At 38.0% G+C, this 288,358-nt stretch overlaps 3 protein-coding genes across 3 annotated transcripts; 1 reads left to right on the top strand and 2 right to left on the bottom strand.

Moving 5' to 3' along the window:
• Positions 1-51,319: 51,319 nt before the first annotated feature.
• DLG5 (discs large MAGUK scaffold protein 5) lies at positions 51,320-155,171 on the bottom strand (the record flags this gene model as incomplete). Its single annotated transcript, XM_079536557.1, has 34 exons — positions 51,320-51,423; positions 53,523-53,632; positions 55,427-55,536; positions 57,165-57,292; positions 57,472-57,615; positions 58,351-58,547; positions 61,510-61,680; positions 61,963-62,111; positions 63,024-63,207; positions 64,153-64,317; positions 64,675-64,808; positions 65,693-65,855; positions 66,509-66,586; positions 69,701-69,869; positions 70,619-70,708; positions 71,731-71,852; positions 72,327-72,471; positions 74,384-74,522; positions 76,230-77,249; positions 78,167-78,259; positions 78,630-78,733; positions 79,176-79,351; positions 79,644-79,771; positions 80,936-81,068; positions 81,751-81,876; positions 82,453-82,637; positions 83,379-83,609; positions 87,210-87,522; positions 94,525-94,784; positions 99,244-99,427; positions 99,915-100,058; positions 104,268-104,433; positions 118,684-118,752; positions 154,868-155,171. The coding sequence occupies 34 exons, from the start codon at positions 155,169-155,171 to the stop codon at positions 51,320-51,322; spliced, it is 6,138 nt and encodes a 2,045-aa protein (XP_079392683.1).
• Positions 155,172-170,666: 15,495 nt separating this feature from the next.
• On the bottom strand, positions 170,667-201,140 carry POLR3A (RNA polymerase III subunit A; the record flags this gene model as incomplete). The annotated part of the gene is made up of 31 exons (XM_079536106.1): positions 170,667-170,815; positions 173,307-173,439; positions 174,767-174,898; positions 175,205-175,369; positions 175,684-175,848; positions 176,330-176,422; positions 176,525-176,618; positions 177,202-177,372; positions 179,557-179,639; positions 179,725-179,811; positions 184,231-184,344; positions 185,060-185,230; positions 186,153-186,290; positions 187,575-187,693; positions 188,338-188,449; positions 189,590-189,762; positions 190,052-190,216; positions 190,376-190,514; positions 191,185-191,312; positions 192,254-192,323; positions 193,277-193,417; positions 193,888-194,029; positions 194,772-194,875; positions 195,361-195,497; positions 195,675-195,837; positions 196,751-196,990; positions 197,970-198,124; positions 198,943-199,114; positions 199,687-199,824; positions 200,824-200,959; positions 201,097-201,140. 31 exons carry the CDS (start codon positions 201,138-201,140, stop codon positions 170,667-170,669), a joined length of 4,173 nt encoding a protein of 1,390 aa, XP_079392232.1.
• A 1,598-nt stretch (positions 201,141-202,738) lies between these two features.
• Positions 202,739-207,399, top strand: RPS24 (ribosomal protein S24). The gene is made up of 5 exons (XM_079535345.1): positions 202,739-202,799; positions 203,130-203,339; positions 203,850-203,960; positions 206,496-206,533; positions 207,314-207,399. Exons 1-4 carry the CDS (start codon positions 202,767-202,769, stop codon positions 206,496-206,498), a joined length of 357 nt encoding a protein of 118 aa, XP_079391471.1. The 5' UTR covers positions 202,739-202,766; the 3' UTR covers positions 206,499-206,533; positions 207,314-207,399.
• The last annotated feature ends 80,959 nt before the right edge of the window (positions 207,400-288,358 follow it).

Below are 288,358 nucleotides of genomic sequence, written 5' to 3'. Positions count from 1 at the left end.
GGTTGAATGCTTATGAGATTTTGAAGGCAATTTGCTATAGACTATTGCTGTAGTAGATTTATGCAAGTCATGTAGTCCTGTATCACTACTACAAAGAGATGTCTCATAAATTATTAGCTTTGGGAACACTGCAGGATAAGGCATACATTAAGCAGATTAAAAACAAATAGGAAATGGCAAAAGACAATAGCAGCCATTAAAGGAAGGATCACAAGATCTGTTGGACAGAGTAAACACTCATAATGTGGAATCACTCTTGCACAAAATTATTTCAGCTTGCTGCAGTGCTATTTAGTGCAGCAAGGGGACAAAAAAGCTGTCACTGAGTGCCTTGAGAAGTGTTGAAAAATTCAGCGCAACCAACCACCATTAGCACAGGGTACTCCTGTCCTGAATAAGCTTGTCTAACAAAATATCTGAAAGATATTTGTATACAGAGATAGTTAAATAATAGGTCGTGATTGTCTGCACAATCATTATTTTCACAACTGCAAAACCCTTTTGGACTGGCTAATATATCTATATTTACCTTATCCAATACAAGAAGGAGCTGAAATCTTGGTGAAGCAAAAAAAAACCCTGAATTTCAGTATTAATTAATTATCAGAAAAGTTTTCTGTAGGTGGAAGAAAAGAGACTTTATTAACTAACTTGGTTTTAAAAGGTCTTTTGATCTGGTTCTTATATGATCAAAGAAACAAAGAGAATAAACAAAAGTGAGTTACGAAGTTTTGTTTTTTTTTTGCATTCATGCACAAATAGACACAAGAAAATGTATTAAATCTACAGTTACTTGCATGACAGATGCACCCAAGGTCTTGCTGACATTGGCAGCCTTACAGGGGCAATCTGTATATAAGGACAGCATGTTCTTGAGCAATTTCTCCTAATGAGGTAGGCATACCAAAAAGTTCCTTTAATATCTCTGGCATGAAGTCTAGTCTAAGTCAGTATTTTTTTGCTTATGAACTGAATACCACAGAATCATTGGAGGACAATACTGAATAATAATTAATTTGTTAGCAGGTAAATGGCAGGCCCTGAAATAGATCCTTGTAATATTCCTATCAATATTGTAGAATATAATATAATATAATATAATATAATATAATATAATATAATATAATATAATATAATATAATATAATATAATATAATATAATATAATATAATATAATATAATATAATATAATATATAATTTAGCATATATATATATATATACTTAATTATATGATATAGTATGATGTATAATAATATAATATAGTTCTATTCACAGAATGGAACACCTCTCCTGTGAGGACAGGCTGAGAAAGCTGGCGCTGTTCAGCCTAGAGAAGTGAAGGCTGTGAGGTAACCTAATAGCAGCCTTTTAGTATCTTTAGCATGAAAATGCAAAGAGGAAATCATGTACATTGTGAAAAGTAGTTTAAAAGCTCCTGTAATTGAAGAATCACATGAAACATTGAAAAAATGTAACTACAGCTTCTAGGAAGGGATGGTCAGTAAGAAGAGTTATTTTAATATTTGCATATTTAGTCAAATTAAATGCTATTTTTATTTTAGTAGGTAATAAATAAAATGTATTATATGATACCTGGAAACAAGAAAACATTAAAAATGTTTCATTTATTTAAGAACTAGTTGAACAAATCAAAGTTGATATGACATCAGGAATATTGAAATCCTCTATCAATAGATGTATGGCAAATAGTCTCCATCCTGATCCTATGACAGCAGTATGAATGTAAATCCTGTTGAACAACATCATTTGGAAAAAAAAGAAAAAAAAAAAGAAAAAAAAAAAGGCTTTCTAATAGCTCCAATCCTGATTAATGTGATAGAATGAAATAGGCTTATGAAAGCCTCTAACTACAAAAAAATCAAGGTAAGATAGCACAATTTATTTCCTTATAAAAGATCTAGAATACTTTCTGGGTCATGGTTTATCTGTCCTTCCTTGCATCAGCTTCTTATCTCTGTTTTTTGTGAATAGAACAATTACCCAAGGAAATGTCACCCACTTCCCTTGCCCTCCCTCCCAAATCTCCTACTAACCGTATTCTGTTTTTATATGGCTGAAATTTTCCGTACTGAACACTGCACTCTCCTAACTACAGTTTTAAGAACAAATATTTCACACTTCTCACAAAGTGAACTCATGAGGTGTGAGTTGATGTAACAGAAGCTAATGTTTCATACTTAACTATAGTAAATTCCTTTAAAACATTTTTTTTTCTAAATGTTTTATTTAATGCTTCCCTTATTGACTTCTCTCTGTGTGTACATTCCTAAAGCACAATGGTATAGGTGAGGATTATTTCTTGATTGAAAAGATTCACTAATTATATATTAGATTGTATTTAGATGTATTATCTGCATGTGTTACTACGTGACTTGGCTGTCCTAACCAATATCAATAACATTGAACAAGTTGCTGTTATGTTTTGTAACTGCCATCTACTTAAAAAGCTCTGTTTTGCTTCTCCTTTTCTTTTTACAATTTATTTACTAAGTGTATACCTTGCAATTAATACTTGATGGGCTTAAAGAAATAGAGAAAAGTGATACAAATTTGTAAACTTTTCTGTGATGTTTGCCATTGTGGTATCTGAGTCTTCCATGGGAACTTAACGTACAGGCTCTAATTTGTCTACACTGTTTGTAGTTATTCGTATACTGACAATAATTCCAAAATACACCTGATATGGCAACATTATTTTCATTAGTGGTAATAAAAGTGGCACCTGAAAAGGTAGTTCTGCTTCATCTAGCCTCCTAAATAATTGATTAAAGAAGAATAACCATCTGCACAGTGCAGACCAAGAATTCGGTCAGAGAAATGATGTTGCAAGCCAACAGCAACCTGTAAGGCAAAATTAAACACAGAAACAAAACAAATGAGCCACACTGTAGCTCCTGTTCAATTCTCTTCAAACAGAGTCTGGAAATTGGAGACCAGCTGCAGCAAGAAATGGCTAGCAGGGGTATGTTCACATAAAAACTTTCTGGAATTGAATGCTATGCAACATCTACTGTAGTAATGTACTGGATCTGGAGATCTTAGGTCAGTCAATTCATTTTCAAACATCCTGTTTAGATCTCAACAAAGTACAAAAAAGTTTTGAATAAATAGTTTAAAAAAAAAAACCTTTAAAAAATTACTAATTTTGGTGGGTTTCTCACAAATAACAGCAAGCATACTCTTCAAAGAATGATTGTCTTTCAGTAGCATAGAATAAAGCCTGCCGTTTATTTTCATAAGGTGCAACATAACCATCTCAGATGTATTAAGGTCATTTTTTTCACCATTCATGTATTGGTTGATCATACTTTCATGATATTATGTGTAGTAAATTGTCATAATTTTATGCATTGGTTTTAGCAGCTATTTCCTTTTTAATACCCATTGCATCCAGCTCAAAACTTCAGTTTGTTATAATTTCTTTGAAAACAATTCTTCTGTATGTGTTTCTTTCCAACTAATAATAAGCATTGAGTTAGTTCAATACTTCATTTTATACCAGTTAATAACTAAAGAATTCCTTTCTCAATTTAAGTTGTTTGAGTACCTATTAGAAAACAGCCCAATATTTGATTGAATAAAGTTGTCATTTAATAACAAAAACAGACACATTCTGAATAAAGAGCCCATGAACGATCCATATTAATATTACTTAAGTTTAATAACTTAAACTGCCTTATTTGTGCACTTTATTGCATTAAGAGAGGCATTACCACAAGCTTGGGGCAGTCAAACAGGTAACAAGATCAACAAGGTATTTCAATCTAAGTGACACACATAGGCTTCACCAAGACAGAGGCATGCCAGAGTTATAAAAGATAGAGCATAGATGTCATTTTTATTTTGTGCTTTGGGCTCATTTGCTCTAATTAGCTGTCAAGCCAATTAGCTTGAACAGACATGCCAAAATTCTCCCTGTAAAACCAGCTGAAATGAGAGAGTCATGGGTTGGGGAACAACATGGTCTCCGCTGATGTCCATTACCACCACATCTTCAGCACAATTCCTGTCCTCACAAACAGATGAGGAAAGGACTCAGCATGCAGTAATGACAACTTGAATATCTTGTGAAATAGAGGGAGCCCTTCCTGAGCCAGACTTGGTGATCTACAAGTTACTATATCTTGCTTTTTCTTTGACTAACTATTATTTATTGCTACACATCCCAGTAGCTAAAGGGTAGGGACAGAATTTTTCTTGTGTTTATTCATGAGCAGAGAACAGGGTTTATGTTTCCCTTAAATTCTCAAAACAAGGTTTAAGTGTGACTTGACTGCTGTTGGCCCAGCTTGTTCTTTTACAGAGATGTGTGAAATTCATCTAGTCTGATCGCAACAAAACTATTTTAGTCTCCTTTTCCAACTGGTATTAATGCTAACTTCTGCAGAATGAACCTTTTGCAGTAACAGCTGCAGTAGTGCTGAGGGGCAAGAGGAGAACTCCTGAATTTTACAAGGTTTTTCAGCTTTCCCTAGATTTAGAATTGTTCTAATGTGATCACATTTTTTCCATTTTTAAATCTGCTCCTTTATTGGGGTCTTTTTTGGATTTTTGTATTGTATTTTTTCATATACTTATATGTTAATCATTTATTCCAATTATATTCCACTTTCTGAAGAACTAAAATTCTAAACTTAAAATTACTAATCCTTTTCTATTATGTTAAGTCTAATATCTTGATACACAAGACTGCTATGATTGGTTATTTAACGTCAGATGCTCTAACAGTTTTTTTGGACACGGTCATTATTGAAGCAGCTAATCAAATATTTTGAAGGGATTTGATCTTTACTTTGTTAGATGGGTCTTTTTTATTCCCTAAAACATAGAAAATGCAGTTGGAGGCTAAGTCTTGAAGCTCTCGTTTAATATATCAGGTAAAATCAGAACTGCAACATAGATAGCCCTGAGGATGAAAAACAACCACCTAAAGATGACTCAAGGGAAAGTTGCTATGACAATGGTTTCTGAATAGAATTAAAAAGAAAAACTCCACTTGCTTGTCAGTAGGAAAGTATGACACGAGAGGTTGAGGTCATTCTGAAATTAGATCCGCTCCAACAAAGTTTTCAATTAGTCCCCCTTCACTAGAGCTTTCAACCAGCTTCTAACAGAGCTTTTGTGAACCCAAACCTCACTATGACCTCCCAACATCTGTACAAAAGTATGAGAAATATTATACATAGCTGAAAAAAAGGAAAAAGAGAGACCTAGGTAATCTATGCAGATGGACAGAATAAATTGCATGCTAAGCCTTTAGGAATGCCAATGAACATTTTCATTATTAAATATTGTTTGACCATTTTTATACGTGCTGCATTGCTGTATCTTACTACATCTAAGAGGTACACACACTGTTCTCCACTCATTACTGAGAGAAGGCAACTTTGCATGCTAGGGCTCTTCTAACATCTCAGCAGCGTGACATGCCTGGTATGCACCACTCAGAACATGTGAGCTGTTAATTGCCACAGCACAAGATTTCCCTTGGAGGAGAATTCCCATGGTGAGATTTGTCTGCAGGGCCTATTCTATGCTATTTAAGAGACAGCTGTTACAGCAGATGACAAAATCTGAAAACAAATTGAGACAAGAGTAGTTTTGATATGTGGAACTGCTGTTTCAGAAATACCAAGAGGTTTACATTACAGCATGGCTGTAGAGGTGGAATTGCTGTGAACCTTCAAGATCTGCATTTGGCACACAGTCTGTACTAATTCAAGGAAATGCAGCTGGAATGACACTGCTATCGGAACGGGCAACATATCCAGCATATATGTTTTCAATGAAGATGAGTTTTGTCTCTAAAAATACGAACTACAGATTTAACCTTAAAGTTTACAATAACTCTTCCTTGAATTACTTCCTATGATCTCCACTTCAGGAGGCCAAATCTGAGATTTAATTGGAGATGTCTCCTCTACTAAATCAACACATTGCCTCTGAAATTGTATAAAGGATTCTCATGCTAAATGCCTAAGATAAAAAGCAGCCCCACTGATTGATTTTTTCTAGATTTTGTTTTTCCTGCTATCATTGATTTGTGCATTATCTCTTGAGTAAAGTGAAGCCAACACATCCTACTATAAAGAATATCCAGTTCATGCACTGGGCCCTCAACACATATTTCCTACCAGCAAGAACTTCTGTCTGCTTCAGCCACAGAGAATTAAATTTTGGAATAATAAGCACAAAGATGGTCATGTATCTTACTAAATTGTGTTACAACAATAACAAATACTCTGAAATGACAATGTGTTTTACCAGGAAAATGAGAGCATGAAGATACAGAAAAAACATGAATTTTTGTAGTTAAGAGTTAATATACACTACCACATGATAACTGTTTATAACTATTAAGCTATGAAATTGAATTTTTAAACTAAGTGCTAACCTTCTGCTAATTACATATAGCATATAATGATAAATATAAATTATTCTAAAATGTTACATTATGTTGTGCCAAATGAGAGGCTGACCGATGTCTGCAGCATGCAGAGGGCAAGAACAAATGCTGACTGCTCACTACCAGCCTACACAGAAAAAAGATGCTTTTACTTATTTTAAAGATATTTCAGATCTTGATCCATTTATTTAATTATCACACCAACTAGTTTCATGGCCCAGTTATGATTGCTCAATAGGAATAGAAAACTCATTCTGTATTCTTCCTCTTGCATTCAAATTTCATTAGCATAAGACCTCAGATCTCTTTTAGAGTTGTGCTTCTCTGTTTATTCAACCTGTGTAGTTTCACAGTCAAGACAAAAATAGTTTCATGAATGATACCTATACGTATATATACGTATGATATATATATGTGTAATGTTCATAACATAAATTAAATGCATCCAGGTTTAGGGTCACATCTCTGCCAACCTCTGTGTAAGGCAGCAGGTGATATCGGTGCTGTTAACATGAGCCATGGTGACAGACCTTCGCACAACAGACAACGGGAGATCCACTGCGTCACACAGCTGGCCCCATCAGAAAATCCCCAGGTGGGACCTGCAGCCTCCTCACATGCATGCAACACTTTTTCTTCCTTCAGCTGCTGCACTTAGGACAAGCTTGGCTCAAGCATTTCCAAATGAAATCACACAAACTGCAGGATGTGGATAAAGCAGCCCCATTTGGGCCCTGGCTGGCCACTGTTGCCCCAGGCTGTCTTGGGCTGGCTGCTTTATCTCTGCTAGTATTCTCTAGCTCTTGCTGCCCACTTCCTCCATTCTGCATGCCTCCAACCAAAGAGGAGGCAATATTTCTTTGCCAGACAAGGCAATTACAGCTTTTTAGCTGCATAGCTTTCTCCCAGATATCGACTGCATTGCCTTCAAAACAGGATAGTGTCAGAAAATTTATGTCTCAAGCTTAGGCTCAATCTTCCATTCACACTGAAAGCTATAACAGCCAGAAAGCATGTCTAGAATTCATGACAGAGATCAACTCAGAGCACTCACTCAAAATATGCTCCTGAGTAATTTAATTGACATCCTATATCACAAAATTAGAGCATTTATCTTAATCACTGACTAGAGAGAATAGCTCCCTGCTGTTATTATAAAACATTTCCCTATTTCTTGAAGAGAATCTGTGAATTAATCCTCCCTTACCTCCATCTCTACTGAAATCAGTATTAGAAACGGGGTCTGAAGCAGACAAATGGGATTTGGTGGGTTAATTTGCTCAAATAATTCTAATCAAAATATGTTCTCAGTTAGTAATGGAAGGAAAGTACTATTGTAACTAGAAGACAGAAAATATAATGAGATAGCAGTCAGAAAAATGTCGTGTTTTAAAGACTAATGTTCTTCAAAAGACATTTGACAGTTTGATGCTCTAAAAATCTCAGCAATGCGGTGCAGCTTGACCTGTGTAGTTCCCACAGCTTAACATACCACAGTATAATACAGAGCAGCATTTTAGCTGAATCATAGTTAAATCCATCCTACTACAAACTTTCTAACCAGGGACAAGTTCCAGTTGTTATAAAGGCAAAACAAACACAGAGGCTGACAGCCACTTTCCAGTAACAGATGGAGACCCCAAATTTACAATCATGAAGTGATTTCATGTATAGTAAGTTGTCAAATTTCTCTCAGTAGCATTAATATTGTTCAAACACACAGGTTATTTTTAAAAGAACTTGGGAGTGTTTATTTGTATAAATGATTTGATTTATTCCTTTCTTATTATTTTAACTTTTACTGCAGTACAAGGAAAAATTTCTGAAATATAAATTCCAAGTGAATTTCTTCCATAAGTGACTTGTAACAAATGTGAGTGTGCTGTTTTATATATGTAGTAACTGAGCTTTTGTTTGGCTCCTACAAAAATGCAGTGCTGGTAGTCCTGGAGGGACATACCCTACAGAAGGGGCAGCCCTTGAAAACTGTTTCTCTCAAGGCCCTGTTTTAAGATAGTCAATGATTCATTTTTTAAAATTTCATGAGAAAATATTGTTCAAACCCAATATCATCTGAAAGAGTACCTGAGGCTCTTAGCTTCTGAGTGCCACCAGCTCTTCAGAAATAGGGATTAGAGGGGTGTTGAAGCTGTGACTTAGAGTGAGTTTTGACATCTCATCACCAAATCCCTGCAAGCTTGTCACATGAGCTGGTGTCCTGATCTACCTTCTATGAGAGGAAAGCCTGCTCACCCACAAGGCTGCCTTCTCTTCCCGTTACAGATGTCCGAAGGCCTGCAGCAGGAGCTGCAGTCCACATGCCTGGCCTGCACAGACATTTGACGTGATCATGAAAAGGTGATGGCAGAGTAACAGCCTGCATTGACCTGCAGTTGCAAGGCCAGCATCTTGCCCAATCCTGCACTTAGATGACTTTCACATGGAGGAGAACTCTGTGCTTGAGCCCTGTCTGCTCTGCCAGAAGAGAAGGCTTTAATCCTGTTACTGCATGGAACCAGCTGCTCTCTGGCAAGAACCATTATGATGCTATCTGCAATTAGCAGTCGCCTCCCCTGAGCCTGAATACACTCCCTAAGGCAAAACAAAAACTTTCTCTCTCAGGGTGTCTTCTGTCATAAAATTTTGAGCTGAAAAACCCCAACTAGGTTGTTATGTGCATTCTGCTGCCATTGGGAGGGACCATGCACAGCCTGTTTGAGCACTTTGTACATTGCATTTTCAAACTCGAGAGCATCTGCTCCTCAAGTAATGGATCTAATTGAAAAAAAGTTTCTCTTTTAATATTTACAAGGGCATATGAGTGCATTCCTCCTCTACAAAATAGAAGTTAATGGTTCTCTCTTTTCAGAGGTATATTTGATTACTCATTTTATATGTTTGTAAAGGGCTATGCACATAGTCTGAGATGTAATATTTGATTTCTAGGCCTCTGTCATAAACAGCACTTAGAGTCATTAGATATTTTCATTCAATAAAGAAGGCTAAAAAGGGATAACCTTAATGGATGCCCTGTCATATCTCATCCATCTTGAAAAATTTACATCTCATAGTAAACACAAAACCTCTAAACATGGCATGGTGCCTCACTGCCCTGAGCTTTCCTTTCAGCTGTGTAAACTGAAGTCATTCAGATTCTACAGATGCTACTCATAGCACCTTAAAAAGTGAAATCTCAGCCCTAGAACACCTGCCAAGAGAAGAGAACAAAATACTATGAGGAAAGACTGTAAAGGGATTCGGAAGTCTCAAATCCCTGAGAGAGCTATTATTAGATGACAGATTTAGATTTCATTTCTGCTAGAAAAAAATTTAGACATGGGGGACGCTTAGTCATTAGTAGCAGAGCAGGAAATAAAATGTAGTGACTTTTACCACATACTCTATTTGAAACATAACAGATATTTTAACCAAAAACTGTTCTTGAATTAGAAGTACAAATCAATGTAGTCAAGAGAGGCTACTGGAAAGTATGCCAATTTATGTCTCAGGGGAAAAGTAAAAATTGTAACCTATCCTAAAAATAATCATGAAGAAGCTAGATTGGCAGCAGGCCTCACAGGATTAAATGGGTTGAACTCTGAGAGGAGACAGACCATGGTATGACTTGAGAATGTCTGGAGCATTTATTTTCTTTGGGAACATTCTAGTGAAAATTACAGAAAGTAAGACATTAATCTCAGTTTTTCTTTCTGATTCTTTTTACCTCTTCTATTTCTGTAATCTTTTTCTCCAATAGAAAATAAGCATGCGGAAAAAGGAATAAAGCAGCTTTAAAAAACAAATAGCTAAAAATGTTTAAGTTCATAGCAGCTAAAAACAATTTCATAAAAAAACTGTCAGTTTCTGAGAAAAATTGTGTACCCTCTGCCACTCTACTTATATGAAATCCAGCACTGATTTTTAGCAGTTACAGCAACCATTCATGAGACAAATATAATGGGCTTCCTTTTTCAATAGCAAGACACTGGAAGGGGGCTAATAGAAGGGACAAACTAACAGGAGGAGGGTGAGGACAGGGGAGTAACTCCATGGGTGGCAGGAATAGCAAAGCTTTATCCTGCAGCCAGATCACTAGCAGGCTCTCCTCTATATTTTCAGTTGTTCTATAGAAATGATTTTATTTCATATAGAAATTATTTTTTTTTCTTTCAGTCAAATGATGATGGAATCAGTCAACTACTTTAAAATATATTTCAGTAAAACAGTAATTGTCAGAAGCAGATATAGACAGTATAGAAAGTCCTCTTTTGGAGATCAGACTAGAATAAAACCAGGCGAACTTTGTACGACAGTACACTTTCTACAAACCAGAAAGATGTGAGCCACCACTCACTGCTTGGATGTGGTGCTTTGAAATGAAAATGCACAAGGGAAAGTTTGACAGCTAATTAAACTTTTTCCAAAATACACATGAAGAATTTTATGAAAGAGGTCATATTTTTCTGACACTCCATCTTCCTGACAGCAGCTTTAATTTGAACGTGACCAATTCAGTAGCCAGAATGTGCTCCAGGATGCACATGTAAGTCTGCTGGGGGCACTGGTTCAAGGCTGAGTTCTCTTTTTGGCACTGCTTGTCTTGCAGCAGGATCTTCAGCAGATGTCACTTTTCATGGTTTTCTTTGCTTGGTTTTGTAATTTGTCACCTGATCTTCCTTGTCCACACAGCCTGTAAAGTACCATAATGTTAATTTTAACTTTAGGTGTACCTCAGGCATTGTGTCTTTCATACTTCCTTTTAAGCAGGCAGGGTTTTTAACAGAGAATTGTATTTCTCTGAACTTTAGAGTTCACCTTATCATCTTTCCATGCTTTAGTGAAAGAATTAACCTAAAAGCCTAAAGACTGTACAAATACATATTTTGTTTGAAAATAAGAGCAATGAATAATGCATAATGCATAATGCATAATGCATAATGCAAGCAGTGGTCACTCTCTAGATGTACTTAGCAATAGTTGGGAATACGAGTAATCAGCATGGGTCTTTGTGAATACTTGTAAGGAATTTCTGTTGATCCTGTAAAACATTCTTATTATATTTTCTACTCTCTGCACTCTAGTTCTTTTCTTTTTTCCACAAGCATAATGATAAAACAGAAACTTGTTCAGAGGCAGAGATTTGTTCTTTAGCCCTTTTGACTAAATCACACTTCATATTGCAGAGAAGGAACGTTTTTTTGTTTATTTTTGGGTTAGGCCAGAGCAGGTTTCTCTGGCTTTCCACTTGGAAGGTGCATCTTAAGGAAATGACAGGATTCTCTTGTTCTTTTCTTCATGTTTTCATTGGCAAGGTATTCCTTCTTATAATACTTCTTTGGTGATAAGAAATCCTCTTCTGGTATGCAATACATTTAATAAAAGAACAGCTGAAGAGCAAAGCACCCTGTCACCAATGACTTCTTAAAACAGAGGAGGTCTGAAAACAGAGGTTTCAAAAGGAGCTAGTTTGAGTAAAACAGCCAGACCCCAGGAGTGTAAGCTGGAACGAGACTCTTGCCTACAATACTTTCTACCACATATCAGCAGTGGTTTAAAAAACAAAAACAGCAACAAAAATAGAAGAAAAGGAATAGACAGCTTCATTTGCTAAATGAATAATTTGACTGTGAAACAGGGCAGAACAACAAAGGCATTAATATGTTAGAAGAGCTGCCTGCTGGTGTTTTTTTAACCTTATGTAATGAAAATCCATGTAATTCATATGGGGCTGTTGTATAATTAGACCTCCTCACTGCCAGAAGTCTTTGATCTGTCAAAATTGGACAAACTTTCAATGAGCTTTCTTCCCAGTCATACCAATATGTTTAATACGTACTGCAAATACATAAGTGACTCTGAAATTAATGCTTCCTATTTAATTATGTTGCTCCAAATTGTCAGAGGCAGATGTTGGTGGTACAGCAGTAAAGATTGACCCTTTCCATCAGTATTCCGTTACACCTTTTTCCTGTGCAACAGACAGAGATCTATATAGAAAAAACTGCAAATATATATGTGCTAAGGTTAAAAGCTTGTCCAAAATAGATGTAAGAAGACAACAACCTAAACAACTTCCACCTGGTGGTTGTTAGCCTAGCTCTTGAAAAGTTCTGAAGACCTGCTGACTGACTGTTTCACATGCAGTTTAACCTGATCAAGTGAAGAAGTTAGTGTTCCCTCTAAGGCACCGAGCAGGCATGAACTTTGTCTTTGAGAGCTCTCAGGTGCTCCAGAAGGCTTACCTTTTCACAATGCAACCAGTTTAGTTGGAGATCATTCAAAGAGTCACAGAATTAAATAGAATTACCCACTTAGGTAATTAATTAATTACTCTGCACTTTGAACTACTGAGGCAGCACCTTAAGTAGTAAGTTCAGTTTTGGGCCCCTCACTATAAGATATCAAGGCTCTGGAGCATATCCAGAGAACACCAATGACATTATGAAGGGTCAGGAGCACAAGTCTTATTGAGAGCAGCTAAGGGAACTGGGATTGTTTACTATGAGAAGAGGAGGCTCAAGGGACACCTTATCACTACCTAAAAGGAGGTTGTGTGAGGTGGGAATCAGCCTCTTCTCCCAAGTAACTAGTGATAGGGCAAGTTGCCCTAACTAGGGATTGGCAAGTTGCACCAGAGGAGGCTCAGGTTGGATATTAGGAAAAATTTCTTCTCTGAAAGAGTGGTGAGGCACTGGAATGGACTGCCCAGAGAGGTGGTGGAGTCTCTGTGCCTGGAGATGTTCAAGAAAAGAGTAGGTGTGAGACTTAGGGACACAGTTTTGTGGACATGGTGGTATTGGGTTGACAGTTGGACTGGATGATCTTAGAAGTATTTTCCAATCTTAATTCTATGGTTTTATGAAAAATAATGGTAAAGCTGTTTTGGTACTTCCCAAACATTCCACATGAGCTAGAAAGTAAGTCCAAGACAAGATTAATTAAGAAAATTGTATTTGATTTTTAGGATGATTTTCTTTCTAACTTCCTTAGCTTGGAGAATTGTTCTTTGCCAAAGGACACTTCCTGTTCAACTGCAGCTCTAGATTGAGAATAAAAATCATTCAAAGTAAAATAAAACTTTATTTTTTTTACACAAAATAGCTTTTTAGCAAAAGCTGTGTGAAGAATTTCCCTACCAATGGATCCTATTATTGTGATAACAAAGGAAGCCACATTGCAACTCTTCACACTGTGCTATCTACCAGAATTACTTTCTGCAATAGACAATGCTCTTGAGTCTCCACAAGAGTTGATGAGAAGACATTCAGATGTATGCACTGTCCCAAAACCTTCAGTTTGCCCTACAGTCCAAAAACAAAATCTAGCCCTCGATGAAGTCCTTGGAATTCACAGACTGCTCACCTGTATGGGCAGTTCCTCAAAAACAAAACAAAACAAAAAACAACACTTTTTTTCTCTTTTTCTGGGTATTTTTTATATTCTATTGATGTATTCAAGAATTCAGCACATAAAAGCACAAAACAAATTGCTCACTGGGAAAATGGGGTGATAAATTCAAATAGAATTCAGGTACAGATTTATGTGAACATAAGACAGCTTGTAAAATATTAATTGAGCAAGAAGGACACCACAGAGAATTACAAAGTACTACAAAAACTGAAAATTAAAGAAGATAGGTTCTGAAGCCAGCTAAAGAACTAGCAACACGGCTCATATCATGCTAATCTCTCTGGTTTCCATTTCGCATTCTTTTTGTTCATATATATGTAAACATACAGACAGACAGACAGACATGCACATTGGTTAATCAGCTGAGATTTTCCAGATTTAGTTGAATACTTTTTATTTTAGCATTCTGATCTCTTGTAGTGTGAAAACATTCTCTGTTGAAATATCTGGAAAGAAAATTTCCAAAAAATGTAGTATTACATCAGAGTGATGTATGTGTCAACAAAACTTCATAATCCTTGGTGTACATTGTGTGGTACATTAAAATCAATCAATAAATAAAGAGACATCAGAAGAGGTTTCTTCTGGTCCTTATAGAACTCTTTCCTTACTTGAGTTTGAAGAAAATGAGAACTAGGAGCGTCACTGAAGAAGGAGATTTCAGCTGATCAGCTGGAGATCCATATTGCCCTAGGAGCTGCTTTGTTTCTTCCTCTTGATACTAGTATTCAGATGGCTGCATGTGTCAAGCCTTGCTTGAAAACCTAGCAACTTTTCAGAGATGATCTACTTGATCAACCAGATGATCTGCCTCTCCAGCAGCTCTGATGCAAAAGAGCATAAGAAGCAATATTATGGTTAAACAATTGTATCTTGTTAAAAATGTGGTTATTTTGTAACTAGCCAAATTAACAGTAACTGGAAAAACATTCCATATTGAGCTGTGAAGGAGACAAAGTTCACTCTAAGGAGTGCAAAGGGCTTCTTTTGGCCACTTGTTCTCTGGTTAGCTCTGCAGAGATAGGCACAAGTGGTCCATATAACAACAGGCATTCACTTATTCATATTTGGTTGCTTCTTGACATGTATAATAGTCAACCTGCAGAACTCAGCCTCAGATTAAAGGCAGTTTAGCATAGCACTGCATTTTTTTGCCTTGTTGAGTTGAACTCAGCATCAATTGAAGTCTCAATGATTGACTTAAGTAACAGAGAGGAAGGAATAGAAAATAGAGAATGATACAGAACAGCAGTTCTACCAATCCTGCAAAGGATACACAGCTCATTTAGAAACAGGAGGCTCACACAGAAGCTCATTACCATCAAAAGAAGCTGTTCCCATGCCCACTGCTCATTAGCTATGCATTCTCACCATTTCTGCTGTCAGTACCTGCACTCTGGCTCTTCAGTGAGCCAGGCAAGGATGTTCAACCAGCAAAAGACCTCTCTTCCATTTCCTATTCCCACAAAGAGCATCTTTGGTATCATATCAATATTTCAATCTTATTTTTTATTTTGGAAATTTCCCATTGAAATCAAAAGAAATTTTTATTCCTTCTTAAATGAATGAAGCTGAAAAACCAGACATTTGGAAGTACCTCATTAGCTTGGTAAGAAAAATCTTTATGCTTTGAAAGAAAAGAATCATCAAATATTGCTTCCATGTCTTTGTCCAAATCTAGATGACAAACTAAAAAGGCCTATAATATGTAATAGAATATATTCAACAACAGTAAATAGAGATACTTAGCACTTCTAGAGCCTACCATCATCTACAGATTGTTACGCATTCATACATCTCTGTGGTTTATCCCTTTCCTTTTTATTAGAATGCACTGTTTCTTTGTTTTGTTTTTCATTAAAGATTATACATTTTAACACTTGAGAGCAGTAGGGAATTATTTACTTCTTTCTTCTCCTGGAAAACAGCTGCTTTGGGAGTTAGTTACTTTGCCTGAAGTTGCAAGATTTAGCCTAATTCACTCTCTGAATATTTTGTTGGGCATATAAGCTGTGACGTGGCAGAACTGCAGATTTGCTGAGCTATAGAGTCATCAAAGTAAATAAAGATTTGTACCATTCCACTGGTCTACTACTTTAGCCCCTTAACTTTGCCTGAAAGCTATTCTTTGTAACTTTTAACTCATAAGGGTAGTGTACACAGTAAGTTATTGGATAAAGACTCACAGGAGAACACCCAAGACAATGAACTTGTCTACTACATCTGTGTTGCTACTGATATTTGATTTATCTAGTGTAGGGATAGTTTCTTCTGCATTAGACACAGTCACAGCAGTACTGGTAATATTCTCAAGGACATATGGAACACAGAAACATACGTCAGCAAGGCAGCATGTGCCTGACCAAGTCAAGACCTTCAGTTGCAGGGAATTTATGCAGTATTTTTCCGTCTAGCTCAAAAGAGTTACATCTACTGCACACATGTCACAGGCCACAGAACACTGCCATAAATGTACCACAGAAAAGACAGCCTCAGTCATAATAGCCTCAGGAAGAGAACAAGAGAGTCAAGGGAATCAACATCTAGAACTTCATAAATGAAACTTCCAGATGACTTCAGTTAGCAATAGTGCAGAAAAAATATAAAAACCTACAGTGAATCTGGGCTGGGCTCTCCCCAGCTCCACTGAAGGGTATTACTTGAAATAAAGAATAAGTTCTTACCTGCAGGTGAAGGTAGATGTCACCACAAACAAAATTTGAGTTTCGTGTTTAGCTTCCTTTGTTTTCCATCTATACCTCTTTTCCAAGACAATCTGGACAGAAGAAAACATTAGAGAGTCTCAGAACCCCCTTTTATTTCAGTTCTGAGTGCAGATATATTTATCACAGATACTCTTTCTAAAAAATAGTAATAAAAACAAGAGAAGCGTCTAAACTACTTACTAAAGGAAGCTTATGCTCATGTATGTCATCTTGTATTATCACAGCTCAGGCATTGCTCTGAGTCTTAGTGAAGCTCATGTGAGATCAGTTATAAGTGGGAACTGTGTAGACCAAGCGACATAGTGTATCCGAGAAGAATCTGAGAGAATTCTGAAAATAAGATTCTTGGAAGAAAATGTGAATACGTTGGTGGAACTCTACAGAAAGCAACATATTCTTCCACAAAGAGTATGTCATTGCCAAGAACCATTTTTACCTTTCTTAAATGATCCCTTCATATAAATGCTGTACTGTAAAGTGTTTTCACAAAAGAAACAAGTTTCTCTGTTTGTGGTGCTCATTTTGCTCTAGGGGATGTAGAATCTTTAATCTCCTTTTATGTTTTGCAGCTTTTCAAATGTCTCTATCTTCCAAATTCTGATGGCTGAAACACGTTTAGAACAAGAACAGCTAAAACTGTAAAGACACATGCCTTTTCAAAAAGTCATGGCTAATGAGAGTTTTTTAAAATGAGTTACTCTGTGTTCTGTATTTTCTGGAGAACTGGTGGGAGGAAGGAATTACATACATTTGTGGTTGCTCGCTTCAGTTCCTCATTCTGCTTCTGAAATCTACTTCTTCTATACCTTGTTGAACCAGTTGTTGTGAAAAAGCAGAGAACTGTAGCCCTTTGTGCTTTTATCAGTTGTGTCTTAACCCAAGCACAGAACAGTTTATCATGGAAACTACTCATCCAAATAGTTCCCACGAATATAAGTTCTGTCCATTTTTCACTTCACGTTTTCTTAGGTCTCCTCGCCTTGCCTTTATTGAAAACAGAGGATTAGCTGAAATTTTTCAACTGAAGCAATTCTGTGCAGAAAACATTAGCAATTCAGTTAAACAACTTCATTTATTTGTTATTTTAGATGCTGATTTTACACAGATTGTTTTACTTTTACATGAAAGTAGAATACTCTTATTCATTTGAATGTCTCTGTTTCTTCCCTAGGATTCCTCAATGAAATGTGTCTATGCAGTGGCCAAGACTATAATAGGAAGAGACCATGGTGTACAGCCACAGATAAATTTTCTCCAATGTAGACTCTACAAAAAGAGCACCCATCCATTCCAAGAGAGAAATACAGCAGTATTCATTTGAAATATATGGGTTATTTTCTGTGGCTTTTATCAATACTCACTCTACATTTTCACATTGTGAAATGACTCACTTTGAATGTCAAGTGCAATGTTACGCGGTAAAATTATTTTGTATGGATGCTGTGATATATAGCCTAATTCATGTTTAAGAAACAAATGAAAGCTTTTAAACAAAATAAAGATCAATGACTAATAATAGTTAATGAATTAAAGCACATGACTAATTGATGTAGCTGTTAAAATTATGGTAACAGCTTATATCCAGTGCTTGCAAATTTGCAATATTGAACCAGGGTCAGTACTGTTGCCCTTAGAGATATTACATTATACAATGCCGAGAAAGCAGAATATAAAATTGTGAAAAAATTGAGAAATTGATACAAAACCAACCATAATCTTGTTAATTTCTGTAGTTTCTTAAATTGCTAGCATATTTCTGCCATAAATGAAGTCTTTTGCTGACAAAGATATGCATAATTGATGTCAGAGCAACACAGAGAATGTGCATTACTATTACCTAAAATGTTTGAGCAAAATGCTTCCTGCTTTTAATAAGTTTAACTAAATAAACATCATCAAAAATGTACTGGATTTCTTTCATGTATACTATCCAAATGACAATGATGAGCAACATAAACTGCAAATACAGATTATGAAATAAGCTCGCTGTGCCTATTAAACTGAAAGCTTGTGGAAGTATGCTAGTGAATTCACTATGTAATTGTGCATCCACTTCAGCTTACATAGAGTATCTGAGAAAGCTTATGTCTACAGGACTTTTTTCCAGAAGAGAACATTTATTACAGTTGTCTTGGCAACATGAGCACCATGGAAATATAAATCAGAGCTTAAGAAGATTTTGTTTTTAAACTCTGAAATAAAACAATAAAATTAAGAGCAGAACTTTATGAACTGGTCTCTGCTAAGTGCATGAAATGGCTAAATCCATTATACATTACAGTATTTCAACTTTCTTGGTGTTGCTGAAAGTACAGGTGGAGTTCAGCCTCAAACAGGAGAAAACATGTAGTGAGACAGCCACAAGCAAGCTACATGTAGCCTATATTAATTCACAGAACATGACATTAAACTTAGACGAATATGACCCTTGCAAAACTCTAAAATACTCTATCCCACTGTTCAAAAAACGAACCCTATAATCCTCACCTGACAGCCCAGCAGAAAGCTGAGTGCTTACAAGTCTGTCGCATGGCTTACAGCAGTTACTACTGTTGTTATTGTCTTAATATTAACATTTACTGAGAATCACGGACTTCATATTAGGAGTCAAAGTCAAATAGCCTTTCTTCTCCTGTTAGGCTAAAAGACTTGCCTACTGTCAACTGCAAAGGGAGAGTCCAGACAATGTGCAACTTTAAGGAAAGTACTTAGCCTTGTGAGCTGTCCCTGTTCCCGTCACTAGTTTTGGTACAATACACTGGAAATATCTTCTGAAAGCCAAGCAGCTGGCCAAAACGTTTCAGACTAGCCTGCACGTAATCCTAATTTCAGCTGGAGGCAGAGGAGAAAGTACTGAACTAACCAAAAGACAAATTCATATCCAAGGATGACATAAAATGTGGATTTCAGCCTGGATTCAGATTTCAGGTGAGTTTTGTCTTCACTTTCCCAGGACCATGGGATGTCTCCCTGGACAGCAGCCACAATACTAGTCTAGAAAGACCAAAGATGTTTCTTTCTAAAGTCAGAAATAGCTAATAAATATACACAGTAAATAAACAGTTAAATCTAACCTCACATCAACCACTTATCAATCAAGTTGCAGCAGCAACAATAAGGACTGAATAAATGCCACTTATTGATGCCTTTGCCTTTAAAAATAAACTGGGCTTTGTGAACAAAACCATAAAAGCAGTAGTCAGAGACTGAATATCCTGTAATCCAGTGTGAATTTCAAAAATTTCAGTAAGACTTCTTTTCAGAACTTTTGCCCTTTCTTAATCCCATAAACTGATCTCTTCATAGCTGATGTTCTCAAAGTACTCCTGAGGCAATTGATAGATAAAACCTAACATAGAAGCAGCACATCCGGACAGAAATCACTCAATGTCTCTGTAAATTTTTCCCCAAGAGGAAAAAAAAAAAAATCCTCTATCTTTGGAAGTCCCTTAAAAAAAAAAAAAAATCCTCTATCTTTGGAAGTCCCTAACTTGTTCCTGTCAAGGTGAAAACGGGGTCTCCCTCCACTTTCTATCGCTGTTCTTTCTTCTTCACTTCTGTTATGTTCAGATGTAACAAAGCACCTCTATGCCAGCAGGGCAGACATACAACACACAACAGCAGTGATCTTGAAACTTGCTCGTCTTCATTTCAGATCTAGTGAGAGAAGGGAGGGCCAGCCACAGGAAGGGGGCTTGAGTTTGTACCGGCACCAAGAATCACACAGTACTGCTGTGATAAAAGAAAATTGCTTCAGAGCATGACCCATTCAGCAGAACAAAGTCAAAGTACAGGCACTTAAAGAGGCTCTGCAAAGCAAGGAAGAATTCCCCAGCTTTAAACTATTTTTTTCATAAAGTTTATGTGCTTTCAGTCACACATGGGTGTAAGCCTGACTGTTGTCTGCTCACTTGGTAAGATTTTCCCTTGGCTGAACTTGGCTAAACTGCTATCTCTGATTCTTTTATGCTGCCCATTACTAAAGCATCCATTACAATGCATGATGCACTTTTCTTCAAAGGATGCCAGCAAACAAACAAACAAACAAAACAAAACAAAACAAAAAAAAGATTTGCCCCATTTTATTGATGGGTAAGAGACCAAATGCATTTAAAAACTGTATCTAGGATCTCTTAAGAAAACTGGGAGACTGAGGGAAAGAGCTCCATTCTTCTACATTTCCTTCTGCCCACACAAAATCTTCACTGCAAAGAAAGTTTTTTTCTTTTTTTTTTTTAATTTAAATTTTGTAGTAATTTTTTCCTATTTGCTATTCATGTTTACAGTCTGAGTGACTCCTGATACCAACAGTAAAAAAGCAGAGGAAATGAAACCTAAGATACACTTTTAACTTCTTGATATGTCTTGATAAGAATCTTCCTTATTTGTATTGGGACAGTTTGCAGTGCCAGCAAAGTTTAATTACTTTTGATTTAGAGAGATCGATGAGTAGAAACTAACTGCAAAGTTTTATTACCGTTAGGCAAGGTATTTCTTGTTGGCAGCACTGAGGCAGCATCGAGATAACTCTCCAAGAGTGCTCCACAAGTTGATCGTTCGTGAGAAGGTTATATTTTCACAAATATTACATATTCATTATATTCCCGAAATCATTATCCTATCGATCCCCAGTGATTGCCCTACAGACAGCCCTATTTGTCGATTTTCACTGTCATCTAGCCGTCTGGCACGTTCGAATGGTCCACAGTCAGTCTATTGTTAGTCCTTGGGGTGGCTGTTTACTTCTTGCCAGCACTCCTTTTGTCCCAGAGTTTGCTGTTTAATGCAAGGACAATCGAGAAGTTTCTGCTCACACAGATCAGGAAGACAAAATTGAACATCTTGATGCTGTCTGTCACGTTCTAGGCATTCCATTTTTGTTTCTTTTGCCTTGTTTAAAGCAGATCAGCCTTATAGCACGTCTCCCTATCTACAATACTACATCATAATGATCATCCGCAATATCTAAAGACTAGTGTAGTGTTGCAAGCGTACAACAGAATATATTGTGTAAATTACTTCTTCAAATCACCTTGAATCAAATTGAAGTGTGTTTAATGCTGGTGATTTGACTACCTCCAAATCTTTATTCCCTCTGATTCCTTGGAATGATCCTATTTGACTCCAAATTAAAAAGAGCAAGTTGACTACTTGTGGCTGGGTTATGCAGATATTCTTAAACAGGCTGCAAGGTTTTCTTTTGTTTTGCATTTCAAAGGTGGAAGAGTGTGTACTTACACAATGGACGTAAAAGGGAAAATGATGTTCGGCTTTTAGTTGTAGAAGACAGATGCTGAATTTTCACAATTGCCTGCGATAATGTGTTTTCAAAAGATTCCAGTCTAAAAGCTGCTCTTTCACTTGCCATATTGCCCTCAGAGACAAGTTTCACTCATGTCAGGGTTGAGCGATCTCAATATCTGAAATGGCAGCATGATGACAAGCACAGAGGAGAGCGAGAAATAAAAGTACTCCCTCTTCATTTCAATCTCATTTCATTTGATGCTTGCTGGTGATCCTACTGTGGCAGAAAGCATTTTATTTCTGGCACAGAGTCTCTGGTTGGAGACTCAGAGCTGGAAGATTTAAAATGTGAAGTTTTCTTTTGATTGTCAACAGGTACTTTTGCTTTATTAATGGAATCCAGTGCTCTTGTTGGAGGGTTTTCCATGCAGAGGAGTATGTAACTACTAAAAGAACTTTAATTTTCTTTATCTAAAACTTGTTTCCTGGCTTCTAAGTTGTTAAAAAGAAAACCAAAGTGCAATATATGTATGCATTCTGTATCATCAAAACAGCAGCTGGTATACACAACTAGGTCTTTCTTGATTTTAAGGTTGCAAAGTAAGCATGCAAAGAGAAGAGGGAGCAGCTTTTAGAAGGAAGAATTGTTATGACATGATGTTTACAAAACCTATCCCTCTTGGGCTGCATGTGGTTTCTTTCCAGATATTGTAATTCGGTTAACATTTTTTTCTTCCTAAATCCATTCAAACATCACAGTATAGCAAATAACATAAAACATCAGGTCTTACCATTAGAAAATCTGATTGAAAGTACACAAAGTGTAGTGTGGTGTGATAACTATAATCCACTAGAACTGAAATTCAAAAGTACGAAGCTATTCTCCATCTGGGCAAATAGGTGTTTAAGGGATTTCTCAGCTCTTTCTGATTTTTCTTGCAGTTGTTTCCTGAATTTTTGAGATTACATAAATCACACTTGATAGCATTTTAAAGTATACGCATACGAAGACACATTTTTAATTCCTTACAAATGCTGACTGATTTCCTACCCAAGTGACTGCTCTAAAAGCATGGGAAATTTTCAACTAGAATTCAACACAGTGTGGTCTGAAGTTCAGATTTGTTGTTTTTGCTATGTCAACCCATCAAGTGCTATAGAACGTTAAGTGCTCTGAAAAAAAAACCTTTTACTCTTGAATATAAACTAAACTAAAACTAGACTGTCAGATCTGGCAAACAGCTTTAGTGTGAATAACTGTGTTCCACATGCCTCCACCTGTAAATTTTGAACAGTATCATTCATTTTTATTTCAAGCGACAGAAGTAATCAAAATTAATACCAGCACACAGATTAGTTAATTTAGGGGTGAGTCCAAAGAAAAGACCATGAAGAAAGTAGCTACATTGCTACTTTGCCATCATAGCAAAGTAATGATACAGGTACAGAAAATGGCATAAGTGAAGAACAGTTATACATCACTGCTGATTTATTGGGGAGAATCACTGTGAAATAAGTAATTTCTATTATACACTTATTTTATACAGGTCTATGGGCTAATCTCTCTCAACACATATGCTAAAATCCACAGATAACAGTATTTCCCCACCCTTTTTTGGCTTCAGCACATTCTTGAAAACTACACCATTACTAAAGTCCTTGGCAAATAGAAGTCACACTGAAATTTTGCTCATAATGACCAAGTTACACAGACAGGGCTTCTGTGGAGAATATGTAAAATATGTACTAATTATTCCATGGAGAATTAGTAAAACAAGAACCATGAAACCTTTTTCCCTGTACAGCTATTTTGAGTTGGGACATGCATACAGCCTATCAATTGTTTAGTCAAAATATGCTTTGCTCTTAGGACTTTGCTGCACATTTGTACAAAAGGGAATTTCAAGAATTGACTCTCTGAGAAGTTCCCAAGCCTACAACACACACCGTTTTTGAATGTGCTTAATAAGGAAAAAAAATCTGAGTTTTTACCCTAAGTAATTTTGACTGCAAAGATGTTCACAAAAAATACTACAGCAGTGACTTTTAATTATCACATTCCTCTTTGTCTCTTACTCTCCCCTACCTCCACCAAGGCAAAGACTAAACAATACCAGATATGATCAGAATTAGACTTGAGCTACTTAGCTTAGTTAACTTTCATACACACTGCAGCCCCGACAAAGAGTGTAACAACCTAATGTTTGAGAGAGTTGTTAGGAAAAGTTGAAGAAATCTTAGCTACCATTGTTCTGGATCCTTCAAGTAGAGGCTTCTTATTATCCCCTACCAAGCAGGATTACACTGACTGGGAATAATGCTTTCCTGTTAATTATACTGTGTTTTACAAGGCATGAAAAGATGCTCTGCAAAACAGTGTTATCTTTGAATGTGAAATTAAAAATAGAATCTTAATATTTAATCAGCTTTCCAGTATTTCTAAAATTGTTTAAATAAAAGCTACATAATATTTGCATACATTTTATTATCGTTAAATGCATACATTACCATGGACAGAAAGCTCATGTTAAAATCTCACTGGAATAACAATGTACACAATAAGACATCAGCATTAGTGTTTTTCTCATTATAGCGAATGACAAAACTTCATTGATTACAGCACTTCAGTGAGCATTTCTGCTTACTTTTACTGCAGGCCAAATGAAAGACCTGCAATGTCTGGAACCCTCAGTATTTTCCATTGCCACATCAACAGCTGCTAGCAAGTGCTCAGCCTTTTATCAAGTGCATGTTACTCTGCTGCTGTCCCCAGCCGGCCCACCCTGCGAGGTCACATCTGAAACATATACCTCTCGTTCTTTGAATTGTCCTTCCCCCCTTCTGGTGACTAACCTCAGCACAGATTTATATCAACTCAAATGAAAGATGTGAGTGACAGCAATATCAAGGTGTAAATCTCCCTGCATATACCAATTTTGGGGTAGTAGATCAATTCCATAAATCAAGATTAATTACTGAAATACAAAATAATAAAGTCACCGTCAGCTTCAAGTAGGCAATGTTTGTTTTAAATCGTACTCTAATAGTTTGATTCAAATGTTCTGTTTTAATTAGCTATAGTGCAAGGGTATTGAAGGAGAACAGATGATTCTTTTCTTATGTGCAGAAAAAAACTGCAAATGCTGCTTGCCATTTGTCATTTTTTGAAATAAAGATGCTTCAACTATTCTCCATTTTTTTTGTTTTCTGTGGCTACAACGAATGAGATATTGGTTTTTGAGTTGGCTCGTGCAGATATTGAACTCCAAAATCTATTTGTCACCATCAGTTCCTTTCCACACGTTTAAGCTTTTCCTCTTTTCCTCTTACTCAGATAAGATACCCGCAACATTATAGCCCACGTAACCACACACAGCTACAAGTAAAATAACATACATTCTTAAGAATCACTCTTCTTGAAGTAATTCCATAAATTGAAAAGCTCCTCAACTTCTACATGAAAACACAGAACAAGGATTTACCAGAGAGCCACCATTTGGGAACTCATGCAAACTGCCAGCTGATGGATACAGATGCACACTCCTTTGCTTCAGGTCATGGTCTGTATTAGCTGCTCTGAAGTAAGATGTGAGGAACTGACTACAGGCATGGGAAGCTGTGAGAAAAAATAATGCTGAGTACTTTCCAGGTACTGAGAATTAGTTTCAAACTTCTGGCTATGAAGATCACTATTTTTTTCATTTAGTTATTTTTATCACATGAAGCCACTAATTAGGTCAAATTCCTCCTATCAATCCAAGTTTCTTGTGCCAAAGTTTCTGTACTTTTCTTACTTATTGCGCTAAGGGAAATAATCAAACTTTTGCCTTTTGTCTGCACTTTAGCCTCCATTTATCTGTTGGAGAGGACAGTGAGATCATGATTACACTGGAATTATAAAGGATAAATCTGTTTGGTTTGTCTTCAGCCTGTACCATCTGCAGATATGGGTCATCACTTATAATGATGCCAGCTGCAGAGATGCTGAAGGCATCATGAGCCAAAGCGTGTATGAGGGGGAACTGACAAATTGACAAAGCTGTAAGATAAGGTGTATTCATTATTCTTAATTACTCTATTTTAGTAAGGTATGTGTTCAGTACAATGAGACAGAGCAAGCAGTATCAGCAAACTTCAGCTACCTTAGAAAGAATCTGTTAACAAAGACATTCACAGCTTTACCAATAAAGTCTTTAATGACAATGCACATTGCACAAAGACTTTTTATGCTGCAACAGGATAAAGACTTGAAGCTATTATCAAATTGACAAGGCTGCTGACACAAAGCAGGGCAGGCAGGCAACTATTATGGATGGCTATATCTCTCACATTATTCTGACATGATACCACTTCTTTTCCCTTTTGATGCCAAAGTGTAATTCTTATGAGCATTCTTATTAACTATGCAGAGTAGCATGTTAACTCAATGGATGCAGCTTACAAAGGACTGGACTTACAGTGCTCTGTTCTCCTTAAGGGATAAATTTTATACAATTTGTATTTCTCTACCTGGTATCCCATTAAATGTTTCTGCAGAAGTGAGAAAGCCTAACAACTGCACTGCACTCAGAGAGAATGAGGCAGCAGATCAAGAAGCCTTGAGGACACGTGATGTAGGAAAGCCCACTTGCGGAGTTCAGCACTTCCACGTGAATGGACATAATGTCAGTATATCCTGACAGGTATGAACTAGTAATGGGTAGGAAAAGAACTCCAAATGTTTATCACAGAGCAATTTTCCTGTCAGAATATGTAGCTTTGAGAAGTAGGTAGCAAGGGAAATGTGTATTAGTTTCCAGAAAAAAAGGTAAAGAACTAATTAATACGTTTGCAAACACAGACTTGTCAGATATTGGCATCTTTTTTCACACAGACTCACTCCCTTCTTCCCTAGCATCTTCACAGACACGTGTCTATGAATTTTATTCTTTCTTGCGACTGGGACTACTTTGCTAAGTATGTCAGACTTACAGTCAATCAGCAGTCACCCCTGGATTCAGGCTGTGCAGGTCCCGGTCCTGCACTCTGATAACATTGTGAGGAACAGGTAACATTGCATTACTGCATAAGCTGCTCCATTTTAAATGCATTTTTCGACATGAAGATAAATAATTCCAGATCCTTTTTACAACTGAAATTAGCAGTTTTCTCTAAAAAAAACAAACATATCTTTATGTCTTATTCAGGGTAAGACTATTTCTCAGCTTAATGCCTGTGGTTTTTGTTTTGTTTTAAAGAAAAAAAAAAAAAAAGAAGAAGAAAAATTTCTGCTGAAAGAACTTAGATCATCTTTTCTCTCAGTGGTGATGCACCCAAAGCATTGACACTTTCATCAGTGGCTCATCAGCCTGCTCCAAACAACTCTGAAAGGCTTGCTAGTTTCTGGTGTGATAAAACCTTGTTTTGTTACCACATGAGCAGGATGCTCCTGTGTAACTTCACCGTCAACTAGAAAAAGGTTAGGCTTATTCATAGAAGCTTTCCTGGAGATTATTTCTACATTGACAGATTTATTTTACCTCCTGTATACGGATGTGAAATCACATTGGCTTTTGAAGGTCACTAAAAATAACTAAATAAAATGCAAATATAGTGGATTTCTTTCACCCTTTCTCCTTAAAATAAACACTGTTCTACAGAGTGCTGCAGTTAGATCTTAAACCAGTACATCACTTCAATCTGACAAATTAGAGAATAATATGGAATGTCATATCCTGCATTATGAGTGCCATGCTGTTTAAGTAAAATGTCATAATATGGCATTTAATACCGCATTATTGTAATACATATTCTATTTTATTAAAGACTAAGACAATCCATTACTTAATGCAGATTGACATCTCATCTAATTTATCGAATAGCCTGTGATATAGATGAACACCAAATACAATGAAACTATTTGTTGCTAGGAAGAAGGAAAACAAATTAGCATTTGGTGTACTAATTAGAGGAGCAGCTATTTTCTGGGTTTGTCTCTTAGCCTGGAATCATTTTTCTAGGATATAGAAAACAGATGCTCTTTTAATTAGAAGCAGAGATTCTGAGTTTCAGCCAGCAACACCCAAGAGTATGCTTGACTGTATTGGAGATAAAACACAAACTTTGTATCCATTCCACCACCTTCTGTTAGGTAAATGTCTACTTGTGTATACATACATCAGCTAGACGGCATCGGACAGGTTAAGGAGTGTGCTTCTCCATATGGTTGTGACATTCTCCTTTTCATGGGGGAGAGAATACTAGACAATAAACTAGCATGAGCTGTTCTTTAATGTAAGTGGTCAAGCCCTGTAGCTTTTTAAACACAAGATCCTGGATTCTGTCCCCAGTGCTGCCTATATGCAGTTCAGCTGGTTGTCATCTATGACTATATATAGAATCAGATTTATTACTATGGGTGCATTATTAAGAGAGAAGACCCAGCCTGATAGATGGAAAAATACTAGTCTCCTTAGGCTGAAAAACATTTTCTTTAGTCTGCTCATCCTTCTCTCTTTTATAGTCACAACAGCAGTAATTGATGCCTAAAAAAATACCTAGGCCAGAATAAATATGAGCAGAGAAGACTAAGTATTACTCTCAAAAATTTTAATTTTACAACAACAAAAACACAATAGCTGCAAATTACAGCTTCATACACAGGGAGAAACCAAACTCATGTGTTCATCATAGGTCATTCCATGTCTAAATGTGGATAGTGATAATGAAAAGGAAAAAAGCAGTCTTGTTTATAATACTGTCTCTTGAGGTTTAGGCAACCATCCCAAAACAATGGCCAGTATGTCACAACAAAAAGCATGGCCTGGACCTTACCTATTTTTGTATATACATAGAGTACAAGTTAACTATGTGTTCCAGTTGGAAGCTGACAGGTAAAAGTGCAAGGGGAAAGGACTCTGTTGGCTCAAAATTATACCACCAATCACGAGACTTTCCTAAGCTGAGGAAATGAGCCTTTACCTCCAACACTTTGAAAGTGTTGGAACCACAGATAACTATCAAAGACTGTACAGCTCTGATAAAAGAGAAAGACAATTCCTTCCTAAGCTTTCTCAGTTAAAGAGCAAGGAAGAAAGTGAGAAAGAACTACTGGAACAGGACTATAATTGGCTCACCATTTCTATGGCACCTGCAGTAATTAGCTAGTAATTAGTAACCCACTCTCACTGGATTTCAATACAAAAGTTTAAGATACTTAGGATGTACAGTCATACTAAACATATGTACAATATCCAGACTCAGCTTGCAGACCTCAGCCCTTAGCAGACCACAGGACATCTGAATGCAGACCGTAGTTGCTTGTTACTATAGAGAGGACGGTGTGGGAGGTAAGCTGCTGAGTTTTAAATAGGCTTTCAGACCTAGAAAAAAAGCCTGAGTCAACTGCAGTGAATAGAGAGAGAGTGAAGGAAAACCGATACAGTGAAGTGCATGAGCAGATTGGCAAGACTTGTGACAGTTGGTGTTTTCTTTAGAGTCTCAGCTCTTAGAATTAAGAGACTAAAGAGAGGGTGATTTTATGTAATTTTGAAACATTTCTAGCTCTTGACAAGGACATTTCCACATTCAATTTGTATTTCCTATTTTAAAAATCAATTTAGTAAGAATATTGAACTCTTCAGACAAGTGAAAAGATCAGTATGTATGTCATGTTTAGAATTTAACTACTGAAAGCCAAAACATTCTTAATGTAAATACGATTTTGTTTTGAGAATCAGTAGTTCTCTGCCAGAGCCATGTGGAAGTATAAAGAGAACCAGTAAGATTCTGAAGATCTAAAGAGTAAGATAGAATAAGATAAGAAGAAAAAAAAAAAAATGCTTTCCTTCCTTTTAATCTGACTAGTATAGTTGCCTTAGAGCATTTAAAAGCTTGTTACAATTCAAAATGTTGTCTGAAGTAAATGTAGAAATCATGGCAATTTAAAACCAGAGATTGGAAGATACATTATGGAGCCTTGGTCTTGTATGACATGACATAAATGTGTTACTACCAGGAAATTATTTGAACTTTTCAACGTAAAAAAATCTTTCAGAGAAGTGAGTGTAAAATACACCTGTGTTCTCCTGCTCAACATTACTACAGTTCCAAGGATCTTTAAGCACTCTGTAAGTATGAATTCCATCATTCGCACTCCGGAGCTGTGAACCCAGCATTATACCTACTTTACAGTTTGGGTTTACCACATGATAAGATCAAGGTCACAGAGCAAAGAAGCTTGGAATAAACCAGCATATAACTCCTGGTCCCTCCTGGTTGGCATTCTTTCCTACTCCTATGCTCGAGCTTAATGACTGTACAGCACTGTAAATACCAGCCAGTCCTTCAGCACAGAAGGACAGGGTTTGCTTTAGTGCTATTTTTAGTTAAGCAGATCCCACTTCTAAATCTGCAATGCCTCCATTTTCAACATCGTGATTATGTTTGATGTTCCACAGGAAGATGAGGGAACTAGGGTGAATCAGAAAGCACAATGCAGAGTAGGCAATACCATGCTGCCTTCTGAAACAGCAGCCCAGAGCAAGCAGAAGCTTTGGTGGGGGCTTTGCACAGGGAAGAGGCATCAGGCAGCTGGACGTGTCAGCTGGGTGCCTCATCAGGCAGCTGCTGCAAGTGGAAGGTCAAGAGCGAGTTTACTGTTTACTGAATTCGTAAATTACTAATTATTCAGCTCGCTAAGCAAGGCAGGCTCACTGCCTGCGCGTGATACTTCCCCTCTCATCTCCTCAAAGGGCATATGGAAGAATAGGAATTCTCAGCTATATTTTGATAGATGAAAGTCATTAAGGTGCCATAATAAAGGGCATAAAGAGCTATAATGGGCAGGTCACTAATGAGTGCAAGTGTATTTCCATGTTTGTCAGAGAACAGCTGTAGAAGATAATGCCTCGATTTGTACCGAAAAAAAAGTGTCTGCAGAGAGCTTGGGATAGTCTTGCTAAGAAATAGAGAAATGTGCAGTCTGCGTGCATAGGGAGTGACGGCCCAGAATAAGTTAAAGCAGTGCCTCCACTCATGTTCACAGCTGTCAGTTATGGGGGACAGACAGCAGCTGGAGGAACCGTCTCTGAGCTGTGGTCATTTCAGATGGACAGACAGAAGTTACCAGAGCTGCCACATGAAGAGAGAGACTGTCACAAAAGAAAGAAAGGAAATAGTCCACAACGTGTGGATCAAATGCAGTGAGCCTAAACCAATAAGAAATTTCTTATGTCCTGTATCTGTCAGTGTAAGACAAAAAGGTAGCTTTAGAGAGAAACTATCCAAGAATAAATGAGAAAGAGATCTGAGACAGGAATATCATCCTCTTGACCCGGTGCCTGACTGAATTTCTTTTCCCTTAAAGCAGCATGCCTTTCAGTATGGCTGTACGGAAGCAGGCACAAATAAGATTGGTCCACAAAGGTGGCTGGCATGAGGAAGCACCATTATAAAAGCCAGTACAGTAGAACTTTAACCTAGTAAGCCTAAATGAAAGGAAAACCTGGGGAGAACATATCCAGCTCTTGCAGTGACTTATATCAGCTAGAGCGACTGAAGAGACATATCTTTATCTACAAAAGTGTACCCCTGTCCAAGGAGACCTCAGTCAAATGAAGAAAACATACGAAATGAGTAGTATTAAGAGATGTGGTTACACTCTCTACAAAGCCATTGGTTGCTGCAATATCCACCAAGATCTTTTAGATTTATTCCAGACTGAAAACACTGTACAGACAAGAATGGGAGTAGAGATTAACAAAATAGCATATTCCCATGATGAAGATAACGATGACAATTACAGAAAACTCAAGAAAAGTAAAGCCAACGTTCAGCATGGGGGGGATGGAAAAATGAATCAGCAGTAGCAGAAGAATGAGATAGCATGTCTTCCAGAATGTAGGAAACAGAAGCAAACACTTCAGGTAGGAGAGATGATCTTAAACACAACAAATAAACAATATACTTAATGCAGTGGGAAAAATAATAATGAAAAGCAGCTGTCAGTCCAACAGAGAGTCTGTGAATGAATTGCATTGTTTCAGATGAGTGACTATGCCAAGATACTTCCAAGCAAGTCATCCAATCTACACACACTAAAGCCAGACTTCACAGTGTTCAGATGGGAAGTGATGCACTGGTGATAGAGAAATGAAAAAGAGCTGCTGGATATGGCAGAAAGGAGTTGGGTTTTGGGGCAGCAGCTTTGGATTTTTGATTCTGGCCTGCGGGAAGAAATAAACTGGGCTCAACTACTGTTGCCTACAATGCAAACAACAGAAAAGGCAGACAACTATATCCTACCTGGAATTTGGTTAGAAACAGCTTCTTCCTCTTTGCATCCATCCTCTCACTGTCAGAAAAGGGCTATATGGCAACCCAGGGAAAACCGCAACACAGATCGCACTTACTAAACACACTTACCGTGCACCACCTGAGTTTGATGCGTGGAGTATCTTGATTCCACAAACATTTCACGCTGATTCCTTTCTGAACTACATTTTTACTCAGTTTTCCATTTGAATTTAAGAGAACAATCACAAAATGACACTTCAAAGAGAAAAAGGCTTACTTACAGATCCTCAGGCTGTTGAATAATGTCTTCAAGTGTTAGAAAGGGCAGAAAGATAGGTTGGATTACAAGTGATTTTAGCACAACTTTCCAGCAAACACGCACATTATATGCATGACAGTTTTTCTCTGATTTCTGTAGAAAACAGAGCAACTTTAGTCAATTTAATTGAAGTCTGGAAGCTTCCTTTGGAAAAGAAGTGTAATGATGAGATTCAGATTGCAAGTGACCACCTTCTCCATTTTGTTGGTTCTGCTGCTGCACTGCCTCTGAGCCTCAGTCAGCCCCAAGCTGAGCTTTCAAAGATATATTAGAAATTGCTGCAGAATAATTACTGCAGCACTTGGATCCATATCTAACTTGGAAAGTGCTAAATCATCAACTCTGTAAGCCATAAATTGCCAGTTCTGGTCAGTCTCAGTGAAAAAAAATATATGAAAGCCACAGCTTCTGTGCTGACATCCAAGCCAATTAAGACAAAACCACATAATGAAAACATTGTGTAATACTCTCTCCAGTAGCTTGTGGTGCCTTTAACACAAAAAGCAACACGGACAAGGGTGGCTCTGAGACTGAGCAGTGCTCACCCTGGACATGTTGGCAATGGTCTAATCCTGGCCTGAAACCGGAGAAGACTCATAGTGAAACTTTCTCATGTTAACTCAAAGGTAATCGCTAACGCTTTCCATTTTGGAGCTCAGTTGCCCCTTGTTTTGTGCTTGAATATAAGGAAAAAGTAATAGACACAGGATTAATGGTCAAGAGGTAAACACACTTAGAAAAAAAATTTTGTTTATGAATTGACATTTAATGTTTTCCAATTTGCACATGTACTCTAAGTAATTTCTGCAATCAGTTTTCAGCCTAAGGATTCTGTGTGCGATTTACCTTTTTTTCCTTTTTTTTTTTTTTAAATTGTAGCTTTGCAAAGCTCTTGATAGATAGCTCAGGTGGGTTATTTCCATTACACTGACTGAAACCAGGCTCTTTTTACAAATAGCTTTACTTTAGAGTTCAACATTTGCCTCCTTTAAACACTTCACTTTTATTTGTCTAAGATTAGTTGTTTCAAAACGTTCTTCACCACATATTTCTGTAAACCGTTTTGCTAAAATAATCTGTTAAGATAAAAGTACTGCTCACAGATAATTCTCTCTTCTTCCACCTGAAAGTGTCTTTTGTCACTTGTAAAGACGCCAGTCCTGCTGCATTCCAGTGCCTGACAATCCTATTCAGGGAATGTTTTTATAGGGAAAAAATACACTAGTGCTCCTATAGTACTGAGAGCAGGGATTAGGAGTCCATACAGCCCTGTAAGGATGACCCACAGCTTTGGACTGACCGGAGAACAAAACCATAAACTACACTGCATTTCCATTAGAAAAGCTTATTTTTTCCTGAGAAGAAAGAACAACAGTATTTTATGGATTGACCCTTGCCAAGAAACCCCACTCATCTTCATTGTGTGCACGTCAAAAAATGTAATCATACAGAATCCCAACAGTAAACTACCAGCATGGTGGTGTGATATTTCAAAAATCACAGGCTAACAGGAAACACACAATTCAAATACTAAACAGAGATCCATCTAAGATTAAAATCTTTGGTCAAAATCATCAAAACTGAAGTGGCTAAAATCTCCAGATTTTTATTCCAAATTTTTGCTCTCCATATCTTAAAGTTGAGTCAAGTCTGTTAAACACAGGCTCTAGGTGCATACACGCAATATATATAAATACTTGAATGGAACAAAAGGAGGAGCAAGGGATGCTTTCCTGATGCTTCAGAAATCTGGAGGCAAGATATAATAAGGCAAAGATGACATAGGCCTCTGGATGGCAGCTGCCCAGAGCAGAAAACAAAACCTGAACATAAGCACAATGCTCTAGGAAAGGGAGATGCTTCAGAAGGGGTGTTAAAACTCCCCATGCATTGAGCAGGGAGCTGCTCTGTGAAATCTAGATTCTGAGGATTGCTGGTGGTGGAAGGATGGGAACAAAGCTGCACGTCCATTCACTGGCAGGCTGCAGGATCACAGCAGGGAAGGGTCTGTAGGAAGGAATGGACAAACAAGCACTTATGATGGCAGTTAGACAGAGAGCTGATCCGGGTGGTGTATTTAAGGATTATTCCAGGCACTACTCTTTATTTTACTCTCTGACACTTTGTTTAGTTTCTGAATCCCCACAGTACTAAGGTAGGATGTACTTTGGCGCACCATGAGAAGTCCCAAATTACTGTGAAAGACTTACTAAGATAACTCTGTAAAAATATGCATGAGTCTGTACAAGTACCCCATTTACTTCTAACTTTGAAGGTAAAAAATGTCAAATGCTTTAACTAGCTAAATATTTATAATAGCTTCTATCATGCATGCAATGCATAAAGCCTTCCAACTACTTTAACAAGCTAGAAATAGCGAAACATTCAAAGCTGAAAGAACCATATTTGGGGTGAAGAACTGAAATTGTTTAAAAACACCACGATCAGTGAGAAGACAAATGACATATTTTAATAAATGTACTATTTTCAGTTAAGACTGTAAGGATTATAGTTAGAATTTGGCCAGGATATTACACTTGCAGAAGAAAAGAGCTGCCAGTAATGCAAGTAAATCAGCAAGAGGAGCTCTCCAAAGAAAGAAATCTTACGTCCAACCCAGAATCTGAACTCCAGAGTGACCCATCTGTGAGGTTTTTGGTGTTCCTTCTGAAGCCGTGAACTGTGAGTTTCCTTTTGATAGGGCATCCCCTGAAATAACCCTCTATTGTCCAAAATTATACATAAGATGCCCAAAGCATGCAATGTAATTGCATTAATTTGTCTTATCAGGTTCTTATAACGTGGATTGTCTTTCTTTACTGTCATTTTTTTCTCACTTAATACAAGCAGCAGTGCTCATTTTGATATCACATGGATTTCTTCCTTAGCATTGCAGCTCTCTGACTGCTACAATTCTGTAGGCAAAGTGTGAGCACAACAGCAATGTCTACAGTGTTCTTTTCAGGACATCCCTGTATTTTCTGCAGATATAAGTCATCTTTGTGAGATGTCATGATGCTGGCAGAAACAGCCAAAATATATGTATTCTAGGGGTGTTACAGCAGTCACTGTAGTCAGTTGACAGTGGATGACAGAAAAACCTAGCTCTGACAGCTTAGTCTTTGTCTTCATTGCTTTGGGTACTGGTCAAAAATCAATTCCCACTCTCTCCCTTATCACAAAATGCTGCTCTCCTTACAGGGAAAGACCAAGGCAACTCACACATGCTTTGCAATCAATACATCTCTCTTTAGAGGCAAAACACTGGGTAGAGAAACAAGACAGCTAATTGCCTCACATTCTTGAAAATTTAAACTATACACATTGTATGTATAATCCCTTAGCCAATTTTATGCAGCATAGCTACTAGAAATTGCTATGAGTTTCCGCAAGATGCAAACTTCTATTCCCTACAAAGCTGAAACTGCATTGTGGCACTTCTGCTCCCTGTTTACTCCTGCTTTTAAAACTTGTTTGTCAAATGCAGTATTTCTCTTCCCTGAAATTTCACAACAGATAGTGGTTGCAGATTGATAGCAAGGCATTTTCAGAAGTGATGAAATTACACTTGACCATTCTCACAAGCTCCCAAAGAACCCAAGCTCAGGGCAGGGAAGAGAGCAGAGGGAAGGGCTGCTTCTCACATATCTCCGTTGGGACTCAACCGGGGTACATCAATGTACTGGAAACTAGGACCAACACTTAACACTTATTTTGTTAGCTGCACTTTTGGCAGTTCCAGACACTATCTTTCACCTAGTAGACATGCTATCTAGAAGTTATCACATGTACTTTTTTCTCCATATACACATTCTACACATCTGCCTGTTTGGACTGCACAGAGGCTACGGATGAGGTAATGGCCTCTTCCTACAAGATGTTATAAATTATATATCAAAAGATATATAATTTATATATTTAACATTTAACATATACATTTAACATATGCATTTAACGAGACTGGCAAAGAATAATTGTATTATTTAGCCAAATGAAAGAGAATAGTAACTACTTTAGAATGCACGTACAAGATATAGATAGCCTAGGAAGGAGATACATTAAGGAAAATAATGTATACAACTTGGGGAAAAAAAAAAAAAAAAGTTGGCATAATTTATGCCAGTTCTATAGTGACTGTAATATTTTCCTCTCCTCCCTTCAAGTCTGCTAAGATTTTCATGGCCTATCTACCAGACTGACCTACCTAGGATTGTAGAAGAAATGGGAGACAAATTTCTCCTGACTCCAGATAATAGCTTTATCATCGCTTCCTGATTTCTGCATATTTCAGCACCACCATGAACTGAATGCAGCCTTTGCTTTGATTAGAAATGATACATATCAAGAACTCCAAAAACTATTAAAAAACCATCTGGCTGACAGGAGAATTCTCCATTATATAAATATGCTATATAAGCACAGCTATACATGAGAATTTCTTTAGAAGCAGATACCTGACATACTATATGATCTTTATCTTAAGCAATAGTGAAGCTTCAGATTTACTTGATCATGTGTCTCAGTACATTCGCTGAACCTCACTTGGTTCAAATAGTAAGGCAGTCACTATGCCAAAAGGAGACGTGAACTGCTCTCAGACAGGAGTCTCATTTTATGCATCTTACACAAAGCTTTCAAAAAAGCAGTGCATTAACACAAAACACAAGCGATAACGGAGCAGGATACAAAGAGACTGTTCTCACAAATGTCTCATCAATAAACATCATAAAAGACTTGCGTCAAGAAACAGTACTCCATCTACCAGTGCACACAGATCCTAGTAAATAATGAAAACATAAATAGCAGCGCAATAAGGAAGACAAGCAGGGAGTACAAATGATATCATTGAAACAAAAAGCAGCAAGGTTACAGGTACATACTGAGAGCATTTTCTTCTAGGGGAATTGTGAATACCTTTCTGCTAGAAGATAGATTACTACCAGGGTAAAGGATAAAATGCACGGACTCATTCCTTTCTGAGACACAGACTGTTTGCAGAGTCACTCAGGAAAAACAAGCTGAATTTATTTTCAGTGGAAGTAATTGCACATCTCAAATTGTGTAAATGTGGTCATCAGAATTCAAGGAGCTTTTGTTTCTGCAATGTAACTCACTTCAAAATGCCTCAGTTCTTGAATGAGTGTATCTACACCGTCCATTTTGTTTGAGCAATCAATATTAAATTCACATGACTAGATCAACCATCTGAAGTCCCTCCATATATAGAGAGGCACTGAAGGAGAAAAGAGAAAGAAGATGCACCAAGAAAGAAAATACAATGACAAAAAGGAGTAAGATAAGACAATAGAGCTCATTTTATGTTGTGCTGCAAACAAGGCCTGCCCGTAAAGACATCACTTAAGCACAAATGCAATAGAGGATGATTCTTCAATTCACAACAAAAATTCAACAAACGTGCAGATGACATTTGCATAAAAAAGCTAAAATACATGTGAAAAATGAAAGCATTAAAAAACTGAGTTAAAGGTAAAAATTGGAATCTATTTCAGCAATGTTCCTCAAGCACACACATTTTCTTTACTTAGAAGCAAGCATCCATATAAGAAATACAACCATGTAACTTATAATAGCCGAAGCATAAGCACAATCACTTGTGATGGAAACTCCAGATTACACGCTCGCATCTTGACCTTGGAATCAACATGTTTCGCTTTAGCTGTAATTTATGCCCATATATTAGGAGAGCAGTGACTTTGCAGGGGTCAGTAACTGTAGGCATTCTCACATCCTTAGCGTTGACGAGCTCCACAGGTCAGGACTGTGTTTAAGGCTATGACACACCAGCAGCTGGCCAGCCAGTACCTCTTTCGTAGAGGCAAAGGATCGTACACTGAAATTCCATGTGGACACCTCATTTTCAAGCAGTGAACAGGGCACTGTAACGTTGATCTTTTTCCAAGTAAATCTTCCTTTTTCCACTTTAGAAAAGGGCCTTCAGTTTGTTCACATGTTAGAGTGCTATCAGTCCAACTGAGTGCAGATGATGTTTCAGAAGGCTGTGGAAGCAAAGTGCAATTAGCTGGCAGCTGATGCTACCCTTTATGCAATAGGTTTGCCCTTCTGTATCCTACAGGGTGCTGCAGACAGACTAGAGGGATGGATAGAAGAATGCAAGGGAGAAAACTAAAATTATCATGAGAAAGCTGGGAATATCTGTGATGGAAACAAAGCGGCCACTTCAGACTGGCTTATCAGACTGTCAAGACAAATGTTTTGTAGGCACTCACGTGCAAACCTTAATAAACAAAACAAATGAAAAATAGAGAACTCCATTACTGCTTTGTGTTTTGTCTTCCAGAAGCTCAAGCCCAAACAACATGTAAAAGGATCAGCCTACGTGGAAGTCCATCTTTAACAGCCATGATCTTTCAGAAAGCAGAGTACTCGTGACAGCTGGGAATAAAATAAATAAATAAAGCTTTTTACTGCACAAAATTTCCTTAGTGCCAGCTTTTCAGAGGTGCTCAGGACTGCCTTTTGCCATTAATGAAAAGGGTGGCATATTGCTGCTTAGTACTTTGAGAGAAATCAAAGCTGTAATTTCACTATATTTCAGCTCTCCTGAAAAACTAGAGCTACCCAAGAGGCTGCATAACAATGACTAATCCTTTGGTATGAAACAGTGCTAGATTAGAACAAACTCCATTAAACTAAACGCTAATGTCGTCCAGACCCTTATCCTTTAAATTCCTCTTTGTTCTACAAGCTTACAGAAGGAAATGCAAGCAGCCAAAATGAGAAACTGAGCAACTGTTAGAAGGGATTTATGTCCATTGCTGCCCTTCATCAGGTTAATACTGACTGACCCTTCCTCCAATTCTGGCTGGAGTCCACAGCAATATCCATTATGTGAACTGTTATAAACTCATCTTTACTTCAAAAAAAGGGCCTAAGTGATCTTTCAGCAGTCTGAACAATGATAACAAGTAGCAACAAGTTTTGCCTTTGAGCTGCCTTCAGTGCCACTAGAGCTCGAAGTTCTTTCTGGAAGACCAGAAGAAATAGGAACAGAATGATGCGAGAAGAAAACTAGAGAAATGCTGATTGTGAGATACTGAATCGTTATTTCCTGGACTAATTATTTGTCTCACTGAGTATAACGAAATGTGCGCTTCTTACATAATATTCTATATTGCACTTCTGTTAAGATACATACCTACACTGATGTACCTCACTGCTGTAAGGCATCATTTAGAGTACCACACTATTCCTTCAAAAATTATCCAATTTCTTAAAAAATTGTTCTCATTTCTTTGCACCTCAAGTTCCTTCTTGTAAAAGAGAACAAATCTGTTGAGAGGCATAAAAAGGTCTCCTCTTCTGGGACAGAACACAAAAGCCAAATGCACTGAAAAACCAGCAAGTGGCCAGTCCCAGACAGCAAACCTGATGGGACCTCTTGCAGACCACATCACTGCTCAGGGGTTTGCTTTTGCTGTTTTTCTTGGGGTAGTAGCAGCTAACCACTCACTGACCCTTCCTGTCCTGAGAACTCTTTCCACATACTTAGATTTCATCCAGCTGTAAAATTCAGGTTATCAAACAGTTTTACTGTATGTCTGTGGTCTCAAAGCAAATGTGAGGAGAGAAGGTTAGCAAAGGGAAATCCAAAGCCTCCAGCAGGGTGAGGAGGAGCAAGAAACCCAGCCAGCGTCTCAGTCCCTGAAAAAACAGCAACTCAAAACATCCAGGGAAAACACACAGCAGGCAGTGCTGGACCACAGCCATGCTTCTCCCTGTGCCAGAGCAGGGCTGTGTTCCTCGTGCCCTTTGATGGTAGGAACTAGCACTGGAAACGGGGCACAGTTCACATCAAAACCTGTACTCAGAGGTGTCTGTAACTTGAATAAAGAAATTTAGAAGCGAAAGGTCACGGCTCAATGCATAGAACACAGAAGGAAAGCCACGTAGCAACTTCTAGTTAGGCATTAGGATAATGTGCGTATGTCGCATACAAGACAGCAACACATGGCAGAGCAGTAAGCTGACAAGTTAATGACTGCACTGCTTACCTCGGTACCTAAACAAAAGGTGTAAATCTGGGGGGGAGTGGGGGGTTTCCCAAGTAAAAGGAACAAGTTGATAATTTTGGAAACAGGTATCCAAAAATGAGCATCTGTCAGGGGAAAAAAATACTGTTATCACTGAATTCCAGACCTTTTAAATTTAAAGCTCAAAGTCAACATAATAGGGCACTGCTATTTCTCAAATGTCTGCATCTTAAGAGAGTTTTCTCTATATATTTGTATTGGGTGTATCTTAGAGGATTGCAGAGAGCTGTGAATAAGTCCTAAAATGAAAATGCTACTCAGGCTGCGTATATGTTTCCATAACAAAACATGTATTGAATCTGTGAAGGCTTATACAACAGTGACTTCTGCTGTGAAGGACTTGTCAAACAAGCATATATGTTATTAAGGTTAAAGCTTCCTGGTATTGCTCTGATTGCTCAAAATACTTAATATGCTTTAAATAGAACTTAACAATATGCTTCTGGCAGGACTGTTCATAACATGAGAAGCCTCGGTTCCTGTTCCGTGCCTACAGAGAGGGGTAAAGTACCTTACTGTAGGGGGGAAAAGAACAGGGATATAAAACAAGTCAAGAATAATAAAACCATGCTTTATCAGGAAATTCTGAATGTTTCATTTTAAACACAAGTGGATTCGAGAGGGTTTCTGTCTGATTTCATTACACTTTACAGAGCCAAAAGCAGATGTGGTTTCGGAGAACTTAATGTGTTTTAATTTTCTGAACACTTCAGGGTATTTCCTTCCATGTTTAACACTCCTTGCCTCTAAGGAAATAAACAAACAAAATTCCATAGAATATAACAGAGTAACAACCATTGGAGTTTTTAGGAAGTCACAGTAGTGTGGTTTCAAGAAAGAGCTTTACCTGTGAGAAAAGAGCCAATGAACCCTCACAAATCCTACTACAGTTATATTCTGGAAAACAATTACTAAATAAGAAAAACCATCTGTTGCCCATAAATTACAGTTAAATGCCCATCGGAAAAATATTTATTTAACAACTAAACAAAAGAACCATCTGCAGCACACTGTGCTTAAAGCCGGTTTTCTTGCCTGTGTATTTTGAATAGCTGGAAAATAACTCTGCGCAGGCTGAGCGCATCGAGCTACTCAGCACAAACCATCACAAAGGCTTTCCATTTTAAGTCATACCTTTTATAAGTATGACTTGACATCAAGCCAGTCAGCTTGATTCTCTCTCGTGCTTTTTGCATACTTTCAAGACTAGATTATTATTGTCCTGTCTCAACTAAAGGTCTATGGCCATACAAGGCTTAGTATGCCTTTGTTCATTTGGAGTGATTGTTACAAAGTAGCCCATATTAGGTGTTAAGAATTTACACACAAGAAATACTGCATTTACAAATAAAAAAACATGCAATGTTTTTCAATCTCTTCACAACCCTCATCATTGTAACCCCGATTGTGCATTACAGACTGCTGCATACACTATTTTAAGATTCCAGTGCTTTGTTTTTTATGCTGGGTGTGAAAGCTGTTGACATAGAGCCATCACTAAGGTTGCAAATTCTCACCACTGATCTTGCTAACACATTCTGTCTTAAGCAAGGAATTTTCGCAGAAGGCATACTTTATTTTTATTAAATCTAAAGGTGACTGCCTGGTTTGGGTTTTCATTATTGAAATTCTTCATTGCTTGCAAAAAAACAACAACAACAAAAAGCAAAAATAACCAACCACAAAAAACTAAGTGAAGAATGTTGTCAGACTTGTGACCTTGCAGATGACAGTTTAAACATCTACCCCTCATCTTAGGAGAAAAAATACAAATGGCTGTAAAATGAAGCATAACTATAAAAATAAATAGAATGTCAGATGTCCTGCTTGATGTGTCAGTCTGCATAAAGGGAGAGCTTCTCAAATTTGAAAACAAGATTTGATAAAATGCAAGTCACCTCCCATGTATTAATATTTCTGTTGAAGAAATACTTTTAGAAGTCTTTTTTCAGCTCTTGTATTTTTGGTTCTGGCTATATTAACACACTGAGGAAAGCAAGACTTAGTCTCATACACACCAGATTTATTTTTTCATAATGAATACATTCTGTCTAGTACACAGACTAAATATCCCCAAACAAAACTTTTAATGATGAGTAATTACATGGTATAGCTCAATTTTGAATAGCTGGCTTGAGACACCTTTGTATTAAGTATCTGGCTTCTATCCCTGCCAAGAGTGGAAAAGCTGCAAGGCTCTTCCAGATGTTGCAAGTCCAGATGCTCCCAAATCACCAGCCCAATCACATCATGTTGGGGGAAAAAAGAAAAGAATTTTTTGGGGGGAAAAGACCAAGAAAACTGAAAATGAGAATTTTTAATTTTTCTGTGAGAAAAAAATATTTTCCTGAAAGGAGTACATACTGTGAGATAGATGAAATAGAACAAGCCGTCCCATTGCTGAAGTTGAATACCTAACAAATCAAGCATTCCATTTTAAGCATCTTCAAAAATTTCATTTACTTTTTCCAATTAGAACTTTCAGACTCAAAACAGCTTTTTAAGGTAGTTATAGAAATACTTAAACAAGGCTATACTGAGAACCAGAACACTGTATGTGTACATAATCCATCAGCCTCATCCTAAACAGTCTGGCAGTTTTGTTTCACTTTAACCACGAAACTACAAATCAACAACTTACCTCTCTGAAGTACCACTGATTTCCAGAAAGTATTCTTGTTGTCTACTATATTTGCAGAGTTAAACAAAACAAAGCAAACAAACAAAAAGAACATCCTTCATATATTCTAATGGAAATCCCATAGGGGACAAGCTAGCTGACCCAACTTCTACTTTTCCTGAGATAGAGGACACAGAACCATGACTACAGAATTACAGTTTCACAGCATGAAGCAGACCAATTCAATGGGTTATGTCAGAACAATCCCTTATTTAAACAAACACATCTGACAAATAGCAGAAGGCAACAGAAAAATGAGATAAATCCTCTGAACAGATTTGGTTTGCATCTGATACCCTTGAAAAGTTGTCTCTGGATTAAAGACCTCCTTTAAGAATTCAACGGTGAAGTAACAGTCTGTTTCAAAGCTCGAGGTAAGACTGTGGCAGAGCTAGAAACTTTCTGTAAACAAAGCTTTCCTTGCTCCAATAAATTTCATTACTTTGTGCCAGAAAGCAGCTCTGTTCCTTTACCAGTGTTAACTTTAATGCCTGGAAAGCAGTATTTCCATTTGTTCATGTGGTAGTAAACCTGTTATTCCATTCAACCTATAAAAGGTGAAGAGAAGAGCCAGCAGGAATGAAGAACCTGTAAGAGACTTCAATGCAAGTTTGCTTAGCTTAATAAACAAAAGCTGAAAGTGCGCAGTATCACTCCGAGGCTGAGAAATTAAACTAGAACAAGGACAAATAAGTATGAAGGTGCTACTGATGCATGTAGTTTGGACACCAAAGTACTAAAACTAAGGGAATTTGGAAGTTTCACTATCAAACTACTGAAAGGAAGAAGATGCCTTTCAGACTATGGTTTAATTGTTTCCAAGGGAATTTCTATTTCAGAGTGGACCTCACTGCAGATAAACTAAAAAGGATCTTAAAGAGTCCCCACCTTCTAACATCCAGCAATGCTTTGCTATACTTCCTTTCCATCATATTGTATAGTACTGACTAAATCTTCTGAAGTGTTATCATACAGAGAGATCACAATAAAAATTGGCCTTTAGTGCAAAAGCAGGGTGGGAAAGAAACAAGACGTGAATTCTGGTGAATTCTAACATTTCAGACCTCTTCTTATAAACTGATCTCTTGTAACTTCAGTAGCAACTTAAGTTATACCAAAAAAGGTTAAAATCAGAATAACAACAGTTTATTTCTCCTGAAGGTCAAACAACATTTGTGAATTTCTGATTTGTAGTAAGTCATTTCAGCTATACTTCTGCATACGTTAACAGCACTGTGTTACTACAGAAAAAGAACAGTGTAGAGGGAAGTACAAATTAATTCAAAACTTGCAGCCTCTGTAAGCCACCAGAGGTGACAAAATCCTAAGGCAGGTGTGTGGACTTTCTCAAGTTGTCTTCTGTTGCTTACCAAGTCGTTTCTCTTACGAATGTAGTGCTGACACTGTTGGAAACATGGTAAGGCATTGCTTTCAGACTTGGAAGCCTTTCTAAAACATTATCCAAAATTGTAGACTGCTGCATATTCAAGTGAATCAGGCGCTGCTGCTCATGAAGATCATGAACAGTGAACATAATAAGTGCCTAGAACCAAATCAGTAATTAATAAAGAACTGCAGAGCATGCGTTATGAAACAAACTGACTTTGCATAATATCCTCAAATACTTCAGCATTAGATAAAAGGGTAAGGAAGAGAGAGATTATGTTACATCAGCAGTGGAAAAAAAAAAATCTTTCTGAGTTTAAATAAGCAAGTAGGAGAGCACTGCTAAAAGTGAAGAATCAAACAAGGAAATGGTGCAAATAGAAAGGCTGTGCTGCATGGAAACACACTTACATACCAGCAGCAGTGAGACTAAAGCAAAGGGAAAGGGAATATGCATCCAATCATAAAAGAAGGGTCTGGTTTTTGATTTACCCATACCAGTGTTCTCCAATAAACCAGAAGTTCATTCCTATTCCGAGAAAAATTTCAAGGAGCACTTGCCAAAGTTATCTATCTACATACACAAGCAGCAGTGAAGAAATAACAGAAAGGATAAATACAGCTGTAATTACTAGTCAGAAATCTCATTTTAACAGCATTCTGCTCTACTTAGCACTCTCCTGGGAAGAGGAAAACTCATCAAATTGCCAAGGTTTCCCCTAAAATGAAAAATATTTGCACACTCTTCTAAAGCACCAAGAGGACTCAAGAAGGGCTTAGCCAAGGTACAGTATGAAGCCCTGGAAGTCACGGAACTGCTGCCATGCCCTATAAGTCATCCAAGCACACTGAGGCCAGGACTTGAAACATCTTGCTAGGGTTAGCTCATGCAAAAACTGAAGCATTAGGAAGTATCAAATGGAGTACAACTGTGGATTGAAGCCAGTGCAGTCCATGCTTCTGAATTCAAGCATCTCCTGGAGTCCAAATTCTGTGGCTCTAAGGGAAACTCTGCTATGTAAGGTGGGGGCAGATGGAAGAAGACATGCAACAGATCTTACAGCTTCATTTGAGTTATTCTCTAGCTCTAAAGTACTCACTCTGGCCCAAACTGAATTACATTGTACCACCCTAAAAATTCTAAATAATTGAAAAGTGAATCAGTCACAGCAGGTCTCAAAAGATCACACCATAATTGCAGCTATTAAAGACACATTTTTTACTGCAGCACAAGACAGGGAATAAAAGCTGGGGTATTCACTTCACATTTGTAGCCAGAAACTCTGCAGGGTCACACAGCTCAGCCAACCTTACGTACAAGCAATACGCATTTGTAACTATGGGACCAACCTTAAGGGTTGTTGATGACTTGCAGCATGCATCACCATTCTGGAATTCTGCTCCACGTATCTGGGGTTTTCAAAATTGCGCTGCTTATTTTTGCATCACAAATCTACCTGGTACTAAAACAGTGTAAGCAATTGACAGCACATTCAAATCATATCTTCAAAGTAAAACACAAGTTTTTCTCTCGTGTGAGCCTGTAACTTAACACCACCAATTCCACTGAAACCATCCTCTCAAAACGGTGAAAGTAACTGTCATCACAGAACTACAAGATTAAAATCATACTTAGAGCCTTTGTGTTTATTAGAATTGAAACAAGAGATTTTCAGTCCTGTTATTGCTTGTACTACCTAAATATCAGACAAACTTCAAACTGAAACACTGAAGTTTATCACAGGTTGACTGTAAACACCGCCTTAAACTGGATTAATCAATGAGATGATTTGAATAAAGTAATTTTACTACTTGTAGAAAAATCTAGTCAAGTTATGAGGATTTTGATTGGCATTATTTTTAATGAGATAAGATGAATCAGCAGCAAAACCAGAAGTTCTGGGAAAAGGGCTACTTCCTCTGCAGAGCAAAGTCACTGCTTCAAGAAAGCTGACTGTCCCCTGCCTTCAGAGGAAGAGCACGGGGAAGATTATATAAGACATGTCACTCACATTTGCACTGAAAAGACTTCAAAAGAAAAAAGCCATTGCATATTACAGTGTAGTATTACCAGAGATATTTTAAAATGTTCAGCACTGAATGACTTGCTTTCAATCTTACAGAATTGACAGTTTTTTTTTTTTTTTTGTAAGAAATGCAGTATGTACCTAGATTAAGTTAAGGGTTCACCGTACTTGTTTTCAGAACTTTAAAGAAATCTTTTGGAAGCCAGGGAGGAGACAAAATATTATGAAAAGCCAGTGCTGACATTTAGGTAGTGGGGCTTTTTTGTTTGTGTTTTGGCATTGTTTTTTATTTGCTTACTGGAGGTAGTATCCTAGCCCTTAGAGATTCCCTCTATACAGTGAATGAGTGAAGGAAACAGTCATAAATCAAGACAGAGTATCTCTGAGAATGTTCACAGCAACTGATGTTATTTCAAGATGCTGGGCACAGAAAATAACCTAGTCAACACACACAGAACATAATGTTCTGGTAGTAAAACATAGCAATGACAGATAATTCATAGTAACGTGAAATGACCAGGCTACAAAGTATAAAGATATTGGTGATTTGATTTTTAAACTGATGTGAAGAGGTCTGCCTCTTCCCCTTCTACATTTTTGGGGGAAATCTTTCATTAAAAAAAAAAAAAAAAAAAAAAAATTCACATTAAATAATTCCACACTTTACATAGAGGAAAAAAATAAACAACAAAAAACTTATTGCTTCTATAAGAGATACATGATGTTGAACAAAATTAAGCACAAACTCATAACCGAATGAGATCCACTAAAATCAAAGAACCTTAAATGTATCTTTCTTGCTGTTATTAAACAGAATTACCATATGCAATGGATATAAAATATAAAACATTTGCAGTACTGAAAGGGCTACAAAATAACTTTCAGTATTTAGAATAGGATTTGGGTTTTTTAATTTGCAACATGCTTTTTATGCACATTGTATCTAAAAACAAAACAAAAATTAAGATAATATTTAAATTTCAAGTTGTTAAGCTAATCTAAAATTATTTGTTATGTAAGAAATTAACAACCACTCTTCTGAAAGCTTGTAAGGAACTGTTAGTTAAAACAGTGCAGAACAATCCCAGGTTAAGCTAGCATGTTTACGCTGATGTGACAGAAACTCCTATTCACCTGGTTGTGGATTCAGGTTGTGCTACTAAAAGCATCTCTTTGAATACTAAAAGAAAAAGAATATAACTTGAAAAGTTAAACATTTGCACATTCATCAGAAATGTACTTTTTTTTAGAGAAAAACACAGAGGCATTTTTAAAGTAAAACAGCAGAGACCAGAGTCCAACGGAAAAAAAATAAACAAAAATACCTCTCTTTAAAAGCGATCAAATGATTAAATAAACCCCAAACTTTACATTGACAGGTAAGAAAATTTTCAAGAAGAGACCAAGCACCATTTCTGTACTGCTGAGTTCCTGCTGCAGGCCTGGGACCTTCACTAGGCATTCAAAAACACCAAAGTCTGCCCTGCTGGATATTTCTATATTTCACAGCAATCTCTTTCGTTTCCAAACCAGTGCACATTTTTTCCACTGTCAGCGTGTTTCAAAAGAAACTGTCTATTGTGAAATGGAACTGAAATCTTAAGAGATTACATGCAGCCTTAAACATAATTCTGGAAAAGATCAGAAGACTGAACTTAAGCCACGAATACATCCCTCTGAGATGCATCTAGGAAAGCTGGTCAAAACTGTTGAGCACAATGACTGGCATCTGCTGAAAAGTATCATGAAACAAATGCATCACAGACTGGAAAAGGACCCATGTCTGATGTAGAAGGGCTGGCAGCTGCCAGACTAAGTCTGTGTCTAGCAAACCCTTGCCCTACTATTCTGATCACAGTTTGCAATGCAGAGGCCTGTAAGCAAGCAGAAAAATACTTGTCGATATATTAACAACATATGATACAGGTGAGATGGATTATATTCAGCCATTTTATGCCACAGTTTAGCTATGGGAAATAAAGTAAAAACTTACAAGCAGAAGGGGACATACTGCAGATTTTGTTCTCTAACCACATTACCTTTAAGGCATTGTCAAAACAGTCACAGAGCTATATTCTTATTTAAACACCTCGATAAAGTTCTTATTTTGAAAACAATGTTCAAATCTAGGTCCACCATATAGCATTATAAAATCAAATAGTGTGTCAAATAACTTAATGAGAGATAAAGGAATCTTACTCATGTTTAACCAAGCCCTCAACTCTACTTCCTTGTGATCAGTAGGCATGCATGGCATGGCTTTTACGGACTGACCTGCCAAAACCTGCCTATCCTCATTTAATTTGTACTCTGTTTGAAGGTGGTGCCAGAGTGGTTTTGCTGGCAGCTGTTTTTTGGAGGGAGTGTTTTTGCTTTTTTGTTTGTTTCCTGAAGAAATGCAGAGAAGGAGCATGTCCTGTCTCACAACCAAAGGCCAGTTGTAGGTACTCAGGTTGCTGACCATCTTCCAGTCTGGTTCCTGCTCAAGCTGATCATTTAGCATTTGAGAATAAAGCAACTGATGAAGCAGAAAAATGTACAATAATAACCTTTCCTGAATTTAAGATAACTATTAACAGAATAGGTTGGTGTATCTGAAGCATAAAGACTGACACATGAAATTCTACATACATTTTAACTATTAATAACTGCTTCACCATTCAGATTTTACCTGAAATTCAGGTAGGAATTCTCAGGGATACAAGTCTTGAAAGTAACAGTGATACATTCATTCTCCCATTAAATCCTGCATTTGCAGGAAACAAATAGGAAACAAAATATCCGTTTGAAATCCTTACATACCACTTGGCCACAGAAAGTTAAAAATACGCTAACAAAATCTCCTTTCCTGCCTCCAGCAGTTTTTAAAAGTCTTTGGCATTTAAGTACACAAGGCTGGGCAAAAACACTAAACCAAAATTTGTTTCTTTCAAGATGGACACTTAAACTTATATATAACTTTAGGCAAAAAATAAAATGTATTTTGAGACTCAACTAAGTCAAGTTATAGAAAGTGACCTTTATTTAGTAATCAGTTTCTTTAACTTTTTTTTTTTGATACAAAGTGACATTTTTATTTTAGTACAGAAAAATCATGTCAGAACAGTACCTGTCTGTTTCAGTTGTACCACTGAAGTCTACTCTGACCTCAAACTTTAAAAAAACAAAGAAACAAAAATGAAATAACTGAAAAATAACTGCTGTCCCTCACCATGACAAATACATGCATACCATCTTCTATTTCATTTATATATATACACACAGTATTACAACAATATAGTAGAATAGTAAATAAAATAATACTGTATATATATATATATGTTTTGTATGTATTACAGTTCAAAAATACTCTCTCTATATAGCATGTAACTATATATAGTACTTTGAACTATAAAATAGCATCTGCAAAATGGAATTTAAATTTAGGACCAAATGTTTCTTTGAAGACCTGTGCAAGAAGAATCCCTTTTTCATTTAAACAAGCTGCAAACAAAACTGTAGGTTGTAGTGTAAAACTATAAACCCCTACATAATGAAATGTTAGGAACAACGACTGAAAAGCAGTTCTACTGAAATTATATTTTAAAAACAATTAAAATACAGTACCCAAAAAACATGGCACAAGAGACAGAAGAGACAGGTAAAAAATCTGTGTTAGGAACACAGAGTCAGAAGTGCAAAAAAAAAAAAAAAAAAAAAAAAAAACCAACCAAACAAAAAGGAAACTGATACAATGGAGTTTGGTACAATAAGTAAGTATTGCAATCAAAACTAAACAATCACTTACTTTTTACAGTGAAAACATTAACAATTCAGTACCTTTCTACAGGCTTTTAATCAAAGCCCTAAACCTGTGGCTGCTCTTAAATAAAAAACTATGTGAATGCTACACACTGAAAAACAAAGCTTCAGAATTACCCTGCAAAATTGCACCAACGTAAGCTTTCCATATTTACAGTATCTGAAAGTGACAGAACACAGCATGCTAGGCCTAGCTTACGACTCTTGCCCACCTGTATTTATCCAGGCCCAACAACCAAAAATTGTTATTTCTCAACACACAATAAGTTTGGATTGTTCAGTTATATTATTACATTTAAATATCAGATTCATGCATAAGACAAGAAACAATGTCTTTGACAGACAAGTGTTGACATAATACAAACAGTGGTCTGCCCTGTAAAAGAGTGTACTTCCTTCTGAACTTACTCCCAAGACGTACCAATAAAATCCTGTATTATCTGGTTGTCAAGTCAATGTGCTTAGAAATGGTAAAAACTGCAGGTAAGAGTCATGTGCATAAACCATTCACTCATACTCAGAATTTCACTCTGCTTTGGAGAGTTACCTCATTTTGTGAAAGGACAAAGAGTTATAAAATAAAACAAAAACAACAAAAAAGACATTCAAGTAAACAGCAACAACCAAATACTTTTGAAAAGGTTTTTGTAAACTTGTTGTTCTACAGGGTTTTGCAGCATTGCTAAATTCATTATTTACGGACAAGTCCACACAGGCTGTAACCCACATGCCAACCTGTCACATGTATAGCAGAAGAGACAAGCTCGGTGAAGTGATCTACCCTTCCCAAATGCCTTGTTGGTTCTTCTTGTGTTCAGTGTTATCGTTCCCCTTCATGAAACAGGAATCACTTACTTACATCTTTATAAAGACAGAAACGGGCAGAGTCCATTGAATAGAAAGTTAGTTGGTTATTTACACCTGCAAAGCAGTTTCACAGCAAAAATAAATCTACAGTGGGCCAGCTGGGATCCACAGGACTTTGTTTTGTTCTTGATCGACAGTTGTCATAATCTGAGTGCAAATGCTTGAAAGGGCTCCTCCCTGGACAATGCCTAGAGAAAAAGATTTCCCCCCCCACCCCAAAAAAAAAAAAAATTAGGTCGAAACAAACAGTTATGACTAAGTACAAAGAGCAGTCTTGGGCATTTTTATGATGTTTATCAACAGATCAGAATTAATTTACTCAATACAATATTTTCCAGATGCATGAGTATTATAACAGGGAGAAGAATAAACAGAGCAAGGAGTCAAATGTCAGTACACAGTCCCTTCTGCTAGCTGTTGAAATAGCCCAGGGAAGCAGTAGAATTGATGGGTATAATTAACTAAGACAACTGTTTTGTTAGTCTTCCATATACTATTTTCAGAGGCATCAGGTGGCAGTTTAAGTCTAAAAATGGTCAGAACATACAATATAATAAGCCTTCTCTGTTCAGCATGTAGTGCTACAGGTTTTGAATTTATGTGGTAATATACATAGAGACTATAGCTGTAGCAACTAGGTACTATTTGCAAATATTAGAAACAAATTAAGAGGCAGCTTACAGAACACAGAGCAAAATAAAACAGCTGTGGTTGCTACCTCAACTCTTACTAGCAATTATACTCAAAGAACATAAGACCAATAGCAAGCAATTCCCTGAAGACTGACACAAGAGGTAAACAAAGAACACCCTGCATTCTGCCCTTGCTAAAGATACCAGTTATAAGTAGTATTATATAAGAAGTAAAAGGCCAACACTGACACAGAAGGGGAAAATGTGGAACCCTTAAGACTTAAAAAGTGATAAACTTAAGAAATACATCAATTAAACATCTGGCCTAACACTAATGCTGAAATTTGGATACAGAATGCAGAAAAGAACAAAGCCTATGAAAGGTGATTAATGGCATTTAGGAACAACTTAGATTACAAGTTGTGCTTATAATTTGGTACAGGAAACAAAGCCAGTTCAAATGATTCATAAGCAAAAAAAAAAAAAAAAAAAAAGGCAGCACTTAAAGTAGTCACAGAGTTTAAGTTGCAGAGTATCCCATACAGCTTCATGAGGAAGCTACTAGACCTAATACGCTTAACTACAGCCTTATCTTATACACCAAGTTATGATTTCAACAAGCTTACACATCAGTGCAGTTTGAACAGCAATCCTATCTGACTACCATCATCTGGAAAAGCTGATGACAGCTGGAGACTGCTATACTAACACTAACAGAGGGAGGCCCTCCCACAAGCCACGTGAGAAGGCACATGAAGCACCTTGTTTAAGCGAGTCCACTTTCACTATCAGAGTGAGATTATAATACAACAAACGCCTTAACAATTAGCAGAAGATAGTGCATGAACATCATTTAGATTAATATTTGTCTTAGGATACACCGTGACAGCTCTATACTAAATGTATCCTTCACCTTCCACTCCTCTGCGCTTGGCAGGTATATTTCAAAATAATTCTGTAAGAATCCCATTGTTTTGAGAGCCTGAGGTTGGGTTCTGTTTGGTTTGGGTGCTGTTATTTTTTTTTCTTCATTTTAAGTTGTGTTGCCATTCACGTTAAAATGGATAGGATTCCACCGTTACTCTTTTGAATGCATATAGAACCATAAGAAAGTATACTCTGAAACAAGTACAGGCAATTTATGAACACAGCAGCATTCCCCTGGGAAAATATTAGCTGCAGTCTAAGATTTGAGTTACAAATCTAAAAGTGTTAAAAAGGCCTCTGACGTTTTTTACTTTAAATTACAATGCACTTTTAAATTAAATTTAAATTACTTTAAATTACAATGCACTTTTTGTTCATTAGTTTGTTTTTCTTTTAACATAACTACAGAACAAATTATTCCTTATATGTAATAAAGCTGACAACATTATTAAATTATCTTCGCTGTAGTTTCGGTAGTCTGGGCTTGTAATAAAATATTCTCAGATTCTCCTTCAATCTCCTAAAAATCAAAACACATAAAAGCAAAGGGCAGCACATGTATCTAGAGATTTTCTCTCCCAGAGCATGAGGTTGCCAAGTATGGAAGTAGAATGAAAAAACAATAGCCAACCAACTAACCCCTTGAATCAAACAACATATTTCAAATTACAGTATAAAGTGAATAAATTGCCACAGTATTTCCAGTGAAACACTGATTAGATACTAACCTGTAAAGTACTTGCTATACTCTTGTTCTATTTTTTGAGCTGTCTCAAACTGTTCTTTGGAATGTTTTTGTGTAACTTTGTCCCTCAGGAAGATCGGGTCTTTTTGCTCTCTGCAAAAAAAGAAAACAGGAACAAAGAGATAGAAAGAAAAAGATCATTATCATTTTTTTTTAATTTGACTTGAAATACATAATTGCCTTTAGTTTGGTGAATGTGAGGAACCAATTAATTTGCAACCATAATGCTGTGAACAGACTGCCATCTACTGTGGTTCAGCAGTATTGACATAGGCATGAGAATCATTTCTGTTCTACCGATTTCTATTTGCTGTAAAAGAGCAAGAGTCTTCCTTACATCTCAGAAACTGGGTACAAGCTGAAGGAGAAAGAACACTAGTGCTCTATACACAGAATTAGAACCATGGCCCTGCCCATTTAAAGGGCCTAAAATAAAGAGCACTGTGCTAATGGAAAGTAAGAGAATATTCTCCTCATTTGTACCTATTTCTCTGTCACCTTATATAAGACACATCAATGAGGTCAGTGTTATACAAACTTGTGAATAAAATAAGAAAAAACATAAGGAGAAGTGGCAAAAAAAATCTTCATTTAGATCAAAGCTTGTAGTACTTTTCTTTGAATAAGGCTTTGATTTCCCAGTAGGGGGATTCTGTAAAAGGAGGCAAAGTTTATAATCAACTAGTAAAGTCATATAGATATGCACTGACCCAAAATAACTATTGTTCTTTATAAAAGCAAGAAATAAGGCAAAATTTATTTTATAAATAAAAATAATTACAACTTAGTTAGCTTCAGTGCTGTGAGGGATTGTGAAATTATGCAATCTGGAGGTGGGGAGAAAAAAAAATAAATACACAGAATGCTGACAGAAGTTGTAGTAAACAAAAAAAGTTTTTCAGAAAGACCTTAGCCGCCCAGAACAGGCAGAGGCAAGTGCCAGTTCATCTTACTTGAAAACTGTTAGAAAGCTTTCCTTCCCGACACTTAAAAAATAAATAAATAGCTTTGATGCTCAATACTCCATTTTCAAACAGGCTCAAGCTATTATGATATGACAGCTTCATTTATCATTCCATATCATTCCACAATCCTAATGAAATACACGACAAAACTTTGTCTTGCTCATATTTGAAAATGGTGATACTTATCTTCTTTATTAAACAGTCCTCATATTTACTTAAAGATCAAGAATATTAGTCTTCAACTTTCAAAATAAAGATGGTAGAAGTAAAACAAAATTACTTCTTAATACTTATGTAGGGAGATTACGTCACTTTTCCCACTTCTATCAAAAGGTACAAATGCTTCCTAAAATATCAGCGGAAAGACCGAGGTTTTTAACTCCCAGATTCTGTTCCTGACTATATTTAAAAAAGAAATTCCCAATAACTTAAGGAGCACTGCCTGACAAGACCACAGTACATTCACTCTATGGAAAAGGTTGACTTCCATTGCTGCTTTTACTGGAGAACAAAGGTGGTAAAGTCAAAGTTAAGGATCAGTTGTCCAAATTGTAAGAGAGGAAACTCAGTGCATTCTCACACTTGGCCCCACTGAGAAGGATGAAGCTCTTCATTTAATCCCCAATATTATCATGAATCACAATCATATCTATCTTATGGCTTACACAGTGGTGTGACTGAGAACCTGAATACCTCCTTAAGCACACAGAGTTTGTTATATGTTGTTTGATTTCTGAACGATTCACTTAATTGTAATGCAATCAAAATAAAATCAAGATCATGTGCTTCACAGGTGGCTTTTGTGAGGATTAATTTCTGCATTTGATATACAGTTAAGATAAGTAGGATGAAAGAAATAACAAAGACTCAGAATTACTTTGTTAAAATAAACATCACAGAACTACATCCCTCACAGACTTACTTGATTTGTTTAGCATTTTTGTAGCGAATAAAAATTACTATAGGGTAGATATGAACACTGTGGAGCCGTTCGATGGCATGAGGAGCGATGTCAAGCAGACAGTGACAATCCTAAGATTAAATGTAAATGAAAAACATTCTTTCAGTTAGAGAGCACAAGCACACCTACAAATCCCCCACTTCTTCCTTTACTTAAATCACAGCAACCTAACACTTTCACAGCGTGTTTAACATTTAGCAGATACTGAGCAATTTGCACCCATAAGAAAAACTGCAAGAAGTTGCATTTACAAAAAACATACATCAACAGAAATCCAAATATTTAACGTATTAATGAAATGAAAATCTCATTATATTTATCTCAGATTGAGATAAATATAATGCTTTTTTTTTTCCAAATTTAAATAAATTCATTTGCTCTTTCAGAAATCATAAACAAACAAGAGTTAAAGTAATAAGACTGTATAGTTTGACAGAAAACTATAAACAATGAATAGATTTTTATTAACATCTGTTAATTAACCTGTTGCCAGGATCATTATGTTCACAAGATAGTTATGACTGCATTAAGTCAAACTGCTTAAAAAAGCGAAACAAGCAACTAAACTCATTTTATAGGGAGGCAAAACCTATAGACTCTAAAAAAAAATTATTTTTAACTTTATATAATAACACTGCAAAAGAACATGCACATTCCAAGACGGAATCAAGTGCACCCTCAGCAAGTTTGCTGATGACACCAAGCTGAGTGATGCAGTTGACACAGTGGAAGGAAGGATGCCATTCAGAGGGACTCAACAGACTTGAAAGGTGGGCCCGAGTGAACCTGATGAGGTTCAACACAGCGAAGTGCAGAGTTCTGCACTTGGGCCAGAGGAATCCAGGCATTTATACAGACTGGAAAGAGTGATCCTTGAGAGCAGTCCTGCAGAGAAGGACCTGTGAGTCCTGATGGATGAAAAACTTAACATGAGCCAACAGGGAGGTGATTGTTCCTCTCTGCTCTTGTGAGGCCCCATATGGAGTACTGTGTCTAGGTCTGGAGCCCCCAGTACAAGACAGACAGGGAGCTGTTGGAGCAGGTCCAGAGGAGGGAGGACCACAAAGATGATCAGCAGGCTGAAGTACCTCCCCTACGAGGACAGGCTGAGGGAGCTGGGCTTGTTCAGCCTGGAGGAAAGAAGGCTGCAGGGTGATCTCATTGCAGCATTCCAGTACCTAAAGGGAGCCTACAAACAGGAGGGGAATCAACTCTTTGAAAGGGTTGATAACAGCAGGGCAAGGGGGAAATGGTTTTAAGTTGAGGGAGGGAAGATTAAGGTTGGATGTCAGGGGGAAGCTCTTTACTATGAGAGTGGTGAGGTGCTGGAACAGGTTGCCCAGAGAGGTTGTGGATGCCCCATCCCTAGAGGTGTTCAAGGCCACGTTGGATGGGGCCCTGGACAACCTGGTCTTGTAATAAATGGGGAGATTCGTGGCCCTGCCTGTTGCATGGGGGTTGGAGATTCATGATCCTTCCAACCCAGGTCATTCTGTGATTTCTACAAAGATGGACTAACATGAAACTGTATTTAAGTAGTTACAATAATCACTTTTTTTTTTTATTATTTTATTTTATTCAGTGGCCTGGGGAAGAATTTGCTGGACAATGCCAAGACAAAATTTCCACTTTTCCTGCTCCTTAGAATGACTATATAATGCAAATTTTACCAAGAACTACAGCATTAATAGTGACTCACCTTTTCTGTTATCTCCTTTATTGAAGCAACAGTTGTCACATCAAAATGTCCACTCCTCCGTTTATAATCTATAAATAGGCAATCCTTCACACCTCTCTCAATGGCTTGTTGGGAAGCTTTCATAACCTCTGTTACATGGAATCAGAAGAGAATCACTGCTCATTCCTATTTTTTAGGCACAGAACAAGACTAACAGAGTAGCCTGTAAATGAAGATATTCCTTTTTTCTGCCTTTGTGCTACCATTTAATTCACATACAGATGTTACCATCTAACACAGAAGAAATTAGTTATATTCCCATACTTACCAAGAGGACATCTGCAAAATTTTCCTGGGGATTCTTTGACCAACATGTCTTTCACAGCATCAAGTAATGGTCCTAGAATAAGCACAGGTCTAGGAGAGGTACAGTCCACTTTCTGTACACGCTGATACGCCAGACTTGCAGAATCTACACCAAAAAAAGAATTATAAAAGTAGATATTATTCTCCTGGCATTCTTCAGATAATGTGGTAACTGTAATTGTGAAAACGACTTCACATCTGCTTTTCAGCAGAGAAGGGCCTTCAGAAATACAAAAATGCTAACTATATCAATTACTGCAATTTTCCCAACCTGACAGCTTAAAAAAAGACATTAAAAAAAAAAACCAAAAAAACTGAACCTCACAATTCCAACCCCTCCCATTTTTTAAAAGGAATAATTCCTAGTTTGTGTTAATATTGTGAACAATATACACTAGTCACTTAATTTGTTAGGTTGAAGGGAGTGTTGTAATCAATACAACTTTTGTATAGCAATAAACAAACTGAAGATTTTTGAGTGTGCCCAGGATTTCTGCCTAGATTAAGTGATGCGGACAGAAATTGAGTAGTTGGAAAGAATGACTGAAACAATGCATCAAAATGCACCAAAAGCCCTCTCTCTCTGCAAATGAAACATCAGTGTCAATTATTAGGAATAAACTACCAAAAAAACCCTTTCTTAAAAAGAGTTTGACAATCTGGCTTACTATTTAATACAGGTTTTTTTGGGGTTTGTTTTTTTTTTTCTTTGCTCCTGCAAGAAATGTACATTTATCATTTACATGAATACCATAGAGAAAGGTAGGTTATTTGTTAAATGTATTGCTGCAGACAGTTGAAAACAAAAAGATACCCTCTTGAGTACAACAAAGGTACTTGCCATCCAAGAATGGGATTGAGTCTGTGCTGATTGTATCGAGAGCAAGCAAATCCTTTCCATCTTTGGAACCACTCCGTTTGTGTTTATGCTTTCTCCTAAAAAATGACCTTCGTGCTGCTGCTGACAATGTCTTGGAAGAGCTGTTCTCATCCTTAGTCTCAGACATGCTGTGTCTCCTATAGAATTCCTGATCCATCCTGTAGTAGAAGAGTTACAACATGGAGAAGAGACTATTAGAAGAAAATATAAAGGAAAGCAGAGGGACTAACAAAGAAAATGTATAACTTGGCAATAATTAATGTGATTTTGGTAATAATTTAAAAATGTTAATTCCTCCATGTCCCTGAGCTGTTCTACCAACATTATGCAATTGTGTTTGATGCAGTTTTCCATTAACATTTTTCATTAATTAATGACTTTTAACTTAACTTGAGAAGTTAACAAGAAGAGAACTTGAGAACTTAACAAGATAACTTGTTAATTTCATTAACAAGTTTTCAATTAACCCCACTAGACCTGCTGTTCACAAACAGGGAAGGTTTGGTGGGAGATGTGGAGGTTGGAGGCTGTCTTGGACAGAGTGATCATGAAATGATAGACTTCGTGATTCACGGTGGAGCCTGGAGGGGGAATAGTAATACTGCTACCTTGGACTTCAGGAGGGCGGACTTTGAATTGTTCAGGGGACTAATAGGGGGAGCCCCCTGGCATTCAGTCCTAGCAAGCAAAGGGGTCCAAGAGAGCTGGTTGCTCTTCAAAAAGGAAGTCTTAAGGGCGCAGGAGCAGGCAGTCCCCCTGAGCTGCAAAATGAGCCGGCGGGGAAGAAGACCGGCGTGGATGAATAAGGAGCTATTCCTGAGGCTCCGGGAGAAAAAGAGAATCTACCGCCTGTGGAAAGAGGGACAGGCCACTCAAAATGAATACAGGGAAGTTGTTAGGATGTGTAGAGGTGAAATCAGAAAGGCAAAAGCCCAGCTTGAATTTAACCTAGCTGCTGGTGTGAAAAGGAATAAGAAACTCTTTTATAAATACATTCTCAGTAAGAGGAGGACAAAGGAGAATATCCACTCTTTGCTGGATGAGGCTGGGAATGTGACCACTGAGGATAAGGAAAAGGCGGAGGTTCTGAATGCCTTCTTTACGTCTGTCTTTAAAAGTCAGACCAGTTATCCTCAGGATACCCCTCTCTCTGACCTGGTAATCTCGGCCGGGGAGCACACTAACCCCCCTGCGATTCTGAAAGAAACAGTCAGAGACCTACTGCTCCAGCTGGACTGTCACAAGTCGATGGGGCCAGATGAGATCCACCCAAGAGTGCTGAGGGAACTGGCGGAGGTGATAGCCGAGCCGCTTTCCATCATCTGTCAGCTCTCCTTGTTGACTGGTGAGGTCCCAGATGACTGGAGGCTTGCCAATGTGACTCCCATTTATAAGAAAGGTCGTAAGGAGGATCCGGGGAACTACAGGCCTGTCAGCCTGACCTCGGTGCCAGGGAAGGTTATGGAGCAGATCGTCTTGAGGGAGATCATGCGGCATGTGCAGGGTGACCGGGGGATCAGGCCTAGCCAGCATGGGTTCATGAAGGGCAGGTCCTGTTTGACCAACCTGATCTCCTTCTATGATCTAGTGACCCATCTGGTGGATGAAGGAAAGGCTGTTGATGTGGTCTACCTAGACTTCAGCAAAGCCTTTGACACTGTCTCCCACAGCATTCTCCTGCAGAAGCTGGCAGCCCGAGGCTTGGATGGGTACACTCTTGGCTGGGTGAGGAGCTGGCTGGAGGGCCGGGCGCAGAGAGTGGTGGTGAATGGAGTCAAATCCAGCTGGCGACCGGTCGTGAGTGGTGTTCCGCAGGGGTCGGTGCTGGGGCCTGTCCTCTTCAATATCTTTATAGATGACCTCGATGAGGGCATCGAGTGCACCCTCAGTAAATTCGCAGATGACACCAAATTGGCTGGAAGCGTGGATCTGCCTGGGGGTAGCGACGCCCTACAGAGGGATCTGGACAGGCTGGAGAGCTGGGCTGGAGCCAATGGGATGAGTTTCAACAAGGCCAAATGCCGGGTCCTGCACTTCGGCCACAACAACCCCAGGCGACGCTACAGGCTTGGGGTGGTGTGGCTGGAGGACTGCGTAGAGGAAATGGACCTGGGGGTATTGATTGATGCTCGGCTGAACATGAGCCGACAGTGTGCCCAGGTGGCCAAGAAGGCCAATGGCATCCTGGCTTGCATCAGAAACAGTGTTGCAAGCAGGAGCAGAGAGGTGATTGTTCCCCTATATTCAGCACTCGTCAGGCCGCACCTCGAGTACTGTGTCCAGTTTTGGGCCCCTCACTGCAAGAAAGATATTGAGGCCCTGGAGCGTGTTCAAAGAAGGGCAACGAAGCTGGTGAGGGGTCTGGAACACAGGCCATATGAGGAGAGGCTGAAGGAGCTGGGAATGTTCAGCCTGGAGAAGAGGAGGCTCAGGGGAGACCTTATTGCTCTCTATAACTTCCTGAAGGGAGGTTGTAGTGAGCTGGGGGTCGGCCTCTTCTCTCGTGTCATTAGTGATAGGACCAGGGGGAATGGTTTCAAGCTGCGCCAGGGGAAATTCAGGCTGGACATGAGGAAGTATTACTTTTCAGAAAGGGTGGTCAGGCACTGGAATGGACTGCCCAGGGAGGTGGTGGAATCACCGACCCTGGGGGTGTTCAAGGAAAGACTGGATGTTGCGTTGAGGGACATGGTTTAGTAGGAGCTATTGGGAATAGGTGAACGGTTGGACTGGGTGATCTTTTAGGTCTTTTCCAACCTTAGTGATTCTATGATTCTATGATTCTATGAACATCACTATCCACAGAAAAATAAAATCACTGGTACTTTACAAGAACAAGTGCTGCGCCATTGGGCTAGAGCATATTTTTGCTGTGGTAACTCTCACTTTCTGCTCTTGAATTATCTATCACAACATTGGGCTATGAGTGTTTTCCATTTATTATTCAGTGGCAGTATAATTGAGTTGGTAGAGAAATGTATTTAAATACATCTCCCATAAAATGATTTCTGAGAATCAATATCTCCTAGAACTAACAGAAGCAAGCAAGTCTTACATCAGCTATCATTCGTCAGACAATTTTGAAGACTGAGGTAAGTAACTTGTATGGTTATCACTCACATATATTTACTAGGAATCTGTCCTCTTTCCAGTTTCTGAGCATTCTCATCTAGCTGCCAAGCCATCCAGCAACCAAAGTTTCCTTGTGGTAAAGTATCATCAACATACAAAATGTCATCCTTCTTAAAGCTTAAGTCCTGTTCCACCTCTGCCACACGGTCATAAAGTGCTCTGGAAAGAAAGACATAAATATGCTCTTCAACTGATCTCCATCAACTGAAACACAGAACAAGTTTCTTCAAAGAAAATGGAACAGATTAGAGCACGGAAGTTTACAATGAAACATGCAGACTTACTATGTTACAAATTGTGTATTCACAGTCAAAGAGTCTAGCTGGGATAAATTATTAACTTTGAATTTCTAAAAGGTGGCAAAAGAGATGTATAATCTCTTTTGTGATAGTCAGTATCATCCTAACCGCTTTACTTTGTTATTATGTCATGCTCAAATACCTGATAAAGAATCCATCTCCAGGAAGCTCTTTTATCCTATTAAATTCCTCAATTCTGTATTGAGTCTTTATTTTGATATTTTCTCCAGGTTTCAACATTTCGAGGTAAGCTTCCTCAGCTGTTTTAGTTCGCATATCAATGGATCCATACTACAAAAACACAAAACCCTTAAGCGTGATACAAATCTTAACAGACAACAAAATTAGGTGAGCTTGAAAAACCATGTAAAACGAGTCTGTTTTTCATAATGGAACACCCTACATACAAGCAAATCTTGTCACTTACCTATAGCAGTTAGTACCTTAAAATGTCTATCAGGAGTTGCGATAAAAGGCAAAACACAAACTGAATGTAGTTGGCATAACCAGGAGAGACAGCTTACACTTCTTTTAAGTAGTACGGAAGCATAAGCTGAGAACTGCAGAATTCAAACAGGAAATAATTTTTTTTAAGGGAAAAAGGTTGCCTGACGGAAGTCAGAAAATTTCTAAGCAAGATCTACATCTGGATACTTGAGACACGATGGGAGAATCTCAACAGTCAGAGAGTATTCATGTTCAGCCATATCTGAAAAGCTTATTAAAAGAAAAATATACAGCATCTTAACAGTCCTGTCAAGCAGAGAAATAGTCTTGTGTCAAATAAAGGTAGTAAAGTCAAAGACATTTCATGATTTTCCCCAAAGTCCGATTAGAATTTCATTGTGTTAAATTCAATAGTCTTCTGTTTCGCAGTATGTTCCATACTCCTATCTTTGTTGTCTGTACAGAATTGTATTCAAGATTTTCCATTTAGATAAGAATAGCTGTTCATAATTCCAAGTAGAATATATTAGTCCTTCAAACTCATGCAACCTATGCTCTTGGTGGCAGTTCTCCAGGTCTGTATAATCAGATCTTCATACATTGCAGTCAGAATAAAGGTTATGCATCATTTTCACAGTTTTCATGTTAGGCTCACAAAACATTTCCTATTGCAAGACAGCAAGATCCTCTGTACAACTTCCTCTTTGTACCATCCTAGACATTTTGTCTGCATGCAGTAAAGTTTTCTTAACTTACCTCAAGTATCATATCACCCAAAACTAGTCCATCAGGTCCTTTAGCTGGGCTATCATCATCTACATCTGATACAAATATTCCATACAGATTTCCACCACATATCTGGATCCCAAGATCCACTTGGGATTTTTTAACAACAACAGTTCTTGGTTCAGGGGTCCTTTTGTTTGTGTCCACAGGGCCCCTTTTGATAGGAAGAAATAACAGATATAGTTCAATTTAAAATCTTGCATGAAGAGCATACAATCAACTAGCTGCCATGAAAAATATACGAGGACTGCTCTGACAGTAATGTCTCCTATTTTATTATGTTGTTGCACAACAACAGAGGCAGATGTTAGTGGTATGGCAGTAGAGGTTGAACCTTCTCACAATATTCTGTTACATTCTGTTGCTGTGCAACAGATGGCAGCAGAGGGGCAGTGTGACAAAATAGCATCTGACATGGAAATGCAAATGAAGCAGAGGTATGGAGTTAAATTTCTCCATGCAGAAAAAAAAAAAAATTCACCTACTGACATTCTCTGATGTGTTGTGAACATTTATGGAGATGAAACAGTGGATATGAGAACAGTGAGGCGGTGGGTCGTGTGTTTCAGCAATGGTGACAGTGACATGAAAGACAAGTCAATGTTCCAGAGAGCCAGGCAGATTTTTACAAACTTGGCATGCAGGCTCTTGTTCATCACTGGTGAAATTGCAGCGCTGATGTTGGTGACTGTGTTCAGAGTGTTTTGTAGATGACAATTTGCTGTACTGAACAATGTTATTGTGCTCTTTGTATTTATTGTAGCTTCCACAGAAATAAATAGGAGGCATTACTCTCAAAGCAACCTATGCATATCTACGGAATTATTATTTAAAATAGGCTATGTACAGATATAGTCATATAAAACAAACTTCATGTTACTTACAGATCCTTTTAACTAAACCAGTCTCATATTACAGTTCCTCCACTCCTTGCAGACTCAATCTTTCAAATACAGACTGAAATCATGCAGTTTTACCTTGAGCCCAGTTAGTTTGTCTGCTAACTTATTTCAACCAGGCCACAATGTATACAAAACTACTTTTTACATCTATTCTGACAATACTTATTTTCTTCATTCAGGCAAAAATTGTTCTGTACCTAAAGGAATTTCGGGGACTTGTGGTCGGTGTGGTTTGTTTGGATGGGGGTGTCATTGTTCCTTCATCCTGTTCACTCACAGTATCGATTATGGAATGATTGTCAGGAGTTGCAGCTCCACTGCCTTGAGGGGTGGAATGATTACTCACAGGTTCTAGGCGAGAACTAATAGAAAAGAGAATGAAAGGCTAGTGGCTAGCGTTTCACCAATGTCAAATATTCTTGATGCAAACAAACTTTTTAATATGTCAAATAATCTACATTATCCATAAATCCAAGAGAAAAATAAAGCTCAATCTTGAGATTTGATCATGCATCTAAATGGGATAGATATTTCACTAAATCATACACTTTGTCTAATTTTGGGAAACTTTCCAAACTTCTCAACTATTAAAAAAAAAAAAATGGTTTGAAGTACCACAGTCTCCTAATCCTAGGAAGTCATTTTTAATTTTGGTTAAATTAACTATACTGAAATAAAAAAGAACATGTAAGTGTTATTTTGAGTCTAGCCACTCTTACCTTGATCGTGAATGATTGCCAAGCTGATACATGTGTGGGTTATACTGAGCCAGAATAGTAATTGTGTCACACTGTTGTCCAATGATTAATCGAGCCTGTTGCTCTGTAGCATTTCTCAAATTTATTCCATTAAACTACAGAAGAAACAAACAAGAAGTTGTCAAATTTTCAAATGGAAACTAGTAAAATCATTCTTTCAATCTCCTAGTCAATTCAACATTTAAATGTTGACTTATTTCAACAGGTGTAAATAAGACAATAGATGTCCTGCAATGATTCTTAAGTGTCTGAACTCCTTGGAAGGATTCACTAACTTTATTATTTGGCATCCCAAGCATGAGTTTAAAATCCTTTTACTATTGAAAGACATAAATATTCTGTACTGTGTTATGATTTGCTATAACTGATTACATGCAGATTAGTTCAGACTATTGATCAGAAAAAAAAAAAAACAACAAGACTTAAATATAAATTTATATCCATAATCAATTCAGGTCCATTTTCAGTCATTCAAACATGCATTTGCAAAGCAACTCTTTACACATTGTAAAACTCTTTGTACATTGTAAATCGTCTTCCATATATTTATTTAGTGCTTCAGATCAGAATCTTAATGCAGCTGATTTAATTGATTATTTTTTAAACCAGCTTATCCCAGGTATGGATATAACCAAACAATAGTAGCACAAAATAGTAGTACAAGCTAACTGTATTTACTCATCTTATCCTGGAGAGTATGACTTTGGGACTACATTGTTTAAGTACCTAAACTAGCTAATTTAAAATTGACATATAACAACTATAAAAGATGCAAGCAGATCTACCATCAAGACATTTTATACTGATGCCTGACAAACAGCCACTAACAATCACACTTACTGGACTACCACAATATAGAACAACTCTGCCACTTCTCACAATACACAAGCTTTCACAAGGCGTTCTTTTGAGGAAGATAGTTGTTTCAGGACTTGTACGAACAGATTAAAAGTCATAAGAATAGTAAGCAAACAATTACCTCTAGTAACTGATCACCGTACTCAAGTCCAGCTTGATGTGCAATGCTCCCACCTGTTACTTTAGAGACAAATATTCCACCATTTTCTCCACTCACAATGGAAATTCCTAGTGGCTCAGAACCCTTCTGCACTTTAACATGACGTGGCTCTTCCATGTAGGGCCTTTTAGAGGAGAAGGTTAAAACCGATTTGAACAAAATCGCACTTAAACCATAACGAAGTCATTTTTATATGACACACTTTATGGCTGTCTAAGTTGCAATAAAAAAATAAGTTTAAATAGTTACTTAAAAAAAAATTACTGTCAACTGCTGTAAACGCATTCCTTTAACACCATGCAATGTACAGTGGCAGAATTAAATGTATACCAATTACACAACTGCTATAAAGCGTTATGGTAAATATGAATTACAAATAGTATGGGGGGGAAGTTGGTAGGAAATGAACTTCCAGATCCATACTATATAAAAGTAGTTTAGCTACAGTACATAACATGTAATTTACAAACCATATTCCAGAAAGGTATGTGACTATTATAAATGCTGGGAGTCTTTACTGGCCATGAAAATAAATATCATAAATGATGAGACAAATCAAAGAAAAACAATGCACAATATCAGATTTCATATTTGTATGCAGGGAAACATAAATTAGTAATGAAAATTAAGCAGTTGCAAACTCAAGCCATTAAGACAGCAGTTTGCATGGTATCATTACAATTACCATGCAAATTCTCCTCAGGGCAATTATCCAAACGTAAAATAGCACAAAGTGCGCAATACTGCTTGCGAAGGACAACCTTATATCAGGCCAACCTCAAACTCCTTAGTGATGAGAACCTAGGCCTAGGAGCCACAGGAATTCTCAGAAAAGACCTATTACGGAACAGATATCTGAAAGATGGAGAAGATTTGAGAAGAAAAGAACACTTAGAAAAAGACACACAGTAATACAACACCAGTAAGTATAACAAGAAAATGGATCTTATGAAAGAAAATCCTGATACGTTCTCCTTTCCTCCCCCATACTTGGAGATGTATCCACCCATACAAACAGGGCTAGTCCCTCCATGGTGTGAATAAACAAATAGGAGCATCCCAAAAAGTACTGGTTCATGTTACGATTAACTCAACAGAGTCTACATAGTGAAAGGCATCACGGGGTATTCAGAATGGAACTACTTGAAACAGTGATGGATTTAGGTCCCACTAACAGTGACTGCAGGTCTTGGTAGCCCTTCTAGCACACAATTTTAATAGCATTATACTAGTTTTGATAAGTATTAATAGGAGAGTCTTCTTTCCTAACACTTGACTATATAAATTAGATACTCCCTAAGCTGTGCAGACTGTTTCAATTAAGTAATTGAAATCCTGCTGTTCAGATATCTGATGAGTTAAAGGAAGTTAACTGCTACTAACATATGTAGCAAATGAAGGGTGCCTTTGGAAATAGTAGAATGTGGGGCACATGTGAGGGGAGGGAAGAAGACGCAAACTCATAATAAACTATGCTTAATGTTTCACAGTCTTTGAAGGCAAGCATCTGGTAGTCTTCTGCAGCAAGGACATAACAACTTGTCAGTTATTATTGTACAACAGAAAAACTGTCAATTTGAGACAATCTTATCAAATCAACATCACTATTAGAGACAATACCTACCCCTGGAGCTTGCCTATCAGTGCACTGAAGGTATAACAGTTTTGAGTTATTCTGTGTATTATCAAACACACAGGACTAAAATCACTGATGTTATCAGTATTACATACAAAAAATTTTTTACTATCAGCAAACAAGAACCAAAGCAGCCTCTCTGCTCTTTTTCCATTTTTAAAATACATATAGCTTATCTTACCTGAATCATGCTAACTCCCAGAAAACTGGCACTTAATAAACTACTTTTAAAACTACGTAAATCATGACGTAATGTGAAGCCTTTTACTTAATATCACAATGTGATTACATACTAATGGTCCAAAATAAAATTTGTCAAGGTCTAATAGCTGATTGAATACTAGAACTATATTTCTGTTATCTGTCATATCCTTATGTTTCCGCCTACCACATGCATTTTCCACAGGATTGTACCTTAAGATTTTAGTAAATACAAAATGAAAGGCAACTAGTAATGCATATAGTAGGGAAACAAGAATGAAGTAAAACAGAATGGTAGCGTTAAAAATGTATCTAACTTTGGTAAGCAGTGTTTTTAAAATCAAATGAAGCACACTCTTCTACAGTATTCAAACTGCCTGCCAGAATCACTAAACGCTGCTTAGAAATAAGTTGTAATTGATCACATTTCTTTAAATTTTCATTTAAATTGGTTTTCCTAAAAAAAAAAAAAAAATAAAATAGATCAACAGAACAAACTTTTTTTTAATCTGTATTATATGATATGGGGAAAGGCCAAGCAAATTGCTTATATTCTGTGGGGAGGACAAGTGACAAAAAAACAACCATTTAAAGATGCTATCCAGGCATCATCATACATTTGTTTAGGATACATTTAATTCAGAAATACCTATTTTAATAAGCCTTTGTATTTCTGGGATGTGTGGTTTTTTTCCTGAACAAAATAATATTCTTTTGCAACTGAGGGAGTCATCCAGACTTCTGCTTATACATGGTACACCAAGAATAAAAGGGTTGGAGCCTGACTGTATTTTGACCTTCGGATCAATATTAATAAAAAATCTTAATTCCCAGAGATTAGAATGTACATTTTGTACTGGCAAAGCATTATAAGGATATCAAAAAGCTAGCTTTTGCCACTGAACACTATACATAATCATTAGTCATGTGAAAAAGATAATGAATTGTGACTTGGAATTTGCAATTGACAAGTAGAAGAACACTCATATAAGAAAACAAACATAGCACAAAAGTCAAAAAGAAGTATAAAAGCATGAAAAACCCATGAAGACCTCTTCCATTCCCTTTCAAAGTTGCACTGTATGCAGTATATAGTGTCACTACAATAACTTAGTTACAGATTCTTTTAACTACATAAAAAACATTTCATACAACATTTTATAAATAGCTTTTTATTACTACCAGCAAACTTAGGATACAGAATATCCTTATTCCTTCATTCACATTCTTATAGTCAGTCCTTTTACACAAGTTGGGCAATACAAGACAGTCCTAAAGTCCACATAAATGTAATCTATTTCAGCACATCACAGATCTCTTATACTGCCCAGAAGACATTTAGTTGTCTCAGTGTGAAGAAAAGCCTGAATCAGATTTGTGTTTTATTGGCCAATGCTTTGAATTCATACAAACTGTTTCATATATTCAGTCTAGCAGATAGTGATGTCCAAGACTGATACCATAAACAACAAATCTTGAAGGTATTCATAATGAGATGAAAATTCAGTAACAGACAAATTTAATCACCTTAAGAAAACAATATCAGGTTCAAACTGTGCAAGCAGCTATGCAAAGACTTGATGCTATAGATCTTACTGGTCCAGGTACAGCCAAGAGGATCACAATAGATTATTACGTATGGATATATCCTTGCACTAACCATCTCATTTTTATTTATCTGGCTGAACTGAATCAAGGCATAGAAGTTAGAGCACATATTGTACAATACTAAGCCAGTTGATATTTAACTATCAAATATCACTAGGTATTTTATTTAGTTTTCTAGAGTACAGAACAAGCCTATCATAAATAAGCATCTGAGCTCAAGTGAGTGTATCTCAATTTAGACTGTATTTGGCATGGCCATTAATCTAACGTGAAAAAAAGGAAATGTTTATGAAATTCCTTATATTTCTGAACTGAAGACATAGGTTTTAAAGAAGAAATTTATACAAAGATCTCTATGTACTTTGTAAAGAAAAGAAAAACATTAAGTAACAGGAACTCAAATGCATCTCTGTGCCTTCATATTCATCATTTATATCAACTGTTCACATTCCTTCCAAGCCAATAAATGTCCAAGATATCATTGGACACATTCCTATAAAAAGCAAATAATGTGGGGACCTTACCTATCTTTCCTACGTTCTCCAGCAGATACTGGGCTAATGGAAATTCTAGGTAAAGTAGAAAGGGAGTTCTGAGATTGGCTGCTGGCAAAGGAAGATGTTTCCAAGTTAAGAGGTGACTGGGGAGGAGTTATCAAACTGGGACTGCTACATTCAGAGTGTGACAAAGAGCCTACAAAACCAAATCAAAACAAAAACATAAAATCAAGTTAGGTTTTAGTGTATCGCATTTGTCATAATTCAGAGATCTACAGAGACATAGGGAATGATACAGTACACATCTGACCAAACCATTTGCTAGCAATCTGGTAGAGGTAAGGGAAGCCAGTCTTCTAACTTCGGTAACTAAATTTAGACTTTGCAAACTCACTGCCCCTAGTGTTTATATAACAAATGTCCTCTATAAACATGCATATACGTACTGCCATTCTCACCATAGAAAGCTGGTACAGAAAAGGAACATTCAGTAGTTTGCTTCCTCTGAAAAAGCTACAAAAAATACATCTCAAATTGCTAATTATGAAACTAAAAAGACCAACTAACAGTTGCCATTTACTGTAATAGAATTTTTAACGTACAATCAGTAATAAAATAGTATGAAAAATAACACATTTAAATAATTTTAAAAATACTGTAGGTAATTTCACTGTCAAAACATTTAAGACATCATTACACAAGAAAAGTGCAACCATAAAACACAGCTCAATAGTTACTTTTTTGTTTCATTTTTTCTAGTATGTCATGGCCTAGAATCAACTAACAGAGAGGTTTTTGTTAGATTTTTTTTTTAAATTACACTGTATCAAAATACAGATTTTGTAACATTCATAAAATTATTGTATTTAGATTTTTGAGCAACTTCATTTAGTAACTGACAAGGCTTTGAACTGGAAATAGTGAAAATACTACAAATAAAATTACCTCTGTCAGAGCCCATGACGGATCTTGGATATCTTGGCGTTAAAGGGATCTTAATCCTTTCTGTTCTGTACTGCAAGTTACTCGAAGAACCTATTTTTAGAATAACAAAATTATACCTTGCCAAATTTTAAAGGAATAACATGAAAAAAACACATTTACCCTCTACTTTTTCAATAAGCAGAAAAACGGGTTCTGAATTTTTGTAGAAGCATTAATGATTATTCTCATATACATTGTGTCTAATATACTTCTGATAGTTACATGGTGAGTACAAATAGTGCAGTGCAATCATACAGTGCATATGTACAGTTCATTCTTCATTGAAAAATATTTAAAATTTTTGATACAACTACAATTTAATTGAAGTCTAAGCAAGAAACTAACACTTGAGGTTACTAAGAACCCATGGGACTTGACAAAAGGTATTTAAAGCATTTTTATTATATTCTGCTTGGATGAAGACATTATTCCTTGGTACTGTTTCCTAACTGCTGTGACTTTTTGTTGCTGTTACAGCTACAAAGCTGCCATGCTTTATTCAAACGCAATTATAATAACTGATGGAACTCAGGAACACACGCATGCACAAAAAAGGCAGTACGTGATTCAAAGTGAAAAAAAATTCTATAATGTTAAAATGCTTAAACAAAACATACATTTTCTTCAGTTCTATTAAGATACATGTCAATGTATGTTATGTCAATGTCAATTAAGTAAACACAATTGCAACTATTTCCAACAAGATGACTTTTTTGTTCTGGATGCTCTTTCCTTTTCTCATCTCCACCTCAGTAAACCTCAAATATAATTTGGCTGGACATTCCATCTTCATGAGAATACTTTCAAATAGTAATAGGTGTTGAAAGGAGAATTTTGCATCACTCACAAATAATACTTTAAAAGAGACTGTTAACAGCAAATTAAACAAGGCTACTTCCAGGGAACGCCACTGAGCATAAAACTAAAAAAATGAAGCAAAGAAACTCAGGAAGCCTTTTAGGCTTTGCAAACTTTGGCAATTCTGTAAATCATGAAAATAAGGAATTTTCCATTTATTATTATTCTCTTGTATGGAAGAGTCTCACATGACATAAATCAGAAAAGCAAGTTACCAAGTCTTGCACTGGATGGCAGTGAATTTGAGCCATGAGATGCTCTTGTACGTGGATTTTCAGAGTATTCATTGGAGTGCTTATGACTCAGGTCCAAGCTCAAGCGACCTTGATGCTGGGCACTACATGAAAACAAAAAACAGGGCAACAGTCAGAACTGGGTGAAGTGCCTCAGCAAACAATAAATTAGCCAACAGACAATTTTGATTATCCTTATCCTGAGTAAAATGAATTCTCCCCTACTTCTCACTTCCTAATTGCCCTGTCATTTTACTAATTAAGACAACTCAGAGAAAAGAGAGCCTAAAGTGCTTTAAAAAAAGATGGAAAGACTTCGTTCAAAAGATTAAAACAAACAAACAACAACATTACAAAGTAGTTGATTAAAAAAGTAATTTCTTTTTCAGCATTAGTCACCAGAAGAGGAGGGAAAGACAAACAATCAGTTTCTGAAAGACATGAAAGCAATTGGCAAATCATGCTATTGAGAAGTTTGAGTCTAATAGTGTTTCACTCCACACTGAACAAACCAGCTACCTGAAGCAATTTCATCCTAACGCGAACAAAAACTTAAGGTGATAGAAAGTTCAAAACACCTGGGATGCAGATGCTGATGGCATATTTGGCTGGCAACGGATGGGCAATTGTTGGTGTGTACTCTGTGGCTCCACGCAGTATAGATGGGATTTCGCATGACCGCAGTTACTGCAGGGCATGGTGCTAAGCTTCTTGGTACAGTACCTGTTTAAGATGACAGAAATACACTCTTACCAACATTACTAGCATATAAATTACAGGTATATTTAATACAGTATATTTAAATAGTTGCATAATTATACATTGTTGTTTACATTTATGTTTATCTATAATTATAATTTATCACCATATAGGCAAATAATAATTCCATGCTTTTTAAGTACAACGTAGTATTTTGAATCTGGATTATAATTTTCTACCGTCAGTAAATTAAGTGCCTTGGGACTACAGAAAAAAAAATCATTCACATCATTTTCAAATATACTTAAAACACTTTGTTTTCAACTGTTAAACTTCTTTATACAGCAACAAGAATCTCATTTTTCTCTCTGTATAGTCATCTGCCAGAAACAGAAGTTTTTATTCCTATACTTGAACTATCTGCAGTTAAAACCATTTGACCATTCTTGTTCTTCTGTTGTCTTAGAATCCCACTTCTGACATGTCTGATGGTTTTGGAATGCAGTATTTCATATCTATTTATTCAGAAAACGTATTACTTAAGCTGTTCATTGAAATCACTCATCCTTTAGTACTCTATTTGATCAATTTCCTCTTAAATGACTATTCTAGCATAATATGCTACAGCAAAAACTTGCATTTCAAGATATATCATCTAATGTAGATTTGATTTGAGTAGGTTATATAACACAAAAGAAGGAAAGTGACATGAAAAAGAGTAACAAATCACAGAACAAAAGTTTCTTTGAGCTGATATACAATTGAGCATGCATTTACATTCTGAAAACTGGATGGGACGACTGGGTCTGAAACTGCCCGTTATTCTGTATACACAAGTCATTACCTCTGACATAAACTTAAATAAGTTTGCCATAATTTTGAATCTTAGCAGCAACTTATGGATTGCAGAAAAAATTGAGGGTAAATTCATAAAAATCAATGTTTTCTTGGACTGAAAATCAAGTATCAAATGTAACTGCTGAAACTAACTACACAGTGAAGACTGAACAATCCACCTGTCAACAGGTCTAATCAGGGCTAACCAAAATGCATCCTGACCGGTTTAAAATAACTGGTGTACAATAACCTCATTAGCTCTTCAAAGCACTCTGTTTAGTCTGTGCCAACTTCAAAGCAGTTAGTTTGGATAACTGAGACAACGTGCTTTCAGTTTTCCATCTTACCTGATCATATTGATTTTTGTGTGAGCTGCTTCTGAGACTCTTCTTCAACAGCTTTGAATCTCAAATACGCTAACTTTTAATCTTTAATTTAGATACACTAAGATCACAACCAATTGGGGCATTCTATCTCATATACTCCAAGAACACAGTTCCCAATAGATAGAGACTAATATGCGACAATTTCTGAATATCAAGTCTTTTTGCTTTGAAGTACTTCAGAATCTGACTGTAGGTAACATGCAGGCTGCATCCACTTACTGTTCACTTTCAAAATATCTGGAAATCTTATTTGTCTCCCTATGCACAGGCTACAAGTTGTTCACCACTGATACATTTGAAATTCCTGTACAACACAGAATCAGATGAAACAAATCCTTCAGATGAGAGCTGTTCAGTTTCTTTGATGGTTCTCCAACACATTAGACTTCTTTACAGTCCATAAACTGAAAATATCATGTTCAGATTACAAAAGAACAGGAAAACATGTTTTGTATTTCATATTTCTTTTGCCTTATCTTGACTGATATAGGCAGATTCCTTGCAGCATTCCAAGAAAGTAGATATGAGTTCTTGCCTAATTCTAGGGAAGATATTTAGAATATAAGAATGTAACTGAGCTTACTTCTGGAATACAGTAATTAACAGGGTGAAATTTTACAGTTAGTATTCAGGATCTCAGGAAGCAAGTCCATGCTAGACATCTCTGACTGCAGTAAAAAGAGGCACTTGCCATCCACATCAGCATCACTCACCTGATGACATGCCTCCAGTGTACAAAGTGGAAGACACAAAACCATCACTATGCCTAGCAGAACGTTTTGGTGAATACAGTGCCCATTCCTGTACCTCTGGAGACAGGTGTTCCTCACTAGCTGGTGTATATTTTTGCACCTACAAAACCAGAAAATTTGATTAAAGGCAGTTGGAGATAACAGAAGAAAAAAAAACCTTAAATTCCATAGGCAATAATCAACTTCAAATCTTTCAGTACGTATTCCAGAATATGCTTGCCACCACTTAATATGACAAGATATAACATAGTTGTTATATCTTTATTTCATCTTCCACTAGTATTATTCATTTCTACCCCTTCTTCCTCCAAGCCTCCAGTTGTTACTACTTTGTAAGCTTCTTAGGCCAAAGTTTGAAACTTATCTGATATATTTTCCATCAGTACAGTACACCTGAGTTACACTTCTCCTTCAAAATACTACTATCACAAAATATTTCAAACTTAGATTGCATTCTTTAGCATACGTACTCCATATTACTTTAGCCACTATTGCAAGTGTTGCCAAATGAGAGCTGGCTAATAAGCCACAAAATATTTTCCTCTAAGTCTGCATAATGACATCATCAACATAATGATACATGTTGTGGAGCCATTGTAGTTTATGTTCTGTATGCAGTGAACAGACACTGGTGTGTCAGCCACTCTCCCTAGCTTTGTACCATCAGCAAACTTGATGAAGGTGCATTCTATCCCTTCACCCAGGTCACTGATGAAAATGTTGAGCAAGACCACACCCAGACTTAGCGTAGTTTTAGTACACAAAGACCATTCCATCAAAATCATTTTCAGAGTGAATGGTCTCAACTCAGAGGCACAATACCACCACTATTCTCTAGTCAACAATTTTAGAGTTAAATCCCTCATTACTTTCTTAGATACTGGAGAGAAACTAGGGGAGCTGGAAAAACAAACAAAAAAAAAACAACACAGAACTCAGACTTAATTTAACCCTAGAGATGGAAATGAGCAAATACCTCAGGTAACCTTAAAAAAAAAAAAAAAAAGAATTTCTAAGTCTGTAATATAATTTTGTTTGTCTCCATAGATTAATACTTATATGATTATTCTGGCATAGCAAGGTACAGAGCAGGAAAGGTGAAGAAAATGACATTCTAAGTTCTTTTGATGTTGATTAGATGCAAGGAAAAATAACTTTAAAACTTGAGATTTCAGGTGGCAAATACACATTGCACTTTTTTTCCAAACTGAACAAACCTGAGATGGTGGACCCAAAACTACATTATTGACTATTCTACTTCATTTTATGTGGTCAGTTAAACAGTCTAGTCATCCTAGATCACAGAGAATTTTTTCTCGACCTTCCCTGGTAGGATGTTACCCAAAATCTCCACAGTCAAATTTATTTAAACAAATGACAGACCTACTTTGAACAATGTTGCTAAATCATATTCTTATAAACATTCCATCTTTATAGTGCAATGAGTATATTGCTCTGCCAATTTCAGATTACATCAGCACTTATGTAGACAGAGAAAATAAAAAACGTCACTATGAATGGTAAATCTTTTTCCCCTAATCTGTAGATTTGAGCCAAAGAGATTTCTGAAGCCTTTGGGTAAGCTCCTACTTACAGGAAAGAGCCCTGATCCTCCACAGAAAACAGTGAAAATCAAAATGGAGTTACAAAATAGAACCCAATCATTCTGTTTGGTGGTCTTGTATTTTGTGATACTTGCAACAATTGAAGGAGTAGCTCCTCAAGGGACTTGGATTTTGTGAATGGGCTTCGTATTCACATCAAAGCCAAAAAAAAAAACCAACAGATTTTCATAGCAAAATTTTACCTGAAGCGCAGGATTAGGAATGGGCATAGGGGCCATTTTATGTCTCAGAGCAGGAGCAGATTTTGGCCTTGGCCTTTTTATCTCTGGCTCTTCAACTCTTTGAAAGCCGATGTCATCTTCACAGGATTTCCTTGAGGAGAGATGAGTACAGTCAATTCCCTCCTCACGATAATAATTTCCAGCATTCCTGTTGCGCCCCTTGAGAGTAGCAGAGTCTTGTTTAAGTGCCAAGGAAACTGGAGCTTGGGCAGTGGCTGGGCTGGTAGGTGGTGATCCAGTTGTTACTGTAGACTCTGAAGCAGAGCTTGCCTGCTGTTTATGTTTAAATTTGATGGAGTCACTTCTCTTAGGAGGAGTTGGAGGAGTTGAAGCCACTTCAGCTTTTGATGGCTGAGGTGAATGGCCTGTCACCTGATTTGGAGAAAGGTACTCTGGCTTAGGAGGAGTTGGCGGCCTTTTGAAAGTATCAGGATCAAAGATAGATTTCCTTTGTTTTGGCTTTTTGTACACAGAAAACTTTTCTGTTTCTGTTGCTGAGATATTAACCATGACTTTCGGCCAGGTACCACCACTATGCTTAGTACCGTGTCCTTTGTCAAATGTAGTCTCAACCACCATACAGTCATTATCTGTAGGTTCATAAGGCAGCCTCCTGTTGTCCAAGTCAACAACTCCATAGCCTCGGTCCCCATATGTCTCTGGGTTGAAAGAGCTGAGACTATGTTCTGAATTACTGTGGCAACTGTGCACTGTGTTCCTATGAGAGTCTACTCGTAACGTGTTGTTAGGGAAGGGTTTGTGATCACAAAATGAACGACTGCCCTGATCATTCTGGTCTTTCTTGACATCCATGATGTCTGGATTGAAAATGTCAGTCTGTGTTGAGCTGTTGAGTTTCAGATTTCTTTTGTTTTGGGCTTGTATCTCTGATGCATGAACCCTACAATTTGATATTTTTTCTGAATCCTTCAGATTTTCAAATATATTTTGACCACTCCAAGATGAACTCTGAGGAAAAACCTAAAAAAGAACCAACAAAAATTAAAAGCACAACAACAACAACAACCTACCACATAATAACCTTAACTAAGTCTGATTTCTATTTAATTTCTGCTTAGCACAAATTATATTCTAGTCTTCTTTATTTACTTCAACCTGAATCTGCATATGCGTGGATACATTTGGGAAAAATTTAATAAAAGTCTTGCAGATTCAAAGCAAAAGATGGATAAAATGAAGCCAGATTTTTCTCTGAAACAATTTCAAAAGGGCAACTCTACATGGTGGCAGAAGCACTGAGCAAACAGCAAAAGGACCTCAATACTACTTCTATTTCTGTTCAATGACACTAGTAATCATCTTTCATTGCCCACTGCTTCACAAACATTTCATTTTTTTTTCCAGTTTCTTAAAAACTCAAGCTCTCACAGGCTGGAATTATCACTGACTGAACCTTTTTGACAGGTCCAGTGTAATGGGATTCTAACCGAAACAATATTTTTATAACACTAAGTTTGAAAAAGAACTAGTACTTATCCCTGATGATAGAGTTCAGTTTTCTGTGCAACTCCCTCCTGGCCAACAGTAAACTATAGTCAGGAAGCAATTTATCTTTCACGAACAAAACTGCTGCAGCAGTTTTGAAGCAGAAAGCAGTAAGAAAGAAACAACTGTGCTGACAGTCATTTAGTCATTTAGACCAGCAAAGAAATGGGGAAAAAAAATACGAGCAATAAATAAATTTTATTTCCTACCAGAAGGCACAATGTCTTTACTCTGGAAATAACTATTTAGTGTACCATCACTGAAATACATCCAGATGATCTTGTTATTAGCAAAGACTTTCCCATGGTGATATATTCATTTTTAATACACTCTTTCCTTAAGAAGATAAATCTGTTAAAGAAAATTCTGCAAGTTTAGCTTTTCCTACTCACCTTCAACAATGACAGAGTAAGGGAATCCCTGCAGTTTCGTAACAAAGCTTCACATTCATTAAGTGACTTATTATCTAGTGCAATGCCATTGATCTACATATAAAACAAAACAAAACCAAAAAAAAAACAAAAACAAAAAACAAAACACAATTGAGATACATAAAATGAAAGCAGCAGATGGAGAACACCTAAAGGTATCGCCTCTGAGAGAGGGAAAGCATGGTTTTGTGTGTCATGCACATAACTGAAGTCAGGTTGACTATATCATGCATTTACCTATTCTCCACTAGAAGCTTAGTCTCCTATATATTTTTATTCCTAGTAGAGATACTATTTAGTAACACTTGTTTGATTACGTTAGACTTTATGCATTTGTATGTCCGTAGTAATGACATTTTGTCTCACAGGAGCTCATAAATCATAAATAAAAAAATACAAATCAGAAGAATGTATTCAGACTTACAGCAATTATTCTGTCTCCCACAGTAAGGGAACCCTCTTTGGCAGCTGGGCTTCCAGGCACAACAGCAGCAACAAATATTCCATTTTCTAGACTTACTCCACTATCTGAAATTCACAGATAAAATAAACATTAATTTACTCCTGCAATTCAAATAACTACAAATATGACCTGCATACAGGATTAAGAAATATAACTACCAAAGCAAATGAGATCTCAATCTCTAACAACCCTTCCAAAGAAAGGCAAAAACATGAAAATAGAGATTTGGGGTATCCCAGAACTTAATGTGATTATACACACTAGAACTGACTGGTTGGTTTAGCTTTGTAGAAGTGTGAAAATAAAATTCATTATATTTATGGAATAAACCTATCACAAATATGATCATTCTTAGTTTGATGACAAAAGTTCATGAAAATCACTATCTAGTAGGTAGTAACAGCTGAAATGAGTTTTAAATAGAAGCTCAGAACACGCACTTCAATTTCAAGACATGGTTGGATGGACAAATGGGTACCATTTACATCCAGCCTTCATATCCATTACCTTTATGCCCAGAAACATTGATGTGAAGTGGTGTTATCACTCGTCCACCCAAGGACTTCCTTCTTCGAACCACCATGTTAATAACACCTCCTCCATTTAAGACAGCTTTTATAACTTGCTTTTTATCCTTATTAGTAAGATCGACATCATTTATCTTCAGCAACCAATCATTTACTCTGGCAGATAAATAGAAATAGGAAGAAGCCATTGTTACAAGCATGCTGGATGTAGCACATACATAACATTCAGGAAAAGGGATACAATGGAATTGATATCTTAAAATGCTAATCCTCAATTATCTAAATATTTTAGGTATTGGTCTTGTCAGTGCTATTTCCTCATCAATATTACTAAGGTAGACATGGTCAATTATAAAAAAAGAAATAGTCAAAACTGAAGACTTTGTAATATGCTCAATATTTTGTTTATGATTAACAAAAAGACATACCTTCCAAAGTAAAACCCTACCTTAATCGACCATCCACAACACTTCCTTTGTCTACTTTGGTAACAAAGATCCCACAGTCTCCAGGGAGGTATGGTTCATTCACACCTTCTGCCACATCAAAACCAAGTGCTTTCAAGTCCATATCGTCCTAATAAAAAATATTAACAAGAGACTCAATTGTACTGATAATTACATTGTGCCTTTGCCTGCTCACAAGAGGCATTTCTTTAAGCTCATATGTCCTCATATTTACAAAGTATCTTTTACGGATAAATTCTTGTATTTTTTACTTCAATATATAAGTTCACAGTTTCATTGGGCATTAGACCATAGGGCATTAGGACAATCATTCATAGATCATAGTATCATTGTACTAAGTAAATATTATTTCTCCCATTTTTGAGCTGAGTGATAATGCAGAATACTGGCATAAGCAGACAGGTTATGCTGAAGCAAAAATAAAGTGATTTAGACTTATTCACTTCCATAATCTCCACACAGAAATTAAAATGCTGGTAAGGTCAACAAGGATTTCCTCATGTATCCTATCAAGGTTGGCACCATATCATTACTACAATTTGATGTCTAGATGCTGTTGTAAGTGAAAGACAGCGTGGAAGACTGTATGTATGCATGTTCTACAGGGTCAAAAAATGACCACTAGCAAACAGTGAGCTGCATCTATCAAAAATTTTAAATAGAAAATGATACACAACTTGAATAAAGAACAGTGAAATATGAACTCCAGACTACAATGAGGAAAAATAAAATGAAATTCTACAATTAGAATAATAAAAGGATGAAGAAGTTTTCTTCACGGTGTAGGAGATTAGCATCCTTTCAACACAGAAGTCTAAACTGAAGGGCAATGCTGCACTAAAATAATGTTCATTCAAATTTACTACCATATCTGAGTAGGAAGCGGTGAAATAGTTTCACGTTAGTGCTTAACTATTCCATGCACAGATAATAAATGATGTTGCCTTCTAAAGTAGGTGCCATTGCATCTTAAGTTTGTGCCAAATTACTGCCATTTCTGTGATAAATCACCAATTTTAAGAATACAGGATTTAACTTCGCAAGAGGGAGAACTATTTTTATTTATACTCAGTATGAAAAAAAGAAAAAGTTTGTACGTTAATAACTTGTTTTTGTCAACTTGTTTCATCTAGATGTTACTTGAAATGTGCCTGGCTCCCATCGCTAAAGAGAATTAAAAAAAAAAAAACCAACGCATATAGCATCAAGATGTTATAATAGACTTCAAAATTGATCAATATACAAAATAATGCAGTTAGCATCTTTGACTCACTCTGTCTTTTTCAAATTCCACTACTTCTGTTTCCCACTCCAGAGAATCTGTGTCTATGGCTGAGTCATGGGAACTATGGGCCATCAGTTGACGGAATCTGGCCTCCTTTTCCAACTGATTCTCCATCTTCTCTCTAAGGAAATAAAATACTTATATACACAGAGAAGCCTTTTAAAAAAAATGATGCATAACATTATAATTGTGAGATGTTTTCTAAGTAAAAAAAAATCCAAGCTGTGCCAGAAAGCTGCCCTCTCCTTCTATTTTTCCAGTATCCTTTGGCTGCTGCTGAATATTTTCATTTTCTATATATCATGCTAACTCACTTTAACTTTTTTGTTGTTTGCATTGCTTTTGTATGGCTGTTATGTACAACTAGAATTCCTACATAACTCTTCCAAACTGCATCTAATTTACCCTCAGATGAACCGCAACAGTACGCTTACATGTGCGCATAATATCAAAAGCAAAATCTTCTCAACAAATCATTGACGTAACATATAATGTTTTGGTTTTTTTTTTTTGTTGTTGTTTTTTTGCATTCATAAACTAAGGAGATTACAGTTGAGAGGAACTAAACTGCAATTAATCCAACTTCAGTGAAAGAGTTCATTTAAATGTATCTCCACAGTAAAATTCTTAAAAATCTTTCTCATTAATATGATAAAACAGTTAAAATTGGAGGACTTAGAACCTCATACTTCCACATAAGTGAAAACAATTCTAGTGACATATTGCTCATTCACAGATGCAATTAATGAACCAAAGTTTTTATCACAAAGATTCCACAGATTTTAATATATCCTACAACATACTTCAGTTCCTTCAGTTCACGCACAGCATCATTTTTCTGCTTCCTCATGTCATCCAGATTGCGAAGAGCTTCAGCCAAGTCACTCACAGCTCGGTCCCTCTCCCTCCGTAAGTTGTCACACAGAGTCCTTTAAAAGCAAAAAAGTAGTTTCACAAAATCTCAGAGAAAAAATAATAAAATAAAAAAAAAAAATGAAGCAGAAAAAATTACATACTCTATGAAAAAGCTTGTCAGGATAACTGAAGCTTTCTTCACCTCTTACAATACTTTATTTTTACTGATCTTCTTTAGAACAGAAAAAAATTCCAGTGAAATTTTTTCCCTTAATTCCTTACATGTGTCTAATAACAAGATAGGTATCCTTTGTCAGATATCCCCAAAGGTAAATAATTATTTGAAGGACTATAGGCATAGCAAAGTATATCAGGACTAAAATAAGCCTTCATTTGTCATTCGTAGCCAGCAGTGCTGATAGGCTCTCTGATATTTACTTAGAGACATGTTATGGTGATAAAAGAACAGACAAAACAAAATGTCTGGTAACATGCTCTCAAATTCAAACAAACAAATCCACTGATAGTTAATGCACAAGTTCCAACAAGTTAAAAAAATTGCAAGCAAAATCCAGTAAGTTCTAGAACTTCATTAGCTGCACAGAAGGTATTACAATATATCTGTAATGTACCAGCTAACATTTATTTACCGTATACTTTCCCTTTCTGCAACAATCTTATCTCGCTCTTGGAAAGCCCAGTCTCTCCTGCACTTGGCTACTTCTGCTTCCTGGACAGCTTCCTTTAGTTCTTGTGACATAGCCTCATATTGTTTCCGAAGCATTTCAATTTCTTTGTTTGCTCTTTCTATGTCTAAGGTAGCAGAATCTTGTATCTAGGAATTAAGAAACATAGGTAAGGATAGGCACAACTTTTAGGTACTCACTATTTACTGGGACAACAATTTCCACAAATAAGAATCTCACTTCAAAATAACATCAATGAACACATTATATTTCAGAGGTAACACACCATGCTTATATCCTGCTCTACTTAATACTCAAGATCCTTCAAGAATTCTTAGGAATTTGATACACTATTATGAGTAGTTATAATACAGATTTCCTGCACTAACGTCTGTTAACTGCCCTGGGACTATGCTCTCCCTCTCTGTCTACAGAGAGAGATACAGATATATAGTCTTCGTAATAAGAATGCGTACAAATTAAAACATTTACAATCATATTTCATTTAACTTTGGTTATTACATGCTAAAACCAGCTAACGTTCTAAACTGGTCACAGGCATGAACACCACACAGTATAGAGGGCATCAAGCCTACCAGCAGGTAATAAGCTGCGAAGAAACCTGCTGTGTTACAATATTTTATTGACTTTATGTATTTTTTAATTTAAAAAAATAAACCAGAACAAAAAAAGCCCTGAAGCTTAACATGAAGTGTGACTGTATATCACTATTTCTTAAAGAAGATACATGCATTTATACAAATATCTTCTACAGTGACTCCAGGCAAAGGAAAAAACACCCAGAATGCCCAGATTTTGATCAAGTCTCATAAAAATAACTGATTCCTAATAGCTAAGAAGGAAAAGTCATCAGTAAACAACTGCAATACCTGACGGGCTTGATAGTATTCCCTTAATAGATGGTCCCTTTGGATTATGGCTTCTGTTCTCTCTTTCCTGGCAACATCTCTTTCTTCCTTCACTGTCTCTATATCCTTGCAAGCTTGATCAAGCTCCTTCTGGGCCTCAGCTTTGTCCTTCACTTCATGACAGTATTTTTCCAGCAACTCATTCCTCTCACAAATTGCTCGATCTCTTTCCACTAAAGCTGAGTTCAGCTCCTAAAACAAGATCCATTGTTCACAGCAGGTTAAGCACAGAAGGAATCAGTTCATCTTTTCAACTGCATATACACTGATACTTTAAAATCCTAGAGAGTCTGCAACAGACATTCTGAAAAAGGGAGCAGAATAAGACTGCACTTACATTACATACAAGAAGTATTAGCAAAGAATATTAAGTGTGGTATTACAGGTTTCACATCACCAGCATGTCCAGCAAATTGATTTGACAGAACAAAGAAGAAATACATTAAGTAATATGTGTCTCATGAATGACTTGCAGTACATTTCATGTATATGTTCAACTGCAGAGGACTAGAAACAAGAAATAGGTATTTTAGTATGTTTCTATAAAGAGTGAGGCATTGAAACAGTTGAATTTCAGATTTTTAGGTGCTCCAACTTTCTAGGAACATTCAGCAAGAGCTACAAAGAAGCCTTTCTATATAAAGACACTCTTTTGAGCTGGAAAGCATTTATATTTTTATTTTAAAAAATTTATCAAAGATAGCTGACATCTGAAAAGCGAAGGCAGAAAAGCATCCAATGCGTAAAGATAGAAAGACAAGAAAGGCATCATGCCACATTCTCTACTTTACCCTGTGATTTGCATAGAATAAAATTGTATATTTAAAGCATAGAAGACAATTATTCTATAATTGGTTTTGTGTTATAACATCTAATTAAGGCTATTCAAGTTGTTAAAACAGTTCTGTAATTGCTTTAAAACAGGTAATTTTGTGCAAAAGCAGCAGGTAAGTTGTAGAATTAATGTTTCAGCTTGTGAATTTTGAAGATATCATTGAATTTCAATTAACAGAGAACTCAAGCTTGGGTTTTGGGTTTTTTTGTTGTTCTGTTTGCTTGTATATTTTTGACTTAACATCAGTAAAAGCTTCAGTTGCTCAATAAATGAAGAGAGAAATTCCCAACCCATATGGTCATGCAAACAAATTTCAGTAATGAAAGCAACATTTTGCAGTTTAACTATTGTGCAACCAAGTACATGTCTTAAACTCACACAAAAATATTAATTCTTTTCTAGCATGCAGCAGAGGAGAAAGTCACCACAGTATCAAGAGAGAAGACCCTTAATTGAAGAAGAATCTAAGGTACTCTACAACGATTGGGGAAAAAAGCCCAGAACATTCTGCCATAGTTTATTCCAGTATGCTTGGTATAAACTATGTGAAGAAGAGTAGTTGTTGCCTCCAGTGGTCAGTAGTAAAATTTCACTTCTGTCTTTTCCTGTGGCAACTGCACAGAACTACATGTCAGCATAAATCATCGGCCATTTAGCACTGGTAAGAGCAGATACTGTTGTGAAACACTACAGTGCTTTGATCTTAATAAAGCTCTAAAATGCTAAATTAGCCTTATGTTTGAAGCAGTTTTTGCATTTGAAAACGATACAATAATCTCATATAGGACAAAACACAACAGCTCTGTTAAACAGAAGGGAAGGCTGACTGCCAATAATTTTGAATTTAGACATTAAATTAGGAAACTGACTCGATCAGTAACTGCTCACAATGAAATATTTAAAAATAATTCCTCCATTTCAGCAGCTTTTACATTTCTTCTGGATAAAAGGTAAACATACACAAGCTTCACAAAAGGAACTACATTTAAAACCTAAATGTGCTACCACAACCATTTACTGAGTATGGGGTAATGGCATGTAAAGCTGCTATACAGCAGAAGGAGTGCACTGCACAAAAGGCACAATTTGGCAAGCACCAGAGCAACCAGTTTCATATAGGAAAATCCTGCCTACACAGGGACATCTTGTGGGATACTACTTGAAATGATTACTTGATCGATAACTTTTTTCGACCTTTTCAACACCTGCCTTGCCAGAGCTAGAAAATCCCTTATCCACCAAACGCAACTGCAGCAAGCCAATACAACGTTCCAATACAGGAACATACCTGATCACAAGCACAAGAGTCACAGCTACAGGAAAGGAAAAACAAGAACGAAAAGAAAACTCATAATTGTGGCATTTTACACAGTTTAGCACACTACAGAGTTATTTCAGCTTTCTGATGGGCCTGTTCTGGGGAGTGAAGAAAAATGCATGTCTGCAGCCTCTCAGTATCTCATTCACCAGTCCTAGGCTCTTTCCATTCTTTCTCAACCAGCCATTCAAGATGGCCATTTTAGTAGGAGGGAACAGACATATATTTTAAATCTTCTTCTCCTTTTTATGGAAGTACTTTGGAAAACTACCCACAGTGCCAGGAAAAAATACCAGGATTATGTGAAGCAGGTGTGCAAGAGAACTACCACTGCCATCAGTATTTTTAAGCTCAGGGAGGGTAGATTCAGGTTAGATAAAAGGAAAAAAAACTTTTACAATGAGGGTGGTGAGGCAGTGGGACAGGTTGTCTGGTGATGTGGTTGATGCCCCACGCTTGGAGACTTCCAAGGTGAGGTTGGATAAGGCCTTGGGCAACCTGATCTAGCTATGGCGTCCCTGTTCATCGTAGGGGAGTTGGACTAGATGGCCCTTAGAGGTCCCTTCCAAGTCTAAGGGATTCTATGATTCTATTCCTTACTAGCTACTCTGATTCCACTGAAATTAATATAAAAATTTTCTATTGGTTTACTAGCTTTGATTAAGGTAGAACAGGTACAAAACATGATTTGTACAAAACCTCACTGTACAAGTTAAGATGTGTAGCAAGGTAATTTTGAATTCTTAAACTGAGAAATTAGTTATTTTTAAAAACTCTTATGCCATGCATCCACATTAAGCCCCTTAAGAGTGTAATTTAAGAAAAAAGCTCCATGCCTTCAATTTAATAAAGAGCATTTTGTTTCCCTGTAACGTTATGGAAGAAAAAAAGGTAAAATGGAATCTACAGACAATGGAATACACGCACTTGTACATATTTGATGCTAAATTAAATATTTCTAATAAAAACAGTGAAGTGCTTACAGGCAGCCAAAATGAAACAGAGTAGCAAGCTGTGTTTCAGAAATTTTAGCAGCATTGTTATAACGTATTTGTATTATAAACATTTCAAGAACATACTGCTGAAAGAAGTCCAGGTTTTGCATACTGCAAGGTATACATCAACTCAAGTGAAAACTATTATCTTCAAAATATCCCTTAATCCTTTAACTGAAAGCAAAGCAGGAGTGAAAATGAGTAAAAATATGTCTACCAGTGAAGGCTTTGCATAAATACTGAGACTTTCTATCACATAACGTCTTAAGTCAGAGTAAAGGGTATCCAGTGGTTCCTCTGGAGTTTAAAACAATGAATGTTGAGAACTATTTATTTATTTTTAATAGATATTGTTACTTGTGAAGGTCTGTAAGGTGAACTTAATACAGGAGAGCTTTATAATGAGCAGAAGAAAGTTAAGCCAAGTAAAGAAAAAATTTCAACTGACAGTCTACTCAAACATGGAGCTTAGTAAATTGACAGTAAAATGGACTGTTACAAGAGAACAGTTAGAGGGGGAACATCAGTACGAAATTCCTCTTTGCAACGCAGTTCTGTTTTCCATCAATTGGTTATACATTTCTAACTCTAGCATCAGTAATGCATACTTATTTCCCTTCCCCATCAAAACAATAGCTTAGTACCTGTCTTAAAGCTTCCATCTCTTCACTAGCCACTCGTTTCTCAGAAGAAGTGTTCTTCAGTTTGGACTCTGCAAGCTCCAGCTCTGTTTGAAGCTTATCTACCTCTTTGATTACTTGATCTCTCTCACTCATTATGAGGCGGTATTCATTGAAAACTGAATCCCTTTCTTCCTTGTATTTTTCTGAATCCTTTGCTGCTTTCAGCTGCATTGTTTTGAACCTTGTCACCTCTGACTGTAATCGCTCCATCTCTCTCTGCAACTCTTTGTTTTGGGCTGTGGCGTTGCTTAGTTCCTGCTGTACTGACTCAAATCTAGGAACAAGTAGAAATGTCAGTAAGATACTTATACCTCACTTTCCCTTTTTCATATATTAAGGATTTTGTCAGATAATCAAATGTATCCATAGGTAAAAACACAACTTCAGTGGACATCCTAGACATCAGACAGTGCTGCAAAATATAATTTAGACTAATTATTGCTTTTGGAATATCAGTGTGAAAGGGAGAACCTGTATGAGGAACTGAAACAAAAATTTTTAGAAATTAGAATTAATTTTATTATTAAAACAGATTTACAATATGTTTTCAAAAAGAAATGCAAAACATCACCATTTTTGATAGCACAAGCTTAATGTGGATTTATTGCATTGATTACTGATCATCTTCAAAGGGAATTCCTTCCCCAACACACATTCCTAGGTATGTGGCAAGAAGTGAAACAAATGTAGAAACTGGGAAAAAAAAAACAAAGGCAGAGCAACTTCCATATGCCCCAAAATGCCATAAGTTTGGTTGGTACAGGACAGGTTAGAAGAAGACAAAAAAATAAGTTACTGTAAAAAAGTAGACCATGCACCTAGAATAGTAACTCGAACATCCTTAGTAATTTTCACCCACGTTCATCCAGTGACAATTGAAAGTTTATGTACTTTACCAATTATGAAGTTTAATTTCTCTATAGTATATATAGTGGCTTTTGTGTTTATACTGACAAAATATTTCTAAAAGTGAAAAATTAATTCCACATACCAGTTCACAAACAGGCTTAAAAATTGAACTTTTCTCAAGAGCAACATTCTATCATAACAAGACATTTGGGTTTTCTTGTATGTCTTTTAACAGAAAACTCCCAGCAAAAGCCCTTGGTGGAAACACTGTACCCAATCTGAAAGAACTTTCAGGATCATCTAAATTTGAAGTGCCCACAAACCTTTGGAATACTTAGTTCTCTATCACACACACACCTCTACTGTTCAAGTGTAATTTTGTGTCTATTCCAGCATGTTGCCTAACCTTTCCCAAGAGAAAGCTGTGAACTCAATTTCATGTATTTCCTCAAAAGTCTCAGTAGATTCACAGGATTGACACCACATTACTGAGGCACCTGACAGTAATTTCAAAACTATTTCCCTGCTCTTTTTGGGAAATTCTTCTGTTTAAAGAGACCATCAGGACAGGATTTCTAGTATTACAAACTATATTTGTATTTTCTTTTCAGAACAGCAAACATGAAGATAAAGAAGAATATATGATACTACAATAGATACAACAAGGACATAGCACAAATCTAAAATAGAAACTATTCCAAACAATCTCATTGCCATTTGAGAACCCACATTATTGCTGGAACAGGCTGCCCAGAAAGGTCGTGGATGCCCTGTCCCTGAGGGTGTTCAAGGCCAGGTTGGACGGGGCCCTGGGCAGCCTCAAATGTGTATCAAATGTGTCAAATGTGGAGGTTGGCAGACCTGCCTGTGGCAGGGGTGTTTGGGCCTTGATGATTCTTGAGGTCCCTTCCAACCCAAGCCACCCTATTTTATGATTCTATGATATTTGAAAAATATTTGGGGTCAAATCAAGGACAACACAGAAAATACAGGGGAGAGGGGAAGGGGAAAGACTTCAAACAAAGAAAATGATATCAATAAGAAAGAAAAAACTACAACAAGCATGCTGGCATGTCCTTTATGAAAGAGGTCGGAGGGATGAAGGAAAGTCTCTGCCTCAGAATGCTATTCTATTTTAATAATTATATGTGTATATATAACAACTGAGAAAACTTGAAAAGAAAGTTCTAGCTAAAATACTGTTGCCCCACCTGACCTTGCAATGCCTCCTAAGGAGGAAATATGGGCAGCTGGATCAAATTGTTACAGATGCCTTCTATAGGGAAAAATGCAACTGTAACTGGACTTTGTAACTTGAATGGGTTGTAAGTATTGGGATTTTGCAGCAGTAAGCATACCTTTCTAAGTAGTAACCAAGGTGCCCTGTTTTGTCTTAAACAACTGCAAACTGTGGGCAGATCTGGGTACCACAGCTCTCATTCAAAATGAAGAGGGACATTAAAAGTGAGGTTTGGCACACTAGAATTAGTTAGACAGTTCCATCTGCAGTTTTACCTGCAAAACATTCATCAGCTAAATTCACCAGGTAGAGCTTCCTATGCCATTATTGAGACAATTCCACAGATGCAAGAAAAATAAAAGGCTGAAACTGTCATGATATTCTAAGGCCAAAGACTCACTCTAAATGAGATTTGGGACACCATTTAGGTCTAGCTCTTTCTGCTCTCATTAAACAAAATTGATTAACTGTTGGTATTAATAAAAGAAAATGGTAGTACTGCAATTTATGATCAACTCATCTTTAAAATGAAAGCTTGTTGAGTCTGATGTTCTGAAAAATACACACACCTGAAACACATATTAAAATTTTTTTGATCAGCCAAACAAATGCAGATTTGGTTATGCAAAAACAATATAAAGAATAAGACGAATAAAGCCTGAGTTTCTGTAACTAGCAACCAGTAAAAAGAAGTCCAGATCCAAAGATAAAGAATCTATACCTTTTAGTTAAGTCCCACCTTATTAACTCAACTGAATCATTGGTTCATAGGAATAAGGATGTCAAGCCTGAAATTCCTAAAACTGACCTTTGCTCATCATCAAACTAACTTTTTTCTGAAGAAAAACACCTAAACCACAAGTCATAATACAAACATGTTGAGCTCCACCATGGTTCTGGTGTTTGCTGCAGTACATATGTAAGACTTTTTCTCACTTTCCAGAATCCATGCCAGTCTAAGTTATGACTTCTTTTATCTTACTATATCTTATAATCATAGAATCATAGAATCATAGAATCACTAAGGTTGGAAAAGACCTAAAAGATCACCCAGTCCAACCGTTCACCTATTCCCAATAGCTCCTACTAAACCATGTCCCTCAACGCAACATCCAGTCTTTCCTTGAACACCCCCAGGGTCGGTGATTCCACCACCTCCCTGGGCAGTCCATTCCAGTGCCTGACCACCCTTTCTGAAAAGTAATACTTCCTCATGTCCAGCCTGAATTTCCCCTGGCGTAGCTTGAAACCATTCCCCCTGGTCCTATCACTAATGACACGAGAGAAGAGGCCGACCCCCAGCTCACTACAACCTCCCTTCAGGAAGTTATAGAGAGCAATAAGGTCTCCCCTGAGCCTCCTCTTCTCCAGGCTGAACATTCCCAGCTCCTTCAGCCTCTCCTCATATGGCCTGTGCTCCAGACCCCTCACCAGCTTCGTTGCCCTTCTTTGAACACGCTCCAGGGCCTCAATATCTTTCTTGCAGTGAGGGGCCCAAAACTGGACACAGTACTCGAGGTGCGGCCTGACAAGTGCTGAATATAGGGGAACAATCACCTCTCTGCTCCTGCTTGCAACACTGTTTCTGATGCAAGCCAGGATGCCATTGGCCTTCTTGGCCACCTGGGCACACTGTCGGCTCATGTTCAGCCGAGCATCAATCAATACCCCCAGGTCCATTTCCTCTACGCAGTCCTCCAGCCACACCGCCCCAAGCCTGTAGCGTCGCCTGGGGTTGTTGTGGCCGAAGTGCAGGACCCGGCATTTGGCCTTGTTGAAACTCATCCCATTGGCTCCAGCCCAGCTCTCCAGCCTGTCCAGATCCCTCTGTAGGGCGTCGCTACCCCCAGGCAGATCCACGCTTCCAGCCAATTTGGTGTCATCTGCGAATTTACTGAGGGTGCACTCGATGCCCTCATCGAGGTCATCTATAAAGATATTGAAGAGGACAGGCCCCAGCACCGACCCCTGCGGAACACCACTCACGACCGGTCGCCAGCTGGATTTGACTCCATTCACCACCACTCTCTGCGCCCGGCCCTCCAGCCAGCTCCTCACCCAGCCAAGAGTGTACCCATCCAAGCCTTTGACTGCCAGCTTCTGCAGGAGAATGCTGTGGGAGACAGTGTCAAAGGCTTTGCTGAAGTCTAGGTAGACCACATCAACAGCCTTTCCTTCATCCACCAGATGGGTCACTAGATCATAGAAGGAGATCAGGTTGGTCAAACAGGACCTGCCCTTCATGAACCCATGCTGGCTAGGCCTGATCCCCCGGTCACCCTGCACATGCCGCATGATCTCCCTCAAGACGATCTGCTCCATAACCTTCCCTGGCACCGAGGTCAGGCTGACAGGCCTGTAGTTCCCCGGATCCTCCTTACGACCTTTCTTATAAATGGGAGTCACATTGGCAAGCCTCCAGTCATCTGGGACCTCACCAGTCAACAAGGAGCGCTGACAGATGATGGAAAGCGGCTCGGCTATCACCTCCGCCAGTTCCCTCAGCACTCTTGGGTGGATCTCATCTGGCCCCATCGACTTGTGACAGTCCAGCTGGAGCAGTAGGTCTCTGACTGTTTCTTTCAGAATCGCAGGGGGGTTAGTGTGCTCCCCGGCCGAGATTACCAGGTCAGAGAGAGGGGTATCCTGAGGATAACTGGTCTGACTTTTAAAGACAGACGTAAAGAAGGCATTCAGAACCTCCGCCTTTTCCTTATCCTCAGTGGTCACATTCCCAGCCTCATCCAGCAAAGAGTGGATATTCTCCTTTGTCCTCCTCTTACTGTTAATGTATTTATAAAAGAGTTTCTTATTCCTTTTCACACCAGCAGCTAGGTTAAATTCAAGCTGGGCTTTTGCCTTTCTGATTTCACCTCTACACATCCTAACAACTTCCCTGTATTCATTTTGAGTGGCCTGTCCCTCTTTCCACAGGCGGTAGATTCTCTTTTTCTCCCGGAGCCTCAGGAATAGCTCCCTATTCATCCACGCCGGTCTTCTTCCCCGCCGGCTCATTTTGCAGCTCAGGGGGACTGCCTGCTCCTGCGCCCTTAAGACTTCCTTTTTGAAGAGCAACCAGCTCTCTTGGACCCCTTTGCCTGCTAGGACTGAATGCCAGGGGACTCCCCCTATTAGTCCCCTGAACAATTCAAAGTCCGCCCTCCTGAAGTCCAAGGTAGCAGTATTACTATTCCCCCTCCAGGCTCCACCGTGAATCACGAAGTCTATCATTTCATGATCACTCTGTCCAAGACAGCCTCCAACCTCCACATCTCCCACCAAACCTTCCCTGTTTGTGAACAGCAGGTCTAGTGGGGCAGTTCCTCTCGTGGGCTCTCCGACCAGCTGTATCAGGAAGTTGTCCTCTACGCATTCCAGAAACCTCCTAGACTGCTTCCTCTGTGCTGTGCTGTACTCCCAGCATACGTCAGGGAAGTTAAAGTCCCCCATGAGGACAAGGGCAGGCGACTGTGCAGCTTGTGCCAGCTGCTTATAGAATACCTCGTCTGTTTCTTCATCTTGATTTGGGGGTCTATAACAGACGCCCACCAGGGTGCCTGTCTTGTCAGCCCTTCCTCTGATCTTTACCCATAGGGATTCAACATTATCATCCCCAGTCATAATCTCAGTAGCGTAAAAGCATTCCCTAACATAGAGAGCTACACCTCCACCCCGCCTTCCTTGCCTATCTTTCCTGAAGAGTTTATAGCCATCCATTGCAGCACTCCAATCGTGGGAGCAATCCCACCACGTTTCCGTTATGGCTACTAGGTCATAGTTTGCCTGCTGCACAATGGCTTCCAACTCTTCTTGTTTGTTGCCCATGCTGCGTGCATTAGTGTAGACGCACCTCAGCTGAGCCCCTCGCCTCTCACCTAATCCCACTACCACTTCCCCAGGCTGCTCTCTAGCAGGCCTGGCTTTATCCCCCTCCCCCTTCCTATCTAGTTTAAAGCCCTCTCTACAAGTCCCGCCAGCTCCTGGGCAAGTATCCGTCTCCCTTTTGGAGACAAGCAATTCCCATCAGACCTCAGGCCAGATGCCGAGTAGACCACCCCATGATCAAAGAATCCAAAATTTTTACGCTTGCACCAGCCTCTCAGCCATGCATTTATAAGATGGCTTTTCCTGGTCATCTCAGCGTTCATCCCTGTCACCAAGGGAATGCTGGCAAACACTGCTTGTATGCCCGCTCCATCAACTAACTTCCCCAGTCTCCTAAAATCATTTTTTATAATCCTCAGGCTTCTAACAGGGATCTCATCACTGCCGGCCTGAACTATCAATAGAGGATAATAATCAGAGGGGCGGATAAGGCTGGGGAGTTTTCTAGAAATATCCCTGACCCGGGCCGCAGGAAGGCAGCACACCTCCCTACGGGTAGGGTCAGGACGACATATTGGACCCTCTGTTCCTCTCAGAAGAGAGTCACCTACAACTACCACTCTCCTTTCTTTCTTGGAGGAGGCAGTCTTTAAACGCTAACTAATTAACTAATTAACTAAACGCTAACTTATTAACTAATAAGTTATTTAATAATAACTTATTAGAAAGATTAGAACTGTATACATGCTATGCATATGTATAGCACCTATGCTCAATTTAATATTTTTAAATACAGTCTGTCTACAAAAGTGGTAAAGAACACTTTCTTGGATTTGGTCTGTTGGAGATTGAAGTAAAAACATTCTTCACATCTACAGATGTACTTTGGATTCTTAATGACTGTTAGCATTCATCTTAACCAAGACAGCAGACCTAGTATCAAGCTGGAGCAGAGAGAAGTTAAGTATGGTGTGATATTGTTCATGTCCTCCTGCTTTGGCATTTGTGCTGCTCTCAGTCACAACACCTTCCCAGTGGGCTAAGACACACAAATGCCTCCAGTGAACTCTGCTGCAAGGCTTAAGCTCTGTCTCAAGAGTCCCCCATGGTCTGAAACTCTTATGTCATAGGAAATTAACTTGAGAATATCTTCACTAGCTAAACATCTTTTGGAAATTATATATACTTTTTCCAAATAACATCCCCTTCACATATTTTATGCTGTTCTAGAAATTCTTTTACACAAGCTTACACATCTCACCAAGAGAAAATACTAGAATTTCTTCTGCAGTGAAAATAAGATGCAATGTTAAGATTGTTACAGCCTCCACAGCATATCCAAATATAAAAGAAACCCTATACCTTCTGAGAGAGGACGAATATTGCTGTTGAAAATGTATTGCTGTGTCCCTTTGCTTCATTAGCATGTCAATCTGTTTCTGAAGACGTCTGTTCTCCTCCTCAGCCTGCTCTAGGCGACTGAGATCTGTATTGTGACTTGCTATCTTCTCATTGTAACGCTTTCTTAAGGCATCGTAATCCTTCTTCACACCCTCTAGCTTGTCCATTGCTGTATCATAGAGCTTATTTAATATCTCTGATGACCCATTTTGCTTCATAACCTAAAAAAAAAAAAAAAAAGAGAAACTTTAAGTCTTGCATGTAGAGAGAAACGCATGCCTTGATGAGATGTGAGAAAGCATTTAAAGATCATCTATTTTTACTTCGCATTTAAAAGTATTGTCTCCACAGCAAAAGAAGTCTTTATTTAAGCAGCACTTGGCCAATGTACTGATGAAATCTCTATATTAAAATAATCTTAACTTCAGACTCCTAAAAACCAATAGTATCAGAAATAAACTTTATTTTTAATCAGCCCGATACTTTTGTCAATAACGATAAAACAAAAATACACTCTGCAATTTTAATAAATGTTCTTTTCTGTGATTAAGAAAGAATAGAGCCTCCACTTAGCATTACTGCTACTCTAACCATCACTATATCATCTGCTTAATGTTAACTGAAAAAAAAAAAAATCTGCCTTCTCATAAGTCAGTGAAACTCTCTAACCGTAATTGCTATCAACGAATATTAAATTTACATTGTTTTTGAAGTATTTTTTAAGTTTCGGAAAGAGGTTAATTGCTATTCGACGAGCAAGATAACAGTTGCAATTTAGGAAATGACCAAGAGGTGGCACTCATGACAGACTCTATTCTATGCTCAGGGAATAACTCATTTAAAACTTTAAGAGAATGAAATCTAATCCAGACACACAGGCATTTATTCTAATATTTACACAATACTTAATCTGAAAACTATCTACAAACATTCATGCTTCAAAAGCTATTCAAACAATATTAATAGGGACACAAAATCCACTTTAACATGCAAATTCTGACCAGAAAATCAGTTGTAAATTAATTTCCATTGAACAAAGAATTGTGCTGTAAATGGCAACATTTATTGTAAATGACTTGCAAAAACAACAAACTCATGAACTTCAGAAAATTGAGTCTCTTCATAGTAAAGGGCAAAAAATGTGCACAAAATGAGGAATTTTTTTTTAATTTTTATATGCCATACTGGTTTTCTCCTCTTCCTGTATTTTAAATTGAAATCTAGATTTGATGGAGCAATAGGAAGAAACAGGGTGGCTTGATACACAGAGGTGTCAGGAGTTTACATAATCCTAAGATTAGCCCACACATCTATGTCCTTTAATGTCTGAAAAGATGAGCTCTATCAAAAGTTCAGAACAAACACATAGCAACCACTTCACACAAAATCAAACACATTTCAACTACCAGACTTGGTTTTTTAGTCATCTGCTCTAGAGCTGAGATAGCACGATTTCACTACAAAGTTGGAAAAGATTTTCCCTGCCATGCACATTGATCCCATATCACTGACACTTTCAGGTACCTTTGGCTCTTCATCTTTTTCTTACATTCATTGCAAGGACATAGGAGATGGGACGTCTGCAGAGAAGAAACTGTTGCCACCATGCAGCCTGCCCACTCGGTGTGCCCTACTCACTGCCCATAGGTAGCACAGACCAATTTTTACTGTCAGAAAAACACTTCTGTGCACAAAGAAGAGAAGAGGTAACATTCTTTAGCCTGATGCTGGATGCTGGTCTCCTTTAATTAGTGTTCACAAAGCACTCCAGGAACAAAACTGAGCTTTAGGGAATCTCATCAGCATGGTGAATTCCAAACACACAGACACGTTCTCGTCAGTTTCAGTAGCACAAGCCACACAGAGCTGGAGGCGTTGGTAGCTAGCATGAGTCAGTGAACCATTTTAGAGAAAATAAACATGTCAATGTTGCTTCTTATTCGAGAACATACTATTATTCTGTATAATAAAATGTAAGCATATGTAAAGTGTAAGCATATGTTAATTTACATTGTACTCATGAATACTCCTTTCCTGAAGATTAGTTCCCAAAATAAGTTTGAAAACAGAGTTCTTGAGAATCCAAACAGAAACAAGCCTCTTCTCACTGCCTAAGCATACCTGTACTGCTTTTTTGTCGAAAGCACACTAAATAATTCAAGAAGGACAGCTACGCCAGAAGTTTGATGGAAGTAAGCATAAACTTGCTAAAAGAGATTTCACAGAGGCAGAAAGAAATGCCATAAGCAGGAAACAGAGAAATAAGGAAGGTCTTCTATTCAAAAGCCCAGCGTGAGAAAAAGTGAGTAGTCCCAGCTGGACCAAGGAAGACAACTACAAGAAACAGTGTGAGCAGCAGGAACATAAGCTGGGCAGCTCCTAAACAGCAAATCAATGACAAACTAAGAGTAATTCAGTCAAAAGTTTGTGCTCTCCAAGGCCAATGAGATGCTGTTTTGACACAGCCTGAAGATGAAACAAGACATCAGAGTTATCAACAAAAACAGAATTAGACTAATACAGATGAGAAATGACACCGACAAGATAAGGATCTTGGCACCCCTTCAAGACATGATTCACTTTGACATGCTGAGAAATGGAGCTACACAACTTTCTCATTGAGAGTAACACACATACTTTAAAGTTTTAATCATGATGTTGTTGACATGAGACTGAATTTCTTCAAATAAATGTTTAAAATGATGCTTCAACCTTCCTTTGTGCTGACAGACAATTTCAGATTTAGACAATCTCAAAACACAGCAACCTTCTCTTGGAGATTTCACACCTCTGCTTTGCAGCCTGACAAGCTGATGCAAAGCTGATGCACAGAACAATTATGCCATTTGCCCAGGTTAACACAGCAAACTATTCTTGCTGCACACAACATAACCCACATTCTGAATCAATTCATCAAACCACAACAGAACTCTAAAGATGAATACTTGAGAGGATTGGGCCACAAGGAAATGCAAATTGCCATTCCTTTTTTCACTAGCTCTCAAATATCTCCTAAGGCACCACTTATCAGAGAGAGCTTGTTTTGACCTTTGCACCTCCTACCCTAGCAAATGATTATTTTTGTTTACAAAGGTTTTACTTCTGAAGTCTAATGTTTGACTTGTAAGTTTGTCCTGTGAATCAGAATACACACACTCAAATAGGATATTCTATTTAGCCATTCCAGATGTTAGTGTAACTACTTTAACTGTTCTGGATGAGAACCGTGGACCTGATAGTACCAGTCACTAATGACGATTCCTCTTGGCTTTCCTTGTTCAGAATACACAAGCAACTTTGCTGTTGAGATTGTTATACACAGCTGTGTAATGCCTTCTTCTAGTTCTGAAAAGACATTTTTTTTTTTGTTTCAAGTTCATAAACATTACAGAATCACAGAACAACCAGGGTTGGAAGAGACCTCAAGGATCATGAATCTCCAACCCCCCTGCCACATGCAGGGCCACCAATCTCCCCACTTATTACTAGACCAGGCTGCCCAGGGCCCCATCCAACCTGGCCTTGAACACCTCCAGGGATGGGGCATCCACAACCTCTCTGGGCAGCCTGTTCCAGCACCTCACCACTCTCATAGTAAAGAGCTTCCCCCTGACATCCAACCTTAATCTTCCCTCCCTCAACTTAAAACCATTTCCCCCTTGCCCTGCTGTTATCAACCCTTTCAAAGAGTTGATTCCCTCCTGTTTGTAGGCTCTCTTTAGGTACTGAAAGGTTGCAATGAGGTCACATTGCAGCCTTCTTTTCTCCAGGCTGAACAAGCCCAGCTCCCTCAGCCTGTCTTCATAGGGGAGGTGCTCCAGTCCCCTGATCATCTTTGTGGCCCTCCCTCCTCTGGACCCTCTCCAACAGCTCCCTGTCTGTCTTGTACTGGGGGCTCCAGACCTGGACACAGTACTCCATATGGGGCCTCACAAGAGCAGAGTAGAGGGAGACAATCACCTCCCTGTCCCTGCTGGCCACCCCTCTTTTGATGGAGCCCAGGATACCATTTGCCTTCCAAGCCGCAAGGGCACACTGCTGGCTTATGTTAAGTTTTTCATCTATTAAGATTCCCAGGTCCTTCTCCACAGGGCTGCTCTCAAGGACGTTAATTGATCTATAGCTTTGTCCTAACTCAATAGCATCTGTGAACCTAAATAACCAATCTTCGTTAATTCCTCTAAAATTTGTCAGTAAAAGAAAGAAAAATGTCACTCTTTTTTTTTTCCTGTAACACATGGCAAAAAAAAAAAAAAAAAAAGCATAACATCCATTTTAAAGCTTGTCCTGTCTCATACATTAATCCAGTACCATAGCCTTTTTCAATCACCTTGCAACTTCACACTAGGTTTTTGATGCCTCCCCTATAAATTTAAAAATACCACATAACATACGATCTTCATCATGTAAACTCTTTTCTTCTCTGCAACAAAATCTCTTCATGCTATTTAATATTCTATATCCCCTGTTCTTTCTCCAGCTAGGTACAGAAAAAATTAATTCAAATTCACATTCATCCCTAGTAACATGTAAGGCTTTTTTTTTTTTTTTTTTTTTTTTTTTTAAGACTCAGTGAGACATAAAATGCAGCAATGCTACACGTTCATTTTTCTAGACTTATTTGTCAAAGAAAAAAGTCAATGTATTCTTCTAGCACATACATTACAAGCTGTAACTTACCTGCTGCTGCTGGCTGCGTAGGTCTGTTATCTCTTTCTGATCCTCATCGTGAAGCCTTTTCATTTCCTCGCACGACTGCTGGAGATGGTTATGCTCTCTCACCAACTGTGTGTTTTTCCTCTTCAAGGTATCCATGTCCTCCTTCAGCTGTGACTGGTCACTCAGCAGTCGACTGTGCAATGTGCTGTCATGGCACAGAAAAACACACATGGGGAGATAAATTTGCCCAGAGTGTTGTAACTAGTTTCAAGTAAGAGCCCGCTACCTAGGAAGCAGATCGAACTAACTCAGTTCTTCAAATTTGAGAATTACAAGAACCAGAAAAATCAGAGAAGAACATAAAAATAGCAAACTACATCTTCTCCAATTACCTTCTGCTCTCAAACCTGACTATTGCATTGTAATTGCAAGTCAACAACCAGGCTTTCTTTGTCTACGTCCCACCAAGCTATCAGGGATTTCTACCTCAAGTTCTCCAAAAATAAAACATGTAGCTCATATTTTTATCATTTCAAATAGTCTCAAATTATTTTTTATCTGATGCATGCAAACATTAATCGTGCAATTAGAGTGGAATAACGGAACAAGAAATCATTTGTTTACCATACTTTAATATGCTACAATTTAATACTAATTGGTAAATTGCTTCTTACAGATTTACTAATACTTACTGATAAAAATCAGCCTCTTTTGCTGCTTCTTCACATCTTTTTAATGTCTTAGTATGTTGATTCTGCAGGGACTGTAGGTCTGACATGGCCTTCATGCACTGAATCTTCAGTCTTTCATAGTCATGATTAGGTTTTGGACTAGGCCTAGGAAGGAAAAAGTATTTTTGAAGTTAAATAAACATTACCACACAGCTGAGGCTGTTGGACCCTTGCTGCGCTTTAAAATTCATATACTGTTTGAACCACAGAATCATAGGGGTTGGAAGGGACCTCCAGAGATCATCGAGTCCAACCCCCTGCCAAAGCAGGTTCCCTACACCAGGTGTTCAGGCAGGTGTTGAATATCTCCAGAGAAGGAGACTCCACAACCCCCCTGGGCAGCCTGTTCCAGTGCTCCGTCACCCTCACTGTAAAGAAGTTCTTGCACACATTTGTGCAGAACTTCCTATGCTGTAGTTTCTGGCCATTTCCCGTTGTCCTGTCTCCACATACTGCTGAGAAGAATCTGGCCTCGCCACTCTGCCCCTCACACCTTAGATACTTATAGATCTGGATCAGGTCCCCTCTTAGTCTTCTTTTCTCAAGGCTAAGCAGACGCAGTTCACTTAGCCTTTCAACCACAGAAAGCAGTAACTGATGCTTCTCTGGATTTTGTGATGAGGTTCAGCATTAAGCTGTTGTGATCTTACTTAACAAGTATCAACAACTACACAGATTTGAATGGACTGCTTTGTTTTGTTTGTTTGTTTTTCTGACTTCTGAACAGCGACACAGTTCCCTTAGTACAAATGCATTATTTCTTGCTAAGACGTAGGCCCTTGGAACAGCAGTGTAGAATATACCACCTTTGCAGTGCAGGCTTTTTGTTTCCCGTAGATCAGCTAGAATGCAGGAAGCTACTGGCAGCATTGCTATCTGTTTCTCATTGTAGGCTGATATTTATATTTACCTGCATGATATCCTTGTTTATAGGAATTATTATTATTTTTTTTTTTTTTAAGAGTTCAACAATACATGAAACATACATGTAATTCATGTATGAAAGCTAGACATGCCAAACAAGTTGTCACCGCAGCTTTGAGAGAGACTCAACAGTTATTTCTTAGAGAAACTTCTTGCAATGAAATATTTTGCAGTAAGGTGGATTTGATTAACTTAGTATGAGTGTATGTTAACTGGACTCAGTAAGCTTAAAGCTGCAACTTAGAATTAAATGTGTTTTACTTCATGTTCTCATTTTAGTGACTGCTGGACAGATAGTATCAACTTTCAAAAATCTCACTCTGAAGTCTAATTTAAATCAATACTTGGATTTTCAGTGATTCTGTCAATGGCGCAAACATCTCAAATAGAGTTTTAATACTGCTAATTAGAATTATATTTTAAAAGGGAAACTAACACTACAGTAGTTATGGTAATATATTTGTAAGACTGCATGAGTGTTTTCTTTTTATACCCAGAAACAGATAGTGAATTCAAAAAGTAACAATATAGTAGAAAAAAAGACATTCCTGAAGACTTGACTTGAATATTCAGTTTCTTTATATGAATTTGTGTTTTCATTGTTACTGCAGTCTGTCAGTAAAGGAAAGAATTGATGGGTTCTTTCTTCCCCCTTCTTCCTGGAGAAAGGGGCAAAAGAGGAATTACAAGACCTTATTACTAAGCAGCTCAAATACAACTAAGTTTCTAAAAAGTACCTTCACACCTTGCAGACATATGCTAAGCACCTGTGAGTCAGATGTGACTGCTATGTGTTTTCTTATGACTCTCAACACTGCAGCTATGCAGAACCATTTTTACTACAGTTCAGTTGCCAGGTGAATTTCAGTTCCAGAATCCATGCTGCTGTTCTGGTGTTTTTTTTTGTTTTTTTTTTTTGTTTTTTTTTTTAAACCAGAACTAAGAGAGTTCTGGTTACTTCTAAAGCAGAGCTTACAGCCATTTTGGAGAGTATGGTGGCAAGAAAGGGAGACAGGGCAATCTGTGCAACAGCGGACTAAATGTGATATGAGACTGAACAAACTAGACATCAACTAATTTTTCTCCTTTTATTCCCCCGCCCCCTCAATTGTTTGTTAGAGGTACAGGATCCAGGAGAAGACGCACAGACAGCTATAAGAAACTTCATTTTGAAAGTAGAAAATACAGTGATGAAAAAAAAAAAGGAAGCATAATCCCACTAAAGCCAGGTTTTAAACTTCATGATTTATGATTTTATGAACTATTTTCTAACATAAAAAATGCATCAAGTACATTGGATACACATTGTAGACATTATCTGTGTTGGTCAATTGCCAGACAGAATAAAAGCATTGCTGTGGAAGTCATGCCTCATATTTTATTATGTTGGACTACAATGTCAGAGGTGGATGTTGATGGTATGGCAGCAAAGGCTGAATCTTCCCATCAATATTCCATTACATTTGTGACAGATGGCAGCAGATGGACAGTCTGACAGAATAGCATTTGACGTAGAAGTGTGAATGAAGCAAAGGTGTGTCACTCAATTCCTCCATGCAGAATAAACAGCACCCTTTGACATTCACTGACAATTGCTGAATGCTTCTGGAGACCAAACACCGAATGTGAGTACAGTGAGGCCATCAGTGGCGCATTTCAACAGCAGTGACAGTGGGTCACCTCCAATGGTGCAGATTTTTATGAGTGCAGCATGCAGGCTCTTGTTCATTGCTGGTGAACACGCATAGTTAATAGTGTTGAAAAAGAGCATTTCGTAGCTGATAATTTGCTTCATAATCTTATTGTGCTCCGTATCCATTGTAGTTTCCATGAATCTACATAGGAAGCATTACTTTCAGAGGGAACTACAAATACAGAGTGCACCTTGACCACAATAAGTCATTTGGTCAAAGCCCTACTTTAGCAACACGTGTATGCATACAGTCACTCTCATGTGACTCAATCACAGCATGAGCAATCCTACTCCTGTCCAACAGAGTAACATGTGCTACTCTGATTTAGCTCATCACAATCCACTTCTTGTGGTTCCTCTTCCATTACTCTAGGACTTAGTCAACACTAGATTTCAAAAACAGCTCTCAATTTTGCAACCACCTGCCTTCTCAGCCAGCACAGCCTAGCCTACAAACGCTTTGCCAGCTGCAGCTATTTCTAAGCATGCCACCACGATTTGTTGAGATTCACCTCTACAGCACCCATGTTTGAGAGAACCACTGTGATACTACAATGTCTTTTAAGGCTGCAAAAGCCATCACCTAAATGGTGGCCTTTCACATTTCACAATTCAGAGTGGCAGTTGGCAGTGTTGGTGCTTTGACAACTGGAAAGCTAACAATGTTTTTTGTATGAGGAAAGTACAAAATACCATCAAGTTTTCAAAAAGCAAAGTAGCATATTTATATGAGAGTATTATTTTTTTATTTTATAAAGGAAAAGAAAAAGTCAGCTAGTAACCTTTGTTCATTTTCCAGCCATCAAATATTCAATTTTTTGGAAGCTAGCATCCTCCATTTTATATAAACTACCCAAACACTGTCCAAACAATGTTTATTGTAATGATTTTTCTTTAAGCTGTAAACTTTCATATTTTCTGCAACGTACAAATCTTAATATTGGCAAAAGATTGATTTGACAACTAAAGAAAGAAAACTAGGGCAGGCTAGAGCACACCTCATCAGAACTTCATTAATAGTATCCGGGATTATAGAGAACAACACTTTAAGCTGTAAAATCCCCAATGCCTAAGCTCTAGTGGCTTCACATAAGAAGAATCTCTGTTCGAGTAAGAAATAAACCAAAGCTCTGTCAAAGATATTGATATTTGACAACCCTTTTTCTCTCTTCACCACAACACTTACAGACCCTCAAGATAGAACACAAAGCTCCCCAAGTCCCTGCAGTAGTCTTCCTTCCAACAACCCCAGGGTGAGGAGGCTGAAACAATCAGCTAAGGAGCAAATAATAAAGCACACAGATTTTCTCATCTTCAGTTCACTGGCTCAAATCTTGAAACCTCTCGTATGGACAAGATTTCTATTAATCACCACTTCAAAGCAGCAAACACTTCAGCCACTGTCTTCCACATCCTCCCATAATTAGCAACTAGCTTGTTTTCTTCTCTCAAGATTGATTCAAGACCTATTCACCTATTCCCCTCAATCCCACAGCAAAATTGCTGTAAAAAGCAGGAACATGCATTCCACATGCAGCTCTGAAACCTCTATGTGGTCACCCTACCCCTACATATGCGTCACCACAATGTATGTACCTCAAAAGCAACATAAACACACACTGCAATATTACTGCTACTTTACAGGCAAGAAACAAGATACTTGAAAGTTAACGAAGACTAAGTTGAAAGGAAATTACCTGCAGTCATCAAAAGTTGATCCAGGAGATGAAAGTGCAAGTCGCTTGCGCAGCTCATCCCTCTCCCGAGTTACCTGTCGGAGCTGAAATAATATTGTCTCCAGCTTCTCACCCATCTGTCTTGTATCTGATACAGGTGGTGGAGATGATGCTTTGCCAGTTGTACCTGACCAAGAGACAATGAACTGACAGTCAGAGAACTCCTCAAAAGAACAAAGCCACTTCACTGAAATAATTAGTACTATTAAAAAAAAAAAACTATATATATTTTTTTTTACAGATTCTTGTTCAAAAACAAATTGTTCAAGTTTTCATCAGCGAGTTGACACAAAAACTCAATTCAGTCAGACTTCACATTAGCAAAACAGCTTTATTTGTGTTGCAAGTAATGTTTTCATGAGTAAGTCCCTTGCTTCCTCATGTACTTACAACCTACCATCTAAGAGGGGACAACTGATGGGCAAAGTAAGAAAAATTAGCCATATGGCTTGCCAAAGGCAAGGCACCTTTGGACTCATAACTGCAAAGACCTCAAACAACAGTGACAAAAAAGTCTCACATGAAAGGTCATTTCCAACGAAGTATCAGGTTCCATGCTTTAAGAAAAAAATATGTATATATAAAGAAGAAAAAATACACTTACATCAACTTAGCTCAGTGACTGTAGACAAACTGTTACAGAAGAGGGACTCTTCTCCTGATCCTTTAACCTTACAGATAGACTATTTCATAGGTATACTATGACTAGCTTGATTTTTATTTTTTTTTTTCTCCAGGAAAATCCTGTTTTCATACATTACAACTTATCAGTCATGCATGCAAAGATTTGACTTGGCAGCAAATTAGGAGAGCCAGGCTTCACTTTTAACAACACTGGTTAAAATGAGCACACTACAATCACTGCAACTGGACAGTACATGCAGGATCTCATCACTATCACCACCACGTTCATCAGTGATAAACAGTAATGCCCCACTGTCTTTTTGGTATCTCATATCAATACAAAGAGATTCGTCCACAGAACGCAAAAACTCCCTCCAGTTTTTAACTAGAACTTCCTGTTCTCAAGTTTCCACAGCAAACTAACTTCAGGGCTAGGGCTAACCATACACAGAACATCCAGTGTATTAGAACCCCGGTTCCTATTCCCTTCACCTATTAATATAATTGTGTAACAAGAATTTCTGAGCACAGACTATTCTTTTAATCTAACTATTGCATAGTTAGAATAATGCATACAAATGTTTTGATAGTTAAAAATTGCAGGAACATCCCACATTCTGTAGAAAGATACAAGACATGGACTCACACTGCTCTAAAGGACTTTCAACAGAGCCTACAATTAGGTTTTTCTCCTGCTACTCCTTCATTCAAGAGTAACCTCTTCCATGAAGGCTACGGATCTCACACTAATAAAACACAAGTGTGTTTCTTTTATTTCCTAAAACAAGAATTATTCAGCATAATTTTTAATGAAAGATTATTCAGAAACATCATGCACTATTCTAGGCTCATGTTGTAATGAATAGACAGGAAATAATAAATGGAAAAGTCAAAATGCATGTCCATTTGGAACAGTATAGACGTTAATGAGGAAGGCAGTTTCATCAACAAGTGAAGAAGTAGACAAATATAATTCCTAATTCAGGAACTAACAGGGTGCACAGTCTTAGGTAGATTCAATCCCCAAGCTATGCCAGGCAAGGCAAGACTGCTTTATAAATAATAAAGCATATTATAAAGCATATAATAAAGCATAAATAAATAAAATCAAGCTACCTAGCCTTAGGAAAGAAGTTCCTGGACAAACATGAAGTCATTAACCTTATTACCAGAAACAGTTATTTTTCATTAACCTGTCACTTTTTATGTTTACATTAAAAAAGTATTTTTGTATGCAAAGTACAATGATGATACTGTCAACATATAATACCAGTGAAGATTTAAGAGCTATATAAACAATATTCCCTCTAATCCAAACCCCAAAAAATGCATTTTTGCTCAATAACAACTTCACCTTTTTAATAACTGTATAACGTTAAATTTGTGGACATTCAAAAAAAGCTTCAGTAAACTTCTCTTTCATCAGAAAAATTCAATTTCAACTCTCCATTTCCTTGAAAGGGATTTTTACAGTTGAACGCTAAAAGCTTTTTACTGCATCTGACATCCTGATGCAGTACAAAGAAAGTGACCTGTGCTTCCAGCTTTATATTCTTTTTCCATCTGACTGCATATTTACACAACAGTACTTCCTTTCTGCATTTTAACCACTCAAACTGGTCTTAAAATCTACAAGCCTAAAGGCTAAGTTTCCATTATCCAAATGATGCCATCTTACAACAACTTACTTGCTTCCTCAGATAATCTGGATTTGTTAAAATGGATGTACTGCACGTCTCGACAAGTGCTCAAACTCATCCATCTGCTTAGTAAAGCCCAGAACTCCTTTTCCATATCAGCTCCCCTTTGATGCTGAGGATCCAGCAATACCCAGCCACATGCTGCCAGCCTCCAGGTAGGCAGCATTCCACTGTCCCCAACAACAGCCTCACAGTGGGGGCACTACGTTCAAAATTAGTTCATGCAGTATACCCATGAAGTCCTGAGTACACATTAACTGAATCAAAATCAAAATTTTTTTCCAAATTTCATACCTGCATTCTATAAAAGAAAAGCAGCTGTAACAGAAGCTAAAGCAATTACATCCTCTGCAGTTTAAACATGTGATTTCATGGAAGTCACAATGATCAAATAATTATCAGATACAATTTTTGATGGCTACTCTAATAATCAATGTTTGAAGAGGTAATACAGCCACATAGACACTAGTGCACAGTTAGCTTCATTTGCACGTCACTCCCAGTATTTGGGGATAGGGCAGCACACTTTTTGGACTAAAAATAATATTTTAAGAGGAATGTGGCTGGGAAGCTCGTTAAACTGACTAAGATGTACCACAACACTGAATCAGTATAACGCTGAGGTGGGAAAACAAGTACCAATGGAAGAGGAATTATTTTTTAAGAAATAATATGAAAATACCTTAAGTTATAACACATACATTTTCCTTTTTGAGAAATACACTTGGTATGATATACATATATACACCAATTTAAAAGGCAGCCATCAGCTAACATAATGCTTGTAATTGTATTTCAATCTTTTTCAAGTCATTTTATAAATTTCATAAAGCTAATTCTTGCTTGAAAACAATCAGACTAGTCTATGTACAGCTGATCCTCCTCACAGCTTCCATTTAAAAAAGAAAATCAACATGGATGTCCTGAGTACCATTTCTTTAAGGTCCTGTAAGTCATGAGAGAATATGTTAAAAAAACACTTGCAAAATAAGACAAAAGATGTGTTGCAAATAAGGTTTCTCCCCCAGCTCAGGAAAAACTTATTATAGCTGCAGGAAAATCTGTGCTAAAATATTTACTTTCTTTCAATAATTTATATGCTCTAAAATGGGATTACATAACAGAATCTACCCTTTGATGCATTTCTTCAGATGTATCTTTAGAAGTGGCCTTGAAATAACAGACAGTGGAACAGAACTGCCTTGTAGGTGAAATAAAACATTAGTAAAAAAAAAAAAAAAAAAGCAGCAGTCCACAGAGAAAGGGAAACTGAAAGGTACAATACTGAACTGTGGAAGAGTGTCATCTGATAGACAAAAACCTAATAGGTTATGAAAGCAGTGAGGATCGTGTAACATGCAAGAAAAAGAATGTGCAACACTCCAGTATTTGTCTTACTACAGAATATAATACCCTAAACAAACCCGCCGGCACGCAAAACAAACTTTCAACTTAGATAAACTTAAGACTTTAGAAAGAGCTGAGCAGTCCTACTGGAAAGATCAACATGAATGAAAATCTACAACCCAGTACTCAGAAACTGCAAAGAAAGAAAAAAAGTACTAATTATATCAGTTTGAAAAGTTCTTGCAGAACTTTTCCAAGCTACAAAAGAGATTAAAATCTGTATCATAGCCAAGGAAACACAGTCGGAACTTCTGCATTTGAGTAGCCAGCATCTCCTGGTGGGAACTATCAAACCTAATGTTTATCAGGTTAATAAGTGCACAGCAGAATCATAACCTGGGCTCAAGTACCCCATCCAAAAAGTGCGGGACAGCTGCCGGGCAGTCGCTGCACACCAACCTGAGGCTGAGACTCCACTGATGCTCGCTGCCACAGCTTCTGCCACAGGAAGCTCTGAGCATCATTTCATCATACTGTTTAAGAGCCCAAAAAGAAAACTGCTGACACCAAAATGGTTTCCTGAATGCACAGACTGATAAAGGGATGCAGGGAGTAGGGAAAGACATCATGTTCCAGACATGCTGTCTAGAGTGCAGGAGGTGTGGATTCACACATGCTGCATTTCCATTCAGATTATTACAGATTGAATCTTCAGGAATCTCAGCAATCTGCTGCCGAAGACTGATACTGAGGCATATAAAATGTTGTGGTCAGATCAGGGATTTTTCAAGCTCAATTTATGCAGAATCGTTAAGAGGTCAAGAACTAATTCAAACTGATTTTTTGAGGTAATGCAAAAAAAAAAAAAAAAAAAAAAAAAAAAAACCAACAAAAAACCAAAAAACACAAAAGTAAAAAAAAATGCAAAACCACAGCTCCCTCTTCTCTGAGACTATTTATTGGTAAAGTTAATTTCCTAATTTCTTTGTGACTACTGTTTTCCGTTTGTTTAAATTTTATTTTAAATCAGGGTATCACATTCACTGAGTAAATCTTGAGTGGCTCTGAAGTGACAAGAAACGCATGACTACACTTAAACCCATAGCTGCCAGGAAATGGATGCTATAAAAGTCAGTAAGAATACAATAAAGCAATGCAAAGTGCTTACTACTTAAAAGAAGGTGGTTAATAGCAAACAGACTGAAAATCAGGCAAAGAGATTAAGGATTACCTATATGGTTCATAAACCAAACTGAGTGAAAAAAAAGTGTGAAGTTCTTCTAAGTTTGTGGAGGAGTGTGGGTATTTCGTAACTTTTGTTTCCAGGAAACAAAACATGTACTAAGATCAAAGGACAAGAAAATTACATAGGATTTAGATCTATAAAAAGAGGTTTAACTTGACTGTTGAGTTGAAATTTTACAGGCATATCACTTTTGAATAGAGGTTGATCATCTAAGCCAATCACTGGGATACACAAAAGGATTCAAGTGTAATGTACTGGTAGCATTCCCGTTAAATTTTCTCCTCTTTTGTGGCCCTTCAGCAGGTGTAACATTAGCATATGCTGACAAAGAAACAAGCAACAGCTGTTATATTTATCCACTGTAAACTTCGTTTGCACTAGTTGGAAAAAAAACAAAACCAAGAGATTCCTACAGACTGACTCCTTTGACTCCTCAAGGAGGAGCAAACAATTGGAAAACGCTTTTTTGAACAATTAAAGAATGTTTATCTATGAAAGAGTATCATAACCCACACCTGCCAGCTCCACTTCCTATGCATAGCAAAAACAATTACTAGCTTGTTATGCACAGCTGCATCAAGTGTGAAACAATAAATGGAAATCTCGGCAATGTAAAAGGACATCTATTTAAATGACCGACATGAAACTTGGAAGCAGTAAAAGAGACCATGTTGGGAATTATCATCAGATGGAAGAGACGCAAAGTTTGTTTTGGAGTAAGAATTAATAGCCTCAGCTTAAAATTTTGAATTGCATTTAGTGAAAAACTACCTATAAATAGCTTTTCAGGATGATAACTTAAAGAGTTAAGCAAGGAAACACTATTGGTTAAAGTCAAAATTGGAATAGATCAGTGAGAACAGATACACGGTACCTGGAGTCAGAATCATAGTGCTAAAGACGATGTTTATTAGAGACTGGAATGGCAACTGACTCAGAAAAAATAGCGATGTAAACAAGGGGGAGGGGAGAGAACAACAACAAAACAAGTAGAAAGGTGATAACTGAAAAACCAAACACCTGGAATAACAGTATGGTACAAATTGGAAGATAAGCTCCAGAGTATGTAATGAGGAGTAAAGAGCTGACAGCTACAACCACAACAATTCAGAGATCTAGCTATGGAAAGAAGGAAAGGATATATATGGGAAAATGGAGGGCCTCTTCCATTCTGAATAACCTCTCATTAGTATTCCGGTATATTTTTGAAGAATGGAAGACTATGCAACGCCATTCTGTTAAAAACGCATCATAAAAAAGCATAACACAGACTATCTTCAGAGCCACTGCCCGATTCCTGAGTGTAACTGCAGGTTTCTATTAAACATATCTTGAAAAAATAAAATACTGTGCAGCAAGTAAAGGAAGAAGATTTTTATTTTTATTTTAAGCATACTAAGAGAAAAATTTGATGCTCTGTAATAGTACAAAGGTTGGTTAAAAAGTTCCAGGAACTATAATCTTGTCACAGTATCACGCTACTTAGGTCAACAGTGTTTTACTGGAGGTTACAAAAGTACTGCATATCTAAAGTCTTGAAACACAACCTTTAAGCCAATTCACAGAGACTTTTTCAAAGAACATGGGCCAGAATGATGACTTACCTGTTTATCTAAAATGAGACAAAGAAGATTGACTTTGGAAGAAAAGGGAAAGAAAATTAAAAAAATATTAAAGTTAGGAAATAAAGTAAATAATAGAATAGAAAATAAATAAAAGATAGGAAATGAAATAAATCCAGACAGGCACAGAAATTAACAAAGATATTGTGTTAGTGCACACTATCATAAACAAATTTGGCAGTATCATGCTGAAGCATAAGTGCAGTGGTATTCAGCTGATATTTTATCTTCTGATACATTGTCTGCAGATCTCAAGCCTCCTATCTTACTTTCATGTTCAAAACAATACCTTCTGGGATATGCAAAGTGCAAAAATACTTAAAATAATTTAAAAGTATACTTCAAAAAATGCAACGATTTTGGCCTTAGTTCTTTGTTCAGACTGGTATATGAAGGCAGACAAAATAACTCAAGATTCATGGTACTTACAGCATTTCTGTAAGTTGCCAGCAATTTAATATTCATACAAAGTAGTCCACAATCCCTCCTGAAGCTGATGTAAGTAATTAGCATCTCTTTCTCTCTGTAACATTACATTTACAGAGATAACGGACAATGCTATAAAGCCCAGTATCTGATACTGTCTAGAATGCACACCATACAGCAAGAAATATATAGAGAGTGAAATTAAACTGCCATTCAAAACTTAAATATATACTACATTGAGGAAAAAAAAGTCCAAGACACACATTCCTTAATACTTCCACTATTTTGTCTATCTCTTTTCAGTCATCTTGTCCCAGGCAACAAGAAAAATAATTATTCTCCTTGTGTCAGTTCAGCACTAGAGCAGACTTCAGTATACCTTCGGCTGTCAAGCAGCCTCCAACATGTGAACTTAGGGAAAGAACAGCAACATCTGAGGTTGGAAGACAAAGAATCACAGAACAGCCTGAATATAGAAAGAGATCTTAAAGATAACCAAGTTCCAATGCCTGCTGTGAGCAGGGTTGCCATTCACCAGACAAGGCTGCTCAGGTCTCCATCTGCATAATCAATGAATATACAGATGTTATCATTATGAAATAAACAAGAGAGTTTGGCTAAACAGGTTATTATAACAAAAAGAGAATAAATAAGAGTGCTTACCCTTGTCCTGGGCTTACCATAAACCTCCAAAGGATGGATCTCCAGAAAGAGACCCTTACCCGCTGGTGGTCAGCTCTTAAATGGATCTAGAGAGATGTAGCCAGGCTCCACCCCCACCAGCAGCACAGGTGGAGTGCCTTCACCTCTGCTCCCAGGGCTGACTCATTGCTCACCTCAGGTGATCAATCAGAGGTTCAGGCTGTGATTCACCAGTTCCCATGCACCATCCATCTTGGTGTTGAACACCTCCAAGGACAGAGCATCCACAGTTTTGCTAGGTAACCTGCTACAGTGCCCCACTCTTAAGAAAAAATTTCCCTCGAACATCTAATCTAAATCTCCCCTCTTTTTGTTTAAAAACATTCCCCCTTGTCCTATCACTATCAGATCACATAAGAAGTCATCTCTGTGCTGTTTGTAAGCTCCCTTTAAGTACTGGGAGACCACAAAGAGGTGTCCCTGGAGCCTTTTCTTCTCCTGACTGACTGAACAAGTCCAACCCCCCTCTGTCATCCTTCAAAGGAGATGTGCTCCAGATCTCTTAGTGCCTTCACAGCCGCCTTGATCAGGTCACCACCAGATATTGGTCTCGTCCCTAATTTCAATCTACAAACCCTCAATTTGATCACTGCCATTTTTTAAATGCAGCCCTTTGCAATCCATCTGCTTCTTAACATAAAGGGCAACTTCCCCACTCCTCCTGCCCTGCCTAACTCTTCTAAAAAGCTTGTAGACCTCAATCATAGTATTCCAGCTGTGTGATTTGTCCAATCATGTTTCTATGACAGCAATTAGGTCATAGTTTTCTAATTGCAAAATGCTTCCAACTCCTGCTTATTTCTCATGCTTGTGTTCATTGGTGTTGAGGCACTTCAGGTGGGCTACACACAGGGTTACCTTTTCAGATCAGCTCTCCTGAATTCCTCTGGGACAAACCTGAAGTTTTCCCCTGCTGTTTCATAAAGTGACAATGTCTCCCAGCTCTTCTCTGTCACTCAGAAGTACATCCCCTCTTCCTGGAGAGGATATCTAGGCCGCCTCCCTGCTCCAGGAGGCCATTAGGCACTGGCTATCCAGAACTATGTTATACAAGTTTACTTCAGCACTTGGTGAATATTTATCTCCAAAAATTGTAAATGTTAAATGATTGAGTGCACCATACCAATCAACAAAAGATTAAAAAAAAAATCTTTTATTCTGTGCGGTCTTCTCCTCCATAACCATTACTGGTCAACAGGGGGGTTAGCCAGTGCCTGTCACATACTGTGCTGTTGCTGGCTCCATCTCATTCCTAAGTGACACTTGGTTTGTGCTTGGCACACCAGGCACTCCATAAATAATTATTCTGATGTCAGAGATGCAGGATTGTAGCTCCACTGAGAGAGTATGCTGGGCACAAAGAGTGGGCAGATGAAGGATGCTTCTGTTTACACACAAAATATCTTTGTGACTAACAAAGAGTAAGAGGTAAGAAACAAAATACAGAGAGAGTATGACAAGCTAATAGGGATTTTTCATCCTTTGGGGGGAAAGAAGGTGGGGCTGAAGCACAACAGTGGTATGCAGCAATTGTGAAAGGTTGTATCTCTTTGGTCAATCAAAACTGATTTTTTTTTTTTTTCCTCCCCTCAGAACTCTCCATGTCCTCACTACCTATTTCACATACACAGCATGAACTCGATATAGCAGAAAGAAAAGGAAGGAAACTTAAGGGAACAAAGAAAACACAATCATCTAAAGAAGTTTTGAGTGGCAAGGAAGATAGAGAAAGAAGAACTTGTATAGCATAAGAAACTGTTTCTCTGCATTTTTATTAATACGCAGGCAAAAGAAAAAAATAGGACAGATCCATCTACAACATTCCTGCTCCAGGACTGCCACCCTAACTTCTACTCAGTGGCTTCTTCTACCATAGCACTCAGTAAATCCACAGGTGGCAGGAAGTTCATTCTTCCTGCATCCCTCATTCCCTGCAAGCCCATCTAAGCAAAAAAAAGTGGATGACACAGCAGCACATGGGACAGAGTGGTCCTGAGCTATTCTGCAAGTCACATCAGTAACACTGTACTTGTTACATCATTCCTTGCTCTCTTCTCCTAGCAGAACTATGACAACTGCTGAATACTTAGAGGAAAAAATTAATTATGAATATGCACCAGCAACATGAAAGAAGAGCAATTTCATGAGCTGATGCCAAATCCTATCTACATCTGTGCTTACCTATTTTTGGACAGTGAAAAGTGCATAAAACATTCAAACAATTGCTGTGGTCAAAGAAAGGACACCTGGCTCAGTTTCAAGAATCTCACCTAATACCTAATCATGTAATCATATTGCTACTGTATGGCATCCTTGCCAGGAAAATCTTATTTCCTTCCACTCTAAACACGAAAACCCCAGCAACATCAAGTGTTATATAAGTCACTCTGTACCTTAGCTTACTGTAGGGAAATGAGTGCAAAGGGACTAATTATTGACTCTAACTGTAGAAAGAAAGGAAAAAAAAAGAATTAACCATTTAAGAAAAACAAAACAAAACAAAACAAAAAAAAAAAAAAAAAACACAACAAACCAAAACCAACAACTAGAAAGTCACTGGGGATAAGACAAAACCCTTTTGCAAGATTAATTTTACAATTGTCAAAACTCCCCTGATTTCCTATAGGACATATACATTTCACGGTCATAACAACAAGGCTACTGTGGTAACAGAAAAGCTCATTGATCAAGACAATGATTTGGTAAAATTAAATAAGTCACTCTGTGTATTTACAGCTGTATCTTTACAATGCATATTTCTCACCTTGAAGCTAACAGCTAGACACTTTAAGTTTTTCTCTAATAGAGGGCCTTACCCCCCTCCCCCCCCCCCCCCAACAGACATTTTTCCTCTTTCACATCAGTTTCTCATTCAGTTATCAGTGGATGGATGAGGTCATTTTCTCATCTTTCTTTAGGAACTGCTGCTTCTCTGATGAATGTTACCATAGGCTTGTCCTACCACAGAGGGTCCAAGTTCCTGCCTGGCTGCTGAAAACCCACATACACAGAACATGCAACAGGAAAAATAAGAGTCCAACACACAAACTGGAGCAAGAGAAAACAATCTGCAGTGCTGCATTACACCACAACTGAATGCCCTTCCTACAGTCATCTGTTGTCCTTCATTACCAAAATTCTCAAGACACAGCTAGTCTGTTTCTCCTGACTGAAAGAAACAAACAAATAATCGATAACTAGCTAAAAAGCACTAAAAATATATAAACAATCAATAGTATTACACAACAAAAAAAAAACATTTCAATGAGGAAGCATCTAAGATGGACAGAATTAAGTTAACATTAAGCAACTGCATGTAAATAATGTGTTCACCTTATTATGACATTTTCAAATCCAATTGAGAAAAAAAAAAATCAGCAACAATTTACTCCTGCATTCATAAAACAATGGAGAAAAGGCTGTGGCACCACAACAGATCACAAAGCTCACAGACTGACAAACAAAAAATAATTTTGTACTTCAGCATCAAGTTTGCCAGTCTCACACAAAATACTATCTGCTGATCAAGTATGTTGAAGTACAAACATAACAGTTCATTTATATTATATTTCTATAATTAATCATAAATGCTCATACTTTCTGGGGATCAAGATTCCCAGCTATTTACTCCATTAAATATACATAAAATGTAGAGCTATCGGACAGTTTGAAGATGGTTTAAATGCCCTCTACAACAATGACATCAGTGATAAAATAAATGTAACAATTTTACAGAACAAACTTTCCTATCGGGAATCCACCTATTACTAAAAACAATTTCTAACAAATAAATAAATAAATAAATTGCCCCAAACTGTCTGCCACTATCTAGCAATTGACAGCTCAGGAAGTTACCTGAGCCAGGGGTTTCACCTCCATGAACATGTTCAATTGTTTGTCAGGCTCATATAAAATTTAAATACCTGGAATATTCTCTATCATGAATTGCTAGAGCACAGTTGATAGAATCACCTCAATTGTGTAACATCCTGGAGCTATTTCAGAAAAAGATAATTAAATTAAGAATGCTAGCAGCTGAAACTACCTGAAACAATGGTTAGGATGATTAAGATTGGAAAGAAAAGATAAAACGCAGGGACATCCTCTTCTCTAGTTACTTTATGAACTATGGATATAAAGACAGTGAACAGCAGTTTCTATTATATCTTCTAGTTGGAAGACACTAAGATGTATTATCAGCTTATTTAACTGGGCTTAATTAGCCTCCCTTCTCATTTTCTCTGAAAGCTCAAATGTGTTTCCATGTTGTTTGACAAACAGAAGCAAAGCTCATCAGAAACATAAGTGTTTTAGTATTAATGGTAAGGGTTCTGAACTCAGGAAATAAAATATAGTTCTTCCCTGTCCCATAAAGAAGATACATGTGACTGAAGAAAATAAAATATTCCTTTATATGCATGTTTGGCAATGATAGTTGTACACAATATATTCCAAAGCTTACACTGACTCCAAACTATGAGCTATTCACCTTTTTCCACTGACACATTCATTTCACAGGAAAAAAAAAAAAAAAGAAAAAAAAAAAAAAAACAACTTATTTTCACTGCCCTACACAGCCCTTGAAAATACATTCCAGTGAGCCAGGTTGTGGTGGAGATCCGTGGTGGAAGGAAGATGCTTCTAAATAGTGAAACACTGAAGAAACTCAGGCTTTGTTGGGATTTCCTTCAAATAAGTCATAAGAAGCCTTTAGAGAGTTAGCATGCAAACACCTTCCATTACAATGGCTTGTCACTCAACAAATCAGTCAGTATCAAAATAACCTCACAACAGCTTTGAAGCGACTTGCAAACACATCTATTAGGACATACTGGCTATTAACTAAAGAGAATTTGCTGCTGATATTAGATCACATTTAAAATATTTTACCTTACAGAACAAGATATGTGAGAGAGAAAATGATTTGGAGAAGAAAAAAAAATATGATATTCATGAATAACAAATCTGTAACCAGACTGTAAAGATGTCAGCTTCAAAGAAGGAACTCTCCTGGCTGTTAATGTAGTTAATATTAAACATTCAACTCACTTTAACCATCTGGAAGAACAAAAAACAAAAAAACACCAATAACTATGGAGAATACTAGCAACATAAATTTTATTAAATAATGGTGATTTTATTTTTAGGTTATAAATAACTTGGATCACTGCATACATAATACACTTCTAAGGATAACTTAAAGGAAAACATACAGGACAGAATTTAGTATAAATTTTAATATTTTACAGTATCAGGTGAACAAAACAGTTTGAAAAGAGTTCAGTTCTGACTGATATATGGGAATAAAGGATGTCTCAGAAGCAAAATACCAAATTCTAAATAAGTGTTCAGAAACAGGAATCCCACACCTGTATAAGAGACCATTCCACAAAAAAAAAAAAAAAAAAGAAAAAAAGAAAAAAGAAAAATGAAAAATATAAGTCACATATATATGGCCTCCAAGTGGTAGATGTTAAAACAAAAGTTTGCACTGTGATGGCAAAAACTATAATCTCATTAAGTGCCAGTTGTTAGCCTTTACTTCCAAAATTGTAAATTACCAGTTACAAAGAATTAAGTATGTGCACTCAGGAAGTTATAAAAGCTGAAAAAAACAAACAAGCGTCCCTTCTTAAAATTAGGAACATGGGACCAGAGTGAACCACCTGCACCCCCTCATATCTCAAGCACCACTAATTATTCCACCAACTTACTGTATTTCACACTCTTTGGAAGTCTTCTTGAAAGTCTGGTTACCCAAAAATTTCTCCTACCTTTAGCTCCTATTTCTTCATAACAAAACAAATCCTGCCCTTCTTTCAGGTAATAACATACAATCCTGAATTGGATAAAAATAAGACTAACATGTCACAACTTTCCATATGTTCAGTCAACCTTAAAACCTTGTTTCTGCACGTTGGAGTTAAAAGCTCATCTTGATGACTGCAACAGATGTCTACACACATCCTTAAACAGACAACTGACTTGCCCAATGCTGTCAAGGAACTCTACAGATGCCTGACACAAAATTGGAACTTTAAATATGTGAAGGCCTACATTCCCTATCCACAGCAAATTACTTCTACATGGATTTCACAATAAAAGCATTTCTATAAGAAAAGGAAAACTGACAGTGATCACGGCTGTTCTGAGATCATCTTGCTGTTGAAGGGCTGCTGTTCACATTCTTTTCTCCTTTTGTCTTTTTTTTTCTCCCCAAGGCTTTAAAATTACAGAAAACAAAGCAGCTTATTACACTCAGCCAAAAAAAAAAAAAAAAAAGTTTAAGCTTGCACTCACTTCCAAAAGTTTTGAAATATTATTAGCCAAGTTCATAGCCTTTCAATATCTGTGATGCTTTAGACCAACTACAATTTTAATATCTACATAAATATATACATATATATCTGTAAATGTGTACATATACATACTGACATTTTTACATTACTACAGTAATTTGCAGCATAGTTACGTAAATTCATGTAACAGCTCTTATTGGCAACAACTACACGTAGCTACAAAAATTGTGAGCTTGCACTACACAAAAAGGGTATACTTATTCCTTGTAAAGATGCATGGCTGTATAATACAGTTCAACTTCTCTTCTATTACAACTTGTATCCTTCTACCTTGAAAAAGACAACTTTAAAACCACATTATCCCAGCAGCCAAAAGATTTGTTCAAGTTTTTAAATTAATCCTTTACTCACCAATGCTACTCAGAGAACTGCTGCTTTCAGAATCAGAAGGCATTATGGACAGCACACTGTAAGTAGATCCTAAAATTAGAAAAAGACAAACTATTATTTTTTTTTCCCCTCACAAAATCAAGCTAACCATTTGTTTTCTTGACTCTGTAAAAGCCAAACGGAATGGTTATCAAAGCTTAAAAAACTAGTAGGAAATGAATAACTTGTAAATGAATGTAACACTACGCACTGAGCAGGAAATGGTTCCAGTTTAAATGGTAAAAAAATGAACGCAGAAAAAATACAATAGTTAATTCTGATGTACTGAAAACACCGAGTTTTTTCTTTAAGTATGCAGACTGAATGATGTCTTCAATCTGTCTTGTCTGTCTGACTGTCAGAATCTACTTTGGTTACCTGTCTTCTTAGATGTATGTACCAGCTCCTGTTCCATTTGTCTTACTGACTTTACTTCTTTCCTCTAACTTCTCAGACTCTGAAACATAATTTCACCAGTAAACAGATTTTGCTTGCATTCATTTCAACTTTTGGTATCTGACCTTTTTAAGAAGCGACACGCTGTCACTGACAGTATTCACAGCAGGTTTTTCCATATGTATATAAATAGATGGGGTGCCTTTTTTTTTTTTCCAGTTTGTTCAGAAATGCACCAGAAGAACTAGAAAATCAGGCCTTGATTCAAAAGCTTATGAATTAATCAGCTCCACCATCCCTCAACAAACAAGATCAACATCCCACAGCAAAGAAAGGGAGAGATTATGTGGGCAAGTGATTTGAAATCTGATTCATTTTCAGCAACAACCAGAACATGAGCTCAAAGATAAACTCAATATTTTCAGGAGCTGCCTTTCTCCTATGATCTTCCTTTCTATGTTTTGCTATGTGTTTCTTCAAAGCTCTTTGAAATTGAAAAATGAAAGCTAAGAAGCATGAGATTAAACACATAGGCATACTTTTCAAATAGATTAAAGAAATACTAATTTTTGCTCATCTCCTGCACTTCCTTAGGAAAAGGAGTAACACCTGTTACAATATCGGATGAAAGAAAGACGAAAGACAAGAAGAAGAAAGAAAATTAGGCTGACAACACAAGCAGTAACACCAAAGTGAAATGAAAAAAAATATACATATAAGTCAATGAGGACATGGTCTCCAGCCAGACTGAAGTGGATTAGAAATAAATGGAAACTGAAAAAAGCTCAATATATTGAACAAATTAGAATATCTTTTTGACAGACAATGTAAATCAACATCACATAAACTGCGTGACTCCAGCTCAATGAAATCTGCATGCCAAGATGTGACACTCAGCAATGTAAAATCACTCACTTCCTCCAAAAGCTTACATATGAATCCCACACAGAAACAAAGTTTAGGTAATCTTAAACTGCTGCAGCTTCTTCTTTGAAGTGGAAAAATAAAATCTTTTCATCACAAACACTGAATGAGTTTTTTCTCCCTTTCACAGAATTGTTGAAAGAGACTCAATTGCAACAATCATAATAACAATGATGGAAGACACAGAATCCCAATTTACAAATAATTAATTTACTATTTTGTAAATGATCAGGGTATCTTTAGGTATCCAAATAGATACACAGGATAGTCTTTTAATTAGGGTACATCAAGCTTGTATGACCTGGATCTTGCTTCAAGTTCTTTCAGTCTTTCCATGCAATCTTTACTAAATCTTTACTAAATCACCTATTTGTTACAGTTTCCCAACTATAAGCAATTATGGGAAGGGAGGGTTAGCTGATCCAGCTGGAAAGCTTTAAAGATGGCCTGCTGCATGTGCTGCACAGAAGTCCAAAGCAAAATAGAAATAAGCACAGACTTTTCTACCTGACACCTCAGTCGTCTTCTCAACACACAGATTTAAGAATCAGTATGAGAAATTTAACAGATGCTTTAGACATATTCTGATGCTCAACATACATCATCTTCAAATTTTCAAAACGGATCAAATTAGATTAAGACAGATTTGTGACAGTACTTTGAATTAATTACTACTATAAATTTGTATATAAGAAACAGCCACAGCTACGTTATCTTCAAGTAATACAGTAACTCTTATGAAAGCAGTTGACATTAAAATACTACCACCTATACAACAACCACAGAATGAAAGACTTACAAACATACACACAGAAGCTGAAGGAAAAATCAGCAAGGTGACATTTCATAGCTGTCATATTCATTGTACTTCATTAATAAAACCAAAACTTAGATTTCCACACTACTTGGGTGATCAACAATTTTTTCCAGAATATTATACTATTTTCTACTAAGTTTTAATCTATGTCAACATTCTTTTCACATGTATGCTTTCAAGTGATGCTTAACTGATTACCAGATATGTCATACGTTACACTCAACTAGACTTATTTTAATTCATAGATTGATGACCTGACATTCACAAATCCACAGTTGTAGAAAGGGGAAGAAAAGCATAAGCATGCTCTCCCTTTGCACAGCAGATTTGCTTCGGGGCACATCTTTGCTCATCTGAATTCAAACTTCAGATCAGTTCCATGCTATATTAAAGAGCTCTGGCAGAACAGAGAGATTGAAAAGCAGCTATCATCTACACTTCAGAATTTTAATAATCACATTTCCTTTTACTTGAAATGATTAAAGCAAGTCAACATCCCTCATGTTTCTACTGTCCTTATTAGTCTGATGGCAGAAAGGCCACTTAGAAACTTTCAAATTGAGGAGGAGAATTACTTGCTTAGCTGTTGAAGTCACCTCTGAAGGCAAGTAAAACAGGAACCTGTTTTCTCACCATTTCTAAGCACTTGGTCTACACAGTGACATACCTTTTCCTTGTTAAAAAAAATAAACGGTGCAAGAAGTTGCATATCCTAGGAAGACACCAACTGTCTAATTGCGGCAGTTCCTCAACAGTGGTGCCAAGTCTAGACTGATGGGATTACTAGATTGATAGGATTAAAGTATGGAGTTCCAAACTACAACAGAACGGTTCTCCATCCCTCCTAATCACTGAACTGGGAAATACCACATAACACTGGGCATTGTCTATACTTGAAGGAGTCTAAAAAAGACAAGCCAACTATCCCAAAGTAGAGCCTCACAAACAAGACTGCATTTGTGCCTTCTAGAAGAAAGCAGTACAAAGGATGAAATAAAATTTCTTCCAGCACTAACTGATACAATTATTGAGAGAATTCTAAGGAAATAAAAACAATGACTTCAGATTTCATTCTATCACATAACCTGAACATCTCCTCTAGAAAGATATGGACAAAACACCATCTCTGCTCATAACCCTAAAGAACACTGTACAGAAGGGGAACTGCAGTGGCAAAATAAGATACACAGAAATCAGGTTTTCAAAATCCTTTATCTGTGTGTTTTGAATACACTTTTTTTTTTCCCCCAGGAGGCATGTTTTTCTCACAAATACAAAGTTAAAAATGTGATCCAGCTGAAAGAGAGTACTTGGCAAGTCTGAAGGCTATTTTATTTTCCAAAATTTGCTACACTAACTAAATAACTGTGTAGGAACAAGAATAATCACTCCTCCAAATACACACCTTAAGAACAAGAGGCTGGTCTACCAAACATGCCTCAGTGTGTGAAGAACCAGGGTGTAATTCACAAGACATTAAGTGCTTGATTGCACAAGACAGAGAGCATGCTGGTCTTAGCTACACAGCCCATGGCACGCCACCCATTTATGAATGGCTATATTTCAGATCTGCAATACTGCTGACTCTAAATTAAGCATGTTTCCTAACTAGGACACTGCATTGCAGGACTAAGCCTAGGGAGAGTAGTTTCCCCACACAAGTTTCCTCTGCTTACAGATGACATTAAACAACTCTCCACGCTCCCCTGCTGTGAATTTCCTCTGTTAATTAAACTCTTCTACTCCCAACTCCTTCCTGCACTGTGGCTGCAGCTGATCCAGCTCCTGGGCAGCAGAGGGCCATCCTAAGGGAGGCTCAGAGCACCGGATGTGAGCACAGCGTGACAAACAGTTTCTGATCCATGCCTCAGCACACCAAACCAAACTGCCTTTGGCAGGACTCCTACTTGCTGTGGGGGAGCAAACAACTTTGATTAAAACTGGAAATGACCCAGATTACAACATTCCCATTGCCTTTCACATCACAACAACCAGAACTGCCTAAGGAGCTGAAGACCACATGGATCTGCCACACTCCATCTCCAAGGCTATTCCTTTCTTGGAAGCCTGGACAGCCAGGTTTGTCAGAAAACATAAAATGCAGTCATGTCTTGCCAGCTGTGTGACATTCAGACCTTTAATCCTGACCTTGCACAATACCTTCAATTGGGTATTTGCTCCTGTTCATGTCATCTTCATTTTTGACGCCTGACAAACATTTGCCTTTAAGGATACTACCAAATGAAAACATAAGCAGTAGAAAAGTAGCAGAGGTCGTATCAGCAAAAACCTGCTCTCTTCACCCACCTCCTTTTAAAAGCATTTTTATCTCTTATTCACCATGCCTATAGTTCCTTAATACTATGCCCTGAAGCACACAACACTCTTTTATTGTCAGGATAGCATGAAAACCTCATGAACATTAAATGGCTTTCCAAAGCATCAAATAACTTACCATTTTGATTTCCCAAATACCTCACAGATTTTTTTAAAGAGTGAGGGTTAAAATATTTATCTTCCTTTTACAGTTGAGAAGATATTTTAAAACAACGTATTTAAGACAACACAGATACTAAAAAGTAAGGTTTTGGAGAAGACATATTTCAGAGCTTAAGCCACCCTTCAATTAGAAGAGATTAAGAATAAACTCCTCTTGAGGACAGAATAGTTCAGACATGTAAAAATCAGCACTGGTGACAGAGTAACAGATCAGTCTGATTGTAATATAATATGACAATTTTTGTGCAGCTTTGGATTCAGGAAAGTTAAGTAACATGCCTCAGGCCAGAAACATCAGTAGAGCTGCTCTGAGTTCAGATGCTCAAGTTCCAAGCTATCAGTCATATAATTAAGTACAACATCTGATCTTCAGGTGTCAAAAACAATACTAGACATATGTATCTGGAAAATTCCTGTTTTCATAGCTACGTTCTTTTCAAAACACTTCATAGGAGATCAAAGCCATGCATGTATATCTAAATACATGTTCTTAAAAATGTCCTTTCTAGTAATGAATACATTCTTTGCCATGGATAATTTGTTGCTGGCCAGCAAGCAATGCAGTGAATTATACCTAAAAGAATTCAAAATGTATTTTTAAGAAACCTAAGTCACTGGACAATAATTGGGCATCCTACAACAACCTGCACTACGAAAGCCAAAGTTGGCATTTTCAATTTAAAAAAAAGAAAAAAAAAAAAGAGAACGACAAAATGAAGGAAGCGATGAGAAGAAGAAATTATTTGCATTCATATGTTACAGTTTTATCATGAGCACACACTTGCTGCTATTCACAGTCTATTAGCATTATTTATTCTTCTGTGTGCCACTGTGAACACTGGGTCAAACCATCCTTTTTACACAAAAAGATAGAGAGAAAAGATTAAACAGCTTTACAAATCTAAATTTGCTTAGTTCTGTCACAAAAATATAGTGTTTCAGCTGACAGTATTCAAACTGCTTTGTCACACACTAAAAATAACTTTAAAAGTTGTAACAAAAGCAATTTTTAAGAGCCAAATTACCACGATGTTTTATCAGCTTATATATTACCCACTGGTAACTGTAAGCAAAGGCATATAAAAACTTAGACTGCCATAAAACTAGAGACAACAACAAAAATGACATCCAAGTGTATCAGATCAACTGAAAATAATATGATCCTTGATACCATTCACACCTTCATTTATTTCTTCATAATTTTAAGAATGACTAATTTAATTTTTTGCACCTTGAAACAATATTAAAAGCAGTTATTTACTAGAACAGCAAAAATGTATCTGCTGGAGCAGCAGGACCAAAGATCCAACTACATTTACTACTGCTATTACTTATTCAAAACATCCTGTAGCAATTCAGGTTCTGAACGAGAAACAACAACTTTAACCTCTGTCTTCTGCTTTCTGACTGTGATGGCTTTTAACTCTGCTTTACTTGGTGCATTTTTTCTTGACAAGTCACTCATCTCCAACCCTCAGTGTCAGGTGAGCTGCAACAGCACACAGCCAGGGACTACGCCCCTCTCTTACAGCCCTAGATGCCCATTAGGTAATACATCAGACGGGCGATGATTTTTCAGCATTTCTTTTAAGACTAATGGCTACATACCTAGCTACCATAAAAATATGCAAACATATTACATTGAGATCCTGGCAAAATACAATTTCACATTTGTAGAGCTGCACGTACAGCCTCCAACAGTAACCTTCTTAAACAAGGAATATCGATTTTGGAGGTTCACATTCGAAAAAGGGAAGAATAACAGCTAGCTGCAGATTCTTTAACCTCTGCCAGACTGTAATTCTTAAGCCTTTGTACAGACAGGAAAAAGTTGCATTTAAGGTCTTAGTAAAGCTGCAATGTAGGCAGGTGAAACAAACTGCAAGTATTCCAGCTCATGCAGATTGTAAAGCAAGCCCTTACATTAAGGTCAGTTTCCTTATCTTTATGCTACTTGGTAGCATAAGAGAAAATCCAAATGATCCCATGCTTTCTGCAGATAAGCAACTACAATTTTTAAGAAAGGTTCACTGGCTTCTTATGGTCAGAGGACATACGGTGTTGTAAATACACTGCCAAAAAATCTGCAAGCAATACCACTTCTAAAAACATTAACAAGCCTACAGGCAGTATAAATCCTTTAAATAAAAGCAAACAAAAAACACACGTGTTTTTTGCAGACAAGCTGCAACAAGTCTCGAAGCTGCAACTACAATCTGAAGCTTGACATAAATGAAACAAAAATCAACTCTTCAGCTAGCAGAGTCTGAGCACAATTCCTACACAAAGTAATTAAAGATTTATTTTATCATATCTGGTACTTCATAGATTTGGAAGTATATATTTTGGCTCACCTCATTCAAGGTTAACTTCAAAGCCCAACAGCAGTGACCAACTGACTGTTACAAATATCCAACTTCAGCATTACCAACATAGTGTGGGATTCCTCTGTCCTTGGACTAGACAGTTTAAAGAACTTCTGAATAGTATTTACACACCACAAGAACCTGAAGCACTTTATACCTGCTGCAGCAACAAGTGGTCTGACAAAACAGGCAGAGTAAGATAATTAGAGCTGCTCAAATGAAAAAACAGAAAAAGCAAAAACTGGGAGATGATAAGGAGGATGTAATAAATCAAAGGAAAGAAATGAGTGTAGTAGCAATGGTGAGCACAATCTGTCCTACTGTAAAGTGCCACGAAGTAAGTTTTTTTTAAATGTGCACAGCAGTTGAAGCTCTGGAAAACAAACGTGTAACAGTTTATATATATACCCTTAAACTTCACTTGGCAAACAGAAAGGCTGGACATGGAGAAAACACCTGGTCACTGCTTCACAGTGCCTTCCAACTCGCACTGCACAGTTGTTCTTCCCAACTCCCCTAATGCTGGGATATTTTAACATCATCATCAAGATGAGAAACTGGTAACAATTCTTAAAAAAATAAAGGAGAGTATACATTCATTTTTATTCTGAAGGAAAAAAAGGACACATGAAAGATCCATCAAGTCACATCACACATCATTATTTGGGCTAGGAATAGACAACTCTTAGAACATCCCTTCCTGCCATTAAGCTTTGGCAGAAATAATATTTACGAGTACCTTCAGATCTCCTTGCTAACATATTTAAAACCAGACAGTAATACATTTACACCTATTTTTCTTAGTATGCTAACCAAATCTTGAGGCTTGAAGAAAGACTTGTTGCTTGTCTATTTTGCTATGCAGCAGCCTTTTCAGAGAAAGCTCACTTTGCACAGTTATTTCCATCTCAGGAGGGAATGGTTTTTATTTATTTTACCTCAAGCTATATTCCAGAAGCTCCACAAGTAACGTGGCTAAGATTTCTAAAGGATGATGCAGTCTGCCCTTCACAACTGATCCTAAACAATTCAGATAAAAGTGAACTCCACATGCTCAAAATGCTTACCCATATATTTACACAATCAGAAGGAAGAAAACGGTTGTAAGATGAAGGTGGTAAATCCCAGATCCCTACAAAAATGTGCTCTCAATCTATTACAGCAAATCTACAAAATTGGCAATGGTAAAAATTAAGAAATACAAACTTCATTTAGTTTGCATAGATATGCACATGGCTTTGCAATATATCTTTTTCATCAAATAGTTGTACAATCAGGTAATACGAATAGCAAAATATAACGCCAGAACAAAATGCTACACTTAAAATTTAATTTTTATTTTGGAATTAAATTAAAGTAACTACCTAATTATGCTTGTAGAGAGATCATGCCATAATTAAACCTACATGAAAGAAAAAAGAAAAAAGAAAAAAGGAAATAAAGTTACTTAAAACTGCAGACACTGATGTTCGAAAGGCCAAAAATCAACAAGGACACCAAGCACTGATTTTAAGATAAGACACTTACTGCATCCAGTATTTCCACCAACTCACTGTCTTGTCACCAGGTATTTCCAGGGCAGAACATGCTGACTGGCAATGACTCTGTCTGTCACATGCCTCACCTAAGCTTTTGTAGCAATTCAAGAATGGAGTTCAAGACACTGCTACAAGGAGGGTACAAGTCTCTGCTACCTACAGACTTGAGGCCTAAACCCTCTTGACAACACATCCAATTAGAGGAAGCTCATCAGAACTGCAAAAACGCAGCAGGAATATGACAAGTGGTGCAAAAACAAACACTGAATGAATAGCAAAGCAACTGAGATTTCTCTGATACTGGTCAGATTGGAGCAAATATTCTAAGTATCTGTACAAAGACCTTTCCAGACATGCACAAGTTTTCACAAAGGTAATAGCTTAACCAAACAACCATATGGAAAGGAATATCATAGAATTATTAGTTGCAACAGACCCTTCAGGGTCATCTAATCCAACTCCCCTGCAATGAGCAGGGACACCTACAGCTAGATAAGGTTGCTCAGAACCCCATCCAGCCTGACCTTGGAAGTCTTCAAAAAACAGAGCATTCACCGTCTCTCTAGAGATCCTGTTTCAGTATCTCATCACCCTTACCAAGGGTGCCCAGGAAGAAGTAAAAGCCTTCTTCCTTACATCCAATCTAAATATCTCCTCTTTTAGTTTGTAACCATTTCCCCTTGTCCTATCAGGACAGACACTGTTATTGAGCCTGTCCCCTTCTTTCTTGTAGCACCTCTTTAGATACTGAAAGGCTGCTATCAGGTATCCCTAGAACCTTCTTTTCTCCAAGTTGATCAGCCCCAGCTCCTTCAACCTACGAAATATGCCAACTACCGATACGAATGAGCTCAGAATTAGGGATGGAAAAGATTAAGACAGGTTTAAAGCACAGGCTATATTTTTTTCAGAAAACAAAGAAGTAAGAAAAGAAACTGCACTTATGCCTCCATTTAAACAATGAAGTTAGGTACGTCCTGAAGTGTTCTACTGCACGGATGATTATTACAAAAACCCATATCTATGAACTAATTACAGAAGTAACTTGTTGCAGAAATACTCACGGTGAGCTTCAAGCCTCTTCTAGTTCAAGCTGAGGACCCACCAGCACTGCTGTGCCCATACCAGAGGTAACTGGCTGTGAGGATGGCAGCAGACAGGTGCCTACTTAGCTGGCATGAACACCATGAGCCACAAGGCACACTTCTCAGCCTTTCTAACAGGAAAGGCGACATGTCACAGAATCATAGAATGGCTTGGGTTGGAAGGGACCTCAAGGATCATCAGGCTCCAACCCCCATGCCACTTGGAGGCCAACTTCCATATCTAATACTAGACCAGGCTGCCTAGGGTCCCATCCTACCTGGTCTTGGATGGGGCTAATGATATGTGACAAAAGCCTTCTTTCCCCAGGTACCATGGTGCTCAAGAACATAAATGCTCTCTCTCTCCTACCTGCAGCTACAAGCAGAAAATGCTGGAAACACAATTCAATTATGGCACACATTCCTCTCCCTCTTCTTGCATTTCTCTGCAGGATATCTGGGCAGCTGCTAATCCAACTGTCACAGTCATGGCAGGGAGAGGAAGAGATTGTGCTGAGATGCTGTCCTTCGGCGCTGCCAGGGCTCAGCCCAGCCCAGCCAGGAAACAGCACAGCCTGCCCAGGCCCTTCCTGCTAGGCTAGAAGTCTGCTGGCATCAATTTCAGTATGCCAGGAGTTCCTTCATTCAGATTCACAGAACGGCTTAGGTTGGAAAGGACCTTGAAGATCATCCTGTTCAACTTCCTGCCATGGGCATGGTTGGCACTCACCATATCAGGTTGCCCAGGGCCCCATCTAACCTGGTCTCAATCACTTCCAGGGATGGGGCATCCACAGCTTCCCTGGGCTAATTGTTCCTGCCTCATCAGCTTCTGTAATTCCTTAGTGACGAATTCTATTTGAATACTAAATCAGTTGTAGAGTCTAGAAAGCACTCTTCATATGCAACAAGGGTATCAACATACTAACTGGGCATATTAGCCTGAGATTTTTGGAGGGAGAAAGTGACTAGAACTGTCACAACTCCAGCAAGAGAGTAGTTGATAACTTGAAAACAATGGCTTCTTAAGCCAGTAGATCTGGGTAACCAAGGAAGCAACTGCAGCATGCATGCAAAGAATAACTGAGAACTTGAGACATCAGTGACAGATTGCAGTGATGGGAGGATTTTTGAGACAAATATTTGCCACTGGATCAATTACAAGGAGAAAAAAAAGTCTGCAATACAGGCAGTTAAATCCACTGCCAGTATATCCACTTCATCAATTCCAGAAAATGTTTTAAAAGCTTAGTGTGCAGACAGTACATCTACAAAAGGATGAAATTACACTCTGAGCAGGAAGTAGTATCACTATCAACATCACATGATAGAGCACACTGAGCTTAATGGAGTAAAACAGGCCTCTCTGGAAGAGGCAGGCTACAGAACTGCATTCAGCAGAATGCAATTCCAAAGGCAAATGCAATCAGTGCCTCAGTCCAACCCCTAGACAGCAACACCCAAGACGACAAAAGTAAACGAGATCACAACACTGATGAAGTGGAATATGGCATACTGACAGCACGAGTCAGAGCTGCTGAGGACAGAAAGTAGCCTCTCACCTCAGAGAGGTGAGCCAGCCAGAGGACCAGAAGCTAACCTGCTTGGAAAGTCAACTGCCTCCCTGCAGCACAGCTGTGATGCCCTCAGCCTCATTTCACCTGCATCTCCTCTGAATGGAGGAACAGCGGAGGATGCTGCCTCCCCATCAGCACAGCACTACTTGTCAGGCATGAAGGCTGACTGAGGACAGCTTTCACATTCATGCTGAGGTTTTACAGTGTGCTGGGACTGGTGGTGCCAGCACAGATATGTCTTAAATAAGCACACTAGGTGGTCTGGAGTAACACTGTATGTAAGCTTTGTTGCCTCTTCATTTAACCATATAAACATGGACACATTTTATAGTTCCCATACCAACAACAGAAGAGACATTAAAAATTGTGCCTCCAGAGGCAGACTTGAAATGGACTATGCCATTTCTGCTCCACTTTAAATCTCTGGTGAGATAGCTTTCTTTACATCTGCCTCCCTGAACAGACCCTGCAGATTCTGGGGATTTCTCTAATGAAGATGGTGTCAGAGCAGCTGCCAGCAGAGTCAATCGTTTCATTTTGCTTCCTATTTCCCCATAGCAATGAGAGCAACAGTAGCAGCAGTGAGGCATAGCATATAGAGGAACAGAAACAGCAGGAAGAGAATATCAGTGGGTTTAAAAAAAAAAAAAAAAAAAGCATCCATTGCATCTACTGTTTTCCTCATGTACAAAGTGTTTGCAGTATGAAACACTAATATAAGTTATGATTAAATCATAACCAGAAATACACATCTTCCTAACACAGTAAGAAAAGGCTTCTCTTCCCTCCGCTCTCCTCCAGAAGAAAACAAATAGAGATGTATTAACATGCTAATCATAAAAGTGTTTGAAACAGGTACTGATGAAGACCAAATTCAATCAGTCTAATGTAAAAAGGTGCTTAGGAAATGACTATATAAACATTAGTTGAGATGAATCACTGTTTAAAAGTGCAAGACTAAACTCTATCCCATTGTGATTTATTGCCATCTCTGATATAGCAGGTCCTTTCTGCAAGGCATTTTCATTTTAGGGAAAAAAAAAAAAAGAAAACATCTTAGTCTTGCATATTACGGCATAATTTCCTGTTACATAAATTATTTTCATTCTACCTTTCCATTACAAAACCAAAGATATTCAAGATGCTTAAATTACAAATAACTAGGTTACATTCAATTACAATATTTTCACATCCATCTGCTTTTATGTTGGCTCAGGGACTTAACATTAGGAGCACATGATTGAAAAAGAAAATAAAATCGGAAGTTTAATTGTAGAAAGTGAACTATATGAAAAGAAATAGATGATCTGATCTCAGGTTAGCATTTATACTTCATTAATGGTACTATAAAACAAAGTTTCCCATCTCCTCTCCATGGATAACACCATCCATAAGACATTTCAAGTACACTGAAAGATTTGTCAGATACAAATGTGAATATTAGCTTTGATCCATTAGGAAGTGATTCACCCTTCAAAACTCACACAACCAATTTCAAGTGTTCAGTAGGTATGAAAGCACAGAAGGATCTCTTTCTCTCTCCGAAACTAAGATCAGTGGAAAACCAGCAAAAACTTTGTAACAACTTCAATTCCTCCACTGAAAAGGTTGATAGTAAGTAGCTTTTTGAAAAATCATTGTTTTCCCTTCCTCTGCTACATCTTCTGCTACAGGGAAAACAAACATCGCAACTTTGCATTCGAAAGGAGTAATTTGATGTATATTTAGTGATTGTTTTACTACAAATGAGATTCAGAAAACCTTCCAGAAATGCACAATATATTGCCGATTTTTAAAAAAGGTATAGAAAAATATAGAAAAAAAAGTATAGAAGTAAATTGAGGGGAAGGAGGGAAAAGAAATCCAAGCTACTGTACGTATCTTTGAAGGCAAAATAGTAAAACAAACAAAAAAACTTGTTTCCAATCAGAAAAAAATTAAAATCGCTCCAGACTTTCAGATGAGTCCAGGCTTTTTCTTTTTTTCTTTTTTTCTTTTTCCCCCCCAATCAAGGACAAAATCAGATAACCTACATGCTACTATCTTTGCTATGAGGATAATGGGATAAAGCAGTGAGATTTAACCTGAGAGCACTCTTGTTTTTCAGAACATTCTCTGAATGCATTTAGTAATGCGTCCTGACAGACATGAGCTTGGAGGCTGGCCATAGTTATTTATTTTTCAGTCTCATAAAGCATGTTTTTCTCTTTTCCCTGGGCAAATTTACTATGGAACTCAACTTACAAATGTAATTCAAATGAGGAAAATGTAAAAGAAGGGCGTAAACTGCGAGAGAGATGCTGAAGTACCTGCCCTGCCTATGCAAACTCCCTGTATTACCCAACCACTTGACAAGAATGCTAAGCTGATGACTCGCCCCCAGCTCCATGTATGAAGCACAGGAGCTGATTGTTCCATCCCTGCAACTGAGCAGAAGCATCCTCTCCAAGGCATAAAGGAGAAGCTTTACAATCCAAAAGTCAGGTCAAGTTACATCCAAGAAGATTTGGACCTGTTTGATTTTAAAAAACACTGGAAGTTTCTACATTAAAAAAAAAGTACTGCCTTGAATGCTTTTTGGTGATGCTGCCTTAAAGCAATTACAGCATGGAAAGGAAGCAAGGAAGCTTTGAAAAATGAGACTCAGGGTATGAGCTACTGTAGTGCTTCAGATAGGTGTGCAACATCCTTCTCCTGGAAATCTGTAGTAGACAAATATGCTTTTAATTAAACAGAGATGCATCTCTCCTGGTTTCAGCACTTACCTCCCCTGCTGTTTATGTCTACACTGAGCCTTTGCAAGCATTCTGGGAAGTGCAAATACTAGCCATAGCTATTAATCCTCTCATGTTTGGGCACAGTAGATATGCATCATTATACTAAATTCTGCAGAGACAATTATAAGCATAGATGACCTGTTTCTCAAAATGATAGGCTTCTAGTTACAATTTACATACTTTTTAAAAGTAACCTCTCTGGTTCCTCAGCTCACTGTACACAATATTTCCAGAGATCAGTCAATCAGCCCCCAGTACCTGTACATATATATGTATGTTTCTTCTGCCCAGAGAGGTCCAGAATCCAGCAGAAAGTACATATTGGCAGAAGCAGACCTGGAATGATTTTTCTTTCTCCATGCAAGTTTATGACCTACTCAGAATTAGAAGTAAATTAAAATAAAAGCAACATTCAACAAAAGGATATCAGTGATCATGGCAGTTGAAGAGGACTGAAGATTCAATATTTCAAAGAAATACTGAAGATTAATACTCAAACAAAAGCTCCAGATCAAACGATTAGGCTACCAAGTTTTACTGGAACACAAACAGAGGCATTACAATTTGCTTTGAGTTTTCTAAGTACAGTGGATCCTACTAACTGTTCCCCTCCTATCAGATACAGAAGAAAACCAACTAGTATGACTAGTAGAAACAGGATAAGGAAATTCATAGTGGTGATTGTACTCCTTCCTTTTCCTCACAAGTAGAAATCCAACAGCCCTGCATTACTCCAGCTCTATTTCTCATCCTTCCTAAGTAGAGGTGGCTCATTTCTCCTACTTATATCCCACTGTAGAAAGAGATGAAGTCCGGCCTCTTTATCATAGTCTTCTACCTGACTTTGAGACACTGCTCATCTTCTTACTCAAGTAAATTTCTTTACTTTTCCCCTTCTTTTTGTCTGCCTTAACAAGAAAAAGACACTGAATTAATCACACAGGGAAAGGAGTATTCTTATGACTAGCATTTCTGGAGAAGAAAAGCTGTTGTCTGAAAGCAAAACAGACCATTTTTTATAGGACTGAAAATTCCCTACCATGATGTTTGAACTCCAAACAAATACATGACAATTTCTCAGAATGTGCATCACTGCATAATTTGTCTCCTGCTCATAAACTAATATTCTATTTCCAAAACCAGAGGCCATACCTGTATCTTCCATTTGTCAAGAAAGGTTGGGAGAGTAGGGAGGGTCAAGGAGGAAAGAGAAAAAATTAATGAGGTCCAGGAGTAACTAGAGGTTAGGGACATCTTAACCCAAAGTAGAACTAAAACTGTCTCACTCAACAGCAACAAAACAACTTGTTAATGACCTGAAAACACTTGATCTGCTTCAAAATGTCTATTTCTTTATTAAACCAATGATGGTTTCTCACTTAAGTAAATACTCCTGGAATGCATACCTTCTGTGGCTTTTTGTTTTGTTGTTGTTTTAGTTTAAGTGTAATTCTGCATCTGGATAATATATATTCACAAAGTAGAAAAACTGAAGACTTAAACGACAATACAGTGAGCTGCTTATTTGAGCTCATTTATCAAGACGAATTTTCTGTCATAGTTAGACCAACAGATATCATATGTTCAAAATGACATTTGTACTAACACTTGAAACAGAAAAAACAGTAACAGTGGCTGGACTGACTTTTTTGAAACAAAAATAAAAATCAAGCATCACTGCTGGCATACAGAAGCAAGATCATTTTGACTTATCTTCTCAGAACTTTACACTGATAGAAGACAGTTATTTCCCTAATCCCAACCTCCACGGTGGCAAGATCTACAATATTTTAATCCAAATACAGTAGTCTACATTTAGAAGATGAATGTGTCTATTGACAACTGAAAGCATTATTACTATTTCGAAATTTCAGATTGAGATTTTTAAAATATATCCATTGAATGTACACTATACATTTATTGTTCTTCCTACAAATAACAAAAACAATGATAATTGATGTTTTTAAACAGAAATATTCAGTATGAAAAAATATGAGCCTTCAGAATTTTCAGATTACTGAGCATTTTCCACAAATGGGAAGCAGAAGGCTTTCTGGGAACATGTCAGCAGAGTAATACCACTCCTAACACAGTGGTTAGGAGTCTCTTGCCCAATGGTAAAGCTTCGAAAGACCAGAAACATTTATAAAACACTGCCTCACCCTATGGAGTGGGTATGGAAGAAGTTGGTAAAGAAGAATAGGGAACACACTATTTGCATCACTAAATAACAACAGTAATAGGCCAGGAGAAAATTAAGCCATACGATATGCAGCGTTCACCTATAAAGCAGCAACATCACAAGGAACAGATTCCTGCTCCCTATGCCAAACCTGAAATACTTTCATCCGTGACACATTCAACACACGATGTGCAAAACTAACATGAGAATGAATCAACTTCTCGCAGAAAAGCTACACATGAAAGTTCCTACCTCCATACAAAATATAGACTGTGGCATACATAAAACACAACAGTTTCCAAGATTTCTATTCAGTTCCCAGTTTAGGCTAAAAAATGTGCTACAGTTGCAAACTCAACTTCATTACAAACAACACTGCCAATACAAACTCTCCCATGGAATTTCCAGGACAAGCTCTGTTGAGAGAGACCTGAAAAACAAAAACATATTTAGGGGGAGTGGGGAGTTACAGAAATTAAAACACTTCATGTCTGATGGTGGTCACTAGCAAGAGCTCTCTTTACAAAGAAGTCCTTGTAGCAAGTCCTAGATGTCAAAATCTGGGTTTGTAATGCCTCGGTTTTACAGTCCCAGCTGCTAGTGAGCTGGGAGTCACTATCATTTTTAACATATAGTTAAAAAATAGAGAATGGTTAGTTGAGAAGTATAAATTCAGACATTGCACAGACATTCACAACTTCAATGTCATACACAGAAAGATTATTTCCTTTCTATTAAACTATGTTCTCAGTAAGAAACACATGCAGACCAGCAGTAGGTGGTCCAATATTATTCATATTTTTTCAGAAAGTCATTTTACCTATTCATATTTTTTTAGAAAGTCATTTTACCTATCGCCAATCTGCTACTAGAAGCCACTGAACAGCTCACCCATGCAAAAGTTGACAATGAAGGAACCTGCTGCAGCCTCTGTATGAAGCTAAAAGGGTAATACGACTCACAAAGAAATTATTCTACGGCACATACAGCAATATCACATACAATATCCTATATGGGGGTAAAAATATTTTATGGAAAAAAAAAAAAAAGAATTATAATCTTCCCTCATGTGCGGTTTTTAATCAGTCTCAAAACAACCACAAGAAGCCAGAGTGGTTGGAACTTCAGCTGAAGAACTTCATATACTACCAAGCACTATAAAAGGGATGTGGGTTGTGACCCGATCAAAACTAAACCACAAGAAAAGTTTGATTTTAGTTTCAGAATGTTTGACTTCTTTACACAGTAGATCTTTTAAGAACGACATTAAATAATGTCCACATTGGACAACTGACTACTTCATTTGCCAATAAAAACATTTTTCCTTCTATAAGGGAATTTGGCAATTCCATTATTTTTTGTAAACAGCAACATTCTGTACTACCACAAAGAATGGCCAAAGCAGATGAATACCCTGATCGAGATGCAGATCCCATCATAATCAAATCTCTCAGAAAAAGAGGAGCAAAAGAGTGAAAACTGAAACATGAACCCAGAAATCTTCATATCTTGCCTCCATTTCCTTTCTAAATGAAGCAGAAAGGCAAAACAATAACCGAAGAGCCCATGCAGCCACCAGTACCTTTTAGAGAAGCTTCACAGTAAAACATTTCAGCTTCTGCTCTCTTCCAACTCATCTTCCAGCTCAAATCCTAAGACTTCAAGTTGATCACACAGATGGGATAGCACATGTTGCTTCCCAAGTCCTCCCAATGCAACAAAGCTTTGTTATTATCACTTTGCTGTTGTGTTCCTCATCATGCCTGAGCTCCCCAACAAGTCTCTGATTAAAGCCAGACAAGTTGCTTAATAATCACACCTTAATTATCACCTAGTTTCAGGTGCTCTCCACGTAACACTTTATTTTCATTCTTTTTACTATGTCATAGCATGCTATAATCTTCAGCATTGATCCTGGGATGAATGACATCAGCAAGTATGTACTAACAGAATTTAAATAAAACTGATACCTGACTTAATGCAAAAAATAAAAATAAAAAATAAAAAAATCAGAATAAACTATGGAAAAAAAAGCACAAAGGAAGCATGCACACATTTCGAGGGAAAAAGAAAAAACCTATCCAGCTTAGTCCTTGTGATTAAAAAATGTAAGATAATGCTGGGGGGGGGGAAACAGAAGAAATTATAGTTGTGTACACTTAACAACCATGTATTACCAGTATTCCATTAGTCAAGCTGCAGAATGCATTTGCGTTACAATGGCAAGAGATAAATAACAGATCTAATGCTCCTAGGAGCAATGCCTGAATAAATGTGACACAAATTCATAAGAACTCCATGCAAATCAGTTCAGAAACATTTTCAGAATACTTATAAGAAAACTGCCATGCTAGATAGCATATAAAGCAACAACTCCAGGATGTTGAGAGGGAGAAAGCAGATAATTGTGTCTCCAAATTAAGTCAGTTTCAATGTATTAACATTCAAACTTTTTAAAGCTTTATTTCAAAACCAGAGCATCTACCTACACAGCTCTGAAGAAAACAATTTAAAGTTTTAACACTAAATAAATAAATAAATAAATAAATAAATAGAAGTCTTTGTTTCATAATTGCTGAAGTGAAAAAGCAGTTGAAAAACCCACTACACAACCCACCCTTCTAGTACGCTTTTAGAAGTAGCTTCACTTGTTATGAACTAAATTGTAACTAAACTACTTGTGAAAAGGCAGATGGAAGAATCCAAGCCAACACTGCTAACCCACCCAGAAAATCTCACCACATGTAGGGCACTGCAAGATGTGCTACAGCACAGACAGGAAACACAAAATGAAGCAGAACAACTCCTCACAGCCAGAACCCAGCAACGCTCTGATAGCCTCTGGACTTTGCGCTGCCACTGGCATGATTTACTAGCACGCAAGCCACCATTAGGCTGGCTGACAGGTCCTGCAGCCTGCAGGCTGAGCAACCTGCTGCTGAGGCACCAGGGCCTCAACAAAGGCCACTTGTTGTCAGCCAGCGCTGGGGCAGCAGCCTGACCAGTCAGCCCAGTACAGTGCTGGGCTGTGGCTGGGTAGGACTTGCTGCGACCTCGACAGACAATTAGTATGTGTTGGTGTAGAGTTACACAGTTTTGGGAGGTCATTTGCTGACAGATTTTACTACTGCAGAATTACTAACCCTTTTCAAAAGCAGCACTATTGCTTCATTTGTTTGCTTTCAATAGCTAGCTTTCAGATTGCTCCCAAACCTAGAAAATTAACTGCAACACTATTCTCTGTATGTTACTAAAATATTCAAGTGCTATTCCACAGATAAGCTAAGTACCTTTAACAAGCACATACTGATTTTAGTTTCTATAAGTTCTTTCTCCCATAAACCCCAATGAACACATTAATTGAGAAGCTGATGAGGAACAGGATAAGCAGCTGTGGAGAAATTAGCAGACAAAAAAGCACCCGATTGTCAAAGACACAAAAGCTGCTACATTAAAGCACAGTATTCCCTTTAGAAACTTTAATCAGCACAATCTTCTCCAAAGAAGAGGAAAAAAAGAAACAACATATTAAGTAAAGCTTTTCAGTTTTGTACATACACTATAAAAACTCAAGACATACCTCCTTACGATGAATACTAACTGAGCTTTCTTCTTCATCCAAGACAATGTTAGTGCCAACACTACCTATCCCACCACACAGCACTGACCTCCTCATTAGCTCGGATCCCCACTTTGCTGGCCTAGGAGGATAACTTTCTTGGCAATAACACTCCAAAAGACAAAATCTCCCATTTTAACTTAAGGCAACATGCAAAACTGTACTAAAGAAAGACGCAAACAATAAGATGGCCAAGATATCAAGGCATCTCAATACCACACCAGTCTTTTAATCAAATATAAAGGAAAAACAGGTTGTCCAAGGAGGCTGTGGATGCCCCATTCCTGGATGCATTCAAAGCCAGGCTGAATGTGTCTCTGGGCAGTCTGGCCTAGTGGTTGGCGACTGTGCACATAGCAGCAGGATTGCAACTAGATGATCATTGTGGTCCCTTTCAACCCAGACCACAATATGATTCTATGAAGAGGTTTTAGTTCTTACATGATCCAGCAGTAAAACTGTGCTCCAATTTCTTACTTCACTGATGACTCTTAGTACGCCTCCAGTAAAGCTAAAGATCAATCGTTATAGGGAGGTTAGCTCAAGTCAACAACTCTGAACAGTCAAATATTCAAGAGTTTTATGGCTGGCAATCCTGTACTGAAAGATTCAGAGACTACCTCTGGCCAGCTCCAACACATCATAAACAAAGAAATTACTTGGCTTTATTTTCTTTCTGTGGAAGACAACAGACTTTAGATAGATTACTGCCAAGAGAAGAAATGTATGAGATCTTGGTGTGATGAATGGCTTAAAAAATAGACTGGAAAACAAATCTGATAATATTTACAGTCCATATACTAGACACATAATTTCCCATTTTTTAAAGTGTACACTTGTCACAGATAAAAAGAAACTTTATTTTTCCAATTATTAAAGGAACTTTAGGAAGTTCTATTATGCCCCGTTTCACTTAATAAAAAGGTTCAAACAAATATACAGGGGTCTGAAAAAGGTTTTTGGTGTTCTTCCTTTAGTTCAGCATTTGCTTCAACATTAAGAGCATTCCCTGTCTGAGATAGAGTGATGAAGTTAGGCATTTAATTTCCAAATGATGCTAGTAAAACTGGAATGCAAGCAACACTATAAGAAAGCAAATTTTATTTGCAAATCATATGAGTAAGTCAGGCCCTGGTTTGACAAGATTATTAAGCATGACCCTAACACTAACTCAGGCAAACAGTAAAATCATTATAAAACCCAAGAGGGAAAGCACTCTTTTGCTTACAAGCAACATACACTTATGCACCTTGTTGTACCACACTGAATCTTTAGTATCTTGGCATTTAAGGAAGGGCTTTAGGACTTTCTCCTAATTTTTAAGGTTGTCTTACTCAAATCTACTTCTGAAGAAAACCTCTGGGGTCCCAACTATTTTATTCCATTGAAGCACTTCAGAATAAACTAAATACTATAAAAAAGAACGTCTATTTTCCCTTTTCCTCTTAGCTATGTCGTTGGAACACACAGAATTTCTCTATCACATCCTTCTCATTCTTAACAAGACTGTTTCCTAAGAGTTCTCAAAACGTAGTAAGTAATTCCCACGCATTCAACTAAATACTTCCAAATTCTAGCTTTTAGAAGCCGACTAATTTCAGCCAGGACACCACCGGAATCTGAAACTTGAAAGAATAATCTTACAGTCATAGTTAATCCCTCAAACTTATTTCTGAAAAAACTGTATACTTTTCAGAAAAGTGTTGGTTATCAACAACAAGCCGTTTTGCACTCAATTCCAAGGCATTTAGTATATTCATATCAATAGCTCAGTTATATTCAACAGCAGTAAATTCCAAAACTAAGAAAAGCAGTACTTTTTCATAGCGCTCAGTAATCTTTGAAATATTACTGTGAACAGTCAAGTCACTCACTTCTACTTGCTTTTTTCTTCCAATTATAAAGGCAAAGAAGAGTGAGCAAGATGATGGAAGCAGAGAACAAGATGAAAAGAGAAAAAATAACCCTATGGCATGGAAATATATTTATAATATATTTAAGATATTCCCAAATTATGAGAAAAGAAAGATCAAAACATTTTCATTTGCCCTATAATAAGCATTCTTTCAGGAAAGAGTTTTAAGATTTTTTTTTTAAATGTAAAGTGGATTCTAAATTCTAATTAAGATATAGCTGCAAGCCAGGATCCTCCGTCACACAATTAATCTTAAATCCAACCTCTAGCAAAGCAGGCTGCAGATGAAGTTACTCATGTAATTACAAAGTCCATCAGCAGTAAGCCAGTGGGAGAGGCTGCAGGCTTTCCTCTATTTCTTCTTTGTACTGGGGAGGAGGCTATTTCTGTGGAAATGTACTAGGAAGATTCAGATGCTGTGATACTGTCATGGCACTTAAATATTAGCTTTAGTTTACAACACATATTTTAAGGCAGCAGTTTTGAAAATAGAGTCATTTTTCTGCAGGCTGCACCATCTAATAGAGCACTGGAGCAGATCTTCTAGCCTTGCTTATGTCTTTCAGGGTTGACCTCCCTTTGCTGCTCCTCAACCGTAAAACCACGTTTTACCACAATTCTGAACCTGTGAACTGAGATTAGGTGCTGAAAAATGCAATTCTAAAAAAAATACTGTGCAACTTGACAGTTAGTGTCTTTGTAAAGCACCATCTGCTCTGCCACAGACCTTCATATTCAAATGTTAGTATCCTCTGACTGACAGAAATCTTCTCCAAAAGCCTTCCAATGTAATATTGACTTTCCAAGCAAGCATTTAAAAAAAAAAAGAAAGAAAGAAATCCATTTTTGTCAGTTTTAGTTGCATCTAAGAATAAACTTTTCTCATGAAAGTAAAATGACACTCAGTCTCCAGGAGTATATTTGTAATCTAATGTCTAAACAATATAGCAACTGTAATTGAAACTATACTTATATAATTTCCCATTTTCTTACAGCACAAACACTAATCATTGAACAGCAATATCTAAAGCAAGAGACACGATACTGAGTTTGACTTTTTTCATTAACTGCAAGACCATGAGCACTTTCTGATTGGTGTTTGAAAACAGCGTATTTAAAATTTTAACATTTCCACTTCATTTACAAGTAGCACCTGAACACAGTAGAAGATACTGCCTTTGCACATACGGTCAATTCACATTCTTTCATCTTATGTGAACCATTTCTATATATAAAAGCAGCAGCAAAGATTATAAGTAAATCTGTACTAACAATTTTACTGCTATTATCCTACCTGAGCTGTGGAGATCACCCACATGCCCCACATGACATAAAGAGTTTTTATAAGAATTTTACACAGTCATTTAAAAAATAATAACTAATGTAATAGAAATCATATCTGATAAAACATCACAGTAAAACTGTTAGCTTTAGAGTCACGTGCTAACAATTTAAGAAAACAAAACGGAGTGAGGGGTATTCATACATATCTTTGAGTATAGATCCATGGCATATCTGGCCATGCCTAAGCCCTGAGCCTCACCTCAACAAGCATCCTGACCTTTGCTTTTGTGTCCAAACTAATATACCAAAAACTGATATGCTATGTTAGAGAGGCAACAATTATTTCAGCTGTGCTAATATTTAAAAAAAACATTTCTTGCTAGCAACAGGGAGTTCTTCCTGCAAACTTAACTACTAGTGAGGATAATCTAAGCCAATGTGACTGACATTCCATCAAGGCAAGAAGGAGATGCTTGCTATTGCCATTGCTGAGGTAGCTCAGGAGGCCTGTCCCCACTCTCACAGGAACTCCATGCACTCCTCAGCTCCACTCCTCTGGTTAGCCCAGCACCATTCCACCTACTTGTATACAGTAGGACATCAAGCCCTGCTGCCTGCTCTCCTCAGCCCAGAGTTCCTGCGACACTCAGTCAGCTGAGAACAGTGATAAACCCTATTCCTATCCCCCAGCCCAAGTCTAAAGAAGAGGCTCTACAAGAGGCTTAAGCAAGCTGATATAATTGCCTATGATCTATCTTTTCTCTTTACAAAACTACCTGTATTCCTCATGTATAGAAGTTCTTACAATGAGTTGCCTCATACTTCATTAACAATATATCATTCATATCTTACTTTGAATTCTGCTGCAAGGTTACTCTTCTTTTTCCTCCATCCACAAAACAGCTGAAACAAAATTCTAAAGAAGGCAGTCAGCAAAGAAAAACTCCCCCTAAAAAGCTGTTTTTTTGAGGCTGAAATTCTTTTTTGTACTACCATGAAATGAGCACTCTCAGCTGAAGCACTATCAGGTTCATCTTCAATGATGCTCTTAATGAACACAGAGCTATCTAGAAGAAGAGAGTTAACAGCTCTTCCCTGCAATGCTATTTCTAGTAAAAAAAAAAAAAAAAAAAAAAAAAAAAAAAAAAAAGCAGATATGCACTGTGTCTGATGGAAACAGAATAAAATGGTTAAGGACACAAAATTAATTTATTTAAACTTTCTTCTTGATCTGAGAAAAATATTGAAAAAACTATATACACATTTCATTATTTTAATCGTACAGATTAATCCATGCTTAATGAAAACTAGTCTTGGATAATTCCTGTTCACAAAGAATCATGCAAATATATCCAACCTGATATAAAGCAAAGATTAATACTAAATAAATAAAAAACATACAAAACTCTTCCTTTGAAGTGAATTTAAAAAAAGAAAAAAAGCTTTTAGGTAAGACCTGTAATACTAACAGGTTTTTCCAACAAATCAGAGCATTATGTCCTGAAGGCTGCAGATATACACTCATTTACTAAGAAACTGTTGGAACAGAAAAACTAACTCCCCTACATCATTTCTGTCCCATGTAACAAAGTAATGATAATAATAACAATAATAATTTTAAAAATTAAAAATAAATAAATAAATAACCAAAACCAGAGAACAAGTTCATTTCTTAAAAACTTTCAAAAATCCTTTCCAGAAAAGCCTGGTTACTGGCACATCTTGCAGTTTAACAGCAAAAGACACAAACGTTTTGTTCTATCTTCCTAATGTGCCACACATTTATTTATTTATTTATTTATTTACAAGTGCTCAGAACAATAGTTCTACATAGAGCACTAATATTATTCAAAATTTGCTATTAATAAAAATTAAATCTAAAGGCCACAGTCTCACAACCTTGTCTACAGGGTTAGGAATCTTAAAGCACATATAATCCAAAGTCACCCTCTCTGACTAACGTCAAAAGTAGGGAATTATTTCCCAAAATTAAGCCCTAACCAACAACAAATTTATTCACTCACAAACTGTAACTTCGTCCCTACGTGGTAAGTATTTCACCCAACCCCTCCTTCCAGCTCTCTTTTGCTAACTAGCTATCTACAACCAAAATAGAACAGTTCAACATGACACAATTTTACCAGATGCACAACCAAAAAGAATGCAATTTTTATGAAGTCATCATAAGCTGGGATACCAACACAACCATCTCTGATTCTGAACAAAGAAGTCTACAAGAGAAACAATGAAAGCAAAATGTATGTGTTCTTGTATAAGCAAATACAGACAGGATACATAATTACATTTTTCTGCCTCTCCTACCTTTGGCCAATTTCTTTCTGAGGTCCTGTCTTACAATGCACTGATGGAACACTCGAGAAATACAACTCATGCACGCACAATGTATCAACCAAAGTTCAACCCAGCTGGAGACAGAAAAACAGCCTCAACTTCACACAAGGCTTTTCTCCCAGTTCTGGTACAAACTGCACACAGGTTTTGGCCTAACAGAATAGGGCTGTCAGACTTGCTTGACTCATTTTCATATTAATACCAACACTACTGATATTCTACCAGAATCTAAAAACCAGAGGCAGGAAACATCTCTGAAAGCATTTGAAACTGCCTGTCAACGTTACCAAGGAGCATCCTGCTCAGCCAAAGCACTGCTCTGCCACATGCTGCCACACAGCCCACTGCCTTCTCCAGACTATGCAGTATAAAATGCCAGAAGAATAAATGAGGCTCATAACCCAGGGCAACAACAGATGAATACATTTGTACAGTGAGCTCATGCAGCATATACCAAAATGCTGGCCTAAACTTTTCAAGGCCAGTGTTTTAGAAAAATAGCTCACTAAGTATCTCAAAGGTCATGTTCTGCACTCTATACCTAAGCCAGCCTCGTGATGCTCAACAGGCTTGTGGATTTTTCCCCATTAAGTCTGACTAATCTGACCCTTAACCTAAAGAAGTAGTCAACACACCTTAGAGAAAGTACCCACTCCTAGCAGCAACCAGAAGCCTTTGTGACATTCCTCCAGCAAAAAAAAAAAAAAAAAAAAAAAAAAAAAAAAAAAAGGAAAGCAAAATCTGCCTATGCACAGATACAGCAAAGGACAGCTGCTGCAGCATATCTAAACAAACAAGGAACAAAACAGGCTGGCTTAGCAACCCAAGGACCACCACCACGGGTGCATGAAGTGCTGAACAATAAATCAGTTTTTTTTTTTTTAAATATTCATTTCTGTTAGAAAGAAAACCTACCAAACAACATTTTAAGGTAAAATCAGTGAATTCTCTCCTCAAGAAAAGTATTTTGTAATTCTGAGTGGAGTCAGAGTTTTATTTTTAAAAAACAACTATTTCCAAAATTCAGGTTGCACCTACAGAGCTCACTCAGAGCCTAGCATAACTGAAGAACTATATGATGAAGCAGCTCATGAAGCAACGGACAAGTCAGTTAATGAATTACAAGTAGAAGCCTACAAATAAGACTTGTTTTTGCATAAGACTTGAGCATTTTAGTTTCTTCTTCAAACACACCCACGTAAACTAAATGTCCTTAAAGAAACTGAAAAAGTAATCTGTTAAAAATGAACAAGGACCCATTTTTGAGTAGAATTTAAACAAGCTCTCAAATAGTATCACTTTCTCATAAAAGCATTCATGTGACAAAAAAAAAGGAGAAATCAACCCAAAGAACTATTCCTGATGATTTTAAAGATTAAGAAATTAAGTTAATATCCAATTTTTTCACTGTGATGTTACAGACCCAAAGAAAACCTTCTGATGGTCTGATCTCATCACTGTGCTTATTCTCACATCACTTGAAAGCCAAATCATTGTGATCTAAATAGGAAGACAACCTTAAAAATCATTCCAAGCACTCACAAGATCATTCAGGAAGCATTAAAGAGTACTTAAACTACACAAGTAAACTATCCTCAAAGAAAGGAGTCACTAAAACCACCTCCTGCTGACTTCTGGTTGAAGAGGTATTGATATCTCACTGCCCTCAGCAAGAGGATCATGAGGAAGATCTAAAATTAAGTGCTTGAAAAGAGCAAGATCACATGGCGCAACTAAGAACCTCAGATCTCTTCTCAAATTTATTTTTCATGAAAGCACAAAACAGGAGAAAGCTACCAATAAAAAAAGGGAATAAACGTAGCTTCATGATAGTTAAAATAACATATAATTTAGTAGCTCTATTTGTTAATTTTGATGTTTACTGCATCAGTTTTTTGTTTCCCTCATTCTGTAAGTTCTGAAGCTTTTAGGAAAAAAAAAAAAAAAAACTGTAAAAAAACAATCCTTAGCCTGTGTCATACCAGCCTGTATCACCTGTCCCTCCTTCCTCAACCCTCTTCCTGTTCAGCTTCACCAGCTGAAATACTTACAGGTTTTAAATTTTACATTCCCTCTGGACTTGTTTCTCCAGCTACAGGAACAGATGTATGCCTGGAAAGCTCCTGAACTAGGTCATAATGCATACAATTAAAACTAATTTTTCAGTCAATAACTAAAAAAAAAAAAAAAAAAAAAAAAAAGATTCTTCTAAAATACAGACAGCAGCAATCCAGAACAAGCTAGTTAATGCTGTGAGCAATTCAGCCCAGGAATCGTGAAACTGGAGAATTCAGAAACTGATGGAGAAGGTGACTGCCAGCTCTCAGCTTCCTCTGACATCAGCTGGGTAAGAAGGGCCTTTGAGTTGTAGTGAGTTTTTCTTTATTGCCCAATAGCCACTCATCATCAAGAAAAATATCCTTATGTATTCGGCTCAAGTAGCCGAGTTCTTCTGCCAGATTCCACAAGATCCAGGGATCCCAGGAACTCAGCCTGTCATCATGTTTTTTTCAAGTCTGCAAATATTGTCCTGTATAGACAAAGTTCCATTTGCACAGCAACTTACAGAAGGAGATCTGAAGCTTCATCTTACTTGTTAGTTACAACAGTAGAAGCTGCTGTACCACCTGTTACCATCAGGACAACTGCTGATGCAACACAACCCACGGTAAGTATACAAACACATCCATAGCACAGCAAACACTGGACAACAGGTATTTTGAACTGGTTTCTGTGCAGTAGTGCTGTGGGCCTCCTTCAACATACTACCAGCTCCACCACTGACAAGAATTAGTAGTATGTCAGAATTACACTGAGAATCTCCAAACACATTCCTTGTGGTATGGCAGGGCTCTGAAGTTGAGGATGCAGTAAAAGCTTTAGGCTCTCCATGGGACAGTACCATTCTTTTAAGCTTTTACAAGAGAAATATTGGATAACCTCAAGTTGAAGCTCAGTGCAATGTTTCCAGGATGATTCAGTTCTAAATCAATACTTTTTACTAAATGACAGCTAATAATATTTATAAAATAATAAATTTATAAATAAATATTTATAAAATAATATTTCAGCACCAATTACACAGTATAATGCAGAAAGTCATTGAAGCCTAGATAGAAATGTAATAAAGCCTCAACTTTATTATTACAGCTCAACTCATACAAAGTTATTTGTGCTGACATGTTTTGCTATCTAGATCAATTTTACTATAAATACAGCATTTCAAGATTGCTCATATATTAAAAAAAAAAAAAAAAAAAAAAAAAACAAACCAGATTGCCTCACACTGAGGCATTCAAAACATGCAGAGCATTGAACAGCTCTGAAAAACGTCTCACCTGAGATTTTACGGTACAAGAGGCTCTGCTGTAAAGAAGTGTAAATTAGAAGGAAGGAATTCACCATAACATACTGGCATCTTTTGAACGATGCAGCTTTTGAATAAGGAATTGTGCTATAAAATAATAATGAAAATTGAGATTAGGACTGAATGGAATAAGAGTTAATAGGAGTAAGGAAAGATAAGAAGCAAGTTGAAGGAAATAAAGGTGGAGTAGGAAGAGGGAAAAAAGAAATAGGAAGTAGTAAAAGTAAAGAAAAAAGGGGAAAAAAGAAAACTCAAGTTGCAGACTGTTTAAACCTGAGAAACCCAGTCACTGCCGTGTGGTGGCTGTGGTCCTTGCTATCTAGACCAAAGGTCTAAAAAAACAAAAAACAAAAAACAAACAAACAAACAAAACACCCTTCACAGCAAGAGTAAGACAGTAAGTCTTGTTTATGTCCAAAACAGCTCAATAACTGTAGGCACGGATACCCCCAAAATTACTATTCATTTTACACAGCTGAAAACAGTGGCCACATGAGTGACTAGCTTTCTTCTCCTTTTCCTCTGAGCACAGCAAAAACATAATTGAGAACCATCACTCTTGGGAGTTGTGAACTACTAAATACACATTTCCTTCTTTGGAAGCAAAAGATCACTTCCACCCACTGTTTTTCGTTGGGAATTACCCCCCTGAACACTTGCTGGAAGCTTCTTGCATTTGTTAGCCTGATACTTGGAAGGGATACTGTGTAATTGAGGTCATCAGATAACACATGTACTGCGAAACAAGCACTGGGTATTTTTGCAAGTTTAATTATTGCTTATCACTGTCAGAGACCTGTACTTCTGACACCACTCGCTTTTTATCTGCGCCATTTTTTTTAAAATTAAGTCCTGTATCATGGCTTGAGAGGAGACCATAAGAACTAATAACAGGTCTGACATAACCAGGCATATCGTATGCTCTACTTCTCCCACTCTTCAATTTGCAGCACTAGAAGAGAATATAAATTGAGCTTAATTGCAAAATTGCCTGTTCAGTCCTCGAATCAGAAAATTACACTTTTACAATTTCTCTTCATTCTCATTTCCCTTTTTCCCAGAGAATGTACAATTCCAGTATTACATTTCGTCTTCTCCAAACACTTCTACAATCATGCTTCTCTACCCTGCCCCTACCCTCCCAAGCTCCTCTCTTCTCACTCCTACAGGACAACACCGCCTGTCTCCATACTTCACAGCCTTGCTCCACACAGCCTCTTGGCCACTCACTGGCTCCTCTGTTACAGGGCAACATTCTGGGGGGATCAGCGAAGGGGCAAAACGCAGAGAGCCCAGAACCAAACACCAGCTGTTCTGCTCCCAGCATCTTGGGCACAGTTCCATTTCTTGAGCACTCCTTACCTCTGAGCTGCCAGCACGAGAGCTGGGTCTCAGCCTTCCATCTCCTGACTGCTGACACAAAAGGCAACTACTCTTTTGTTTCTACATGCACTCAAAGACTGCTGCAATACTGCAATATTTAAAAGTCATCTGTGATTTCAAATTAATTCTGTCTGAAGCAACACACTTAAAAAAAAAAAAAAAAAAAAAAAAACCCGAACACCTGGAGAAGCAGTTCCTGGCCTTTTTCCTACTCCTACTTTTTCCTATTCTAATAAAATGCCCACACATTTATTTTCTGGACTAGAAATTAACATTCAATCCCTGACCAGAATTAGGAAAAAAATAAGCCTCATAAAACAATATAAGGAAACTATTCAATTTTCAACCATCTTTCTTCTTTCCTTCATGTCCCTTTCAAGACCTTCCTTAAAAAGAATTAAAAAAAAAACAACCAATCCACTAGGAATTTTAAATTTTAAAATTTTAAAACTTAAATTCTTATATTGAAATAGATATATAAAACACCACAAAAGACTGACATAATCTGCTTTTGAAATCTAAAATAGTGCTCAATGCTTAGAGTAAAATGAATGCACTGTTTCTATAAAGCTTATGGATACACACAATGACTGCAACTGGATGATTACAGAAACGTGGGAGGTCAACTGCTGATACAGGGGAGATGATCAACCTACAAGTTCTGAAACGTGCAGCAAAGCTTTTTCAGTTCAACAACGTGCCCAGCTAAGGATGTAGCTGGGAACAACTTCACAGCCACTCCTCAAGATGAAATTGTAACCTTGGCAATTGAAACAGCCTTTTTGAAACTGTTTTTTCAATTTTTTTAATATCACACACACACACACACACACACAAAAAAAAAAAAAAAAAAAAAAAAAAAAAAAAATTGAAGTGCAAAGCCCTGACAATTGTTTTTAGTAGTCTGAAGTCTGTGTAGCCTAAACAGATCTCTGTTTTAACCCTTTAATAGTGCTCATCATAAAGAAATATCTTCTACTATATTCTGTCATGTTCTAAGTTAAAAAACATTCTTCACATCAGTATCAAAGAAGACTGGTCTAGTATGGGATGTAAGACATGAGAAAATTATGGAAGTCACTGAACTCCATGTCAGGAAGGATATATTTGACTGTCAAAATATAGGACTCATATGGGATAGAGGTAAATAAATAATAATCCACTAGTAAACCAACATAAACAAGAAAAAGCAACTAGCACACTACATAAAAGAACTAATCCCTGTGCAAAGCACTGGGAGATTTTAAATCAGGAGAATATTCACTTACACATGGACATGGACGATTTCTCACACAAACATTTACGCAGGAACGCATGGTTACAACCAAAGGAAGGACTGAATGCAACCTCCAGACATGACTAAGGAGAACGGAACAAATGGTGCCTTCAGTTCTTTTGCTTTGACAGAAGGCAGCTTTCTCATCCATTTTGTTTACAAACACTGGTAAGTAGAGTATTCTTGAATTAGAAACAAAGCAAGCTTGGAAAGATACATTTAACAGAAGCATATAGGAACTATTCTGAAGAACAAACACATCTAAACAGAGACCGAACCAGGAAAAATTCTACCAAGAAAGCTCCTTGAAGCATAAGCACAGATACCCATGCTAGAAGGCTTACAGCAGCTACTAGGACTCCAGTTCAGACCCTGTAGCAATCTGAACAGCTGTTGACTTCCTTTCTGTTGTGCAGATGAATACCTATAAAAGTGTCAGTACTACATTGTCCAGTCAGCCACAAGAACTGCTGGTGTAAACAACAGCCTGCATTTCCAGCACAGTTTACATATTATCACTGAAATTCAAAAGGTTATATTTAAAACAAAGTTACTCTGCAATTGAAAAATATAGGGAAAACACAAGTGAGGTTGCATACACTGAAATGGAGGGAGAACCACTCTCTCAGCATGATTGTGAGCAGTCAGTCTGTGAACCCTGCAATCTTAAACAAAAGGACCCTGCTGACTGCCTTCCCACTTCCTTCACAACATCAGACAGGAAGAAGAAATCACCAATTAATTGTGAAACAAGTTATTGATCACTTCTAATTTTCACCTACAATAAGCATCCAGGAGATATCATTCATACAAGACCATGAGCCTGCCTTGGTGTGCCCCTGTAACTTGGCATTTTTCAGATACTAACAGTAATTTTAGAAGTTGGATAGGTTAAATTAAAGGAGATACTTGGGGGGCTTCTTTGGTGGTTTCTTTTTTTTTCCTCCTTGTAGGTAATACACAATGCTGAAGATAATTTCTCTCAAGTATTTTAGATACAGAATCCCTGCTTCCTTGCATACAGCTTGGTGCAACACCCAAAGAGCAAAAAGCAGCTGGGCTCATCTACCTTCAGCACCCACAGGAACAGGGAGTGAAAACCCCACACAGTCAGCAAAAGGCAGCCAGGCAGTCAGACTTCCTATGGAAGAACAGAGGACAGACCTATCCATAGACTTTACCATAGACCTCCTCTGCACGTTACACCTGCACACAAGTTCCACCACAGCTACCCTCACACATTAACCTTTTGCATAACACACTCAGAACAAAGTCAGCAAAGGCAGAGTTTTTTGGAGGCATTCAGAAGGCACGAGTAGTTCCGTGACTTGTTACAATTAGACGTGCTCAGAGCAATCCAGCTGGAGCATACAGAATAGCCTCAGAGGGCTCAGGTCCCCCACCTCCACACGTGAGGGCAGCTCACTACTAGCAGCCTCCCACACACTCATTTGTAGACATGTCCATCACAAGGCGAACAAAAACTTAATGCTTCAAGTTGGCTCTTTTTGCTTTCATTTACCAGTAGCAATGAAAACCACTGTGTCAGGGGAACATCCTTCCCCACAATGATGTTAATGGAACACAGATGATCCTCAGGATTGGGTTCAGACAAGGAGGATACAGTTCACTTTGCCAAACAGGCTACACTTTTCTTGTGCACTCACTGTTGTGAGATATTCCATAATTCTTTCATTTTAAAACTAAGCATTATTACACACAACATGTGTTGTATTTTTCATGCCATTCATGTTTTAGGACTTTGCTTTTTAGGCTGAGGAATACTGGTAGCCCAGTGCCATTAATATATGTTCCCAATAAGATAGGGCCAAGCATTAATCTAATCATACAGAAACGTCACAAGATCCCATTTCCAAAAGCCAGCACCCATGCCCACCACTCACTGATGTCAGACCACATACACTGGAAGTGCTGAGATCTATTGTTCCATCTATTTTCCCCTGTTCTGTGAGGTCCTGGCATATATCATTAGAAACAGCTGTACACCGTAACACAGGGATATGCAACAAAATGTAAGAACCTCACACACATATTTTGGTGTTTCACAAAGTATTAGCATCAGCAGTACCACTCCAGAAAAGCCAAAGCAAACAGTACACATGCAAGCACTGCTTTCCAGGCAGAAAAGCTCTGCAGAGCTTAATTCTATGAAAATCTTTTATTCCATAAAAATTGTGGCAGTCAGAAGTCATCCCCAGAGACTGGAAAAAGGAAAATATTTCCATATTCAAGAAAGGGAGAAAGGATAATCCAGGTATCTGCAGGCTGATGAGCCTCAGGTCTGTGCTTGGGAAGATCATAGAGCAGATCCTCCTCAAAGCTATGTTAAGGCACAGGTGAGACAAGGTGGTGATCAGAGACAGCCTGCATGCCCTCAGCAAGGGCAGATCATGTCAGAACAATCCAGTGGCCTTCTATGGTGTACTGATGGCATCAATGGACAAAGGAAGGGCAACGGGCAACTGATATAATCTACCTGGACTTCTGCAAGGCCTTTGACTTGATCCCACATCATATCCTTATCTCCAAATAAGAGAGAAAGATTTGAAGGACTATTAAGTGGATAAAGAATTGGTTGGATGGTCCTAGCCAGAAGATTGCTGTCTATGGCTCTATGTCCAGGCGAAGGCAGGTCACACGTGATCTCCCTTCTGGGGTCCATCTTGAGACTGTTGCTTTTCAACACCATTATCAATAACACAGACAGTGGGATAGAGTGTACCCTCAGCAAATTTGCTGATGATGCTAAGCTGAGTGTAGTTCATGCAAAAGGAAGGAAAGAATGTCATCCAGAGGGACCTGGACATGCTCAAAAAATGGGCACATGAGAAGCTCTTGAGATTTAACAAGACTAACTATAGCTATATTGCACTTGGTTTGCATATTGCATTATAGCTATACAGCTATATTGCATTATAGCTATACAGCTATATTGCATTATAGCTATACAGCTATATTGCATTATAGCTATACAGCTATATTGCATTATAGCTATACAGCTATATTGCATTATAGCTATACAGCTATATTGCATTATAGCTATACAGCTATATTGCATTATAGCTATACAGCTATATTGCATTATAGCTATACAGCTATATTGCATTATAGCTATACAGCTATATTGCATTATAGCTATACAGCTATATTGCATTATAGCTATATAGCTATATTGCACTTGGATTGAGACAATCCCAGATACAAGTAAAGACTGGGAGAAGAACTCATGAAGAGTAGCCCTGCAGAGAAGGATGTGGGGTCCTGATGGATGAAAAGCTGGACATAAGCCAACAGCGTGCTCTTGCAGCACAGGCGGCCAACAGTATTCTTGGGCTATAACAAAAGCTGGGTGCTAGCAGAGAGAGAAAGGGAATTGTCTCCCTCTATTCTGCCCTTGTAAGGCTCCATCCAGAGTACTACGTCCAATCCTGGGGCCCCCAGCACAAGGATGCAGAGGTGTTGAAGTAGGTCCAGAGTAGGGCCACAGGGATGATCAAAGGACCCAAAGGACCTCTCCTATGAAGAAAGTTTGAGGGAGTTTGGTTTGTTTAGCCTGGAGAAGAGAATGCTCTGGGGAGACTCCACTGGGGCCTTCCAGTATGGAAGGCTCTTGTAGTGATAGTACAAAGGGTTTAAACTAAGAGCATTAGGTTAGATGTTAGGAAGAAATTTTTTACTCAGAGTGGTGAGACACTGTAACAAGTTGCCCAGAGAGTCCTGAGCACTCTACCTCTGGAAGCATTCAAGGCCAGGTTGGATAGGATCCTGGGCAGCCTGATCTAGTGGTTGGCAGCCTTGCCCACAACAAGAGAGTTGGAGCTAGATGATCTTTAAGGTCCCTTCTAAACTAAGCTGCTCTGTGATTCTCCTGAAGAAGAGGTATAGTCTGTCCCAAACCACACAACAACAAAAACAAAAACACATTCTTCATCAGCTTGATGTAGGCAAGAAGAGAATACCAATCGCACAACCGCATGTTCTTCACTTACATTTATTCCAACCGAAGTATTTCTTATCTAAAAACACAGCTCCACTCACAAGGCATCGAGGATTACCACTAAATCCTTTTTTTTTTTTTTTTTTTTTCTTTTTTTTTTTTTCTTTCTGAAGTAGATTCTGACTTGGAGAGGAGGGAGAAAGGAACATCTCTGGGTCAAAGACAAACTTCAGAAGGTCTGCACTGCAAATTCTCACCGTGATTTGCAGCTCTATCAATTGCTTTTCTGTTCTAATCGCAGCCGAGTGCTACAGCAGCACGGCCCCAAACAAGCCCACATTCATGGGAAGAAAAGGAGTTACAACACTTATCTGAGGGCTAAGCACGCGCCTCCCCGAGCTCTCTCCCAGGAGCGCGGTAGCGGGGCCGGCAAAGCGGGCGGCCCGGGCGGGTACCAAGGCTCGGCTCCGGTCCGTCCCAGCGGCGGAGCCTACCGGGGTCCGGCGGGGACCGAGACGCTGCTCGGATAAAGTGCCTGGAAGTATAGCATCCGCCGTACTTCGGGGAACAAGCGGTAGCGCGCTGCCCAGAAGAGAAAGGAGGAAGGGAGCAAAAAACAAACACCGAGAGTCCGAACGCAAGCGCGGCAGCTCCGTTTCCCCCGGAAAAGCCGGCGGGCTGCGGCGGAGCCAGGACCCCCGCGCTCGTCCCGCTCCGCCCCGCTCCGAGGAAGGCGGCCCGGGGGGCCCGCGCCGCGCGGCCGCTCCCTGCCCGGCGGGGTTGGGCGGGTGCAGCCGCTCCCCTCCGCCCTCCCCCCGCCCCCGCCGCCCCATGCCCCCCTCCCCGCTCACCGGCCGTCTCCTCCGCCGCCGCCGGCGCCCCGGCCACGCCGTTCAGGTAGAGGATGGAGAGCAGGTGGGGCTGCGTCTTCTCCAGGGCCACCCGCAGGTCCTGGAAGTGGTCCCGCTCCTTGGCCAGCAGCAGGGCGATCAGCAATTCGGCCTTGCCGCCGCCCGCCGCTTCCAGGTCGCGCAGGTCGCGGGGACCGAGAGCGCCGGCGGCCTCCAGCAGCTCCACCACCTTGTCCACCTCAGTCATGGCCTGCGCCAGGCTCTGCCGGCACTGCGCAAGCAGCTCCTTGTGCTTCGGCTCCATGGTCGCCGACGGCCAAACTTCGGCCCCCTGCCCCACCGGTCGGCCGCCGCCCCCGGGGACGCGCGGGTCGAGGGGGAGGCGCCGCCGCCGGCCGCCGCACGACTCCGAGCCGGGGCCGGGCCGCCCTGTGCCTCCTCCTCCCGCCGCGGGCTGCCGACCGCCGCTCGGCGCTCGGGGGGGGAAAGCCGGCTGCGGGGCTGCTCCTCGGCCGGCGCCGCGCTCTCCTTTCCGCCTTCCCGGCAGCCAAACAACTTCTCCTCCCCCTCCTCCTCCTCCCTACCGCCGCCTCCTCCGCCGGCAGCCGGCGCCCCCCACCCCGCGGGGCGGCTCAGCCAACTTCTCTCCTGCGCTCACTGCAGGCCGCGGGGCGAGGAGGGGTGGGGGGAGACGGCCTCAGCTCCAGGCGCCTCCTTTCATTCGCGGCAGCGCGCAGCCATATTGGTCGCACACGGCGGCTGCCTGCGCCCAGACGGTGCCGCGGCGGCGCATGGCCCGGCCCGGCCCGCCCGCTCCGCGCCTCCCGCCGCCGGCGGCGAAACACGACGGCCTCTGCCCCGGCCGCGCTCCGCCCGTCACTCAGCGGCTCCCGCCGGCCGCCGGGGGGGGGCTGCAAGGAGGCGGGGCGCGGGCGGGGCGGCCCCGAGAAAGACCCGAGCCTCGGCGGCGGGAGAGCTATGGTGGGGGTGGCCGGCTGGCCGGCCGTCGACGGTGTGCAAGGCGATGGGGAGATCGGATCACTTAAGGGGCCGGCATCCCGCCAGTTCCGCTTGTCCCGCACCGAGCCCGGGCCCCTAAGCGGCGGCGGCGGCGGCGGCGAGACAAAGGCCCCGCGGGGCGGTGCTGCTCGGCGGCGGGGCGCGCACCGCCATCTCCCGGAGGCGCGGCTCTGGGAGCGGGGCCTGGAGGCGGCGCGGCCCGCATCGGGCAGGGCTGGCGGGCTCCGGGCTGGCATCGTCCCGAGGGAACGGTGTCTAACAGATACACCGAAGACGGAAACGCCACAATGAGGACAGACCGCTGGGATTTTTGTCCGCTAGGAGTTACAGAAATGAGAGTTTCAAATAAAAGATGTACATATTAGAAACGGGTGCTGTCTCATCTTCTCCTAAATGGGATTTTGGCTGTTCAACAAACAACTGTTAACTTACCAATGGAACACAAATGGCCTTGTTCTCAGCAGCTGCAGAATGTAATCTTTTGGCAAATAAAAGGAGTAACAACGTGTGGCTGAAGGCAAGCAGCCTGTCTGCGTTCCCGTCCTGAACAGCAACTGAACCCCAAACAACCAGGGCACAGGCTGCAGAGCGACTGTGGCTACTTAAATCTGAAGTTCACATTTTATCTGAAAAACCCTCACTGGGCAAGCACACAAAGATAACAGCGGCACTCACGGCACAGCAGAAGTGCAACCAGTGGTTGTATCATCTCCATCACATCCAGTAGCAGTTGGGTGACCTGAAGGTGCCCTGGGCCAACACCTGTGTGCTGTGTATAATGTCCATAGAGCTGCAGTCAGGGAGCTCATTCTGTTTTCTCTGAGCTCGCTGACTGGGAGCATTGAACTTCCACACTGTGTATCAAGTTGTGTTATGCAGTTCAACAGATGAGGATGATGTCTCACTTATGTGTAAACAGCCTTGGTTTCTGTGCATAACCGTGATACCAAATCTACTACACAATGCTTAGTGGGAATACAATATGAAAGCACTTGGGCATTTTTTCCTGTCTGGAAGGTCAGTATTCAAAGAAATATCTCTCAATATTTGCTAGTATGCAATGGGTTTGAAGCAAATTTTTTCCATGTTTTATCACTTGTTGCTCATGCTTTTGTGGATTCCTTTCTTTCAAATCTGCATCAATGGTTTTCTTAGTGAGACTTTTACAGGCAACACATGCAGAGCTTTGCATCACTGGCTAACAGCTGATGTTATAATACCTGCAAACTGCATTATTCTGAGGCCATTTGATTTTATCTGAAAATATGCCTATTTCTCTCTAACAAACTGGATAAACTTTAGTCAGGAAAGCAATAGTACATTACAGAAATACTGGTTAATGCTGATGTGCATGGCTTGTTTTCAGCTCTGCAAAAAGAAACAGAACGGAGCCACCAGGGAGGTTAATGCAGTGTATGGGTGAGGCCAGTACAGGCACAGGTCTTGCATTCTTCTAGCAGTCAGCAACCCTGCATGCAGCACACAGTTCTTGGAATGAGATTATCTTTAAGGTCCCTTCTAGCCCTAGGCATTCTATGATTCTGATTATTGTAAAAAACTTGTTCCATATTTCCATTCTAAATCTCCCCTTTTTTAGATTAAAAGCATTTCCCTTTGTCCTATCACAAAAGATACAGCTAAAGAGTCTTTGTTCTTTCTTACATCTTCCCTTCAGATACTGAAAGGCCTCCTTGAAGGTCAGGTCTCCTTGAAGCCTTCTCCAGGCTCAGTAGCTCCAGCTCTCAGCCTGTCCTGACAGGGGAGGTGTTCCGTCCCTTAATGGAATAGATATACGTGTTATATTTGAAAGCTCAAACTATGGAACATGCAAAATTATTGTGCCAATGTGAATTGAACAAGATTTGGATCGTTACAATACCCCAGAGTGTACAACTCTACTGCCAAGATAACAAAGAAGCAAAATCAATTTTCAAGGAAGCCTCCTCCAAAGTCCTCAAGAAGAAAGGGAAAAACTCTCCCTGGTTTCCCTGCCAAGTTTTCTGGGATAAACTATGGAAGAGATTTTCAAACTTAGATTTAAGTTAACCAAAGATCTTTGACTGAAACTCAAAATCTATTACTTGCACAGAATATTCAAGAATTTTCTAAGATTTGGTATCACAAAAACAGTTTTTTGTTGTTTTTTTTGTTTGTTTGTTTGTTTGCTTGTTTTCTCGTTTAAAACAAGAAAAATGAAAGTTTAAAAAAATATATTCATTAAAATATACTCTGTAATAAAAAGCTCTGCCAGAAGACATCCTGTGTGTTTATATAAAGTAGGATTCCAAACAACTTGATACAGGAAAAGATCAATACATTTTCTAAGCTGTATCTTTGGAAGCCAGACTACTGGGAATGTGTGCTTTGGACATCAGAAAAAAATGCTGTGACCTTCAGAGATGTTGTTAAGGTAGCAGTACTTTTAGTCAGAACTAGAAGAATTATTATTCTGAAATCATTCAGTTAAGCTAAAATATAAGGTGTGGAAACAGTGTCTTGTAATAGGCGATCCAACAAATAGTCATACCAGCCACATGTGCAACACTTCCCTCATTTGTTTATTCTTGAGTTGCCTGTGCAATATGAGAAACATTTAGAGGACAGGATATCATAAAAAAGCAGAAATTGGGTTAATGTTATAATTTATTTGTTTATCTTTTTTTGAGAAAGAATTAGAACACTAGTGTTGCCCTGCAGAAGCAAAGTACTCAAACATAGCGTTTGAAAAACTAAAATGGGTGTCTACTTGGTAAATCTGCCCCTCAGAAACTTCCCTGATTTACACTGAGGACAGCAAAGCACTTTTAAGCCCTTCTTTTTCAGAATTTTCTGTCAGGAAGACAGCATCATCCTCAACAGAAGCATTAGGTTTCAGCAATTCACAATCATGCAACTGAGGATAATTTTTCTTTTTATTCCAGAGTTAAACTCTGTGCAGTATATGGAATCCCATTAAATTTCACAAAATTAATGGAAGTATATTGTATATGTATGTATATATGTGTATAAATAAAGCCTTCAGAAACTTTAAACACAGAGTAAAGGACAGCAGGAGCAGTATTCAACCTTTAGGACAAGAAGAGTTTGTTCCTGTAATTTCCTGTACACCTTTGTTATTCTGCAATCATTATCATGCCTGTGTATGCAAACTCACCACATTTCCTGAAATGAAATGTTGTGTTATGCATTTGAGTTAGAATCTGAAAAGAGATTGAAGATCCTGCAGCATAGTACAGCTTTCAATGTAAAAGTGTATCCTCCACACAGATCAGACAACTGTAGACTGAAACTGAGGTGGTTCTGAGCATCATGACAGCTATATGGAAAAGAGATAGAGGAGAACAGAAACAGACAAGAAAGATAAAACAGCGGAAAAGAAAATCCTACCTGTTTTCAAGATGGATTTCAGTGTAATCGTATAAAGCATTGCACCTGCAGTGGCAGAGACTGTACCAGTGAACATTCTGTCTTGCCAGTTCTCTGCTTTCCAAAGCCATTAGGCAGTGAGATTTATATTCTATGTCAGTGATCCACATACTGAGTGACACTATTGTGCTATTTTAGTTTGGGATTTTTTGATAAGACACCCGCTAGAAACATCTGGGCTTTCAAACAGATTTCTTATATTCATTTTAATAGGCCTTATGATAGTCTTCAGTGTAAAAAGTACCTGTCACTCAGTCTCAGGTACTTTATCCTTCTTTGAAGCTACCAGCTACTGGTGCCTGCATCCCAGCAGCAGCCCTGCTGCTATAATTTCGCTGATGAATCACCTCCTCAGTAGCTTCAATGTGAACTGTCAGAAAGTCTAATGCCTCAAAGGAGAGATATTTCTAGAATTTTTTTTTAATATTTAAATACTCAGGAAACATTTTATTTCTTTTCTTTTTTTCAGAGCCCTTAGGATTCAGGTCTTCAAGCTTCATTGGCAGCCACGTAAGCTAGAGGCATAGTTTTGCAATGAAAGTTAAGCTTCTCACGTAGCCATGTGACTTGAGCTCCCAGGGCTTAGAGAAAAATATTGAGAGCTACAGTCTGTTAATGGAAGCTGACAACATTGTGTGGAATTTAGGAAGGAAGATGATTAGATATTCCACAAGCAGGAGAAATACAAGCTGTTATCAAGGTGAGATTAAAGCAGATAAAGCAAAGTAAACAAAGATTTTGTCTTAGGTACTATGGAATGGAACAATATGGAACAATAGCAGCCGAGCAGATCTCAATGGAATTGTATTGTTTTGGACTGATGTAATTTAGAGACAATAGATTAGTGATCTCAGAATAGGAAGGTGCAGGTCTACTGGTGCAGCGGATCAGAAGGTCTCACTGATCCATAAAAAAGGCAAAGATGTAGAGGTACACATAGATGTAGAGGTGTAGCATGAGTGGCGCAGGGCATGTCAGCGGCACTGAGGGCACAGTGCTGCCTACAGACACTGTGCTCCAGCCCCAGGGAGTGGCTGGGGGCTCTACCCACAGGGGCTTATCTGTCTTCCTAAACATGTGTGACCACAGGCTGCAGGAAACGGTTTGGTTCTTCTTCAGAGAGCTGCTGCAGAGCACAGCACGAGGGGAACCAGACCAAAGTATGGTGTAGCTTTTTTTGTAGCCTTAATAATCTATCAGTGGTTTCACCCTGTGCTGCCTGGAGCAGCTTTCTTCAGCCTATTCCAGCTCTGGGCAGGGATTGAACTGATAACTCAGATTAAAATGAAGATCAGACAGCATCTTCAGACAGATTCCATAGAAACAAACCACTCTGTCTGCTGAAGGCTTTTAATATTTCTGAGGCTAGTGAAAAAGCAGAAGCAAATCAAAATCGTGTTTTACTTCAGCAACTAAAATTTCCCATTTAAAACCTGAAATACTGCAGATCCACATGACAATCCTCCATGGCAAGAATTTCATCTTGCTTTGGGAAGGATGCACCAAGCTGCACCTCTCAGATACCAGTCTGTCCAGAACAAAACTGAAGACAATGGATTTCTTAAAGGAGCCTGAGCTAACTTTCACATGCTTAACTTCATCTGTAAGCCAGCAGATCTTAAACAGTCCATTTTGAAGGCCATTGCTTGTAATTTGCTGATAGTTCCATTACTAAGTCAATTTTCAGCTAAAATCAATACTGGCAATTTATACCATTTACTTTTATTTGTTTTCACAATAATGGGGAGGAGTTAAAAGCAAATGCATGCCCTCAGCATCCCTGGGAAATATCTATAAACAAGTCACACACAATCTGAGAACTCATAAGAAAAATTCAGCTGAATCTAGACAGCTGTAATGGCAAGGACTATCCATAAGTCTGCTCTGTTTCAAGATCTTCGTTGTTCTTCTGTCAAATTTTCTTGGCTATTAGAGCAATGAATATTTTCAGAGTGGTTCTGGAACTAAAAGGGATCCTCCTATTGATTTTGAATGGCTTTGGTTCAGTTATCCAGCTCATTATCCACTAAAATATACAATTTCACTGTATCAGTAGAAAATGTAATATGTTAAAAAAAAGCTGCAAGAGAGAAATAGAAGTTGTTGTGATAGGATATAATGCTGTCAGACATTAGCCTGATGGGTATAGAAAGAAAAACTGTTGTGCCTAGCAGGCAGAATTGACAAAGCAGAGATTTAGAAGGACTTATAGGCAGAATGCTTGCAGAGCCACATCGGAAGCATTGCCTGAGAAGCAGGATGATGCTGGGGAATGTGGGGCAGTGCTTCAGTTGTGGGTTGGCTGGGGTCAAAGTTAGGCTTGAAGGAAAAGGTTCTTGCTGATGACACAAGGATGTCCCAGATGTTGCTAGCCCAAGCCCAAAGAGGTACCTGTGGAAATGGAGACAGCTATGCCTCCAACTTTGGTTCTCCAGGATTCTCTGGATTCTGTGCAACAGCTGAATTATCACAGGATTTATCTAGGTAAACACTGTAGAAATTCTACAGACTTGCAATTTGAAAATAAATCTTTACTTTTAACATTGCAGGATATTCTTTGTGGGATTGAGAATTAAGCTGAGGTTGTACAACTTCCTACAGTCATCCTTGCTCAGACAAAGCAGGCTGTGGTCACAGATAAATACTAAAGATCATTCCACACTACAAAAATGCTGGGCTTAAGAAAAGTCAGTTCTGAAAACAGTAACTCGTGAAACAAAGTAACTCCCATGTTGCACTCCCATTTTTGAGGGGAAAAGGAATAAAGCCTGAGCAAGCCTCTACGCCTTGGCAGGGACAAGAAAGCTATCAGCCATTTCCAGAATGGAATCATGCCTGCTTGGCACAACGGCAGCTCCGCTACCAGCTTTATGAGGTTTGGTTATTCACTTTAAAGTGAGGTACCTATCTCCTGCACAGCTGTATTCCACCACCCAAGACAAATTTAAAAATTAAAAATAGAACTTTTCAGGTTCACAAATATTTTTCAAAGAAAAGTGCCATAATAGTAGTTTAGAACTTAAATTATTATAAATACCAAGTTGCGTCTAATTTGAACAATATTTATATCCAATCCCCTATTTTCAGAGGGGAATCAACGTGTTGAGCTGGAAGCAGAGCATCTGCCATTGCAGATTTGTCACTGGGGAGCTGGTGAAATGCAACAACAGCAAAATATCCTTGTTTTATATAATTCCATTAAAAATAAATAAATAAAAAAATCACACACCTGAATACTAAATGGAAAGGAACATACAGACAGTGTCCCAAAATAAGCAGAAGCATCTGAGACAAAGTCCTGAGCTGCATGTGAAGCTTTAAGGATTTGGATTAAAATGCTCCTTCCCAGATCACGTCCACAGCAACACTGTTTAGAAAAATGTTGTATGACTGTTTGAAATATAGAGAGGTGCATTAACCAGAGGGGGATTGATGGATATGCATTTATAAAGCATATATCAAAGCTTATCCAGTTCTGCTGAGCTAGAGAGAGCTCTTAAATTGGTTTCCAGGGGACTTGGATTAATCTCCAACATGGTAATGAAAATACTATGCAAAAGAATAACTGAATTGAAAAGCCTCCAACTCTGCTAGGGATATTCTGTGAAGGATAAATACACCTCACCAGCAAGGCAAGCCAAATATTATCCTTTTAACCACGGGCTATTTGTACTAATAGAACTTCTAACCTTCATGCACCTCCCAGGCCATAGAGGTTGAATCTTCCTGCCAATATTCCATTACATTTTGTTGCAGCAGAGGAGCAGTCTGACACAACGGTGTCTGACATGGAAGTGCAGATGAAGCAAAGGTGTGGAACTGAATTCCTCCATGTGGAAAAAAGGCACCCACAGACATTCATCAACACTTGCTGAATGTTTCTGGAGACCCAAACAGTGAATGGGACCACACAGGTGGTGCGCAGTGGTTCTCAGCAATGGCAACAGCAACAGTAGCTCACCACCACTACTGCAGTCTTCTACAAGTGCAGCATGCCAGCTTTTTCTCATCGCTGGTGAATACGCATCGCTAATGGAGGTGGCTGTGTTGAAAGATGGTGTTTTGTAGCTGAGAATTTGCTTTATCAAATAGCATCATTGTGCTCTGTCTGTTGTTGTTTCCACGGAAATAAATAGAAGGCATTCCTTTCAGAGCAACCTATGTACAGAGAGCCTATGGATTTCCCAAGATCACACAAGCGTACAGCAGGAGCAGCTGATCCTACACGTGCCTGTCACCACGCTCCTGCACTGAGCATCTCTTCTTATTCTCAACAGAACACATGCAAACACAGCAAGTGAAACATCTGTGCTGGGTACACAGGAAGGAACAAATGCAGGCCAGTGAGAAAAGCAGAAAATTAAGCAGATGAAGAGTTTTCAGTGATGACAGAAAATCCCATCTAGCAGGGATGCCCTGTATTTCAGTTCAGAGCACAAACACACTTCCTTACATAACAAAGTCATCAGCTCAGAAGTTATTTGACCATAATGGTAATTTTGATGGCAGTACATTTCCACATCCAGATGTGCTGAGGAAGTGTTTTTTCCTCAAGTGATTTAATTATCCTCTGGGCAAGGGTTCACAGCAACCTCGCATGGCTGAGCTGAAGCCAGCCAGTGGCACACTATGGTTGACATAGCACTGCTACAGGGAAGCTGTGTCACCACTAGTGACAGTCACCAGGGCCCAGAAGGGAGAAACAAGGACAGGAAGAAAACGAATAAATGTAAAAGGAAACTAGAAAATGCACTGCAGTGGCCTAAGTCAGAAGAATTAAGTATCTTCTTTAAATTGAAGTATAAAGGAAGTCCGTGATGGAACTGGAAAATATTCATATGAGCTAGAAACCTGGAAGATTTGCTTATGGTAAAAAGACTTGTGGATTTTTCAAGGTAGCTTTATGTATATGCTGCAAACACTTTAATATCACTGCACTGGCAAATTGCAGGGGTCAAGTAGCAAGCAGCATGAAGAAGGTTCTCTGCCTTCTGTACCTTTCACGATCTCACTGCAGAGCTATGATCAAGGCCATTCCCACCACAACAAAGACCAGCAAGAGTTTCCAGCAGTACTGCTCAGATGTGAGCACAACACCAAACAACAAATCAAAGAATTTTGAAGTTTCACATATGCCTAATGCTAGCACCTCCTGAGACCATTACAGTTTACCTCAGGGCAGTCTCATTATTCTGTATTTCTTGGCAATTAACTTTCTTTATTTTATTTTTAACAATTGCACAATGTAACAGTTAAAAAAGGATATAAGCAGATAAAAATACTGTATGCGTGGGAATATTAGCTGACCAACACCTACTTTCCCAGGAAGGAGAAAAAAATATCTGCAGTAAAAAACTCAGCTACCTGCTGCTTTCACAACAGCTTCATTTCTGATTGCCAGTGTCTCCAGTTGACAAAACAACATGGAGGTGAAATGAACCTGGTTCAGCAGTGCATGCCAGCTTTCAGCAGAAAAAGGAAGCCACTCACAGAGGCTGCACACCCTCCAGTCTTTTACTTGTATACTAGGATTCACCAACACTCCTCAGTGGTGGTAAGCATTCATTGCAAATATAGAATCATAGAATTACAGAATGTATTGGGTCAGAAGAGATCCTTAAGGGCCATCTGGTCCAACTCCCGCACAGTGAACAGGGACACCTACAACTCAATCAAGTTGCTCAGAGCCGTGTCCAGCCTGACCTCAAATGTTTCCAAGGTTAGGACATCCACTGTCTCTCTGGATGATTGTTCTCTTGCCTCACCACCATTATTATAAAAACTTCTTCCTTGTATCCAATCCAAATCTCTTCTCTTTTAGTTTGAAACCATTTCCCCTTGCCCTATTACAACAGGCTCTGCGAAAGATCTTCACAGACATCATAGCTTGTGTTCTAGTGGGAGAGGCTACACCACTAGCGAATTAACTAATGTCATTTCCATCTCTTGGCCTAGCAGCAGGAGTTTCAAACTATTTAAAAGTCCTCAAATAAGCATTTTCCTGGAATACCTGTGATCTAACCAGAGTTATCAACACCAGATTCCTAACTGCCCCACTTTCATATATTTGTATATCATCTTCTGCATGGACTGTACTAGAATTCAATGTGTAGTCTTTATACTTAACTGCACGTCACTGTAATTCAACTGCTGTATTTTCATACTGTTGATTGAATGACTACTATAACCTATATATAGTATATATACTATATGCTGATAACTAAAGGAAAATAATTCAGTTATTACTCATTATTAGTAATCACCTAGTGAATAAATGACGATTTAACTGTCAGTTGTCATAGTCTGATTTCCAGTAAAGATGATGAAATCTGAATTCTGAGAAATACATGTGCTTTTTCTGTCATTTCCATTGCTTCAATAGGATGGCTTCTAGAGATTACTAACATCTATGTGCCACTTCACCTAGTTGGCATGTCTTTCCACAAACAGACATGAACTTCCAGTCTATTCCCATACTCCTTTGTTATTTTTTTGCATTGTCTTCCACTTTTCTTCCTTCTATCTTCAACAACTAGAGAAACAACTCTATTCCCATGCTATGTCAATAACACATACCATTATTTCTTCCAAAAGCAACAAACACTCTAATGTTGCAGGCTTATAAAACTCACAAAACAGACTCTTGGGATTAAGAAGCATCTTTAAGCATTTGATGAATACAGATGCTTTATATTAGGGCTGTTCCAAAAGCAGTATCTGCTAATTACATTGGCCTATGATATCACAGGTGGATATTGGCGGTATGGCAACAGAGGTTGAACCTTTCCAACAATCTCCCATTACATTTCCCTGCAGCCTGAGAGATAGCAGCAGGGGGACAGTCTGATACAAGGGTGCCTGATGTGGATGTGTAGATAAAGCAAGAATGTAGAATGGAATTCCTCCGTGCAGAAAAAATTGCACCCATGGACATATATCAACACTTGCTTGAATGCTCATGGAGACCAAACAGCAGATGTGAGCACAGCAAGGTGGTGGGTAGTACGGTAGTGACAGCAACATGAAAGACAAATTGTGTTCCAGATGGCCATGCACAGCTGTCACATCACAAAATGAATGGCATTTCAACCAGCTCATGTTCACAAATGGCTAACGGTAGTGAAAATGTTGAAAAATAACCCTCTTTGTAACTGAGAATTTGCTCTTCCAAACAGTTTTTATTGTGCATGTTGTGACGGTTGTTGCTTTCACAGAAATAAACAAGAAGCATTACTTTCAGAGCAATTTATGTAAAAAGCTATACCCTATAATCAGAACAAAAAGTGGTTTGGACAATGCTGTATTCAAAGAATATCACAGTCAGCAGAATTCTGAAGTACAGTCTAAGTTCTTGTATAAAAGACCCCTGTGAACTGAGTTACACAGGAGAAAGGCACTCACACAGCTACAGCGACTTCATAGCTTTCAGGCAGTGAAGAGGAAGTCATCTTTCATATGTTTTGCAGTTTGCAATTGTGAATACACACAAGACCACCTGTTCCATATTATTTTCAGTCTTAGACACTGGTATCTTGCATCTCTCAGCATCACCTTCAAGCATTGTTAAGCCAGCTTTGCTTCAGTGCTCTGCAGCAGCTGCAGAATGTGAGATGATACCCAGTGAGCTGCCAGAACTTCATGCTTCTGAGAAAATCTTGGAGCTATTATTTAAACGTTCACTATAGAGAACACATGCAGACGGTAACAATTCTGTATTTTCATAAGTTATTTTTTAAGCAGGATGAGGCAAAAAAAAAAAAAAAAAAAGGAAAAAAACCAAGCCTGTCCCAATTCATGAAAGAAGCACATCAGGACTGTTTTCTCCTCTACCTTCCTTCTTCACATATACTGTTTTGACAGGTTACCTTCCTTCTCATAGCTCCAACATCGAGAGAAAAAAAAAAAAAAAAAAAAAAAAACAACCTTAATTAAAAATAGAGAATTACATCTCATCTTTCTTTTCCAGAAACGATAGAATGTGATTTAGTCACACTCCATGGAATGCTTTAAATTTTTTCACTTTGTTAGCTACTAGAAACCTTAATTTTCACAAGCACTAGCATACTGAAGTACAAGGGCTGTTTGGTTTAATTGTTCTTTTAGATTGTGCTGTGAGATTTGGATCTTTATTCAAATAGTCAAGACAAATTTGCTCTGCAATTACATCAATGCTGTAACCACGTCTCAGTGACCCATAAAGTATTTCTTCACTAAAGCATTAATATATTTTTCTGATTTGATCCCTTTTAATTTTTCTCATCTTATGCAACAGAAAATCCCAGGCAAATTTTTACTACAATATTTCTTCCCCTTCCACATTTTGATTACTGACAGATTTTTCCAGGTCTAAATACATAGTTTCAGCTAATCCTTTTCAAAATGCAATATTCATGAGTTATATTCTTTCCAGAAGAATTTAGGCACATAAGTAGATACTACTGAAATCTTTGTCATTTGCTGAGTTTCTAAAGGCATTCCTGTCTGCAAGCACAGTGATAACCAAAGCTACTGAGGAACTGCCTACTGTAATGGCTCTTTGAGCCACTGTTTTTCTTCCTTCAAGCAGCACAGTTAGATCCCAAACTGTCATCACTTCAGAAGGACAGCAGTAGTATATTAAGCCCTTACTGATCCCACTTTCCAGCTACCAGAAACTTCTTTTTTGGAAAACTCAGTAATTGTCAACTGTCTTAACTAAGCAGATGAGGGGGAGAGAGAGGGTCAGGTCACCCATAAATCTATTATGCACAAGTTATAATGCATCAATAAACAAACACAAGGTTTACATTATAATCTCTGCCTCTTTTTATTGTCATACTATAGGCCATGATAACAAATGTAATTTACTGAATACTTAAGACATACAAAAGAGTAAAGCCACCATTTCAATAGCTTCTTTTCACCATATTTACAGAAGAAAACTAGGTGGCCACTCATACCAATACAAACTTCACACAATTAAAATTGCAGAAGAATCTTCAGAAGGTACTCATAAAAATGCCAAGCTCTTTCATGACAGTTTCCCATGACAAAATTAGGTACTCATCCACAGGAAAGCTTTACTGGCTTGCTCTCCTTTTGGTCCCTACCTGTCTTATTCTCCTACACACACACAAAAAAAAGAAGAAATAGAATCTACACAGACAAATTGTTAAAAGGCAATCTCACTGAGATCAAAGAATTTTATTTATTCTGAATTCTTAGCTGTTCAAACAGCAAAATACACATGGCTTTCAGAGTAGGTACCAAATGCATTACATTCCAAATCTTTACCCTGCCAAAATCTAGACAGAAGAATATTTCAGTACTACATAAAAAGTACAAGAACATTTGAGAACAGCAACATTGAATTTCACATTGGGTCTTCTCTGCACAGTTTGATGAATTAAAAAAAAAAAACCCTAAGAACAGAGGAACCCTCAATTTAAAACAACAGGTTTTACATTGCAGTTAAGTAGCACTACACTTCTCTTTTGGTGCCATGTCTGCAGCACAGACTCATTCCTTTTAAATGCTTTTTAAATGCTAGATCATTTAGCCACCTTGTCTTACTTTAAGAGTGTACAACTTGAGTTCCTCTCTCTACTTTGCTTTTCTTGACTGATGTTATAAGTACACTCCTCATCCAAGTACTGCCAACAAGAAAAAGAACCAAGACAGTTTCTGTCCACAGAAATGAAGTTTAAACATGCTACAACTGAAATAACTTACAATGTGTATTCACTCTGAAAACTAGTCTAATAGGCTAAAGATTGAAACACTTTCAAATGACTTCATGTCCACACTTGAAAGCAGCTTCATTTCTATTTCTGCTTTATGTATCAAAATGGGATTGAGTTGTTCAGAGAACCCCACTCACTTACAAAACTTCCAAAACAAAGGCTACTGTAAGTTGCAGATTCTAGCAGTGTAACAACAAGTGCTATATTATGAAAGACTATTTTTGGTTCATCATGTTCTTATAATCATCTTTGCAGAATTTAGTAACTGTTTCATAATCTGCCACTTCTTATAGCTATGTCCTAAAGCACAATCCTGGGGAAAACACCATTTCCTGGATAACAACTTTGGATAAAGGAAAAATAGAGAAAGAAAAAACAACAAGCTAAGAACAAATATTTCAGATGCTTTTGACACCACTTCTTAAGTTAACACAGAATAAGTGAAATCAGCAACACGATTCTAATTTTCTTCAAGTCTCACTTCTTAGGAACTATAGAATGATCTCTGCTGCTTCTGTTAAGATGACATTTCCAAATATGCAGTGTGCAAGCTTCCAGAATACTTCAGCAGGTATTTTTTTAATCAAGTCTGAATATATCTGTCCAGTACTGAGTTAAGAACAACTTTAACTTGTTAACAGTAATGAAAATATCTATATATAAAGCAAGCTATTGTACTGCATAAATTTTAACAAATACTTAAATATAATTACTCTTCACTTCCATTTGTAGCCAATATTACAGTTTCATAAAGTATACTTTTCTCATAGTCATCAGTTGATCACAATTTCCTTCAGCCTCTAGAATAACCTAGCTCTCAGGAAATAATGAGCAAGCTCTGGAGCTATTTTCCCAAACACATGTAGCTTTACTACGAGGTTTTAGCTATACTATTCGCTTACAAGAAGTTTGTACTGCCTACAGAACCACAAAGCAAGGCAACAGTAGCTTTGACACTTGAGATCCACCCACACAGAGCACATACTTCCAAGTACAGCACTTCCTTTCCTCCAACACCATGTTTTGACATGCTTTTCAATGTTTGTTCAGCCCTGCTGCAAGAGTACCCGAAGCAGAATTATTTCTCATCAGTTTCAGTAATCTAGATACAAATCATTTCTTGAAAAACCCAAACAAAAAAAAAAAACCCACTGCCTCAGATATTGTAACATGTATATTATATTCTAAGCACTATTTTTACTTCATAGGCAGCAAGAACTGCATGCCGAAAACTCAGAACTTTTCTTGTGACAGTGAAGAAAAACTTTGATGCTGGTTTGTATAGGAGCAACTAGCCTGGGAAGTAATTCCCAGAAGGTACTAATAACTTTGAATCATTCCAAAGCATGTTTCTATTTTTATTATTTGTACCACGGAAAATGCTAGCACACGAAGAAAGCCATCAGCTGAAGTACACTTTACATCTATTTCCACTCTCTGGTACAGAGAAATTTCTCCTTTCGAGAGACTGTACAAGTAACAGATGTTAAATAATTAGGCAATTCTTCTGCTAGTATTTCACTTATCAATTCAGTTATTGAAACACACAGAACTGATAATACACATTCCTTAAGATTCCTCAAGATTCCTCTTTTTTTTTTCCCACCTCTACCTTCTATTATGCCTAAATGTTATGTAACAATGGGGATATGAAACTCATTATTATCAAATACCAGAGGCCTCCTAGGAGGGGTTGATTCTTTGTCTGCTTTGTGCAAAAGCTTAAAAAGTCCTGTTCCAATATTCATTGGGATTCCCATGATGATGCACTCAGAAACACCTAGAGGGGAAAAAAGCAAACCAACACACTGAACACATGAAGAACAAAAAGTTCAGATAAAGTGTAATTGCTTTAACATGCCCATTCTGAACATATCACCTATCAATCTCCTTGAATCTCACATGTGAAAACCAATCTCTCTTTACTAGATTAAATGTTATGCTTATCAGAATGTTAGATCAGTATGTTATTCAATGGGTGTTACTTACATTCTAAATTGGTAAAAATTCAACCTAACTTCAACATCATCTCTGCCAGTAACAGCACCCTAAGGTTAGACAGAAGATGCATTCCACTTGGTGACAACACCAGAAGGTGCACAGCAAATTCACTTTATATCCATTTTCTGAGTTGGAGAAAACAATTCAGTCAAATCTGGCCCTTCAAACATCTGCAATTTTCCAGTGAAAGAGGTGTATTCACTACTTTAGTTTGTTGTTTTTTATTTATTGCATTTTCTTAATTCAAAAACTGCTTGGTTTGAACTTAAAGATTCAGTCCGTCTGCTTTATTTTTCTTTGCTACTAAGTTTCCACAGCAATGTACTGACATCTCAGACACTCTGATGTACTCAATTTTTCTAATAAGCATGCCATATTAAAAGTAAACTATCAGAAATCAGGGTTTTTTTTTAATCTCTTCAGACTTCTAATCCAAAACAACACTTACACACACTCTCAGGAATATGAGAATATGATCCTTCTTGTATGCATTAAAGAAAACCAAAACAATACAAGCAACAACAAAAACAGGTAATCCTATGAGCAGTAAAAAACAGTGCATTTGAACAAACATTGAAGACTGAAGGTTGAAGATTCATTTCCTTAAAATTCTAGCAAAATTTTACTGATCTTTTATGTCTACAAATGAAGATTCAGTATTTTTGCTCTTAGCTGATTGCTGCATTCTACTATAATGCTACTAAGCATTATATACTTAAAAACCTTATGCATAACAGAAATCTCAGGTTACTTACTGTACATTTAGGCCTACTTCTTTGAACTGCCTTTGCAGCATACTTGTTAGAATGCATGAAGGAAATACCTTTCTAAAACCTAATGAAATAAAGCTTTCCTGGTTTCACATAACTTTTCAAGCAGATCCAACTCCTGAACCATGGAAAAAAACATTTAGATTTTGAGAATCATTCTCCCCTAGCAATACTTCAAAAAACAACCAGGAGCCCTTTTCTCCCCATATCCTTTTGTAGTATCTGGCATTAGTCACATGTAGCAGGAAACATTTGAGCAGAAAACATTGCTGTATCAAACAAGCCTGTTATATACACGTGCATTTTAACATATACTAGGATTTTGCTCTGCCCAGTAAAAGCTGGCATCAGCAACACACAAAAAATGCTCGTCTTTTAGGTATGTAAAGCATTAAATCAGCTGTTCCTCATTTTCTCAGTTGAAAAACACAAGAACTTCAGAAGCCACATTGCCCAAAACTACATCCACACATTCTGTAGAAGCACAGATTTGAAATGCTATTCAGTTCAGCACCTATAGTTGATACTGAGCACCTACTCATTTTTCTTGGCAATGTTTAAGTTCTCCTGTTCTGGAGAAGGAAAAGTGTGAGTAAGTGCTCTCATAGCAATTCAAAGGTAACTCGTGATGACCAGGTCAGGCAGTTACACAGCTAGTTTTCTTACAAGAAAGATCACTTCCTAAAAGCAAGATCACTTCAGTCTGAGGAGACAAGCAACAATTTTCTGTTCTGTCCATTCTGTTTACATACTGGAATCAAAATATTTTTTCTAAAAGGCAACATGAAAAGATCTTTAGTTTCCACATCAGTCAAAACAAGATTTTACTATCTCAATGGGAATTCTGAGAAAATACTTTCTTTTCACTACTGTACAGAGTGGAATCAGTTCTGCACAGTATTTTTGCTTTAGCTTTGGACAGAATTTTTAAAAACATTACTGAAATCCCACTCATGTGAAATGCCGGACAGCCAGAAATTGTCAGAGTTCTTAAAATGCAGACAGGTTATATAAAGATTTCTAATAGATATCATGAATTCTGAAAAGATTCTGTCTACAAAACACTGAGTAAGACTGACTACGCTTTAAGATCTTCAAATACACACAAGCCAGTAAATCTTAGTGTATCACAGTTGTCTTATTAGAGTTTCTTGGTGCTAATGAAGTATAATGAGGAGTTACAGCTCCTGGATGATAAGCCTTAAAGACATGATGAAGAGCATAAAATCTTAGGCCTCTCCTTTTCTCAGTTTAGTTTAACAGCAAATCCACATAAGTAAATGTGCTTAAGCAACATTAAACAGATGTCCAACTGAGATTAGTACAGAAACATATACCACACTTCTAGAATCAAGAAATACAGATCAGTTTCAGACCTGACATTTCTGACACCTAAGTTGAACAGAAAGCTTAAAAATGCCAAAAAAATCTAATATACTTTGAAGAGGTTTAAAGCTATAGGGTAAGGACCCAAACTACAACAGGATTTGCAATACCTACCACAAACAGAGTCCTTCTGTCCAAAGTAGGCAGCATCAAAGAGATGGTCTGCAGTCTTTTCAAAAGAAGCCAGCATTAACACACTTTCCTTCATTTTTGCCAGTCCAAACCTGGTAATACCCAGTACTTCACCCTTGATTGATGGAGAAACCCAAAGAAAGCAGCTCAAGGTCAGTTATGCTTAAAAAGAAAAATAAAGTAAACAACAAAAACGTACTTTTTTATTCTGACAAATACATAAGACATGTAGTAGATAAAGCACTAGCTCCTATATAGCATTTTCATAATATGCTGCTTCACAGCTAAGCATCTTGAAGTCAGTAGCTCTACAATAACAAGTACTTCAAAAGATATTCATGCACTACAGAAACATATAAACTCTAAATAAGGTATTTTGTGACACAAGAGTATCAAGACAAGAATGAAACAAACACGGACAAGAGAAAAAACACAAATAAGCTAGTTGCTGCTACAAAATTCTGTGGTGTCTCAGACTACAGCTATGAAAGCACTATACTGAAACTATTGCCTATTGTCTAACAATAAATCTGATTTCAGCTGCCAGAGAACTACAGAACATACTAAGTCTTCATTTGTAAAATCTCCTGATAAAAACACTTCTGTTTTTAAAACTATCTTGATGTATTTCTGCCTCTGTTTGTAACAAACATCCCAATTATAACAGACTCAATGCAGTTTTGTGGTGAAAGAATGCACGGTAGGAGCCCAAAAAGTGTAAAGTGCTGCACTCTGATGCCCTTTTTCCCATTGTGTGGCAGCTCTGCACAGCCAGCCCCAGGGACTGCTTCTGCTCAGTACAACAAAGCCCTACAGTTTTGAGAGAGGTCTGAACTCCTTTATGCATTTCCCTCAGATCAAACCCTTGTGCTCTGGCAGGCAATAGTGGAAAATCTGACTTCACTAAGTGGACCCAAATACATCTGAAAAAACATTTTGGATGTGAAGGCAAAAAAAAAAAAAAAAAGTGAAATCAATAACAAACAGAGATAATTCTTTTAATAAAAAGTTCAGGAAGTTTCTTGATACTCTAAATGCAATCTGATTCTATTTGCAAGGTCTGTATTCTTTGACTTCTATGCACAGTACAGCTGCTTTGAACCCCATGTAGTGTTTTGCAAAGCAAGCCTTAAATTGCATGCAGAATTACCCAGCTGATTTTCATTCTGCTATTTTTAAGCTTGATTTCTAGTATGAAATTATGATTCTCTATTCATTGTATCAACATGTCTTCAATCAAAATAGAACTTTCACACACTCCCCATGATTCATCAGCCATTTTTGTTTGATACACAATCAACAATATTTAGTTGGTACAAATTACAATTCTTCGAACTTTTAACTGATACCTATCTCCCTGACTCAAGATTATCAATGATGGTAAAATTAATTTGGATAAGCAGACCAATGTTAGACTGAAAAAAATAATGCACAGTACAAACCTTGTAAGTCATAAGATCAGACAGCAACATAACATGCCTCCTGTCAATGCTCATACCATGGTTCACCATTGTATATTGAATCTCATTGATAATGGTGGTTCGAGCAGCTTCAATTCCAAGTGTTTTCTCTACCTACAAGAAAGATTACGTAGAATTAATGAATAACCTTAGACAACATGTGTGCCTGAACAAATACCACCCAATGTCAGATAACACTGACAATAGCATTTTGTACACCTTTGCTTTAAAAATATTTATTAAAAACTCTGAATTGTGATGCCAGTCAAATTATTCTCATGTTAATATATCGTGATAACTATTAATGAAGTCAGTCTTCATTATAAATAAATTGCAGCATCTTAACACAAAAAAGCACTTGTAATAAGGACACTACTGGAAAAACAAAACCAAAACACAACTATACCAACTGCCCCTTACCTCGTAAGTGTTGTTAGAGGATGTTTTTGTTCCTTTCACTCCATGAGTAGCCATAACAGCTCGCAGGTTATCACCTTCAACTAGAAGTTTGTACTTTTCCTTACCACTTTGTTCATCAATATGGATGACAGCACGGGAAACCTCTGGTATACCCTGCACTACAACCTGCACAAAACAAAAAACAGGAGTTATTTCAACATCTACAGCAATGCAGTATAAAACAGAAGCCCTAATCAAAATTTAAACCCGTTTTGAAACTTCATCCCTTTGGAGCAAATACTAAATTTAAAAATATATGAAATCAGATTTTGGGCTCTTATCTACAGTACTGCAATATGACATTCATACTGTACCAGTAACCTTACACACTACCTATATTTTCTATTTTACGCCATCACACATCCTCACATACAGACCCGTCTGAATTATTATTGCTAAATATCTCCCAAAAGAACACAAAACAAAGGCTTTGCTTTAACCTTTGGTAGTTCTTCTTTCAGGGACTGCAACACATAATACATTGAACTCTTGCTATTTTCACGAGGCGTCACACATACGACTGCTTCTCCATGGACAGCAACATCTCCAGGCTTCACTCTGAGTTTAGATATGCAAATTGAGTAGCGCACAGTCTCTGCATTCACCTGCGACAAGCATCAGTCAGCAACATCTGAATATCTCAGCATATGTAAATCTGCTCAAAGACATGGGCGGTAGACAATATTTCAGCCCTCCCAAAAGAAAAATCAAGAAATGGAATGCAAAAAAAAAAAACCAAAACAAAAAAGCCCCTAAAATTACTGTTAAGTTACATGATACACCAACCTATGCGGAAGGTACATATAGGCCTGTATGTTCTTAAAGATGGGGAAAAAAATACTCTTGCACTGAAAATGACATCAAGAAATGAATTTACATTCTCATTTCCAAATACATGAAAAATTATCCACTTCACTAGTAATAAAAAGGTAAAAGATACAGATGTAATAGAGCCACAGAACATCCTTTCTATTTCCCCTTTCATAGACTTTTCATTTTTTTCTTTCATTTTTATTTCTGTGAAAGGATTAGGACACCCTCTGAAACCTGAAAAAGCATGTTCTGATTAAGAGCTGAAAAACCCACCTCTAATCTCAGTAGTCTAATGCGCTCCAAAGACAGCTTCACTAGGATGAAACAGTCATCTGGAAGAAACACTTCTTCAATATATTCTGATATCTTGAAGATGAAATAGTTAGCATATAAGGATGGTCAAAACGCTTTATTGTAATTGGCTAGTATTTATATTTAAGACATTACCAATAATACAGTTTTTCCTACCTCTCCTAACAAAGTCTTCTCAATTCTTCCTTTAACCAGGCGGGCAAAATCAGGATCATCATCTGTGTCCAACTGTGCTGTTATAATAGGTGTGCTACAAAGAACAAGCACACAAGAAAACAGAGGTAGAAAACTGCTATACTAGATCAGAGATGGCAATACGAATTACAGCTCACGTTATGAGCTCTAAGAGTGGCATTTAAGAACACTGAAAGACTTTGAGTCTTCTCAGACACATAAAGAATATTCATGTACTTTAGGTTGGTAAAAATTAAGCAAATTCGCAAAAGATTATAACACCACAATAATTACTATTTTGATGGCCTATACTACTCTGGTATTATTTAAAGAATAACTTCAAGGATATGCAGGTAGATTTAACTATCACTAAACACTAAAAAGCTTCACAATATGACAGATACCAGCAGAATAGTAAAAACTTGAGTAAAAAATTTGTCTCAATTTTCAAAACAAAAAGCAAAACAAACACAAAACTGTTCTATTTTTCTGGCTTTAAATCACTTAGTTGCAAAGACATTAGATTCTTCTTCTTTGGGTATGGCATGGATTCAGTATTGCCTAGTATGTTACTGACAATAGGAAAATGCTATCACTACGTTTTTCTATCAGATTTCACTTAGAGGAGGAATTAAAAATAAAAAAGTTAATGTTAGCACCTAATTGCTTTTGAAGCATTAATAATTTCCTTGATTCTTGGCACACCCAGAGTAATGTTCATTGAAGCAACCCCAGCAAAATGGAAAGTCTTCAGAGTCATCTGTGTGCCAGGCTCACCAATGCTCTGTGCACAAAGAGCTCCTACTGCAGAACCAGGCTCCATCTGTGCCCTGACAAAGAAAGAAATAGTCTCATAAAAACACAAGAAACATGGAACTCAAGGCTACCCTATGCAAGCAAAGATAGAGACTATTCTGGTAGATTTAATAGGATTTTATTAATTGTGAGGTTTTTCTTTTTTTTTTGGGGGGGGGGGGGGGGGGGGAAGGATTGTTTGCTTTGCTTTTAAATAAACAAGCAATAGAAGAGGTTAAAGGGTAACTAATGCACAAAGGCAATGACCTAACTCAAGGCAAGAGGATGCCTTACCATATAGACATTCCACGGCCTCACAATAACATCTGGAATAGAAAACTATCCCAAAACAGACAGCAATTCTAGTTTCCCCATTCAGGGAACTCCCCTACCAATATTTTCAAAATTCCCCTCTATTTTTAAACAGGAGAGATCTTTATTAAGTCTTCAATAAATTCCTAGGCAGACTGCTTCTAATTAGAGCAAAATCCAGACATTAATGCCTCCTTACTTTCACCTTAAGAATAAAACTTAAACTGATGACTTGCTTCCCCTTCACTTACACATTTAATGGGAGCATCCCATATTTGTCCCCTTCTAAAATCTATTAATTTATTTATTATTAATTTACTTGGAGTACTGGTTGTCCTTAAGACAGAAAATGAAGCTGACCACAGTACACCATGCAATCTCAAAATGGTTTACATTCTCCCCTACAATTTTCTTCAGATCCTGCAGTTAATGTTCTTAAGCTAACAAAGTATGCAATGTTACTAACTCTTCATGTTCAAATAACACAAGACAAATATCTTAAGTTTATGTGAGTAATCAAATTAGAACAAAATCAAACAAAATAGATGCCACCAACAACTGTATACCAGTGAGGTCTCCAGGAGACTGGAGACCTTTAAGTAAATAACTCTTACAGGTAGTATAGATGTTCAAATCTCTTACTTCTACTTTACTGTAATAAATAAAAAAGCTTCTAAACAGTCCATAACAGATTTGAGAACGTGTTAGTCCAAAATATGACATAGGTTTCCATGGACAGCTTAGATCAAGATAAACTATTAACATTGTTATGGACTGAAACAGACATTCATCTATTACTTCTCACAGAGCCTTTGGAGGCAGTCTCTTGCAATCAGAGGAGGAAGAGAACATCTCTACCAATGGATGTAAAAATGCTTGATGTTACATAATATCTCCCACTCTGAACACATTGCTTTTGGCTTTTACCAGAATCTGCTATCAAAACAGGATCTGTGGACATAACTGGTAATTAGCTATGAAAGAAAACTACGGCCTCTGCAGATATCCCACAATCACAGTGATCGGAAGGGACCTCTGGAAACCTATCAAGTCCAATCTCCCCCATTGAAGCTCAGTAGTTTGCACAGGAAGGCATCTTGGCAATTTTGATTATCACCAGAGAGGGACACCCCACCATCTCTCTGGGCAGGTTGTTCCAGTGCTCTATCACCCTCAAAAGTAAGTTTCTTCTCACGTGCAGATAGAACCTTGTGTTCCTGTTTGTGCTCAGTGCTCCTTGCCATGTCGCTCAGCACCACTGAAAAAAAAAAAAAAAAAAAAGCCCCCCCCCCCCCTCCCCCCCGCCCGTTGACACTCATCCTTTAGATATTTAGAAGTGTTAACAAGATCCCCTCTCAGTCCTCTTTAGGCTGAACAATTCCAGGTCTCTCAGCCTTTCATCATGAGGGAGGTGCTTTACTCCCCCAATTATCTTTGGAGCCTCCCCGCTACAGCAGTATGACTCCTATTATCTCAGAAGAAATATACCTGAGTACAAGCAGCTAGATTTATATTGTCAAGTCTCCTGATGTAAGAAGAAATATAATATGAAATACAAACTATTTTTTCCTGCAGTGTAAAAGGAAATAAGTAATGAGAATAATCTAACAAAATAATCTGATTAAAACTCAACAGCAGAAAAAATGAAAACTGTATCAGTCAAATCTCAAGAACTGACTCACAAGACTCAATTCTGCCTTCTTTTTATTCACACCCTACTTTGTCTTCCAATTTTTGTTGAGGTCATTGAAGTTAACTACTTATTTGTGTTGCACTTACAACAGAATCCATAGAGTAAAATAGCAAAATGTTGTTTTTAGCATTGGAGTTACTCCTAGATGGCAAAGATAGCAAAAATACTAAGCTGGTTAAATAAATAGAGAGAAAATAACAAGCCAAACATTTACCTCATGTATTTGTCCCTACAGGTCTCTAGAAACTTCTCCAGTTGCGTTGGAGTAATCCTATCCAACTGATATAAAACCCGTGGCTATAAAGAGAACAGAACAGTTGAAAAAGAAATAGCTTACGAAGACTTAAAACAACAACATAAATAACCAACTGAAACTATTTACCTCAGTCGTGCCATTGTCATTGATACCATACTTGTCCCTAGTTTTTTTAATCTTCTCAGAAACACCTTTGATGAATTTTTTTATTTCCTGAAATTACACAGAAACAAAAGTAAGCAAAGATACATTCTTTATATTGAAATCTTCAGCAATTACTGCTTAGGGATCCAGATGAAATGTTTACAACAATATATTAACTGCACAATACAAAGAGAGAAACATTAAAACTAAACACTAAAATTCAGCAAATCAAATTCACTTTTGTGAATTAGCAGCAACACAGAGGAGTATGGTCCACACTGAATAAAAGCATCCTTCCTGAGCACATACTGAAAACAAAGATTTGACAGTGGTCAGTTCTTTCTTCCTACTCACCACTCACTGAAATTCTTCGCCAGTCAAAAATGTCATTTTATAGTAAGAAATTTTATTTTCTTACTATACTAACAAAATAATTTTCACTCATTTCTCAGTATTTAAAATAAATCAAAATTGAAAGACCACAACAAGAAAAGTATGTAAAGGATTCCCAATGAAAAAAAACTGTTCATAGTTTCAGAGACATACTTTATCTGGGGTGAGAGGGATTGAATCAGAAAAAAAAAAAAGAAGTCAAATACAAAAAAAAATAACCCCTTAAAACTGATAGAAATATGTCAGTCTACATTGCTTAGTTCAAATGATTTCTCTATATTGCTGAGGGGCTTTGCAAACAAGAGAATTAATACATAAACCAGCCACTTTCTTATTAGGTTTACCCAGAGGTAGTTGTGATAGTCTTTACTGGAATGCCAACTGAAATAATACTGTTACAAAAATATCCAATACTTCTATGGAACATCATCCAGGCATTATGCTTAGGATATAGATATGAAACAAGAGGTTCATAACAGCACTTTTTCATTGAAGTGGACTCTGGGCAAGTCATTACCATAACAGCTAATGAAAACCAAAGTATAAATGAAAAAAATTAAAAATCAAGAGGAAATTCTTGTAAGCAAATCTCTACAGAAGAGCAAAAAGTTTGATTTTTAGAGTCCATTTTAAACCCCTTTAACCCTAACAACCCTGCCTGCCAACCAGAATGATCATATAGTATCACTCTTCAGCCACTGTTACACTCCTAACTCCTGCAGTAGCTGAGCACTGAAAATAACTTGTGAAGTAAATATTTGAGTAACTGCCCTTTTTTTATGATTCCATTCATAAATCACTATCAAAATACTTCTTTTATAACTTAACAGAATCCTCAGATTCTCAAAATAGAACATTCTTACTGACATTCCAAGTACTTGCAAACAGTTATGTTCTGTGACTATTAGATCTAAGAAGGAACTGACAACAGAAGTGCGTTGCTGAAATGGATGCTTTATGTTGTTTCTCATTTGGGTGAAATAGGTTGCATTCATACATTTCTGCCCCTTTTGCAGTCATAACTCACAAATGAAATACTGTGCCATTCTGAATAGTTTTAATCATTAGATCTTTGGATAAAATTGACAAATTTAATTATTTTTTAGTTTAAAGTACTAATGCAGCATTAGAAAGATTAATCTTCCTATTGGATGACTAAAAAGAATACTGCGGGACTTAGAGAAGTTGGTAACACTTGATCAGTAGAAAAAAAAAAAATACAAGAGATGCTTTAAAAGTAATTCCACCTTGAAATACACTTCATTTGTGGAATGGTGGAAAGGGAGAATGACAAAATGTGATACCAACTTCTCCCTCTAGAACATCATAGGATGAGCACTTTTGTTTTTATTTACTCTCTGAAAACCGAGGGACAGGAACAATAACAGCAACAACCACAGTAATTCAAGAGAGGCTATCATACTGACTGAAGAATTAGTCATGTGGTCATATGGAGCAAGTCTGCAACAGGAAAATACATAACACCAAAGCAGTATAGGGCAGCAAATGGCATCATGGACAATTTTATTGCCAACTTTTACTCTTTTACAGTCCCTAAGAAGTAAAATATGTCCATTTAAGTGTCTAGTATTATAAACCATTATGTTCTCCTATACAATTCTGCATTATAAATCATCATTTGATTAACTTTTACTTCCATCTACTAGGAACAAAGAAAGAATGGTGAGAATTAATGAAAAAACTCTTCAGTTTTATCTTCTCAACACATTTTATTCATGTGGAAGTAACAGAGGAAAGTGACCTTTGACCCTCAACTTTTTATGATCTTTTAGTAGTTTATTTCAACTATGGGTTAGTTCAGGCTACAAATAAAAAGACGAGGTAGATGATTCCTTTCAAGCCTGTCCCTTTTATGGAATTATCATTTGGAACATGATGCTCCATAAACACACATAACGCAGCTCCCAAGTCATCTTTTTCACACAGTCCAAACCTATCAAATCTTTTAGTCACGACATGTTTAACAAAAAGGCACTAAATTGACTTGGTAAGTTTCTATATTAAAATAGCAATCTGCAAAGCCTGGTCACTCAGGTATTTAAATCATTTTCCCCAACACTACGTTAGCAGGAGTATTTATGTATGTTAAGCACAGTTAATATAAGAATTCTCAGTTAGGAAGCCCACTGAAATACAAAGTGACTCAGCAGGAAGCCATTCAAATCCAGTCACACCCATTAGGTAAGCTCTGCATGTTCCACCATCTAGGTCTTTTCTGTATTTGTACCACACCTCCCAGTGTTTATCTTTTGTCATCTCCAGAAAATAGGAAAATAATTTTCTTGACAAAAAAAAAAAAAAAAAAAAAAAATCAAGGCTTCCTCATTTCCACATGAAGAAAATTTTTCTACTGCTGTATTTTAATATATTTAAACATTTGTAATCAAGTGTTAAGCCATACTGGAAGCTGATCCAGCCAACAATGCACTTTTTCCATCAGCTGATCTCCCTCTAGCGAGGAAACAGTGCAAGCTGAATGAGCACAGCCTGCTTGAAACAGGTCATTTAGACATTCTGCTTTCTAGACTAGAATGGGTAAGCCATTATAATAACCTCCTCATAAAACAGAAGAGAAAGTAGAGGAAGAGAAGGAATAATAAGAAAACCCATGTTAACATTAATGCAAGTTGAAAGAATGAATTCTAGAAAGGAAAGTTATGTAGCAAAAAGAAAGTTATTTCAAATCCTCAGATTACTAAGGAACTGCAGTGATGAATTCATATGTCACATTGTTTTCATAATTAAAAAAAGGACTTGGTTAAATTACTTTGATTGATACCTACATTAGAATTTAACAAGCAGTAATGTATATATGCTAATCAGTTCTTTCAGCACTATACACATCTGTAGCTAAAAAAGCACTAACATTAATGCTCACACAGTGCACACACATGCTACAGTTACCTCATTATATTTTTCATAACCTGTTTCAGTTAATGCCTTCAAGGTTGAACAGAAAAAAGGAAAAGAAATAAGAAAAAGTAACAGTATTTGAAACTTAAAAATCAAAAGTGAAATTCATTATCATTAATGCTACATAAATATAACACTTCAAAAGGATAAATATAGTTAACTTTTACTGATGTGATTAAAAATGAATAACACTTCAAAAAACACTGGCATTTTTCATTTTTTTTTTCCCCTTACTGGTGCAGTTGAGATTCACAGTGTATTTCAACTATAGATACAAATGATTTTTCTGCTCTGCTCTAGCAATGCACATCAGATTACTCACCAGTTTTGCTACCTTAGAGCTCTAAAGTACTCTGATCTATTAAAAAACCTTCAAAACTAGGTTACTAAATTCATGTTGCTGTCATTACTGCCAAAAATCAGAAGGTTGATCAAGATTTTACATATCCACGGTCAGCTTATTTCTGCTGTTTTTAATCTGTCTCCTACTGTAGTCTCAAGTAGGATACTCTCCTAAATACTCCAATACTTAATGCTCTTCTAAACAAATAGTTTTCTACAATTTCAAGCGCAGTCATGTGAACATTTACTCTTCCTTGAAAGATATGCTAATATTTCCCAAAAGATAAAGCCATATTGAGCGAAGTGCTTCATATGGCTGAAGTCTTTTAGCTGGGTTAGTACTTAGGGAAAGCAACATAAAAAGGTGTAAGAATATAGTTTACTGGAGGAAAACAAGCAAATACCTAGAAGCAGTTCTTCAGGTCAATTATTTCAGAACACACACAGGAGACAGATTAAATAATAGTTTCTAATGAAATCAGTGAGGATTATTTAATTTCTGACATCTCAGAGACAGCACATAACTGCACTGTTGTGCTATAAACAGAAATTCCAGCTAAATAACTCTAATGAGATCAATGAAAACTTATATCCAAAAATCACTAACTTATGTCACTGTGAACACCTACGACATGAAGAACAACTTGCCCTACTTCCCCATCTCTAAAGTGTACAGAAATATATTACTGAGCAAACTGCTATCCCTGTTACTAATGCAACAAATGCAACTATTGCTCCTACAGATCAATAGAAACATTTCCTTGAATTATAAGGTAATGTTACTCACAGTATGATAAGAAAGTGACATAATGATATTACCTGCAGAAAGCTGTCTCGGCAGCAAAGAAATTCATTCTTCTTCATGATAGATTCAGATGTTAACACCAGTTCATTTTTACTAAGGGCTGGTTCACTTCGGCATGGATATACAGCCTTAAGAGAAAAAAACAAATCATTCACATGAAAATGAAATTTCAATATAGACACAGAATGGAGATATATGCAAATGATTAACAGTATACTTAAGTATTATTTTTAAACTCCATGTTTGATGACTGTGAAAAGGCAGTCCATATACATTTGTGTTCAAATAAATCTGAAGGTGTACGCATCCAGATTTCCAATTCTGCCAACATATTACACTCAGATTACAGAAACCCACACAGTCATTTCTGCAAAAGGCTTTATGTTGTGAAAAAGCAAAACCAAAAATAAATATTGTTTAAAAAAAAAATCACAATATTTCAAGAGTTATTCAACAGAATGTTAGGATGACGTAAGCAATACTTCAGCACAAAAAAGTTTTGAATTAAATAAGAATTGCTTTGTGTAATTTAAATCCTACATAACATCTGACTGAATCAGTAGTAACTTTGCTACCATATGGTGTTATGTATGCCTATATATGTAAGAACACAGCTTTCCACTGCTCATACACTTAAGTTCCAGTTGTTCTATTCTGATGTGAAAGGTACCTATAACTCTTAGCAGACATGCTAAAAAAAAAAAAAAAAACCCTGATATCAAGACTGCCAAAAATGTGATTTAAATCCTGAATTAAAAACTGAATCAACGCTCTGCATAATTTTTCTCCTTCCCACATGCATAATAGTCTTTTCACTTGGAACAAAATGTCATTAATCCTTACTCTGATATTGTCTAGAACTCGCTTAAATTCCAGTGGTTCATCCTTCCCTTCCATTGCTGCAGGATCCAAGCCATCTCCTCCATAAATAAACTGAATAATGTCACCAGTAGAACTTCTGACTGTCAAATCATACTGTGAACAGAGATCTTCAAGGGACTTTACCAGCCGCCTCTGAAGGAAAAAAGATGCAGGGAAGATAAAGTGTGATTGCTTTATTGGTTGGAACCATTAAAATTAAAGAAAATAGTCAGAAAGTACATTTGACAGTGCAGGCACAAAAGCCTATTTTAAGCTACACATTCCCTAGACCTTCCCCATAACATGAGAGACAGCAATAACAAGATTTAAGGCCATAATACAATTTTGTTATTGTTTCCAATACTACAGAGTTCCTGAATGCCAGATTGCAATAACCTATTACAATCTAAAGACTATTTGTGGTTATTCATGACAAAAAACCTCAAGTCTTGTATTCTTTTGTATTCTAGTCGGGTTTGTTTCTCAAGTGATATTAATTTTGCATGCAGCAACAAAACCAGACAACAATTGCTTTCACTGACAAAAAAAAAAACAATTAGCTCATCCATCCAATGCCAATAGTTGCCATTCTTCCATCAGTGTTAGCTAGCTATTGTTTCTTACATAAATTCATTTTCTGGGAAATCCAAGTCTCTACAGCCTGCCACCTAAAGAGAACAGATACTAAAAGAAAGGATTAGACATATTTATATCACCCGAACATCTTATTTTCTGTTTCTCATCAACATATCAAAACTGAAAAGGCATTCAGCTCAAACCTATGTTATATCATATCTGCACAAAAATTAAAGCACCTTGAAAACAGTCCTCAATATTTACCTAGAATGAGGGCTTTTTTTAATCACCTACATTCAAAACAAAACAGCTTAACACAAGCATATTACTGCACTATTGCTTGACATATCTCACAAGCCTCACACCTACTCTTATATTAAAAACATACAACAATAGAAACCTACACAAAACACATGCACTGCCCCCCCATCCTATCAAGCATTAAGTAAATAGTCTCATTTGGAAAAACTGATGAAGCTCCCAATCCACTGACAGTTACCTGCATGTATCCAGTTTCAGCTGTTTTTACAGCAGTGTCAACCAGACCTTCTCGACCAGCCATAGTGTGAAAAAAAAATTCAGTGGGAGTCAATCCAGAATAGAAGCTGTTAGCAACAAAGCCTTTCGCTGCTGGAAGCTACAGGAAAGAGAGGAAAGAAGTTGAAATACAATTAACATCCCATATATATATATATATATAAAAAACAGGAAGAAAAGATAGGTGATATACAAGCATAGAAAAATTTGTCTCAGTTGCGTTTAGCCCTGAAACGTAATGTATTTTAAATCTGACACAGGCTTCAGTATCCTCAACTAGTTTTTCCCAAACTACTAAATCAGATTTTAGCTCACTTTTAAATCCAGCCATGCCTCTAGCCACTCCTGCAAACACTACACCAACTTCCAACAAGTCAACTTCACTTAATGATAAGAGAATTGAAAGGATAATACAAACGTTCATGACAAAGACCAAGGAATCTAGAAAAAATATGGAGATATGTACATAACTAATTCTTGTTTTCCTATGATATCTGAGAACAGCTCTTGAAAATGAACTTTATGCAGGCATTACAAAGTCAAAAAACATCAAGCTGTCTCCATGACAACACAATCACATATAAGCTACAAAAAGGTTCATGCCTGAAGACTACCATATGCCACTATGTAAATAGGAAGTGCTTTCTAAATCAATAAAAAAAAGCCAGAGTTAAAACTTGAACTTTTATTCTTACATAACCAAAGAAGTTTTTTCCTCAATTTACTCAGAAAATATAAGATTTTGTTGCAGAATTCATAAATTGAAATTTGGACTTTAGTAACAGATCTAAATGTCATGGTTGTCATCTGACACGAGTTAAATCTGTTAACAAGATTGATGACTGGTGTTAAGAACTTTCTCTGGTGATCATTAAGTTTCAGACGAGCAGTTAAGGAAAAACAAACCAATAAGCCACAAATCCCATTGATTTGCATTAACAAGTGCATGATTCCTCATTGCTATGTACAAAGCATCCAATGATATATATCCTAGTACAGAAAGAAAAAAACATACCCCAGAATGATTTTTCTGATGTGTTTCACTGACTGATAATACACCCAAAAGGCGTACTGAAAACTCGCAATGCAGTGAGAGACAGCAAGACAAATTAGCAAATAATTTTAGAACCAAAAATGCATCAAGCTTACTTTAAATTACTAAATTAGAATTCTACCATGGAAAACAGCAAGTTCCAGCTGTAAATATTTAGGCTAATGAAATGTCCTACAACAATTCACAATACTACTACTAAGCTCCACATTACATTCAAAACATTTTAAATTAAATGTATGTGTTCCTGTTTCTTTACCATGCACCTTTCTTAAAGTGTTCTAAGTTAACTTGTTTCACTTTTCTTTACAGTGTTTTAACATACAGAATTACCTTAGAATGCTTCTCAAAATGAGGCAAAGACCTATTCTCAAATCCATCAGGAACTCTGGACCCACTGATAGCCTGCTGACCTACACATGCAATCATCTGGGATATATTAATGAAGGAGCCTAAAAAGAAAGGAAAAATCTTACAAATGAGTAATATCAACACTGACAGAGCTGCCTTAATTTCTTTGAAGACAGTTAACAATTCTATATTTTTCTTGGAGTCATGGACATTCATTATAGTTAAATACTATCCTGTCTTGTGTTATGGATTCTGGTTTATAAAACACAATCGTAGTTTTAGTATTTTGATTCACAGTTTCTCCAAAAAGCATATTTCAACATTTTAAAAGAAGGGTTAAGTGTTTACCATGATTTCTACAACAAAATAAACCTCAGATAATGAAAAAGCTTTATTTGCAGTGAAAACGGCTTTTTACTATTTCTAATTCTCAAGGAATCATTTCTGGCTGATTTTTCCACGACAGATTCTTCAAACGGGAGGTACAACAAAAGTCTTCAGAACAAGTCCTAGTAGGATGCTTTTCAAGTAGTACAAAAAAAATTTAAAGACAATAACTGAAAATGAGCTGGTGAACTATTTAATGAGAGCCAACTAGCAATTACAGAAAGGAGTCACTTCAACTTTGCAGGATGTGAATTGTGTAATTGCACAACTGCCTGCATCAAATAAGCTATTATGACAGAACAAGTAATTTTAAGAACACAGATGGAATTAGCAAACTCTGGAACTCAGCTATCCCTACCTTTAGAACCACAAAGAGCCATAATAAGGGGACTGTTGCTCTTGTCCAGTTCTCTGAGACAGGCACTGCCAGCATGATCTCTGATAACAGAGAGTTCTTTAAGTATTAAAGCCTGAAATCCAAGAACAGAGATTTGGTATTAGTAAAAAAAGCCATACGCAAACAATATATTACCATTTTCCAGCAGTACCTTCAGTAGTGAATAAGTACTAAAAATAGAATTAAGAGAAATAAGCCTGGAATTTATTTTGGTAAAGTTGCAACTTTTAACTTGGGTAACTTTCCAGTTTGCAGCAAAATAATTCTTTGTTGGGTTAAGGCAGCAGTATCTGGGCACATTACAACCTCTTAAGCTACTTACACCAAGTACTGAACTAAGCTAAGCTGTACTATGTGAAAGATTACTGCAAAGAAGTAATTTTGGAATGCTCTCACAATGTACAGTGTTAATATCTCTGATATTTTATAAACTATACCAAAAACCAGGGTCTCTGAGAAGAGGAAAAGCATGAAACACGGGAAGACTTCTTTTAGGCAAAACGTAACTAGACAAATGTGGAAGTACTTCACAGGGTGGGTTTGCCTGTCTGTTTTTCCTCGTACACTTCCTCCCCTACATCCCTTTCTACTGTTAAGAAACTAAAAGATACATTGATAGCCAAGAGAACAGACATAAAACTATTAAAGTCAATTAACATAGTATTCTTCAGCTTATTAACATAGTATTATTCAGATATCATTAAGATACTATCCCTAAGCTTTTGGATAATGTTAGCTGATCTTGATTTTTTTTTTCTTTTAAACAGAAGGAGTCAAAAGAAAAAAGTGTAACTGAAGTCCACTTGACAGCTGTTCTAATAGGATATAAGAAAACATACTGCTTGTAGACAGAATTCTAATTAAAAGAGTTTTGTTTCTTGGACTAAATTTATTGTTGTTACTGTTGTTTATTAATTCAGTAAATATTGGTAAATGCAATGAATCTTGTTTTCATTTCTTATTCTGTGTCACTTCAACACTTCCAGTGGGGTGGGAGGATCCTGGTTATTAAGCATTTAACTAACATTTTAACATTTAGCTGGCTACTTGCATCTAAAGGATTAGATATTCAGACAACAAAAGTTGCACGCACACAGACCATACTTATATTTTTAAGCATCAGGAGACAACATTTAGCTTCACAAATGAAGCTAAACATACATTCATAAAGTTTCTATTCTAAATACATATTGACTTAATTTAAAATGCTTACCTCTAGCGTCTCTTCCGCAGTACAACCAGGCTGCTGCTGTAGCTTGCCAGTGTTCAGTGCTTCAATATATTCATCACATTTCTTATAACCAGCATGCAGCAGCTCATACTTAGCTTTTAACAGGCCTTGACCTGGGGTAACATCGCCAATTCCAATTGAAAAGCCACGATTAGCTGTCATAAAATAAGAAGATTATAATGCTAGCTCAATCTCACACATAAAAAAATAGAAATGAAAATCAGGAAATTTTGTCATTTGGAACTTTGTTACTTTGTTATTTCCTCCCACCATGTGACAGACACAAGCACTTTGTAAACATACCAATTGTTTCACTACTTGACAGTTTAATGACTATCTTTTTGTTTTTTCTTTGTTTTGAACAGGATACATTGTATATGAAACAAATTTTGCTTGATTGTTCTGGATTTCTGCTTTAAGATATTGTTTTACAAGGAAACTTACAAAGATAGACAGGAGCAAGTCTGGCTAGCCTTGACATGGCATCTGCAGCTTCCACTTGTCCCCAGTCTCTCAGCAAAATGTAGAAGATATTATTTTTTGATCCAGAACCTAGGGTTCCTTTGTCCATACTGCCACTCATTAACTCACTGTTCTGAATTGTGACATCTAGAAATAGAAAAGCAAAAATAATTCAGAATTCTAAAGCATGACTCAAAGATTCTCACACTCAGTTCACCTCCGAAACACATCCAGAAGCAGTCTGAATTTGAACATCTACCATGTTATTGAAAGCTTCCAAAACACAGCTTTAGAAGTATTACTCACAAGAATCATTGTAACACAGATCTTCCCCTTTGCCACAATACTGCTTGCCCTTGGTTCGCAGATTGGCTTTTACAGGACAGTCATCACTGGGCTTGAGAATGAGGCTGAAAACCTGCTTTCCCGTCCAGAGTGTTACAGGCTTAGGAAAATAAAATGACAGGAATTAGGGTTACAGATTTTATGATACAACTACTAGAAGCAGCAAGTAAGAGTCTAATTGTAAAATCCTGTTTTTAATTCTTAATCTTTCCATACTAAATAGGAAGCCACATAATGCTATTCCTTTGAATAGAAAAACAATATGCATTTCTACATAAATAAAAATGCTGATTCCCAAATGTCTATTCTTTATGTAAGGGTATGTGCATGCATTTACTGAGACATGCTTCATTGCTCCCTCTCACTATCACGTTTCCCTGATTAGGAAAGGAAAAAAATATGATGCTACGTGAATTTCATTTCACAAGCTAGGTATCACATTTATAGTTACTTATGTAATGCTGTCTGAAGCTATAAGAGATTAAAGATTTATGTAATTATGTACTTCACTCACTTGTAGTTAAACATAAGTAAACACATCACTGCTAAAAGCAGCTATATCTTCTCATTTTGAATGAGAAAAGCAGTCAAAGAAACACTGCTCCTTGTTAAAAAAAGGTTCATATAAACTCAAAATGAATGCACTTTATTTCTTACAGTATCTAATACAAAACAAACAGAAAACATAAGAATGGTCTCTTCACTGAAAGCATCCCCATAGGTAAAGAACATATAAAGTGTTCATAATATTAAATAACAGTGTGACACACCTTCAAAATTGCTGGGGGAGGAAGACGAACTTTAATTTTTTCATCCTTGCCAACCAGAATAGAAGCAATGATTTGGCAGGCTTTTGCTCGATCAAAGAAGGTATCTTTTAGTGTAAGAAGATAGGCACCTGAAAAGTGATTACATTTAGAGGTTATTGCATATTCAGTATTAATGACTTTATTCTGATACTAAGTAACTATGCACTGCACAAAATAACAATAGTTTACACAGCTTTTCAGATAAAATTAAGTCTATGACATTCAGATTTCATAGAATCACAGAATCACAGAATCACAAGGTTGGAAACGCCCTACAAGATCATCTAGTTCAACCATCCTCCCATCACCACTACTACAAGCACTGAACCACATCTCGCAGCTCCTCATCCAGACACCTCTTGAACACTGCCAGGGACAGCAACTCCACCACCTCCCTGTGCAGCCATTTCAGTGCCTGACCGCTCTCTGAGAGAAAAAGTTTTTCCTTATGGCTCATCTGAACCTCCCCTGACACAACTTGTGGCCACGTCCTCAGGTCCTGTTTGCTGCCTGGGAGAAGAGGCCAAACCCCTCCTCATAACAACCCTTCTTTGCTACCCTCTGTTCTTTTTCATACACTGTGCCATAAGTTAAAAAAAAAAAAAAAAAAAATGCTTCAGCACTGACTTTGTACACTTTCATATATTCATTACTTCTCTTGAAGAAATAATGCAAACTGAAGATACTTGCTGTAGGTTAAAACTCGTTTTAGGCTAATAAGTTTAACTCCTCTACCATAATCGTAATTAATTTACACTACATAACATGTGAAGATCCTAAACATTCACTTTTGATGTTGAAAAGACCACAAACCACAAAAAGCTACTAAAAATAGCACCAACTACAGTTGACAGTATCAGAAGCAATCGGAAGAACATCCTATTTCAGACTAAAAAATGGCCTTACTCTCATACGGTCACTTTCACTTGTACAAGACAAAATTTTAAGTTGATATAGAAAAAAACTACTAAAAAAGGATTCTCAAAGAATTATTAGATTACACAGCTCTAAAATAAGATTAAGTACACACCTGTTAAGAAATCTTGAATAGCAGCAATTAGAGGTTCTCCATTCCTTGGTGTTACCAAGTTTGCTTTAGTCTATATGATGTAAAATTAAAAGTTACACACTGCAAAACACTGATATTCCATTTAGGTAGATTTAGATACCAATTCCTGCATCCTGATACTTCACTCAAATATTTTGAAAATACATCACTTCCATGCACCAAACATTAAAAACTATGATTTAACATGTATCACATACATCACATACATCTCCTCAAACATCATAATACAGCAAACAAATTGAGTTTAGGGTAAGGAGCTCCCACTCACACTATTTCCTGCTCCAGTTAGTCATCCCTATAACCCCATCTATACAGTACCTGGCTGCCTCAGATTTGCCTGAACTATTCACAGGACAATAATATCCTAGATTATACTTTTTTTTTTTTTAAATTGTTGAAGCTTTCTTTTTAAGCTCCCAAATCACCTCAGCAAGTCAATACATGCTGCAAACAACAGCTGTCTTCGCACAGCAGAACTAGTCACCCGAGAGGACCAATGTCCTGGAAAATCCTCAAATTACTGCTACTGACTCCACTTTCATGCTACAGATAAAGCACTGCAACCACCATATTCCTCTATTTACCTTTTTTTTTTTTTCCTCCATTTTTTCCACCCTCCTAAATAAAAACCTACTCATCTGTCTCCTCTAGTAATTATTAGCTCAGCACAAACCCACTATTTTGGCAGCAACTGATAATGGTAGTCAAGCAGAAACATGTTGACAACATGTACTTATTTAAAAATCCAGAATTTGCCAGGAATACTAAATGCACATGTATTAGACTATCACCCAGTCTACTGTCAGACTAACAGCTCTGTTTTATTCTCAATTCCCTTTTCCATTTTGCTTCTAAGGAGTTTCATAGCTGCATACTATCCATACTCATTGAACCTGATGGTAACTTTAGATCTCACATGTAAGATAAGTATTACAAGGCATGGCCATCACTAGCAAAGTCCCAATACATGATCTACATACATACCCCCATTAAAACAAGTGCTTCTGCTTTTGCTTCTTCTGTCTGAGGAAGGTGAAGGTTCATCTCATCTCCATCAAAGTCTGCATTGTATGGTGTACAGACACATTCATTAAATCTGAATGTCCTATGGGGTTTTACTCTAGCCTGCAAACAGAAAAAAAGTGTTTTGCATGCAGCGAAGCATGTGGAGAGATGAAAGACTAAGCTCAAGTGCTTCTTTGTAGGCATTATGCATTCTATTACAGATATGCATCAAAATTTCTGACTGTGGGACTCATCACAGCCATGAAACAACAGAAACTGAATACGTTATTGGTTACACAAATACATCTAACTTCTATTATGAAGTATTTATACAGAATGCTTTCTAGAGGCCACAGGAACTTTACAATAGCGAAATGCTTACTCAAAAACAGATTCTGAAGTCAAATAGAGCTGTTAAAAGAACTGTCTGGCAGCATACTGTCCAGTTACACATCAATTCCCACGCAAAAAGCACAACTGCATGGTTAGAAAAGCACCTATTTCTGTACATGCAAGAGATAAATAGCCGCAAGTGAAGGCCTCTTAATCACATGATGTACTACCACCTTACTGTTAGACTGTGCACTCACAATGTGAGCCATAATGCTCAGCTTATGAAGAGAGGGCTGTCGGTTGAACAGGACAATATCACCATCTATAAGATGCCGTTCCACAATATCACCAAATTTCAGCTCCTGTGCCATCTTTTCTCGGTTTCCGTATTTCAAGAATCTTACAACAACGTGTCATAAAAAAAAAAAAAGACAAAGACTTAGAGAACTTCAAATAAATTCTGTGTTCACAATGCAAGCTTCTCCATTAAATGTTGAAGTATTTGTACTGCAATGACTAGATGACAAAACATAGGGACTGCATCACCAAACATTAGATCAGTTACTATTTTAAGTAACAAAATTGTGGTATTAGTAAAAATGACAGTTATTACCACAAAAACTAGGAAAGCCTACAAAGACAAACCAATTATTTTTGTTGTATCAGGGAGAACAGGGAGTTTCAATCTCATACAATTACTTTTTGGTATCCATAAACTGATAGCCCTTGGGTGAAAACAGACAGCACAAAGTGACCAATGTTGTCTCCTTTCACTTATCACCTCTCAGTAAGACCCAAAACATTCATCTCATTCAAGTTTCTGTACTACCTATGGTATCTAGGCCTCGATACCAAATAGAGACTGCCCTAAAGTAATCTAATTGCAGTTCACTATCATTAATATGTGAATTTTAAGTATATGCACATATATATATATACATACATATAGTGAATATAATCTCTTCAGGTTTAGTATGACTCCTTTTCATATATATATATTTTTTTTTGCTACTGTCTTGTATGAAAGATGTTAGAGAAAAAAATGATGCCAATCCCTTTAGATATAATTGATTCCCCACAGCAGTAAGAACAAGCTCATGAGAAGAGATGAAAAGTGAATAATTACAGATAAACATGGTACCTTTTCATCTGTGTGTGCCTTTGCTGAATGAAGTTGGCTCCAGGATGAATATCAGGACCATTTCGGACAAGTTTCCTCATAAAATTAATATTTGCTTTGTTCACCTATTGCATAAACATTTCAAACAGGAAGAAATGAAACATCCACAATTTTTCAGCACAACTGATTATTCCCCTCACAGCCTTCAGCCGTGAAGTAAGAAGAGAAAAATTTAGAGCACAGTAATGTGAAAAGTCTGGGAAGGAAATTTAGAAATGAGACAATCACTCATTAAGCAGATAAATCAATGAAAATATGAAGCTATATTTAAAGTCAGAAAACATCAAGGTAAACCATTCTATCCTGGTCTGTCACTCCTTACCCCATATGCTTCCACAGTACTTATATACATCCGATAGTACAAGTTTTGTTTACCAGCAGCAGCCAAATCACACACTAAGCACATATACAACACATTTATTCCGTTTTAGAAGAACAGTATAATAACTACACTAGTGTATGATTAAAAAAAACTAACAACAAAACAACCTCCCCCCCAAAAAAAAACACACAAAAAGGCAGAGAAAAGGTTTGGTTCTGTGCTACCTACCTTTTCAGGAAAAGTCAGTATTTTAGCAACATGAATAGGCACTGCTACTTCATCTATTCTTAAGTTAGGATCAGGGGAAATAACTGTTCTGCCAGAGAAATCCACTCGCTTTCCAGACAGATTCCCCCTAAACCGACCTAACAAACAAACAAGAGTTCCTTCAGAGAAAGTTAATTTCAAAATGCTGCCTGTTATGATAACACATTAGAATATCTTTGAAGGTACATAACAGTAGCACAACATAATGGTAACAAAGAGATGCTTTGGAATAGAAAATAGTTTTAACTTAACTAAAACCAACTTCTTATACAAACCTTGCTTTCCCTTAAGTCTCTGGACAAAGCCTCTGGTCCATTTTTTAGGTGCCATGTTCAGAGGAATTCCAGAAAGCTCACTGTTGATGTAAAGGGCACACTGCAATTGAAGGAAGTCCCAATCTTCCATAATCATCTGTGTTTTAGCTCCTGATATCCTGTGCTAAAAAAAAAAAAAAAAAAAAAAAAAAAAAGTAATCCATTTCAGAAAATAAACAAAGCAACAAATTAAACTAGCAAAGAGTTTTAATTCTGACAATGAGCACAACTCTTTTTTGGAAAATAACATCAAAAAACTTCACACTCATTAGAATGAAAAAGCCAAGGCAGCCTTCCATTGCTGGAGTATAAGTCTTTCCACAAAAAAAACAACAAAGAAATATTGTTTTTGTCAGCTTCTGACAGATGCTGAAACTATGAATTCCTTTAAATTGTACATTTTTCCAATCTGCTGAAGATAATGTAATTTCACAACCAGGAAAACAATCAGTAGTTACTCATTCTTCAATCACAGGAGAATTTGCTAACTTAGCCTTGTTTTTCTGACAAAAGGTCAGTTTTGAAAATATTAAAAAAAAAAATTAATCTGGTAGAACAGTTCTTCTAAACAAATGGTAAACCATCAGATATACTTCTGTTCAGCTCGATAAATGCGCTAACTGAAAATTGATTTCTTAATAACAGATAGAATAGAAAAAGGTCAAGAACTAGAAAGGTTTCCACAAAAAAAAAAATTTCACTGTAAGCAACCATTCAAAAAAATGTTCCAATAATGGGAAGGGGGCAGGAAAAATCTACAACCAAACATAAAAAATGAATTCACAGGCCAAAACCAAAATGAAAAATCTTGTCCCAGGTCTCCAGTACATTTTTAGCACATTCAATATCAGAAGCAACCAGAGAGCTAGCTCTACTTGAAGCAACTTGATTTCTTTCAATAGAATTCCAAACACCACAGTGGTACAACACAGACTGTTTGCAGGACTGGGAGTAGCAGTACATATAAAACCACTTGCTATAGTCAGCGCTAAACGTTTTGAAAGTAACTGTCTCAGAGAGCTTGAAGGATGACTCACCTTTTTTATTACATCATTGAGGAAAATGATCTCTGTCAGTTTCATTGTCAAGTCATCTTCATTGGTGCCAGACTTCAAGTCACTCACGACAGAGGGTCTGATACACAGTGGAGGCACTAGAAGCCTTGTGAGGATCAAATCTGAAGGCTTACCTGCTTCCGGGTTCATTAGAAGCAGAGGGATATCTTCTGCTGGGATTCTTTTAAAGAGGTTCAATACTACTAATGGATTCAAATTTTCCTACAAAATCAAACAGAAAATGGTAAAATCAAGCCATCATGTAACAATTTGCAACTCCCTTCATCTACTCTATTGTTCTTTTTAAATACTGATTGTTCAACAAATAGAAAACCACTATCAACACACAAAAACACTATCAACAATTAGTTTATTAATTCTGAACCAACCTTTATAGTTTCTTATACTTGCTATTTTTTGTTGGCTTTGTTCATTAGCATTAAGTCATTTCTAACAGTATTTTTTAACAGTATTGCATAGTTACTTCTTAAAGCAATGTAATAGAGGCATTACAACAAACTTAAAATACTTTTCTTACTTAATTAGCAGAAACTGAGATGAACTACAGTTTTTCTTCAGTTTTCTTTAGTTTTTTCTAGTTTTTCTTTAAAAAAAAAAAAAACAAACCACTAAGACAAGAAACACCTTTTGTTTCTCTTCCAGTACACCTACTTCTGCAGTATGAAAAACTCCAGATGCTCATTACTTTTGCTGTACATATATCTACCCATATATCTACCCAGTTCAGCAAGAACAGAAAGAAACAACTGCACACAGTGCAAAGCTGTATGAAAAAATAACAGCTGATTAAGTCTCTTCTCTCCTCATCATTATTACATTCTTCTGAAGAAAACAAATTTCTACGTATTACAGTCCACTCAGAGCTACAGTAAATCTAGAGGTACACAGCATTTCTTTGGATCTACATGTCCTACCCCTTCCATCCCCCCCACTTTTTTTTTTTTTTCTTAAGCTTCTTGAATTCTTACATATGAAGAGCAACCTCCTCACCTACAGGCAGAAAAGTACATACCAGAAGACACTGATAAACAAAGTAATGGTCACAATACAGTAAACATTCTTCACATGTCTTAGTATTTTTAAAATACTGGTCTACAATAAACTGTTACATTGAGAACCTTTCAAAAGCTTTATTTCATGCACAAAAAACAGCAAATATTCAGGTAATAACAAACCTCACCTGAGCTCTTCCCAGTAAGGGCTCTACTTCTTTGTTATGTTCTATGGCAGTTTCAAAGGACTGCAAGAAAGTGGATACTACTGGATCTACAACTTTCTTATTGGTTTTGTACTTTTCATGTATTATTTTCAGTAAACCACACTTCTTCACAGTTCCTGCAAGAAAACGTTGTTGTTTTAAAGAAAAACTTAACAGCAACAAAAAAACAAAGAATTGCTTCAAAATCAAGTCACCCTTCCAGAAAACAGCAACCATATCTAACACTATGAAGAACAATTTAATGGGATTATGAAAAATGAAGATCAGAATTACAGTTTACAAATGCTTCCAAAATAAGGTACCAATCATCAACGACAGCTTGCCACATTTTAAACAAATGGTTAAACAGGGCTTTCTATTTTTGGCCCTTGCAGCACAATAGAAAACATAGCAAAGGCAGTAGAACAGCAAGATCCCAGACCGCAGCAAGAACTTACTTGAATACAACAGCTGTAGGCACAAAAACAAAGAAAAGATACTACTCATCTTCAAAAGGCCTCAAACACACAAAGATTTCCAGAGAGATAGACTTACCTCTGCTGCCAACCCTTAAATGAGGTCTGGGAAGGTGTGGATCCTGTTTCCACCCCTTTTGGTCACTTAGGTGCATTGCATGCACCTGAGTTCCCCTGAGTTGGCCCGGCCTTCCCACCAGGTGTTCAATCACTGCTTCAGGCCGTGACTCAGCATTTTCAATACACACCTTATTCAAGTAATAAGTATTGGTCATTGTAATGAAGAGACGCATAAAAAATAAGTTACTCGGTCAATGTCTACTTCCACATATGTGAAATATCAATAAGACTTTGCTTAGTATAAAGAATGCAACAACCTGTTTCTTAAGAGTAGACAGAGAAAATATCCATTAACTGTGGAAAGAACAAGGATAAAAACCAGTAAAGAACTATGAAAAACTGCTGATGTCAGTGCTCACCATTAAAGGCACCACAGTAAGGACAAGTGTTTTTCTTCCGGCACTTTTCAGACACCTTCTTTTTCAGCCCCCTCTTCTGAAGATATGTAAGGCCTGGCCGCTTCAAGTAATCCAAAAACTGTTTTTTTTCTTCTACTGACAGCATGATACAGCAACAGGTTTTGCAGATCATCTTTAATGTGAACACGTAAGCACAGTCGTTTAACACAACATGCAGAGTTGTAACTTCTACCACAACCTGAGCTCTTCACTAGCACACAGGAATTTTTTAACAAAATACTGTAGACTTGGATGAAAGATGAATTCATATAACAACAACAAAAACAACCAGGTTCATGGGAAAAAAAATACAAAAAAAAAAATTGTCTAAGTTCTGAGGAACTTAAAAAGAATACAAAGCAAACAGAGCTGTGATTCACTGGAATGGCTTAAAAGGCAAGTTAGGTCAAACACATTTACTTCAAACAACTAGAGAAAGATATCAGATTAATGATTCTACGATTTGATTCTAATCTGTTTGAATCAAAAAGAATAACACTGATGCATTTACACTACTAGAATTGATACTTAAACATACTTATTTACAAAACACAAATTGCATGAAATATTTAACACAATCTTACATTTGTCATCTGAACGACTGTTTTTCAAGCAGTACCTCTTGTATCATCTCAGTATCTCATTTCTCTTTAATCATTTACTTTACCAGCCTAGATATTGATAGCAAATGAAAATTAAGTTTACCTGCAAGATGCCAATCACAGCTTTGAAGTATCCAACGTGAAAACACGGCAGTTCCAAGTCAATGTACCCATAATGTCCCAAACAGTCAGCCAGGTTTTTTCCACAGGTTTCACAGGGACGATCTTTTTCACTTGTTCCCTTTGAAAGGAAAGGAACACATGCACAGAATAAAGCTTTAGCTGTAATCAGCTAAATATGTAAAAGACAGAACAGTCCTTAGGCTAGGCAACTATCTTGATAGCAGACCCACAGCCCTCACTCTTTTTTTCCCAGTAACAGAAGCAAGTCAGTGGCACTTCATGAAATACACATCATGAAATCCCATGGGTTCGAAGGGAACTCTGGAGATCAGTGAGTCCAACTCCCTGCTAAAGCAGATTCTCTACAGCCGGTCTAGTAGGCAGCAGTCCTGACAGATATTGAATATCTCTAGAGAAGGAGACTCCACAACCTCTCTAAGCAGCTTGTTTCAGGGCACTGTCACTCTTACAGTAAAGAATTTATTTTACAAATTTGTATGTAACTTCCTGTGTTGCAGTTTGTTCTCATTGCCCCTTATCCTAGTGCTGCATATTGATTAGATCCCCTCTCACCCTTCTCTTCCAGGCTGAACAGTCTCATGTCTCTCAGCCTGTCCTCAGGAGGGAGATGCTTCAGGACCCTCAACATTTCTGTGGCTTCCTGTTGGACCCTCCCTAGAAGTTCCCTATCTTTCTTGAGCTGGGCCCAGAACGGGACATAGTATTCCAGATGTGGTCCCACTGGAGCAGAGTAGAAGAGGAGAAAAGTTTTCCACGCAGCACCTCCTAACAGCAGAGACACTGAACCATGCAGCAGGTGCCAGTGAACCATGTGGCACCTGATCTGCAGCCCACAGACCTCAGCTCCATGTTTTGTGGATGAATGTTTCTGGGTCTCTAAGAATCAGGCAGAGAAATCTCATCTGCTAACTCCTAAGAGTATTTTGCTGAGCCATCCAAATTGTCAAGCTGCAGATGCCATTGCAACTAACAGCCTATATTGTGGAAGTAGAAATATACTTGTGTATACTTTGAATAGTAAACTTCAGATATCTCATTTGTAACTATTTCATGCCAATCCCTAAAAGTGACGTTGTAGGAAACCGAGGCTCCTCACCATGCGGTGGTCGAGCACGCCATACTGCAGCGGGGCGTGGTGGTTGTCCTGGCTGTACAGGTTCTTGCTGACCACCTGGATGTGGGCCTGCTGCCGCATCTCCTCTGGGGATTTCATCCCGAAGCAGATGTGGCTTCTGGGAGGCGAGAGTTCACATAGGGTCATTCAGGGCTGACTGCGCACACGCGAACCCCCCGCCCACACCACCGCTTTTCCCAACGGCCCCTCCAGCCACCCGGTCTCAGTTGCCTCCCGCGCCACGGTCCCGCTCACATTTTCTTGGCCACATCGCTCTCGCGGAACTGCTCTTTCACCATGGCGCCGGCGGCACGGAGATTGCATGCGGCGACAGCGGCAGCAGACCGCCTACCATAGATCGATGGGAACGCGATGGAGAGAGGGATAGAGAGAGCGACACAGCGCCCTCCTACAGCGCCCCCTGTCGGAGAGAGCGCACGGCCTCCCGCAGGTGCGGGCGCCGAGGCTCCGCGCCAGTCCCGTATTCCCCAGTCTTCCTCACCGGGTGCAGGACAGAACAAATCGGCAAACGAGCAGAACCGGATCACAGCGCGAGCCTACTGAGGCACCCCACTTAGCTACAGAACCCTCACGTGAAGCCCCACCAATACGGTCGTACTTTTTCTACCCAGCTCCGGCACTGGAACAGCCAGGCTCGCTCATGGGCCCGCCCCCAGCTGAAGGCCCTCAGCGCCGCCTTATGATTGGCTGCGCGGCGGCGCCACTTCCTTTTCTCGTTCGCTGGCACGGAGGGAGCCGACAAGATGGTGAGCATGGGGCTGTTGAGGTTGTGCTATCCGTCCTGCTGTGCTGCCATCCGCGCTCCGAGAGCCTCCTGGGAAGCAGCGTCCTGCTGGGCTGGCTTGCCTGCAGGGGGCTGCGCGGGTATGGCGTGCGGCGGATGGGGGACGGTGCTGCTTACAATCGGGATTCCTGCGGCCTGGTTGATGCCGCTAGGAGCTGTGGGGAGAGAGGCTGGGCGTGTGTTGAGCCTGCTGGGCGGCCTCCATGCTGCCGGAGGGAGCGGCCGTAGGCGCAGGTGGCACTGAGGTACCGAAGTGCTGTGTCTCTGCGTTCTGGGTGGAGCGCTGCGGGTCGTACTCGCATCTTAGTTCTTTAGTGCTTCCTATCTGAAAAGGCCTATCAGGACAAAGTGTGTAGCTTTCATAAGGATCCTTATCTTGTTATAGTGCCTGGAAATAATTAAAGGTGTGGAGCATCTCCTGCATGAGGAAAGGCTGAGAGGCTTGAGATCTTGTTCCTGGAGGAGAGAAAGCTGAGAGGGCAATGCGTCACTGTTTATAGATATCTAAAGTGTTGACTTGATGGGGGGGTAGGTTATTTTCAGTGATGAGCAGTAGTAGAATAAGAGGTAATGGGCAGCAACTGGAGCATGGGAGATTCTGTACTAATGCAAAGAAGAATTCCTGTATTATCAGAGTGGCAGGCACTGGAACAGGCTGCTCAGAGAATTCGTGGACTCTCCACATCTGGAGATATCAAGACCTATCTGGAAGTCTACCTGTGTGACCTGCTGTAGGGAACCTGCTTTCACAGGGAGTTGGGCTCAGTGATCTTTGAGGTCCCTTCCAACCCTGATAATTCTGTGAGTTTGTTAGAGCTTCTTTTTTGTAGTCTGTGTGTTTGAATAAAACTATTTCCCCATGTTAAAATAAAGGGGATATATATGCTTCTGTCTGGCTCATGGGCTCGGAGTGACTGTTCTTCAGTGTACTTTAGTTCTCTAGGGTGAATCCTATAGCATGAGACAAATGTGTTTAATTGGGATGCAGCTGACTTCGAGTGCTGACTGCAGTGGTGTCATGCATTATATACACATTAGGCTTTGTAAACTATGGTTTTGTATTACTTCTGTGTACTCTGTTTTGCAGAATGACACAGTGACCATAAGAACTAGGAAGTTCATGACAAACAGACTGCTTCAGCGCAAGCAGATGGTAAGAAAAACACTCAATACTATCTTCAGTTGTTTATTGGTTCTTGACTGCATGTATTTTAAATCATTATAAGCAAGGGGCCTTAGAAATGTTAACATTGTCAGGTGTGTAGAGGTTTAAACACATTCCTGCATGCTGAAGGTAAATCTTCATGATGGGATAGCAAGCTGACCTGTCACTTGAAGCAGGAAACTTTTAGGATTAGGTTAATGATGTTTTGTATGGCTGGGATGGCCTAGTTCATGTTTTGAGTTTAGGATGGGAGTCCAGTTGTTTTATTGGGTATTGACTGTCTTTGGCTTTTATGTGACTTTAAAAAATTTTTTTTAGGTGATTGATGTTCTTCATCCTGGGAAGGCCACAGTCCCCAAAACAGAAATCAGGGAAAAGCTGGCGAAAATGTACAAGACAACCCCTGATGTAATATTCGTATTTGGCTTCAGAACTCACTTTGGTGGTGGCAAGACAACAGGCTTTGGCATGATCTACGATTCCTTGGACTATGCAAAGAAAAATGAACCAAAACACAGACTTGCCAGAGTAAGTTATTTGTTCCACAGTAACTAGAAAACAGTTTGGATGACTTTCAAGTGTTTAGTAGTTCATTTTCGTGTGGAAAAAAACCAAGCAACATATCTGTAGTCTTGTGGGGATATTGCTGTGTATAGGGAATTTAGTGTTATGTGAGAGGTCTTAATATAATATGGATTAGCTTTTGCATTAGAAAAATAGATTGCTTCTGGTATAATTAGGTATAATAATAAGGTAGAATTGGGATGGCAAAACTGATATTACTTGTTATCTTCTGCCAAGAAGGATTCCTTATCCATTGCTAAAACTCTGTAACCATAAACAATGGGGCTGGTCCTTGCAAGATCTTAGTTTCCTTTATTTTATCATCTGTTAATGAAATTGTCTTGCTCTTTAGCTGTTATTTCATTGAAACAGTACTAGGAAAGTCTAGCAATACTAAAACAGTTGTATTTCTTAGAATGAAAACTTCGGTTACTACCACTGAACAGATATTAATACAACTGGTTTTTTTATTAGCATGGTTTGTATGAGAAGAAGAAGACTTCTAGGAAGCAGCGGAAGGAACGTAAGAACAGAATGAAGAAAGTCAGGGGTACAGCTAAGGCAAATGTTGGTGCTGGCAAGAAGGTATGATGAGATTATCTGTAGGCTAGAGTTTGCATGTTATTATTGAAATGTTAATAAGAAGTTATTCAACAGAATAACCTTGTCTTTCTTCCATTTCTTTTACCTGTTCTACTGGATCACAGAAGGTAATCTGTGTGGTCATGTATAGCTTGTTAGCTCCATAGCTTAGTTCTGCTCCTCACTGCTGCAGCTGATAAAACATGAGGCAGTGCTTTTTAAATGATTGTTTCTTACATGTCACTTGAACTAAAGTTAAGCTTTCTTAAACCTAACAGTAATGCTCTAATCTCATAACTCTAATACTGTGTACAAATTACTCTACTTAATGCTAGTTACTCAGACTACCTAAATATCTAACATGTATTCTATTAAGTTAGTATTCTTTTAAGTTTTAAGGATTTGTTGTAGGTGGTAAAGACTGTAAGTAGAAATAAGAAACAATAATTGCTTTATATTGGTTCTAATGGGCTGATTAACAACTGGGTTTTCTTGCTGCTGGGAGCTTTCTATGCTGTGGGCTGCAAGTCAGTACAAATCTAGAAAGCATGCAGCTTGAGAAAAGACCGAGTTCCTTTATGATGAAGCAAAATCATCAAAACTGAGGAGAAAACAGTATGAAGATGGTCACTTTGCCTAGCAGCTTGCACTTTAGATAACACTGAGTGGGCTTGTGCTGCTAAGTGGGTTTTGCAACTGCGTTTGAATAAGAAGAGGTTGTTGGGTTTATTGCATAGATCTGTAACTGTTAAATTGCTTTAACATCTTGAACTTCAGTAATCTTCACTTCTGCTTTTTTTCCTACTTTCTTGGGATTCTCCATCAGAAATGAAGTATCTAGCAGGTACTGAAAATGAGCATGGATGTGACTGAACTATACATCACTGAAACACTTTTTTTTTAATCATGTCACATTGAAGCACTGTACTCCCTTGCATGCTTATATGCTAGCTTTGAACTTCTGTCTTGTACAGGTTCAGATGACTACATAGTAAAGTTTGTTCTGAGCTAGTGAAATGACATGGAAAATGTGGAGTTTCCAGTAAGAAGGCAGGACAACTCATTGCTTTTGATACATTTGTTCAAAATACTGCAATTCTGGTTTGGAGTAGTGTAGTATAATTGCATGTGTAACTTGACCTTAAGACAAAAATACCTGTGCATCTTTATGAAGACTTAAGTCACAAAACAGCTTAGTGGAGGTGGGCCAGTAGTTGTAAACTGCTTCTGTTGTCAGCATTAAACTTCTAACTATTCTAAGCTGCTCTGGAATTTTGTTTTGTATAAATGAAGTTCTTACGGTCACTGGATAGATGAGGATGCTATTAGCTGTGATCTGGAATGTTTTTCATTTCAATGCTGGTTGAATAGTGAAATCATACATTGTTTGAAGTAGGAAGGTACGAAATATCCTTTACTGCAGTTGTAACATTAGCATGCATCTATTGAGAATGCTGAGGGGAGTCAGTGCTACGCTGATACCCTGGTATGGGAAATTCCCTTGAGGAGTTTTGGCACTTGAAGGTAGCTGTAAACAGTCTTGTATTTTTACACTTGTTAACTGTTATTTGAGTTAAAGTTTTCCAGCTCATTTAAAATCTCCTTAACTCTATGAGCATTTTTGAGATCAGGAGTAGGAATATGTGCTGTGATAATTACGCAGCAAATGTGGCATATTTATCAAATGCTTGTCAAACTAGCATGCCTTCTTAGTAGTAAGGGGACAGCATTTTGGTGTAAGAGTTTTTTTTATGTCCTTTAAAATTGTCTTTGGGTATCATTTGGGTATGCATAGTTAAGATCTTGTTCTTTGTTTGGCCATCTTTGTTGATCCTTGTCCATGTGTTAATAACTAAGGACAAATGAATTAACTAACACGCCTTCTGGAAAATCTGTTTGGGGAAAATTGTTGTATCGCAGAAAGGAATTGCAGAATACACTCCTGCCTTAAAGCTTTGTCTTGTAGAATGCATGCTTATACATAATTGTGCCGTAACATCCTTATTCACAGCCATCTGCATTTTCATTAGGAATCATGAAATTTTAGTGTCCACCTATGTGGTCTGTGAGAATTGTTTAAATCAGAAGTTTTTAGGCACTTGATTAGACCTCTTCAGGAAAGTAACATTTTTTTAAGGATAAAACCTCATGACTTCTAACGCCAAGCCATTTTGACAGGTTTTGGCATGTGGATTTTTTAACAGAAATGTTTGGGTTTTTTTTTTTTTTAAACATGATCAAACAGTAATGTGGATGGATGAGCACTTAAAACCAATGTAGCCTTCAGTGATAAGTGAATACGTAATTGCATCCTGAGAGTTACTTAAGCTCTGTACAGTTTTTGTTAGATTCCATTTTAAGCTTGAGGGAATGCATGACATCCAAGTACTTAACTTTTATGGTAATAAAAATTCAGAGGTTTTCCTATCACATGTGATTGTGGTAACTGGAAAAAGCAAATTGTGTTTTCAAGTCTGTGTCCTTTACAGTAGTGGAACATTAATAAAACTATTCTCATCAAATGTTGTTCTTTTTCAGTAACTGGATGTACTTCAGGTGTGGAAAATGGACAACAGGTATGACTTGAGGGATACTTTCTAAAAGTAGACATTAGATAGCCTGTAGTTACACTATGATGTAAGTTTAATGAAGTTTAATGTGAAAACTGGTATTTGCATGTTGTTCTGTATCAGTATGAGGGAGACTAAAATGTTTACAGATCACTATTCTGCTTACTACTAGTTGATTATTTGTTTCTTGAACTTGCATGAAATACCTGGCTAATAGATAATCTGAAGTTTTATAGCTTGGGCCAAATTCTGATTTACTGTTCATTGAACTTGCAGTGAAACTAATTTAAAATATGATAAAGATAGGATAGCTTTGTATTTTCTGAGGCTGTTTGGATTTATGTAACTTCAGCTTTGGAAACAATCCTGTCTTAGTGATACTTAAGTAGATGCCTGATATTACTTCAGACAAGTGCTAGACTTTGTTTTTGTGTTTTTGCTGCAGGAACAAGTAAAATGGATATGCTGTGGGCAGTAACCATTGCAGATCTAAGTGTGGTTTTATTACAGATGCTATAAATGGCTCATTTTTAAAGTAACTGCCTGGGGGCTGATACAGTGAATATAATGTCTTGAGCAGGAGGTTGGCAAAGCAATTCCAGATTGAGCTCCTCTAGAGAAGTGCTGTTATCTAGGCTCATTCCCATGACTATATTGTGAAGCTTTGAACCTTATGTTTTTTTTTAAGGAGAGTAATATTTGGAAAGAAGTTATTCAGGCCCCATAAATGTGTGAGTATGGGATCTGTTGTAATCTTCTGGAGCTGACCTTTCTCTTTCTTTACAGGCTACATAATTCAATCAAGAAGTATGGGAAAAACTGCTCTGGAAAGAAGCTGCTCATCTGGCTTTAACATTAAATAAACTATGTCAGTCAAATCCTGGTTTGCCCTTTAGTTTTGATTTAATAATTACAATCTTGTAAAGCTTGGGAACTTTAATATTGGTGTGCTATTTGCACTATATTAAAGTCATTTTGTAATTAAACATCTTTTTGTTTTTGAGTATCAACCTGAAATATGAATCAAAACTTTCTATGGTGAATAGTTTAAAAGTTTGAACAGGCAGTATCTGTTCAGTGGAGGTAGGCATACTTTTTTGTCTTGTGGTGCTCAGTCTGGTTTCAAGAGCCCTTTCAAAATATGCTCGTTTGATGGCCTATATATGTTCTACCTGTGGAGTGGACAGAATACAATCATATCAGCAGAGACATTCAAAGCTGAATACTTTACAGTTGAGATTTTAACTAATATGAGAGTCTAGTACAACTAGCTCTTCATTCCTGGGTTTTCAGGGCAGACTGTGGGGTCTCTGCTCTGTGAACTGTGAAGTGCACCTTTAATTTCTCTGGTAGTGTTAAAGGAGTTGTTTAAGAACCCTCTAATCCAATCTTAGTTTAAGTGCATTTAAAAAAAAAAAAAAAAATTATACTGCATGTACTGAGGTAGAAGATTGTAATACATGCAAGATGAATCGTGTTTGGAGGCCAAGGAGGGGAAGCAGTCCTTGAGTCAGAGTGATTGGAAGGGAATACTAATGTTCCAGTAAATTCCATATGAGATCTGGTAGGTATGGATGAAACAATCTATTCTAATGCCTTTAGTTGAACCAGTGGGATTATTTTTAGAAGTTCTTCAAAAAGATACATGCAAATTAAAATCTGAAGATTTGTTGTAAGCTTATTAAAAATGAGGTTTGTGTTGCTACATAGCATATGTATGATGAACTCTCCAGTCCATTGGAGTGTTTTAAGCAAGTGAGAGTAAATTTCTGACTCCCGAACGGATTGGCAAAGATATGCAGCAAGTATTATTCATATAAGGGGTGGAGTTCAACCTAAATAGCTTGAAGGTATTAACTGGAACAACAGTTCTCCTTACCTGTTGGAAACTGGAGAAGCCATGTTAAATGTAATTCAGTACTCACTAGGGGGTGGTGTGAACACAGTGATAGAAATATAAGGAAGATTCCTACAACAATTTTTCATTTAAAAAAAAAAAAAAAAAAAGCAGGAAGGAAGCAGAATTGTCCTGCCCAAGAGGTCAACTGCTTTGAAAGTAAGCATTTAAAATAGATGTTGAGGATATGAAGCTGTGATATATTGGTTCTACTGTTTGTTTTTAATTGAATGGAAACTTAATTTCAGTCAGGACCACAAAACTTTCAAGTACGTTGATTACTTCAAAGCTGTATAGTAATCTTATTCAAATTTAAGTTGCTCTTCAGAATCTTTCTTACCTTAATTCTAAGCAATCAACAGCCTGAATAAATACCTGCACAAACAGGTTTTGCGGAGTTCTGATGTTATAAAAATACATGTTTTGAAGTACATGTGATTCCTGAAGCATAATTTAGTTTTGGAATTGAAGGTTCCCTCCTCAATATTGTAATATTTGAAGTGTTTTCATTACAGGTTCTCTCAATACAGTAGCAAATGGTTTAAAGTAGGCTGTGTAATTGCCTGGTACTATGGTGCTCCATTATGTTAATTTAAGATTGACAGCAAAAAATATTTACCTGGTGATTCAGCCAAACAATAGACTTTCCTTGTTATGTGAGTAGGTTATAGCCACTTATTGAGAAGTTGTGCTCTTGCAGTGGAAGGCATCAAGCATTAAAAATAGCGGAGGGGGAAGGAAATGTTTGAATGATTGAAATTAATTGGTCAAATCAGGTCATCCATCTTTGCACTATTCTGCAACATTTTCAATGTGGCTGTGCTATCATTCAACTTCAAAAATAGTGGACAGCCAAGGAGTGTTGTCAGAACTGTGCTTCTACAGTCTGGAGGGAGAAGTGGCTCCTCATGCAAGTTTCTATTCTGCCACCATTTTGCCTTTGTATGCTACTGTCTAAGCAATGTATAGCAGATGTTCTGTAATTCAAAAGTTAAATGCACGTATCATGCTGTGGAGAGACTCCAGGTTAATCCTCTTTCCTGTGGGAGGTAAAACAATTAAGTGGAAAGCAGTGATGAGCAGGAATCTTCACTTCTTTCCCTACTGTGTGCTGAAGGTATCCTTTTATTTCCTGCTGATCTCAGCACATCCCATCATCTATAAGTGATAGTTTTTTGTCACAGTTAGCTCTTTTTGGACATCAGCCTGGTCTTAATATTAGAATATCAATTTCTAAAAATGCAGATTTCAAAGACTGCTTTTATGTTTTGTATCTATTTAATGAGCAGTCTGGAGCCTAAGTTAGACAACAGGGTTTTTGTAGAAGATTTTTAGAACTAATTGTAGATTAATGTGCATGGGAAGACTTTTATTAACTCCACCACATTCACTGATAGGACTTGTTTGAATTTTTCTATTTTTAGAACATAAGGAATTTTCTCAAATCATGGAGGGATTTTTCTTGTGGTCACAGGGACTCAATCCTATTGCTTGACTAGTGAGTTAGAATGAGTTCTTCCTCTTATATATGTTAAAAATCACACAGAAGCCTTAGGGGGTGACTTAAATTAAGCTGGCTCAAGTAGCCCAACTTGTTAGTGAGGTTCCACCTCCAGGCTCACTGAGATGTATGGGATGTCTTATAAGGCAGTTCTTATCTGAGGGAATGTAGTCTAGAAAGCATAAAAGAAAGCTATAGCATGTCAAATTCAGCTTCCCACATAAATCTTAGGAGAAGGGTGTTATGAGGTCAGCTAAGGACAACAACCATACCACAAATGAAAGATGATAAAATTTGGCTTTAGCTGAACAGAGAAGTTGTCTTGGGAACAATGTGGAGCAGACATGAGAACAAATGTTGAGGTGGGAGAAAGCTGCAACTGAATGTGAGTTGAAGTACATGAGATAATGTGCTCTGAGAAGAGTGCAGTACCAGTGTGAAGAGGGCAAAGGACAGTGTAGCTTCTTGCTGGGGAGGAGGAACAAAACATACATAAGTAATAAGATACACAGTTCAACCAGTTGTATTCAAGAATCAGAAGAAATTAACTTGCACTTATTTGTGGTTTGTTCTACAAATCTCACTTTTTAGTCTCTAGTTTTTGTACATGGAAGAAATAGAACATGGTCCTGTAGCATCTGCTGGTGTTTGATTCATAAGATAAGTTTGAACGTCTAGTTCAAAATGTTTTCTGCTCATGTGTCTGTATTTGACAAGAACCACAAAGTGAGCTGATATTTTTCTGTTCTGAGTGGATATTTTTGTGGTGCTTAAAAATCAGGTGGAAGTAGTTTTCTTTGCTCCAGTTACTGGTGGACTTTAATGTGAACACAAGTTTCCAATATGGATGCGAATATTTTTGTTCACTGATAATGCAGTGTTCATTTACTCACTCAAAACATCATAGCAATAAACCTAAATCATGTTTGTGAATGCATTTGTTGCAGTGCTTCTAATAGGCAGAAAGCTTTGACGGGTCAAAATCAGAACTAGACATTCTCTAGTATTCTAATGTATTTTGTTTTTCTTCTCTTTGAAGAGATTAAATGGAAATGTAGTCCTAAATTGTATGTTGGTAATTTGTTAACTCTACAGTGTTCTGTCTTTAAAAACCTGGGCAATGATGACAAAGCACCTGTGGAATTCTATCCATCTGGAATTCAATAAGCTTTTTCCTGATTTATCTTGGCTCTCTGTAAAATGCTGTGGTTAATGAAACAGCTGCAAAAGCGTTTAAAAAGCATCCTGTGCTCTAGGAAACTATTGTGTTGTGTTTTTTTTGTTTTTTTTGTTTTTTTTTTTGGCCAATGCTGCAAATAATGATGGGGAAAAACCTCTGTCGTCTTTGTCAGTTGCTGCTGCTCATTCATAGAGCTCCTGTGTAAGTAGTGAATTGAGGCAGAGGTATATTCAAAGCACCTGTGACTTATCACACTAGATGACATATGCTCAGCAAAAGAAAAGTGCTAGTGCAGTGCTTTGTTACAGATAATGGTTCATAATTGTATTCCTTGGGTTCAAATCCTGCTTGATATGTAATGAACTGGCCAGACTGGAAATACCTGTGTTAAGAGAAATATGCTTCACTGCCTTTCTTGATGATCTGATTTAATAGTTCTGAGTTACTACCCTGCTATCACTTCATGTCAATTCTTACTAGCCTGTTTACTGAGCCAGACATCATTTGTGTTGATTTGATAACGGGTTTCAATCACTGACAATAAAACTTCTGCAGCAAATGACCTCAGATCTGTATCTTCTGCACAGCATTGGCAGTTAGTAGAAAATTGGGTCTGACGTTTTCCTTTTCTAATCTTTTCTGTTTGCTTTAATAACCAACTTAAAAAAAAAAAAAATCATAATGAAAGTAGCTTAGTATGGTTAAATTTCAAGGGGGAAAAGGTTGATTTCAAAATGATGGTAGCTCTTACACTGTTTGTTTCTCATATTGTTTGATGGATCCTGTTGCAGGGCAGAAACAAGATGAAGCCTTTTTTAAAGGTGAATAGGGAGGGCTACTGTAAAACCTGGGTGCTGTCTGAACTCTTAAGTATTTAACTGATCAGATCTGGTTATTGAAGAAAAGTTTATTGAGGGTCATGCTCCTGGATTTTATGGTATTAACAACTAAAAATGTGACAAGACAAGATTCTGAGAAGTTGCTTCATACACAACTTTTTTTTTTTTTTTTTTTGAGGAGTATATTTTTGTCCAGCACTCAACTCTGTAGCATTTGTTTAAACAAATACTGAAGCACTGTGCTAATGCATAAACCAGAGAAAACTTTGTGAAATTGAGTTGTTCAGATTTGAATTGCTAAAAACTAAACATCTAGCCTTGAGTAATAGTAAATAAAAATCTGTCTCTGCCCATTCTTCCCTGTTATTAAGAGGTGTGAATGCTTGTTAGTTGCATTTCCTATTTGCTTTAGAGAAAATAATTTTAGGTCAACAGAATTTCTTGGCTACAGGTGATATTTTATTTATTGCATGGCTTACCTGTGTATGTTTTGAATATTTTTAGAGAAGACTCCACAATGTCTCTGGGCAGCCTGTTCCAGTGCTCTGTCCCCCACACAGTGAAGTTCTTTTGCATGCTTGTATGAAACTTCCTGTATTGCAGCTTTCTCCTGTTGCCCCTTGTTCTGCTGCTGCAAGCCACTGGAAAGAGCTTGGCCTCATCCATTTGACACCTACATTTTCAATGTTTATAAACATTGCTAAGAACTCTCCTGCCCCTCATCCTTCTCTAGGCTGAACAGCCTCAGGTGGTCTCTCTGCCTTTCCTCATGAGGGGGATGCTCCAGGACTCTCAACATCTTTGTGGCCTCCTGTTGGACTCCCTAGGAATTTCTTGTCTTTCTTGAACTGAGAAGCCCAGAACTGGATAGTACTACAGCTGTGGCTTCATCAGAGTGAAGGGAGAGGATAAGGTCCCTTGGTCTGCTGGTAGTGCTCTTCTTTCTGCACTCGAACTGGAAAAAGAATGCTACAGCAGACACCTCTCACATAAATACTGAATTGTACTTATAATTCTCTTATTCAATTTTTCTTGGTAACTATTGGCAGTTGACAGTAATACTACACAAAACAGGCCCTCCAATCTCAGAAGCTCCTGTGCTTCCCCTATTTTTTAGCTCAGTATTCAAAGTCTCTTTTCTTATTTGTCTTATCCCTTCAGTAGCTGTCTTGGAAGGGACAGTGCAGGACCGTGTATAAAAGATCTTTTATAGAATTTGCAGAGTGATCAAAAATATCTTAACTACTGATATGAAAAACATATTCTATTTTTCACTGGAGGTGCATGAAAGGAAGTACTCAGATTAGCAAGGAGTTGTGCAAAGTAGTCATTTAGCCAGCAGAGGACTGTAGAACCACATATCATACAGTTAATGATGCAAAAATTTTCAATCACTAAGAATAAAGGGCAAACCCATGTAGCAAGCTATGTAGAAAAGGCAGTCTCTTAAATGTGGTAAAATACTGAAAAGTGTGGGCTCTATTCTTTGTTTATTTCTCATTAAAGAATTTAATTTGCCTCAGGTTCCCTTTGTTGATGAAGATCTATGGGAATTTTGTTTACACTTGAAAGCTCATTGCCAAGAAGGGTACTTCCTATGTGCTGCATGCTGAACCTTTTGGGGGAATCACAGCGCTGCGCTGATGCAGAGATGGTGGCACGTTCCCTAAAGGAAAACATACTTCTTTTGTAATGAACATTATGTCTGCAGAAACTAATGGCACAACCTCCTATTCAGTTTATGTAAAATAAAACAGGCCCATATGTTGCTGCTTTAAGAGTTTGGGTGTTTAAATTAAATGTTGTTTAATGAATATTCAAGCCCATTTGCTCAAAAGTTGTGCTCAGCATAGTGTTTTTCCTCTGCCTTCAATCCTACCTAGAATATTAAGCCATTACAAGAAGGTGCTAAAACCAAGGCATCTGTTTCTAACTAAAACTTGGGTATTAAAATGCTTGAGCAGATGAGATGGTAAATAAAGACATACAGTAAGAAGATCATATTATTTGTTGTTTTGTAATTAAGACTGAGAAGTGTTCGATATGCATGATGCCCTTTAAGAAACAGGAACAATCTCTGTGCTGTTGCAGCAGATTAGGTGCATTACAGCAACACATTCACTCCCTGTCTCCTGTAGGAGAGAATTTAGCCTTTTCAGTACATATAGGCAAGATGCCTGTGTAGTAGGGCTGCCTCAGGAAGCTGCTTCTAGAGGCATGTGTACATAAACATACATCCACAATGGTCTATAGGCCATAGATCTTTCTACTGGTGTGGGCCTGAGGGCTGTGAGATCCTTTTGTTATCAATCCCTAGCTCAGAATCAAACAGTTATGTTATCGGCCTGGAAGAAATGCTCTGGAAGCTGGATCTGTCCTATTGACTGTCTTTTGAAGAGTCTAGACCATTTAAACCTGGAATGTGTTATGCATTCATCATCAAAGCAGTAACTGTGCTGAGGTTACATTGAGTTAGGAAAAAACACTCTGCTGTGGACAAATGATTGAATTCAGATTCATTGTGCATCTACTTATCTATTTTACATCAATCTTTTAACTCATGAAAGCACTCCAGTATATGTTTAGATGATAAATTTTCAGAAAAATCTCACAACTCTAAGACTATACTGAAATGTTCCTTTGAACTTTATCTCCAAGTCCAGAAGTGACAGCACCATCCTCTATTTATTTATTTATTCATGTACTTATAATGGCATGGGAAAAAAAATCTCATTAGAAGACAGCTGGAATGTAAACACAAATCACAATAATTGGCTTTTACGTGTTTTCATGAGGGTTCTTCAGATGCTTGTTTTTACTGCACAAGTGCAATATTGTAGATATACAGTGAAGCACTCTTCAGAGAATAATTGATACATGGATAAAATACTTAAAAGCATTCCCTAATGCTGTAAATCCAAATGGAGGCCAAGACTTCTACATGAGAAAAGCAAATATACAAACTCTTAAATTCTTGAAAATACTGTTGTTTGCTAAAGCTTTCCTTGCCTCAGTGATTCCAGTCTCTCCTTAGCCAGGTTGTTAAGCACCCATTAGTGCAAGAATGGGGTAAAAAATTGCCTGCTGAACCAGGTGTCACCTGTGAGTAGTTAACCTGTTCTGGGCACTTCTGTAGGCATAAAAATTCACCATTTTTCTGTCTCTTTTAAAACATATTATCTCCAGTTAGGAAAAGAGATATCTACAAGATTAAACAGAAATAATGAAGTTAGCAATACCATTACCTTTCTGCAATGTGAGATTCTGGAATGAACTGAACTTGAAGTTCTCCTTGTATGTCAGAGGGAGACAGCACTGTTCTGGCTACCATGGAACAAGCAGTAAGAGACAGTTCCATGCTGAAGGACTAATTTTTTTTTTTTTTCCCATCTCAGTTTTTATCTCATAAAACTTATTATACATCAGAAAAACACTTTTAATTTTCTTCTTCTTTTTTTTTTAATGAATAAGGAAGATTTTAAAAGATTTTTAAAAGTAAAATAACTTCTATTATGTATGAAAATGTGACTTATTTTAGATTAATTTCCAAGGCAGTCTTCCGTATATGTTCGTGTACGTTCAGTGAGTTTATCTGCTCAGTGTACTGAGACAGCTCTTCCTGATTTTAGCATTCATTATTTATAAGGAGCCATCCCAGACAATGAGGGAAAATAGTAAAGTCCCTTGCTATTTGTCATCAGTGTGATCTCTCAGTTGTTGCCATTATCCAGTTTTTTAAACCATCTGTGTGCACAGGGCCAGCAGCAAAAAAAAAAGCCACCCTAATTGTTGGGATGTTTCGGAACAAAATTACACTGCAAGTGAATATACGTCCTGGTGCTGGATTGTGCTATATGGTAAATGCAGTCTGGGTAACTTACAGACTTCTTGAATTCCCTTTTTAATGTGTTGGAAACACCAGGTAATGCATTATGAGATGTGGCAGGGGCAAATCACTAGTTACTTAGGTTCAGCATTCTGACTGTAGGCCACAGGTATGCTTTTGTTTTCCTGTCTCTTCTTCTGAGGGATTCCCACCCTTCGCCACTTAGAACCTGTTTAAATTGCAGACAGCAAACTGCTCTCCAAACACAAGGAAAATATAAAAGACTTTTTTTTCCCTATCATGTTTTAAAACATACCAGCATTTCCTTCCTCACCTTTCTTCTTGTCAGATATAACAAACACAAACTGTCCCCAAGGAGAAAACAAACACTTGCTGCAGTATGCAAACACACTATGAATTCACGCCATCAGTGCTAACATGGCTTGTTTCAGCACCAATTTAAAATCCATTCTGCACCTTATGTCATCTCTTTTTGGCTGTCTATCCACCTTCTTCCACGTTTGTTTTACTAATCTAGAATCCACCCTTTTGAATGCTAAAATGTGCTATTCTCCTTTTCTACAGTTGTGCATGTTAAAACATTGAAATGTTTTTGCATCTTCCTTAACATTCTACAGTAAAGATGAAAGAGACTGTGGAGAGCAATTGTACGTTATGGATCTAGCCCCCAGGATAGAAATGATACCGATGGCAACCTATCCAAGTGCTGAGTTCGTGTTGTTATTTCCATTGAAGGGAGAATGCAAATGAGGGATAAGGAAAAAAGAAAAGCTTCAGGATGGGCAAGAGGGATTTTCCTGCAACACAGTAGCAAACACTGTCAGAGTACTTGTAACTACGAGTCATACATTTCTCCATTGTGGGAGCCAGAAATGTCTCTCTATCATTTACACTCCTTTCCAAGGACGTTGTGATGCCTGAAAGAAAGCACATCTAGACAGATTCCACAAAGTACAGAAGGAAGATTTACTTCATGAATCTTAGAAAAGCCTCTTGGACTCTACTTGCTTACTGCCTGCTGGGAGTTATCTTCGTGTGTGCTGTGAAAGTCGGTGCAGTTCTGTGAAGTTCTAGTTTCATAGATAGGGCAAATTCACCTCAATAATATTTGATAAAACAGTTGAGGTACAATCCCTTCATGTAGATTTTCTGACTCAGTTTCAGTTGGTCTTCCACTGAGTTTTCTTAGGTTGATTAGACAGTTGAACCAGTGCTCTTTATCAATGAGACCTTTACAATGATGCCTAAGTACTGAAGTTAGTAGTAAGGCTGCAGCTGACAAATCTGAGGGAATATGAGGCATAAAGCTTACATTTTGGATGTATTTCCACACTTTATTTTAGATAAAGAACTGATATGCTGCAAGATGTAAATTTTTCTATAAGATAGCCAGTAATTGCCCTATGTGTGAAGGAATCTATTCCCAGAGCTCACACGGGTGTTTCTGAGAAGGGAGGAATTCTGTTTTCAGCCCAGCTTTTAGGCAGCACAATGAGAACGTAAACAAAACAAGACAGTAGGCAGCAATGGGTAGAATCACTGCAAGGAGGAAAGCTGATTCTATCCAGTTCCATCTTCTTCTGTGTTCCTCCCTCCCTTTACTTCCCCACTGACTTGCAGGTAAGACATTAAAGGAAGTTGTATATGAGGAACTGAGAGTAATTGGAGCACAGCAGTCTTTCTTGATTTATTACTTCATTCATTAATCCATATATAAAATGCAATTTAGAACAAGGCTCAGAAATCCTCACTCTGACATATTCTCACATATTTGATAAATGATTCCACTGGAAGAGGCTTGAAGGGCATCTGCAGTAAATTCTGCTGAGATCTATATCTCAAAACATTTTTACACCTTCATATCAAATTAGAGGATATCTCTTAGATAAGGGTAAGTGATGAGATTTCTATCACTTGGGTGAATGTCTCATAATTCATACGGGTGGAAAAGGACAAGCAACCAGCACCATAAGGAAGGCACATCTTTAGGATAGTTCCCTTGGAAATAACTCTCAGAATTGCTTTTTCCTTTTTATTAAAGCCCGAAGTCTTTAATAATCATTGAGATGTTTGAAGACATTGATATAAATACTATTTTCTATAACTACCCAGAGGAAGAAGCACTGTGATATATGGATTCCATTTGAGTTATTCCAGACAGAACATGGATTCTTAGTGCTAGTTTGAGTGAGCTGAATTAAATTTAAATACAACAGTCAAATAGTCTCCAGGATGACTCAGTGAACTAGGAAACTGCATTCCTTTGATTGGGTTAGAGAGCAATGATGGAGTAAGGAGTTCCAGCTTTGCAGAACTCAGTTGTCTCTCCAGACTGGCTCCAGAGCCCATCATTGCTCTTTTCTTAGGCCTTCCTAACTCACCCCGCTCTGAATAAGTACTGTTCTTATTTCTATGCATAAGATGCCTTCCTGCTAACTTCCTTCACTCTTGCTAAGGCTTTCCATCCAGTTAATGCCATGTAGGAAGCAGTCAAGGAAAAGCGTGTCATCGGGAAGAATCTGGGGAAAGAATGAAGTAGGAGCATGTTAACATCTCATGTGTCTGCATGCAAGTGCATACATCCAGTCAAGGTAAAAACAACCATCTTCAATCTTGCTGTATCAAACAAGGATGCTACCGTGGGGGAAAAAACTCATTTTTGGATCTTCTGTTGTTGTTTTTTTTTCTTTAGCCTTACTGTCATTTGTGTATTCATTATATGACAGTATGCACATATACAAAGAGACAAGTACACAAGCACATTCCCGTGTTTCTGCCGTTGTTTGAACAGCAAAGAAAAAATTGCATATTTTCCAAAATCCCGTGAGTATAGCAGAAAAAAAGGATGTAGGGATTCCCCCTCTGTTCTTTGCTGTGAGCCACTGAAGAAAAAAATCAGTTTAAGGAACAAGAGTGTACTCAGAAACCTGTTCATTTACAGCTATTGTCAAAAGCTATTGTCAGCAATATTCCTTTCTGACAGTGTGAATGAAGTGCTTTAGCGCTTTATTTTTCAATGACAAAAATAATTATAAAAAAGCAAGCTTTGGTCTTCAGCAAACAATTTCAGTTCAGAGCTAATAAACTGATTTGATGTCTATTTAAAATCTCAAGATTTAAAAACAGGAGTACATTGAACTAAATATATAAGATCTATAGATTTAATTTTCTTCCTTGTCTTTGGATTATGTTTTGTTGGGAAGATAAGAATTAGGCTGAATTCTGCTGGCTGCTTCTTTCTTTTCTTGATAATACCCCTTTAGTTCAAGAACCTTTTGTCCAGTTCTCCTGAAAGTGCACATAAAGTTTCATACTGAAGAAGTAAGCTGCTGGTTTTGAAACTGGGAAAGTCCTAGTAGAGATTTAGCTTCAGTATTACCTCTGCACTAGCACAACCCATAGTAAGCTGCCTGATCTCAATCATTTATTCAAATTCTCTGTGGTCATATAGATTATTGCTGCTGTGCAAAGGAAATCTTTCTGCTACCCTTGAGTAATATCCTCTAGCCTTATTCAGACTGGAAGCATTCATCAGGAAGTCATTACAGCTGTTTTGTTTGTATATAGCTTTCACTCCTTCTATTTAAATGTGTGGACAGCATTAGCTCAATTAGTTTAGTGAATGAGTAGGTCTTTTAATATTTACTATCTAATTAGTTCTTTGGTCCACATGGAATGTGCTAAGTCAAACTATGTGATGCTTTTCGCCAGAACTGTGCAACTGTGGTCTATTTTTATGTATGAGGGCTACTCTGAAAATAATGCCTCCTATATTATTACCTTGACTCATGACATCAAAGTCAGGTGTTTGTGGAATGGCAGTAGAGGTTGAACCTTTCTGCCAATATTCCATTATAATTTGTTGCCATGTGACAGATGGCAGCAGAGGGGTGTTCTGACAGAATGGCATCTGACATATAAGTGAAGATGAGGCAAATGCGTGCTATTGAATTCCTCCACGTGGAAAAAATTGCACCCAACAACATTCACTGATGCTTGCTGAAAGTTGATGGAGAGTGAACAGTGGATGTGAGCACAGCAAGGCAGTGGTTGGTACATTTCAGAAATGGCAACAGCGATGTGAAAGAAAAACCATCTTCCAGACAGCTATGCAGATTTTTATGAGCACAGCATGCAGGCTTTTGTTTTTTTACTGGTGAAAATACATAGCTAATGGTGGAAATACTGGAAAATAGTATTATATTTTATTATTATTTTATATATATAGTATTATTCTATATATAGAAATAGTTTTGTAGGTGAGAATTTGTTCTATCAAATAATCACAGAATCACAGAATCATAGGGAATGGAAGGGACCTCCAGAGATCGTTGAGTCCAACCCCCTGCCAAAGCAGGTTCCCTACACCAGGTTGCACAAGTAGGTGCCCAGGCAGGTCTTGAACATCTCCAGAGAAGGAGACTCCACAGCCTTCCTGGGCAGCCTGTTCCAGTGCTCCGTCACCCTCACTGTAAAGAAGTTCTTGCGCACATTTGTGCGGAACTCCCTATGCTGCAGTTTCTGGCCGTTTCCCCTTGTCCTGTCTCCAAACACTGCTGAAAAGAGTCTGGCCTCACCACTCTGCACCCCACACCTTAGATATTTATAGACCTGGATCAGGTCCCCTCTCAGTCTTCTCTTCTCAAGGCTGAACAGACCCAGTTCACTCAGCCTTTCTTCATAGGGGAGATGCTCCAGGCCCTTCACCATCTTTGTGGCCCTCTGCTGGACACTTTCCAAGAGATCTCTGTCAATATATAACGATAATGTTATCGTGCTCTTTGTATCTGTTGTACCTTCCATAAAAATAAGTAGGAGGCATTACTTTTGGAATGATCTACATAAATGTGGCCCTGTGCTTTCTGAGGCAGAAAGAACAGACTGATTTCTGTGCATGCCCTCCTAGAGACTGAGAGAACAATAAAGATTCCTGTAAAGCTGATGTTTCTGCCCTACTAAACTTCTAGCCAGAGAAGTCTGAATCTCTTCTGTCTGAGGAAATTTGAATAGAATCAGAGAAAGCAGATGTTCCACCATCTTTTGATTTCTAGTTTACATCTAGATTGAATGATTAAAAAAAGAATGGCTACATTGAAAAATTTGTAGCAAGGATTACGAAGGGCTTTACTATCTACTTTTCTCTCTCTACAGGGAATAAAAGAATAAACGCATAACAGATGTTAGTTATATTACTTATTAAGCACATTAAAAGTGCTAAGCTATTTCAATGAAGAACTCAGATCAAAACTTTTATATACAGCATTAGTAGAAATAATTAGAACAAACAATGCTATAAATAGCTGATGTAGTTCAAAATTCCCTTAAAAAGCAGAAAACCAAATTTAATCATACTTTTTCTCAATATATATATATATATATATATATATTTTTTTTAAGTTTGGACAGTGATCATTATTAGCCCCAACATGGAGGATGCTGCCTAACCCCAGCTGTACCTACTAATGGTATAGAAGGCACAGCTGATGCTCATTTTCTGTGCCCCAGTCAGCAAGTCAGTAGTGTAACAGTCACAGCCAGGTGAAGAAGGGTTTAATTAGTTAGTTAGTTAGTAACTAACTGACTAACTAACTGTGCCTGGTTTGAGGATTGTATTTATAACTCAGAAAATTTGATGAAAGAGTGATGGCTGAACATTCAAAGACTGATTTTCTTTGGATAAGAAAGTAGAAGAATAACTGCTTATTTGAAATATGTCTGGATGTTTGAGGGATCATCTGCTTTGCTAGGTATTTGAGGTGAGCACATTCAAGAGTTTTTCAGGTCAGATTAAGGGAGGAAACTTGTAGATTTTCTGTTTAAGACCAGCAGAATTTTAGTATTTCTATTTCGTAATGGGAAATTTTTGTAAGAAAGATAGAAGTGTTTAATAGTTAAGTACGTTAATGTCTAATTTATTCTTTGTATTTTCTTTTAAAGTAAAAAATCACTATCTGCTTCTGAACTTAAAGGAGTTCTCCTTTGTTGTCAAAAACATCAGGAAGAGAACAGAGGAGTAAAAAGGTAGTGCTGCTGAAAGGATCAAGAAAAGGATGTAGAAAGAAACGCCTGTAATTATTTATCCTTACTGCTTTTATTCATTATTTCCTTACCTTTTGAGTCAAAAGGTTGTGCAAAAGATATTGAGTTAAATATCAGCAAGTAGCCTTAAAACTAAAACCAGAAAAATTTTTTACATATTGTTCTTTACTCAGAAACCAAATAGCATGTCCCACAGACTGTAGGCTCTGTAGCTTTGTATATTTTAGATTGTGTCTTTTATAATATCCATTTATTTACCTTGAATAATTTAGTACTATCATGTAGATGTGTAAAGCATAAAATGAAGGCTTACATAGGCTGTTATGTGACTATGACTTTATTGGCTGTACCCCTTAATGTGCTGGATTGTAAGGCATTCCTGTTATTTTCTACAAGATACCCATATTTCTACCAGTAAGGAATTGGCCTCAGAGGAAACTTAGGTTGTCTTCTAATACCACTTCAATCAAGTAAATAGGTGGTGTAAGTTTCCATGCATGGATCTTGGATTATTATTATTATTATTTTACAATTTCAGCTGAGAAAGTGTTAATAGCATTTGTGTTTTGGTTGTTCTTTATTGATGGGAATAGACACCATCTAGGTCCAGTCTAGGGTTGTCAATAGGGGAGAGCCATGGCCTTTACGGCACAGCAGCAGTGGGGTGAGATGGATCCAGGACCACCAGTCTCAAATAGACCAACAGTCATTTTATACCATAAATATATTCTATGCATCATGTGGAAGGCCATAAAGCTGTGGAGAGTTGGCTAGTGGGCACCTGCTGCATCTGTCAGTGAGCAGTTGTATTGTTAGCTGGGCATCATGCTGGTGGAGAGTATTGTATTGTGGAGATGGATAGATAGCTATATTTTATTTCTGTCTCAGTAAATAGTTTATATTTAAACACGAGTTCTATTTAGTTTCCAACTCTGTTCCTCATTCCACCTGAGGAGAGCAAACAAACTGCTGTGTGGTGCTTACCTGCTGATATGTTAAACTACAGCATTCTTTCCTTAACTGGAGGGGCCCAAGTTATGCCTCAGTCCTAATAACAACATCTGCAATTTAGTGATCCATCATTAAGATGGAAAGGACCGAAGGAGCTATTTTAGACTTGGGGCTCTGTATAATCAATGGATATTAAGATGCTATAATCACACAAGAGTTAGGCAAAATAGTCTAGGACAATAAGGAGAATAAATGAAAGGCTTACCTACAGAAAGCACCAGAAGAGATCCTTCCCCACTGGTAGCCAGGTCTTAAATAGGCAGTTTAAATAGGTCTGCACTTCTGGCAGCACAGGCGAATTGCCTTCATCTGTGCTCCTCTGGCTGACTCATGGCTCGCCTCAGGTGATCAATCAGAGGTTCAGGCCGTGACTCAGCAGTTCCCATACAGGGCTCTCTCCTCTTCCCCCTAGCATACCACCTCTTTTAACAATGTTGCGTGGGACTTCTGAAATGAGTTTTGGTGGCTGAAGTCATTTGTGAAGCATCTTAAAACTTCAGTGGATGCTTTTAGCAGATTATTGATTAAGAGCCTTATAGAAGTAAATATGAGAAGAACAGCTTCTCACTATTTCATATGGTTTATTCATACCAAACTCAATTGATTCACGTAGCATCAATATTATTGTTACATGCCAAGGGTGATGTCCACATGAAGAAATGTAAAACCACAAGAAAGAAAGAGGTTCTTTAAGAGGCAATTCTGCTTCCTGACTTTCAGGGAGATATTTACATCTGGGCAGGAGATAGGAGATAGACTTTGCCTTTCATGTCTCTGGGCTCAAGAAGTCTTGACCATTATTTTAGGGCAAGTCAGTTCTCTGATTTCCTGTCTTACTAGTTAACATACTTTTTGACAGTGGGTGGTAATGTGCACTGATTGCCCCTGCTGTCATGGGCTGTAGTAGAATGTTCACTGGTACTGACATCCAAACAATCATTGCTCTGATTCAGTACTAGCAAACAGATGATGGTAAATGGCTCAGACCATCTTTGGAGTGTGTTGGGAAGCTGATTCTATCTTGATTTTTCTCTGTGGAAAGCTTAAATGAGTGAGCTGGATCTTTGTAAAAAGTCTTCAGTCAGCCAGAAGGTTTTGTGCCATGACAAAACTTTCTGAAGGTGCATGGCTTCCTAAACATTTGTCTGCACTGCTAAGCACTTCAATACCTTCAAGAGTTTGGTGCCACAGTTAATGGTTGTAGAAATATCAACTTGTATGGTGTACCATTGTGTCAGCACATCAGGAAGCTGCTTCGATTGCTATACCTGTAATACTGATTGACTGATCAGTAACAGTGCAGTCAAAAACAGCATAAGCACTTAAGTTTTGCATCTGACTTCTAGCAAAATGGGAATATTTTGCATTCTGAAAAAGCCTTCCTGTTTCATCTAGTGCTGCTGCTTTCCTCCTCAGTGGTGTTGTATCTAATCTATGATGGTGCACCTCTGAAACAAGCTTGAATGCTGCTTTGCAAACATTTATGTATGTTTATAAATTGGTCCCAACATATCCTGTTATCTTATCTCTAGACTCCGAGTGTTGATAGAGTAATTTCTGATCCCTTCTACTTCATCAGTATACATTCGCATAAATTCATCTGGCAGTTTAAAGCCAATTAAAATTTATAAGCCACAAGTAGTGAGTGAAATTTTGAGGATTAATTTACTCACTAGAGTATTAATCTGTGTAATGTAGTAGGTTATCCTTCAGTAAACTTGGCTATATGTAGATAGGGAGATGCATTTCCTTGCATGTTTTACTGTAAATGCAGTAATTAGTCCCACTGGGCTGTGGAGCTTGAACGGTTACAGCCGGCAGTACTGCCGCAGCCTTGGTGTGAACTCTGGGAGAAAGAGCCCAGTCAGCAGCATGAAACCCAGCCGTGCTCATCCTGCAGGATCCTTTCTGCCTTTCATTCCCTGCTCTGAGTTGGAAATCAGGAAAGTAAATGAAATAAAATTAAATTCAATTAAAAAATGGGGAACGCCCCTTGTTGTGAATATCAGAAAGTATAACTTATTGCCCCTATCTTTACTCAAACTATTTTAAAGGAACTATTGGGAAGGAGTTTGAGAAGGAAGAGAATAATAAATGACTTGATACACTCAACAGAAGGAGCTTGCTCCTTAAGTCTTGTAAGTTAGGATCTTGCTACACTGGGAGAACCTAATTGATCAAGCCTGGTCAGTCTGACTTTTGTTAATGGATTTTTAACTACCGTTTATTCAGCTAATGGTATCACCAATAGTGAGCAGGGACAGAAAGATGCCATGGCTTGCAGAGGGTCACAGGAACAGTTGGTACCTGGCACAACATTTTAATTTAGTTATTTTCCTCTTTGCTTTAAGATTGTTCACTTCAAAACAACTGCTTTCCTCCCAGGTTATTAACTGTGGACATGTTACAGTGAACCCACTGGAATTCAAGTACGTTAAAAAAAAAAATAAAGCTGGTGGAAAACAGGGCTTAGGGGAGCCTGGGAAGATAAATTATTTTCAGAGTTTTATTCTATGGAGGAAAAAAAACAAACGAACAACAAAACGACACTCAGGACAAGAAATTGAATAAATAAATACAGGAGTTAAAACAGGAGTTTTGGGATGAGGAGCTGCAGCGATGCTTGCTGTCCTGAGGATGCTCAGATTATTCACACTGCTACTGTTGCTGGCCATGAGTGGAAAGCCAGCTTCTTGGCTGTTATCTTACCGGATTGATCTATCATATTTCCTCTGACAGGGATCATGTTGAAAGGCCAAAACCTGCTGAATTGCCTTTGTCTGGATGAGTTATTCTTGTTTAACCTTCTAGTCCTGATTCTTCTGCTTGTGGATTGATGTGGAGCACAAATGAGGGTGCGGAAATGCTTTCTGCAGATAGCTCCTGTTGGTTCAGGGCACTGCTGCAGGAGGAAAGTTCTCCTTCTGCCCTGCCTCTCTCCGTTTGTCCCTTCCAAACCTGAGTGCCAGCCCTTTGGGCAGCCTCAGTGCCTGCTCAGGTTGTGGCCACAAAATCTGTGGTCATCAGCTGTGTCATGCTGGGTTTAGAGTGGAGCTGCCCATGGGCTGGTGGCTGGGTAAGTTCTGTGGGACCTGCACTGCTGCAAAGCCTGGCATGGTAGCCTGAAATTCAAGGGTTTTTAGCCAGAAATTCTGTCACTGTGTGCTCATGTATGCAGCTGTGCTAGAATACCTTCATGAAGGCTGTCTGACTCTTAAAACAGGTAATGGAAATAGGGTTTTATATATATATGTGCTTTCCAAAATGTTATGCTGGAGAATCTGCTGTTGTATAATACATATGAAAAAGTCTACTAAAGAATTTGAGTAGAAGTTGCCTTTCAGATTCATGTATCTGACAGAATGAGTAACTTCAATCTCTGTCCTGTTCAGACATGTACTATCTGGTTTTAAACATTACTTTAGTCAAAATTTACATGTGTACTTTGAAGGAAAAAACATAACTAACAACCTTGTGTGGTACTTTCTGAACTAACAAGGGATAAAGCAACCTTGTTTAAACCCATGTTATTTCTAGATTGTTAACACTGATTTTTTTTTCTTTCATCTTCTCTCTGTTTATTGAAGCTTGCATAATTCCCTTTTATATGTGTGTACAGGTCTCTTTAATTATCTTCTACAATATATTTTTAGTCTATCACCATGTAGAATAATAGAAAATGGTGGAGATGTATAAAATGCATTTAAAAACATTAAATGGATCTGTGAATGTAGGAAAAATGATTGTTTTTCTCTTGTTTTTTACCTTTTTTTTTTTCTCTTTTTCTGTCTCCATTCAAACAGTGACCTTCAGGATACATATTGGATCACTGCAGGCAGTTCCATGATGTTATTTTCTGGGGGAGTCTAGTAAGTCACCTTCCATAAGACTTGCCTAAACACTAGTGCCTGTCATTTGTTTCCACAAATTTATTTTGTTGTGTGTGGCTCAAATTGAGTCACTCTTACAGACTGTTGTGTGTGTCTATGTGTACATACACTCACAGGGAAGAAACCTCTGTGCTCACCAGCTCCTCACTTGAGGCAGCTGAGGCCTGCTGCTGCTCTGCCAGTGCTGTAGCAGCTGTGGCTGTGTCCAGCATCAGCTGAGCTGATGTGAGCCTGTCCTCATCCCCTTAGAGGTGTGCACTGTTGGGTTTGCCCCTGTCTGGGGCAGGGAAGCGAGGCCCTGCTGTGCCCAGAAATGGATGGGATTGTAAGACAGGACCCGGAGTGACTTCAATCTGGCAGTTGTCATGAAGTTGAATTAAAAAAAAAAAAAAAACAAAAAAAACCCCACACAACAAACAAACAAACAAACAAAAAACCCACAAAAAACAAAGGAAGGTTTTAGATCTTTCAGGCTTAATTAAGTTTTGAATCAGCACTTCAATCGATACTAATTTGTTTCTTGCGGAAACTTAAGTGCTGTCTACATTTACCTAAAACATAATTATGCAAAATACATAGTGGTGCAAACTGCTATTGCATAAGGAGTTAATGCCATGGACTGTGAAACCTATGTTGCACAGGCTGTGCTTCTGTCTGATACAAAGAACATCCAGAACAGTGCTACACTCAGCTGGAAGGGCAGATATAAAATTTCCTTCAAAGCACTCAGAGGCTAAAGCAGATTTTGGTTTATTTGGATCTATACATACCAAAAAAGAATGGTAAGGTTGCATACATGAGAGGTTTTTAGCAATCAGTTAGGCCTCTGGGAGCATTGTGATGGTTATTTTTTTTTTTTCTTACTGTCAGGATGTGGTCCTTCATGGGATACAATGGCACAACTTCGTGATGAGAACTTTGTCTTTCTTGTTTCTTCAGTGACCTATTTACACTGATATAAAACTGACTGATTTAACTTCCTGTAGTATATTGTAAATATTCCTTATTATGATTTTTAGCTCAGAGACCAGTGAGAAACAGCGGTATCTCTGCTACTCCAGTGCCACTGGTGTTCAGCTACTTGCTGTGCATGGTACCCAGTCATTTCAAGGGGACTTTGTTGACCTGCAGCTGAGTCTGCAGTGTCTCTGTCTTCAGACAGACCTTTGATTAGATCTGACCTCTAACTGGATCTTTTTCTCCTCCTGTTACTTTTTATAGCGGGAGATGCTACTCTCTGCTGTTGAAAATGCAGGATGAACCAGTTGGCATTGCTGTTAGCAGATGTTGCCCTAGTCACTGGCTGGGGTGGAGAAAACATGGAATAATGAGCTGTAATCCTTGGTAATGATACATATATCAACTGAGGTGGGATGGTCTGCATGTTTCATAAGGCTCTGATTTGCGAAGCCTTGCATCTTTGGGAAGCAGTGATGGAGATGGATTGCAGCTTTTGTCCACTGACATTTACTTCCCATTTATTTTGTTCATGACTTTTGTTTGTCATGAGTTTTATCACATGTTTACAGACTCCGGCATGGTCTCCTGCATGTCAAGAAGTTGGTTTGTCAGGCAATGTTTTTAGGTCGTAATTCCTGTTTGTGCACCAGCATATTTCTATTTAAGTTTGTTTAGTAAAGAAAAAAAGGCTTTTAAAAAAAAAAACACCCCAAACCTACATACACAAGAAAGAGTTATATGGCAAACCTTATAGTGATGGCATTACAGTCCTCCTGAGTTGTAGAGGTGTGTGTACAGCCACCCTTCTAGAATGCAAAGATTTGTCTGGGTTGTAACAGAAGGGACATACTGCTGTACGTGCTTTGTTTTTGACCAGAGATACTCTATGCCCAGGATAATATCTAGACCCCTTTGGCGAGTACTCGGCTCATCCTAGGTGGAACTAGGGTGGTCGAGGAAGAACGCATAATTGCCTGGAGCTATGATTATTGTGGAACTGCTGCTGTGTCCTTTGCTGTGCCGGCAGGTAGAAGGCGCTGTTTACTGGCCACTGGGTCTCCGCTGCTGTGCACTGGCTTTGCTATGAAGGGTTTCCACGAAGAGTGGGAGGGAAAGCCACGGCAGCGCAGCTGGTTTCCCTGCCTTTTCCGGCTTTCCTGGAACTTGGCTCCTCTAACATAGATGATGATACAGACCTGTGTGTGTGTTGTGATGGCAAATGGTTTCCACTGTTTTGGGTAGTATCATATAATTGTTTTGACAAAATATCTTTTCAAATTCTTTTTAATGTAATTTTCTATTAATTTTGAATTAGTCAAGCCATAGCCTTGTTCTTGCCTAGACCTACACACAACACGTTTGGGTCGCAAATTAGTGGAAGAGTGGAGCAGGAAAGAGAGATGAGCTTCCTTGTTAGCAATTATTTTCCACGCTTGGCTGCTTGTATCCATATCTGTTCATATCCATAGGCTTAGAGGAGGTTTTTTCTGCAAACTGGGTCATGAACTGCTGTGCTATATAAACACAAAGCTGCTGCTGTTGGCAATATTCCCTTGGTCCTTGTTACATCATAGAAGTGTGCAGTTGCCTTTGTTTATACCAGTTGTCTAGTTGACTTCTAATTATAAAAAGTTTGTTTAGAGAAAGAAAGGAGCATCAGAAAGGTTGAGCTCCTGAAAAATGAAAGATGATTGAAGTGTATGTTTAATGTGAATAGATTCACCGCTTTGATCTGTATATGGTGATGGAAATCGATACATTGCTATGGTCCCACACAGCCCTATATAGAGCATTTTTTATACTTTTTTGTGTTAGATATATGCAATAGAGTAATTTTACAAGCCAACATACAGCAAAATTGGGCTATATTTGAATGCATGTTATCTTATGCAGGGATTTGGTTATACAGAGTATATTAGCTTGTATCTTCCTTAAAGGAGAATTATAAAACAAGGGTTTAGCACACAGTGCATTACTGTTGTCTTGCAGATTGGATTGGACCTAATGATCTTGAAGGTCTTTTCCAACCTTGGTGATCCTGTGATTCAGACTGCATGCTATAGTGAATCTTAGCCATGCCAGCCTTGTGATGCCATTGGCTCAAAAGAAATCATGCATTAGTGAAGAAGTACATATGTGTTCTGCAGAGACACCACAAAAAAAATGGCATTTGAGCCTCCAGGAAATATGGATCTGGTGTTTTTTCATCAGCATTAAGCATTATCAGTCAGTAACCTTCATATCTTCATGACTATCTAGAAACAGGTTCAAATCATTGCAGCTGACTTGTTCTTAGTTTATGCAATACTGATATTCTGAGAAGTTTCTTGAACACACATCAGCTGTAAGATGGGTAGAAGTAAGAAGAATGCAGACGTCAATTTAACTTTGAACCTAGTTCTCTTGATGTACTTTCCAAAGATGCATATTATTTGGTTAATATATAAAATTTCATCTTGTTCATTGGGTACAAAGAGACCTTGCAAGAAGTTGTATATGCAGAAGTTACCACGTAGAGATTCCAGAGATCCTCATATCTAAACTTTTCTTTGAGAAACATCAGAAAAGTGCTCCATCATTCTGCTGCTGACTTCTTAGTACTCTTGGAAGTTCACATCTTAGCTGCTAAATATGTTTGCTCCCAGTTTGTTGCAATAACAGGTGAAGTTTGGGCGCCATGCAAACTTGAATGGTGGGATGAAGCCAGTCCTGTTCTGCTGCTGTGTCTCAAAGTGCTACCCATAATTTCTTTGTTAGATGTTTTATGGTTGGGATTGCAACCTCCATTTCACTTCAAGCTGCTATTTCATTTCTTGTTTCATGCAGTAGTTGGGGCCTTGTCCCCTGCAGAGTCATTAAAATACAAAATTCACTCTGGCTTCTGCTCAGTGTTTTCCAGTGGCCTAAAACACTGCCTTACTCTGACAAAATAGCTGGATGCTCCCATACAGAATATTGCAAATGTTTGTTTTTGTCCTATTCAGGGAAATGGATTCCTATTGATCAGGCTGAGTGCTTGTTTTAATTTCTTTTTAAATGCTCTATTAGTGGGCAACTTGCAGTCTTTTGGAGAAACATTCTTTTTTTCTTTTACTCTTGGTATATTGCCAAATCCCAGGACTGTATTGGTCTCCTTGTTGAATTATCTTTTCTAAGGTATGCAGCTCTGACTCTGAACTATACAGCATGTTATTTAAGTAAGTGTACACTAATATTTTGAAGCATAAGGATTTATCAGCTTTAGCATATGAGGGATTGCCCAGACTTCATCTGTATGTGTACATTAAAAAAACCTGTTCATTTTCCATGCTCATAATCCTTCAATTTATTATTGCTTTGGCATTATTAAAGAGGGACTAACTCTTTTTTTTTTTTTTTAACAGACATAGGAAGAATTTGCTTTAAATGTTAATTGTTTTAAACTCCACATTATGTGGTTCATTAGGATGAATATTTAATTTAATGCAATCAAAAGATTAATGCCCATGTTTATTTCTAAAAAAGGCAAAGATGCTGCAGGACAGCATCTAGCCCTGTTGTGCTTTAGAAAATATAGCTGAAAATATTCATGCAGCAATTGTACAGATATTTCTTTTTCCTCTCACTTGTCCTGAAATCTATCCATTCTCTCATTCCTTATTCCTAAAAATAAGCCATAGGGTTCTAATGGGGACACTGATTAAATATTCTGCTCTGTAATTTATGCAAAAATGAATCCCAACAGGAATCAGAGACTCTGAAAATCTGTTGTGAAATAATTATCCTGAATGACATTGTAGAAATGGTCCATGAGGATGTTGTCAATAATACATTACATAAAATCTGTTTGAAATAAACCTTGAAAATTACATGATATTCACGGGAACCTGGAAGAATTATCAGTAAACAAATTTAATCAGCTTGATGTTATGCATACCACTCAACCTCTTATTATCTGATCATCTAGGTTTTAGAATGCTGTGGGGAATTGAATGACAATTAATGCTAAGATAGAGCTGTAGGAGCTCTTGTGGTGGCTGCAGGACTACCTGATTCTCTTAATTTCTGCTCATCTCTCTTCATTTGCATTCATTTCTTGCTGCCACAGTCTTCAGTGACACCCACTGATGGTGACCTGGCTGTTTGTTGTAGCAGCCATTCCCTTAACGAGAAGGCACTTGCTAACAAAGAATGAATCTTCTTGACAGTGAGATCATTCTAATTCTTCCCACGCACGGTAAAATGATTTTACTGATGTTTAGGCACTGCTTGTTGTGATATACAAACTGCATTGCAAGAAAGTAATATGCAGCATAAACTGCATGTGGGGTCATGTTCAAACTCATTGATGTTTTTTGATGTTAAAGACAGGGCTGTGCCAAACTCCATTACAAATCAGTTCAGAAGAGGTGGCACCTCCTTCTTCACACTGAAATCAGTGGAAGCAGAATGTAAAGAAAAAATCTCTTGCTGTATTGTAGAGGCATGTTATAGGATGAATGGCACCTGTTCATATTAAAATTCTGTGTTCCAGTCTAGATAAATAACGCTTAAAACAATAATGTCCACTTGACTATCCTGTACTTTTTGAACTTTTCTCTACTTGTACATAGGTTACTCTGAAAGTAATGCCTTATTTATATGGAAACTATGACAAAGAATACAATAAAACTGTTTGTTAGAGCAAATCCTCAACTATAAAACACTATTTTTCAACATAGTCGACACCATTAGCTATGCATTTTCACCGATGATTAACAAGTGCAAACATGCTGTGCTTGTAAAATAAATAAATAAAAAATAAAAAATTCTGCCCAGTGGAGGTGGACTGCTCCAAAAGTATTACTAGAAACACCCCTGCCACAGAGTAGCCACTGGATTTTGTTATTTTCCGGGTTAAATGGTTTCACCTTTGTGTTACTTTACAGAATCTTAAAAAAAAAAAAAAAGTCAAAATGAAAATTAAGCTGACTGGCAAAGTTTCTATTTTTCTGTTCTTATAATAAGAACACTAAAATTAATAGTGAGTGCTTTATTACTTTTTCTTTAAATTACTTTAGGCTTGAAAGAAATGAAATTATGTGAGACAGAATATAACTTCTATTACCAAGATAAAATATCTTAGCCTCTTTCAGAGGGAAGATGATAGAAGCCAGCCAAGTGTTATCAGGAGATGATGTGATTTACAGCTTTTATAGTTGTACATACTTCAAGCGGTGCATTTAAATACTGTTTCTCTTTGAATCTGACTCAGTTAAGCAGCGTAGCCTACTAAAGAACTTACTAATAAATTGTACAAGAAGGTAAGTGGGGATAGAGGAACAGGACCACAAGAATTTAGGCATAGTCTATTAAAGAATCATTATCAGAACAACTTGCTAGGTTTCAATGGGTTACTTATGGGTTATTTGTAGCTTACTTCAGCATGGAACATGGAGTGAAAACATTTAGAATTTAGAGTGATGTATTTCACAGTATAAGGAAGAACACAAATTTGTAGAAGAGGGAGAAATCCTCTTTCGGATTATGAGGTTTAATAAATGTTTAGCCCACTTGGGCAGCAGATTAACTCTTGATGGTTTTAATTCCTAGTTATAGATGGTTTGCATGCAATGAGAACCACATTTCCTGTCACATTTTAACATCTATATACACTTTAAAGTTGTTGCTGATACGTGCACATTAAGTAATTACAAAAAACTTGCTTGTGCTCAGTGCAAGAACTGCATTGTACAAGCCTATAAAGCACAGAGAACCCCTATGAACCCTTTTGCTTTAAAGGTTTACTGAAACATTCAGTCAAACACCTCTCATGTGACTGGAGTTTAATTGTAAGTAAGTATCTATGCAGATGATGTTGTTTAGGTCAAGACAGGCTGATGACATCTAGCACTCAATATGTTTTTCTTCATTGTTTTCTGTCTTGCAGAAGAGTTGTGTTCTGTTCATTAGAACTGACAGTCTTACCTGAGGTAATGGAATAAGAATTGTGAAACATGAATGGGAAAGGATAACTGATTTGAATACATGTAATTATTGCAAGATTACATAATGCACAACTCAGCGAAGAATAGTTAAGCTGGTTGATTAGCTGTTTGTGACATAAATTAACTGTGTTACTTTACACCAGAACAAATTCAGAGAATATTGCCTTGACAAAGAAAAGACAGATGAAGTTTCTTACTTGTAGAAAGGAATAGGACAAACTGCAGTTAAAAACCCAAATGAGATCTGAGAAGGACTACTTACCTATGCCAGTCCACGTTAAGTGCTCAAAAGTGAAAGCCTCCTAGCAAGTACAGTGTAGGTATACCCTGTCTTGTGATAAATTTTTTGTCTCATCTGGGATTGTTAACACATCAGTTTTAGGCTGGATGTTCTGACTTCATTCCCTAGTACTGGTGTTCTTGTCATAGATGCTTTTTTACTGGTTTAATACTTCATGGAGCTAATAAAACTTGGCAATTCTGGCACAATGGTAAATCGGAAGAACTTGCAAGGCCATGTCCCACACTGCATGGAACTTTAGAATGTGTTATCTTATTGTAGCACATGTTAAGAATGTCCTGGAAGTTTGTTTTCACCGGAATGTGGAAATATGTGGACAAACCCTTGTCTTTCTTCAGTTTTAGAAACTAGATTTCTTTCCCAAATCTCTTGTTCATTTGTTTCATTGCATTAGGAATGCCATCTTCCTCCATTTTTTTTTTTAGGCATCCTATCTACATATGCACTTTGATATTCATTGAGAAGGCAGCAGAATATATCCAGGTATTAACAGGTATTCAGCTATACTGTAATTCAGTTTGTGTGAGTTTGACTAAGTCCTTTTGTCTTTGATGCCATTCTCAGTTGGCCTTCTTGCTCCATCACCTACCGTTTGACATTTTGAAGCTTCTTCCCTCCTTTGAACTGTCATTAGCTTTCACTGTAATTTCATTCTCACCATCCCTTATAGGAAATAACTGAATTCAGCAATATGTTTTCTGAGTAAATATGTCAGGTTTTCAAGGTGTATGTCATTAGTTTCAGCAGTATCCAAGTACAAGATTTTTGGTTACCTTGGACTTCTTCTGTTTTCCTTTTCTCTAACTTTTCTGATCATCATTGTCAGCAGTGAGTGGACTCAGCAAAACAGCTTGTAACTATCTTTTGGGTGTCCCAGGATGCCATAGCCTCAAGAGGACCATTAGCTTTCTGTGCTCTGCTCCTTGCTGATCAGCCTGTGCCACTCCTCCCAGATGCTAACAGCTCACCTTCAGATCTAGGAGTTCACCACTGCTACGTGCAAGGTTCTGTTCCACAGGCTTTTGAAGGCAAACTTCTCAGGTGTCTGAGGTTAGTATTGCAAGCCTAGACTATGAGAAGTGTATGAATTCACCTTTTAAAAAATCAGGCTTGCAGGCTGTGAGGGTGAGACTGAGACTTGGAGACACAATTGGTGCTCATCTAGTGACACAGGCTTGCTTACTACATAACCACTCCTACATATTTGTCCAGGTGTGTTCATCCTGGTTTCAATATTCTAAAAGATTATTTAAAACTGGAAATTTCTTAATCTTCCACACTCTTATCAGATCTGTTTTGTGTCAGTCTTTCAGACAGAAACTGAAATCTGTCAGAACATAACCAGAGAAAACATTTTTGTCTTCAAATCATCTACTTGAGAACTTAAATGAAAAGCAGTAAGCATCAAGGTAATCTTCATTTGTCTATTCCAGGAAAACTTTGGCAATCCTGTTTGTTAGTGCAGATCTAAATTATTCAGCAAATTCTTATTAGCAGACCTTGGAATATGCTGAGAAGCCGAAAGTACCTATGTTCAATAACTGCTCACAATTACTTGACCACTTCTGCGAAACACTGTAGTTGTCCTCCAGCAGTTGTACATTGTTTAATCTTCTTTCTGGATTGCTCAAGTGATGGTGTTTTCTGTGCTCCTTAAAATAACTACTGCACTCCAGCAGTAAGAGGACTATGCTTGAGCAGTAGGTTTAAAAAAAAAAAAAATAATAATAATAATAAAAAAAAATATATATATATATTTATAAATGCACTTGTTTGCATGCTGGATATTTGCAGTAGGTTTGAATGTTAGTGTATGTGCACACACTTAGGCAATAAACGCCTGTATAAATATCAACATATCTGGACATGATTAAATAGAACTTAATATTCACTGGTAAGTTAAAGTATTACTTCCCTCTCACCTTCTCTCCCCATCTTGAAAACTGAGATTTTTTAAAATGAGTCCATGAATTTGTGGGAAATGCAAAGAAAATGGAATTTTATGGATACAGAACAATGGGAAGTCAGTCAACTATAGTAACAGATGTCACAACAGTTTATAGTCTCTGGCATACTTGGAGGGAGGTTTTTACTCTTTATATCTGCATACCTCTACCTCAAAGCAGTCACGGGAAGAATGAGTAGTAGTCCTAACTGCTTCACCTCAGATTATGATTATTGCCTCTGCTGATTCAGAAGCAGATGCTGTAGCTGTCCAAATCTTCTGAATTTGTAGACTTCAGACAATCAATATAGCAAAGCTTGTGCATTTTACTCCTGGCACCGCAGGCTTTCAAAAGCATTTACTATGTTGGTTGTGTCATTCTGCATTCTAGTAAGAGCAATCTAAAACTAGTGCTGCAACGGAATAAACAGAACCTAGCACATTCATACTGGCACTGTTGATAAGTGTGTAAGAGCTCTTTGGGGAGGAGAGTTCAGTTTTCATTGAAAATGGAACCATTGAACATGAATTTATAGTCCTGTTTCTAAATGGAATAGAGAAAATGTTTTGCTCTGGGAGAACAGAATTTACTAGTGGATTCTAGTGTAACTTCAGCAACATACAATTGTATTGGATGTGGCAATATCATGGCATTATTTTATTGGCAGTTAGATTCCAAACTGGCAGGGATGTATGAATATAAGACTCAATTATGGGACTGTGGTGTTTTAATGCCATCTGCTAACAGTTTGCTCCTTATGCTGCAGCATGTGTACCTTTGGAAGGAGAAAAAATGATTTAATAAAATGAGAGAAGAGGTAAAGCACATCAAATTGTACTCCAGGTCTCTTAACAAATGCTGTCACTTAAAGACTTCATAGTACAAACAAATTTATACTTAAAAAGCCATACAAGCTGTGTGGTCTCATGGTTCATGAGAAATATTGTAAAAGATAGTTAATATATGCTGTGTGAGATTTGTTACCTAGAAATTCTTGCAAAACCTGATGTGATAGTTGTGTAAGAACATGTCTTAACTCCTTTCTGAATTACTGTTTGCTTTAAATAGCATTTTGTAAATGAAGTGAAACCTGCAAAGGGATTTTACAGATTACTATCAAACTCTTTGCAAAGGTATGGCCGGTTATCAGGTATAATAACAGTATTACAGTTATGATAATTTTAATACATTCTTCTGTTAGTATTTTAAGAGCTTCAGAAATTTGTTGCTGAATAATCTTTGCAATTTTTTTTTTCTAGTAATGAGTCATGACATGCTCTTGAGCTACTGATTATGAACACACAACAGTGAACTTATTCAGATTAAATTAAAACAGTGATCTTCCTCTTGAAAGAAGATGTAATATTTAAGAAGGTGGGCATGGACAAATTGATATTCTGCTTTTAATTCCGAAATGACAGAATTGAGATAATCTCCAGTGACCTAGACCATAAATTCAAATCTTATGCAAATAACACTGAAGTTGTATTTTAGAATGACACAGTGACAATGAAGATATCCCTCTCATGATTAGGACTCTGTGCTTAGAGGTAAAATATGTTGGGAGAAGAACCTGCTGTAGTAATAAATGATATCAGTCTGGCTCTGATTTGCAATTATCAATAATGTGTTCAACTTAATAGTTTTAGTGCTGCTGAAATCACAGATGTGATTGATATGTATGTAAAAACATAGGTAAGTGCCATAAATTTGTATTTGCATACAAAGAATGGTATTATGAATTTTATTCAGCAGATCAGACTCCAGTGATGCCTACTTATGTTTTCAACAGCTTCAATTTACTTCCAAACCCTCTTTCTTGCTTGACTTTTTGCTTCTACAGACATGATAACAATGGAAATATTGATTGAACTACGAGAGAAGGTTCCAATATGTGCTAGTGGTGATGATTTCTTTTACTTTTCCATGTCCTAGTTCTAGGGGTTTTATTTAGAATAAAAAAAGAAGGAGCTAGTTGTATATCTGGAAAAAAAAATTACATAAGGAAGTAACCAGTAACTAGGATTGGTTAGGGATGCCCATGCTAGGGACAGGATGCCACTCAGAGAGACCAAGACAGGATGAGCAGTGGGGTCGTCTAAAAACCTCATGAGGTTTGACAAAGCCAAGTGCAATGCTCTTGCACATGGACTGTAGCAAACAGCATTATAGGTACAAGCTGTAGTGAAGGGACAGAACACAGCCCTGCTGGAAAAGGCTTGGGAGAACTGGTGGATGGCAAGCTGAACATGAGCCACAAATGTCTTCACAGCTCAGAAAGCCGACTGTATCCTGGGCTGCAACAAAGGAGTGGCCAGTAGGGGGAGGGAGGTGATCCTGACCCTCTATGCTGCACTAGTGAGACCTCACCTGGAGTACTGCATCCAGGTGTGGAGTCCTCAGTACTCAGGAGAGAGATGGATTTATGGGGAATGTGTCCAGAGGAGGGCCACAAAAATGACCCAAGGGATGGAACACATTCACTATGAGGGCAGGCTGGGAGAGCTGGGGCCATTCATTCAGGAGAAGAGAAGGTTCTGGGGAGACCTGAGAGCAGCCTTTCAATATCTAAGGTAAGAAAGAAGTGTACAGACTCCTTAGCCATGTTTATTGTGGATAGGGCAAGGGGAAATGATTTCAAAATGAGGAGGTATCTATACTCCCTAGGAAGAAGTCTTTTTTTACAATGAGGGTGATGATTGACTGGAACAGGATGTCCTGAGATATGGTGATGCCCCATTCCTGGAGACGTTCAAGTTAAGTCTGGTCTGGACTCTGAGCAACCTGATCTCGGTGTCCCTGGTCATTGCAAGGGAGTTGGATTGGATGACCTTTATGGGTCCCTCCCAGCTACAAAGATTCTGTGTTTCTAAGCTCTGAATTGGATATGAAGTCAGATTTTTTTTTCCCCACGATGCATCAGGCTCCTTGGTAGGGTCATTTGCTGCTGCTAGAAGTTTTTAAGATTTCCTATTAGATGTAAGAGTCGACTGTTATTTATTTTCATAATTGTTTGGAAATATTTCCATTGGAATAATAATGTTCCCACTTACTCATGATAATCTCTAGAGAACAATTGTCTTCATCTAGCAGAGCTTTGGAAATCCTCTGTAGGTCCCAGCATAGATCAAAAATGTCTCCACAGACTTGAATGGTCTCACTGTACTTGATGATGTACTCTTTGGATGCTTAAAACTGAGTGCTTGAGTACCTTGTTGAGTAACATTGTTGAACTGGCATCCTGATATATTCCCTTGAGTTGTTCTGGGGTCACTCAACAAACAAAATAATTAGGTGAACAGCAGGGCAATATATGTAGATGTCTCATATTTTAGAAGTAGCCTTTGTATGATATTACTATGAGAGCAATAATTTTGCTACAAAAAGAATAGTAGCATTGATAAAGGGACAATAATGTAATATGTGAGAAAATGAATTTGTTAAATAAGCAGGGACAAGATGACTGAATTTCACTTGCTTCTGGAAGGTCAGGCTTGTGCTTATTCATCCCAACTGTTCTGGCTTTGTTATGGTAAAAATTATGGTTGTGTGGTTTTGTTTTTTTTTTTTTCAACTTGGAGTAAAAGGCTGAGCATCTACTCTTTTTAGGTGGGTATAGACTTTTCAATTGTAATGCTTAAGCATAAAAGCTCAAAAATGTGAATCCTAAAATATTAAAAGCCATTAAATTGAATTGTGATGCATTGTTTTTACAGTCTTTTTCAGAAATGTTTATTTTGATCTGAATATATGGTTTTGAACTATGGGATCCTCCAACTAAAGCTGACAGGGAAACCTTTTTATGCATCTGTTTTTTACTGACCAAAACAGAATCTTTTTGGGGAACTGAGTTTGTTGGTGCATCGTCAGAAATGTTTACTGGTAGGATCTAAATTAGATTCTGAGTGAGATAACAAATAAATGGTCATTCTTGACATCTCACCATAAATATGGCTGCGTAAGGGTGTCCTCCTCAACCTCTGCTTTGCTTATGGATCCAAATATTGATAGTTTCAAGAAAGATCTCCTTTGTTAGGAACTGCTTTAATTGTGTTTATGAAAAGTTGATAGACTGTAGTCCTCTGGTTAATATCTGGGCTGCCATAGAGGAAGAGGAACTCAAATTTGACTTCAAAATTTGTCTGTGTACTATATCCAATGGAATCTGTAGCTGCTTCTCTAGTGATTATTGTTAAGTAGCTTTGTCCAGACCTATTTCTATTCCACTTGTGTGAGAACTTGAAAAGCTTCTGGATTTGACTAAAGAATCCACAAATGATGGAGGGGTCCCAGAAAAACAGAACTGCATTTTTTCGTGCCAACCATTCTGGCAATACTAGATTTCATGGTTCAGAAATGTTGGACTTGCTGCCCCCATCACTCCTGATAAATACGTTGTTCCTTAGGACTGACAACCTGTGATCTCTTGCGATCATTGCTTTCTCTATGGAGTTTTCACAGATGGCTTAGAAAGGGCATGTAAATATTAGTAAATGATAAATCTAACACTTGCATTTTATGTTACCTAAGGGTTGTCTAATACACACTTCTACTAGGAAGATGAGAATGCCTGATGAAGTTGCTACATCTCAATAAATTACTTTGACAAATCAGATGATGATCAGATTTAAATAAAATGGAAAAAGGTTTCATAACTCAGTTCTGAAATTCTTTGTCTCCATTCAGCAACTGCTTTCGTGGAGGCTGAGTTGATGCTGCTGTTTCACAGCTGATCTGGGGAAGGAAATTATCTCAACTGGCAGACACACCCAGACCTTCGGGGCAAATCTCAGAGTTTTTATTTTTCTTTGCTTTCTTGCAACTTGTACCATAGTAGCAATGAAAGAAAGCTGTAAGCCTATCATTGCAGACAAATGTCTTCAGCATCCAAACTATGCCTATTGCAGTTGACTCTCACTCTGGTTTACTCAGTCTCAAGATAACATTTTGTTGCTCAAGCCATTGAAGCAGTGGGATGGTAAAACCTGGGGGAGGGAATAAATACAGAGAAAGAAAAAGCTCCGAGTAGATCTTGACAGATGGTGCTTGAAAATGAGTATCTGTTTGGCACTGTGAATACTCCCTGAGGGGTTCTTCATTCTTCGACTCTTTTACTTTCTTCTTCCCTCCACTTGCTCCCTGACACTTCCTTCATTTGCTGCAATTTAAATGAAAGCACAAAAAAGGCATATTTGGTTTTAATATGTAAAGAGCTACTCTTGGGTTTGAAGCAGCCATTTAACATGCAGGATGAGCGAGGAGAGAGATGGAGGCTGGGGCTGCTGGCTGTCAGTTCCTGCCGCAGCAGTTGCTGCCATTGCTTGGCTGCTATCAAAGATTCATCAGGGGGGAAGTTGCTGCTTTGCAGACAAAAATAACAGATGGTCATTCATGTTTGCCTTACTCTGGGGGCCTTGCCACCAAACACGAGGTCCAAGAGAATTTGCATTATTGGGGGCGGTTGCTTTTTGAGTGTGTTCATGCATATTTGAACAGAAATTTTGTTTTTGGATTTTATAAACTTGCTAATGAGTTTAATGACAAACGTATAGATTTCCTGAGATGCTTGCAGGATATGTTGGTTTTGAAGTGACTTTTAATTAAATTTTCCAGTACTCATCCACAATTCAGTGCTGTTCTGTTACAAAACAAGCTCCTTACCACAGGTGGCAGGGCATGAATGCAACTAACAAAAAAATCTCTCCCTGCTGCCAACCCAAATAAACATGGTCCATTTTGGGAAAAATACTGATTACATTATTTTTTTGTCTTCAGTGCACTAGACACTATGTAGGCAAAATAAATGCCTGTTTCAGAAGATTTTTTAAAAAAAATTTAAGAACTAAACCAGTAATATTTTTACATGGAAGTTGTTATTTAAAACTTTATGTCAGAAACAGATAGCTCTTAAATATTGTGTGTGGCCAAGATATGTGGCCTTTAGTCTTTTTTGTCTTTATTTTTTATTAAAACAATGTTTCTTGTTAAAAAATGTCACATTTGCTATTCAGACTTCCTGTATAAGTCAAAGTCACTGTGAGCTATCAATGAATAAACACTAGAAGAACTGGCATTGCAAAGAAGCTAAGTTATTAATGACTTTTCCCACCATATTACTGGTTTTCTTAGTTAAAATGCTGTGTTCTCTCTAACAAAAAAAGAAATCCAAGGTATCTAAAAACTTGCATTTTTAATATTTGTATAAAGAAAATTACTGCTTCCTAGGATGTGCCATTGCTCTTAGAGCGTGTAGCCAGACCTTTTCCATATTGGTAATTTAGTCCTTTCCATAGGCTGATCCCAGTAGCTGGACACTAACTCTGTGAAGCCATTCTACTTCACCATTAGGCTTCTTGTTTTGTAAGTGAAATGTAAGACTAGGGTTGATCTTTGTGTACGTTATACTCACATTCTATTGATATTGCTTTTCTACTTCAGAAAAGTATTGTTTTTTCCTCTAATGTGCAATATATTTTCCAGTATTTTGCTGCTCTTCATAGGTCATAATCGGTCACAGCTATGGGGCATGTTGCTAAGTTAATCATTCCAGCATTACGTAATTATCTAAGTTATCTGACCGAGCAGCCAGCTGAACTGTCTAGTTGGGACAGGAAGAAATCACTTCAGAAGGGAAAAAGCCACTTATTTGTTGATGCTGGGTGCGTACAATTCTTGAAGCTGAGAGAGTTTTCTTCTCTTAAATAGATGCAGAGGATTTTGCTATGCCCTCACTTCTATTTTCTTCTTCATGTATCTTTTTATACTATAGATCTTCTGTTCTAAAAAAACCAATGATTTTTGCCTTTTGGCACAATAATTTGTCTATAAGAACATATCAGGCTAGCTGACAAATTTGAATGTAGGAGAAGCTTCATACTTTCAAGATATTTTTTAAAAATACACTTGTTTTTTTCTTAATCTACCTACACCTTAAGACAAGAAGCATAAGGTTTAACTCAGCAATGTTAGCTGTGAAATGAATCAAGCTATAAAGGCTGGGTAGAAACATTATGCTTATGCTTTTGTTTTCTAGTTCAGTGTAAGAGTATCTTCATAGGGTTATTTTTCCCTTCATCATAGTGTGCCTTGTGGCAGGACTGCTGAAGTACTTGTAAACTGTTCTCCAACAGCCTTGAAGCAGTTCTGAGATGCTTAATATAATTTCAATATGAAAAATTGATGCACAGTATAAACCAGGACAGCTGTGCTAAGAAGTGGTGGGAATAAATCTGTACTATAGAAGCTGATGACTTACCTGTGATCAGGTCTGCATGTGGCTGGACTCACATTTAACCCAGTCAGCTTTTCAAAGATGTTTGAGTTCTACCAAGATCATTTTGACAAGGTTTTGTTTTTGGGTTTTTTTTTTAAGTGGCAAAACTATACCAGGTGCTGAAAACCAAACCCCACTACTTCTTCCCCACCCCTCAGGCACCAGAACCTGTTGTCTGGATAGCTGGAGTTACAAAAGACTGGATGGTGAATCCACAGGGTCTCACTAGCACAAAAGGCTGGTTAAACCATAACAAGAACAAGACTTTTTTGCTCAGGAATAAACTACCACCTCCCTGTGATGAGTGGTTGAAACTGCTTTGAATTAAATTTGTGTTGCTGATGTTCTGCTGTAAGGCTATGTACATACTACTGGAAAATCAGAATTTCATCTAGAAATCTATAAAAACAAATTAATTATAATATCTGTTAAGTGCTAGAGATTAAACTCACTAGTCCTTTCTTGTAAATCAAGACCAAAGCAACATCATCAACTTTTTGACAAGCTATGTTGATAAAATGGTTTTATCAGTTTTTTAAATATTCATGGTTGAACCCTTCAATACGAGTTCCAAAATGGGACTTGTCATCTACTTTACTTCCTGGCTGTGCTACAAATCTCCTGCTTGTTCTTAGGACTGTTCCTCAGTAGAACCCTCTCTGTTCTCTAGTAGTAAAAACACCACTACATTTTTCTTCTGTTTTGATTGCAGCTTCTCAGGAAGTCACTTTGCATAATCCTACAATGGATTTCTCATTACATCTGCAGCTGAAAGAGAGTGAAATAATGTCACATAGATTCTGTCACAGTGGTCCTATTGAGATGATTCAGTTTCTTCAATCTTTTTAAACTGAGGATGTGTAATTCTTTTTGCTTTTTGAAAAGTGTAATAGCTACCAGACCATAGGATTTTAAGCGTAGGTTGTGGAGAATGTGAACAAATTAATCTATTCCCAAAATTTAAAATAGGAAATCCAAATGTTCCTGTTCAGGGAAAGCCTTTCATCTCCCTGCATTTTCTTTTTCCAACTCTAAAATCTGGACGTGCAATTTCTTTGCCCTTTTGAAGATCCTGAGAGACGGTCAGGTATTTGGTATAGGCTGCTCCAGGTTAAGACACCTTTCAACACTCTTCATTTGTATGTGTGATTTAGATGATGCTTGGGATGTTATTCTGCGCAGTTCTTTTCAATTTGGCAATGTTATGACCCGGATACCTAGTAGCGAGTGGATCTGGCAGGCATATAGTTAAGGGGTTTAACTCTAGACTACCAGATGCTCTTCAGTGTGCTAACCAAGGATGGGTGGATTAGCAGGTGCCTCATGCAGAAAGGCTAATGAGGTTCATTGGCAATTGGGGATATAAAACAGGATGGGAGGAGTAGGAGAGATTTGGATCTGGAACAGCGGTGGTGGGATTTCTGGCTGAATAAGACTGTTCAAACTATACTACACTTGCCTGTTCTAGTTATCTAATAGAAAACATTGTTTCATATGTATTTCATTTGTTCGCTATCTGTAACAAATATTGTGGAATTCTTTCTCATGCTTGTAAATGCTAGCATTTGAATTAATTTCTTTGTCATCCCTTCACTGCAATTCTTACTGTTTGATTGTAGCTGCTTGTAATTATATTGCCCGTGCTTATTCTGTGCACACTTATTTAGTAGGTTTGTCCTGAGAGATTGTGCCTTAAACTGAAAATGCCTCACCTTAATGAGGTGGACCACAGATGGTGGCATCTTCCCTTCCAAAGTTTCTCTGCTTCAGCTGGAATGTCAGTGTGTATTAACTAGATGAATTTGGTCAGTGCAGCTGAATTGATTATGATGGTACAAACACTGGTGGAAGGCACCACATAGGTGTCAAATCCCAGGCTGTTTTAAATCTACATCCCCTCTCACTCAAGAAATAAAAGCTTTAATAATTTTTACTTCTAGAGGTTGTTTTATTTACTTGGAGTCAAATGCATTTTTTTTAAACTTTATTCCTCATTTGTTAAACTAGTTCTTACAAAAACTCATGTAGATGCAAGAGCTTTACTTATATTAAAGTAGGAAAAATTAAGAAGCGATTAGTTCTCTATTTGTTCAACTGAGTAAATTTTAAGTGGCAGAGGGTTGATTAACTCTTCAGAAGTATTCATGACTTTCTTTCCAGTTTCTGATACATAAAATAACATATTTTAGATTCTATAGAGAGTTAACACTGGGGTGGGAGTGGAGAAAAGGGTATTGATTAATTTTTTGTGGGTTTTTTGTGTGTGTTTTACTTCAAGTCGTTCCTTAGGTCTAGGGATGAAAAGGCTTACAGGGCTTCCTTGTTACTCTGAGTAAACTAGTTTCTTTTTAGGTTATTCTTTTCCAACTACAGAGCTGAGGCAGACAGGACTTGTGTATAGGTAGTTTCTTCTGGACTAGATGTTCTGTATATATGCTTACTTGCTGGTGTATCACAATAAAAAGTAGTACCCTCTTTCCTTGCAGCATTTTGGTGTTTTTTGGTGGAATACTTTTATATTTTCCACTGAAGAAAATAAAAAAGATTCTCAGGGTAAGGGTGTGAGCTTAGGTAATATGTAGCTGCTGTTTCCTTAGAAAGGTGAATGTAGGTATGGATGAACATAACCCTACAGTGATGGTACCTTTTATCTTGAGGAATTGAGGAATAGACTTGAAAAGGTCAAGACTGCATATGAAAATACATCCATACTCCTTACAACACTTGCAGATCACTTGCAGAACAGGATGAGAAGTGGGTGTATTTGCACCCCAGGCAACAACACCCTCTAGTCTTGTGTGGCCTGATGACAACAGGAGCTCATGATGCACTGCTGAGCTAACTGGGTTGGTAGGGCTACCATGGTGTTTGTCAATAGCAACTGGCTCTTACTGTGATACAGTGTTACGTTCTGCCAATTGCAGTGTTTTATGTAAAGTACAAGCATTTTTAAATTACTTTAACAACATCAGTGCCCGTACATCCTCCAGCAGTTTTTTCTTATTCCTGCCTGTTCAGCTGGCTCAGTCTGTACCATTTAGTGTGTCCCTTTCTGATTTTGTTCAGTAAACAAGTGAGGAGATGAAATTGAGTTACCTATAGGTTACATCCACCCATTTTTCAAGAGTATCCCTCGCTCACTGTTACTCTTCTTTTGTGTGCTTTCTCTCTTTAAAAAAATTATTTATTTACATAGAATCCATGATTCTATGATTTCCAATAAACTTTTTTTCCCTGATAACAGGGAGATTTTGGAAATACTTTCTCAAATCTTTCCATATTCTTATAGATCTGTAAGGGAGCTATATTTTAACAAGTAAACGGGAGTTGAGACAACACATGAAACAGCTGTAAGGGTCTAAGATATACAGAATTGTGGGAAAAGCTGACAGGATTTCCCCACAGGCAGATGGAAAATGACTGGGGAAAGGGGAAGAGAGTTGCATTCCTCAGCTATAATCCTCAGCTGGACTCCTTAATGCCAAGATCAGTGGTACTCCTTATGCAGGAAAGCACTTCAGTTTAAGCCTCATTATAGTCAATTGCTGCTGGCTGCAGAGAGCAGAGCAGAGGTAACCTGCCAGTTTTGAATGAGATAGCTCAGGTGTTAGAAGCAATTGAGGTATAGAAGTACAGAACATCATCTGACCTGCTGAGACCAACCTTGTTTCTGGAAATAAACTAGTGCGTAGCATTTCAAATACAAGGTCAGGTATTCCCACACTCTAGGCAGTCGGTAGTTTAGACTAATCCTCAAATACATGTTCAAGTGCATGAGGAGCAAGCAGTGTGATAAGCAGTGCAGAAGAAAAGACAGGACTTTAGAGCAATTTACATCATTTGGTGACCTGAGTCTATTCAAATAAATACTTTTAACGTTGCCCAAGGCAAGGATAGACATCTAGGGCAAACAAACCCATTGCTTCCTAATTAGCAACTGTATCTTAGACATCAGTGACTCCTGGTCACTGCAGCAGATTAGTGACTTGGTGTGAGCTACAAGTGCACTGCAATGGAAAAAGGCAGGATGGAATGGCAGAGCTGAACAAAGAAATAGCAGTTAGGGATGATATTATGCCTTTGTGCACAAGTTGATGCAGAATTCCAGGCCAGTACTAGGTTACCCTGTGCTTGTTCCACACTTCCAATAAGACACTGGAATAAAAAAGGAAAGTAGAACAGAACCACAACCTGTCTGAGGTCTGTTACTCAATAATGGGTTTAAGAATAGCATGTTTAGCTTGTCAGCAGGATTAACTAGCATCTTGGTGGTTACGTTGGTACCTTTACTTTGAGAAAGTTCTAGAATATTAAGTATCTGTTTCTTATAGGAAAAACATAATAAACACAGCTGTCAACAAGCTGAAGCTTGTAAACTCAAGTTAAATATAAAACAAAGTTTAACTAGATGAAGTTGGTTAGCTGTTTGACGGGAGTGTCAAGAGAGCTGTGAAGTGTCTTTCTATTAATTCCCTCAGAAAATGACTACAAAGTATAATTTGATCACAAGAAATTTTGGCCTTACAAATGTAGGTAATTAGCTAAATTTTAAGTATTATCTCAAGTAGGAAGCTATATTACCCTGTAACACATTCTTTATTTTTAATATATCTGATCAATTTTGGAGGGGGGGAGAGGGGGGAACAACAGTTTTCTATGTTACTGAAAAAATGTCATTAGAGATTAGCCTAGAGAAAAAAAAAAATCTTATTTTTCTTAAAGAGACTGAATTTATTTATACAAAGACATTCCTATTAATTGAAAATTAATGTCAGTAGAAAGCATCTTCTGTGTGAACTTGCTGCTTATTTTGAAAATGCATTTCAAGAAGCTGTGCTGTGGTGGCGAATTGTTGCATATTTGATAGCTCAAGATCAGGAAGAGAGGACTGGAGATCCTTAGAGAAAGGTGTATGGTGTTTGTTTACCATCTACTGCTGTTCTTTTGAAATACATCTGTGAGCAGAATATTCCCAAGGGATGCTTATAAAATAAGCCAGAAGCTTGTCAGCCACTCAGCATTTTCACTGCATTCTGGTAAGTTATATTTCCTCTGTGTCTTCCTATTCTTCTTGTAAGACAAAAATAATCTGAAATCCACAGCAGTGCAGACAATTATCTGGCAGCAGGGGGGCCTGGCAGCTCAAGCATCCCTTTATGAGGAGAATTAGTCTTGGCAGTATCTTCACAGACTGGGGAGCTCTGTTCATGCTGTCTGGCTAGAGTACTAGGAGCTTCTTTCATGCTTTCATCATGCAACTCCTAGATAACGTTTGCTCATTATTAGAAGTTGCTTCCTTAAGCCCTCACTTTAGTGCATAGTTTTGTATATGTTTTGCCAAATGTTGGCCATAGAGGTGTTTTTTCGCTCTGACACTCTGAAACCATGCAATTAGTAAAGTACTTGCGTGTGATATGTTCTGTGCCATTACTGCTTTCAGGAATGTTTTTGTTTGGTTTCCAACTAGCGTATCCCTATTCTAATGGTTAACACTGACATTTTGTCAGCAGAAGTTGAAAAAGAACTACCTTCCAAAAATAAATAAATAAAACCAACAAACCAGGGCAGGCCAAAACAAACAACAGAAGAAAAAACCCCAAATACTCCCTAACAATCCTATAGCTATAGACAACTTTCATGGCCTCGTACGCCTGAAAAAAAATGACACCATTTACGTCTGGAACTGCATTTGAACTTCAGCATAAGACTTTGGACAACTCTCCTTTCAACTCTGTGCTTAGTTAGATATAGGCTATGTACCAGATTTAAGTTGAATTTCATTCTGTTAGTCAGTTCGAAAATTTTACTACTAAAAGATTCTCATGTAAAATGTATGTTACCCTTAAAGAAAAACAAAAGCAAAACATATGTTTTGCTGTGCTGCTCTGACAATGGTTAGTTTTTATTAACTTAAGTGGAAACTACCTATATATGTAATATTTTCAATGAAACTTTCATTCAAGCTCCTTGGCCTTCCTTTTAAAACCCTGTTTTGGAAATTTTCAGTGAAATATCAAACTATGATAATCTGGGGATCCTAGTATCTCTTTCAGAGGGCACTGGGAAATACCAGATCACTGGATAATTTTTGTACGCTGCCCTAGGCTTCAAGGTTGTTAAAACTTGATCTAAAAGTGTAGAACAGCTGGAAAAAACGGGGGGGGGGGGGGGGGGGGGGGGGCTTGATTGTCAGTGAAACAAGATCCAAAATAAGAGTGAAATTTCAGTTGCTCCAAGTCTCACTAAACCAGATCTGAAATCAGTTGAAAGACTATACATGGAAAATACTGAGTCATGGCCTGAATCTCTGATTGAACATCTGGGGAAAAGACCTGGTCAGTCCTAGGAGCACAGGTGAAGGCAATTAATTCAGCTGTGTGACTGAAAGGGGTGGAGCCTGGCTGCACATCTCTTAGACCTCATTTAAGGGCTGACTGCAACTGCAGAAGGTTCATTTTCTGGAGATCCTTCCTTTGTGAAACTTCCCTCTGCAAACCAGGAATCTTCTGATATGGGTAAGCAATCTTCTTCCCTTCCTTTATAGCACCTTTTTATCCTGCCGGTCCTTCCGTCATCACACCTCTATTACAATGCCTTTCACATCCTATTGATCTGTCAATTGTTACAGAATGTTTTTGGAAATTTCATGTGCTCTGTAAGGTCCTGGAAGTTGTTAATGGCTGGGATTTTAAAAGTGAAGACGACAAATGAAAAGCAACAGTAGAAACACCCATCAAAAACCTAAAAGAAACTCCTCAAACTCACTGAATTTTGTAGTAGTTTCAGATCAGTAGTGTCTATGTAAATAAAGTGCAATTGTGCATAAGTCTTTAGGGCATTTGCTGGCAAATCCCTGAGCGGTGCTTTGCTATGGTTAGGGTAAAGGGTGATCTATAGGCCCTGAATGCAGCAGGCAGATCTTGGTGCTGATGCTGGTTTTCATTGAGATATTCAGACCAGTTGAGCCAGCTGCAGGGGCCTCCAAGGAGGAGGGTGGCAGTATGCTAGAGCTGGATTTGAAATGAGCTGCAGAGGATGGATGAAGAGCCATCCAGTGAACTCCCATCTGGAGGATGCTGCCCTGCAGGGTAACTTGGGCAGGGTGGGAGAGCTTGAACCTGGCCTGAAATCGGACCTGGGTTTATCATGAGCCTTGGATGAGGTGGATCAGATCAGACAAAGGCTGTTGGTGCCCTGGGGGCCTGACAGTTGATATTTTCCGGAGTAGAACAAGCTTTTCCAAAGGATTTTCTATCTAAATGGAAATTTGATAATGATTATCTGTACTGCCTGAAGGGAAGAAATTGATGCATCTCCCTGCTTCTCCCCTCAGGGCAGAATGGTGACTGTCTCAGGGGGAAGCAGCAGGCATTCTGCTGCCCAGCTAGGACTGTGGTGGGGCTGTTATATTTTCCACTGTGAGGTCTATACTTGGCCTCACCTTCTTCCTTCTGAAACTGTCTGCACTGGCCCCTGGTGTCCATTGTTCTCAGTGAGGTTTAAGTGCAGACTCTCAAGGGCTTTCAACACTTACTGGGTTTGGTGTTTTACAGCTGATGGCTTGTGGCTTTATAGTGTCACTTCTCTCTCTTTTAGTCACCTGGGATCTTGACTTGTGTATCTAAGAGACGCTTTGATTGCCGCTTTACTGAGAGGATGATGTATAATTTTACTAAGATTTGCTCATAAGGGAGGAATGTGTCAGCTTCAGGTTAGCCAGCTCTGGTGTTTGACAGACATGAGCTGTAGTAATATCCTGTAGTGAGTCCTCAGTGGAGTAGGTAACACCACTGCACAAGTTCTCCCACTGCAGTATGAGAAACAAAGTTTCTGGGACCTGGGGAAGGTTTGGGCCAAATAAACTTATATTCCAGATGTGGAGCAGTGAGTCTTGCTGGATTATGGCTTATGCATGTACCTGCTTTGAAGCCCTGCTTGAACACAAAGAAGCTCCAAACAGAGTAATTGCATATGTTTGTATAGACAGTGATTCATGAGAAAACTAATGATCATAGACATTTGCCAGGAGAAAATTTGGTACTCAGGTTGCTAAATTAATTTAGCTTCAGGAGCTTTCTCATGTGTAGGATTGAAAGATTTTTACATTTTATTAGCGAAAGAACATATATTGCTGTTATGTAAAGGTGCTACCTGAACTGACGAAAGAAATCTGAGTTGCGGTGTCTGTTTATCGTACTTTGAACTGAAAAGATACTAAAGATATTACACAAATTCATTTGAGAAAGGAGTTGAAGGTATTAAAACATCTGTTTGCCTTCAGTTTGTGTCTGCTTTCCTCGCTGTGCGTGCTACTGTCAAGAGCACTAAGCATCCACTTTATTATTGCCTCTTGACATGCATTACTATTCAAGATGGGTATGAAAATTTAGTTTTTGTTCCCAAAGAAATAAATTAAGCCAAGCACCTTACAATACATGTTAACTTTTATCTTGTGAGACATGAAAGGAGTTAAATCTTTCTGTAGGACAAAATGCTCTGTGGTAACCAGCAAATGGTCCAAGGTTTCATTTGGTCAAAGAGAAGTGCCTTGTGAGTATGAATAAGCAGAATTCCATTTTGCCTGCAGGCCATATATGTTTAACACTGTTCCTGGCTACAGCACAGTGAGGCCGCGACTCTAAGGTTATCCGATTGCCCTATTGGCTGTCAAAGGAAAGAGTTCTAGCTCAGTGTATTTGCCTTTGCAAATCAGAGAGCAGACTGTCTCGCTCAGAATTGCTTCTCATGGACACAGTGGAGGTCTTGGGCTCCTTGGGGCAGGACCACCTCCATATACTGCTGCTGGCTGTTAGACTCCTCACTGCAGAGGATGGAGGGATGAGAGGTAGAAGCACTTGTGCAATTGGTGTCAGTTTGGATGGAGTGAATTTAGATTTTCCTGGTTTAAGACAATTCCAGCTAGTCACTTGTAAATGCAAGCTCTAGGAATCCTGGAAGTACAAAAATTGAGTATTTTGGCATAGCAGGGAGAATCGTGTGGAAAAGAATGAACAGTGAGAATACTAGAAGATTCTTGATACAAATCTACAGTACTACTGAGCTCTTTTGATAGCTGGATTAATTCAAGGGAGTGTGAAACAGTCTTTAACCTCTTTCTGGTCAGGAGAGTACTTCTATTGAATACAGGTGAGATTGGAGAAGATTCCAGGAGGTAGAAGCGGGAGAGCAGGGTCATTCTCTGCCCTGTAGGCTCTGATACAAAGTTATGTTTCTACACTTGTGTATCATAGTGACTTCTGAGATACTTCACTTCTTTTTTATTTTATTATTTTCACTTGGCAGCATTCTTCAGTGGTTTGGATATAATATGCAGGGTAGTCCATGTGTGGAAATTAAAAAAAAAAAAAAAAAAAAAAAAAAAAAAAGCAACAACAAATTTTGATTAACTACTACCACCTGTTTTTCTGCCACATATTATGTGATTCTTGATTAAATTCCTTAAGAATTTTGCGGAATGTGAAATTGTGTTTATTTCACAGATGGACAAGTTGAACCAGAGAGCACATCAGTTTCAGAAATCTGCTACGGTATAAAGGCATAGCTCTCAATTTTAAACAATAATTTAGTAACTTCTGTTGTATTGAAATTGTAGAGACTTCAGCTTGAAAGAAATTTGGATGAGTAATTTAATCCATTTATTGTTGTATAGTAGTTCGGTGCATACTACTCAGAGTAATATGAAAATGGTAAACTCATTCTTGCCTCACTGAAGCCTTTAGAAGGATGTCTCCTGACTTCTGATTCCTAATTCTGTTTTCCACGTGCCTTGTGGTAGTATATTGAGCTACGTGTGTTATTTGATATTATCAAAATGTGGAAATGATTCTAATTAGCTGTTTTTGTCCCTCATCTGACTTGTTTCAGTTTTCACATAGCTAACAACAGTGCTTCTATGTGCACCAGTGCTTTTGGATGAGAGACTTTTACTATAACACTTAAATGGAGTTTTGCTGATATTTTTCTTTTTGATACAACTCTATTACTGGTGCATTTGTTCCCTTTTAATCCTCAAAAGCATCAAACAAAACTTGTCTTTGAATGTAGGTTATGAATTGCCTTCTAAAAGCAGAGGTTTCACTTCTGGCACCAGTTTACTTAATGCAATTGGGCAATGCAAACAGAAGACTTTTAAGTGATTTAATCCCCAGTGTATTTGAAAAACAATAAGCCTACTCATTTTGGGTCTCTTTCATCTGTTGCCAGTATGTATACTTCATGTTGAATTGTCCAAGGGAGAAAGCTGAACAAAAATTAAGTGGAATAAGGAAATAAATTTCTTTCTCCTACTTAGTATCTAAGTGCAGTTTGACAATAACTTAGGTTGCTGCTACTACAATTTATCATTTGTTCTGCAGGCTGTATTAGAGGTGCACATCGCTTGAGGATTGTTCTGTTGGATGGTTTGACACTAAAACTGTTGAAGTATCAGGAAAATTACTGGAGAGGGAAAAAAATCGTACATTAACTTAGCAACTATTATATTTGCAAGTTGCAAATATTTATACATCTCCATGAAATCATGCAGTAAGAATGAGATGAAGAGGAGAAAACGTTTCTGCTCACATAATAAAAAGCTACCTTTGATCAGTAGTCATGTCAACAGTGTTTGACTAATCTTTTCCTTACATTCTATGCGTCAAGGATATTAGACAAGTCTTCACCCAGTGCCAAAGGTGATGGGAGAACATATCACTTGCAGTAAGAAATAGGGCCAGAGTGCTGAAAAGACAGTAGCTGTTTTCTGATTAAATTACATTTGTCTCCCCAACCTCCTCTACATGGCAGTTGATTTCTTTATGAATTTCCCAATGCTGTTTTTCAGCCAAAGGCTAAGAGGGAATGTAGGTACACTGCACGCTTGTAAGAGAGGCAAGAGACTAGAATGTTCCGTCTCAAAAATAGCATCTGTATTATAAAGACAAGATCCTACATCTTCCGGCCCCGGTGTCCTTGTTATTTGCATCAAGACACCAGCATGAATCAGTTCACTGCGGCAGCAGTCCAGCTGCTGTGACTTGCATTATTATCAGGTACCTGATTGCAGTCTCTGGATGGATGGAGGGGCTGGATGTGACTGGCATACCAATGTGTACTGCTGCTGTCTGACAGTCGTCTGTGATGAAAACAGAAGCCCACCCAGCCATGCAGAAAAGTTCTTCAAGGATACAAAGAAACCATTTAGAGAAATCTGATCAGTTAGAATGATCTTGCTGTTTTTGACGTATTTCCCACTTGTCCAGAAGATGCTTTAGCAAATGTGTTTAGGCCATGTAGAACAAAGATGATACAAGGCTTCAGTTCTGAAACTGCAATTGTTTTCTTTTGACAAAATCAGTTCGGAAGCTGAGATAAATTTGTGTGGTTCCAAGGCTACAGTGGTCCAAGTGATGGATTCCAGCATGATATATCATGATTCACCTTTCTGTTGTTTTGTTTTGATTTTTCTGTTTCCTGACAATGTAGCTATCTCACTTCATAAAATTTCAGGATTGTGCTTATGACTTTTTAGGTGCTCTGTTAACTGGCTGAGACACAATGTCTTGACTTGTCTGTTATCACAAATCTATGTAATCTGCCTTCAAAAGAGCAGTCCTTGATCAGTACTACTTGCAGATTGTTTAAAAAGCACATTATACAATACCATTCTAATCTGAATCTGATTACCAAAACCAATATATATATATATTTTTTTTAGGAGTTAGCAGAAGAAAAGCCCAACAAAAATTCTTGATTTTTTTTTTTTTTTTTTTTTTTTTTTCCTGGAAATGAAGACAACTTGGTACCTAAAAGAAACTAACATGCAAAAGTGATGGGGGAAAAAAAAAGTGTGCTGTGAATATTAAGACAAGTGGGACATAAATAGGTTCTTTGTTGCTTAGTGGCTACCACACCTGGCATTAAAAGGTCATAAATTGCTTCTACCTCTAATTTCCACATATATTTCCATCATTTTCACTTGCACTCTCTGCCCTGGCTTTCTTGGCTATGTGCACTCAGCAGAACATCTGAATGCTGCGTTTAGAATTGAGCAGTGTGTGTCACCCCATGAGCAGTTAGTGCTAGCCAACATGAGAGCCAAACAGACCTCTGAGTTCTGAACTTAGTGTTTTCTATTTGATACTACTGCATTTTATTTTGCTTGAGAGTTTGAGTAGAAATGAGCACACTGAAAGGCTATTGGGAAAAGTTTTTGTAAGACTCTTGAAAGACCGCGTGTTTTGTAGAACTGCATAGTATATGGATTTCCACATGAAAAAAAAATGTACATTCCAAATTCCACGTAAGACTGAAAGCATTCAGTTGCAGATTGGGCTTTGAGTACAGGTTCTGTCAGACCATGCTGGTTATATTTTTGAACTTTTCCAATTATTATTCATGCTGTATTTTGAATAATTGGGAGAAAATCTGAACTTTTTAATGCTCTTTTGAACAGAATTAAAACTATTCCTGCACCTTTTTCACTGTTGAAAGTTCACTGTATTGCAGTGAGCTCTCTATTGCAGTCTCATCCATTCTGTGAACTATCCTTTGTTAACTTCTGATTCCTTGCTGAATTATATACTTCTTTCAGAATCCCATTTAGATGAGGTGTTTGGAGCTCCAGGACTTCTCTTATCACATTCTCAGTAAGAAAGTGCAGGATAAAACAAAGTGAAGCTTTTGGAGTAAAATGTTAATTTACAATGCAGTAGGGAAAAGAGAAATTAATAGCCCTCAGAGTTATGAAAGGGAAAAACCACATTCAGATGAAAGGAGATGCTTTTAATTTCTGTGTGTTAAACAGGATCTTACTGCATCTTTGAAACTATCTTGTTTCCAAGTATGAGGGATATATTTTAGTAGAAAATGCTCTTCTCAAAAGTGGACCTAGACAGTTTGACATGAATGTTATTAATGCTTGCTCTTTCCCTTATTAATTTTCATCTGGTATGCTATTTGTAATGACTAACAATGTTTTTTAGCAGTGCTTTTTTCTTTAAAAACAACAACAACAAAATCTCTAAGTTAAGTTGCACAAACATATGACTAAGCCAACTGAAATTTAAGTGCCTGGTCCAAAGATAAGGCAAAGACTTAATACTGAACCTATGTCAAACTGGTAACTGGGGACTAAGGACAAAAATAGATCACTCATATTTAATACTAAAAGTACTAACTTACATTAATACATCTGAGTGCCTATACTTCTATCCACATATAGAAGTAACAAATGGATCTTGAAATATTGGAAATTAATAGCTCAGTTTAATGTCAAAACAAATGTAATAATGCTGCCTGATTCAGAAAGAGAATGCTGAGAAATCTGATGTGTATTGGGGGGAGTTGCAGAAATAGCTTGAGGAATGGAGACATGTTCTAGCAATGAGAAATGATACAGCTTCTGAGAAGCATAGCAGAAGGAAGGTTTAGCAACGAATAACTCTAACTGTCTGCACAGCAAGAAAAGATGGGATGCTGAACATGCAGAAAGACTTAAATTGTTTGTAGGGAGACATTAGAAGTCCAGGAAGTTCAAACCATGGATTAGACATAAATTTTTAACCATGGGGTATAAATAATTGGAGCAGACTTCCATGGGCAATGTAAATTGTATATTACTTGGAATAAGTATATAAATCAAAACGATGTACCTCAGTAAGAGAGAGCCCCATTTAACATGTTAGATAAGAATGACTTCTTGAAGCCATAGTAAGTAGAATTTGGTGTAAGAGACTGATTGTCTCTTTGCCTTTCTTTCAGCCATTTATAAATAAAGTTTTTTGCATTCATTAATCTAATGCATTTGAAATATTAACCATATGGAATAAAACAGTCAAAAGAGGTCATCAGATGTTGAAGTCCAGCTGTCTGTACATATTGGAGCTAATAAAAACACACTAGTATGGTTATTATTGAAATGGCACTTGAATACTTATAGGCACGTGGCTTTAGCCACCACTCTAGAAAATCTGTTCCAGTGTTTGACCACTCTCATGAGAAATGAATCTTTCCTAGTGTCCAGTCAGAAGCTCATTAGATGCAACTTCATATTCAATATTAATGATGTTACCTTTTCAGGTCTCATAAGATAGGTGTAAATATTTATTGGCTGGAAAGTGCAAGTCCACGTTAGTATTTTCTGACTTCAGGAAGGAGGCGAGTATGCTGCTGGAGTACCTTGGCATCATGTTAGGTGCTACTGGTAGAGTTGTTATCAATAGACTTAATGTGCAGACAACTGATGAGAAATCAGGAGTAGTTGCTGTCTTTAACCTGCCAGCAGATATATGCTTATAGCACCATTCATGTAATTAAGGATATTGCATATAAATGAAATTTCTATAGTAAGAAAAATCCTTCATGTTCTAACTAACCACATATTCAAGGAAGAATAAAACACTACTCTTTCAGGAATCTGTACTGTACCCGACTAGTGCTGGAGACAGATTTTTGAGCATAGTATTCTTCCTATTACAATGTGGTACTGTTATTTGCAAAATTTAATTGTGTATGTTAGTACATTACAGAAACACAGAATTGTATGGGTTGGAGGGGACCACTAAAGATCATCTAGTCCAACCTCCCTGCCAAAGAAGGCTCCCTAGACTAGGCTGTGTGTGTAGGAGGCCAGATGTGTCTTGAACGTCTCCAGAGAAGGAGATTGCACAAACTCTCTGGGCAATCTGTTCCAGTGCTCCATCGCCCTTATCATGAAGAAGTTCTTATGCACATTTGTGTGGAAGTTCCTATGCTTCAGTTTGTGGCCATTTCTCCTTGTCCTATTGCCTCTGAAAAGAGTCTGGCCTCATCCCTTTGCCTCCCACACTTTAGATATTTATTTATAGACACTGATCAGATCCCTTCTGAGTTATCTTTTCTCAAGGCTGAACAGACCCAGGTCACTCATAAGAGGCTCCATCTTTGAGGCTCTCCTCTAGAATCTTTCAGGAAAAAGTTTGTTTTATTAAAGATTATTAAAAATTGCAGTTACTGGAGGTTATATAACTAGGCAATGCATGAAATGTCTACTTAGATAACTTACATAGAAAAATGCCTTTAATTCTCACTTTTTGATTGACAGGTAAATAGCAAGAATTCAAAAATTAACGACCATTATGTTTCCAGTTGCAAAATAATTTTCAATTATGTGCAACTTGTCTGCTTGGAAGAAGAGCAAGGAGAAATGAGAGGCTCAATACGCAAAACTGTCCTAGTTCCCAGTGTTTGCTAATATGAAAGGTCTGCAAAACAAATTTTGTCCAAGGGAAATGAATTGCATACACAAAGAATGCACACAGATAAAATGAAAGGCAAATCATAGAAACATAGGATGGCTTGGGTTGGAAGAGACCTCAAAGAACATCAAACTCCAACTCCCCTGTTGCACGTGGGGCCAAATGAAGTCAATTGATCATTTTTGTTCAGTTTGCTAAAAGATTCTGTACTTCAGAATTAGAAATAAGAATAAACTTGTTGTGTGCTTAAAGAAGGCACCGTGTTCTCTTTGGGAAAGGAAAGTTAGAACAGCTTCCCAGTTTTCTATGGGAAATCAGCATGCTAATTGAGTGTCTCTTGTATATGCAACAAGAAGGAATCAAAGATCATCAGGATTGGCTCCTTGCAGATGTTCGGATAGATTTGTCTGCCATTATGTGGCAAGTATTCCTTAAAAAGCTGCAGCACTGCAAAGCTGTAGACTCTGATCCAGTGCCTTTGCTGTGCTTACACTAGCATAGCACTGTGAAGGACTGCTCAGTTTCTTTGATTGACAGTTGGAGATAGGAATGTGCACCTCTTGTTTGGAAAAGGTGTTAAAACTTCAGTTAGAAATAAAAAACAACAAGCTCATGAACAACAAAAAGATAGCAACAACAACAAGAAACCTTGACAAGCCCTCAGTCCAATTTGTTGATGTCTTATGTTTCATATCACCTGCTCCATGATAGTAGTTTCTACAAAATGTGGTCTTGTACTTTTTGTTGAATTGTGTAGGTCTTATTTCTGTAGTAATTTTCAAGAAGATGTTTTCTCTTTATATGTGCATGTAGCCTTCGTTCTTGCTTTGGACTTTTAGATCTTACTGGCTGCATAGAAAATTTGTGACAGAAGACACTTTTATTTATGAAGAAATAAGCCTGTACCATTTGGCTGTACCAAATCTGATTTTTTTTCTTCTTTTTTTTTTTTTTAATCTTAACTTGTTTTTTTTTTTTTTTTTTTTTCAAGATGCTTGTTCATTAATAATCCAAGGTGAAATTTTTAAAGCAATAGAAGTCATGCAGTCAAACAATATCTATGAAAACTCTCGATATTTTGAATCTTGGTATTCTTGAATTTTCTGAATTCTGAGTTCATTTCTGTAACAAATTTAACAGAAGTGATAACCAAATAGTGATCATTTAGTTTAACCCTTTCCTTCTGAAACTCCTCTAAGCATTAACGATGAGGCTATTTGGCAGCACAGAGCATTCTCTTCCAACTGCTACATAACATTTTTGTATATCTTTGTTTTTGAGTTCTTTGTTTGCAGCTGCTATCTTTTCCTTGAATCATTCATTTTCATTCCTTTTTGTGTTGCACCATGAACTATATATAATGCAGCCTTGGATTAAGCACATTTCAGTCACTTGCAAGAATGAGCAGGTTTTTGAACTGTTTTTCTCATATTTAAAGTTCCATCTTCTACCTTCCTTTCACAGCTTTTTGTTGGATTTCTTCACAGTACTGTCCTCACCAAAACAGTGTTGACACATGATTTGGGCTGAATTTATTGCTAGTTAACAGAAACTGCAGTTTATACTCACTATAAGCTGCTCTGTTCCATGCTTTCATATTTTCTTCTAGAAGTTAAAGCAATTTCCATGCGAAGCATAGAGTATGGAGAGTCTCTTCAAAACTGAAGCTGAATTAAGTTGTGGAATCTGACTTGGAGAAAACTGCAAACAGAGATGAGAGAAGAATGTATTTATACTGCCATTTCTTGTCCATTCACATTGATCCTGATGGAGTCAAGTGCACACACAGTGTCAAGGCTGTCACAAACAGTATGGCCTTCTGAGCTGTGCGTGTGCTGTCTCTGTGTGCTCAGGGTTTGCAGCATGCTCCCTTCCGCGCTGTGGCCAGCAATTGCAGCTCTCCAGAGGCACGTAGGGCTCTCATTCCCAGGAATGCAATGACATGGATGGTTTCCTGCTGTCATATGCCTTCCCAGGGTGTGTTTTCAATCGTGCACACAGGGTGGGATCTATGCCCGTATCTCACCTCGTGCTTCCCAAGGTGCCTTTCTTCCAAGAGGAAGACTGCTGGAGCTCTCAAACACAGCTCTGGAGCTAAATAATAATAGTGTAGGCATTTCTCTTGGTGAGGTTACTCACTGGCTGGTTGGGATAGTGAGTAGGTGCTGGGCCTAAATGCTAACAACTTGCTGAGAAATAGTGCAAAGTCCTGGTTGGGATAACATATGCTCTGAAGGAGCAGTCAGATCAAATAGAGCAGAGTCATAACATTCAAATTAATACATGTGTGTTGTGTTCTTCACACTTGCAACGTCTATGGTATATACTTGTGTACATCTAAATATATAAAAATACATTTATATATATTATTTACGAGATTCTAAAGTATACATCTTCAGTAATGGTAAAGTCTGAGAGCAAAACTTATGACTGAAATCCAACCACAAAGGCAATGTGTCTGACACTTAATTTTTTGCTGTTTATTAAGAAATAACACTTTTGTGTGTGTACAGACAACAGGATAAACCTATTATGTTTCAGATCCTTTGGAAAGTTGGAAAATAGTTTAAATGCCTCAATGTGTTCAAGTCCTTATTTATCTGCTGTCTCCTTCTCCCCAGTTGCTGTGTCTGACAGAAATGCTAGCAAAAACTGAGTAGAGTGGGGGGGGGAGGGGGAAGGTTATAGGATACTGAGGAATTCAAAATAAAAAGCTGTATCAATTTGGGAAGCACTTCTATGCTAGAAGGAGAAATGTCTCACAGATTTGACTGTTCTCCTCTTTTTAATAGCTATTAATTCCTCATGTAATCTGGGATAGAGGTTTTTTGTCTTTTGAATGGCTTCTTTCCAGTTCTCTTTGTTTAGAGAAAAATATTATTCTTTTCAAAATACGCTTTCCTTCAATTGAAGTATTTCAGGAAGATTTTCAGCAGCGTGTAAGTTGCTTTCTTATTGATTTCCAATGCACTGTGTAACTTCATATCTGTTTACGTCTGAATTATATTTGTTTTCATTGTTCACTTAGAGCACAAGAATACCTTCTGCCACTACCAGATGGAGAATCAGAGATACCTTGTATATTCTCTTACATTTGAAAATAATTTTGGAAAAGATGAACCGTGGAGGAATTAAAATATGCACAGAATCTAATTATGATGCCAAGAAAACCCACGTTTTCATGGGTTTTATTAATGGTTCTGTTCAATTATCCCCCTTTTTCTCTGCATAAGGAAGAATGAATTTTCTAGCTTTGGTAACTAAGCTTCCAGCTCCTGGAGCTGATGTCATTAATCAGCTGTCCAAGTAAGCACATCACAAAGAAGTGGTTTTAAAAGCCATATTTGTGTTTTAGGCTGGTGAGACTAGGAGGTAAACTTGAGTGTGTGGTTTGTAATGCATAGAGCTTTAGTGTGCCTGTGATAATACTGAGATCTTAAGTCTTAATGAGTTGTGTTAATTCTCAAAATAGATGTCCAAGAAAATTTGCCAATGAAGCTAGTTGTCCCATCCACAATTCAGTTGACTTAATTGACTTAAAAGCATATCGTAATCTAATAGATTTGCCACAGTCTTATTTAAAGATTTCCTTTTTGCTTTTTGGTCATTTGCTAATACGTATAATGAGGAAACAGAGAAGAACTGAAAGATTTGCCAGACAAGAGAGTAGCTTGGAGAAAGAAGACTTCAGGGAGAAAGTGAATCTGCAGAAACTCCTCCAGTCTGCTGTGAGTGGTGACTTACAAGTCTGATTCAGCACACTATAGGTTCCACAGCTTGGAGTAGCTTGCTGTTTCACACCCCTTTATGTTGAGCATGCTTTGCTCTTTCTGCTTAATCATATGAGAACGCCTCATGATTCTCAGGTCCGCACAATCTCACTACTCAAAAACAAAAACAACCCACCACCAGCAAAAAACATACAGAAGTAATGAGCAGACAGAACAATAAGGGATGGGGTATAAAATGTCTTCTAAGAGATTTTTTTCAATTAACACAACAAGACTTTGGAATGGATGCTTAGCAGAGGCTCCTGCTCAGGCAAGCAGGTTTCCTATGTTCTAGTTAATGAGCTATATATTTTTGCTTCACTGATAAATGACTGTTTTCCTATATATCTGTAGTCCAATTACTACAGGAAAATCATAACATTTAATGGCAAGGCTAGTAAAATTTATTTAATTCACTTGTCTGCATTCAACTGTTGAAATCAGACAAAGACCCCATTCACTCAGATTCCAGCAATATTACTGTTGCCACTTAAACATTATTTCTGAGAGTCCAGCTGGCCAGGGATGCCAAGGAAAGATGAAGCCAGGGTGAAATCTGGCTGATCCAACCACACAGCAGTCACTGACTGATCTCCTGTTACTGGTCTTCAGGGATGTTGTGACAAGAGGGTGAGCATAGCAGTTGTTTTCTGGGGAGATGAAAGTGACAGTCTTTAACTATTAGTGGCAGAAATATAATCTCTTTGCTTTTACCTCCTATGTGTTATTTTACAGTAAGTCTTCCCAGACTTGAAAAGCAGAGTGCAGTTTAAAAATTAAATTATTATTAAAATGTTTTTGCTCTTGCAATTTATTTCCAAGAATAAAGGTTCAGGATAGAGGTGAGAATAATCTTTAATGACAAATGGATAGAAATGACATCAAGGTCTTCCCATCATTAAAAAATATCTATTCAGCACTTAACTATAAATCTTCAGTGCTCCTAGGCTCTTTTTAGGAATTCAGCTCTTAATGCTATCTAAGCATTGGTGTTTTGCAATTCAGAAATGTAGAACTGTGGTTTAGAAATAAAGATGTCAAATGATTCTCAGTGGGGAGAAAAATGTACTTGGTCACTGAGAAATCATTACTGAACCATAGCAATACCAGATCGATGGTTTATATTCTGGTGATTTTTTTTGTTGTTTGTTTGGTGCAAGGAATGCAGACTTTAAGTGTTCCACTAAAATGAGTGCACAGTGGAAAGCATATAACTCGCTGTCTGATAGAACATGATTTGGACAGGTGATTCCATTTTTACTTGTGTGTATCTATCAGAAGGATTGACACCATGAGGTCAAGCTAATGTTGAAAATGTTAAGAATATCTGTTACAATTGCAATAGCTCTGCTGGTGATTGAATCAGGGTGACAACTTGAACGGAGCAGTAGCTGCTGAAGTTTTGCTTTGGTTTCTTACACTACTGTGTTTCAGATATTTATCTTCAAGTTTCAGTATGGCACTGGAATTCTCTTTGCTAATGTGTTTTATCTAATTGCTGTATCTGGAAAGTTCATAAACCTAGTACAGACACAGGAAGTTTTTCTATTAAAAAATACAGAAGTTGAGCATGTGTGGTTTCATGTAGGTTACAGTGAATGATGTTTTTTGAAGTTTATCCTGCAGGGGAATTTGCTGTTGTTATTGTGATTAATGCTAATCTAATGAATATAGAAGATACTTGGATTCTCCTAGGAACAAACAACTTAAAGAAAATTAAAACATCTTCCACGTGTTGTCCATGCACATGCAAAAGGTTGTACAAGAGGATTTTTGAATGCCTGTTCAAGCTGTAAAAGTCATTTCATTTTTAAGCATTCCTTTGCTCTAAATACTTATATACAATATAGTTTTAAAGAATATACTTGTTAACTGCTTGTTTGTTACCAGTAGTGGAAATTTACCTCAAATTCTTGAGATTTTCTATGCAGAATATTAAACTAAGCCAAATCTAGAAGAGATGTAACTATATGCTACTCTAAAAATCAACCATATCAATAAAACTCTGAAGTTGTCTGGAATAAATAACAACTTAAATCCAGCAACTATCTAAGTTAATGACGTCTGTGCTCTGGAGAACCATCAAAATGAGTATGTAGATAATGTCCATCTGCTGAAATACTTATTCTGTATTAAAAACAAACAAACAAAAAAACCTCTTTCTTCTTAGTGTTGATTGCAACTTGATGGTGAATGACTTTAGATTCAGAGAGGCATCTAGATCAGAAAAGTAATTACTAAATTCTCATTCCAGAACCCTTTAACAAAGATGTCTGAAATTACGAACTATTTGAAGTAGCTGGATAGGACGACTGGAAAACAAACTTGGAGTGAAAGAACATTATAGCTAATGAGGAAACACTGTATACTTGTAAGTGCCTATGAGGAAACACTGTATACTTGTAAGTGCCTATGGTCACCAGTTAGTATCTAGTCCTAAATTTGTTTAGCATTTTCATTCCAGTAGCTGTTTCAGATACTTTTGTGTCATAAATTCAGAGTCCAAACCAACTAGACTCAGTGCAAGACTTAAAGGGAAGCACTGATGAAGGTAACTGGAGAGGTGATGAATATTAGTTTTTTTGTGGTTTGCTTGATATTGTTTGGGAGAGGTCTGCTCTTCTGATTCATTTATGTTGGAAATGTATAACTAGAGTGTGAATTACTTCAAGAACACATTTGTAATGCATAGGCTGAATTGCTGATTCCCTGATAAACATAATCGAGTTAAAACATCTTAAAATGAGCAAGGTAACAATACTACAAAAAGTGCATTGTCCATGTTGATGAACTGTCTTGAAAAGCTCCAAAAATTGTATTCAAGTTGACTATTGATAGAACTAATTCTTAAAATCAGTTGCATGATATAGACAGAAAAACAGCTGTTGCAATACCACCCTCTGTAGTGTAGGAAAAGACACCCTCTAATTCAGATCTTGCATTAGGGTCGCATTCTTTCTTTTTTCAAGTCCTCCCCAATGTTCTTCCAGATCTCATGCAAGCAAATGAAATAAAGACTGGAAAAGCACAGAATTCCCCTAAGGATGCAGAGAGGAAAAGAAAAGAAAGGGTTGAGGGGAGACACTTTGGAACGCAATGCAGAGGGGGATTTTCTAGGAGAAGAGAATGGCAAGTTTTGATCACAGGGTAGGTATGAAACAGATTTAAAAAAAAAAAAAAAAAAAAAAAAAAAAAAAGATTACATCTTAAGTGATCCCAGAGGGAAAGACTGGCTTCAGTACAGAGGTACAGAATAGAACAAGTTTGCCTGTAATAAGCAGATAGTGTATTGTCAGAGTAGCTTGGCTATACATTATTTCATATCATTTGCTGTTCCCCCTAATAAATTAAATTAATGATGGTTTTGCTGACATAAGCCTTGCAGCCATAAAACTTGTGATCCACCCTTAATAGGCAGATGAGGGACTTGCAGGTAGCATGCAGCTCATCTCCATTTGTGACCTTGTGCCTAAACAGAGACCTGCTAAAAGGAGGAGGGGGGTAGGCACTCTGGGACTCTAATTCAACTTAATGCTTGAGCATGATTGAAGCTGTCTCCATAGGCAATAAAGTATGCACTACATAAGTTCTAGGAATAATGACACGATGTAAATTCATTTAATTTTAATTTTAAAAGCTTGCTCAGAGGTAGAATTACTAGAACCACTTCAGCTTTAGTGTGGTTCTTGTATCTGGCTTTTCTTTCTTTCTTTTTTTTTTTCTTGCCTCTCCAGGCAGCATTTACTTAATTACAAATATGGCTTTAAACATCTTATAAACTGGATACAGATTGTGTAATCACTCATAGCAGAAACCCTGTGAGTCACTATACTGGTTTGTCTTTCTGCGCTGTTACAAGCATGGTCTAAATATATATATATAACCAGTGCAGTGTGCCCACATCTATACAGTGTGCAGTCTAAATTTTGCCCATACAATGGGTGTACATGGCAGCAAAAGATAAATGAAATGTGACTCATTGTCATAGCAGGCATGTGCTTGCAGCCCATGTAATTACCTGTCTCCAACCAGGCTGAAAAAAGCTTGTAACCTCAGAGTGAACTCCAGCCCCAGACTTCCACACAACAAGCGGAAAAATGGTGTGCTCCAACAACAACTTAAAAGAGCAACACTGTGTTGCAGTGCCCTCACAAACTGATTTAAATCTGAAGGCAGGGACATGGGTTCTTAACTTTACTGATAATACAGTTTTCTACAGATTGTCTTAAAGGTTTCCTCTAGGCATTACGTGACACTATTATGCAATCTTAAAATAACACATTACAGTTTGCTATTAAAGGCAATAATGATCTTTGCTGCCTGGAAACAGCCATTCTTAGATCCTATAGTGCTATAATTATTGCTAATAATGCTGCATACTCCACTAGAAGAATTCTCCACTCACTCTGCTGTTTCTTTATTCTCGGCTTATATGAGTCCCTCTTCTACAGTGTTTTGATTCAGATGCCTTAAAATCTTTGTTACTAACTTTGCTTTGTTTTCTGGGGAAGATCTGTGTGCGTCTTCTTTGTCTACAGGGGTCATTAACCTTGACTAGTAACAAAAAAACCTAATCATTTTCACCCTATGAATGATCAAACCTTTCTACATATCGGACTTCAAAAATAATGCCTCCTATTTATTTCCATGGAAACTACAACTGATAATAAGAGCTCAATAATGTTATTTGATAAAGCAAGTTCTCAGCTACAAAACATTGTTTTTCAACGTAGCTACCATGATTAGCAATACGTTTTCACCAGCCATGAACAATAACTCACTGTTTCATATCTGCTATGAAGGTATCATTGCTGAAATTCACCACCTACTACGTCATTGTGCTCACAGCCACTGTTTAGTCTCCATAAACATTCAGTAACCATTGATGAATGTGAATAGTACCATTTTTTCTTCATAGAAGTATTCATTTCCTCACCTTTGCTTCATTCTGTCAGACTACCCCTCTGCTGCTATCTGTCACATGGCAACAACAAATAATTAAATATTGTTAGGAAGTTTCAGTCTCTACTGCCATAACATCAACATCTGCCTCTGATGCTGTGGGCCAACCTAATAAAATAGGAGGCATTACTTCCAGAGCAACCTTTCTTTCTTTTTTTTTTTTTTTTATTATTGCTATGAAGTATTTTTGTTGTTGTTGCAAACGCTGATGGAATGCCATCAAGGACTGTTTAATTACCTGATTCTTACTAGGTTTTTAATAGAATAAGTGCAGAAAAAACGTGGCATGGATCTTACAGCAACCCTACACAAGCAGACTTTTTTTTTTTTTTTTCCCCACTAAATGTGAAATGCAATTGTGATTAGTTATTGTGATCTCCTGTATAGATGAGGGATGAGATGTATGGTCCAAAGTTTTATGCCAAATAAATACTGAAAGTAAAAATAACTGCAGAAAATCCATGGGCCAGTGACAAGTAACAGCATACCCTATGTGGTGTGGAGCTGTGGGAATTTGATAACTCAACACCTACATGTTGGAGTTCATCTCTGTTCTGGAAACCAGTACTCATACACTTGTGTTTTCTAAACATTCAAGGGGGCTGATATTTTACCATGAAGATAGTTTTCAGTGGCGGCATATAAACCTTTTTCTAAAGGAAAGACCAGGAGGTGGCTGCCTTTTAAATACAGGAGACTGTGTAGTAGGGAAATGTATGTGAATGTAATTCAATAGTTCTTTTCCTTACAGCACCAAGCCCTGATACAAATGCACTGCAGGGAGGTAAGAGGGTACTTTTAAAATGGAATCAATTAATCAAAATGCTGCTTTACACTGGGATGTCATTGATGCAATGATAGGTCTTTGCTTAATGTATTCCAAATGTAAGATATTTTTTCTTACAATAGTAGTTACAGAATATAAAATCTGGTTTAGAGTAACTGCTGTTAATCTCCTAAACAAGAACACTGCATTCTGAGTAGGTTGGAAGGTGTTCAGTCCAATCTCACATTTAAATGTGAGCGAATGTTCCTACTCTGAATCATTAGCTTGCCTCTTGCCAGGAAATTGGTATAGTGGTATACTGGCTGCGTCCTGGGAAGGCAGTCTTCATCTCTGGAAATGGAGAAGCAGTAATAAATAGTTGGGGTGGAGAGTGTTGTATCTGTCACTCTGCGAATGCCAAGAGCTAGCTCTTTTATTTTATTTTTATTAAAGGGTATTTGGAGATCTGCAAGTGTCTATATTCCCAATTTCATGAACGCAAATATCCTTTTCTTTTCTGAAATATTGGGCTACTGAGTAGTAAGCAACATATTGTTATCTGGTTTATCCTGATTTTCTTAATTAATTTTGTGGGTGTAATTGAAAAGATCTTTGAGCACAGTTAGTTTCTCATAAAAGCAAGAAATACTTGTTTTTTTGTTCAGAAATTAATATTTGTACCCATTACTGAGGCCCACCAAGAATCAACATTGAGCTAGTCTTTTGTCCTACTGCCCCATTCTTTTTTTGTCCTGTCTCAATAGCCGTGAAGAGCAAGGACACCTATACCATTCCACAGCATGCATTTCATACAAGTGACTCAGCAGGGGATGTTCAATTTTCTTGGACCTCTTAAACTTGTATAAAGGCAGAAAATATCCTTGTATGGGTGATCTTGTACTGGGTTTTTATAGCTGCTACACTACGTGTTTCAAAATGATAAGTTCAGTCCTTATTCTAAGCAGAGAATCAAGTGACAAGTGAACTCTGCACTTAACTCGTAGCTACTTTCTGGAATATTTTTTCCAAGGCTTGACATTTCCCTTCTTGTAAAGCATATCACTCCCCATGCATTAGGCTCTTTTAATTTCAGAACGCTGTCAGGATTGGTATTTCATATATCCATCCACATGTGGAATCTTGTCCCACTACTCAAATATTTCTAAACTCTCCTGCCTTAAACAAGAGATGTTCTATGGATAAGAAAGCATTCTGAGTATCTACAGATGGAATTAGTAATCTCTCTAAAATCTTTTAAAACTATATAACTAGTATGCAATTTTGGAATGGAATCAGGAAACTATTATGAAGTGAAAAACCTGTGTAGTCGCAACCAGACCCCAGTATTTTTGCTCCAGTACTAGGCCTGTAGTGTAATTTTAACAAGCAGACACTGCTTTAGTTCATTCATGCATACCTGGGCTGTTAAAATGAAAGTCTTGTGTCTTTGGGGTAGCTCGGTATATACAACTTCAAACTGTGGTGAGCCAAGTCCTTCCTGCTAGTGCTTACTGATGTCCTCGTGTATTAAGAAGTGGAAGACAGTCTGTGTGGGAACTGTTGAGTCATGGCCTGAACCACTGACTGAACACCTGGGGAAAGGACTGGGTCAGCCCTGGGAGCACAGGTGAAGGCAATTCAGCTGTGTGACCGTAAGGGGTGGAGCCTGGCTGCACCTGATTTAAGGGCTGACTGCCACCAGGAAAGGATCTCTTTCTGGAGATCCCTCATTGGTGGAGCTTTTTTCTGCAAACTTGGAATCTTCTGATGCAGGTGAGCAATCTTCTTCCCTTCCTTCATAGCACCTTTCTATTGTGCTGATCATCCTATTGTATTCATCTGCCCAATTGCTACATAGTCCAAAAGTGAGTTAGAGCATCTCCAAAATGTTCTTGTTCAGCTATGCTTTATGCTTTTTGTAAAAAATTAGTAGTAATCGTATTATAATATATTCTAATCCTTCATTTCTCAGTGCTTATGTGGGGACTGTATACTCTTCCCGTGTTTCGCTCATGTGCTGTTTTATGTGAACACATTATCCTGAAGAGACAGATCTTTTGCTAGATGCCTGTTTTTATCTCTATTAACATTTTATGAAATAAAATACAAGGGTTATTAGTGAGGTTGTAATTTTTGTGCTGGAAGACGAAACATTCAATCTTTTTCTGAGGAGATATTATAAACCAAAGAAAACATGATAAAAGTAGATAGAATTTTATACTTACAATTCACAAAGTTCTTGCCAAAAGGTGCCACTTCTTTAGTCAACATTCTGCGCCTCAAACTGACAGTAATTGGGATTACTGTAATAAAGGGGACCCTGAAGGATATTAAAATGGAGTCTATGTTAAAATATGTCTAAGCTTTATGGATCAGACCTCGCACTTAAATATCCACATGGAATGAGGAGAGTCCTGTATTATCTAAAACATCAGCTTAAGAAATGTCCTCTGGGAAAGTAATATGCTTAGATGTTGTGATTTTGGTTTCTATAAGGCAAAATGCTATGGGCAAAGAATCCTGAACTGTTGTTCTGGGAGATGAAACTGTGCTGTGCTGTCAAACGTCTTCTGTTTTTTTTTTTTTTTTTTTTGTTTTTTTTTGTTTTTTTTTTTGTTTTGTTTTTTTGTGTTTCCCTGAAATTTCTCTGTATAAAGTACTGGTGAGAATGTTCTTCTGAAACTACTCATTGAATGGGTAGTGAAGGTTTCACAGTCAAGACGTAGCTCCATCACAAGTGAATTATTGAATGCATTATTTTGCATGTTCCTATGGAAGCGATTTAAACCTCATAGAAAGTTTAGCTGTGAATTTGTGCACTGTAGCCCACTGAGAATCTATTTGGTGTGTCCAGCAATGCAAGCTGTGTAGAAGGTTTGGAGCAGTCTAGCTGATGTATCACTTGCTCCTGAAGAAGGCACACTGCATTGCTGCCAGATACTCCAGAGGAGATGAGGCATGTGTTCCCGTTAAGGGCCTTGACAAACCTGCTGACTAAAAAAGGGGGAAATGTCCAAGCTGTCAAGTCATGTAATTTCTAGTGGGAGTCTCCTTACAGCTAAGCCTTTCTTAAACAGAAATGTATATACTGTATGGATATTGTTTTAATCATTACTCCTTCTCTTCTAAAGTTCTTCTAATGTCTGGAACCGTACATCTCTCTGTGTAATTAATTTCCTATTAGCATTATCCAGTTGGATGTCTTAGTCTCAAAATGGGGAGGAGGTAGTAAGCAAACTAGTAATATCTTGAATCCACGGCCTTCCTCTTCTAGGAATGAATCAAACATACATATATGAAAGATGGCATCAAAATAAATGAACATGCTTTCTGAATATTCATTTCTTAGAAGTTGAAAAATATGTCCTTGGATTTTGGTGGGAATTATTTTTATAAGTATATTTTCCCAGATACTGTTTAAGTTATTGCTGCACATTTTAAAAAGAGAATGGCAAAGAAGCCTACACCTCTCAAAACCAACCAAACAACCCCATACACTTCCTCCCCATTTGATAATTTAGATTTATTCATACAGCGTGTCTTCTCTAATTGTAGCTACAGACAGCAAGTTGTCAGTATTTTCTGAAGAGAGGAGGTAAAATTAAAAAAGACTACTAGTTTTACTGCAGCAAGCAAGCCTCAGTTTAGTATCTCTGTGTAGTGGAAATGCTAAGTCATGGCTTGAACCAGTGACCGAGCACCTGGTGAGAAGGCAGGGCCAATCCAGGGGAGCTCAGGTGCATGCAATATTCCTGAGAGACTGGGAGGGGTAGAGCCGGGATCTCTCCTTGTCAGAACTCACATAAGCATTGGCAGTGGGGAGGAGGGTACCTTGTGGGAGATCTGTGCTTACCTGAGGCCTTCTAAAGGTTAGGCAGTTTTATTTCCTTCATTTCTACATCTACAGCTGCTGCATTTGGACTCATCCTCATTTGCTGCAGCCAAAGACTTTGCCACCCCACTATTGTTGCTGTATGTTCTGTGGCATTATAGCATTACACTCTGTCTCAAATAATAACTACTGATTAGATGGATTTCTGTTTATAGTATCTTGAGTAGTTCTGGCTTTTTACTAAAACAGCCTCTTCGTGAGGCTGAAGGACCGATTCCAGCTTCCTATAAAGTTTTAGGTTGTTCACTTCTCAAGACAGAGGAGATAAGTTTGGCTGTATAGCTGCCAAAGATACTAGTGCAACACTAACTAGTGCAACACTAGTTATGCTTGCTTGGCTGTTTAACTTCACATTACTATGTTAAACAAAGTCCTTGGATTGATCTGTCTCTACTAATGCTTCTAGTAAAGATGGGGGGTTGGGGGGGGGAGAGGAATGATTTAAAAACAAAAAACACTACTTGTCTTTGGGAATATGGGCTGTGAAGCCTTGTCTGAGGATAGGAATTCCTTGCAGTTTAGAGTTTTGGATATAGGAGCACATTTGAATGTTTAGATGTTTTAATAATACTGAATTCTAGAGGAGCTCAAGAGGATACCCAGCTTCTGACTCACTTGTTTATATATGTCTGTCAGAATGCTTGTTTCACTGTTTTGAGAAGCACAAAGCTGTGCAAACCATTCAGTTCTTCATATTTATGAAGCTTTTTTTTTTTTTTTTTTTTTTTGACTTTTCAGAGAAGCAGTGGTTCTGAGTGTAGCTTATCAAGCTGCTTTCTAAAGTTTCAGGAATCAGAACAAAGCTCTTTTTACATACGTACCCATATACAAATCAGTTGTATACATTGCCTTTGGAAAAGTGAAAACAAATCTTATTTTACTGGAATATGTATGTGTAATAATTGAACAGGAGTTTGCTATTATAATCAACTCTTCTAGCACTCTATCTGGAAAAAATCTGTCACTAAATCAATTTCTTTGAATTGCTGTTTACTATTAAGATAAACATTTGTAAGAATTACATTTACAGTGTAAATCATAAATGTGATTTATGGCTTAAATGGTTAACTTACTGCAGTTGATTGTGCATTTCTTCTGTTAGTTACTAACTGTAGATTTACAGGATTTCAAAACTAAGTCTCATGTAGCAACTTGTCTGAGAGAGAAAGAAGCTTAGCACAAACAAATCAGAGGGGTAGAACTTGGGACAGACCTGGAGTTTTGTGGGAAATTTAGAGGCAGCTGACTAATTGGAGGTTTCCATGATCCTGAAGCCTTCAGAATCATTGAAATTCAATGCCAGTTTCTTTTGTTACAAGCTGGGTGATTTCCTTAGTTGACTTTGGATACCTTATAGCAGTGAGCACTCCAAGAAGGAGCACGTGCTCCATTATGGCTATGTTGTGATTCCATAAACAGTGAGTAAGAGCACCGTATGGGGAAGGCTTACCTGATTGCCCCACCAACTGCCTATTAGTTTCAATGCAGTGGACTATTAGTTGAGAGGACTCCACGGAAGATTTTTCTGCATTCAGATATGTTGGTTGGTTGCTCTGAAAGTATTTCAAGTATTTGTAAACTTTAATACAAAATCATGCAGAACAACAGAATAGCCAGGGTTTAAAGGGACCTCAAGGATCATGAATCTCCAACCCTCATGCAACAGGCAGGGCCATCAACCTCTCCGTTTGATACTGGGCCAGGTTGCCCAAGGCCCCATTCAACCTGGCCTTGAACACCTCCAGAAATGGGGCATCCACAACCCCTCTGGGCAGCCTGTTCCAGCACCTCACCATTCTCTCTCTAAAGAATTTCCCCCCTGACATCCAACCTAAATCTCCCTTCCCTCAACTTAAAACCATTTCCCCTTGCCCTGCTGTTATCTACCATTTCAAAGAGTTGATTCCCCTCCTGTTTGTAGGCTCCCTTTAGGTACTGAAAGGCTGCAATGAGGTCACACCTCAGCCTTCTCTTCTCCAGGCTGAACAAGCCCAGCTCCCTCAGCCTGTCTTCATAGGGGAGGTGCTCCATATTTCTCTCAATGTAGGACAGCAGATTATAGCAGTGACCTGTGGTGTAAGTGGATTTACTAAGCTTTTAAATGATTCTCTGGAAGATAGCATTACGAAAGAAGATAAAAATAAGTAAAGCAAGCAAAAACCTTTCACAAACCAGCTCTGCAGGAGTCAGTGAGTATCAGACATGGAAGAAGAGTATTTTGGCCAAAAAGCGTTGATCCACTCAACTGTGAACAGAAGAGGAGTATGTATCTTCAGAATGCTAATGTCAAAAAAAAGAACACTCGAATTCTTTCTCTAAATGCGCAGAATGTCCATTTGTTGATAGGAAAAAGATGCTTTCTTCCTGTTTTTATAATTTTAATCAGAAATAAAATTATGCATTGATGGGAAAAGTCCATCCTTACCAGGTTTCTGTAGGTAGCCAGTGAAGAAAGTCCTGGAGAACAGGATCTGAGTGCAAATATAATGAAAAGAAACCACAATCTCTCATAGTTCTCTGTATGAAAGACCACACTGGACACATGGATTCAAATATCAAGATGATTTTTGTCTTTTTAAAATCTCCTGAGCTGCCATTCAGTCTTTTTAATGTATTTATTGAGCTTGAGCTCAAATCAACCTCAGGTTCCTTATACCAGTTACTCTGAAAGTGTCCTTTTACAGGATTAGTCAGAATAATATTCATGACTAAAGCATAGCTGTTTGATCCTTAATCTGTCTTAAGCAGTTTTTATCCCTCCTTGATATATTTATTCCTAAACATATTTCTGAAGTCAGATATTCTCTCTCAGCATTTATTTTCTACCAGAATAAGCTGTCCTCTTAATATCTCTGCAGACACTCAAGTTCTCTAATCGCTGCAATAGGTCCTCTACAAATTAATTCTAATTTAAATTCATAGTTCTTGCACACACAAGACCAGAACTGTATATAGTATTCTAAATGACACTTCACTTAAGACTTGTAAATTAATGCTTGGACTTTTCTGTATCAACTAAATACACCTCATTTGATAGAGTCTAAAGTCATATTTCTACTTGGTTATCTCAACCAACCTTATTGTTATGCTGCAAATAAAAGGAGAGTTTTCCGAAAGTTTTCACTGGGCAGCATCCATTAGTCTGTATCTGCTTTTGAGAGTGAATGTATATTCTTGGAAGTGGCAATATGGATAACATGCAGCTGTAGGACTTCCAGTCTTCTGTTATCTCTGCAGATTAATTTAAGAATTTATGCTATGATGGATGGTGAATTAGTGAAAACATGAACGAATTTTAGCAGACAAAGTCCTATTCTGGCTCTGAGATATTTGACATGCTTTTATAAAAGGGGGTTAGTGTCAATTTTTCTAGATCACTCTATAGTGAGAATGTCTTTGGGGGCATGTAATAGTGAGGAGAGACCCCTGCTGATTTACTTCAGTTAATAACATTTTGTTTGAATGGAATTTGCCACGTTTACTGTCATATGGAGATGCTTCTCTGAAGTCCAATTGCCCAGCATAGTGAAAGCATGTTTATATTCAGTGCAACATGCTGATTCTGCTCACTGAGCTTTTCCATCTAAGTAGCACTGTTTAATAAGCCCATACAATTTCACTCCATCATACATGCTGCAGAAAGCCTTCTTGTCTGTAAATACTCAATTTTATTACTGCTACTTCCAAGGTGGGTGGGCAGAGAGTGACCTCATTGTCAAACTGAGGGTACCAAAGTGTTGCAGGCCAAGGAGTGAGAAACTGAACAGAGCTTCAAGGTGCATGCTTCTGGGTTCGTAGCATTGAGAAAGGGTTAAGCACTTTTGTCAACCCTGTGTGTATGTGATTTTACACACACACAAATATATATATATGTATACTTGTATACAGCAAGTATATCTTGAGCCTTTTTTTTTATTAACTGTTATATTACCCTTTAGCATTCTTTAGACTGTGACAGGAAGTGATAACTGTCAAGAGAGGACCTTTTGGCTCCAGGGATGCTGTGATTAATGGCTCACCAATGCATTCAAAAGTAAAAACAACTTGCAGTCTCTGCCTTTACAAGATAGTTGTGAAGCTAAAGTTTTGGAGCTGTGTGGCTATGTCTATGTAGGTTGCTTCAGAAATAGTGCCTCTTATTTATTTTCATGGGATCTACAATAATGAGCACAAATAACACTGTTTAGTAGGTAGGGGAAATTCTTAGCTACCAAAGGCTACTTTTCAACATAATCACCACCATTAGCTGTTCATTTTTGCCAGTAGTGAGCAAGAGTCTGCATGCCATTACTAGTGACAGTCTGCACCAGTGCAGGTGACCACTGTAGCTACCTCTGAAATGTACCAACTATCATCTAGCTCTGCTTGCATCTACTGTTTGACCTCCATAAATGTTCAGAGAGTGCTGATGAATGTTAGTGGGTGCAATTTTTTCCACATGGGGAAATTTCACAGAATCACAGAATTGTAGGAGTTGGAAGGGACCTCCAGAGATTGTGTCCAACCCCCCTGCCAAAGCAGGTTCCCTACACCAGGTTGCACAAGTAGGTGCCCAGGCAGGTCTTGAACATCTCCAGAGAAGGAGACTCCACCACCTCCCTGGGCAGCCTGTTCCAGTGCTCCGTCACCTCACTGTAAAGAAGTTCTTGTGCACATTTGTGCGGAACTTCCTATGCTGCAGTTTCCGGCCGTTTCCCCTTGTCCTGTCTCCACTCACCACTGAAAAGAGTCCGGCCTCGCCATTCTGCCCCCCACACCTTAGATATTTATAGACCTGGATCAGGTCCCCTCTCAGTCTTCTTTTCTCAAGGCTGAACAGACCCAGTTCACTCAGCCTTTCCTCATAGGAGAGATGCTCCAGGCCCTTCACCATCTTTGTGGCCCTCCTCTGGACTCTTTCCAAGAGATCCCTGTCTTTTTTGTACTGGGGAGCCCAGAACTGGACGCAGTACTCCAGATGAGGCCTTACCAGGGCAGAGTAGAGGGGGAGGATCACCTCCCTCAACCTGCTGGCCACGCTCTTTTTAATGCACCCCAGGATGCCATTGGCCCTCTTGGCCACAAGGGCACACTGCTGGCTCATGGCCAACCTGTCGTCCACCAGGACACCCAGGTCCCTCTCCGCAGAGCTCCCCTCCAACAGCTCATCACCCAGCCTGTACTGGTGCATGGAATTATTCCTCCCCAGATGCAAGACTCTACACTTGCTGTTGTTAAACCTCATCTGTTTTTTTTTTTGCCCAGCTCTCCAGCCTGTCCAGGTCTTGCTGAATGGCAACACAGCCTTCAGGCGTGTCAGCCAATCCTCCCAACTTCGTATCATCATCATTTGGTTACAACAAAATATAATAATATTGGCAGAAATATTAAAACTCTACTGCCAGACCACCAATGTACACCTTTTAATGGTTTTGACTAACATAAAGTAGGACACATTGCTTTCAGAGCAGCCCTTGTATTTATTTTCTGTTGAATTTTCTAACAGCATATTCAAATACTTTAAGTCCTAAGAGTGGATTTAGAGACTTTAGTCAGCTACTGAACTCCAAAGCCCATGAGTGCTCTGAGGCTCTGCCAAGTATGCCTCTGAGCATGAGCAGTGCTGCCTGCTCTTCACGTGGATTTCCAGGGATGTTCATGGAGGGAATTACAGCAATTTGGGATTTTGGTTGTTGGTGGAAAACTTAAGTTCTGAATAAACGCAAGCCCTTTACATAACAGCGTTATGTTTTATGCTTGGTCTTAGGAGGAAAGTTTGAAAGAGTCAAAAGACATGGAAAGATTGAAGGTTTAAATCTCATCTATTGGATTTTATGTAAGATCTTAGAGATTAGCTATTCAGAATATGAAGATCTATGCAGGGCAGATTAAAACAGCCTTCAATCGAGTATTTTGTTGAGGTTTGGCTTGGTGCAGAAAAAGAGATCCTTTGGCTTATATGAGAATCTGACCTTCCAGAATGTTCATCTGTATGTTGTCTTCAGTAAAGAAGAGCAGTGACTTGGTTTAAATATTTTTCTTAAAATGCTATGTAATAAACATGCAAGTAATTAATACAGGTACTTCTTTATTACTGGTTTTCTTCCACAGCTTTATACAATTTAAAGTTTGACATAACACTTCAACCTGTAGTTTCATAATTCAGTAAAGACAAATCAATCAGCAATTAAACTGTTTATACAAAATCAAAATTGAAGAATTTATTATTGAAGCACCATAAAAATAGAATCAATCCTGTTAATAACAATAATTTACATACACACACACACACATATCACATTTTTCAGTTGTTTCATTCACAAGGCATGCTGTTAGCTACCAGACTGACATAGTTCTATGAGGTTATAATTATGTCTGAGATATATGTGATAAAATGGTGTGCAGCACACAGTGCAAAGTTTCACAGTGGTGAAACTTCTGTCCCTGGCAGAAGGATCTGTAGAACAAAATAGTGCTGAGGGTTCTGCTGTTGTGAACAGGGAGGATTTCAGCCTTATCTGTTTGGTCAGCCTGTGAGAGTTAAGTGAATTATGGAAATTCTATTCAGGTGGGAGATCAATGCATAATTTCAATATGTTTAGCTAATTTCAGTTATGTCATTATGGTAAAATGAATTATACCATAGAGAGTGAAGAAACATTTCTTTGTCTTTGGGATGGCGTGTGACCAAAAAAAAAAATACTTTGGATCAAATTTTGGCAAATAGACAGTTTTGTTTGTTGCAATATGAAAGAAGCATGAAATATGAAATGCCAGAAAAAATTTTAAAATTTGCAATTTTAAACATCATAGCTGCTCTGAAAATATTTTGCTATCATCTGAGCTGTGGCTGCTTCAAGTAGTGAAGCACTGATGTTGAATGTACTGTGTATGTATCTTAAAATGCTTCAACTAATTATTTGTCTTACTCCACCACAAAGTGTGAGCACTCACATCAAGGCTCTGTATCAACCTGCCTACTTTAGAGTTTGCGGTGGTATTTTATCTTACCAGTTTTGGAATCCTATAGAAGCATCTTGAAAATTTAGGTTTTGAGGTTTATGGTTGTGCAATTTATTCCTATTCTTCGATAGTAAAATATTTAATTTGGAAACAGGAGATGTTCTTGCTAGAGATCAAGTAATAATGTTTCACCTTTGTTGGTGAGTCGGTCATAAATGGCATTTTTAAAGATGTTCACGCCAGCATGCATGCCCCAGTATTTGTATGATGATTTTCTTATGCAGATACACTGTTTCCAGATCACGGAGGCACCGAGAGAAGACACACTGGAGCGATGTGCTGTTTATATCTCCATCAACTCCTGCAGGAATGCCTGATGTTTGTTTGTTCCTTTCTTCCTTTCTTCTCTGTATAGCTCTTCAGTCTCTAATCTGAATGAAGGGGTTGGCTGCGTAATATTTTATTCTGTGAATTGCAGGTAATGCAGAGCAGAGAATGGCGGTTGGCTGACAGTGCTAAACAGTGCACACCAGGTGGCACTATTTGGTGACTTTTGCTTAGAGCAGCGTTTATTATCTCATTATATATGAATATATTGATAAATTCATGTTTCTTCTGGCTTTTAAAGGAAGCATTAAATAAGGTACATAATCTGTAGTGGTATATATACATGTGTCCTCCCTCGTAATGATTGATAACTACATTGTACTTTGCTAAGCTGTTCTATGTTGTGTAGTTAGTAAAAAAAAAAAAATAATTAGATCTTGCTAATTATTTTGAGTGGCACTTATAATAGGCATGACTGACTTCTGTGGGACATTCTGGAGGAGTAATAGTGTTTAACTGCCATATAGCAGTTATTTTCAAGTGACTTAAAGGTGGCCTAGACCAAGAAGATTGTCTTTAAACATACAGCTTTCTTTTAATGCCCTCTTTATTCTGTTACCATGTCACAAAAGGCAAAGCCAAATCTGGTCCTCCTTAGATTATGCCTCTGCTCACGATGGGAAGACTTGTCACGTTGCTTTTTCAGCATACTAACTTGTATGCTAAATGCATTCCACTGAACAATGATGAGCAAACATGTCTAGAAGCATGCACAGAAGTACAAGTGATCTTATGTCATATTATGTTCTAACAGTACTTCTGTAGTGGGGAGAATTCTCTGAGGCAGTCCAGACTTATATGGGTATTGGTAAATACTTATACAAAAAAAAATATATAATCCACCATATATTACTCTCAGCTAATTTTATGCTTGCTGTGGCAGTTCAACAGCTGTAGTAAACCTAAAAATGTCTGAAATTCTACAGATGAATGGTATACTTCTTTAAAAAAAAAAAAAAAAAAAAAAGAAAGAAAAAGAGCAGTGATGTGGAGAGAGTAAGTGGTTAGCCAGCATGCACTGGTTTCTGCCACTGTTCCTTTTTTAAAGTGCCACAGAGTTATTTTTAGCAGTAGAAAGTGCAAAACATGTTTAAGAGAAATAGACTGGAAAATGCGACATGCATAACCCATCTTTGTGGGTGGATGAGGTTTCTCTGTCAGGGTTGCTCTGCGTGGTTTCATTTGCATCCTACTGCTGAGTACTCTGCTCCTTTGAATTACAGATGTGTTTTGTGGCTTAGAAACCCTATCCAAGCATATCACTACATGACTGGAAAATATATTCAAATGATCTAACACACACTAGTGTTGTTGTTAAAATCAATTTTTAGAAGAAATGATTCCTAATATTTTGATTCAGTATTTGTACTTTGTTTTTATCAACCTTAAAGTAAAAGCAGACTGAGAAGAAAACATTTAACATGGTCTTAAACATTTAACATGGTCTTAATATAACTTTCTATTTTGCAGAAGCAGGGAATAAACAAGTACTTCTTAGTTGTTTTAAAGGATGAGTAACATGCTTCCAGGTAGGATAGGGGAGGGGGACCTCCAGTTTGTATCTTTTGGCTTCCCCTATCCTTAGTCCTGCATCATGGGACGAGTCTTTGGATTTATGCGTTGCTCCTCTTAGCCTTTGAAATGAGCATAGTCATTCTGAACTTCTTGTTCAAGCACTTCAATATCTTTGGATGAAAAGCATTTCCTAATGGTGTAGTAAATCTCACAAGTTTTGCTTCTGCCATCTGCCCGTTTGCTGGCCCACTTACTCTAAGGAAAGGAATCATGCTACACCCTGAAGTGTTTTCCTTTTCTCTTTGGTGTACTCAAAATGGAGAGTGTGGGTGATGCGCAAATAATTGGCGGTTGGATAACTTGATATTTAAGCAAGTAGTGTCTCTGAGAAGTACACATCACTTTGATTTGAAGAGGGAGAGCACAAGGAAGGCTATGTTTCGCTAGTCATATGATGGATAATTGAGAAGAAAAATTATTTTTTTTGTGTGTGTACAGCAGTCTTCAGCTCCCCTGTTCTTTTAGCCAGAAAGGGATAACTTGACTCGTTGCAAGCGTTATTGCTTCCCTCAACATTACATGGTTGTATGTAACATCCTTCTCTCTAAATTGGAAAAATACAGATTTGATGAGTAGACCGTTCAATAGATCAGGAACTGGTGGCAAGATGATGTGCAGAGGATGTTGACCAACAGCCCAGTGTTCGGATGGAGGCCAGTGATGACTGGTGCTCCCTCAGGGGTCTATACTGAAATTGTTACTCTTTAATAATTTTCATCAGTGACATCAGCAGTAGGATCAGATGTACCCTCAGTATGATTATGGATAACATCAAGCTGTGTGATGCGATGATTGTGTCTGAGTGACAGAATGTCATCCAGAAAAACCAAGAAAGATACAAACAGAGGGATCAAGAGTTCCTTATGAGGTTCAGCAAAGACAAATGAAATGTTCTTGTGCATGGACTGTAGCAAACCCCATTACAGGTACAAGCTGGAGAATTAAGAGATAGAACTGGTGGATGGCAAGCTGAACATAAGCCACAAATGTCTTCACAGGTCAGAAAGCCAACTGTATTCTGGGCTGCAACAAAAGAGTGGCCAGCAGGGGGAGGGAAGTGATCCTGACCCTCTATGCTGCACTAGTGAGACCTCACCTGGAGTACTGCATCCAGGTGTGGAGTCCTCAGCACTCAGGAGAGAAATGGATTTATGGGGAATATGTCCAGAGGAGGGCCACAAAAATGACCCAAGGGATGGAACACCTTCCTTATGAGGGCAGGCTGAGAGAGCTGGGGCCATTCATCCAGGAGAAGAGAAGGTTCTGGGGAGACCTCAGAGCAGCCTTTCAATATCTGGAGGGAATTATAAGAAAGAAGGGTACAGACACTTTATCTGGGTCTGTAACAATAGGAAAAGGGGAAATGGTTTCAAACTAAAAAGAGAAATCTAGATTAGATATGAGGTGTGTGGGTTTTTTTTTTTTTTTTTTTTTTTTTTTTTTTTTTACAATGAGCATAATGATTGACTGGAACAGGATGTCCTGAGATGTGGTGGATGCCCCATTTCTGGAGACGTTCAAGTTAAGTCTGGACTGGGCTCTGAGCTGTAGGTGTCCCTGGTCATTGCAGGGGAATTGGACTATATGGCTTTTATGGGTCCCCTCCATCTCAGAAGATTCTTAGCTGTGAAAAAAATCACTCTAGAAAAGGATGGGAAGGTAATGGGAAATAGAAATGGGAGGTATGGCATATCTCTGTAACCTTTGTTCATGTCTGATATCACCCCATTACTGCAACAACAGATGAAGTGCCCTGGTTTTGCATGTGCTGGGTTTTTCTCAGTTGTATAGCAGGATTGTTAGGAACCACCACGTATGTGAAAGATGTATTATAAACAGTTCTTTTCCTTCAAAAGGAATCAAGAAGAAATATCTATTTTATTGACATTTTAGCTTATGTAGCATTTTTGGTGTCTAGTTTGTTAACTGATGCAAATATTAAAATGAGTATGTGTTCTACCACATATAAAGTCTCATATAGCTGTATGAAGTCTGTTACATATCTGCAAACATAACTTTTAGTATAGAAGCATTAGTGTTTAAGTTTAGTATTACCACAGAGGCTGTAGAGAAAAGGGGAATAATTTTAAACTTTTTGTGTACAGGATAATTCAGATTATTTGAGCCTCCATTATCCTGAACTTAATTTACAAAGCCAAACCTATTAGCAATGTTGAAACCACCCCTGCTTACCAGAAATCCTGATTATCTAAATATGTTCATTGATCCAAATGACTTTGAGGTTATCAAATTTATAATGCTCGTGGAAATTAGGCACCTAACATTTGGACTAATTCCTTGTGACATCTTGAGGTCTTCACCACAGAAGGTGTTCAAGGTGTTGATAGAAACAGTGGTAATCAGCATATAGTATTTAGGAGCAAGAATGATTTCGTATGTGGAAGTTGACAAGGCTGTCTGAAGACCTGAAGACTTCAGTAGGATGGGCAGCAGACCATTTTGCAGGTTGACACTGAGCCATTATCAGCTGTTAACATTAATGGACAAGCAGTATTTTTGTTGTCTTTCTATTAATTAGTCCTATTCAGACTACTTTACCCATGGTACAGATAAGCATCTGAAAAACAGAAGAGAAACATCTGTGTAGGAGTACAAAATTCTCCAAAACCTTCAAATCATAAATGATTTTCTGTACAGAATGATTTATCACACACTTGTATGTATCTATTTTTTTTCCTCAGCTTTTTATTTTATTAGCTTTTGAATGCTTTAAATACCTTTCCCTGTATCTTGTGGGGAAGTATTTAGGACTTTCCACAAAGCCAGTATCTCCATCTGAGTGCTTGTAAGACCTTTTAAAAGTGCAGGCTATGTAATTTTGGCATAATATGTCATTGCTCACTGTCTGGTGTTCTGTTTTCTATTTCCACTTCTTTCATGAGAATAAGGATGATACTCGGAAGGATAGGCACAAGGCAAATGAAATGAGAGGTTCATTTTCTTAGAGTCATTTGTAAAATAACCACTGTGAGACAATTTACAGTTTACATAGTGTTGCGAATATTGGTATGAATCTCTCTCTGCTTCTGCAGGTGCTGGTTTACAGAGACAAATATAACCTCCAATTCCCAGCACACTGATCTGTCTAAACACAATTTGACATGCGTTGCTATTAGCTTAGCACCTTATCAAATAATGTGCCCTGATAGAGATAAAAGGTTTTACAACCTTGCCGCCTTTGTTTCTGTGTGTGTTCACCCACAGAGACAGCTCTGCAGCAGCTAATAATTAACACAAAAGACAAAGACAAATCTATATGGCTCAGTGTTGGAGGCTCCAACGTGCATGCTAAGCAGTTGGGGAAGTGAAATCTACAGCAAGAGGGCCTGGAATGGGATCTTGAATTGAGTCTTTAAAATGAATTGACGGTCTTCGTAAAGACTCGTTTTTACATGATGGAGCGGATGTCAAATCGTTGTCTGGAAATCAGCGCAGTTCTCTGTGTCAGAGCATTTACTCAAATCTTCAGAGAAGCTCTTGCTGCTCTGTTAGCAGTAACCTTGTGTCGCTTTGCACTCCAAGTGTAAGCAAAATATCTGAGAATGGGATTAAGCGTGCTGAAGAAATCAGCCAGGGAGATAATTTGAAGTATTTACTGAATACTTCCATTCTTCCTTACTAATTTATTTAAGTTTTGGGTCTTTCTAAGTATACATGTACACGGCTTTAAGTGGTGTGTGGGGAACTAAGCCCAAGGCCATGCTGGCTTTCTCTGACTGTTTTATCTCCATTATTGCTTCAGAGACTGGTAAGGCCTCTAAGTTATTATTTCTGGATTCATTTAGTGTCTTTAGCCTACCTAGCATATAAAACATGATCTTAGCCAGTTAGCTACAGAGAATGGGAGTTGTTCTGTTCTATGTGGATAGGTGGCTTAGCATTATACAGTACTTTGAAGACATTTAGTCACTCACCTTCTCTCATAAGCTAGACAAGTTCTTCAAAAGAAAATAATTTTACTTTTCAATTCCTTTGGCCATATTTTATTATCTGAAAAAGTCTGCAATCCCAGTTAATTGAGAGCAGCAAGCTGTATCATAGCTCTAAAGACTGGGTAAAATTCCTAATCACATGTATATGTTTTTTTTTTTTTTTTAAATGTGAATCATTATGTCTGACTTCTAGAGATTTGCCAATCTAAATACGAATATGTATTGTAGAGGATTTTCAAAACTGTGTACTTGTGTTTTTAAAATTCTCTGATGAACCATCTATGTTTTAAAGCATGTGAATGTCTTTACTTAGCTTCAGCCCCGTGAAAAAATTTGTTCTGAGGTTGTGTGGATTCTGAACCATGTTATTCATATTTCTATTTTTGAAATGTGAAAAAGTGATCCTTAGTAGAGTTGGAAAGTGCTTGCAACACGCTGCATTTCAGTAAGACTTGAAGTTGTTTGGAAGTCTTAGTGATGGTCTATCTCTTGCAATTTTTCTTTTAATACACTTCTAACAATCTTGGTAAGGTCACAGAATCACAAGGTTGGAAACGACCTGCAAGATCATCCAGTCCAACCACCCTTCCATTCCTATCAGTGCCACAAGCTACTAAACCATCTCTCGTAGCTCCTCATCCGGGCGCCTCTTGAACACTACCGGGGACGGCGACTCCACCACCTCCCTGGGCAGCCATTCCAGTGCCTGACCACCCTTTGAGAGAAAAAGTTTCTCCTAATATCCAACCTAAACCTCCTATGGTATAACTTCTTGTCATTTCCTCGGGTCCTACTATTTGCCTGGGAGAAGAGACCAGACCCTTTTGCACCACAACCTCCCTCCAGGAAGTTGTAGAGTGCAATGAGGTCTCGCCTGAGCCTCCTCTTCTCCAGACTGAACAATCCCAGCTCCCTCAGCCGCTCCTCGTAAGACTTGTGCTCCAGACCCCTCACCAGTTTCGCTGCCTTTCTCTGGACACGCTCCAGGGCCTCAATGTCTTTCTTGTAGTGAGGGGCCCAAAACTGAACACAGTACTCGAGGTGCAGCCTCACCAGTGCTGAGTACAGGGGGATGATCACCTCCCTACTCCTGCTGGCCACACCATTTCTAATGCAGGCCAGGATGCCGTTGGCCCTCTTGGCCACCTGGGCACACTGTCGGTTCATGTTCAGCCGAGCATCAACCAACACCCCCAGGTCCCTTTCCTCTTCACAATCATCCAACCACTCATCCCCAAGCCTGTAACGCTGCCTGGGGTTGTTGTGGCCAAAGTGCAGAACCCGACACTTGGTCTTGTTAAACCTCATCCCATTCATCTCAGCCCAGCGATCCAGCTTATCTAGATCCCTCTGCAGGGCCTCCCTGCCCTCAGGCAAATCGACACAACCTCCCAACTTGGTGTCATCTGCAAACTTACTCAGGGTACACTCAATCCCTTCATCTAAGTCATCAATGAAGATATTAAACAGGATGGGCCCCAGTACCGACCCCTGGGGGACACCACTTGTAACATGTCTCCAGCTGGACTTCACTCCATTGACCACCACCCGTTGAGCACGGCCCTCCAGCCAGTTCCTTATCCAACGGAGGGTAAAACTGTCCAAGCCATGGGCAGCCAGTTTCCGCAGAAGGATACTGTGTGAGACCATGTCAAAGGCTTTGCTGAAGTCTAGGTAGACTACATCAACTGCCTTTCCCTCATCTACCAGTTTGGTCACCCAGTCGTAGAAGGAGATGAGGTTGGTCAAACACGACCTGCCTTTCATGAACCCGTGCTGGCTGGGCCTGATCCCGTGGACAAGCTGTGTGATCTCTCCCAGGAGGATTTGTTCCATGACCTTCCCTGGCACTGATGTCAGGCTGGCAGGCCTGTAGTTCCCCGGATCCTCCTTACGGCCCTTCTTGTAGATGGGAGTCACATCAGCAAGCCTCCAATCCTCTGGAACCTCTCCAGTCAACCAGGAGCGCTGGTAGATAGCCGAGAGTGGCTTAGCGATCACCCCCGCCAACTCCCTCAGCACCCTAGGATGAAGCCCATCCGGTCCCATGGACTTGTGACTGTCCAGATGGAGGAGGAGCTCTCTAACTGTCTCCACCTCGATCTCCGGGGAGTACACTGCATGTCAGCCCAGATATCCAGATCAGGGCACAAAGTGCCCTGAAGATAGCTGGTCTGACTATTAAAGGCAGATGTAAAGAAGGCGTTGAGGACCTCAGCCTTCTCCTTGTCATCTGTGGTCACATTCCCTGCCGCATCAATTAAAGGACAGAGATTATCCTTGGGTTTTCTCTTGTCATTGATATATTTGTAAAAGGATTTCTTATTCTGCTTTACTGCAGTGGCCAATCTAAGTTCAAGATGGGCTTTCACCTTCCGGACTTCCTCCCTGCATACCTTTGCAACTTCCTTGTAATCTCCCCTAGTAGCCTGTCCCTTCTTCCACAGGGCATAGATTCTCTTTTTCTTCCTGAGTCTTGACAGTAATTCCCAGCTCATCCACACCGGTCTTCTCCCCCTATGGCTCGCCTTATGGTATTCAGGGACAGCCTGTTTTTGCGCCTTTAAGATTTCCACCTTGGGGAGCGTCCAGGCTTCCTGGGCCCCTTTACCCTTGAGGAGCAACTCCCAAGGGACCCGCGCTACAAGCGTCCTGAGCAGGTCAAAGTCCGCCCTCTTGAAGTTCAAGATAGTAGTTTTGGTAGTCACCCTTCTGACATCTCCAAGAATAGAGAACTCTACAATTTCATGGTCGCTCTGCCCTAGACAGTCTCCAACCTTCACATCACCTACCAGACCTTCTTTGTTAGCAAAGAGCAGGTCGAGCAGGGCACCACCCCTGGTAGGCTCTTGTACCAGCTGTGTAAGGAAGCTATCTTCCACACACTCTAGAAACCTCTTGGACTGTTTTCTTTGCGCCATGTTATATTTCCAACATATATCAGGGAAGTTGAAATCCCCCACAAGAACAAGTGCTGGCGATTGCACGACTTCCGCAAGCTGTTTGTAAAACGCTTCGTCCATCTCCTCATCCTGATTTGGTGGTCTATAACAGACTCCAATTACGACGTCTCCCCCACGGGCCTTCCCCCTGATCCTCACCCATAGACACTCCACTTTATTATTTGCAATCTCAAGCTCTTCAACATCAAAACAGCCCTTAATATAAAGGGCCACACCACCGCCCTTCCTTCCTTGTCTATCCCTTCTGAAGAGCTTATAGCCATCTATCTCAACACTCCAGTCATGGGAGCAGTCCCACCATGTTTCAGTAACAGCAGCTAGATCATAGTTAGCCTATGTAAGGTAAGTAAGTAAGTAAGTAAGGTAAATGTGCATGCTGTCTCTTTGCTCTCTGACACATCTTTCGGCTTGGCATTTAGTGTCTTATAGTTACTAGGCTGGTTAGAGCTGTATTGTGTTATCCTGGACTCTCTGGTACTACTGGCAATTAACTTTAATTCCATGGACCAGCAAGCACTGTTTGAAGCAGGTTTCATGTAAAAGTGCTATGTAAAAGTGTAACAGCACAGCATAAAACTATTACCTTCTGTGGGATGGCTTAATGTGTGATGAAAGCAGGTTGTGTTAATGTGTACTTCCTGATTATCCTGTTTCTGGAGACAGTCAAGGTCAGACTGGACCAGGTTTGAGTAACCTGATCTAGCTACACATCACTGTTCATTGCAGGGGAGTTGA

Source organism: Tetrao urogallus (genome assembly GCF_951394365.1).
Source record: "Tetrao urogallus genome assembly, chromosome: 5".
NCBI classification, from domain to species: domain Eukaryota; kingdom Metazoa; phylum Chordata; class Aves; order Galliformes; family Phasianidae; genus Tetrao; species Tetrao urogallus.
Note: the sequence above shows the minus strand (reverse complement) of the source record. Positions and strands in the feature narration are given on the sequence as shown.

Excerpts from the sequence above, each read along its gene's own strand:
- RPS24 (XM_079535345.1), top strand. The coding sequence starts at position 202,767 with ATGACAAACAGACTGCTTCAGCGCAAGCAGATG. Across the intron at positions 202,800-203,129 it reads TGCTTCAGCGCAAGCAGATG|GTGATTGATGTTCTTCATCC; the intron begins GTAAGAAAAACA and ends AATTTTTTTTAG. Across the intron at positions 203,340-203,849 it reads CAAAACACAGACTTGCCAGA|CATGGTTTGTATGAGAAGAA; the intron begins GTAAGTTATTTG and ends TTTTTTTATTAG.